Raw genomic sequence first — 288,358 nt, 5'->3', positions numbered from 1 at the left:
GGGGCGGCTTGTCAATATACACTCGTTGCATGCCAGGCTGTTCTCATACAGTACGCCGTTCGTAGCTATACCTTCGAAAAGTAATGCACTGTAATTTGCATATATCCCACAAAATTAATTTGTGTGTAATTCACGTAAATGTGAACCAGAAAATATAAAGAGTGACAAAAGCCGTGTTGCGAGGAGGTCGGGGCCGATGGGTGGGTCCAAATACACCGGAATTACGCCCAGGAGACCGATGCTCGTATCTCGTGTGAAACCAGACAGATAACAATGATTTATTTGTCATGTTATTTTAAGCCAAACCACGAACTACGTAATTTTGTTGCCTAAACCTAATTGAGTTGTTTCCTGTGAAGAAGGAAGTTTATTTTGAAAAGACTGTATGTATGTAACGAGCGGAAACTGACACGTGTTGCTGGACATTCGTAGGAAAACTAACGATAAAGGAGGAATAACTTTATCGCAAGATGACGCGTCACCCTGCCTCTTTCCTTCTGCCTGCAGAGAGAGGGACAGGGAGAGAGAGCGGGGGTAGGGGGAGGGAGGGACACCTGTAGATTTGGCGTTTTTTCCCATTAAACTTTTATATTACAGTTGAGTTCAACCAAAGCACACTCAGTGATTGTTGGAAAGAGTAACGACGACAGTTTAGGTGAATTTTACTTTGTTTCTGTCCAGTTTGAATGAAGTGTTTTACGCTGCTCTGCTACGTACAGCTGATCTCAACATAAACAAAAATACACGTGGATGATGGCGCAAGCTGAACGGAGAGGGGGGGGGGGGGCAAGCTTACCTGGGCAGCTTGGCGGAGGTCTGCGCTCTCCGAGTGCCATTCTAGTTTACCACTATACTTTCCATAAATGACACTAAGGTACTGTAGAGGGTTTTAACATTGCAAGCCCAGCTGTTTATATTTAGCGTTGCCAAAAAACGAGAGTTTTCCTAAACACTTTTTTTCATGTATTACACAGAGTGACAGAGTGAAGGCTTTGGTTTGAAATGTTCCCAAATGTCGCATCACCTTAGCAGCAGAGAGGACCGTGTGTGTGTGTGTGTGATGTCCTGCCACGTCACATCCAGGGACGTCTGTCAGAAAAGATATAGTGCTATTCTGATTCATCCCATTTTAAGCCCAAAAGCATGAAATGTAATTCAACCTCTAAGCGCAGAACAAAAATATAAATAACTGTCAGAACTTCCCCTTTTTTGAAAAACTTCTTCTGTCTGTATTCATACTCCTCGCTGTCAGACGGGCACATCTGTGCCAGGCAGGCTGCAGCTTCTGTCGGAGAATCGGGACAAAGCAGTCAGCTGTTCCCCCTGTAGGCATACACACACGCTTTGACTTTTTATATCAGTGTAACGGCACAAAGCTGTACACGTCACCGTGTGAGTGTGAGAAACCGGGATAGTGTGTTTGCCTTCAGAGCATCTCTGAGCCCCCCCGTGTGCTGCTGTCACAGTCCATCCTGTGTGCCGGACGTTTCAGTATAAACAGCTTACGGTCGTTTGAGGGATGAAGGAAGAGGAAATCAAGCTGTCAAATGGCTTTGTATTCCTGGGATATTAATCCTGACTCACTACCTATACTGATCATACAGAACCAAAATCATGCGTAATAGACATAGACTCATATAATGAAGAAGAAGCACAAAGCTCAATTCTCATCATTTAGACTAACCAGTTTTTAAATGATGCCATTAGATTAGATTCTTTCATTGACTATAATCAAGCATTTTAAATATATATTTTTTACCCCAAAATATAATAATAATGCACCCGCACATGTTGTTTGTACCTCTATCTGATATTTTCTTCGGACAGACAGGACCTTGTAACGTCATACAGAGTGGGACAAAGTGACTAGAATAGAAGACTGAATGGTGGAGAGACCTTGTTCAGAACTAGCTTGTTAACCCTACAGCCATGTCACTGAGCTGCCAGGACGGCATGGTGAAGGAGGGAGGAGGAGGAGGAGGAGGAGGAGAGAGGAGGAAGTGGCCAGAAGCCCTGCAGGAATTTGGGCACAACCTCAGTCACCACCAAACTGAGGAGTTTGGTACTTCAAAGTGCTGCTCTCTCAGGCTCATGCCAAACTCATACATCCCTTCTAAGGACGTCCAACCCGGTCTCATTCCCAGGTCGTGAAATACCGACACTTTGTCACGCCCCCTCGGCGTCTTGATACTGACGCACAAGGCATCCTTTAGCGTCTGTATCAGATGAACCAGCTTTCAACTAACTCCATTATTAGATGCCGTCGTTATTAGATGCTCAGCACAACTGCTCCGGCCGTCCATTCAATCCGTCCGTGTAGGCAAGAGGTCAGGGTGGCTTGGGTCAAACAAGCACGGGACCTTCAACCAGGAGACCGCTGTTTGTGTCCCATGTCAAACCAAAACTCAAAGTCGACTTATTTTAAGTTTCGTACGTAAGTTAAAGGTTAGATTTATTGGCAGAAATTGGAATATAATAATATGTATGTATGTTTTTTTTGTGTATAGTCACCTGAAAATAAGAATCATTGTATTTTCTTTACTGTAGAATGAGCCATTTATATCAACATAGGGAGCTGGTCCTCTCTCCACGGAGCCAGCCGCCATATTTTTACAGTAGCCCAGAATGGACAAACCAAACACATTTGTGTCGGCCACCGTAGTTCTCCTACATGCTTGGCACACGGAAGAAGTTTCAGTTGGTTGCAATGTGCAACCTAACCTCTAGATGCCGCAAAATCCCACACACTGCACTGATTGTAACCCATACCACAATCTTTTACTACACCTAACCAAGTAGTTTTGTTGCCTAAACCTTTGATGCCAAGAGGTTCTTAGCAAGCGTCCGTATGCGACGAGTTTCACTCTCCCTTTCTACAATATCTGTGTATGGCAACTACAGTATGGTGAACATTAGGGAGAGATTGTAGTCAAGGCAAATGAACTATGGTTTTGGTGGGGTTAGGCAACTAAAACACCTGGTTAAGGTTAGCTTACTGTTAATAAAAACACAAACAATGACTGCAGGTCTGTGACAGAATGTGAACTCCAGTCTCCTGTATGAAGTCTTTAATGGGCATGCCTTTATGACAGACAGCGGAGAGATGACAGGAAATGAGGGGCCGAGAGGGCCACACTCACTCACACTTGAACACATACAAAAAAACAGAGCTTGAGAGAGATCTTAGTGTCGTTAGGTTCATTCACAGCCAACACCAACAAGAAACCAGATATGATATGTAGATCTAGTCACATATTGACCTTGTGGTACAAGGAGGAAAGTTTGCAGAGGTGAGGGTTTGATATTTGCCGCAATATGATCAATCTTTTCTATGAAGAAGATGAAGATTTTGTAAGAAACGTCTGCAGTAGTGGGAGGAGAGTTTGCTAATTGCTGATTGATGGTATTAAACAGGATCCTGGCTGGCAGAGAATAACGTATATTGATGAGAATCTTCTGCTTGTGAAAAACGTTTTTAGTTTTTTACATAAGAATCTGATTTCTAGGAAATAGAATAAAATGAAAGGATAATCAAAGATGAGCTGAGATACAAAGATAAAAGGTGAAAGGCAATGTTCTATTCCACGGCATCTTGCATAATGTATGTGATGCTCTCGCACGGGGCGGAAATTGTCTTTCTAAAAATATTAAATGAATAAAGGTAAATGTGTTTGAATGGGAAAATAAGAATAATTGCATGTCCCCAGTTTTTCTTTAACTTTTTGTGATAGATTGAATACAAATGTTCTGTATCTTATAATAACACGATGTAATACAGAAATCCAGGCAGCCATAACTAGTTTAAAAAAAGAATCACAATATAGTAATAGTTCATGATTTATTTCTGAGATAACGAATACACTTTGAGCATCTTACAAGTTCAGACAAGTGATGGTAACATTAAGGCGCAACGCTGGGCTGCAGAAGTCACGTGTTTGAAACAGAGCCGTCAGACCTCTCACTGTGAGTACACACATTCATTCATTCACAGAGACACTAAAAGCCCAGTAAATTATTTAGATAAAATGCTGGGTAAGATGATATTATGTGGCTTTATCAGAACCAGGAGTCTGTAGCTGTATCTGATTATGTCACAAAAACATCTGTAACAATATCTGCATTCAGGTTATACCGGAAGTGGGCATGGTTTATACAGAAGTGGTCAGAAATAGTCTGATCTGCTCCATTTTCTGTATTATATTATTTTTCTAATGCCATTTATACTCCTCCTACATATATCTATGTTTAGCTGCCAACAAAATGATATTAAAAAAATATAAAGCAATTGACAAAAAAACAGGTCAGAATAGCTCACAGGGCCCGTTGCATAATGTTTTTAAGAAAGGAGATTGTGCATGAGAGGTCCAAACTACAACAAATAGTGTTTGAAATGTCGATCGAAAAATAAATAAATAAATAAATAAATAAGAAAGCTATTGACAAACATTTGAAAATCTCCCTTGGCTCATTAGCTTGCACTAAGACGGTCCTCACAGTTTCCATCTTCTGTTAAGTCGTGCACAGTGCCAGGGTTTCATATTTGATCATGAGGTACAAAGAACACCTATGGAACAACAGTCAAGCTTTAAGCTGAGTGTCCATGTAGCATTTTTTTTCTGAACGCCAGTGTCTATTTTCAGTTGTTCCCAAGGAGGAGAGAGCATATGCGGACGCATGTGGCCGTCTACAGAAAAAACACTGCACCCAGCGCCTACTTTGCAAAAAGGGCACGGTTCGTCGATTCGTACTCGAGTCCACTTGAAAAGGTTGTCTGGAGTACGGTTCATGTGTACTCGGATACGGTTTGCATCAGGTGTGAAAGCCAACCGTACCGAAACACGGAAGTGGACTACTGTTTAACGCAAGTAACGTTAGCAGTCAGCGAGTAGTTCTGAAATCTGTATATGCGCGCAGCATGCATCAATCTCATCGTCTGATCTGCACGGCCATGGAAGGCAGGAAGGCAGGCGAGAGGTTCCTTAAAATATAGCCTAGACAACAATAGCCGATTTTATTTAGCTTATTTAATGGTCTGCCTCCAAAGAACAAGAGTTGCTCAGCGGGCAAAGAGAGAGAGAGACAGTGGGGGGGAAACAACGTGTACTTTAACGTTAATAGCAGAAATAAGTCAATGTATAAATGAATGAATTTTAAATCCTGTTTTGAGCTGCTCTCAGAAGTGTTCCTTGTTGTCAAACTACAACACAGGCAGCTTCCCTTCTTCATGCTGCAGTGTTGTTTTGTTCCCTTTGTGATGAAGAAGAAGCCAGCCCTAGCTGCTGTAATTCTGTACATATAAATCACAGCGCTCATTAACACCCACTGAAGCTATCTACGGACCCGTCTGCATATTTATGCTCAGTAACTGCTGCTCCACTTCTCCCCACGGACGCCGTGTGTTTACTCATTGAGGTTGTTTGACATGCAGCACAACCTCTCAGGATACAGCCGTGCATCATGTTTTCATCCCTCCTCAAACAAATGTGTTTGAGGAGGGATGAAAACATTTTGTAGTGTGTAGGGGGTCTGATCCACAAGATGTGACAGCAAGAAACAAAACAACAAAAAAAAGATCAAGGCTCCCAGGCTTTACCCAGATACAGAGGAAGAACACACTCTGAGTCACTGAAATATCACCCAGTCACAGCTTTCATGCTCTCCATCGGAGACCCTGACCCTCCGGAGGGCAGAGGAAGAAGAGGAGGAGGAGGAAGAGGAGGAGGAGGGGAGGGTTTGCCAGGTCTCCTTTTTAATGAGGAGCACCTTGTTATCCAGGACTCCTCCTGCTGTTCACCCTGGGGCTATGTTGTCTTTGGTAAGCAGGATGAGGATGGAAGGTGGCAAAAAGGGCAAAGGCTCCATATGTACACAGACTTACACGGCTTAATCTTTGACACAAGCATATGTAATACATCCTGATCGATTAAAAATAAATAATAATGATAACTGAAAGGGGTATTTTAGCAGCTATAGAGAAACCTAGAAACAAACAGGTATCAAACCTGTACTGTATATGTACTTTCTTTTCTACCTCAAAAGATAAAACCACAGAGAAAAGGAAAAGGACGCAGAGTTAACGAAGTGGACCTTCAATGTTCCTGGAGGACAACAGTCATAACAACGGCTTGTATATCCGATGGTGTTGAGAGTTATTTCCTCTCAGGCAGGCGCAGGACGTACGTGGTAGTTGGCTGTCGGCTGTAGTCTTTGCGGTGTGTTCGAGTGCAGCTTTTTTGGCCAAGACAGACGCGATATGAGGCGGCTCAACGGTCGGCCTTCGTCGCCGCTAGTTCTTTGATATCGGGTTGGTGTGTCTGGGCCTTAAAGCTTCAGGATGCAGAATGTTTTTGGCATCATTGGGCAAAATTTCCATAATAACCTTTCAGCATATTGTAATTCAAGTGTTCTGAGAGAGAACTGTACTTCTGCACCTCCTCATGGCTCTGTTTTCAGGCTACTTTGACCGTTTGATCGGAGTTTGCGAGTGATTGACAGCTGCTCAGACACGGAAAGGCTCCAGCTCGGCTCTGATTGGTTGTTTTCCTCCGGTCTGTGAAATCTTGCAGATACCGTTAGGAGCACCGGAGGAAACAGAGGCACATGATTTTTTTGTCGGATTACCTGTCTCATAATACTCTACTGTCAGGATATAGCGACCGTTTTATAAAAATAACTCTTTTTAATCATATTTGCTCCAATCTCGCCTACTTCAGCTTCAAGTTAGGTTTGGGAAAAACGTCATGGTTGGCCTTAGTATAAGTACATTAACTTAGTAAAATACATACGGAAGCTACATAACAAATGTGACTAACGTAAATTACAAAACATAGATTTCCTGGTTGAAAGTCCTGTGTTTGTTGGACCCATCCATCTCCCCTCCCTCCCACCATAAGCAGTCTTTTTCACTTTTTATTCTACGCCACTACCTCTGAGCATAGCATATTTACGAAGATGCATTCACATTGCAGGCAGTACAGACTAGGCTCCATGCCGTACAAATGACACGCCAAAAGCAAGAATGGCGTCCTTATTGCACGCTTTTGCCTCGCGCATTCATATGCTGTTTCGTGCGACCAAGCTGCCTTTAAGGCCTCGATACTCCTGCTCTGTTTTTTAGTGTGAGTGTGTGTTCTGCATCCTCAAAGACTCTCCCTACTCTCATTCTGCAGCATTAGGCTCCTCTGATGATACAAAAGCTGTTTTCTTCTTCTCTGTTCTTCGGAAAACATGCAGGACATGGAAAGTAATTTCTCTGTGGCTTAAATGATGAAGAAAAACATGTTTGGATGTGTTCAGGCTTCCAGTGGTCCAGTGGTCCAAGCTAGCAGAGTTACATCATGTGGAAATCACAGCCCTATTTGTGCTGCTACAGAGAATACCATATCTATATCTATATGCTCGCTAGTTACTGAATAAAGTCATGAAACCCCGGGGTACAATTAGTCTTCATTAGTGATGCACGGGTCAGCTGTGACATCATCTAAATCATCCCGCATATAGAGCGCAGCCACCCATGTGCGCCCGACGTAATTAAGTTCAGAGACCTACATCTGCATAATCATAATTCATGAATAACGCACCACAATAGTTTATCTCTAACCGGCAAAAATGTAATGCAATAAAAATGTTGCTGCTGTGTATATGAATGGACTTTAGTATAAAGTGACCGCCTCCTAAATATGTCCTGCATGGCGAGGATCACATGACCAACGCTGATAGCTGTTTTCCCTCAAATGATTTAACATGTAAGGACTTACAGCCGCTCTGTTCACTGTGTAACAGATAATGAAGAGGACGCAGCTCAACGCCACTGTAACATATAGACAACAGTAACATTTTCAATAATCGATCCCTTCTGAAATGTGACATTTGTGCCATTATTTTGATAAATATTCATAAAGGAGTATTGTCAAACCCACAGCCGGTGTAGTCTAATAAATAACATTGTGTTAACAGCTTGCATGCCAGCAGATTAGCTTTGCTAATTTGGCTACCGTCGTTGGCCACGTGACCCTCACCTTGCTCGTTGTAGCATTGTAAAGCGTATAAATGGCACGATAATGAGCAAGGCGTTTAGCATGCAATTAGTACGCCTTTCTTGATTTCAGCGTGTCATTTGTACACCACGTATCCTGTACTGACTGCAATCTAAACGCTTCCGGAGTTGTTTCCATACGTGTCTTACTTAGTTTATTATTTTAAGCCCGACCTTGATGTTTTCTCTTACCCTACATAAGGGGTTTTCTTGCCTAAACCTAACTGCGGACGTTTGCGTGGCGTACAAATGACACGCGAAAAGGCTAAAATGCGTACTCATGACACACGGATTGTCCATGTAATGTTGTGATATTTGTACGCTTTCTCGTGAGACCGGATTGGCTCCCCAAGTGGGGCTTTGTACTGTTGAGGTGACGGTTTTCATGGTGTGCACTCCCGACCACATTGATGATGAGATAAGAGGTAACGGTTTTCAACCTGAAGGTCTTTGCACACCAAGTCCGTATTTTTCGTATGAGTTTTTTTAATCCGTCATCCGATAAAAATCATTACATACAGAAACCTCGCACACTGTGTCCGATGCATTTTTTTATTCTCTTTGTTGCAAACATTCGTAATATGAGGCTAATGAATAAATGACATTAGGAAGAAGCTATCGTTTATCTGCTTAGAGCACAATCATTACTGTTCAATCTTTCGTACATCATTTGTTCTGCGATCAGTAGACCTATCTACCATCTCTGATTCCAAGCTGTTCTGCTTTCACCTGCCAAAATCTATCTTTAAATTCAGCATCTCTGTGTTCATGATTTTTTTTGTCGTAAAGTGCCTTTTGCTGCTGGGAGATGAAGTGAATCAGCTTATCAGATGCTATTTTGGATGATGAAGTTTGCATCTGAGTGGTCAAACAACTCTCTGAAGGCAAAAAAAACGCTGAAATTGAACCTGTTCCGAAAACTTTAATGACGTGTGATAGTTTCGTAGTCGGTGTCCAAACGTGATTGACACAACGTGAGGTTGTATTTATTTTTAGACGTGTGACGTGCGAAAGATAGAGACTTGGTGTGCAAAAGGCCTTGACTCTGCTGGTCTGACTACATACTGTACATTGAATTGCCTACACAAACAAATAATCACTGCAATTCCTCTTTACAAGGACAGCTTTACGTTGTACACACTGAGTAATATGAGTTTTTTTTCTCCATCATGAAAATGTAAGAACTCAATTACATAAAAAAAACCCTGAGCAAACACCCTTCAAGGTCTATTTAGTAGTAGCAGTTCTGGTGCATCTGAACATACCACGTTTTTCTTGAGCAGATAAAGTTTGCTCACAAGATTAAACTTTCTTCTTGTCCATGTTGGCATAAAAGCTGAGGTTCAAAGGGCATTCTCTGTTGATGATGATCCTGTGATGTGATCAAAAGCTCCAGAACTGTTTGCACCTTTTGGTGAGATTGTTTTGGTTTTCCTTTTGCTCTGAGGAATGCTTCAGCAATGATATTTTAATAGAAAACGAAGCTCTGCAGACACTGACTGCTTGGACGGCACTCCTCTTTTTATTACTTTTGAACTCATTTGTATTTTTCTTATTCCTATCTCCTATCTTTCTATCCTGTCTCAAATTGATTCCTTAAATTTATTTTGTGCTTGTGTGGTGTGTCTTTACTGAAAAGTGCATAATGCAGCGTTTGTTATGTACACAAACACTAAAATGTGTGGTTTTCATAGTCATCCCCTCCATACAATATCAATCAATCTGCATGTTGTAGCTCTGTAGGATCCTTTATCAAATCACATGGCAGCTCTGATCAGTGTGGATAGTGATGGTATGATTCATGAATCCTGGAATGTGCATCCGCCATGACAGTCCACTTCACTCAGGCCCTCAAATGACCTAACCCATGTGATGAAGTGTCAGGCCCAGCAGCCGTCGGAGCTTCCCCCCTGTCGCTGTGTGTTAGCATCAGATCCACCGGTCTCAGTAACTCCTGTGTATCCATGCTGGGTTTACTTACACAGAGGACTTGACCCCAGTCTTCTCTGGCATGCCTCAAGTGAGAGGTATGACATGTTGCCAAGCGGCAACCTCTAGTGCTGAGAAATTAAGCCAACGCGGAAGTACCAAAAACTGCAGTTCCTTAAATGGCCACTTGAGGCTGGCTCCAGATGCGAGTCAATCCGCATAGCTGTTAAAACGACCAACTTTATAGCAGAAATCAATACGTTTACAGCCCGGTACAACAAACAGTTTTGGTCTTTATAGCTAATTTTCCTGTTCATCACAACTGCACGGGGGTGAATTTTTATATAACTCCCCTGTTTAAATTGTATTAAGGCTTAAATTTCAGGCTTAATTGCACAAATCAGCTCAGATACTTGTACACAGGCTGAACTAGTACAGATATCAATGCACTCTTTTATGAAGGAAATAAGAGACAATTGATGTCAAAGTTTAGATAAAAACAAGAGTGTGAAAGCTGTAATCTAAACCTTTTTGAAGTAGTCACCATTAAAAACTGCTTAAACGTTTTGAGAGCTTGGCCCATTGGTCCCCTCGCACAACATACTGTATGATCAGAGGATTGTCACCAACATCACTTCTGCGTCTCCCGCGGCTTGCAAACAATTTAAAATGCAGCATGTCAAGTAGCTGTTGTGAGATAATGAGCGTCCGTGGCATATATCTGTATCTTTAACTGGCTGTCTTCTTTAACTTAATGAGAAAGCTTCCAGGCTTGTTTACTTGTCTACATCGCTAACGATGTCTTCATCATTAGTGAACTCCATTATTATTTAGTTTTCAGGCCATTTAATAAGTGTTTCCATGCAACACATTTGTCACATATTGGGTAAGGTGACCAAACTCCCTAAAGTTCGATAGTTCTTTAAAATACTTATATCAAACTAGCACAAAGGTGTGTTTAGTTTCTGTCTTCTGCTGAAGAGAAATGAACTGACTCACCCAGACAGCTATAAACCTCACTGGGACGTGGAAGCACCATTCACTTCACTTTCCCTCTGCAAAAAAAAAAAACATTAATCAGACAGACAGAGAAGATAATTGCAGTCCGTACTCCCATTGAATTTTGAATAGCATATCCTTTGGCGCAGATTCTTTATGCACACTGAATAGCTGCAAGTCCTGCTTTGTACTCTCAACTGCAGCCTTCCTCTGATATGTAGAAAACATGTGACTAGATAGGTGGATATGAATGTGAGCAGATATACACTGATCACATAACTTTATGACCACTGACAATGGCACCTGGCAGTGGGGGGGATATATTAGACAGCAAGTGAACATTTTGAACTTTGAACTTCGTGTTGGAAGCAGAAAAAATGGGCAAGAGTAAGGATGTGAGCGACTTTGACGAGGGACAAATTGTGATGGCTAGACCACCGGGTCAGAGCATCTCCAGAACTGCAGCTCTTGTGGGATGTTCCCGGTCTGCAGTGGTCAGGACCCACCAAAAGTGGTCCAAGGAGGAGTGTTGTTTGATCCAATACAGGAGTTCAAATTGCTGAAAAAGTTAATGCTGGTTCCAATAGAAAGGTGTCAGAACACACAGTGCATCACAGTTTTGTTGCGTATGGGGCTGCGTAGCCGCAGACTGGTCAGGGTGCCCGTGCTGACCCGTGTCCACCGCTTAAGAAGCGCCTACAATGGGGTATGTGAGCATCAGAACTGGACCACGGAGCAATGGAAGAAGGTGGCCCGGTCTGATGAATCACGTTTTCTTTTACATCATGCGGATGGCAACGAGTTTGAGGTGTTGACTCAGCCTCCAAATTCTCCAGATCTCGATCCAATTGAGCAGCTGTGGGATGTGCTGGACAAACAAGTCCGATCCACGGAGGCCCCAACTCGCGACCTACAGGGCTTAAAGGATCTGCTACTGACTGCTTGGTGCCAGATACCACAGCCACAGCATTTTGGTTTATACATTATACGTCACCGTACATCATATACTAGTGTACAGTAGGAAATGTGCTGTTTACATTCATACTGTCCTCAAAACTAAAAGACAAAATAAAGCCACCACTCTCCCACGCACCCTGTGTGGGTTTTTTCGGTCTTTGTACTACGTCACCACTCCCGGAGCACTTTCTCTGAGGCAGATGGCTTTACATTGTACTCACTTGAAAGCCCGGTGCGTTTCATACAGTCGTCAGGATCTGGCCTTGTGCCTTGTGCGGCGGTATCAGACGCTGAAGGGACGCAACAAAGCGCCTGTACTGTATTTGACGCCCTGAGAACAGACTGGCTATTCTGACAGAGAAAATTTAAATGACTATTAGACTGTCACATCAAGTAGCTGTGAGGCCTTTGTGGAAGGAAGGCATGAATGCAAGGACGTCCCACAGAATGGATTAGCTACGACCTTGTGGGGTTGATGGAAGACAGCGGTGATTTTTGCTGGAGAGAAAACGACAGGTTTTGGATGTCAGGATTACATCTCAATGGGATTGAAATTGTATCAACAAGAGGCTTTGATAAATGAGAAGAATTTGTTATTCCAAAATGCTGCTTTGGTGTAGAAAATCTCCCGTGCGCATCATGTCTTAAAAAATGGCATCGACATTGAACTTCACCACCTGGAATGAGCGTTTCAAAATCATTTTTCCCACACACAATCAGGCGTTGTCCTTCGGTTTTTGTACCACATCCAATCCTCAGCTGCTATTTCGACAGCCAAGGACATATTCATGCTCTGCCAGAACGCTATTGTGTGAAAGACGAATAAGTGAGGACCAAGGCGAGGTCAGGTGGCCTCTGAGCTGCTTTGAGTGAATGTTAATTTGAAGATTACGATGCGGCATGATGACGCTGCTTCGGAAAGAAAAGTAAGGAAATGAAAGAAATTCATCACTGTGGATTTCTCATAAGTCCTTGGAGTGTATTTTTCTTTCCCTTTTTTAATTTCCTTTATAAATGTGTCCGTACAGTAAGGGGTTTATAAAAGAGGCACAGACAGCATGCTCGCCCTTACTCCTCCCTAATCTCTTCTCTGGGATTGTCCCAGCAGGTGGCGGCCCGGCATTACCCGGAGCAGCCACCTCCTACAAGAGGGTCATGTAATAGAGAGAGAAAAAACAGCAGATTATGGGCGAGGGCCGGCATGTTGTGTGGCACAAAACAAGGGAGGAAGCCTGGGAGCCTGATGCGGCAACATTATGTCATCTAAAGTGAGCTGATCCTCTGATGACATGCTCTGGCAGAGAGAATGTGATGTTTGTCACAACCCCATAATCTGGTGCCATGTGTTCCTCTCACATGTTTATGGATGTGGAGCAAATGAGATTGGAGATGGTAGAGGACGACAGAATCAGAGGATGAGCTCTGGCTGTACTGCAGTCTGTGAAATCCAACATGTACAGTATGTCCGATGGTAAACTACACAGTTCATCCTCTTGCACTCTGCTGGTTCAGCCACCGAGGGAAGGATGTAAGCGCTACGTCATGACTCCATTTTCTCCATTAGATCATAACCATTAGTGTAAAAAACACACGCTGCCAAAGCCGGGGTCCTGGGAGCCAGTAATCTGTGTTGACACACTGAAGAGCCAAGGATTCCAAGCCTGTCCGTCAGACACCACAAAAGGGTTTTCCACCACTCTCTCATTACTTAAAGCTAGGGTTGGTAATCTTCTTTAAACCGCTAGATGCCGCCAAATCCTACAGACTGCACCTTTAATTGGATATTTCCCACTAATTCTAAAGTGCTTGAATACAAATAACTGTGAAACACACGTGCTTCTTTATGTATGAATATATACAGTAAATAAAGGAAAGACGAACCTAGATTCACAAAGGATTGGCTGTTAAAGCTAGAGTTGGTAAATATCTAAAAAAACATGTTTTGTTATATTTGTTCTCTTAACATCCCGACAGCAATCAATAAATCAAATGCTCTGACGAAAAAAGAAAAACAGCTGGAGTTAGTGCTGCTACAGTAGCTACTTTAATTGGAAAAATGTTGGAAACACTGGGCTGGGTTTTTCGGTTGGATCATTTTTAAAATATAGCGTACTTTACTAGTTCATCAAGACTACCAACCCTAGCTTTAAGATGTAAGTTGACATCAGTATTGAGAGACTGTATTTAAGCGGAAATAACCTTTATTGATATGATGCATAATAGGTGAAAATGTGAGTCTTTGGCAATTATGCTGCGTTCAACCAGGGTCGAGTTTACCAAGTTCAGAAGAAGAGTCCATATGAACGACCCCTCTTGTTCGAGGCTAGTGAAACAATAAAACTAACGTTGACTTGTTTTGTCACGTCAGTCACGTGAGTCAGTGAAGTTAACGTCAATCCTGACCGTTTCCCAACCCTAACTAAGTGGTTGTGTTGCCTAAACCTAACTTCCTGTAAAAGCTGAAGTTTATTTTGAAAGGATACTATGCATGTAATGAGCGTATATGACACGCCGTCCCTGACACGTCCAAAACTAACATCCCTGTGGTCTTGAATGCCGAGGGACACTGACAAAGTGGCAGTAACTGATGAGTTTGGAGTGAGAACGTGTTGTTTTTAGAAATGGTGGAGGCCATGGAAGTTCAGTGGATGGTTAGTTAAAATATTGTATTTTTAGTCGTACAAAGTTTTTCTTTGTAATTTTATAATAAGTCTGAGGAAAATGTTGATATTCGAGTCATTATGCCTTTGCATTTCCTGCATTATGTTACCCTCTCGCTAGCTTGCTAAATTGTTAGCCTCGCTGGCTTCTAAACGCCAACAGTATGCAACAGTAGCGTCCATGTTGCCGTTGCCTAGCAGCGGTGTTCTCATGACTTTTAACCACTTGAACGCCAAGCGTATTGTGTACATGACTTCCTATGTTGTAAACACGAGCTCACAAGTTCCATTTGAAGGGAACATTAGACTCCATCGCTATTCAAGAAATATTTAGGGGGGAGAGATGCCATGAGGAGACAGGAACGTCCCCCCAATGGAGTCTAGACACTGGTGGTGGTGGTAGATGAAGAGATGAAGGATGCAAAGATTTTGCCTGAAATGAAAGTTAGAAGTTAGAACGCGACAATGTGATCACATTCATGGAGATCAATCGTGGCAAAATCTGGTTAGTTTAACTGAAAGAGTGAACGCCCATAGTCAGCTGATTAAGTTAGAAGAGACAGATAGAGAGAATGAATGAGAAGCATAACAGTCTTGAATGAAGCTTCATAGGAATGACTGAAGAGCTGCCATCGTTCTGTGATTCACTGTGGTGGGAATGCAAAACGATGTGTTGTTTCTGGTAATAAATGAAATTCTCAAGAAAGAAAGAAATTGGGGGTAATTAGAGAAACATATGAGACAAAGGCGCCTAAACATAATAGTAGTAATCAATTCATATGTCAAAAGCAAATAACGATTTGTTCTGTCTCCTGGCAACAGTAAAAAAAAACCTTGGTGTTACAAACTTTAATACTAGCAATCACTTGAGGCAGTAAACCAAATTAGATTTTACTGATGTGCAGCTTCACTTCAAACCAGATGGATCCATTTTATTGAGATAGGCCCCTGGATTCCTGTTCTTTGATTTAACCCGTCTCATCTCTTCAGTACAACATGTAAAACAACTGAAATGCTCTTCTAAGGCAGAACATGATAGTTCTCTGCAACAGCTGTGAGTGTTTATATAGCTCTAACCTTTTATTTGCATTTTCTGAAATGTTTCCATCCTTCCTGCATTTACAGAATAAAAGCATCTGTCCAGTGATTGGTCTATGTTAGTGTATTGGTGTGCTTTCTATTCAAGGATTTAAAATGTCCAGTAATGAGAGCTGCACGGTTTAGATTATGCATGCCAAGTCATTGTAGATTTTGGCACTGTAACAGCATTTGATGAAATCCTGGAGATGGTGGTTCACTTTTGATTGTGATATTATCTTGATAACAAGTAATATAGTGTTTATATACTGTATATACTGACGTGGAGTACCCCAGGGTTTGATTCTTGGATCGCTATTATCAACCTGTACTGTACATGCTCCCTCTGGGCCAAATCATGCAAGACAATAAGGCTCCATTCACACTTAATCAGACGTTGCGGCGGTGTGGAAATGTCACTTAATGGTTCATTAACACCAAGCGACTGCATGACGACATCTTTTGTTCCCTCATGACTGGGTTGTACAGCTCTGGATCGCCGGTTACGTGATTGGCCATCTGGTTGCATTTCTCCAAAAGCTGATTCTGTTTTACCTTTTTGCCGAAGACCGTTGGGTTTATTTTTCCAGCACCCCACCGCCGCAGCCCAAAATCCCTACCCACATTCAAATGAATGGGAGGACATTGGGGCAACACCCGATTTGGTGTGAATGCAGCCTAAGATTGCTTATTACAGCTATGCAGACGACACCCTGATTTACTTAGCTTTACACCAAATGATACGGTTGTTTTGTGCCAGTGCTTAGAGCAAGTAAATAGATGGCTGCAGTTAAATGTCCTTCAGTTAAATAAAGACAAGCCAGAAGTTGTTGTATTTGGCAACAAGGAAATCTTAGTGTTTTAATAGATTCAGATCCATTATTCAGTATAATAGTTGAGATGAAATAGGGTCACTGTTGCATTCTTTGTTCTTCGTCATCCTGTGAGACTCAGCTGTCAGTGTCACTCTGCTGAGCTGTGATGAAGACAGATTTAGCTCAGAAGTGTTGATTGGTCGTGTCAGTCAGATACATAAGAGGTGCCACTGTTCTGAAACACACTGACTTTAGGCGATGGCACTACTTTGTTCATTCACTACAGTTGTCTGAGGTCTCCACGTGTTGCTCACTCATCATCATCCGTATTTTCAAGTGTGTTTAGGGACCTCAGTATGCAGAAATATTCAAACACGTCCTTTTAGAATAGGCGAAAATAACACATTTATGCTACATTCAAAAAACGACATGGTTTTTGTCCCAAACTGCATGTGATTATCATAAAGTGGGCATGTCTGTAAAGGGGAGACTCATGGGTTCCCATAGAACCCATTTTCATTCACATATCTTGAGGTCAGAGGTCAAGGTTTTTCCTCGCTAAAATTTCGCCTAGCTTTGGAGCATTATTTACTCTCCTTCCCTACCTTCACTATAGCTCTAAAACTGACAGTAAAGCTGATCGGAATCGCCTGCGATCACGCTGGTCTCAGGGAGGTTAAATCCGATTAAAGAAAAACATACAAATGGGCTTGTTTGAAAAATGTGGATCTCTATATTCCGAAGTGTGACAGATGTATTAAACGCTATTAAAATTAAAAATATTTAAAATTGCAATGATATAATACAGAAGAAAAATTAGCAAATTATCACATTTGAGAAGTTTGAACTTTCCCTCGGTAAAATAGTAACTGATTATCATTATGTGTTGATGTACAATCTTTCGTAAATTTTCAGGGAAGGGTTAGTATGTGATCAACATTATTCAGTATAATGAGTTAATGTAGTTCATCTGTAATGACAAGACACTCTGATGCATCTTCTCCATGCAGAGAGTATCAAGTAGATGAGCATGTACAGTATACGTGTTGTATCTCAGAACAATCAGAAATCCCAGTTTGACATAATAAGTGGCCCGTACCACTTTATTATATTTATTTTCAGGAGCGCAGTGGCATCTGAAATGCTTTCATTGTAGAGAACACTGTTGAGTGTGGGTTTGAAAGGATGTTTTCAAAACTGTGGCCTTGGACCCTAAAAAGGTGAGAAATATAGGAATATAAAAGGATGCCACACTGAATAGGTCTGCACTAATCTGAAAAATAAAATATGCTTTTGTTTCTGGTATGAAAACAATTCACCGTAAAGGAAAAGAACATTATCAGAAGGATGAAAGGCAGGGGCATTGTCAAGTCAACGTTTTCCTTGGCCTTTGTTTTTTTTTTTTTGGTGATGCTGGTGTGAGTGAGTCACAGAGTTTCTGAATGGCAGGCTGGGTTTATAAACCTCTGCTGTCCCTGAACACATGAGTTTTTGAAGGCCACTTGTCTCTGCGGTCCGTCACGTTTGTACATGCAGCAAGATCCACTAGCCTCAGCATCCTCACTTTTCAGCCCGGAGGGCACGGCAGCACAGAGACAACTCTTCATCATGAGGTCCTTCGTCCTACTGCTCTTCCCCCTGTTGCTGGTGTCCCACGGATCTTCAGCAGTCATCACAGGGGTAAGTGGGAGCAAACAGGTAGATACCTCACGGGAAGCTCTCGGTGTGATGGGAAAATGGAAGAGCTTGCTTTTCATAAAAGAAAATGCTGCATGATGTGCACTGCTTTATATTTAATTTGTTCTGAATGGCAAACATTTAGCATTAGTTATTACCATCAAGATTGAAGTCATTTTTTGACACCTTAAATTGAGAAATTAAACTCTAAACACAAAATAAACAGAAAAAATTAAAATATTCTAGTAAAAAACAAATACATTATATAAGTATATAAAGTAATACTACAGGATTAAGGAAAGATTTTATGTGTGCTTGTATCATGTACTTATTCATAGACCTATGTCTCATTGTAACATTCATTCTTTGATCACAAATATTTAATATTGGCAAATTATTCACCAAATAATTATGTATAAGTATTTGAATTTTACTATGCTTTTAAAGTTTAGCTAAGGACAAATTTAAAAATATCTTGTACTGTAAAGTTATCATTAAACAGTAAAATGTAGAATGTATTTATTTATTTATTAGAAAACTTAACCAAAAGAAGTATAACAAAATATATATATATTTTTTAATATTTTTTAAAAGATGTTTAGAGATGCACATATACAGTCAGTCTGTGAAGCATTTGTGATATTCTAAAAGCATGAAGGGCTATTATAATATCAAATGATAAGTGCAGTATATCTATCAGTTTATCCATGAATATATATCAATTAAATAAATAATTAATAATATTATTAGTAGTAATAAAATAATTAAATAAATTAATCAATTTATAACAACCCAGCAGAGAAGTGGCAAACTTATTCCATGAATGATTTCCATATCCAAATCAGGATTTACATTATTCTATGAGCATAAATCATGGCCATCATGACCTGCTAATAAAACAGCCATCCCTGTCACAACAACCCTCTGGTCGCTGATGAGGAGCATGCAGCCATAAAACAGAAAGTGATTTTCATCCGCGTCATGTCACATGAAATCACTTCTGTTCCTCTTCATTGTGTTCCCTTCATCTCATCCAGAGCGAGAGCTGTCACTCAGCTTCTCATCCAGACACTCAAACAATCAATCACCAGCGATCCTGAGGTGTTTTGTTGAAGTATGATGTGACTAATGGTGTAATAACAATATACCATTAGCATAATATACTGGTAAGGGTGTAACACCAGTTTGCAGTGTGTATCGCACCTCCACTGCTAACACATTTCTCATCCATCTAAAAGCTCACACTACCTGTGTTTTCCTGTTAGTATAATAATTAGCATACAATTGTGTTTAATTACAACACAAAATATTACATACATGTATTCATTATATCATTGCACCAGTTACACCAATGACAGCTGTTCATTGAATTTTGGACATTTTATTTATACCAATTTTCAAACCTGAAAGTGAAATAGATTCATAATATAAAGCTGATATTAATAATAAATAATAAATAAGTCATAAAGTTAAAGGAGCAGTGTGTAGGATTTAGGGGGATATAATATTCATAATTATGTTTTCATTAGTATTTAACATAGACTCTATATCAGAAGTGGACGCAGTCACCATGAGATCACCCATTGGTTTGTGGACTACAGTTTAGAAGACTCACATTCGGGATTTTGGCTATCGCCATCTTGGTTTTTATGCAACCAGAAGTGATAACGTGGTAGCGACCTGTCAATCACAAGGTAGCCACGCCCTAAAGCATCCACTGCTTTATGGTCTATTTGACTCTAAATGGGACCAGAATTTACTAAATGAACATCATGCTGTACTGAAGAAGACTTGAAACTAGAGATTGAGACCATAAACTCATGTTTACAATGTTTACTGAGGTAATGAATCAAGTGAGAAGTAGGCTCATTTTCTCATAGACTTCTATACAATCAGACTTATTTTTGCAACCAGAAGAGTCGCCCCCTGCTGGCTGTTAGAAATAATGCAAGGTTGCAATCTGCAACCACACCACTAGATGCCACTAAATCCTACACACTGCTCCTTTAATAATGATAAACTTTAATAAGATTAATAAGGAATTCACTACATTAAAGGCACAGTGTGTATGATTTAACGGCATCTAGTGCTGTGGTTGCAGATTGCAACCAACTGAGTACCCCGCCGCTCACTCCTCCCTCTCCAAGACTGGGTTAACGTGAGCCGCCAATTGGTAACGTGAGCCGCCAAGTGGTAACGCCGTTCATCCCCTTCAGAGGCCACCTGTGTCGAAAAATTACGGTGGCCTTTAGGTTACGTAAAAACGTAAAAGGCTCTCTATAGAGCCAGTGTTTGGTTTGTCCATTCTGGGCTACTGTAGAAACACGGCGGACTACGTGAAGATGACCCGCTCCCTCTGTAGATATGAAGGGCTCATTCTAAGCTAACGAAAATACAACGATTCTTAGTTTCCGGTGATTATACACTAATGAAAAGATAGTTATATTATATTCCATTTCAGCTCATAATAATGTACGCCTACTACTTATTAGCTGGAAATTGTTATTACAGATTTAAATGATACTGGCAAGTTACTTCATCTCCATAAAACTAATCAGTTCTTTGGTCTGCATAAGTCATTAATATGCTTAATAAAATCCCAGCATCTAAACCGTGTGTGTGTGTGTGTGTGTGTGTGTAGGCCTGTGAGAAGGACTCTCAGTGTGGAGGAGGGATGTGTTGTGCGGTGAGTTTGTGGATCCGCAGCCTCCGTATGTGCACGCCCATGGGACAGGAAGAAGACGACTGTCACCCTATGAGCCACAAGGTGAGACAGATGTGCCGTCATCCCATCTGTGAAGTGTCACACGCCATTGATTTGTCTCTTTACAGTGGTGTCATCATGGCAGTGATCACTGCATCCATTATGCCTGATGGAAAAGAAATGAATGTCATACCAAAGGTGTCTCCCTTTCTGCTTCCAGGTTCCTTTCATCGGGAAAAGACTCCACCATAGCTGCCCCTGCCTGCCCAACCTGTCGTGTGTCACCGTAGAGGAGGGGAGATTTAAATGTCTCTCACGATACAAGTATCCAGATTACTTCCTCTGAGGACCAACATTTACTGTACAGTTACACTATTTGCCACTTGCACTGTAACTATCTGCCTTTAAAAGCCATTTTTGTTTTGTTTTTTAATTTATTTTGAATAAAGATATATTTAATAATGGATCCTCATTTTGGTTCAGGTTAAATTAAAGGTGCTATTTACAACAGTGATAACATTCAGCCACTAGATGTCACATTCTCCCTCCCCTGTTCCATTGCATTCACTTCACAACATGTCGTTGCCGGGCACATATCATCAATCTCAGCCATTTATCAGTTTTTTTCCACACTAACTAACGACACAGAGATACCATGTGATACCAGTGTCGTTTTACTATTGGCTCACAACGTCAGATATCTTCCACAGAAATAAACAAAACATTAATTTGGACCTGCCAAATTTTTTAAAATAATTAATTCCCAATCATAATATATATATATTTTTTTTAGGAAAAGCCATACTTTTATTCGGCACCTTTCTAAAAGCTCTGTAGATGCATTACATATATTTTTTTTAAATATTTGTCTACATAAAAATATTATCAATAAGACCTTTACTGATATATTTTTAGAATTTTAGAACCAATAAATGGTTTCTACGTCAAATTTGCCATCCTACAAACCTGAATATTATTTCACCTCTGCACATCGGATGCATATTTATATATTCTATATTTGCTTTGTCTGTTTCAGCTATTACATTTTAATATAGATATTTAGCACTGTGTGAAATACAGATGCCTCACAGTGACTAATTACCCAAAAAAGATTTATGTGGCTCACAGTGAATTATTTTTCTGATTAATTTGATATTATTCAGTATTATAATTTATATATTATTAGATTCTTGCAATCAAAATACCCATGGAAACAAGCCTTCTTCTTCATTTGTATTTGGCAATAAGAATAATCTTGATTGCAAATTACACAAGCTGTCTCTACTCTGCAATTTTGGTGAGCTTCCAGCTGCCCTCTAGGGAAACATGAGGAGAAACACACGTTATTTCACTGGTAATTAAATGACACGCTGAGTGGCCTGCAAGTTGAGTTACAGTTTCATTATCCACTCATAACCGTATTTTTTTCACGCTTAACTGTTTTCCTACCAACAAAGTAAAAAAAGAGAAAACAAAAGAACATTTTGATTGTGGTTATAAGACACGAGGGCAGACGGGCCTTTTCTCACATTCACCTCGGCAGCAGCAGGTCTTTATAACACCAGGCAGGAAACAGTAAGACAGCTCTGAAATTAATCACTGCCAGCCTGTGACTCACAGCATGTGTTCAATGCTCAAAGCTATAATTAGATTTGTTGAATGTGTAACGCAATGACTTACGTCAATCTTATTACTTATGAAATGGATGCTGGTCTTCTGTGGCTCTGGACATGACAGCATCCAAACAGAGTGAATGTGATGAGGCGATGCGCCAGATAATGAGAAGCACACTGTCTGAACCATGAACTGTCTGGAGCCTTGAAAAAGTTGTGATTCTTAGATCATGTCACCCATTAAGAGTCAAATAGGCTATTTTGATCATCCATAAAGTCATTCTTAAGCATAAATGTCAAACATGACCTATTCCAGCTTTTTAAATGTGAGAATTTGCTGCTTTTCTTTGTCTTATGTGATAGTAAACTGGACGTAACAGTTCCAAAGTGACTGAGCAAACTCAGTCTGCTGATGAGGATTGTGTGATACGGTTGCAAGCTCCAGAACAAGTACAGTATGTTGACCTTCAGTTGAGACTGATTTGCTGTGGAGACGGACAAAACAGGCAATCTAAAAACGTCACCTCGGGTTTTTAGGAAATTTGAGATGGACATTTTTCACAATTTTTGTGAAAAATTAATCATTTAATTGAGGAAATAATGAGCAGTTTTATCAATAATTAGTTGCAGCCTTTAGTGGGAACTCTTAGTCTACTGTATCTACAGGTGTTGAGGAGTGCTACTGCATTCTGTGAAAAAAGCAGCCCGGTCACACGGTGTTATACTGGATTGGAAAAAAAGTTATGTAAAGCTGCTTGAAGTCTGATACACTGCCTCAACTGATGTCACTTGAGTCAGCGTGGGTTGGGGTTGAAGACTACAAGTTTGAAATTGAAAAAAAGAAGTGATCTTAACAGACCTCTGTAGCCCGCTGCTCATCTCTGATTGAGGGCTGCGGCTCAATATTAGCCTCTAATAGCAGAACACACCTGAATCTTTGACTGAACTGTTGGCAGTTAGCGTTGCATTGTGGGTAATGTAGGCTCCAATATTTGACAAGGAAGAAGCATGCTTGGAATAAAAAAGATGATATCTCTGGTTCTACGGCATCAATTCTGATGGAAAAAAGCTGCATTTCCAACTGTCCAAATTGTATTTTAGGAAACCCCAGTGAGGAGGACAGAGGTCAGTGTAGTTGCTCAGTGGTTAGAAAAACTGAAAAGGTCAATAGAGGAGCGAGCAGCAAAAGCCCAGCAAAGAGACTCACAATTCCCAGCATCACAGCGGAGCCTGCATGCCCTCAAGACAACACGGTGTACCAAAAATACCCGACCTGCATTTGCAATGCACAAGAGCACGTGCAGGTGAGGGATGGGGGGGGGGGGGAGCCACGGCAATTATACCATGAGACCTCAGCACGCCGGTAGCAGAGCGCTGCCATCTGTCAGGAACAAGCGGGCGTGTTGTGATGCTAATGGTTATGGATGCACTGAGAGTAGACGGTGTGTTGAGGAGCTCGGTGTTGGACGGCGGATCAGAGCGCTCAGAAACACCTCGCTAAATCACAGTGATTAAAGTGTGTACTGAGAGAACTGCTCAGCCTTTAAATGCTGCGGTTCGGTGTAATCGAGGCCAATGTCAATGAATGCAACAGCAATTAGCTGAATCAATAGCCGGCTCCTGGTTTAAGAAGGGAAGGAGGGGATTGAGGGAGTTTGATTAAAAAGCAGGTGCCACACAAACAGCCCATAGAAACAACTCTAATTAACTGTTTGATGTAAGTGATCTGTTGAGAAGGAAAAATCAAACCTCTAACCTTTTAACTATAAGCTTCTACAACAAGCGGTTTACATTGTATTTCTGGTCACATTTTGCTGTTTGGTGCTATAGTCACACGTCAACGATGTGACAAGACGCCAGCTATGATTACTTTTTAGTAACATTGGTGGTAAATGTCAAGTATTTATATTTGTACTGCAGTTAGCTATTCATTTAGAATTATTTCCCAACATGAAGGTATAAGTGCTGAAAACTTTCTCCACACTGACAAGAATTTAAATTGCCTATATTAAGTCTAAAAATACTGGAATCAGCCTAAAATATACCGACCACATTTAAATTTGTATTCATTGAATCTAACGCCCCTCTGGCTATTAACCCTAAGAGAACCACATAGACCTGTTTTTTGTCTTTTTTAGGGAGGTACAGGGGTGATAACAGGTCAGCAGTATATGTCAAATAGAAGTGGTGTACAGGTACCCTAAGGAATCCACTGGTATCAACCAATTCATGTTAGCTTGTAAATATAAAAGGAAGGAGGCTAAATAACACTCCAAAGTTAAGCAAAATTTTGGTGAGGAAAAACTGGCATGGCCTTTTTCAAAGGGGTCCCTTGACCTCTGACCTCAAGATGTGTGAATGAAAATGGGTTCTATGGGTACTGTTCAAAGTCTCAAGCCTGCAGTCAAGTCCTGTGAGACCAGGTAGTGGGAGCAGATTCACCTTAATCATCAAGGGGAGGAGTCTAGAGAAGGTGAGGCTATATTAAGGCTGGGTGTGTTCTGTTCAGATCCCTGTTGACTGAGACTCATCTCACTCTTTAAGTCCAAAAAATAACCCTTGAAACTTAAACATTTTAAACACAAAGTGAGCATTGCCAACTGGAGGTGTGGGGTTTGAAAGAAGAAATGGGCATTTAGACTTTATTTAGCTATTCGGTTGCTTTATGGGAAATGTAGATTTTGGAGCTTGGCCCATTCTAAAGACTAAAAATCAAGATATTTCTGCCTCCGCTGCTTCAATTCTGTCCATTCTTCTTTTAACATGTCTCTTGTGAGTCCCAAAACTTTATGGAAGTACAATTTTAAATTGTTGGAGTTTTAAAGCTTTAAAACCTCTGAAGTCCCAGCATAAATACTGAGGACTTGACCTCCGTTTCCTTAAAGGTGCGATGGCCCTGATAAGGATGACAGTGTCTGTATTGATTTAGCAACCACTTTGTTCAAATATCACTTTTTCTTAACTGGAAAATCTTTAAACATGTCTATCACCATCTCCATTTAAAACCCAATGCAACAATCTAACACCTGTTCTCTGGAGGCTGTCAGGAAACACAAGAAAACACTGAAGGTATGAGTGCTGGTGAGCTCGCTATCAAGGGAAGAACCAGATCAAGTAAAGACATCTTGTTAAAAACAGATTGTACAACCCAAACAACTCATCATCCCTTTCTTATTTATTTGCTAAGAAATACAAACATCCTTTCCAAAGCACCAAATTGTTAACATGTCCATATCCGTAGAAAAAGAAGTATGCGAATTAACCCATTTCTCAACACAACTGACCCATGGAGAAGAATAAGAAGAATTTGCAAATTACCTTTTAAAGTGACACCTTTTCAACACAAAGATTCCCAATGGATTATGAAATATACAACATATCTGGTTTAAAAAAGGCAGAAGGAACGAGGGGGTGGGGGGAAAAAGGGCTTTACAGTATTTACAAATGTGACGTTGTCCTCATTGAAAATATACTGAGATCTTTGTCTCATCTGTGGTATCCAAACAACTAGAAACCAAGTGTGTCACAGATGTTGTAGAGAAACTGACTCTAATTAGCTGATAAAATAGTTCTGTTTGTGTTTCAGTCATCAGTTCTGCAAAAAAGGCAAACGACCTCAAGTGGGTTAGAATTTCAAAATATACAAACAGATAGCCAAAGTGACATTCATGTAGTGGACCAGTAGGGCATAAAAATGTCTCCAAAGGTGGGACATAACATAACTGTCATACAGACTATACCCATTTGGAATTAAGGGGAGACACCCGGGCAAAAAAGTTTTTCATGCCCATGGTCAATTTTGAGTTTTTGGGCTATTTTGCTTCCATAACACGTCTTCTTTTATACCCTGGGGTGTCTCCCCTACAGAGGGTAAATTAAAAGGTGGAAAAGGTGATCATTTTTTATGGAAAAGCATCACATATCACTTAACAATGTGCCTCATATAACTTTAATTATTCTGATGAGCCAAAATATAGTATGAATTTACATCATATTCAAGTTTTTGTCAGATTAAAATAGTGCGTAAATCTTTGCCACAAATAATAAAAATGTGGATAAACTGAACTGAAGTGGGTTCACCCTCCACAACATCCCAGTCTGTGTACATTCTGAAACAAGGTGTAATGTGTCTTTGGCAGTATATATACATATATATATATATGTATGTATGTATGTATGTGTGTGTGTGTGTGTATCTATATCTATATATGTATGTATGTGTGTATGTATGTGTGTGTGTTTGTATATGTATGTTTATCTATATCTATATATGTATGTATGTATGTGTGTGTGTGTGTGTATCTATATCTATATATGTATGTATGTGTGTATGTATGTGTGTGTGTTTGTATATGTATGTTTATCTATATCTATATATGTATGTATGTATGTGTGTGTATGTGTTAGTGTATGTATGTATGTATGTATGTATATTGGCTCCATAGGTGTCTGTGTTCCCAGGCAGCTGGGTGTATATATGTATATATATATGAATATATATATACATATATATATGTATGCTATATGTTCAGATGACACAGTATGGCTCCATAGGTGTTTGAGTTCCCAGGCAGCAGCTTTGATTTGTAAAACAGGCTCTGAGTCTGATCCGGAGCTCCTTGTTGACCAGGAGGCTGATGATGGGGTTCGCTCCGGCCTGGGCGAAGCTCATCCACACCGCGGCGCTCAGGTAGAGCTGCGGCACCGGATCTCCGCGCACGAATATCCTCAGGTAGCAGGCGACTATATACGGAGCCCAGAGGACGAGGAAGCTCAGCGTGATCAGGTAGAACATCTTCCCGATGCGTTTCTCCATCTTGAACTCGTCCAGCACCAGCAGCCTCTTACTGTTGTTCGGATGCGACGTCGCCTGCTGCCGGATTCCCACCAGCGTCGGCGGCGTCGGTCCGCGGCCGAACCCGGCGATCCAGTTCGCGGCGGCCTGTCCGGTGGCTCCGGGGCCGTGGAAGGTCCAGTTCTGGCTGATGGCCGGAACCAACTGAGCCGGCTTCATCTTTCTATGATCGTAAACAAAACACAGTATCTTGATGTACACAACATGAGTGATCCCTACAATCACAGCCAGCATCAGCATGAAGCCCAGCGTGTCGTTCTGCCGCTTCACGTAGCGGTGCTCGAACACGCACTGCTCTTCTTCGCGGACGAACTTGTACGTGCCCACGTCGAACACCGGCGGAGTCGCCATGGCAACGGAGAGCGTCCACACCACGCAGATCACTGCGCCGCACGTACACGGGTTGTTGTTGACGCGCTTGTAGTAGAAGCGGTGGTGTGCGATGGCCATGTAGCGGGTGACGCTGACGCAGAAGAGCAGGAAGGCGACGTGGAAGCAGAAGAGAACCGACAGGAAGGCGATGATCTTGCAGCAGAGCGTATCGTACGGCCACCTGGAGGAGCTGATCGATGCCATGACGAAGGGGAAGCAGACGGCGGAGCGCACCACATCCGCCATGCACAGGTCCAGGAGGAAGAAGTAGGGCGCCTTGTGCAGCGAGCTGTCCTTCAGCAGCAGCAGAGACAGCAATGCGTTGCCCAGCAGACTGACGCTCATGATGAGACCCAGAGAGGCCAGCTTCACCGCAGAGTTCGCCGACGCGTCGCTCTGTAAAGACGCGCTGCTGCCGCTGCTGCTGCTCTCTGCAAACGCACTGGTGTTCAGCATCTGTGCAGCCGAAGTGGCACGTCTCTCCACATCAACTCATCGATGAGCAGTAGTATTCTGTCGAGGAGTGAAAGAAAAAATCAACACGATCCTCTATAACAGCCCCTTTAACATATAAAACACCTTCTCACACAAAAATATATCTTATACTGTATATACTGTATATGTTCTTAATGTATATGTTCTTAATATGCCCTTGTACAAAGTATTTCTTCTTTATAATTGCAATGTAAATGTAATTGTAATGTAAATGTAATACAAAGTTCATTTTTGTCCCCCCATTTGTCTTTAAATAGTTATTTTTTAATGCAGATTTTAGTGCTTTTAGTGTTTGTGAATTTTATTTTGTCTCTATTTGTGTCTGTGTCTGCAACTTTGTGTTCTTGCTGCTGACCGTATTGGCCAGGTCTCCCTTGGAAAAGAGGTTCTTAATCTCAATGGGATTAACCTGGTTAAATAAAGGTTAAATAAAAAATAAAAAAATAAATATAACTTATTATTTTAATGGAGCTTCCCAGCAAAAAGTATTTCACACGTTTGTACCTGTACAACCGGCGTGACAATAAACATCTTGAATCTTGAATCTTGAATAAAACAAACACTTCAGGAATAAATTCCACTCATCTGTTCATCATCATCCAGACGCACTGAGATCCATCACCAAAAAAAAAAGCATCTAATATTTCTTATTTTTCTTCTTCTTGTCCTTCATCTCACATAATAAAGCATCCCTGTCTGTTGTTGTTGTTGTCCCAATCTGTGCAGAATAGTTATTTAATATATTTATATATATATGTTATATTTGGTGCATTTAAGAGAGATGACAAGCAGCTTGAAAACAGCTTTGCATTCTGAAAAAACTAAATAAAAGGTTATGTTTTCCTGAAAAGCACTGCCTATAACTACAATATGCCTTTTCAGAATCAATTCATCGAGGAGCAGGTAGTATCCTGTCGAAGAGTAAAAGGAGAAAATCAACTCGATCCTCTATAACAGCCCCTTTAACATATATAATAAACACTTCCACTCATCCGTTCAACATCCTGCGTTCCTCACCAAAAATAAACAAAATCGAATATTTCTTCTTTTTCTTCTTCTTGTCCTTCATCTCACAAGTGTCCGGTACATAACAAAGCATCCCTGTCTGTTGTTGTTGTCCCAGTCTGTGCTGAATAGAGCTCTATATCAGCTCTATAAACCATCTTCCGTTCAGCAGACGAGCGACTCACTAAACACATCTCAGTTTCCCACCGATGTTCGGAGCTCTCCAGTTCGTCTGGAGGAATAAAAAAGCAGACAGTGTTTGTGCGCAATTACGCATCCGCAGCCTCATCAGCTGCAGCTACAAATAAGAGCCTTAGAAAAGCAAACATGTTTGTAAAAAAGCCGAGTGGGAGATGAGTAAGCTCGGAGAGGTGATAGGAGCGCCTGTATGGGTCCATCCATCGCTTGGTCTCTCAGCAGCAGCAGCAGCAGCAGCAGCGTCTACACTGTAAAAAAAAATGAAAGAAAATGTCTGTTAAAAAACGGGAAAATACTGTCCGTTAATTAACATAAATAAACTGTAAAAAAAAAAGTAATTATCTTTATATAATTAGCCTTTATTACTGTAATTTTACAAGAAATATTCTACTTTTAACATATATTTATTGTTAGAATAGTCATACACCGTAAATCTAAGACCGTTAACATATAAATCCCAAATGAAACATGTCATTTTACGTTGCAAAAGCCAACATTTCCATTAACTCTCAAAGTTTTGCAAAGAAAAATCCGTATTTTTATAAGAAATATTTTTAGAATTCCATGAAATCCTTTTCTTCTAACATAAATTAATTGTTAAAATAGAGTCATAAACCTCTAAAAAGCAGAATAATTATCTTTAAAAATGATCAAGAAAAGCTTAAATACAGATAATTACGATTGTGATTAAACAAAATACTGTAAATCTAAGACCATTTGCATATAAATCACAAATGAAACATGTAATTTTTACATTTTTTTTCTGTCATTTTGAAATACAGACAAAAAATGTAAAATTTCTTGAAAAAAACTGTAAAAACAAAAGAAGAAGTTTTTTTTACAGTGTAGTCTATGCGACGCACGTCCGCTTGCATGTATAGTGAGCAGCAGGCCTGGGATCAGCCAGGAGGCTCAACTGCAGGTCTATAGTGCAATCTATAGGAAGACTGTCTCCATGCATGCACAGATGCAAATGTTGACAGATTGGACAGGGTTTGTCCTCTGATATTGCACAATATTTGATGTGCAGGTTATGAAAAATAACATTTCAGGAAAATATAGAAATTAGGATAATTATATTAGGCAAGGCAAGGCAGCTTTATTTGTATAGCACATTTCAGCAACAGGGCAATTCAAAGTGCTTTACATAAACATTCAAGAACACTGCAACAAAGTGCAAAAGAACATTAAAACATAATTAAAACAGTTATAAAAACATTAAAGATTAGAAAATAAAACCAAGCTAAAAAATAAAAGCTAGGATTTAAGCTTAAATAGAATATAGCACCCAAGAGTCAAAGCTCTAGTGCATTATAAGATCATTATCTGGTTTAATAAAAGGCAGCAGCAGCAAACAGGAAAGTTTTAAACTTTGTTTTAAAAGAACTCAGAGTTGGAGTTGGTCCTGCAGGTTTCTGGGAGCTTGTTCCAGATATTTGGTGCATAAAAACTGAACGCTGCTTCTGCATGTATAGTTCTGACTCTGGGGACACTAAGCAGACCTGATCCAGATGACCTGAGAGGTCTGGATGGTTGAGAACATAGCAGAAGATCAGAAATATTACATCTTAAGCAGTATTAGAAGCACACTTAATTGTCCATAACTGTAACTCATGCCTATGTATTATGGCTTTTTCATGAGGCCAAATAACAATAAGATTACACACTTATAATAAATAAATAGGGCTGACGATCGATTCAAATATTTAATCAAAATGTACCTTAAAGGGAGATTTGTCAAGTATTTAATACGCTTATCAACTTTGGAGTGGACAAATATGCTGCTTTATGCAAATGTATGTATATATTTATTATTGGAAATCAATTAAAAACACAAAACAATTACAAATATAGTCCAGAAACCCTCACAGGTACTGCATTTAGCATAAAAAAATGCTCAAATCATAACAAACTGCAGCCCAACAGGCAACAACAGCTGTCAGTGTGTCAGTGTGCTGACTTGACTATGACTTGCCCCAAAATTGCATGTGATTATCATAAAGTGGGCATGTCTGTAAAGGGGAGACTCGTGGGTAACCATAGAACCCATTTACATTCACACATCTTGAGGTCAGAGGTCAAGGGACCCCTTTGAAAATGGCCATGCCAGTTTTTCCTCGCCAAAATTTAGCGTTAAGTCTGGAGCGTTATTTAGCGCTCTTTGCGGCAAGCTAGTATGACATGGTACTCTCAGTCCTGTTGTTTTGAATGCACACATGCTACACTGAGAAATTGACAGACAGTAATTACAAGGTGCATAACCCATTTATTACAATGTTTCATGTCTGCACATAACATGTGGTTATCTTCTGCTAGAAGTCAACCACTACGCCACTTATAAGCTCTCCAAAAGTCAACACACACACACACACAGCTACAATTTATTTATAATGAATGGAATCACACAGCTATATATAGCAGATGTGAGAGACTGAATGATGACACAGTTAGAGCTAACAGTGTGGGTTCAAATAAGGTAAATGGCTGCATAATACATTTGGTATCTTGGAAGATATCTGCAGAGGAAAAGTGGGTCTGACAAATAATATGTTATATTTATTCATATATATGTTATATTTGGTGCGTTTAAGAGAGATGACAAGCAGCTTGAAAACAGCTGAAGAGAACATTTGCATTCTGAAAAACACTCAGGGAAAATAAAAGGTTGTTTTCCTTAAAAGCACTGCCTAACTACAATATGCCTTTTCAGGATAAAGACAACCCACCATCAAACAATCTAGAATATGTTATATTAATAATAAAATCTTGCTCTCAGCTGAACTTGTGTACTTTGAACTACATTTTCCATCATGTGACAAGGCTACACCTGCTGCTGCAGTGATTCACCAGCACCCCCTGCAGCCAGCTCCAAGGAGCATCAGCAGCACATAATATGGAAATCAGGCATGTTAGTCCTCAATGCTGCCATTCATTAGCCTTGTCCACATTGGTCAGGTCATGCTCAGCCCAAGTCTGACGCTTTGTTACACTTTCCATCCCAAGCCTGGCCAGGTTTGCATATATGACCCTGTTACCACGCTGGAGCCCGATGGGATAATGAAAAAGGGATGTTCAGGCAGATAATAAATGCCAGTAACAACACTGGATCAAATTGTTCCGACTATCAAATGGGCAGTTGTAGGCTCGAGTTGGTTAAGTATAGCATTGAGGTTACACACATATGTTGGGGTCTTGTGGTGTAACAGTGTTGATGGTTAAAATTGCCAATAATAAGTTAATTTCCTACTTGTGAAAACATGATTTTGTACAGAAATGGTTGTGCTTGGGTATTGTATTAGAGGTGGTATAGTTTAACAATTGGCTTGGTGCAGTTATGTAACTTACAATAGGAATCTAGCTGGGTGGTTAACAGCTGAGATTTAGATTGCTGGAGCTTTGAAACCTCACATCTTGCTTGTTTGAGTAAATACCCAAAGAACAACAGTCTTGTTGGGACTTACAAAGTAGCCTACTTTCACTAAAAGTGCCCTAAAACAGGCAACAAGGGGCTTGAGACTGAAGATGGTGTAATAAGATGATGCGTCACTCCATGAAAATACAGAGTTGAATTAAATTAAATTAAAAAAACAAATAAAATGAAATACTACTACTACTACCACTAATAATAATAATAATAAAAATAAAAATAAAGAAAATAATAATTAAATAAAATGAAATTGAAATTTTACAAAATAAATAAAATAATTATAAATAGATCAAATTAAATGTTAACATTAAAAGTGCTAAATTTGTAAAAAATGGAAATGAATAACTGTTTTTTTGTTTACATTTTCATTTTTATCTATCATTGTTGTAGGTCTATGGTACGACGGTATGACGGATTATTAGGGCCACATTGAGGAAAAAAAATAAATCAGAGATTTCGAGAATAAAGTCATAATATTATGAGAATAAAGTCATAGGTTTACGAGAAAAAAGTCGAAGTATTATGAGAATAAAGTCATAATATTATAAAATAGTAATTTTACGTGTTATTTTCTTTTTTTCTTGTAAAGTTATGACTTTATCTCGTAACATTACGACTTTTTTTCTCGTAATATTACGACTTTATTCTGGAAATCTCAGATGTTTTTCCCTCAATGTGTCCCTAATACTCCATATTACATTGTCTCTTTGGCCCTCACTGCATTAGACTTATATACTATATACTTAGACTATAAACTGCGTTACCTTCATCACAATGATCAAATGTTTTGCGGCTCCAGACAGAATTGTTTTATTTTGTTTTTGCCTAAAATGGCTCTTTTGATAGTAAAGGTTGCTGACCCCTGAGCTACATGATGGAGAGAGACTGCTGCCTGGAGATTTGTGATTCAGATCAAGTACCCGAAAAAACAGTCAGAGTGAGGTGTCTCTCTTTGTTGCTGCTCTCTGCTGGGATGAACCAACTGCGTCGTTTCTCACCCAGCAGTGACGTCACCAGTCGGTAGGCGCAGAAGCGGTAGTCTCTGCTCGGTATCTGGAGATAAAGGGTGCTTTTTATTGCACAGATTCACACAGCAGATATATAAACAGGTTAGCTTCATTGTGCCTGCTTATAATGTCGGTTCCTGCAGGACAGACAGATGTTCAGATGGACAGAGGAGCTCTGATGAGCGACCAGACTGTTTCCTCTGAAAAAGACATTGACATCGACGAGAAAGAGTTGGAGAAGATCACAAAGAAACAGCGAGAAGAAGAGACGACCACGCTGCCTCTGCATTCACCTTGGACCTTCTGGCTGGACAGGTAATATTCAGCCTGTGTGTGTTGAGTTTATAGTCCAGGTATGAGCAAAGAAAAAAACAATATGAGTCCAAGGCCACATCTTTCTAGGCCTCCAGGAGCAAATACAGCAGGAGAGAGTTTAACTCATGAGTCTTTACTATGCTGTTAGAAAGTTCACATGTTCACAGGTATGTTGTTACCTGAGCTAATGCAACATGCGCAACACCGTGTTTCTTTACTAGTCAAACATGTAATTGAAGCTACTTTAGCTGTTTCCTAGTGATGGGAAGTCCGGCTCTTTTTAGTGAGCCGGATCATTTGGCTCAGCTCACCAAGAAGAGAAGAGCCGGTTCTTTCGGCTCCCAAACGGTTCTTCGTTTTCTGCCTTTTTATAATTCAGCCAAATTTAGCTTTAGCTGTTTTTGATTTTTGATTAGTATGTTTGCGCATATATCACCTAAAGCAGGGGTGCACACACTTTTTCAGCATGCGAGCTACTTATAAAATGACAAAGTCAAAATGATCTACCTACTATAAAAATGCAAAACATATATTTATTTATAAATATATTGAGTATTCTTTATATGTACAATATATGTTGGTGTACCTTGCATAACTGCATGAACCCATATTGTACAATATAACTCTGTACATTTTTTGTCATTACCTTACTCTGATGACTTGCACTGAATGGAATCAGCCAGGGATGCGTAGTCCGGACAGTAGCTGCTGATAGCCAGCCTCAAGCACACTTCCAAATGATCATCAGTCAAGGTGGAACGGTATTTGGACTTAATAATCTTCATGTGGGAAAAAGCTGACTCGCATAAATAAGTGGAGCCGAATAATGCAGTCAAGGAGGTAGCACATTTCCTCATGTTGAGGTACTTTTCCTCTGTGAGGAAGTTCCAGAACTGTCCATGAGCCCTGGACTTAAGCTGAATGTCAGCTTGTAGTGTCAAAATCTCATCCTCCACTCCAGATGAGTTCAGGTGAAACAGTGTTGCAATTTTTGATGCGAGTGAATCAGCCTCAGCATCTTCCTGAAAAGGGTAGCACGTGAATGTAGCGACTGGCTCCAGTAAAGCAAAGTCTTGAAAGCGTCTGTCAAACTCTGACAGACAGTTCTCAATCTGCTCTGATAAGCTGACGTCTATATTTTAATTTTTTTTAATTTTTTTTTTTTTTTTTTAATGCCATGCGATCTACCCACACTACCTTTGCGATCGACCGGTAGATCGCGATCGACGTATTGGGCACCCCTGACCTAAAGGGACTGTTTGTAAGATTCAGAAATGCTTGTTAACAGTGACACCTGTGGCTGTTAAGTCAACGAAAGTCAGCGTCGGGCTCGCGCTGGCTCGCTCTAAATAGACATGAACGAGCATCGCTCAAAACAGTGAGGCGACACACGTCAGCTAAAAGCACAATATCACTCTATATTTCACCTGCTTGGAAGTAATGTTAGCTGACCAGACGAAGGTCTCTCCATGAATCAATGCTGATCCTAGTGTTGGCTTTTCCTGCTTCAGCGAGACACTGGGAGGGAGGCTGAAGCAGGAAGAGAAACGTTATCGTCTCCGACCGCAGCAGGGAGACACCAGAGTTTTGGTCGGAGACGATAACGTTTCTCTCTGCAGAGCCCCGTCACTTCAAAAGACACGGAAAACCGATGTTGGTCTGGAGGAGCTGCAGCAGTTATTTCTGCACAAACGTCCACTGTATATTTACTAGATATTCTCTGAGCTACGAAGTCTCCTGCAGTGTGTAGTGTGCGCGCATGAAGGTGAGGTGGAGCCAGAACGAGCGCGGTGTGTGAGTGAAGGAAGGCAGGCACAGGAGCAGAGTACAGCAGAGACTCCGGCCCTGGAGACGAAAGCTTCGGTCTCCCCCACGTACTACGACCGCTGCCAACACTGTTTTGCAAGATGGGCTTCACTAGATAGAACCAAGAGGTTTTAGTGCTTCCGTGTAGTTTGTGTTGGAGTTTGATGGTACGTGTCCACGGGGAGTCTGAACAGCGTAGCCTCACGCAAGCGTGCATATGCGAGCGCGCCTGGGAAACCGACCTGGTAGATTTATACGTGTATAAAGTTAGTCCCTTTTGAATTATTCAATATAATTATACTAAACCCTATAATTTCCTGGATACCATAATTTTTCATGCTGCTTCGTTTTCGACTGTCACTCATCTTGTCTGCTATTTCCGCACCACACTCCTCTCTCTCTTTTTCTTCTCCTCTGGAGTGCCCGTGGCGCGGAGAAGATCGTCCTATCATTCTGCCTTGAATTAATTAAAGAAAAAAAACAGCTCTCGGACGGGAGCCGGCTCCCATCGTTAACTTAAAAGAGCCGGCTCTTTGAGCCAGCTCGTTCGCGACCGACACATCACTACTGTTTCCCAGCAGGGGGGCCTGAAAAGGGTTAGGGTCTAAAAAAGTAGCACAGCTAAATAAAACAGAGTCCATCTTTTTCTAGTAGCCAAATACTAGTATACTGTAGGTAAGTTAACACCGTAGCTAATGTTAGCCACCGTTGCTACGGATACGGTCTTATCAAAATAAGAGTCCTTGATGCAAAGTGTCTACTAGTCTTTCCGTCTCTTTTTTTATGAGATCATGGGATTGTTGCATTTGTTTATTGTTATAACCTTCCGCCTTGGGGGCAAAGGTTTCCAAAGGTTGGATGACACTGAGGTTATTATCTTTTGTTTACTCAATGTGATGACTTGAAAGAAGGAAATATTAATGAATAAACTCCTGAAACCTGAGTCCCCAGTCCACAGACCCATTAAGTCTGAAAGAATTATAGCCAATTATCTATTTAAAGTTAATCAGAAACTATTATGACAAAAAAATCAAGTAGAGCTGCAATGATTAATCAGTTAGCTGTCGACTATTTTGATAATCGAATAATCGGTTTGAGTAATTTCTATAGAAAAAAAACGAAAAATTCTCTGATTCCAGCGTCTTAAATGTGAATATTTTCTGGTTTCTTTACTCCTCTACGACAGATAACTGAATATCTTTGAGTTGTGGACAAAACAAGACATTTGAGGTCACTGATCAACATTTTCTGACATTTCATACACAACAACTAATCGATTAATCAAGAAAATAATCAACAGATTAATTGACGAAGCAAATAATCGTTAACTGTCTATTATCAAATAAATATGTTGTATTCCCTGTTTCTAGCCTTTCAAGTGAGAAGATTTTATTCTTTTCTGTGTTTTATATGATTTTAAACTTGGGATAGACAGACATTTTTTGCTATTTTAACGGTACAATATATGTCACGATATAACATGTTTTATGGTAGTTCAATAAATGAATAGTCTATATGAAATAACTACATGGTAAAACCTATTTTTGTGTACTCCTGTGTGAATTAAATACTTAAAATAATAAAACAAAAAATATATTTTCTCATTTAATTAAGAACTTTAATGCAAAATGAACATAAAAAAAATGGAAAAATTAATAAATATTTCCAGCTATACACTGACTATGTTTACATGTATGCACACAAATACGGAGTAATCCGATTTAGACAATAGTTGGATTTAACTGAGTTTGATCACATTTTCTGAAAAATTTGAGTTAGTATGTGCTTATTATCAATTTAGATGCTAAAATTGTGTATCACAATATTTTGATATATGATTTCACCACGATACGATTCCATTAAAAGACGATAAATCATCATATTGAATTATCACCCAGCCCTACATCATAATCCGGTACATTTGGCACTGCTGTTGGGGCTATTTTATCAAAAACTAGATTGGAATAGTAATTATTATCCCGTAAAAGTCGTTGTTGGTTTAATCCCTGTATGCATCTATATAGACATGAAAATAGGCTCCTTGAAGATGAAGTGATTTTTTACTAAACCTCTCTTTAATGTAGAAAAACTCTCTTCTAAAGCTCGTCAACTCTCATTAAGCAGCACAGTCAGCTTGTGTCTTCCCTTGTTCCATCAGTTTATCACTACTGTGGGCTAAAACACTTCTCTCTTGTTCTCCCAGGTCATTACCAGGCACGACAGCTGCACAATGTGAATCCAATCTGAAGAAGATCTACACCGTGCAAAGTGTTCAGGTGAGATTTGGTCGTGGGCTTAAAGAGCTTTCATCATCTTAAGAGCAAATAGATCAAGTGCATGACTTGGCCACGAGTCAAATTTGCTAAAGAAGAGCTTCCTTGATTCAAGGGAGGAAATACATCGTTGATTTGCACTTTAAGCTACAGTAGGTGGAGAAACAATGGAACCATTTCATCCTGAAAGATGATCATGGAGTGCATCAGCTTTTCCTAGTGATATTTAAACTGAATTGTAACTATTGTTGCTGCAAATGTGTAAAGTTCTTGATGATTAACATGTTGTCGTGTGGCAAAAGTGTCAGTATCCTCTGATCTGTGTGTTTACTATACACTCTATGTTGCAGTGCATGCGTTACATGTGTATGTTGTTAAGGGGAAGTCAGTGTATTGTTGTCATGGGGACTTTCAGCAGGTAAACTATTGTAAGCATCAGGTTTGTCCCAACACAGAATTGAAGCCTGCTATCTGTTAATTCATTGACATTTTGATATAAAGATGGATATTACACAACAGCCAAATCTAAGTTAGTAATATTTTTTGGCGAAGGTTTTTAAGTTTTGCTTACATGTAAAACTGAAATGAAACAGGCTTCTAGTTTCAGTTTGAATAAGCGGAGTTCCAGTAAGTCAGACTCTTATCTTATCGTGTTCGTTGTACTGATTGGGACAATAAAACTAAAATCCAAAGCTTTCCACAGGAAGTCACGTGAGAACAATGATGGATGTTTATTGTTCTAGGGAAGCTTTCCGTATCCAAAACCTGGATAATATATGAACAAGAAAAGTGTGATATAACCGGGCTTATGTTTGATTTGATTAAAAAACAAACAACTTGTAAAATGCTTTTGCTTTTAGCATGTTGGCTATTTTTGGGTTTGGCTTTACTGGCATTGTCAGTACTACAGTATTCATCTGCAGGGGTGTCAAATTCATTTCAGTTCATGGGCCACATGCAGCCATTTGATCTCAAGCGGGTTCAACCAGTAAAACCATCGCACAATAACCTATAAATAACAATGTGTCCCTTTCTTTTAGAGTAAAGAAGTACAAGTATATTCTGAAAACGTTAATGAACAATCCATTTACTAAACCGATGATGAACAGCCTGAGATTTCTTAAGAAAAAACAAGTGCAGTTTAAACAGTATGTCTCAGTTATTCCACATTCAGTCAGTCTACTCACCGTCATTACATGTGCATTATAATGTATAATTCACAGTGGATCTACAAAGTCTGTACTGATCTGAACAACAATACTTCTTTATGATTCAAACAACTTTTCGAGATATACAAATTCTTTTAGATAGAAGACAGAAGTTCTTTTGTACTGGAGATGCAGATTGACAATGTTTTGCACAATATCCAATGTCTTTAAATATGATGAAAAAATGATGATCACAATAAGTATTCCTTGTTGTTTCACAACAGTAACTTTGTTATGGAGCTTTAAGAAAGGAAATCAACTCGTTTCAACATGTTGTTTTTCTGGTTACAGACGTTCTGGAGTGTATACAACAACATCCCTCCAGCCACAGCCCTGCCTCTGAGATGTAGCTATCACTTAATGCGTGGAGAACGGAGGCCACTGTGGTCAGTCTATTATTATTATTGTAAATATTATGATTATATTCCTTTACACCATTATGAGCAGACTAACTAGCTCAGGCAGTAACTGGCATGTAATGTAATAACTTGTTAAATGTCCAGTTGCATTGGACATACAAGAAAAACTATTACAACAGAACACCCACTCAACTTTAAAGGGATATAAAATATATTTAAGTATGTCATAAAAGCTTGAATAGTTACATTGTTTTATTTTGTAATCATTACATCGTCATTATTATTATTATAAGACCATCAGTTAAACACGTTGCATGCTAATTTGTAATACATACATTTAAAGTTTCTGATGGGTATTTTTGTATTCTGATAACATTTTACATTATCCAACATTTAGCTATATGTCTCTTTAATTCATTTGAAGTAAGTGTTTAATGTAAAACTGGTAACTTGGTTAGGATTGTATCAATTAAAAAAAAATGTTTTATACCAACAGGGAAGAAGAAAGCAACGCAAAAGGAGGAGTATGGAAGATGAAAATACCAAAAGAAAGCACTGTAGGTGTTCTGCTTCGTTTAGCTACTTTCCACATAATATTATAAATACCTGAATTATTAATTAGCTCCTCTGTTGTTCTTGCTTCAGTCTGCAGTTTGGAAAGAATTGTTACTTGCTACTATCGGAGAGCAGTTTGCAGATTACTGTGCCTCAGGTGAGCTACTATAAATCCATTACATGATATTTTAGGTTAGTGTTTTTAGAAGAAATATGCTTTTTTTTTCTCCTGTTAAAGAAGTTGCATCATTGAGTTTTTATTTACTGTCTGGTTTGTCTCCTGTGTTTTTTATCCAGACGATGAGGTTGTTGGCGTCAGTGTTAGCGTTCGGGATCGGGAAGATGTTGTACAAGTCTGGAATAGCGATGCTTCTCTTGCTAACGAAGCGACTATCTTGAAGAGAGTCTATGAGCTCCTCCCGCACATGACTTTTAAAGCTGTTTTTTATAAGTGTAAGTATGCATATTTTTTTCCACTTACATGTATTGTACCTGTTGGATTTATAAATGGAAATCAGGGATGTTGCTCGGTACGCGTCCTACATCTCTAATGCATTAACATCTGAAAGGACGGCAGCTATAATGCCTTAGAAGTATGACGCTATATACGTAGAAAAAATACATGGTTGGATAACTGTATAGGAATGGCCGTAATGTTCAATGTTTAATCTTCACGCTGCTTCAGTGAAGCAATAGCAGCATCTCCAGGAAGGTCAAGTTCGTTAAATTTTGGTGGTTCAATGTCCACGATTTGACGAAAATTCATACGGTCTCCTTTTTTCGGTAGTGATATATTATAGCTAAAAAACTGAAATTAATTTGTTCTTTTTATCAGCTTTTTTTGCCCAGTCAATATTGTTTCAGTTTAGTTTTAAATGATTTGACGTTTTTATTTAGTTTAGTTTTCTAAAAATATTTATCACTGCAGGAAACACGGGTTTCTAACATTACAATTTGTCATGAACACAAATTTTATTGGGGACCCATTCAAATGACCACCTGTGGGTCCCGGAGACTCACTACATTGAAAACCAACATCTCTGGGAAGTGAGCTTAAGCTCCACAGATGTCAGAAACTATCAAGAGTCAAGTCAGACTGTAGAAAAAAAAAGAATGTATCTGTACTGCAGATTGAAGTATGCACATTTCAAAGACATAGTTCCAACCAGAGCATGCAAACATACCAATCGATGATTAAAGGAGTGTACATGGCTGTAGGCTAATCAGGGCTTTAATGCCCCCCATATGCCCTCATACCTGCTCCACATAACACATCCACATAGTCTAGTCTTGTCAATACAGGTACATGATTATAATGAGCTGCAATGTAAAGTCGTGAGTTTAAACTGGTGCATAAGCAGAAAGTCCTACTGTAGTCTCATGCATGTAAAGGGATGTTTGAATGCCTAACAGAAGGGTTTTTTATACTCACCATGAATCACTTTGACTTTTTCAGCTCACATGGAACATCATGCCTTTGAAGGAGGACGCTCAAGACATTAAATGATTGTAATGCACTTTTTTTTTTTTTTTTTTTTAACCTGAACTCTGTACCTGCCTTTACGTACTGAAAAGGCACTGTCCACGACCTAATCAAGGATATTGTTTTGCATTCAACAAGGAAATTGTTATCAATATATTTTTATAACTTTTAATGACTGATGCCTTGTTTTGATGTGGGTCCTATAAAAAGCTCTGAACTCTTCAGAGAATGTAAATCCAGCATAAATCTCATCATCTGGAGTTCATTAGTTCATGTTGGATTTACACTTCCTCCTATACTGAACTGCACTGTCACGGTCCCGTTCTCTGCACGGCCCAACGGACCTCCACAATTTATCCCTGGTATAGAGGTAGCAGCTACATAATTAGTGTGTTTTACTGTTTTGATATGTGAGATATCTCTATTCATTTCATGTTTTAATTAAGTCAGCTTAGTTGGTGCCAAAGCACTTTTCTGCCATTTAAGAAGTTTGGTGTTTTTATTCAGCTGGAGTTTGTCCACTCCTGAGGATGGAGTGAATGTCCCGTTTGGTTTCTTGAAACTTCACCAACTGTACATCAAATTTAGAATCAGGGTAACACTTGGAAATATTGCACATGACTACCTATTCCAATCACAGTGTCCCTCAGTTATAGAGCCATCATAGGGAATCAGAACGTATCCCAGCGTAGATATATGGCCCCAAGAACCTTAGCTTTAGTTAAACCCATCCTGAAAGGTGCCTCTTTAAATGTTCTCCGCCACATTTGACATTTCTTTTAATACATGTGTTGAAAGTAGACCCTCTGCTCTCCCAAATGGGGTCAGGGACTGTTTAGCGTATTACTCTGAAGAGATACTGCACATTTTTGTGCTCAACTAGTGTTGCTCCGTAGTACTTGTCTGTACTTGTTTCCCCTACTGGTATGTATCTAGTTTGCTTAACTGGACGGTGTCCTTATAACCAGAGAAGAATGCAGCATTGTTTGCTCTGAAGGAAGTAATCATGAGTTCATGCTATTCACATATTTAGCATGATGTGTACAATATGTCAAATTTCATCGTTTAAGGTGCTCTATTCGTTATCCAGAGCATTAATATAGCAGCAAACAACTATTAGCTATGTAAAGATATAGAGGAGTAATGTCTACCTGAGCAGAGATTGAAGTTACTCTCCCTCTGTTAGCGCGGAGCCGATAGAAATGCTCCCAATCTCCCAATCTCCCATTTAGCACCTTTCAGAAAAAGTCAAATGTGACAGATGTAGCGAGTTTCAATAGTCACTGAGTCAATTTATACTGCTGCTTCAAGGACAAGTACACTTAAACCAGAAGTTACACTGACCTCACCTATTTGAGAATGTCCATAATGATAAATAGCATCATTGTTAATAGAGAAAACAGAAAAGCATATTTTTATACTAGCTCCCTTTTACAAATCTGGGACGTCATCGCCCAGATCGAGTTACTAACACAGTTCTACTGTTACTGCAGTGTAGGCTCCAGTATCTGAAAGCTTCTGGTATTATTGTACGTCACACCACTTTTATAGTTCAACTTTGGACTGGTTGATGCGTTAGTCACAAGGGGGACAATATTTCCTTTGTAAACATGATTTTTGCAGTGACATGGACAAAGTTAATAAAATGGAAATGGAAAATGCAACTATCATCATGTGTGTTTCTTCTGTCACAGTACAAACAAAAACAAATAGGAAAGGACAGTCATTCTGGCGTGGGGTCTGTGTGTGTTAATACCTCAGTGTTTCAGCATATTTCACTTATGCCAATCTATAAATTGCTGATTCATCACATTTAATTGTACCAGTTGCACAATATACTCTTACTGGTATGTCTGCTAAAGATGTGAAATCCCTTCCTAAATAAATCTAGTAAAGGTCAGGAAAGCAGTGAGTAGCACTGGCTCTGGAATTAAAGTAAGACCATTGTTTGACCACCCGATTCGACTGTTATCAGACCATTAAAATATGCGCTGTCGGTCGATAAGCACCATAAATGTGGGTCATTAGGGGCCTAATACACATACTACATTGTTAAAGTGAAAGCGAAACTTAAACTAAAACTGAATGAAACGTCACGTTTTGAACACAAACAAAAATGCTTCTTTAGGTTTAGGCAATAAAACTACAACTTCTTTAAGTTTAGGCAACTAAACTACAACTTAATTTCTTTAGGTTTAGGCAAGCATCGGATTTTGGCTTAAAATAACTACGTTTCAAAAGTGAAACTTGTCGATCCTGAGTACAAAGACAACTACATGTTGTTGGTTTCTCATGAGATCCAAACCTCGGTCTCCTGATGTGAATACCCTGTGTTTCACCCCCGACCTCCACCCTATATGGAGTTTCACGCCTGACTTCTGCTTCTGCTCCTGTCATAAATACTACGGTCGCTAGAGGTCGCTGTCGTCTTCTTTTTCTACCTTCTTTCGGTGATCTACCATGTGAATAGGTCATAAAACCTACTAGTGGATGTAGTAGACCCCTATTGCCCCACATCTGTGGTGCTAATAGCGACCGATAACGCCTATTTAATGGCCTGATAATAGTCTAATCGGCTGGTTTGAGCATGTTTCTGAATTTACAGTTAATACAAGATTGATAACCTCATGTTTTCATTTATGAAACCACTTTTTGGCCTCATTGTGTTAATCTGCCTTTTTTTACAGCATACATTTTGATTTGTCATAGTAGAAAAAGAACAGGTGTTTCTAATAACATTAACGATGGCTCCATCGTATTGAAGTGTCCCAGTAAACCATGACAGTGTGACAGTGAGCCAGCATGACTCTAAAACTGAAACAGTCAAATGGATTTAAGCCAACCTTGATTTTTATTTTTTACACCTGTACCATGTCAAAAAATGTATTCAGTGAAAATTATTAAAATTTGGCCACATGGGGGCAGCGCATCAAGCTGGAAACACAACATTGACATTATCTCCTTAAAAAGTTAGAAATTGAAATGGTCCTACAGGACCTATTTTCTCTTTCACCCCAAAGAAATGATGTATATTTGCAACATGCATTATTATCAGAATAGGTAAATGGAATTACACCTACTGAACTGTTGTTGAGTATGGTGTCCACTACAATGGACAGATGTTTAAGTTAGTGAAAAATGTAATGTAAAAAAAAAAAGTTTATTTGTTGTGAAGTTATAAACTTAAAAAAAATATTTATTTGTGATTTAATGATATAGAGTTAAATTAAATAATGAAAAAACATGTTCACACCATTAAAACATTTTCATATTTGGCTCACAAATTTGACGAAAATAAACTTGGTGAAATCCTTTAATCTTAAAATTCTCCTTATAATGCTTTATCTTATAAAAAGTAAGGTTTTTTTTATTTACTTATTTATTTAAATGAAAAAAAATGCCATGCCACATCAACCACTTACAACTGCAGAATGGTGGACGAGGTATCATCTACTCTAGTTTCTGATAGTTCTTTCCTGGTCATTATCTGTACAGCCTTCCTCCCTTTCATTACACGCTGAATGCTGCAGCCCCGAGCAGCAAAGGGGGGAAAACACCGTATGAAAGCCATCCTTCCCCCTTTGGAAATCAAGAGGAGCTCCTATTCATTTGCTTAATTACCTAATTAACAGAAAGCTAATTACTTTGTTGTGTGCACGCGTATGTGTGGAGAGGCCGTTACGTAACTGATAGTGATCCTCAATTAATTTGTAACTACACTCCATCCAGTCAGGGCCTTAATCCGCACAACACATCACCAGCGCGACACCAACATAACACGATAGTAAATCCAGACCCGGACACGAGGCTGCTGGGCTCCGCTGAGCTCACACATCCAGTATTGACATGCAGATCGGGCCACTGAAGAATTAGACAGATCATGTGTTAGATTGTCTTCATAAAGCTGTACATACATTAGAGTTTCTCTCATTAATTACACCAGACAATCATGTTTACAACCTTTTGAAAATAAAAGCTGCAGTAATCCTATGAAAGACTGGCTCAGTATACAAATCATAGCAAATCCTGTTAGGAATATAATGGGAGTGATGTTATAGCATATAAGAGATAAAATGTCATGAAATAGAAGAATGTCTGAGTAAAACAGACACGTTAAAAAGCCATAAGAATATTTCAGCAGTTGTTTTCCCTCAGGGGGGTCAAAAGGTCAAATCTTTCATCTATGTTTTTAAAAATCATAGATTTAAACTATGAAGTTCTGGCTCAGGCTGTAGGTGTGTTTCCTGCTGAAGAAGATTAATTATACACACATCAGAACAGCATCAGTAAAGAAAAGTGTAACGCCTACACACTACTCCATGCCATGATATTTTTATTGCCTATGTTTCAATCCTACTTGGGTCTTCATCAAGTCAAAGTGTTTGAAAAGTGGAAACCACGCCAATATTTATACATCCAGCAAACCAAGAGGCAAACAAGCTCTATGATCACCAGCGTGATAAAACATCCACAAACAGTTAACAATTTGATAAAGTACATAGAAAAAGTAGATAAAAACAGTGATACAAAGTAGGGCTGTCAATCGATTCAATTAATTGCATGATTGTCCATAGTTAATCACGATTATTCACAAATATTTGATACTCTTATTAACATGGGAGTGGGCAAATATGCTGTCTTTATGCAAATGTATGTATATATTTATTATTAGAAATCAATTGACAACACAAAACAATGACAAATATTGTCCAGAAACCCTCACAGGTATTGCATTTAGCATAAAAATATGCTCAAATCATAACAAACTGAAGCCCAACAGGCAACAACAGTGTGTCAGTGTGCTGACTTGAGATTGTCTTGAGAAGATTATATGGTATTCATCATCACTTATACCAGAAAATACATCACCTACATTCAAAAATATTACATTAAGTTAGAAGAAGAAATCTTTAATATTGTACAGAAATTGGGTTTTAAACACCTTTCTAAATATGTTATATGTTTGAATTCAACTCTGCAGCTTTGTATTACTTATCAGTTGAATGGCTCAGAGGACATCTGTGTGTTGCTGTGGCTTCAAGGGTCCTGAGGTCATTAAACACAACACTGTTGTAGGTCATACAGTGACTGAGTGACTGCTACGACACATACACATAGCATATATACTGCATCTTTAGTGGGAATAAGAACGTTTTTTAGCTCGCCAACTTTGAGCCGTGGGTTTGAGGACATGCTTTTGTAATAAATAATATATTTTAATATATTTTAAAAGACATATTAGGCTAGTATATCAGAACCAGAATCTGTTTTATTTACCAAGTACATACATACAAGGAATTTAACTTATGGTTTTATGCATCTCTCTAAATGTACTTACATATAACATGACGAGGACAACAAAGTTGGACAAATAAAGGTATAAGAAATAGACAGGGCTGTTATGTACACAAATAGTGGGAAAAATAGGTGTATATATGAATATTATACACATGTACAGTATATATATGAAGCACCAATGACCAACAATAAAATAAGAAATAAAATAAAAATGTCTATGTCCAAGTCAAGTGTTCTTTAAGTGTAAACAATATAAATAGTGCAAATGAACATTAAATACATGGACTGGGTGATTATGTACATTATGTACATGTGTATACATGTCTATATAATGCATGTAGTAGCAGGCAGTGACAGGTGATATGTACATATTTAAAAGAAAAGTAGTGCTTGCATTAAAGACTGTAAATAATTATAATTATAACAGCAGCAGTGGATATTTTGGTGTTAGAGTGTTATTGCCAGTGTATGACTGATTAAGTGAGCATGGCCTGAGGGTAGAAACTGTATATGAATATAAACCTTGTACATGTAATACAAATTAAACCTTAAACACATTTAAATACCTGGCACCATATCACACCCTGTATTCATTTTATTTGCTGATTTAGCCCCTTTTTTAATTAATTATCCTATGTTAAAATAGTTGTTGTGTAATAAATGTGTAATAAATGTGTTTCTCTAAAATGTTTATTAAAGATTTATTAAAGGAATGTAAGAGTAATTTTTTTCACAGTATGCTGCTTTAACAGGAAATAGGTAATGTTGTGTTTTCCTGTTTGGCGTCATTTTGTGTCACTGTTACTATGCAGTAAGGTTTTGTTTATATTGTGTTTTGGTGCCAGTCACTGAGCAGTTAACAATGTGGATAAAACATAAAAAATAATTTGAAAAATGACTCTCTTTTGCAATCTATAAATGATTGAAAAAAAACACCAATTACAAAAAACAAATAAATGAATTGCAAAATAGTTTTTAATGGTTTATTATTGTTAATATGCTCTGAAAAGTTTCCCAGCATTATTATATTAATTTGAAGCTCAATCTGTAATACATAAGTAACATATCTGACCCAAAGAATATAAGATGTTTTGGCATAACACCCATGTTGTATTTACATTCATACATATTATTTATCTATACTATACATCTATACAAACCCCTCCTGTATATATATCATTTATGATTCAACCTGTATATATAAAATCCATTCTCTAATATTCATCTTATATATTCACTTAGTGCCATATGCATATACTGCTATGTACATAACCTCTCTGTGTATAGATATAAATATAACTCCACCTGTGTAAGTAATTTATTCTTTATAATACTCGTATACAACATTTTTTATACAATATTTCATCAGTATGCAACCTATACTCTGTATACATGTCTATTTATATACACCATATATTCTCATTTGTTGTCTCAATCAGCACTTTACTAGTTTGCACTCTGGTTAGATACAAAACTGCATTTCGTTGTACCTGTACTTGTACTATGTGCAATGACAATAAAGTTGAATCTGATCTAATCTAATCTAATGTATGGAAGATTTAAGGATATTACAGAAAAATGTTGGTAACAAATAGTATATTCACACAAGGATTGAGAGAAGTAAAACCCTCATAAACTCACAGATTCTTTTTTTTATACTTTATTTTCTTCCCCTTTTTTCGAGGTTGTTTTCATATATTTTACAGTTTACAGTTACAGTTCGTAATTACAATAGTTTATAAACCAATTTTTAAGTAATATGCTTAGAAACGAACACAATAAGTACTCAAGAGAAAACAACATCGGCATTAGTAATTGAAATAAATAAAATAAAAAATAAAATAAAATAAAAAATGTTAAAAATAATAATACAGAAAAAATACAATAATAATAATAAATAAATAAATAAATGTATTAATTAATAATAAAAACAATAGAATAAACTCACAGATTAAGTGTGGAAATATTATATGTTTATATTATATGTTCCCAGTGACTGTGCCTGGTCAGAGGGTGGCGCTCTCTACTAACAAACAGACTTGTCCCTCACAGTGTTCAACAGCAGCATTGCTCCCAGATGCAGCCATGATAAATGTACTGTCGTTTATAGCGACATGGAGCTTGTTCAGACCTTGATCAAGGACAAAAAACGACTTAAAATACTTCCTCTTGAGGTTAAATTAATGTTGCTTTACAATGAGTGTTAACTGGACTGTTGAGCTGGCCCATGATAATTCTCCTCTTCAGGGGCAACTGACAGAGATTTTAATTACTGTCATAATCTTTTTTTTTTTTGCACTTCTTTGTGACTGTTTAGGAGTGAAGAGAAAACTTTGCAACCACAAAAAAAATATGCAAAGCAGAGATTCATAATAACTTTTAGATGTCCCCCCTTTCAAAATATTATGAAGAATTGTCCCACAGCAAACTGACAGAAGCTGGTTATCTAAAACCATAATACCACCCCTCCTTTAAATAGTTAAAACTCCTCACAGTTGAGATTAAACATCTTTGATGATTATGTCATTTTCTGCAGGAACAGTTAAAAAAAGAAGATTTTTTTATGAAATAATAATAAGTTCATTGAGCCTCGGTTGTAATTAGTCAGCTTAGACATTTTAGCTTTTCTGACAGCCCCCTCTCTCTCCTGTCACACTTTCAGCTAAAAACTAATGCATATCATTACATTTCCCCACAGAAAGGAGCTCTACTACTACTACTACTACTACTACTGAATTCTACTTCTTCTTCTTCTTGTGTGATGTTTCTGTGAAGGGATCTGAGATGCAATGAACGTTGTTTACCCAGCAGGTGGATATGACGTCACGGACTTGGAACATCAACAACAACAACATCCAAATCCGCGATTCTTCCTTTTTTTTTTTTTCCTCCTGCTTCTTCTTCTTCTTTTCTCGGCGTGTTTAAAATCTAACATTAAGAGAGGAGCTTCTTTTCTCATGCGAGGCACACTGCGAGGGTGAAACTCCACATTTTTTTTTTCCTCTCCCCGACGCCCTCCTCGGTAAGATGAGCTCTTTTTTCTCCTTGTAGTTAAGTTAGTTAGTTAGTCCCCCCACCTCCTCCTCCTCCACCACCCACCACCACCACCACCGAGGCAGGCGGAGTAATATGTAATATTGTTGCTGTTTACGGGTGCGATTTGTTGTCGCACGCGTTACTCGGTACACAAGCTCGCGTGCACGGGCTCGTTATATCTTAGCGAATCGGTACCCCTCCGCGTGCGCCTGTTCGCGTGCTGTAAAGCGGTAAGTTTCACTATTCTCATCATGTTAACATTAGCTCTTTATTCTCCTGCTGTGTGTGTGTGTGTAGAATGTCTGGATACCTGCTGATGCTGCGTTCGAATGCCTCACACACATTCCATTTTTGGAGTTCCATTCTCATTTTGATACATTTTGATACAATTTGATACAATTAAATAAAACACCTGTGTTTATTAGCATGTGTTGGGTAGCTGCTGTAACGTTTTGGTGTTTTTTGTAGCTAAGTTGTAGTACTTTTTTGGGGGGGTAAAGTTTCTAACTTATGTTTAAGTCGAGACCCCCACCACCCCCACGCAGGGTGGAAATGCACCTTTATAACCGTATAGTTGCCGTAAACAGTTAATTACAACCTGTTACTCGTACAGCCGTAAAGAAAGTTTCGTTAACGCGGTGAAAGGGAAGTTTTGAGTGCCGTGATTTCTTTTGGAGTCAGACCAGAGAGGGAGCTTTCCCCCCCACGTGTTAGCTGTCCTGCAAACTCTCTCCGAAAGACCGGAGAGGAAAAGCATTACAACAAGCCTTAAACTATAGTTATTATAATACTAATAGAGCTTTTTAGTTAACAGACTTTTATTTGGCTTATGCGTTGTTTAAGGCTGTTCTTGTGTTTTCGGTCGAGCCTACACACAACAATAAAGCGGATATTCACCTCCATAGTTTAACTTTTCATCAACACAAAGGATTTAAAGAATTATTTTAAAATTATAGCTGTGACAACTTAAAGTCACAGCTCAACTTTAAAAGTTGTATTTAACTGTATTGCTTAAAAGTTTGAAGTGGTTTTATTGAGTCAGACTATAGTGTGAGTTAAAGTTGAACATTTTCTTAACTGTATGTAAACAGGCTGACGTTGCAGAACATTTTATTACTTGTGAAAAATAGTTTAAATTTTGTTAAATTAACAATGAATTGCTTATAGTGTGTACGTGTAAATTAACTGCACTGTACTTGAGCAAAAATATTTTGAAATAAATTCAAAGCAAATCAAATTAAATAAACTTGTATTAAAAATATTTTAGATATATTTTCTGTTTAAATTAATATTTTATAACAGGTGTATTGCAGACAAATTGGTTAACAGTGTGATAATGCATTTTTAATGTGCAGCTTTTTAAATATATATTTATGTATTACAGTATAAACACATGTATCATGTAGTTAAATCATGATTTATTATTAATTTGTAAAAAATTCTCACCTAAAATTTGTATTTAATATAGTAAAAATAGGTACAGATTATGCATGTCTATCGAGAGTGAACTGCATACATATAACAGTGAAACAATACCCTAATATTATTTTTTTTTTACAGTAAGTCTGCAGCTGGCAACAGCAGGACTAAAACCATCTGAAATTTTTTACAAAAGGGAAACTGCAGCTTTAACAAGTATTGCTGGCAGTGCTCCCTCCTTCTTGGTCTTTGGATTAGTCATTGTCTGAGGGGAAAAAAACACTTTTTTTTGTAGGAGAAGTAAAGTAAACAGCCTCCAACAAGCGAACCTTGACAACCCAGATTAAGGAAAACATTGGAGATCAAACAGTGCTGCTGCTGGGCTGTTGTCATGAGCTGCCTGAGAGAGAGCTGCAGACTATTTGAACAGGCACTGGGGTTTGTGTGCTCACTTATGCAGAAATGGACCTTCGCAAATGCTGACCCAGGTTTTAAAACACGGGGATGAACTTTCTTTGCAACTTTTTCTGGGGCCTTCCGTTTGACACATTCAGCTTTGTGCTGCTGTTTCTGATGGGAACAACCTCCGTCCCCCGCGTCTGCTTCTAGTGTGGCTGTACTTTCTCTGCTCCATACTACAACTGAATAAATTGAGTTGGCAGGGGGGGAAAGTAAAAAAAAAAAAAAAAGCTTGAAATTTGAGGAAGAGCAGCTGTATGCATTGTTGTGACGCAAGATCCTTAACGCACCAGTCTGTGATTTTGTATTATTTGGAAAGCCCTTGTTTCTAGTTTGGCCTCTTCAGGCTGTGGCTGCGGCTCTTCTTTGTAGAGAGTTGAGGTTCAACTGGTAAGAAAGTAATCAGTCACTCATGCATTCAGTGTGAGGACTCCCATCCCCGAGTGGATCGGCCCTCTCTTTCATCTGACGGCTCAGTATTTGTGAACACACATTGAAATACCCTGTGCTGGGTACGGAGGGGCTGCAAACTGACTGTGCACCCTTGCTTGCAGCTGAATGATAAGGAGAGTTATTTTCGGTCCAGTGTGGGAATAAGGTTTTGCGTTCGTATTGTCTCTTTCAGATTTATTTGCCGGCTTCACCCCTCATTTGATTTCAGATACAAGACGCCCTCGAAACCAGTTGCTTGAAACACTTTTTGCACAAAGCGGAGACAAGTGACAGATGAATAAAAGGGAAATTTTCTGGTAAATGTATTTGTCATGTGATTTTTGCATGTTTGATTCACGCAGCACAAAGGCAGTAGGAGTACCGGCAATATGAATACGAGTGCAGCGCGCTCATTAGTGCTGTATTACGTGAATGGAAGTGATAACAAAGGAAAGCAGAACAATATTTCCAGGGTAAAGGTTAGTGTGTCCCGGCCCCTGTGGCGTGCCTAGGCAGACGGTCCTCCATGCCAGGGAAGGCTATTGGTCAGAGAGTGGACAGCTTCAGGTGTGCTCTGTGCAGCTCCTCGGTCTCTATGGAGACTGCAAAAATGCTCAGGACGGCCATTAACTCATGCAGCCATTAATTACTGTCTTCTACTGTCATCTGTCCTTAATAAAGGGAGGGATGCTGACAAAAAATGTCATCCTTGTGCATGCAACTGCAATCAGTTAAGGTGCGTTACAAAATGAATTTGCTGGTGGTGGTGGTGGTGGTGGTGTTGTGTTCAGGAATACAGCACAGATTGTGTCCATTGTTGGAAAATATTGAAGATTTTGTTGTCTGACAATTGTTGTTTTGCAGTAGTTGTTGGTGTGTTTGTTTCAGATGAAAGTAGAGTTGTTATTTTAATAGATAATTGGCTTGTTGCACATGCAGTTAAGTTTGTATTAGAATAGATGGGCTGCAGAACATTTTGCCTCTGTTATATCAATAAGTTATATTCTGTTCCTTTCCTTGTATCATTGCTTTTAACAATTACTGTATAAATAAGTAGGCTGTTTTCCAAATTCTCAGACTAATATCAACATATTTTGCATTGGATTTCAGTCTAGGTAAAATGTGTGATGTGTGTTTTTGCAAATACTCACGTGATACTTGAGAAAGCTGCAGGAAAAAGCTGATCTGATCGAGCGTGTTGCTGAAAAAGATGAAGAAAGACTTGGAACAAATAAATGAAAAATGAAAGGGAGTTGGCTTCGCACTGTGGTGTGGTTTGCATTGACATTTGACACCCTGATTAGGGTAGTGAAACTCTGAAACCTATTCAACATGTATGCATTTACATCTTTATTATTCAGATACAGTTGTTCATGCATTATTTACACAATTTAGAAAATTATTAGATCATTAATGAGATGAATTGTGTCGCTGCTAGACTGAGTTTAAGTTTGTTTTTTCTTGCTTTAAACACTTTATGAGCTATAAAATGGTTGTTTTTCTTACCCACACAATCCCCTGTTCTCATTTTGAGTGAGTGCAAGAGCCTCTTAGCATGTAATAACTTAAAATCAGAGTTTCTTTAGAAGCACAGCAGCACTTGTCTGTTTTGGGAACGATGCAGGTAAGCTACAAACATTTCCATCCAGACATGAGGGGGCTCGACCATATGCTACAAGCTGTGCTCAGCTGCCAGGCGAAACCTCAGCACCTGTTTCTATCAGCTGTCCAGTCTGTATGTCAGTCTGTTTATGATGTGGCTTCGGTGGCCTGATGGATGACATAATTTCATTTTTTTAGGGAATTTTTCTAGCAAATATGCGTTGATGAGCGTTTACACTGAGAGGGAGTATGTGTTGTTTCATGCCGAGGTGACAAACTGTAAGTGATTTCCTCTCTCTGTTTGAACTTCCACTGGATTTTCAAAAGTCAGAAGAAGAGAAAAATAACGTGACTGTTGAGTTCCCGGAGCAGATAACGTTGGAATTAGGCTATTCCTGAACTCATATGGTGGCATGCATGTTGGCCTCACTGATGTTGGATGTGATATTTACTAGGGACTGTAACAATACATAGATCTGGATCTACATACTGTATATAGATTCAATGATCAATATCATCAGTGCAAAGTGAAGACATCGGTACATATCATCTTTAAGATGCACCTTTATTTTGAAATTTCCACGGCACGTCTGTGTTTTTGTCCAAGCGCACTAACTTCTTACAGAGCCCAGTAATAAAATTGTCAAATCATATTTTAGCTGCCGTTTTTGAGTTTTAGGGATGCATCAATCTGACTTTTTCAGTCTTGACACTGATAGCGATACCGAGTACCGATCCGATACCAATGTTAAATTAATAAGCTGTATGCCTCACTGTGTGGAAGTGACTGAGATCATTCTTTTATGTGTCAGGCTTGACTTGAACATTGCTTTCCTAACTTTGTAAAACAAAATGTAACAAATAAATACATTGATAATATAACATACATTTAGTGAATTGTTATTTATTATTAAAATACAATACATACACCAACAACTTGGCAAAAAAATTACAAATCAGGTGTAACCCGGTTTAATGCAGTAACAAGAATTAAAAATTCTAGTATAAAATGTATATAGTATATTAACATAAAATTGAATTTAATAGATCGACCCCATGGTCACCGATATCTGATCCAGCTATTTGAGTCAGTATCGGCCCGATATCCAATCTGGTATCAGTCTCAGTCTATCCTTAGTGACATTATGTAAATGTGAGAGATTGTGTTAAATAGATGTACGTATATCATCTCATATTGATCGCAGGCACCGGAATTAATCAAAACCGTATTGTGGCAGACCTTGTGATATCAGCAAATATCGTATCGTTGGCCAAAGAATTGATTTAATATCATATTGTGATGAAACTTGTGATTTACACCCCTAATATTGACCTGAAATAGACAATGTGACGTGAGAGTTTAAGAAGATTTCTAAAGGTTAAACTCTTTTTTTTTTTTTATATTTTGATGACAAGTTGCGCGGATTGATATTTATTTGTGTTGCCGTCGCCAGTAGAAACCACTTTTCAGTGAAACACATGCGGTTAGATCTGTGATACATGTTTTTTCTTTGTCTGTTTGTGACGTGTTAGGTTCTAGTGGTTCAGTTGTGGTGGCTGCTCGTGTTATCTCACAGGTTCCTGTAATATAAAAAGTCTTCACTTTGCACAAAACTGTCCAAAAACTGGATGAGCTGCAAAATAAAAGCTTTCATAATCTGGCTATTAGGTTAAATCATCATTATGCCGTGTGAATGAGGGTAGCAAAACTGAAATTGACTACTATGAAAATGTCACTTAAACCCTGTTAACTCCAGTAGGCAGCGTAAAGTAGAATAAGGTTACAGGAGCACATCTTTAAGGGCCTCATCCTTGACTTCTTGGCTGTGTTTTCAGTTGGCAGTCCCAGCCTAATAAGAAACATAACATGGCAGGGCCTGCTCTTCCATCATCATTGCCGGGTGGAAAGTTGGTGCGCTTTGATCATGTCTTTTGGGTGCATCACTCCGGCTTAGCCTGCTGCTCGCTATGTGATAAGCCATCAGAGTACTCAGATCTAAGCCGGCAGCTCCGTGGGCTCGAGGAGAGACAGGAGAGAGTAATGGAGATGAGGAGAGAGCAGCAATGCAAATTTTTGTTGACAGACTGTTACTGCAGCTGTTCTCTTTGCCTTTTGAATTCAACAATGTTGCTGTCCCTCTGCACTCGTCTGTGAAGAAAAAGGCCAAGTTTCATTTTCAAGTCCTTTTTTCTTTGTGGAACAGCGCTTGTTCCCGTATTAGATAATACATGTTTTTTCTAATAAGATACAGTTTTCACTCTGTTCTTCTCAGAGTTTTCATTCACATATCTTGAAGTCGGAGGTCAAAGGACCCCCTTTGAAAATGACCATACCAGTTTTTTCCTTGCCAAAAATTTGTGTGACTTTGGAGTGTTATTTAACGTTCTTCCCATCAACAATCGATTTGTTAAGTTTTCTAGTTTCATATGACACCAGTATCTCCACTTTAGCTTTAAAACTGAGCCCGCTACAACCTCTGAAAGATGGAATAGCGGCCATTCCCTCCGGCGGGCCGTCGAATTGTTAAGAAGTTAATAGTTTATAGGGATGTTATTAATTACCCGTTAACCGACTTTACGAATTTTAACCGAGAAGTGCTCTTGGTTAAACGGTTAAAAGAAATATTGAAAATGTAATAAAATGCTGACCAAAACTCAGAGGAGAGGCTCGTCACTTTAAGGAGAAAAGCTCGTCCACCTTAACAGCCTACCTTAAGAGAGTCTGAGCCGGTGTTGCAAGATACAGGAAGTCGGCCCGGGTCTTGATCTGAGGAGTTGTAGCATTTATTCACTGACAAATAAACTGTACACACACTGCACTGCTACGTTCACAGCTGTAATGCCACCGACAACCCCGCACTCACTGCCGCCACCCACACACACACACACACACACACACACACACACACGGTCTGTCGGACACTCGCTAACGTTACGCCAGGCAGACGCACAGTTGACAAACCTGCAGCTAAACTAAGTGATTGAGAGGTGGTGGAGACTTACTGGGAAATTGTCTGCATGTGTCCACCACAATACACGCAGCATCATGGATGCTAACGGTCCCAGACGGGTGAACTGGGGACTCGGTTGTCTGTTTTGCACATACGCTGCAGCTGCATGCACCGCTGCATGCAATGCACTAATCTTGTCGGTTAATAATCGGTTAATGAGAAAGAAGGAAAAAAATTCTAAATTAGCATCCGTAATTTAATCCAAACTTATCAAAACAATGACTGTTACTGCAGCTGTTCTCTTTGCCTTTTGAATTCAAAGATGTTACTGTCCCTCTGCACTCGTCTATGAAGAAAAAGTTTAATTTTGAAGTCCTTTTCTTTGTGGAACAACACTGTTCCCATGTTGTGTATTTTGCCCTCTTGGCAATTAAAACACCTTTTAATGTTAATTGCCTGAAAAACATGTGATTTAATTATTTTACAAACCGATGTACTCTTAACCGCAGATACGAGTTCACTTTGAAGTGCTCCGTGTTCACACCGCTCTCTTCCATCTGTACATAAAACATCATTTTGGACCCCCCATTATGAAAGGGTGCTCCTAATTGACGGGTTGTTGCTTGTTTATTTGATATATATTTACCAGCTGGGTGGTAATTGGGAAGCAGTAATTACCCAAGATGCAGTGCACAGGCGCTTCAGCAAAGGTGCTACTGCTGATGCTGATGAGTCTGGAGCACAGATGAAAGTATGCAGGTTACTATTATCATCCTAGCAGACTGTTTAAATAGTTGACAGCGGAGAGCAGCGATGGCTAATTGGGCCCGTGTCCCTTATAGAGCCTCATTGTTTACTGTGATGATGCACACCGTGAAATCAAAAGCTTTTATCTTTGTGCTGCTTTTTCATGGCACAGTTGTGTACCTGAGCAGTTAATAGCAACTATAAAAGGCCAGCGTATGTAAGGGCCTCGTGGATTTGGAGTCCCTCCTGGATGATGTAGTTCCTTCACTGATAATGGCCTTGTTAACTGAGATTCATTACCTCTTCATTCAGAGTCCCCTGGATATTGAGGGAGAGTGTTCTCAAGCTACTGGGTCTGCCACGGTGAAGTCATACTGATGTGGTTTTTGTGAGCTATTCATGGAAGGTGGTGACGGTATCTTCCCTGACTCCTGATGATTCAGTTGACCTGAGACCGGGGCGGCGGTGGGGGTGGTGTTTGACTTTGTTTGCTACTCAATTCCACTTTCACACCAACTCTCGCTTTCTCTCTCTCTCTCTGTCTCTCTCAGACACTTTTCTCTCGCTCTCCAATTCCCTCAAACATACAGAGATGCACACCTTGTTTGCGCGCAGCCTGCTGTTGTTTGATAGCCCCGCTCTCCCAGTAGATCTTCAGACATTGTTGTTGTTTGCCTGTGTTGGATGGAGTGTGTGTGTGTGTGTGTGTGTGACTTGCATTTGCCCGGGCTCCTTGGAGGGAGTTTGTTTTTGTTCTCAGTGTTGTAAACAGGGTGGGGCTCCATTCCCAAACCACTCAGTCGGAGATGGTTATTTTCACAGGAGTTATTTTTTTGTTTATCATCTCGGTCGATAGATTAGCCCGGGATGGAATTATGTGTTGGAGCAGGTAGCGTGGCTAACCATTAGCTGCATGTGCTGACCAGATAAACACTTTGTCACGGTTGTTTTGGTGATTAAAGGAGCACTTTTGATGATTACTCCAATTTTGTTTAGCAGTGATATCATTTATATCTTTCCATACGATTATACTAAATGCCAAAATTCTAATTTTTAGGGCTGTAAATCGATTAAAACATTTAATCGCAAATTAATCACACATTTTTTTTCTGTTCAAAATGTACCTTAAAGGGAGATTTGTCAAGTATTTAATACTCTTATTTACATGAAAGTGGGCAAATATGCTGCTTTATGCAAATGTATGTATATATTTATTATTGGAAATCAATTAACAACACAAAACAATAACAAATATTGTCCAGAAACCCTCACAGGTACTGCATTTAGCATAAACAATATGCTCAAATCATAACATGACAAACTGCAGCCCAACAGCTGTCAGTGTGTCAGTGTGCTGACTTGACTATGACTTGCCCCAAACTGCATGTGATTATCATAAAGTGGACATGTCTGTAAAGGGGAGACTTGTGGGTAACCATAGAACCCATTTTCATTCACATATCTTGAGGTCAGAGGTCAAGGGACCCCTTTGAAATTAGTGGCGTTACTCATTTTCAAATAAGTAATGTGTCCGTGTGAAGTGACTTCACAAAAATATTTTTCAATTACAGAATGTTGCTTTTAATAAAACTCTTCCACAGCCATAATGTTATAGTGATCATCACATTATTCATTTTGTCCATATTGTATGCCCCTTGGTTGACCATATACCTCAGCTTTAGATTTTGGACATTGTGAGATAATAGCGGTCCTTGCTATTCCTCATTTATAACTCCGGCCATAGTAGATCACATTTGGTACTTTCAGTAGAGTCTTCACTCAGGTCATGGCATCATTTTTTGACTTTGCTCAAAAGTGTCTTTGCCAGAGGAAAAGAGGGGAAAAGTTGTCGCCAGCTGTGGTTTTATCAGAAGCAATTTCAATATTAAGATTTCAGTGAAAGGCCAGGTCATAATGAATTCAAGTCCCAACCCAGTTTCCAAAACAACATTTTTGTTTATTACAGCCAATTGGCTGAACACACCCCTGGCTAGGAATGACTATGGCTAGGGATTCTCTTTTCTAGCCCACTTGTCTGCTATGAGCGCACACTAGTTGAGTCATGTTAGAAAGCACCAACTTAAAAATGTTTGAGGTAATATTTGGCCGATACTTGGATTTATATGAAGAGTGTTTGAGGCTCTGGTTTATCAAGCAACTGTAAAGATGAGATCCACACAAACATCCATGTCAAGGTTTGGTACATCTGTGGCTTTTAACAGAGCCGCTCAGCATCAGAGGCTGCGGATGTGTGTAAAGTCCCTTTTTCAGATGATGGCGACAGCAGCAGTGTCTGCTGCTGATCCTGCAAAGGTCTCGCCAGAACCACACAACAGCAAGAACAGTGGTCCGCCATGTGACGTGCAGCGACCGGCAAGTTTGGAATGGTCTACCGCAAAGTTACCGTCGCGTGCAAATGAATACAGAGGCGGGAAGCGGCTACGTAGGCTGCGTTCGTACAGTCAGCTAAATCCAGTTGTCGATCCTCACGAGTGCAACAACAGTCTATATAATGTATATGGGTGATTTACAGCTGAGGGAAACCCTTGTTCGTTAACCTGATCGTTTACACCGTGGACTGTATATATGGATGGACGACGCATCTCCACTTCCTCCCACTGTGCAAAAATGAAGCCAAAATATCCTGGATAAGGACACCGCCATCATGCATTTTTGACATCATCATTTGAAGCAGTAATGATCGCGGGATAGAGCTGCGGTATCAAGGTCCCGCCCACACACCTGCACAAGCCAATCACGAGTCGAGCACGCCCACAGCTTGTTAGCGTGAGCCACCTAGCTGCTACGTTAGCACCACGTAGCTGTTTGTCTAGATAGACACAACAACTAATCATAATATCTCTATACATCTGCGTGTCTGATATAAACACACACAATGGTCGGACAGCGCTGGCTATCAGTGGAAATGTTGCTAAGCTAGCTAGCGACATTGTCATTAAGTATATGAACCATAGACTGTATATAAAGATCTTTAAATACAGTCTATGTTTGAATCAGACAATCATGGTTATGGAAAGTTAAAGATAAAGTTATATCTCCTCTTGACATTCTCTACGTACAATTCTCAAGCTTCCAGCTCCACGACTACTTCACTCAGAGCAGCTGCCAATCATGACGTCTCAACCCCTTTTCATAGCATCGAATAACTAATTAAAACCAAATTTATCAGACAAAATGAACACTTGAACGTACTAGGGCAGCACAATTAATCAAATGCGACCTAGTGCAATTTTCAAATGCAGTATTTGTTAAAATTCGCAATATTTGTTAAAAGTTAAAATGTGTGTCAAAATACGATTTTAAATTCAATTTTGCGGTGCTGCAGAGATGTCCTGGGCTACACATCATATTCCACAGACCTAAGGAAACATCTCACACCATAATCATTTTCATATGTTTATCAATAGAAATGAGAATAATGATGTTAAAATGATCATTCCCTCTAATTTAGCAAATCAATCACATCGCAGTTGCAATATAATTTTTTTTTTTAAATCGTGCAGGCCTAGAACAGACGTCAGTGTGATGAGAACCACCTGAAATGACAAAAAAAAAAAATATTTGTACTTACTTTTTTTAGTCCCTTCCGCTAACATTGAGGGGGCGGGGCTTTATGACGTATACTGCAACCAGCCACCAGGGGGTTTTGACTTCATTTTTCGGGAGCCGCCATGTCGTCCATCTTTATATACAGTCTATGATATACACAGCGCTCATTTCTCTCTGTATAATACAAGACTCACTCTCACTAGTACATCAGTCCCAGACATTAGCTGTATGAGTGTAGACCATACTCATTACTCAACCATATATTTTATAGGGGAAAAAACGACCAACTCAAAACTTGAGTGAAATTTAAATTAATTTTTATGAATCCATCATAGCTGCACGAGTTCTCAAATCAAAATCATGTTGTCAATTCATCTTAAATGCAATTTGAATGATGATAGGAGACGCTGTAGGAGCATTTTGTGTACTGTAATAGCTTGGTGCTGGTAGTATTCCCCTGTTTCCTGAGACTGATGTGCTTTACCTCTGTACAGTAAGCATGCACACGCACACCGGTAGTCAGGTGACATAACAGCAGGCGGTAACAACAGGCGCACAGCTCTCATGTAAAAACGTGATCTGTGAAAAACAAATTGAGTGTTCCCAGCGGTGGGGAACAGACAACAGCAGAAAGAATGATGGTTCAGTTGTACAGGACTTTTTTTTGGAGTTCAGTGAGCTTTTGTACAACAGCACAAACACTTAATCTCTTGAATATCTCTGTCATAAAACCAGCATTTGCAGGAGATCTGAATGGGTTAATGCTGACTTAGCTCATCAAGGGGCTGAAAGACGCTCTTACTGTTCGGCTTTCTTATGAATACGTGGTTTATATATGGGATGGAAATTTTGTTTCATGTTGACTGTGGCTTGCAAAACATTTATCCAAGTGACTACCTGACTAGTCTAAAAAAAGACCAAGGTAAAGACAGAGAGATAACAAGAGAAAGAGTGGGTGAGCGAGAGAGAGAATCTGAACTGGAACTGAAACTTTATTTGGTATTTGTTTGGTTCCAGGAACTATAGTAAAAAACATGAGAAAAAATCTTTTTCTGTACGTTAGCAGTGATGTGAATACCAGAGATGAACCTGTGACAGCAGTAGCTTATGTATCGGTCAGACACGTGCATGTTACACTCCGTAGTGGAAGAAGTACAAGTACTCCATTACAAGTCATTCATTTTAAATCTTACTTAAGTAAAAGTACAGAAGTATTATAATCAAAATGTACTTGAAAGATCAAAAGTAAAAGTACTTGTTTTGCGAATTATATATTATTATATATATATTATATTTAGGGTGTTCATTTTAACGCCACTAATTTCTTTAACGCATTAACATAACTTGCGATTTTTACGTCGTAGCGGGTTAGTTTTAAAGCTAGAGTGAAGCTACTGGTGTCATATGAAACTAGAAAAACATAAGAAATCCATCGGTACCAACCATGTCATACTAGCTTATTGTGAATGAGGCTAAATAACGCTCCAAACTTACGCTAAATTTATGTGAGGAAAAACTGGCATGGCCATTTTCAAAGGGGTCCCTTGACCTCTGACCTCAAGATATGTGAATGAAAATGGGTTTTATGGGTACCCACGAGTCTCCCCTTTACAGACATGCCCACTTTATGATAATCACATCCAGTTTTTGGGGCAAGTCATAGTCAAGTCAGCACACTGACACACTGACAGCTGTTGTTGCCTGTTGGGCTGCAGTTTGCATGTTATGATTTGAGCATATTTTTCATGCTAAATGCAGTACCTGTGAGGGTTTCTGGACAATATTTGTCATTGATAATTGATATCTAGTAATAAATATATACGTCCTTTTGCATAAAGCAAGAATATTTATCCATTCCCATGTTGATAAGAGTATTAAATACTTGACAAAGCTCTATTTAAGGTACATTTTGAACAGATAAAAATGTGCAATTAATTTGTGATTAACCGTGATTAACTATGGACAAACATGCAATTAATCGCGACTCTTTAATTAAATATTTGAATCGATTGACAGCCCTAATATTTCAGTTTTTAGTGAGTGACACCGACAGGTGACATCAACGTTCCTCCCGCATCATGCACACGTGTGCCAGCGTTGCTTTCCTCCGAGCTCGCCACTGTTAACCATTGACTATTTACTGTTTACGGCCTTTTTGTTGGGAGATTTACTGCACCTGTTGTAAATGCTGTGAATAATACGCTGTGGTTTAAGCAATCAGCTGTTCTGAGTTATTGGATATTTTTCTAAAAGCCTTTTCATGTCGTGTATATGGAGTGCAATGATGTACAAGCTTTTAATGTGTTGACCAATCAATTCCTCGCGCCGAGAACAACTCACCGTTAGAAATGAGTTAATCAATCTTTTCATATCCTACTACAGAGAGGATTTGGGCCGGGATTTTGAGTGCATTTCTGTGTACTTCATACACAATTGTATGCGGTGATTGAAGGGGCTAATTCAAAGAATTTTTATCACTCCGACCAACCCTCTTGCAGTGTCATCTTTTTTTCTGCAAATTCCCCATAAAATGAATAGATGAGCAGTCTCCTTTTAGAGCATAATGGCTACATTAGAGTATGAGATGGATAGCAGATGAAAATCCTGTATCCTTCATGCACTCTTTCTCTTTCACTCAGTCACTCTGATCTCTTCTATCAATAGCGGTCCTGTTTAAAAGACCTTGCAGGCCACAGTGAAGTGTTCAGTTGAACCTCCCATAGACAGAGGAATGGGAACAGCAGAGGTGAGAACAATTTGAGCAGTAAATTGTAGAGTAACTGGTGCAGGATCGAGTGTTTCAGAGCCCGGCTTAGCTAATGCATGATTTCATGCAGGGGAAGCAATAATAGATTTGTTTTGTCTCTGTTTAAGTCTCTCCACCTTCATTGATTGCAACAGCCACACCCTCCTACCAGATTCACAGTGACAGCTCTTTTTTCCACCAAGTGAGATCATGCCGTTGGAGGCTGCGTGTTGTTCTCATCGGGGCCGACCACATAGTGCCAGTCAATATGTAAACAATGGCGGAGACAGTTTCTCATTGCCTGACATTTCTCATTGCTCGGCTGATGATTCATCTGAAGGGATGTCATCTCACAAAGTGTTTTCTGGGTGCACTGTACTTATGGTGGTTTCAATAATTCACCCTGTGATCTTTGCCCCGCCACATTCCCTGCCATATACTGTATATGCTAATATTGGAGGCCGTTCGAGGCCACTCGCATCTTGTTTGGACTCTGATCCATAAATAAGCAACGATTGTTCAGTTCATGTGACCAGATGTGGAAAAACAAGTTCTATACTGTTGCTAACTACAGCTACCTGTGTAAAAGTTAATATGTACGGAGGTTATCACTTTAAATCATAGTGGATAATTGTGCAGGATATATGTTGATGACGCTGTGTCCTATTGCAGTTAGTTTGCACTGCAAGCAAACCCCTTGAACTCATTTAGTCTGTTGAACATAGGAAGTAGCTCTATTCATGTTTAAAATAACTTGGCATCGCTAAAGGTAATATATAGATAAAACATTGTGCATCTTGTTTTTTCATGTGTTCAGGTGCTTTGTAAGGACAGAGTCGGTTCTTATAGAATGCCTTTCCTTTTTTTATTGATGGCAAAATGTGCTACGCATGAATCAAACTTGAGATAAAAATGGATATCTATATATGGATATCTAATAATCCATACCAATACCAATGCAATTCCTCCATTCTCGATACCGATTCGATGCCACGGTAAAAAACAAAAGGAAAACAATAATTCTCATGTAATTCAGCATCCACTGCTTTATTGCCATTTGCATACTGGTTGTTGTTATGAAGTTAAACAGGTCATAATTCTCTCTCTATTATCTATTATATATTGCTGTCAACCATCTCCTTCAAACAACTGTACCTTTTCAGATTTCTCACCAAAATATAAATTTTATTACATTTGAACACATCATGATAGCATTATAATTTATCTTTGCCAAATACAAATTTTTACTGAATAGAGCCTGAATGCATCATACTGTAAATCAATGTCACCTCCTGTTAACATTATCTGTTAGCTCTGCAGGAATGCGCTGCTCACCGGCTGCAAACCGCAAACGTTAACTAGCCCTTCTCCTGCCAATTTCAACACAGATTTGTAGTTCACAGTGTAGCATTATCAGGGAAAAACTAGGGTGCGTCCCCTGGATGTGTCGATTGTGAATTTACTGCATCCAAAACCTATTCTTTTTTTCAACAGGGCACTGTTAGACCCGAGTCCTGGTGGTACCTGCGGTACTGCATTCACGTTTTCAAAATTTTGGCCTCCACTTGGTACCGAAGTTGGTTCTTGTGACATCCCTATATAGGATTTACATAGAATTTGCTGTAAATTTTAAATAATTTAATATGGCTTACTAATATTCCCATGGCAGGGCTAGTCGATAGAACTATAAAAATAACATTTCAGTATTTTTAAAAGAGTACTCCACTGAAAAGCTATCTTTTTAGTATATAATGAGGAGGCGTCATCAAAGAAGGTTGTTAGCTATATTGTGGAGAAACTTTTTTTTTTTACTACTTTTGTGTGCATTTTTGTAAGTATTCACAGAGGTAATTCATTAATCAACATAATGCAACATAACATGAATATCACATAGTTCATCTGCTTATAAATACAAGCCAAAATGGTGTTATTGGAGTCAACAGGGTGAAAATACACAATATCCATAAACAGTGATGCTGGGTCAACTGTCTGTAGACAACCAACTATGGGGGCATTTTGTTTGTTAAACATTCAGCAATACATCTATTGTTTACTGACAACATAATAGGATTAAAGCATGTCATCTGCATTGTTTCTGTCCTGTAATTTAATTGGGTTTCCGCTACAGAAAATAAAAGAGAATTGCCATTGAATAATAATGACAAAATCAAGTGAGATATGTATTCCACTCGAACTCCAGCTGAATAAGAGTCGTAGCTTTACAGGAGGCAAAGATGTTCTTAGCTTTCATGTTCCGGGAGTGAAACCTTAGATATTTCCCTCCACTTGTGCTAATGTAAATGATTTGCATGGAGTTTGTCCCTGCTGATTAAGGCTGTTTGGACTGTTCTTCTTTGGAACCGTGCCAATTGAATTTTCTGCCTTCTAACACGCTTGGAGAGCGGGGAATATGGTTCTCATTGGGCCCGAGGCTTGATCTCCTTCTCGCCTCCCCCAATGCTTCCACATCACTCTGACAATTAGCGAGCTCGACCATCCCCAAATGACACACGTAATTAAAGAGTTGGCATTATAATTACAATGTGTTTATTGTCTGTTTATGGGTTTTGTGCAGTGCATAACGCACTGGGAGATTTCTTTGGTGTAAATGGATCGAGGGGCCGTTAATATACTTGGTGGTAAATGCGATTTCATGTGGTTAACATCTCGGTATCTCCTTTATCGGCCCTCTGACGGTTGCTCTGTTTGTTGCACACTACAACGCAATTTGGCCGACAGCAGAAACTGGCACCCGGAAAAACCAAATTATTTAGTCATGGGCTTTTAACGGGCACAACGGTAAATGCATGTTAAGTAAATGATGCAATTTATTCCCTTCTCCTCATTGCCAGGCTGGCTGCCACGGGACTTCTGCCAGCTTTAAATAAGTGGTACCCAGATGGTATTCACATGATGCCCACTTGGTTACAAAACGGTCCCGGGGAATAAAGCTGACTGCCACAACAACCGATGGGTCAGCCGGCGAGCCTGTTGCTTTTGCACTCTAGCATGCGCAAATGGGTTAATGTTGTGTCACTTTTGCTGGATTCTTTGGGAAGGTTGTATCTCAGGGGTCCTCGATGAATTGGAAAAGAGCGCCGTTAATGAGGAGGGCGGGATGGAGAGATAGGGGAGAGAGATTCTCTGCAGGAGTTCGGTTTTTCTTTTTTTTCCGCTAATGTGGGGCTTCTTGATTCCTCAGAAAAGAGCGAGGGAGGCGAGTGATGAGCTTTGCCTCTGGAGGAATATAAGTCTGTCAACATTTCTTTACCTTCCTATCTTAAAGAAGGCAAAGTCTCTTCTCTTTTCTTCGTCCTCCTCCTCCTCCTCCTTCTCCCCTGCAGCTGTGCTGGTCTCTGGGCTGGCTGTCTCCTGTAGAAGTGGTGAACTGTGTCATCTCCAGCCACTAACAACTAACAGCTGCAGCACCAGCCACCGCTGCAGATCGAGGGACAATGTGAAACTGATTTGCTAACGCAGAGAAATAAATAAACAAAGCCCCCTGGGAAAAAAAAAAAGAAACAACACCACAAACAACACACAGCTTATGCAAATGCTGGGGAAATGTGTTGGCGAATCGATAAGCCCTATTTGTGTACGAAGAGACCATTTTTACACAGAGATACCCATAACTAAGTTTGCTGTTTTATCTGCAGTAGCTACCCCCAAAACATCTGTTTAGTTTTTATCTTCCACAGTACATGTTAAACCCACGCATTATGATGAAACACAAACTATTTTGTTGTTGAGTTGTGACATGAACCGGGCAGGGTGCTCGTTGCTGTCCACGCATAAGACGCCAGATGTTCGAGGCAAAGTTTTTAGTCATTGTGCTGGGAGAGGGGTCAAACTGTCAGTAGGTTAAAGGTCGAGCAGCATAAAGAAAACTGCAGCACCCACACAGTTAATTAGAGATGAGAGATTTATCGTGGAATGGTATGTTTATGTCACCCTGTTAAGTTCTTGCTGTTGTTTTGAGCCTTTAAAATATGAGTGTTCAGTCAGTTTGTTGCGAGACATGACAATTTCTCTTGTGAGATATGTTTTTTTCCACAAATGAAAAATGAAATCTCAACAGCCCGTCCCATTGTTTAGCTTCTTCTCCCAGTCACCTTGTAATTGTTTCTGTGTCAGAAGCAGCTATTAGTATTGCTAGAAAATGGTAATGCTTTGAGAGACTCATCTCTTTGAGAGAATGGCTCTCTATCACACTCTCACATTCTTTTAAAAGGGAAAAGGAAGATGAATTTTGCCCATAAAGGCTGTATCACAAGGGCTTTTTATCCTAAATGGCTCTGGGGATTGTTATCTGTGGGAAGTGTGTCCTGCCTCTGTCGTGTTCAATCAAGTGTCCACTTAGCTGTGACTGGGAGTAATTGTTCCCAAGTGGGCCACACACTGACCTGTTAATGTCTGCGTTGACCCTCTAACCTTGTCAGCACGTCTTGGGGAGGAGTTTAAATCATGTGGATCTCCTCCGCGTCTTTACGCTACCGGGTCAAGTGGGCGTCGGCCCTGAAAGACCACTCTCTTGTAATTGTCCCCAGCAGCATGGGTCAGCCATGGGTGTTCCCAAAGACCGGCTCTTATTAGATGAGGTACTGGGGGTGGTGTGACTTAATGGGTCAAGCCATTGATCCGATACAGCACCAACGTCCCCCCAGTGCAGTCTCTGCAATACCTGATCACTGGCTTGACTCTGGCTACATTCTAGATCCATCTCACCGACTTTATGGATGCCAGCTCGCAGTCTTTCAAATATCATCTCTTGTTTGTGTATGACTTATTGTGCCCCTTATTTTCCATGCTCGGATTCGTCTATTTTTGATCATTTGAATAGGGGTGTCGATACTTTGGTACCAAGTCGATGCCAAAATTCTGAAAACGTGACGGTACTCGTTTTTCTACAGTACCGTAGGTACCGCCAGGGCTCGAGACTAACGGTGTCTCGTTGTCCCGGAGACGATAGAAAATGTATTTGGGATGCAGTACACTCACTACTAGTACACTCACCCCAATTTTTTCCCTGTTGATGCTACATTGTAGGGCTGTCTCGAATACCATTTTTTGGGCTTCGAAGCTTTGTTGAGTAATATTTGAAGCTTCGCTTTGCTTCGTTGTGCGGCGTAGCGTGGTGCAGCAGGCTGACATGTTCTTCATCTCCAACGTTTAAGTGCCCGAGACAGTGCCGCTGCCGCTCTACTGTACGCACACGCACTTCTACACACAACAATATCCGTCTGAGAATATCTAATAATAATTCATGTTGAATATGATTTGTGGGATTATTCCTTATTTCATGGGCTATTTGGAGATTTATACATTATTATAACATACTTTTATGACCCCCCCCCCCCCAAAAAAAAACCCCCGAAGCATTCGAAAAGTGATTTGGATTCGAAACGGTCAAAGCTTCGAAGCATTCGGGTCAGCCCTACTACATTGTGAACAACGAATCCGTGTTGAAATCGTCAGGACGAGAGCTAGTTAACGGTAGCTGTTAGCTCCGTGCAGGACTGTGCTGCTTACGGTTGCTAACAGCTAACGTTAACTAGCTCTCGTCCTGCCGACTTCAAAACAAGAGATGCCATTGTTTTACATTATGATGCGTTCAGGCTCTATTCAGTAAAAAGAGAGCATTAGAAAAAGGTAAATTCTATTATCATGATGTGTTTAGATGTAATCTTATAATATGTAGTTTTTGGCGAGAAACTTGAATGACCTTTTTACCTTCCTAACGAAAACATTACATTACATTTCTGGTATTGTGACATCCCTAGTTCCCCGTTGTAATTCATGGTGTAACATGACGACAACATCAACAAATATTTTCATATGTTGTGTTTTCAAACGTGCAGCAGGTGGCCCGTACTGAATATATATAGCAAAAACACCGTTTGGTTTCACCTGATGGGTGCTAATTTCCGACCCTTCTCAATTCCCCCCTCAACAAGGATGGACAGCTTCAAATGCCTGTCTAGTTTTTGCCTTTAGACTCACAAATGAGTGGCAATTAACACACATGCTGCAAAGTGGAGTTTCCTCAGAAACTGACATCGTTTGTAATGTGAGTGAAAAGACGTGGATTACAACCACATGTTTCCAGAGAAGGGAGTGAGTGTTGAGCAGCTGGCAAGCAAAAAGGCCACAAAGTGAGAACAGTCAGAGGTAAAAATGTTTTAACTTTATGTCAGCGTCTTAAGTGTGGAGTATATCTCAAAGTGTTTGGTTGTTTAGTCTTTTTTTTATGGACTAATTACTCAATAAAACGTAACCACCTTTTAAAATCCAGTGCTTGTTAATTTGCAATAAAGACTCTAAAATCAGAGCTACCTCTTTAAGTGTATGCTATTTTAACTTCCCCTTTGTGAGACACATAAATCCCATCTCTTTTGAATCTTCTCATCAAGTAAAGTTAGTTGTATATGTGGGAGACATGGCAACCAGCTCAGGCTGGAGTCACTCTGTAGATCTCAAAGTGAGGGGACCTTTAAAAGCAAGTGCTCCTTTTGAGGGGTATGGGGGATAAAATAGCGCAGCCATAAATCCATGGTGGGGGGTGGTTGTCTGTTGGGATCAACATATTTTGGGGAGTAATGACAGAGATGCAACCGAGTAATCAGAAGGGTCTTATCTGGGGCCGATGGCAGGCCCAGGAATGTGGCCGCCGGGCTGTGGAAACAACGGCTGCACTAACGGGGTTAGTTGAATTCCTCACTGGTGAATTACGAGGAGCTGGGACGTCGGCACTGTGGTTTGTTGTGTCTAGTTGGAGAGCTTGCGCGGCTACACACAGAAACAGAGTTATAGATTTTAGTTTTTGACACGCTTTCTCTTAGAGCGGGGGCCAATTAACTGGCAGCCGAATTGCTTCGCTGGAAGACGCAGCCACATTAAACAGCAAAGTGGTACACGCATATATCATAGGGCAACAAGCCACACATGCAGCCATGACTCCTGTGACAGGGACAAAACCAGAAGCCATCCATTCTGCTGCCTCATTTGCATGATCTGAACCCGTATCTGGAAGTCATTAGCATCTTTCTACTTGTTTATCTGGCTACAGATGAATGCTTTTGAGCGCAATACAAGGTTTTTGAATAAATAAAATGTTGTTTCAAATGTTATGTAAAAAGCCATGTAATATTATTTATATATATATATGCATATATATATATAAGGTGGAGACCACTGCAGGGTTTATAGGTCACTGTATTACTGTAAGTACAGTCTCCGAGTAATCAGACTTGTGGCGTCATACCAACATGTAGCTTTGTAGTGTGTTACAGAAGTTTGATGACCTTTTTGTAGTAACTATCTCATCATGTTAGCTTGTTGTAATGAAATGTTTGTAATGTGTCCGTAATGTATTTAACAGTGTTGTCACAATACTGGAATTTCTAATTCCGATATAATACCTTGAAAAATATTTATTTTCGTTACCACATGGAAAAGTTGACACCACGTTGGGGTCCTCAAATTTTAGATTTTTATTAAAACGTAAATAGCAGTGTGTGTGTGTCAACTCGCTGTCAGAAGAATCGTGATTCTTAACTTCTACGATTCTGAATCGATTCACAACTTCCAAACATTTATAAAAAATAAATAAATAAATAATTTTCACACTTTATTTCTTTTTATTTTGTTCCGTACATACATGAACATCTGTACAAAATCAGACTTTCACACTATATAATATTCTATCTAATTAAAGTACAACATATGGACAGGATGACGGGAAGCAGCGTTCAGGTTTTAGTGTCAGATTGCCGTGTCGTTTCCTGTTCTTTCACTAAATGTTTAACCTTTTGTGTCGATACCCAAATCTCAAAATGTCAGAAGATGTAGGTTTTAATCAATCTTCAGATTATAATAAATATTTTTGGGGACTTTTACTAAATGTCATGCGAGAGGAGCTCTAACAAAACAAAGTAGTTTTTTTTTGTCAGGCAACTAAAAAATATTTATTATAATCTGAAGATTGATTAAAACCTACATCTTCTGACATTTTGAGATTTGGATATCGACACAAAAGGTTAAACATTTAGTGAAAGAACAGGAAACATCACGGCAATCTGACACTAAAACCTGAACGCTGCTTCCCGTCATCCTGTCCATATGTTGCACTTTAATCAGACATTTTATCTTTAAATGTTAAAATTGTAAGACATTTTCATTGAGTTTTTTGATTCGGGAATTGTTTCGAATCTAGAATCGATTTTGAATCGGGAATTTTTTTACTCGAGAATCAATTTGGATTCGGGAATTGTTTGAATCGAGAATCGCATCGTGACCCCAGGAATTAAAATCAAATCGAATGGTTGGATACCGAAAGATTCACACCCTTATTTAAAATGTCATTGCTTATTTTTCTTATATAATATTTATTTTTATTGGGGAACTTTAAATAGAAAAAAATCTACAACTTGTAAATCCTGTAGTCAGTGGGAACAGTTACAGTAAGTCTAAATATCAGTTTTATCACAATTTACATCACATACACCTACATGAAATGAATGCTGCACGTTTTTTTTTTTTTAAACAAAGGGCAAGTATGTGACATGTTTACCGTTTTAAGGTGACGAATGAACCACAGAAACTGCGACGCAACCACTTTTGCTAGTATTGTACACCATGCGTCCGTCATAGCGGCTTATCTGCATGTTCAGATATGAAAGATAACTTGGTATGCATGTAGGCCAGGCGATGCCAACAGGAATCGGTGCGTCACAACATATCAAATACTTGCGGCTGACGATGATAGATGATCACTTTTACTTTTGCCTGCTCTTATGTCATTTCTGTACATGTGGGCTCAGCGGACCAGGCCAGGGGCTTTCCCCACCTTTTCACTTCCTGTTTGTAATAGTTGTATCTTTCCCCTTCCTTCCTTCTCTCTCTCTCTCTCTCTCTCTCTCTCTCTCTCTCTCTCACTCTTTCTCTCTCTCGGTTTTGTGTCCTCTGTGACACCCCAGTGGTCCTGCCCTCAAGACTGTGAGCTGAGTTCTGATTGGAGGAATGGAGTGCCAGTCTGTCCTGCACCAGTGATCAGGGTATGTGGCAATCCTCCCACTAAGCCGTCTCTTATTTCATACAGTAAATGTGTGCGCTGTTTGTCTGTGAAGTGACTCCAAAACGCTGTTCGGCCCGACTGTCGGGCTTATTTGTATCGGGCCATAATAAGCTGGAAGCAGATCCCAACAGACGTATTCTGAGCTTTTCATCACTTTTATTGCTCAGCTGTTTGTGCCAGTGAGCAGTGGATGGGAATGATAAAGACACAAATAGCACAGAGTAGGGGCTGGATATTTTGGGAGAAAATATCTAATTATGATTTTACTGACCAATAATGCAATTATTTTGTATAAAGGAAACTCCAGGACTGTGTTTGTGGAGACAGGCCTCTGAATTGCTGCCCACATATCTGATTTTGCCAGCGATTTTTAAAAACATCTGGGTGGGACTAGCAGAGCCAATCAGGGCTACTTCACAACTCCTAATCCTGGAGGTCCCGACTCCTAAGAGCTAATAAATGAATAAGCTTAAAACAATGATATGATATTCTTACATGTAACTAGAAGATCCTAACCAGGGCTCAACAGAAACTGATACCATTTTGAGAAATTGGCAACTAATTCTTGGCCTTTGGTTGCCGTTAGTGGCACTTCAAAATAAATAAATTTTTAATATTTGTTGCATTAGTGATTTAATATTGCTGTTACAGTTAGAACCAGACTCCGCTGCACATGCGTTTACTTGTGTGCGTACAGGTATCTGTTGTAGAGACGCTGGCGAAGCAAATCAAGTTGTTTGACTGTGGGGGTGAAACATCAAAGACGAATGTACAGATTGATTCAACTGACTAAGAAGCAGATGAACCTGAACGGAAAACAAAAAGGAAATTTGTGACGTCTTTGGAGGCGACGTACCCCGGCATCTTATTATAAGAAAGCTTTTATTCTTTTAGGTCACATTTTCATTATTAAACTGACATATAACTGCATAGTAGGTTATCTTAATTACTTAAAATATAAGGTGACTAAATGTGGCAACCATATTTTCAGTTTCGGCAAACAAAAGCTGATGCCTGGTTGCCAGCCTGGCAACCATTTTTAAAAGTTAGTGCTGAGCCTTGCTGACAGGGATCTGTCCACTCCGTCATTCTCACTACCCAGCTAGCTGCACACTGCCTGTCTTAGAATAATGTAATGATTATTTAGTGTATTTGGAGAAACACTCGCCACTCTTTTTCCGTCTTTTAAATGTCTCTTTTGAATATCACAATAATACAGAAGTAACATGAATCAGCCCCAGTTACGTTTTTAGGCAGCTGTTCTGGCTAAAACTTTCACCTCGTTGCAGCGTATTTAGATAACCTTGTCAATAATTGCAGGTTAGTTGATCGACTGAATCGTAATCCGCGCCTATTTTCATAATCAGTCAATGGTTTAACTAATTTTTGAAGTAAAAATCGCACAAATTGACTAGCTTCCAGGTCCTGAAATGGGAATTTTTGCTGGTTTTCTTAATCTTCTGTGAGAGTAAACTGACTGTTGTTAGGTTTTGTGCTGTTGTTTGGATAATAGAAAACATTTTAAGACATCTCCTTGGGCACTGGGAACTTGTGATGGACATCTTTTGCTATTTGCTGACACTTTGTAGACCAAACAATTAAAAGATTAATTGAGAAAATGATTGGTAGATCAATCGATAATGAAAATAACCGTTAGTTGCAGCCCCATTAGGCTCTAATTAAAGCTGGAAATGTTGCTCTTTCAAATAATGTTTTGATATAAAAATGATTAATTGTCCAGAACACTTGAAGATCTTCATCCTCAAAGTGCACGTTGAGCTCAGATGCTTTTGTTTTAGAAGTTTTTAGTGCTTGAGGGTATTTATTTATTTATATTTATTATTTATTATTTATTATTTATATATATCTTTTGTCTTTTATCTTTTTAGTTAACTATTAATACAGTGTGCAAAGTAAGGGTATTTTCAGGTTAAATCTGCTAGGTCATTTTGTTATATTATTTGTATGATCTTGCCATTATAGTAATTATCTTGTAAATATATTAATGTGAAAATTAGTACACCAATAATTTAGGGGTATAAATCAAAAGTTTATATATTTTTTAAATTTTTAAATTATTTTATATAATATTATTTAAATTATTGGGACAACGATACGATATTTGCAAATCTACCACGATACGATTTCAATTTGATTCAATTCAGGGTCCTGCGTTCAGTATGTGACGATATGATATGCCCATTTAACACAATCAATTTATTTATATCAATGCACAAAAAGCATAAAATATGATTTGACAATTATATTTCTGGGCTTTTCCAGGCATTTAAATGAAAAACAATCTTTTTTCTTTGGGGGAATTTCAAAATAAAGGCGTATCTTAATGATATGTATCGATATTTTGCATTGATGTTATTGGATCGTTGATCATTTAATCGATATATATCGATCCAGATCGATGAATCGTTACACCACTACTATATTTGCAAACCTTTGCCAGTTGTAAATCTATGATAATAATAGTAATACTAATAGTAATATGAATAATGAATGCAGTTAATTGCATACGTGAAATCAATAAAATATGTTAATGCATATTGCCCTCTACCTGAATGTTGCACCGTCAGCAGCTTTGTGTTCGTGACTCTCCTTTTGTTTTTTAATATCTTTGGCGTACCGTCGTCTTTCTGTCCCTCCGCTCACCTCTGTCTGCCCCGGGAGCCCTGATTGGCTGAACACTTTCTGCACTATAGTCTGGCTGCTTGCCAGCCGTGCTGCCAGTGGCGGCCGTGCCCCCTGATCAGAAGAGAATGTGACATTTGTGCAGAGGTAATGGAATCTGCGTGCAATTAAATCTCTGACTGTGAAGAGGAGTCTATCTCCTCCCCCCCCATCTCCTGCCATTGCCAGCAGCGGGGGGGGTAAGGCACAATGATGAAACCTTCCCAGCAGGCCCCCTCGCCGCACTCTCTCGTTCCCAATCTCCATGTCAGGTTGTGTTTTTTAACTTCGCCGCACTAGCCCTGCCTCTATCTGGCAATTAATTACAGAAAACGTCCATTAGGAATCTCTCCAAATATTGCGTAAGAATTAATATTCAATTATAAAAATTACATTTACAGGGCTGCGACGTTACCAATGTAATGAATTCTGCTGCAGGTGACAGTTGTTATTTTGTAGTGTTGGTTGTTTTTTGATAATTTCTTTTAGTAGAGAGCAAGACGGAGAGAAAGGAACAGAGGCAGAGGGCAGATTCATGCACGGCTGAGCAGAGGGTCATATCTCTGTCTCCGCTGCCCTGCCACTACACTTAACGCCTCATTTGTGGGCTTTGTGGCCAATGGCTTGAGTCTGTGATCTGTTGCCATAAAAGGCAGCTTTTCCCTCTCTGCTGATGGGGCACTTGCTTGTGGGTTAATACCAGACCCCCTCTATAGGAGGACTCATATCTAATGGATATGTGCATCCCATCAGGGCGGCTCATAAACATAAAAGTCTCTGCTGGTTGGGAAGGACAGAGCCACGCCATGCAAGCATTTCCCTTGAACTCGTGTAGGAGGGGTTCCTATCTGTGTTCCTTGTCCACACTGTGGGTGGACGGGGATGCAGGATATCCAGGTCAAGGTTTGGCTAAATCCTCCCTGTGCGGGCTAAATGGCACAATTTTAAGGCTGGCCCACACTAAAGAGATTGTTCAAATCTTAACAGATTCTGAAAATGTGAGAGAGTCCACACATAAAAAAGAATTAATAACTAATTAATTAAAATGAACAGTTTTGCTCCTATAGTGTGTGATGAGCAACGATTTGGCCAAAACAGCACAACCATACACTAACAGATTCCATTCATGAACAATAAGAGTCCCGACTAAACAAACGTAAATCTCCCAAAATCTCTCGTGATCAAACGTGACTTTAGTGTGAACAAACATGGCGGATGATGGGCCGGAAGAATTAGCGATGTTTTTGCTCTACTACTGAAAATTCACGAAGAATGGATGGATGGATTCATTGAGACACGTTAAATAAACAGGTATTGTTGCCACAAATTAACAAGTTGGTCCTCCATTTCTGAGGTCCATCTTAAAGGCAGGGTTGACGATGTTATCCAGTCTACACTATTTGTTATATTGGTTGAAATGGTCTTTCAGCGACAGCGATCCATTAATTATGAGCTCTGAAAAAGGACCGGAAAAGAGCCGTCATCTGTAGCTGCTGTTAAATCCTGTAAAAACGTCTACCAATCACTGCCTCACGGTCTGCTTGGGAAGATGCCTCCCTGCTCGTACTCTACCCTTGGCGTGCACCAGCCTGAACTCAAAGCGCGTCACCGCCGCAAGACTGGAGAATAGAAGAGATAACTCTGTGAAGTAGTTACGATGCGGCGGTGCTCGTGCATGTGTGTTTGTGTGTGGAGGTGCGTTGCCTTGAAAGGAGCCCCGAGGGGAGGGGTTGGGTTTAGACAGAGCTCCTGAGGCGATGCTACTTTCAAATTATGCTAGCTTTCCAACATCGTCGAATCTATCTTTAATACTACTTTTTTATGCTTCGCATTTTGCATTAGCTCGTGCATTAGCCGTGGCCGCCATGACAATGGTGGTTGTACTTCCTTCTTCAGTCAGCTTGATTCTCAATTGGCTGTCGTTCTTTCCCGTGTAGCGGCGTCATCGGCTGTCCTCGGGGTTCCCCGCACACAACAGGATATCAGATCGTAAATATTGAACACGTTTAATATTTACAATCTTGAAATTGGTGCGGCCAGGACGAGCCGATTGGGGGATGTAAAAAACACTCTTAACATACCTCACACCACAGGAATATCTGGAAAGATAATCTTTAGAACCATCAAAAAATCGGGGCTTTGCTGACGACCGTTAGGACGGCTTGACTCTCGTGTAGCCGGTACCCGGCATTAGCTCATACTTCTGTGAATTGGGAATGCATGTTCCACTTCATTTAAACAGTTAGAGATTACATTTTATTTTTCACATGCTGCCTGGCTTTAATGCGACTGTTTTTCTGTCACGTTCGCCTCTCTTCTTTTTTTCACATTCAGCTTCTCTGGTAATGTATTTTGTCGTGATGAATTATTAATGTCAGCGTCGGTTGAAGGGAGTGTTGTCTCAGAAAATAAGAGGGTCACTCTGCTTCTCCTTTCTTCTTCACCCGAGGGTTAACTTGAACCAACAATCAAACGAACCTCCCTGTTTCCTCGCTGCACCGCGGGTCGTAATGAAAGCTGCTAAACATCCTGCTAAACAAATGCAACGCAGGCGGCTCTCTCTGTTTTCCTCTGTGTTGCAGACGGCTTGTTGTGTGATACAGAGGAAAAGGGCTTCGCTCGGGGAAGGAGAGAGAAAGAGGCTCACTCCATTAGTGTCGTTCGAATGGCGAATTAGATCAGTCTGACAGATAGATGCGGAAAATTGTTTTAATTGTATAATTATCTGCGGCTGGCCACTTGTGCGGAAAAGTGCTGTGATGTGGGTGAAGGCCAGGGAAGAGCACATTTTGGTGCTTATTTTGTCTTTGTACAGGAAATGAACAACAATCGAGGGGTCCTGAGGATAAAACATAAACACACCCAAACTCGCAGACACTCTCACACCCTCCCCCGGGCAGGTTGTGACATGCTCAGTGAGATGTTGCTCTTTAAAGTAATGTGTCTGGCCAGTGAGACTTCTCCTCAGGCACAGTGGAGGACGCCTGTAACCGTCTGATCAACATGGCACAACTTAAACCCAAACAGCTATGAAGAATGAAGAGAGAAGTCGCTTAATCACAGACAGCTCATTTCTGATAAAGATGTAAAATGCAAGACTGCGGACAGATGGCACTAAATCTTTGGCTTTATATCCGTCTACTGTTTTTTTTTTTTTTTCCTCTTCTGCAAAACATTTCCCATGATTGAGTTTGCATGAAGTACCCATCTTAACTGCCAATTTGGTTGGAAAATAATAACAGTTATCATCTCTTCCTGTTTCAAACAGCAAGGGGTTATAATACTGCAGCAACTTGTTGTATGCAGAATGTTTAACTGTGAGACTAATTTATTTTACTCCTACTTCCTTTATCCTTTTTTCCCCCCTCAGATTATTGTTTTTATGGTTTTGAATAGAAGTAGTGTCGCATTGCATCCTTTGCACGTAGAATGTCATCACTGTTAAAACAGTAAACTGCTTAGAATTAAATGCTGCGGCTGGTATAACAATGGCTCTGTGTATGGATTAAAGAGTTTAGGGCTGGGGATGTCCTCATCTTAATCCCAACTAAACTAATATTTTGCTTTTGATCAGTGAAAAATGTGTTGATTTAATTGGCAGTTTTATAAAATATGTATCACCACATTTGATGTCCTGTAAATATACATTTAGCAAATGTTTATATTAAGGGTGTCGCGATATAGACAGTATTGACGATAACCATGATATTTTAAAAATGAAATACGCATATATTGTGTAAATAGTCCAGCGCCTCTTAAATCACACTTTTGTACAGTTATGGTTACAGACTCTCTCTCCCCCTCTCTACACTCGTATTTTGAGTGTAATTCATTTGCCAAAAACGAGACAAAATGCATAATAAAAAAATGGGCTGTAAATCGATTAAAATATTTAATTTTGATTAATCGCATGATTGTCCATAGTTACTCGCAAATTAATCTGTTCAAAATGTACCTTAAAAGGAGATTTGTCAAGTATTTAATACTCTTATCAACATGGGAGTGGGCAAATATGCTGCTTTTTGCAAATGTATGTATATATTTATTATTGGAAATCAATTAACAACACAAAACAATGAAAAATATTGTCCAGAAACCCTCACAAGTACTGCATTTCTCATAAGAAATATGCTCAAATCATAACATATTATCGCGTTAACTTCTGACATTATTATTATTTCTGATTTTCTATAGATATCGTAATAATAACGTTATCGTGAATTCTTTTGGCCACGTAGTGAAAGTCTGATATCGTGACAGCCCTAGTGTGTATACGACCATTGAGATTTCACTAACCATTACATGTTTATCTAACATACAGGCACCCATACAGAGAGCATGTAGAAGTGGCTCACAGTCTTGACAGATCAGTTACCGAATGGTTTTTCAAGTCTGGTGGGCAAAGCTAAGCCCAGGCCAAACACTGATGCGCTGCAGTCAGCAGCTGCATGCAATTTTCAGCTCAACTCATTCGAGTGTGATAAAACAATGTGCTGGAGTGACTGTGGGCCTGGATGCTTGCACTCTTGAAGGAAAAGTTGAGATAGGAAGACAACAGTATGAACAATAAGTGGAGCGGATACCGTATAAATTCACTTCATTGAGTGGTTGCTTGTTTCTGTAATCCAAAAACAATGGACCTCATGCAACAACATTCCCTTCAAAAGACCAGTGTGTAACAATGGTGATCTACTGGAAGAAATTGAATATCATTTTAATAAGTATGTTTTCTTTAGTGTATCACCTGAAACTAAGAATCATTGTGTTTTCATTAGCTCAGAATGAGCCTTTTATATCTACATAGGGAGCGGGTCCTCTTCACGGAGTCCGCCGTGGTTTCTACAGTAGCCCAGAACAGACAAACCAATCCTGTTAACATTTCTTGTTTGGTCTGGAGTCGATAACGTTACTCGCTCCCTTCGCAACCGCTCTCTCTCTCTTGCTTCACCACTCACTTCCCTCGTACACACACACGCTGCGCACTGGCTCTGCTCCAAATGGCTCTAGAGAACGCCATTTGCGTTTTCCGTAGCTCTCCAACACGTTTGGCACACAGGAGAGGCTTCAGTTGGTTGCAATCTCCTCACCTCACCGCCACAATTGAATTTTCCGCATTGACAACTATGCACACCGGGTCCGGTGCGAATTATCCGTGTTGCCGCGTTCCATTTTCGGAGTTTCCTCCTAAATAGTGCCGTGTCCACACTAGGGATGCTAATTTAGAAAAATGTTCTTAACCGATAACCGACCCTGTTAACTGATTATTAACTGTTAACTGACAAGATTTGTGCCTCGCATGCAGCGGTTTACCAGCTGCAGTGTATGAGCACAACAGCCAACTGAATCCCCAGTTCACCCGTACGGGAGCATATGCTGCGTTCACTGTCTCCAGTTCACCGTCCGGGAGCGTTAACTTAGCAGATAGATAACTTAGATGCTGCCTGTAGTGTCGCGGACATGCAGTCACTTTCCCAGTAAAAGTCTCCACCGTATAACCGTTTTAACCGATAGCGTTAATCGGTTAAGATGCTTAATGTCGGTTAACGGTTAAACGGTTAATTAGTAACATCCCTAGTCCACACAACAGAAACCTATCCAGACAGAGAATGTCTAAGAGGCTAATGTTAACTACACAATACATAAACTACTCTATTACTTTATTCCTCAAACTTTTGTTTCCTTGCGTTGGATAAACAATTTGTGGACTTTGAAAACAGGATGTTTTTTTCTTATCTTTGACCACTCGTAAAATGATCTCTTACCTAAGAGAAGAGCAAACATAAGAAAACATTGGTCAATCCCAGAAATCAGTGTGTGCTAAAAAAATAAGAACAAATTGAGGATATGAACAAAAATAAGAGAACATTTGTTTATATATCTCTTCCTGCATGAGGCCCATTTTATCCTGTAATACGCAGGTTAGTTTGTCATCACAACAAGCGTGCCTTTGATACTTAATCAAATGACAGATATTCACACACTGAGCCGGCGTGTTGAGAGTCTTGCAACACAAAGCAATTCATGGACTGAGAGCTTGTCGTGTCTCAGTTGTCGCCTTCGTCATGCTCCGTTGCTCAGTTGCATCTCCTGTGATAATGCACAGGGGGATTAGCAGGTAACAAGGCAGCAGCGTTCCTCTGAGGATGTCGCGCGTGGCTCTGAGTGTCTTGTACAGTGCTACATAAACGGAGGGGGGGGGGGGCGGGGGAGTACCGCCAAAACGGTGATTTCCCGGCTACACGGGGAGCCTCCTCCTGGATAATGTAGTAATGAAAGGTGACAGGAAGGACTCAGGGTCTGGAACGAAGCCGGGGCAGCTGGTCAGAGCAGGAGAATAGGAAGCGGCGTGCACCCGGGCTAAAGTGCAGCGAGAAGCAAATTAAAGCTCATATCTGCCATCTCCCTCGCCTCCCTGCACTTTCCTGTTTGGACTTGAAGGTGATTGGGAGCCAAGGCGGTGACAGTTGACGGAAGCTGCGCGGAGGAGAGAGTATTTATTTACAGTGAGATGCAGCGATGCTTGTTCAGGATGCGGTTTCACGCAGGATGTGCCGTCCCCCCCCCACCTCCCTCTCTTTCTCTCTCTCCCCCCCCTCCACACACACACACCTCCTCCCATCTTTCTCATCTCCACCCTCACGCTACAATCCCCAGGTTTGATGAAGAATGGGAAGTGGGTTATTGGGGAGGAGGGGGTCGGGCCAGTATTGTGTAAGAGGCTGGGTTCTGGATACAGCCAGCAGAGAGCTCACTCAGCATGCCTTCCTGCCGGGCCCAGGAGGTGGTACCAAAGTCAACACAGGTCACTGACATAAGGGAGTGTGAGGCATTAAGATTGCATTGTGTGACACAGATTGTCTTTAGCAAAAGGAAAACGGGTGTCTATGTTTGAAGTCGAGAAAATTGAGCCCACGAGAAAGTGTAAAAGAGAGGGTGTGTTTTAAGACGGTCCAGAGGAGAGTGCGTTTTCCCTGCCAGGAATTCCACCTTGTAAAGCCGGCGTTTTGTGGGGGGGGAGGTGGAGGTGTGTGAATCCCAGTAATTATACTGTACACTGTGGTTGCTGCAGTACAATTACCTTTGTCGTCACCCTACAATACAGTTTTCACATTACGGTAAACTGCCCATTTTAAAGATGTGCGCAACATTATGTCATACCACCCAAGAGTAGATGTGCAGGAAATTTGCCTTAATTAGTCAGATGGAAGTTTTTTTTTTTTTTTCACCTGGCCCGTCCTTGGCTTTCATCTGGTGGGATGTTGAGCATGCGAGTGTGCTGGAAAGGTGAGCCACGCAGATCTCTGCCCACTAGCTGTCATGTCGGCATTAATCCTCCCCAAAGTTTCAAAGGCAGGTTTTATGACCTGCCTTACGGCCTCATCGATGTGGACAGCAGCGCCGTCTAAACTCTGGAGAACCTGCCACATAAAACGCACATCTGTTAAAGCCTAAATTGTAAAACAGCCCCCGCGTGTCCAGGCAGCGTTGAGTTAATAATACACTCAAAAGTACAGCTTTTAACACTCCCCGCAGCAACAACAGCACCAGCGATTGTCTTATATTCACTTTTTCTGATCAGCTCTTGTATCTTTTTCTTTTGGCTATTATAATTTTATGTCTTTTTCAAAGTTTTTGACCTTTTTAACAGGATGTTATTGTCAAAAGACTGTAGAAAGCTAGCAGTGTCTTTGCTGGAATTAGTTTAGGTATAGTGGGGCTATGAGAGAATCTATTTCTAATCTATTTAATTTTACAGTTATGGTGAAGCAGACTCTGGCATCCAATCTGAAATGCACATTTGACAATAATTAAAAAGAAGCGTGAACATCTGTTTAAAATCTATCCCGTCTTTGAGCTTCTATTTACTATCTACTTTTGGATGCATTTAATCAAGTCAACTTTTAGTAACACTAGCTGACCTCGCAATTATTTTCATTGTCAATTAATCTGTAGATTATATTCTGGATTAATCGATTATTGCTTGGTCTATAAAATGTCAGAAAATGGTAAAAAATGTTGATCAGTGTTTCCCAAAGCCCAAGATGACGTCCTCAAATGTCTTGTTTTGTCCACAACTCAAAGATATTCAGTTTACTGTCGTAGAAGAGTAAAGAAACCAGAAAATATTCACATTTAAGAAGCTGGAATCAGAGAATTTTGACTTTTTTTTTGCAATTTTGTTTTATTAATTATCAAAATAGTTGCTGATTAATATAATAATTGAAAACGAATCGATTAATTGTTGCAGCTCTACATTAAACAGCTTGATTTCCAGTGACAGAATGACCCACAGATAGTGATAAATACAACAATAATAGAGGGTTGCCGTGGTGCTAAGAAGTCAGACGTAGCAGGCTATTAGCATTACCAAATAATAGCAAGCGTTATGCTCAGTGTTGAGGTTTAGCACCACACACAGTCCAAATACTATTAAAAGATCTGTTGTAACTCGTGAGTGATGCAACTTAAATAGCAGTTGTCATTACAGGGACACAGTTATTACGCACTTTTTTCAGTTTAGCCTCTTTGAAGAGGAAGTGTGGTTTCTCTCTTTAAGGTATTCAATCATTGCTCTTATCAGTGTACTGTATGTGTGTATTGTACGGCTCACTCGACCCTCGTGGGTTAGCTGTGTACCTTCTTAACTTTGGACCTGACGGAAAGAACACAACATAAATCTCAGGGCTGATTTGAGGTTTGTTCAAAGACATCTGCTGCTGCTGCAGTTCTGTCATGTTCATCGTGTTGTAAGGGGCCGGTCGAGTCACCATTCCTGTGTGGAGTAGCCATGACATGCAGACGTTGTTGGTGGGTGGGGGTGGGGGGTAGTAACAGAACTAATAATTATCATCATTAAACCTGTTGCAGTTACAAGCTGTATTAGTTCATAGATTAGAACCTAATCTATGAACTATTATAGATTTTAAAAATGAAAATATAATGTGTTAACTATGAAGCCTTTTTATAAAAAAAATAATTTTTTATCATGATGATTTAATGAATGTATTTGAAAACTTTTACACTTTAACAATCACTGATATAGGTGAAGCTACAGTTACAGACTGTATTATCAATTGGTCCATAAAAGTTGACTGTATGATCAGTAGAACACATCAAACATGCTTCTCCTTTGTATAAAGGCACATTTATGAGGGTTAAAGTATAGCACAACCTGTTGTAATACCTTATTCTGGACTTTGTATACACTTCACAGATGGATTTGATTAAACATGTTTTTCAGCCTGACATTAAATACTTAAGCTCTGTTTACAGTTTACTGTCTGACTGACAGCAATCAGAGCAGTGGACAGCTAATATGAATTTCATATTGCATTTTTGAATTATTAAAAGGTTTGAGTGAATCTGTAATATTTGTATTTATCTGAGTAAATAACTCAAACCTGTTGAAAAAAAATGTAGCCAGTATCATGATACACGGGTTACTATTCAATATTTTGCAGTTTATTGCAATACTCTAAGCAAGGCGATATATTGCAATTCTTTTTAAATACAATTTTAGGAAAACTGTCATAGTAAAAAGAACACACCGCCATATGCAAAACATGTTTTATGCAATCGGAACAGTGGGATCTGCATTTGCATTTGTCACAGTCCCTGTAACATCCAACATCAGAACACAAAATGAGCCACGAATCTTGTAATGTAAACTCTTCATTAAAAATCGAGTGTTTTTGAGAATCGACACAGTATTATAAAACATAATATAGCGATAGTCAAGTGTATTGATATTCTTTTACACCCCTAATTGTTAGCCTAAGTGTTTCTATCAGGTCAAAAGATCCAGCTACATTACCTTTAAAGGCACAGAGGAAACAGTCTTTTTCTTTATTTTCTGCCTTGTGATGCTGCCTGTAATTGATAATGACAACACGATTCCATCTTGCATGAATCTGCAAAGATTTGTTATTTACCGCGATAGCGGCGGCTCTGTTTGAGTGTAAGCGGGGTCGCAGCCTAATTGATGTTTGGAAGATGAGCTCAATTGGATGAGTCATTAGTCCTATTACCAGAGCTTTATTAAATGCCCCAAAACCAAAAAAGAAAATCTGTTGTGGAATATTTCCTTCCTAGGATAACAGGAGGTTGGATTGGTAAAAGGCAAATAATATATGTGTGAGATTGATCAGTGAGTAGCGACCCCATTATCTCCTGAGATGTTAATTACACTGTGCTCAGCTCGCATGTCAAAAGGCAGATAATTGAAGAAGGTAAAAGATGTGCCACACTTTATTTATGCTGTTACATGGAGCTGGTGGAAGATCCTCTCTCTCTCTCTTTCCTCTTCTTTCTTCTCTCCTTTTTTTTGGTCTGTGATGTATTTATTGTTGGGTAATATTACATTGTCAGAGTTGATCATTTTTGCAAGGATATTATTCACACTCATTACCGCAGCGTGTGTGTGTGTGAATCTACTGTCCTGTCTCTGTATTCTTTGTCCTTTTAAAGCTCCTATACTCAGATGCTACAAGTTTCTAGCTTGATTTACTTTTACATTCAGCAGTTTAAAAAATAAATAAATATATATATATATATATATATATATATATATATATATAAGTTTCTCAAATGTAAACCTGCAGTTACACTAGGGCTACACGATTATGGCCAAAATTCAAATCACCATTATTTTGATCACGATTATTTATAAGGGTCATAGATTTTAGGGGCGAGATATTTTCATTTCACTTTCACATTTAAGTCAACAGAGCACTGCTTTCACTTCCATGTTGTGTTACATTCCTGCTAATGTACAAATGTTCCCATCAAAATAAGACTTAAAATAATAAGGTTCTTCATCACCTCAATTCACTGCATTTTCAGTTTCATTACTCTTAAACTCTGAACTGCAGAGGAAAGTTCGGGAAAGTTTATTACAGGCTGCTGCTGCTGCATAGGGGTGTATGAAAATAATGATAACCGTGTATCGCGATATTATGTGTTGTGATATTATATCAATTCTCCAAAACACTATAGTTTTTTCAATTAACCTCTTAAAAATCCGACCGCCCACCGTCGGGCCCGACTGCTATGCGATCTTTCGGAGGTTGTAGCGGGCTCAATTTTATAGCTAGAGTGAAGACACTGGCATCATATGAAACTAGAAAACCTAATGTCATACTAGCTTGTAGCGAAGGAGGCTAAATAATGCTCCGAAGTTACTCAAATTTGTCTAGGAAAAACTTTAAATTAGATTTAAAAAATCACAATATATCACCTTGCTTACAGTATCGCAATATATTGAATCGTTTCCCCTGTATCATGATACGTATCGTGTTGCCAGATTCTTGCCAATACACAGCCCTACTGCTGCTGCAGGTTGGGCATGCAGCGGCATGACGGCTCCCCAAAAGTGAAGCCAAAACATCTGGATCGCCCCCTGGTGGCCGGCTTTTAGGAAGCGCTTGATTTGAAATGCAACAGAGTTTTCTATGAGCGGAGAATGCATTTTAAACATCAATATCGCAGTCAGTCACGTTCATTTAATTGTGGGAAGTCAAAATGATTAATATTTGTTTAATTGTGCAGCCCTAAGTTACACTGATATTCAGCCTCTGTCTGAAAATAGACAGTCAGGCTCATATAGACCCCACACTGAGAGAAGTTGTAACTCTGCAAATGTCATTTATTGTCAAGAAAAGAATGAAACTATCATTCACTGTATTACGGGAAAGTTAGTAAGTACAATCTTGCCTGGTTGTTGTAATCCATAATGTGTTACAGTGACTACAGCTGCCAGATGATGACAGCAAGAGGGGTAAAGCTCAACACAAATGTAAAAAGAGAGGAATAAAGAGGATGGAGTCGGTCTTAGTACGTAACAGTATCTGTCAGAGTGGTCCTCTGAAATCACACCGAGGTGGGAGGGCCCAAAAAGCACCAGAAACCCTCTTTTAAAATGTCTGTTGTTTCTGTTCTGAAAGTGTAGTTCCCCCACTTGAGTAGCTTTGTGTCTGTAAACTTCCTATTGACAGTGTATGCGCCATAGGGGACACGCCGTACCTAAACAAAAAAACAAAAAAAGAATCTTGTTTGTCATTTCGCGTGCTTATAGAGATAGCGTCAGAACTCAGTTTCCTGTGGTTTCCTGTGGAGAACTGTGGTGTCTCTCTGTGTGCTGCAATTTACAAGTGCACGTGAACGCTGTCTGCACTCACAAAAGCGAATGTGCACAACAGAGACACACACACACACACACACACACACACACACACACACACACACACACTCCTGAGTCCTCTTCTCCTTTCTGTGTTGACATCATAACTCGGGGAGGGGGGGCGGAGCCTTGAAGGAGTGTCCAGACGGTGGTCATCACACCTCAGAGGGCTGATGGACAGCCGCTTCACAGATGATTTAGTGCATCACCTGGTGGACACTGCTAAGAATGAGCACAGCAGGATGAAAAAAACCTACATTCACAACATATATCTATATAGTCATGTGACCTTAACGCTTTACGTCGCTTCAGACTTTTTCCTGGTTTAGTAGTTTACTTTCACTCATTTGTATATGTGCTCTTTTTTCCCCTGTCAATGACATCATCACACCAGACTATGATACTGATTAGGGGCGCAGATTAAAAAGAAAGGGAACATTTCAACTCTTATGTAACAGTGGAAGAGGACAAAGACGAAGGTCCAGAGTGTTGAAAGAAGAAACACTTTAAAGCCCTCCTCTTCCTCACAGGAAGCTCAGCACAGAGGGCCGTAGTTCACCTTTGCCCTAACATCAGGAGCCTTTTTCTTTACTGTTGTTTGACCTATATCTAAAATCCATTAGCATCTTTCCACTTGTTTATCTACCTCGCCAGCAGACCAGAAGGCTCCATAAGGCAGACAATGAACTTCATTGGATTGCAAGGTTTTATGGTATTAAGTTTGAAGTGTTTTTCCTCGTTTTGGCCACTTTTTGTGTACCAGAGAAAGACCTCTGCTCTCCTCCGATGCCAGACAGCAGTATTTTGCCGTGGCAGAGCAGCCTTATCTGCGCTCGAGGTCTGTACTTTAATGGGCTTTATTGATCTAAACAACATCAGGGGTTGCGGTGATGTTATTAAGGCAGAGATAACTTATGTGTAATTCCACTCCAACAATATATTAGCCTTTTATTGGTCTAAATAACTTTGCCTTTTAGACAGTAATGCACCAGTAAGTCACAGCGGCTCTTCATGTCGGCAGGATCTTAATAAAGCATTTCCTCTGGACATCCTGCTGCGGAGAGAGTGAAAAACGACAGGTTAAAAGGCATGCTGGGAAGTTTCCATGCCATCACTGTAAATTATCTCTTTTGAATACATAAATAAAGCTAGCAGTGAGCTGTGAACGGGGAGGCGGAGTGGATTGGTGGAAGTTTGTACAGACGTGTTCCAGCGCCTTCACACATGGAGGTCCTGAGAGGAACGCTGCAGGTTCCAAAAGATGAACTGTAACATCATGTAGGCAGTAGCAGACCAGCGTTGTTACCATATGGCTATATTTACTGCTGAAATAGTGAGCTGTTAATCTAGATTAAACAATTTATGAATAAATAATTTGAAACTTTGGTATTATTCAACCTTGACCCTATTTTCTCATGTTTTTGTGTCTAATTGACTAATAGGGACAATAATTTCTGAAATTGGTCCATTATTGAGGGAGAGCGCTGCAGACAGCAGCTGCTCACAGGCTGCAATGTAATGCTACTGGGGCAAGCTGGCACCGTCATTTACGTCCACTAAAAGTGCTTGTTTTTGCCATTGATTGTTATAATAAGTGTCTGACCTTATGGAAAGAGTCTCGCTCAAGGAGAAGTCTCGTTCTGAAATATGGCGAGGTGACGTGTTGCCAGAAGACAACGGTGGAATAGTTGGAGTACATCCATGGTAGAAGCCGGGCAGGGTTTGTTGTGTTGGAGTACAGAAAGCGTAGCTTAGTGTAATCTGAAAGATTTTCAATGTCATGGCCGAATACTTCGATGATTTCCACAACGTGGATGAGCTCTTTGAATTCGATGGCCGCCCGTATTTATTTGACCAAGAGTATACGGATATTCTGATTGCACAACGAGATTTCTTTCACCGGATCAAGTGGAAGGTAAAGCAAAAGCATTTTATTTCTCTGTAGGGTTCTTTCCATAATGTTGTCAGACACTTATAATAACAATCTGAGCCTGTCGGTGACAAAAACAAGCACTTTTAGTGGACGTAAGCTAAATTGACACTGCTCACTTGCCCTCACAGCTCATTTTGCATCTGCTGGTTACAGCGTTCTCCCTCAATATTGGACCAATTTCAAAAGTGTTGTCCCCATTAGTCACTTAGGCACAAAAACATGGGAAAATAGGTCCAGGTTGAAAAATACCAAAGTTACCCTTTAAGATACCGCTATGGGATCTGATAACTAATATAGCATGAACAATTCAGAAACTAAATACAACACAAAAAAGAATGAGGTAAAAGGGGAAGTGGAAGCATGTTCAGCATAACATTTATAGTATGTGTTTGTATGAGCATGCATAGTAACCACGTTACCAGGGTTGGAAATTAACACCAGCCAAATGCGGGTAAAATATGCTAATGGCTTCTTCACTCACCAGCCAAAAAAAACATTGGTAACCTGTTGATTATTTGTATCCACCGTTACCCAGTAACCCATGAAAGTAGATCTAATGACAGTATTAATAGATATTAAATGTAGATTTAATATAGAAACAAATTGTTATGACTGTATTGTAACTACATTATGATGGCAATATAGGTCAGTTGTCCAGCTTTAGATGTTCTTTAAAGGTTTGTTTGGACATAAAAACAGACCAAGTGACGAGAGAAAATAGAATAAATGATGAGTTATAACTAGAATACTGTAATGATATAGAGTCAAATTAATTATATGTTTTATATTATATTATATTAATTAATGTTTTAGTTGCTTATTGTCAGGTGTTCCTGTATTGGTTGAATGTGCATTGTGTGTCTGCAAACTTCTTAACGGACAGTTGCAATATTCCTTTCCTTTCAAGGGCAGCATATATCTAATATTTATACGAAATAACGAACCCATTTATCTGGAAGTGTATTTTCAAGGGGTGGAGGTGGGGGATTGGTGGTTGGGGGTGGGCTTCATAATTTGCAGCTATTTAAAGCCTCGGTTTTGGTAATGAATTATTTTGTCATCTCGACTGTGATGAGATTCATCTTTAATAACTGTAACAATTATTTTATTAAAAAGAGAAGCCATGCATTATGGCTATCTCGCCAAGGTCTCAAAGCTGGAAGGAATTCTCATTAAGAGCATTATATTACCCCGGTGTGCTTTCAGTTGGATGTCCCGCTGAAATTACATTAGGTGTCAACAATGTTTGTGTTAGAAGTAAGCAGTCATATTTACACAGGCCAGCCTTTTCATTTGCAGGCTGACACTGTGAGATGTATTAAAAAAAGATACTAATGTTCTGTATCTGATTAAGTCACTTAGAGAGAAACTCCTCTAAAGTGTTGACTTTTAATATAAGGCAAGCACCGCTCTGTCACCACGGAGACATAAATCTTTATTCGGAGATGAGGAACTTTTGATTGCTTGAGATTATTTTGTAATTTATTTAGTTGGCACAAAGGACCGTTATCGCTCCCCCCCTAACATTTAGCTCCTTCCCAAACTGTAAGCATCAGGTTGTTTGTGCCATGATTGATTCATCAGTGTCTTTTCATCTACATCCTGTGTTTCTTCTGATGGTTAGCGCGGTGTGCAACATTGTGTTTCGTTAATGGTTTCAGGCCCAGGGTTGCTGCTAATGACGTGGTTGTAATTGTTTGTCAGTGTGATAATGTGTGATTTCCTATTTCCATGTGATGTTGGACATTTGATGAAGGAGGGGTCTTGTCAGGAAGACAAAGTGCTGTCATTTGTCACCGGCTAAATGAGCTCCTCTCCAGACATCCTCTTGGTTTTCAATGGCAATATTATATTCACAGATCCTTTTTTTTTGTTTGGCTGTGATTTCCACATCACTCAGTGCATTGTATGAAAGAGCAGCTAGATTAAAATCAAACCAACAGTGAGATGAAACTCCGGTTGTGTCCTGTTCTGACATTTAGAAATCTGTTAACTGTATTTCTCAGAAAGACAGAAGTGAAATTACAGAGTGTGGTAATCTTTTATTCTTAGTGTTTGCTGGGAGTCATCACTTCCTTAAATTTAACATTTTTCAAACTGTTTCATCATCTTCAGAGGAAAGACATTGTCACTTCATGTCACTGTATACACTGAGTTTCTGATTTTATCTTGTAGTAAAATAGAAGGAAAACGCGATAATAACGCATTAACGCAACTCTGGATTTTTAGGTTTTAGCAGGTGTTACAGATAGAGTGAAGATACCGGCATCATATGAAACTAGATAACCTGAGGAATCCATTGGTGCCAACCATGTCATATTAGCTTGTCGCGAAGAAGGCTAAATAACGCTCCAAAGTTACACTAAATTTTGGGGAGGAAAAACTGCCATGGCCATTTTCAAAGGGGTCCCTTGACCGCTGACCTCAAGATATGTGAATGAAAAGGGGTTCTCTGGGTACCCACGGGCCTCCCCTTTACAGACATACCCACTTTATGATAATCACATGCAGTTTGGGCAAGTCATAGTCAAGTCAGCACACTGACGCACTGACAGCTGTTGTTGCCTGTTGGGCTGCAGTTTGCCATGTTATGATTTGAGCATATTTTTTAATGCTAAATGCAGTACCTGTGAGGGTTTCTGGACAATATTTGTCATTGTTTTGTGTTGTTAATTGGTTTCCAGTGATGGATATATACATAAGTTTACATAAAGCAGCATATTTGTCCACTCTCATGTTGATAAGAGTATTAAATACTTTACAAATCTCCCTTTAAGGTGCATTCTGAAAAGATAGAAAATGTGTGATTAATGTTTGATTAATCGTGATTAACTATGAACAATCGTGCGATAAATTAAATATTTGAATCGACTGACACCCCTATAAAATAGCTTTTTGTCCATTTCGTTTCTCCAGTAATATCACAAACTTATGAGGCACATAATTGCAGCAATTGAAGGACAGGATTGTGGGACTGCCTTCATACTTTCCAAAGTCTTTGATGCAGCCGCCCCCTGAACAGACTGCTTCTGTTCCTGATTAGACTGATTCCATATTGTGGGGTTGGGGGGCAGATCCTTCCTAGTTAACAATCTAATGAGCTAAACAGGCCAAACAAAGGAGAGGTGTAGTGAATAGGTCTCCTGAGGGAGCTACTTATTGTCACAATTGCCCCTCTCTGTCTTCTCTTTCCACTCCATATCGATTCATGTCTTCATCGGTTATGCTCCGTCCTCTGTATCACACGCGGGTGGTGGTGTAATCAGCTAAATGTAGCCTCTGCTTTCTTATTATTACCTGGGTGCTTAACACTCATATATTTTTTTTTTTTACTCCTTCAAGGACAAATGGTGTAGGAGAAGGCAGATCCCGTGTGAAGTCCCCGAGCTCTCACCGAGCGGCAGATCCCTTTTCAGTGCCAGCTGTTCTCTCAGATACACCAGGCCGTGCTGAAATTCTCTTAATATAATTCTGGGGGCTCGGGAGAATTGTGCAAAACAAGCGTGCCAGCCAGGAGAACGTTGAATTTTTCATCAGTGGGCCTCAACTCGCTGAGTTAGTGGGCAGCGCTCTCATTCATGAGCAGATGTTCAGCGCAGTTACACTCCGCAGTTAATGTGAACTTACTGGCCTCTCTGCCATTGGCTGCAAGGACGTTGGCAGCGACCTGGCATCTGAGAATTACTCCCAGTAAAAGGTGCAGGCCTGGAAAGCGTAGCCCCAGCCCTTTTTTAGCCACTTCCCAGCCCAGGAGCCGGAATCCTGGGCTGGGGGAAGGACACTGACAGCCCATCCGTCTTCGGCCTGACAGTGATGAAACACTCGCCACTGTCTGCTCGGGGAATATAGCAGTGAAATTCCTGAAGATAAGTTTTTACGTTAATTTCTAATGACTTGCTAAACATGAACCGCTCAGCAGGTGAAATGTACCATGTGTATATGAAATATAAATACATTAAGGTACCAGCCCCCCACTGTTCGTATGAAACAGTTTTACTTGCAGAGGAATTATTCCAGTACCCTTGAAAGAGGAAATTCATAGAAACCAGGCACCTGTGATGGGGTAACAGTTTGGCCCTGGTAGGTCTATAGCTGAAACCAGCTGGTGCTGTGGTCAGCCTGGTGGGCTGTATCCTCTCCCCAGCCCGCTACTTCAGACATCTGCATGGCCAAGCTGCTCAGCCCGGGTTTGATGTGGCCATACAGATCTGTAATGGCTTCCTTCTAACTAAGCAAAATGCTATTTGATGTAAAGTGCCATTAACATGGTCAGAGTGAGTACGTGACATCAGGTTTAGCAGGCGGGCGGCGTGCCAATCATCTTCTGTGTGTGAAAGTCATCGCAGTAAAGTTGGGCATATGGGACTCAAACAGTGGAAATGACAAGCTCTTGTTTCCTCTGCACGTCTCATTTTCACTTTCTAATTGGTCGTTTTCAGGTTGGCTTTACGAGAGCAAAACTAATTAGTGTTTCTAAATTCAGCAGGAAAAAAAAAAAAGAAAGTCGGCTTGATTGTTCTGGTTTCCTCTCCTGTGTCAGGCGCTCAACAATAAAATAAGACTCTAATCATTTTCAAATTGCTCGTATTTTTAAACCCCCGTAGCTGAATGTCACTCCCGGTCTCTTGGCATTTTGTTTGGCAAGATCAGGGAACAGTGGTTGCCCTCTCGCCTTGTGTGCTCGCTTTGTAATTCGTGGGAAGTTTTGGACTTGGGGGCCGGTGTGGAAAAAAAAGAAAGAAAGAAAGCGTTGTGTTTGAGGTGGGGTTGTTTCTGCTTTGATTGGGAACGTCCTGCTGATAGGAGCAGCCCAGCAAGTTTACAGTAGCTGTGACATTGCTGTTACCTTTATTCAAAGTGCTCCAGCTGCAGCGAGCCCTCAGGAAGCCCGGCTCGGGCCCACATGGGCGGCCGGCGGCCCACAGAGAGGAGAACGAGCCCTGTTTGAGTTGGCAGACACTCCCCTCTCGGGGAACTTTTGCTGCCTCTGCAGAAAGGCCAGTGGCGGCGGCTCTGGTGGGGCGGCGGTGATTCTCGGGGCAGGATGGGCTTTTTCCACCTCTCCTCCCTTTCAGGAAACACATTTCGCTGTTTCTTCCCTCTGTGTTTGCAAACGGAGGGAAGGAGTTGAGGTGAAGGGCCATGGGGCAGCGGGACTGAATGACAGAGCTCAACTGTGAGAGGCTGAGTGCTAATGTGTGGTGGTTTGAAAAGAGGCCGTTTAAGCTTGGGTGTTCGCTCCTGCTGGAGCTTCATTTTTATTGAATAAAAAACACTTAGAGCGTGTTGTAAAACTTGCACTGTTTTTATTTTTCCATCAACGCTGTAGGGATTCAGCCTTCAGAAGGCAGTAATTAAAAAGTGCTTGATCTGAGGTCAGGGAGGAGCAGTGTTTAAATGCAATTAGTGCAACGCTCAAATTAATTTGGACCCAGTTACAGTTTTTAGAATGTGTCATTATTTGTTTAATCAAGGGAGTTTAAGATACTAAATATGTATCCACAGATATTTACTGTGAAACCTATTTAATTCTATTTTAATGAATATTCATTTCAAGTAAACCTCCGCTATTGCTCTCATACTATAAGGTGATTGTGTGTGTGTGTGTACACAGTCACACATAATCTACCAAATAGCATCTGAGGTGACTTCATTGTTAAGTATTTAAAGGTACAGTGTGTAGGATTTGGGGGCATCTAGAGGTGTGGTTGCAGATTGCAACCAACTGCGTATCCCTCCGCTCACTCCCTTTCCAAGACTGCGGTAACGTGAGCAGCCGAGTGCAAAAGCCTGGTAATGCCGTTCGCCTCGCTCAGAGGCCATCCTTAACGTAATAACACTACATTAGGAGCAATGGATGGCGGCTGGCGGTTCCACGGTTTTGCACTCTGCGGCTCACGAGAACTACGGTGGCCTTCAAGTAACGTAAAATTTGCGAAAAGCTCTTCCTAGAGTTTTTGGTTTGTCCGTTCTGGGCTACTGTAGAAACATGGCGGACTCCGTGAAGAGGACCCGCTCCCTATGTAGATATGAAGGGCTCATTCTGAGCTAACGAAAACACAACGATTCTTAGTTTCAGGTGATGCTGTCAATCGATTAAAATATTGGATCGCGATTAATCGCACATTTTTGATCTGATCAAAAATGTATCTTAAAGGGAGATTTGTCAGGTATTTAATGCTCTTATCATAAAGTGGGCATGTGTGTAAAGGGGAGACTCGTGGGCACCCATGGGACCCATTTTCATTCACTTATCTTGAGGTCAGAGGTCAATGGACCCCTTTTGTAAATGGCCGTGCAAGTTTTTCCTCGCCAAAATTTAGCGTAATTTTGGAGTGTTAAGCTAGTATGACATAGTTGGTACCAATGGATTCCTTAGGTTTACTAGTTTCATATGATCATATGATCTAGTTTTCATATGTCTTCACTCTAGTTTTAAATCTGAGCACGCTACAAACTAAAAAATCGCAAGTTGCGTTAATTCGATACAGAAATTAGTGGCCTTATTATCCCGTTAACTCTGACAGCCCTAATAGTTATGAATATTATATTCATTTTCTGCCAATAGATCCTACGAAATGCTACACACTGGCCCTTTTAATAAGGTGATCGTGGAAAAATATGCACGTGTCTGCTTTTTGTTTGTCACCTTCATGTTTTAAATAATTTCCACTGTTTCTCTCCCCCTCCTTTCTACCTCCTCCGCCCTCCCCTCCTTCTATCTGATGCTTGCCGGTCCAGCCAGGAGACTCCAGTGGTGACATCCTGTGGAGCCAGAGATCAAAGTAAGTACTCCTCCTGCACGTCCGTATAGACAGTACAGGTCAGTTAACACACTGGTGCATCAGCTGTGCATCATTGTTTTATAACTTCTGGTCTTTGTCTTTTCAAACACGGGCATTATATTGTATCGATATTGTTGTGAGGTTTTAGTGCAACTAAATGATAAGACAGGTTTTGCATAGTAACCGATTTCCTGACTTCCTGATGCAGTTACACATTTACATCACTTTGAATGATGCCGAACGTGACGACAATGACGAGCGCGAGTCCTCTCGGTGTCGAAAAAGTTTGAACCTGAGGAAAAAGAGTAAAAGAAAAATTGCAGATAGTGTGCTGGATCATGTCTGCATCCCCCTCCTGACTATCCTAGAAGTCATTACTCCTTGTGTGGTGTATAAACACGTCAAAAACAAACAATGACCCTGGGCAGACTCGGCACTGCAAAACAATTTCAAAGCCTGCAGTGTAGTGTAAACACAAAACATGGCCAACCTTCACGGAGGGAAGACTTCACCTTAAACCCGGTGTTTGTTTTATAGTCCCCGTCGACCTTGGTCCGATATAGTTTACATCTCTTCGGTTCTTTTCAGGTCGATGCTGCTCAGGTTCTGCACTGACATTTAGGTTGAGGCTCTCAGTGGACCTCTGTAAAGGGTTATAATGTTGATTTTTACTATGTAAATATATATGTTATATATATAGCTAGGAGGGCTGTCATTTGCATAATTGTCTGGTTAATTGCAAATGAATCACTAATTTCTGTTCAAAATGTACTTTAATGTACCTCTTATCAACATGGGAGTGGGCAAATATGCTCCTTTTATGCAAATGTATGTATATATTTATTATTGGAAATCAATTAACAACACCAAACAATGACAGATATTGTCCAGAAACCCTCACAGGTACTGCATTTAGCATCAAAAATATGCTCAAATCATAACATGGCAAACAAAAGAAAAAGCTCTGAAATAGGATATAGACCATCGGGGGACATTCAAATGAATACATTTATATGAGACAGACTCCATACTGGAGTTCTCAGGATAGCCTTTCTAAATAAAAATGATACAAAAAAACAACCATCCACCTACTTCATATGAGAGGTGGATGACTCTGACAAATGTTGTTCTAAACTGAGTGTAAATATACTGCTGTGCTGCTGGGGTGTGCAGGGACCCTATGCATGCATCACGTAATGAATATGTATATTCTGGTTTCATAGACTCTTCTTCTGCCTCTGTGAGCTCTTTCACACTGAGCCGGGGGTGACTGTAGGGCGATGTGGACCCGTATTTTTAATAAAGCCCAGCTGCTGAATGATCAAATAGTGTCTCTAATTAAGGCCTGAGTGTACACCCATGTAAAACTCTCTGTGGAATGCTAACAACCTGTGATATTTCCAGAGGAATTTGCTGCGCAGGTCTCAGAGAAGGGAGGGGAGTTGAGTGTTTGGGGTTGGGGGGGTGTGGAGGGGGGTTCGGCAGGGAGGAGGGGCAGCGTTCATGTGGCAAGCCAACATGTTGTTCACATCCGTGTCAGATTGAGGCTAATGAAGGCCAGACTGATCCTTGGATGCAAGCCTTAAGTAAATGATCCCTCTTTGAATATATTAGAGCGCCACAGCAGCGCTGTGCCTCCCCTGCCGTGCCGGCGCTGCCGCGTGTTGTCTTGTGGTCTGACGAGGCCGGTCACAACGGCAGTCACGGTGTTCGATCATGCCGTATATACCATTCCAACCCCATTTCTGCAGTTATTGTTACGTCGACTCGGTGGCGAGGGAACTGCGCACACACACACGCACACACACGCACACACACGCTGATCGTTTCCAGGTTAGTGCTTCTGCAAAACAGTTTGATAGTAAATGGAAAGTATGAGTGTTTTGTCATTTGACAATGTAAATGAGCCATCTCAATTTTTTTTCCCCACCCTCTTAAGAGGGATTGCATTTACATAACAGGCTGGGGGTTTGGTGCTCATGCAAATTGTTCATGTAGACAAACCTTTCGCTGTTATGTTTCGAGTTTTATTTAGTACGATATAAGTGTGTTTATCAAAATATTTAGAAATAATAAATATAAAATAGATAATGACAGTATGAAAGCGTTAAAAAAGATCTCACAGACAGAAGTTTTTCGCTGCAATTTTATGGCAACAGTGGCACTTTGCATGTAAATGAATCCTAAACGCGTAATTACGAGGCACTTTTGAATATTGATTGGAGAGACAAGGACATAGAAATGAAGCACTCGTGAACGCAGCCGTCCTGAGCTACTGTAACATCCCATTAATAAATACCTCTCTGGCTCTTTAGTGCCGGGCCTGCCTTTACACTGAGTGAAACAATGTCGTTTGATTTTCGCTGATATAGCATGTGTACTTCATAGATGGATGGTTGGGATGGATCCAATTAGCCATGGTCATTGCTCGTGTATTTAAAGCTGACAGTAGCATAGAATATCCTTGATTTTGGTAGTTTTGTGAAACGCTCTCGTGAGGTGCTTTAAAAGCCCATAAAGAGCACATTGTGAGGAATGCACCTTAGATGGAGATTTGATTTACAGCTGCAGCAAACTTTCTCAATTAGACACGGGGACGGAAATAATTGATTTTCAGTAGGCAGTGTACAATGAAGGGGGGATACTTAGAGGATAATAAAGTGACCAAGATCTATACCTTTTTCTTTTTTCCTATAATACACAATCAACACTGCAATTACTCCTGACTTTTACTTAAGATTTCATACAGGGTTTATTAGCAGATAATGCATCTTTTAATATGGAGCACTCACATTCTACAGCCGCACAGTTGCAGCGGGAGTGATGGCTTGTGACACCGGCTTCACACATGCACGTAGTGTCTCTTAAGGCCTCCTGACCTTCCACATGATGCGCACCATGCTAGCGCATTTGACCCGGTCGCACTCGGCTCGCGGACAAGCACAACAATATCCTTAAATATAATGAAATGTATAGAAAAACAGTAGTCCCATGTATGATAAGAAAAACTCACTTTTCAGCCGAACTCTTTGACCGATTTTGATTTGTGCTTCGGCGAGCCCAGAAAACACTTCCACCGAAGGAAATTAAAAATTTCAGTTGCGGGCACAAAGAGTTTCAGATCTCATCGGGTGTTTTCACACGTTTTTTCCCAGGCGCAACAGACTACCCACTGCTACTATCATTATTATCAGCAATATTTCTGTTATTGTTACTGCTACTATTACTATTATCATTCTATTATATCCATCACTGCTATTATTATTGTTATTAGATCTATTTCTATTATTATTATTATAGCTATTGTGCTATTATTGTTGTTGCTGTGCATCTCTGTCTCTCTCTCTCAACCCAGCCGGTCAAATTAGATGGCCGCCCACTCAGAGCCCCGTTCTGCTCAAGGTTTCTACCCTTTAAAGGGGAGTTTTTTCTTGCTCATGTCGGGTCTCTGTAAATTATAGAGTACTGTCTAGACCTACTCTATATGAAAAGTGTCTCAAGATAACTTCTGTTATGATTTGATGCTATATAAATAAATTGAAAGTGGACACAAAAATCAAAGTGAAAGTTATAATGCTCAGAATGTGGTCACTTATGAAAAGGTATTTCACCCTGTGGTGATTTGGTAGCACAGAGCTTCCAAAATTCATACCGTGCTGAGTAACACCTAATATTTTTTTTTTCTCATTCAACAAATCACAGTGAAGGATAAACTAGACAACAAACATGGAACATTTGATAGTGGAGACATAAATCATCATCTGTAGCACACTAAGCGGTGGGATCAGATCCAGTGGAGCAACAGGTAAACTAAATAAGCACTCTTTTACAATAGAAAGGTGCTCAAGCAAGAAAACTAATAATTTCTCTTCCCAGGAAGCGCTCCAAGCCAACCCGGTCGCACGATAATGCGCAAGGCAAAAGCATGCAATAAGAACGCCGTTCTTGCTTTAAGATTCATATCTTTTTCTTTTTTCCTATTATACACAATCAACACTGCAATTACTTCTGACTTTTACTTTAGATTTCATACGGCGTTTATTAGCAGATAATGCATCTTTTAATACGGAGCACTCACATTCTACAGCCGCACACTTGCAGCAGGAGTGATGGTTTGTGACACCGGCTGCACAGGTGGGCATAGTGTCTCTTAAGGCCTCCTGACCTTCCACATGATGCGCACCATGCTGGCCCGTTTGTAAGCCGTGCGAGCCCCCGTTTGTAAACACGGACAGAAGGACGAGAAGCGTGTTTGCCCCGGTCGCGCTCGGCTCGCGGACAGGCACAACGCGACGTGACAAGCAACAGATGTGTCACGCAGGCTGAAATCAAAACAGCCGTCCAGCGCGGAGTTGTGCACACCATCAGACACGGTTGCTGTGATGAGGCGGGGAGGCAGCGAGCGCTGCTGGCAGATGAGACAAGGCAGCGCCTCCGCCGCTCCCAGCTTCCTGTCTGGAAGAGGACAGGCCTGTTTGCGGGCTGCTTTGACACTCCTAGTCACTTTGTCATCTGGGTGCTTGCTGCCGCTCTGATCACATGCACACACTGCATTCAAAGAGCGTCATATCAGCCGCGTGACAGGTAGGATCCCAATGAGACAACAGCCAAAGGGGGTGTCCTTTTCAATACGCTGTGTGAGAACAAATGCTCAGTGCAAAATAACATCATATGACATCATTCTGAATGCTCTTTATGTTGTCTTCTTTCAGTTTGGAGAGAAGTTTGTGATACGGTGTCGTTTTCAGAACAGCTCTGCATCAGAGGCCTGCAGAGAGACGGGGACTAAAGTCACACTCAGTCCATCCGTACTTGCCAACCCTCCTGATTTTCCCTGTAGACCCCTGTTTTTCATTGCCCTTTCCCAGTTTCTTCCGGGGTCACATTTCTCCCGATTTTTTTTCTTCCTTTTCGTTATCTCAACCTGTTTCTGTATCTGTTACTGTACAGTGTGTATAAGCCATAAGCCCTACTGTTTCCACTCGAACGGCAATAGAGCTCCACCAAATGTCTTTTCCCGGCGGAGGAGAGCTGCTCGGGACACCGCGGCGCGGTTTGTGCTGTGCTTGCCCCACATCACAGCAAAGCTGTCGTGGCGTGGCGTGGCGCAAGCCGTTGGAAATAATGGGTTTCAGAGTGCATTGGTGCCGTTGTCGCATTGAGTCTGAAAGGACCTTCAGCGAGCGAGAGAAAGAGATAGAAATGGAGAGTACTAAGAGAAAGAAATACTCGGGCAAGGGCAGAGATTCACACAAGCTCACGCCAAAGGGGCGAATTATTCAGTTTTCTTTCCTGAGAATTAAAAGTAAAATTTAAAGTAGGCCTATTTAACAAAAAGTACTGTTGCAATGTACTTATTATTTTGTTATTTTCATTCTTTAAAAGTCATAAGAATGCAGGAAACAAAGTCTCTGAAACTCAAACTCCCCACTTTTGGTTTTGAAATCCTCCCTATTTTTTAGTTCTCAAGGTTGGCGAGTACGAGTCCATCCATAACGTCCACTTGTTGCAAACTGATTGTTGTGTTTGACAGCGGCAGTAAAAGTGCAGCAGGCGTTGGCTTTACACAGGGAACATGTTAATGATATTCCCAGCAGCTTAATCCGCCTATTGCCACTGCCCCGTAAGCAAATAGTGCGGCCGCGTGTTGAGCCGTGGAGGGAGAAATTGGAATCCATCATCAGAACAAGTGAATGAATGAAGGTGCCTGCAACAGCTGCTTGACTGATCACGCACTACAGACTGTCACCCCACATCTGTTTACCACTCCCGACAGCCACACGAGTGTTTATATCCACGGCTGTAATTGAGCTATTTTCCCGAGGGCAGCTGTGACCCACACTAAGTTCTAGCCCAACTTTCCATTAAAGCGTGGGGGGAAGTTTCACTGATAGTAATCACGCCCAGCAACACTGCTATGTAAATATGGCTTATCAGCTTTGCCAATTTGGTTAAGTGACACGTACGTGGGTGATTCACATACTCCGCTCTGTGGCTGTGACACAGGCCACATACAGTAGTCGTTTATTAAACATAGGTAACTTGCATTGCTAACAAGTATGTATGAAACATAATCATGAAAATGACGGCGTGTCAAAGCAATATCGTGTGGAAAAGATGCAAATATGCTCACAAAGTCTTCAACTTGGCACGTGGGCAAACTTAACTGTCTGCTCTCAGCATGTGCAGTGTATGGAAATGTGAATATCTAGATCTGAAACACACCATTTAAATATTCAAATGTTAACACCAAACAATATAATGCATTTATGGCTTTTAGTATTTGCGTACAACTCTGTTTGCCGCTCTGAGCTGGGGATGATACAAGGAAGAGAGAGAGGGAGAACACTCAGTGGAGGATATGGAGCACAAACAAAGCCTTTGTCTCATAGGAAAATAACATCTGATAACCAACTTAGTGTGTTAGTTCTTTAAAAACAAGCCTATTGTTGTCATTGTTGTACATAATACATCAATATTAGCTTAATCTGCTTCATTTTTTATTTACATACATTAATACAACCGACTACCTTTCTAGGAGAGAGAGCAGGAGTGGGACATTTAACATTATTTTGTATATCTTTATTTCATTGCAGTTGCAGGCGTAAAACAGGAGAGAATAAAACCACCGACTTGCAGAGATAATGGGCCACCTGACAGAGCGTCTGCTCATGGCGCACACACGGCTGAATCTTCACTAATTTGTAGACACATTTTTTAGGCAAAGTACACCCAAAGCACACATTCTAGTTTAAACTACCAGCGTTTTTGACGTCGACAACACAATCATTTCCATCCCCAATTTTCTTCAACTTAACCCATCTGTGCCCAAAGACTATATTTAGTCTGATGAGGAAAATCACATTAAAAATCACACTTTTATCAAAAGTCAAATCAGGATTTTTGAAAAATTTGGAAACAACATTGTGTTTATTAAATGTTTTTCATGTAAAATATATGTATATTTTTTACACTGCATATGTGTGCAGATCTTTGATATTCAACTTGGTGAGAGTTCATAGAAATACTTGATTGTGCTCCTTGTGGTTTCTGAGATATAGCCATTTTCTAATCATACTATATTTAGTCTTTCGGCACATTGGACAACTGATTTTATGCTTCCATGTCGGCGACAGCCGTGGACGGAGGGATTATGTTTTCGGGTTATCTGAACGTCCGTCAGACCCATTCTCGTGAACGCAATATCTCAGGAACGCCTTGAGGGTATTTCTTCAGATTTTGCACTAATGTCCACTTGGACTCAAGGATGACCTGGTTCGATTTTGGTGGTCAAAGGTCAAGGTCACTGTGACCTCACAAAAGACATTTTTGGCCATAACTCAAGAGTTCATATGCTGATTATGACAATTTCACACAAATGTCTAATAGGATGAACTGATGAAGTGATGACATTTTGGACAGACATGGATGTAAATTGCAACTTGACCGGTTGGCGGAGGCATACTGCCGCAAGGTGTTAATTCTAGGTTCTATAGTCCCATATAGTCCCAAAGACTAAATATATTATGATAAGAAAAACTCACTTTTCAGCCAAAGAACATTTCCACCAAAGGAAATTCAAAATTTCAGTTGCATGCGCAAAGAGTTTCAGATGTTAACGGATGTTTTCACATGTAGTGTGGTTCATTTTCCAACTATTTAACATAAAAATCAAAGTGAAAGTTATGCAAGGTGCTCAGAATGTGGTCACTTTTGAAACGGTATTGCACCTTGTGGCTTTTGTTTTTCTCATTCAACCAATCACAGTGAAGGATGAACTAGACAACAAACGTGGAACATTTGTTAGTGGAAACATAAATCATCATTTGTAGCACACTAAGCGGTGAGAACAGATACGGTGGAGCAACGGTAAATTAAATGAGAAACTTTCTCCTCCCAGAAACCGCTCCAATCCAACGCGGTTGCATGAAAAGTTGATAATGCGTAAGACCAAAGCGTGCATTAAAAAAACACCGTTATTGCTTTTGGCATGTCATTTGTATGCCATGTAGTCTGTACTGACTGCAATGTAAACACATCCATGTGAATATGCCACGCTCAGAGGTAGTGACACGGAATAAAAAGTGAGAAAGACTGCTAATGGTGGGAGGTGGATGGATCCAACAAACACAGGACTTTCAACCAGGACACCGGTGTTTTGTTTGTTAGCTGCGTTAGTGATGTTTGTGACGTGATTTCCGCACTTAAGTTACGTTGTTTCCTTATGTATTGTACTTAGGTTACGTAGTTATTTTAAGGCCAACCATGATGTTTTTTCCGAAACCTAAGTAAGTTTTGTTGCCCTCTGCTGGTACTACACCTTCATACATGCGTGTAATATTCACGCCACAGTGAGGCAAAACGTGACACTGACTTGTTATCCTCTGGTGGAAAGATGGGTCTGTTGTACGCTTTGGCATGATACCGGGTTGTCAAGCAGAGCTTTTTCCACACAATATGTGCTATATGCAACATATTTAAATTGGGCTTAAGCTCTGGAGAAACAAAACCTTGATGAAATTGGTGATCAGAAAATCTTGTGCAGCTGGTTTCTGGTGTCTGGTCGATCTTTCTGTGGAAGAACTTTTCAAGAAATGAGGCAACATAGCCAACATAGCCAAACAAACAAAGAAAATATTGCCACCAACAGAAACGTGATGTGTCGGAATACAATGCAAAAACACAAAAATCATTAACAATCGTTAACACACAGGATCCTTTTAGATATTTTGAACTACACTTTTGGGAATGTACATAACACTAAATAACCAGGTCTCTCTTCCTCTCCTCACTCTTCTTCATCATCTTATCAGTGATTCTGTTGGCACTGAGCAGACAGACACAGAGGGACGGTGAGAGGAAGAGAGACACTATATGTGACAGAGTTAAACATAAAGGATCGCCAGTCCAAGCTGTGACATCTCTAGCCACCGTCACTGTAATTAAGTGGAATCCGCAATTTTTAATTCTATATGCTGCGTAATAACAGCCGCCAGTAATGAATAATTTACGGAGCAAGGGAGGCTGTTACTCGACGCCTTTTCACTTTGTGTTTAAATTTAGCTGGTGTCATTGTCCAGCGGTGTGATTAATAGTTTATCAGTCTCGACTATACATCTCCATGAAATATCTCTTTCCATCTGTCATTAAACTGCAGATGGAAATTGGTTAGATTTTCAATCAGGCATAGCTTAGACCCCTCCAAAAAAAAAGGAAAATTACAAAAGGAAATAGCCATCAAGATGTACTCACATGCAGTTAAGGCTGTGACCCAATATAGGACATCATTTATGGAATAAGTCTTTCCAGCACTATGCATCTGCACACTTCTCTTTTTTTGTATGGAAATTGGATTGAGACCTCATACAAGGCCCAGTATGCATCCTAAATGTGGTTTTAAATAAGCCTGAGATGTGTAGCAGTGAGAGTGAGTTGTGATAGAGGGGGCCTGCTGCGAGGGGTTGACCAGTGAGGCAGAGATTGGCTTCCCTGTCAAATATAGATTAGGCCTTTATTTCACCATCTAATCCCTGTAAATCTCTGATGGAGGAACTTCGGGCAGTTCGGAGCTTTTAATGGAGCAGAGGCTTCACAGTCTGCATGTACACACAGCAACCTGTGGCCCCCGGTTAGTCTGTGCATTTAAGTCTGGATTATAAACCAGTTTAAGGTGAAACAAGAAGGGTTGCCTGTGCTTGTTAGCAGGGTCTGAAATTAGCACCCGCCAAATGCGGGTAAATTGTTGGCAGTGGCGGGTAAAATTGTCAGGCTATCCGTTAGTTTAGCATGCAGGGAAAACACTAGAGATGGGAATAGAGAATCAGTTCCCATTGAGAACCGGTTCCAAGTTGTCCGATATTGATGCTTTCTAACAGTTATGCATGCACAATGATGCAACAGCATACCCACGCTGTATCATGTTTCAGTTTGTTTGGGACCAGAGCCACAGCAGTGAGAAAAAAAACCCCACTCAAAAGCATGGCGCTACTACTACTACTACTACTACTACTACTACTACTACTACTACTACTACTACTAAACCTGAGGGGGCACACCCTTTTTTTCCCCTGATAATGCAACACTGTGAACAACAAATCAGTGTTGAAATCAAGTGATGTTACCTGTTAGCAGCAGTCATATTTGGCTAAATAACGGAGCTACTAACTTTAATGGAGGTTCCATTATGGTGTGTTCAAACTCTGTTTAGTAAAATTACTATTGGGTGAAGGTAAATTATAAAATTTTTGGCAAGAAACTAATAAATCCAGTTGTTTGAAGGAGATGTTTTCACAGCAATGTAAAACAGATGACAGAGAGGGAATTATGACCTGTTAACTTTCTAACACTACCTCAAAGCAGCTTATAATACATCGTTAAAACTACTAATGCCAATTTTTTTTTTTTTGGTCAAAGCTAATATTTAAATAAAAATACAATTATTTATTTCCTTATCATTTGAATTGTGTTTTTATTAGGGCTGTCAAAGTTAACGCGATGATAACGCATTAACGCAAATTCATTTTAACGCCACTAATTCCTTTAACGCATTAACACAATTTTGGGGTTGTAGCGGGCTCAGTTTTAAAGCTAGAATGAAAGATATCCATTGAATACTAGCTTGACGCGAAGGAGGCTAAGTAATAAATATTCTCACCAAACTTGTGCAAAATTTTGGTGAGAAAAAACTGTCATGGCCATTTTCAAAGGGGTCCCTTGACCTCTGACCTCCAGATATGTGAATGAAAATGGGTTCTATGGGTACCCACGAGTCTCCCCTTTTACAGACATGCCCACTTTATGATAATCACATGCAGTTTGGGTCATAGTCAAGTCAGCACACTGACACACATTAAATAAAACAAACATTAAATATTTGAATCGATTGACAGCCCTAGTTTTTATGCAAATAACCACTATAGATGACAATAACAAAGTACAGTACTGTGACAGTACGCTTCCACCCCGAAAAATAGGAAGATACACTGTAATTTACCATGTATATAATGTTTTTTTTGTGTAAAATATATCGAACATTCAATGACATCAGATCTAAAATGTTATTCTGTCATTTAGCGCAGAGATTTCAGAAGTGGCAGATAAAATATCTGAGTGGCAGACAAAAAAAATGTCTTGCCTGCCACAGTGGCAGGCAGTGAAAAAAGTGAATTTCAGACCCAGCTTGTTAGCCTTCCTTGCTAACAAGCTGCATCCCAGTTGCTCACAGAGCGCTTCAAATGTATTTAGCTGTTATTGTATTTAGCTAACTCTGAGATGTTATGTGACTTCTTTGGCTTCATTTTCTCACATTATAGTTATTGAATGTTTCCAGTTTTTTCCCCCTCAAATATGCTGAACATTCTTTTTATTGAATTATTAATGCCTATATTGAATTATTGAAGGAAGATAATTTCTGATCAGATTAATATTAACTCCCTGTGAAATATTAATGACTAATGTTAAAAACGATGAACTTACGGAACTATTAATATAATCACAAACAGACGCTGTTAAAAAAAGAAAAAAAAAAAAAAAGTGGCATGGAGTCAAATGTGCCCCAATCCCTTTTAATGCGGTTTCCCTCGAGGTCGGTGCATATGAAATATTGCACGAGTCGACTTTGTACTCAGACGCTCGGCTAATGTCATTGGCCAGTCCTGCCCTGGGGCTGACGGTGGTGTCACGGGTGGGGGGGGAGTTCACCAGCATTTGTCTGCGGGTTACTTTCGTCACCTTGTCCACAGATGACCTGAACTATGGCCAGGGGAGAAGTTACAAAGATGTTTTGGTGTTAATATCGGGCTGGCTGCTTTATCACCCCCCGCTGATTGGCAGAGCTCCAGTAGTATTCAGTTCCTCCTCCTCCCTGCTCTCGCTCTCGAGGGCTGGTGGCTAAACTCAAATGAGACTGGTGTCGGCTTTACCTTATTTTTTTTCTCACTAAAGGTGGCACAAAATAAATCGAGCGAGCCCGGAATAAATCCTTTGTCAGTTTTGATTAAAACTCTCTTTAGATTAATGATATTCAGCAAAGATTTGATATTTTTGTCATTACAGACTTCTGATTGTATTCATAAAATATGGAAATCCGGACAAAATAAACCTATTATTGTAACATAATGGCAAGCACCTAGAAAATATGGTTACATTGATTATGTTTTAAATGCTAATGCCAGTGAAGAACATAATAACGAAGACATGAAAGACTCTTCTATTCAAAATCTGATAGCCAGGGAGAAGCAAATTATTTCAAATATTTGATATTTAAATTATTTCCAAATGAACAGAGACATGAGTAGAGCTGAGGCGAGTAGTTTCCCCTGGTGATCCTCCAGGCTTCTTTGTTTCCTTGGTGTGTCTCCAGCTCATTAATGTTCTAAGCATGTGAGAGAGCCAGGCCATACTCCATAACCCATAGCTGGGTGACACCTCGGGCCCAACACACACACACATATACAGTACACACACACACACACACACGCACATACGTTCACACACAAAAATCCCTCAGCCGTTTAAAGTCCACTGGCTCTTTCAGGAAGTGATGGCCGCCGAGCTGTCCTGATTAAAATGACAATAGTCTAATTAACTCGACCTCAGTCTCAGTGCACTAAAACGGCTGATGGCTCGCCAGTTCCTGTTTGAAAGCCCTTTGTCTCCGCATCCACCAAAAATATGACTTTTTTTTACCCCCCCTCACCCTCTCAGCAAAACGCCTCAACCCTATTTGACGAGATGTGCTAATGGCAATCATTTCTCATAAGCTAATTAAATCTAGGCAAAGTTTTCCATTCTTTTTTTTTTCTTCTGTAGAAATCCTTATGTTCAATCCTCCAGGGATTTATCGTTTGTGGTTCCGTATCACAAGCACCTTAAAGCAATGTTAATCAGTTAGATTGTATGCAATTCCAAAGTGGTGTTTTGGTGTTCAATCTGATTTTATTTCAAGCATTTTCAATCATAAGCCCCTTTCCCACTGGACAAAACATCCCCACTAGCACCCACTAACATCTAAGGTTGCACAATTAATCCAAAATTAATCGCAATATGATTTTGACTTACAGCAATTAAACAAATCGACTGCAATATTGACGTTTAAAATGCGACCTCTGCTCAAAGAAAACTCCGCTGCACATCAAATCAAGCCCTTCGTAAACTAACAGCCGGCCACCAGCCGGCGATCAAGATTTGGCTTCACTTTTGAGAAGCGGTCATGCAGCTGTGCGTGCACCCTGCAGCGGCAGTCTATGAAAAGCTTTCCTGAATTTTGCATCTACATTTCAGAGAAGAGTTATATACTGTAAAGCAGCCAGGCAAACCGAAAATGCACTGTGGCCGAAGGCGTTATGTCATAGGCCTGTCCATCCACCCGTCTGTCCGTCCATCCGACCAATTCTTGTGAACTCCCGGGACAAATGACTCTGCACTAGTGACGGGTATTTATCGGCTCCAACTCCGATAAGCAGTGATGGAAACATAACAACCGGGTGGACACGCTAATTATCGCCCCTTTTCCGGTGCGATGCTATGTGACGCACGTTGAAGTGAATATTTAATAAATAAAATCAACAGGGATTTGGACAATTATTATAATTTATTAACATACAATAACTATGCTCTCCTCAAAGCCACCAGACTCCAGTCAGAAAACAGTAACTTTACCTCGCTGATCGTTGTAAAACGCACTTCATTCAAACTCGACAGAAACAAAATAAAACTCATCAAAACTGTCTTTGTTAGTCTTCCCACTGTTCCAACAACCACCAACTCTGGTTTGAGAGTGTGACTGAATAAGTAGCGGATACTAAAAAAAAAGAAATAACCACTGTAACATTTTCACTGTTTACTAACCCTACTTCCGGTGCTGGCCGGCGCATCCATGACGCCAAACATGACACAGCAGAAAGACCGGTGCAACGGCACGGTATACTCACAATGGAAAAGGAGTCATCGCCCATTTTAGCGTGTTTTCCCGTGTTTAAATAACCTGCATATACATGCTAATTTTGGTGGAAAAGGGGTCATAGTCATTTAATACTTGCTGGTTGTGTTGCCCTCTCCTCTCAGTGGCCATCAGTCAGGTCAAACAGGCGTATAGAAAAAGGGCAAAGATGGCAGACTTCAGCAAAGGAGTCTATTTTATGGCCAAAATCTGTGTTCAACAGACAATATTTGAAAGCGAGACTTTACTTTGTGCCCCCGTGATTCCTTTGCATCATTTGATGGACTCATCTAAAGTGCAGAAGAGAGAAAAAAGAACAACAACATTATAAAAAAAAAGAAAAACTTTAATGACCGAAGAAGAAACTGCTTTTTGTTCTATTATCCTTCTGTTGGTGATTAAGGTCTATAGGGAGATAATTACGCTTTAGTCTGGAGTTAATGAAACGAAAACTTCTCTTTTCTTGTGAAAAGGAAGGGCAGATCTTTTGTACCGCTATCTGCAGACATCTCCCACCCTTGACAAGTCACACAGAGGATTGGTTTTGTTTTAAGGTTGCAGCCTCCCCCCCTCCTCCGCGGCCTGTCAGCCTGTGGCTGATATGAGGGATCTGTGAATGAAGCACCGAGTCAATGAGGTCTGTCTCAGCCGCACTGTTGCATCTGCCTGTCTGTGAACGTTCGGCACGCTAGAAAACATCAAATGAAAACATCACAACAGGTCATCTGGGATATGTGCTGATTGGAATAAAAGAGAATCCGGGGCCCTTGGTGTCTCCCTGCTCTGCGTCGCTGTGTTGTTACCCCACTTTACAGTAAACGAGCATGTGTTCGCCATCAGATGACCCCGCTTTGTCGGACATAAAAGGAAACGCGCAGGTTTTTTAATTTATCGCACGGCAACGCGGGAGCCATGTGTGTCATGTGACTTCAGATGCACGGAGGTGTTGACCAAGCCGTGGTCTGGTACGCCCAAGCCGCCGCGGCACAAGTGGCGGCCAGAGAGAGCACGTATTAAACTGTCCTTGTGGAAGTTCACATCTGGTGTGTGGGGCACCCCCCCTCCACCTCCACCCCATCCAACAGCACTCTCACATTTCATCATCTGTTCTCCAGCGCCAGGGTGCTCCGGCACAAGTCGGCCGCTCTGGATCCATCTGTTGTTATTATTTTCCACTGATAATTGGCTTGAACAATGGAATGCCTGTGTCCCCCCTCGCCTTTGAAACCCTACACCCTGTTTATTTTCCAGAGGTCTCATTTCTGCCCTCCTTTCTCTCCCTTGCTCTCTGACTCCCTTTCACCCCTCAATCTCTCTCTTTACAGCCTCCCTACACCTAGTGTCACCCTGTCCCTTTCCCCCGATCCATTTGAGAGGGTTTCACATGAAAATGAAATTTTTTTTTACTGGCCACATCAGTATGTGTCACTCAGCATCTGACGCCACTCTCCAGATTTTGTGGAGGGGCTCAGCTCCCATTCTCTTACTCTGGGCAGGCAGTGTTCTCCCAGGAGTTTCCCCCAACACCAAACACTTCTACATTCCTGTCCTAAATGAGAAAAAAAAACTGATAGAGGGAGGGAGGAAAGTGGGGAAGTAATTGAGACACTTGCAAATGCAACTTAGTGTAACTAGGGCTGTCAGTCGATTACAATATTTAATAGTGATCAATTGCATATTTTTTATCTGTTCAAAATGTACCTTAAAGGGAGATTTGTCAAGTATTTAATACTCTTATCAACATGGGAATGGACAAATATGCTGCTTTATGCAAATGTATGTATATATTTATTATTGGAAATCAATTAATAAAATGAAACAATGAAAAATATTGTCCAGCAACCCTCACAGGTACTGAATTTAGCATAAAGAAATATGCTCAAATCATAACATGGCAAACTGCAGCCCAACAGGCAACAACAGCTGTCAGTGTGTCAGTGTGCTGACTTGACTATGACTTGCCCCAAACTGCATGTGATTATCATAAAGTGGGCATGTGTGTAAAGGGGAGACTCGTGGGTACCCATCATGAATGTATTAAGAGAACTGGATACAGCGTTGGAGGCGGGGCCCCGTTCATTCCTATGAAAGTTGCTCAATGGCGCTTGAAGCCTAAATGGCTCGACTTCCGTCTGGAAAAGTACCCGTATCTCGGGCACATGTAATATGTGCACTAGCGTCCGCTCGGTCACATGACTCGGTCACGGGGTCCCAACGTCACGTGGTCGTCACGGCTTGGCGCTCCAGCCTCGGTCTAGGTCTCATTCACATGAATGGAGGATGGAAAATGTCTGTGTGAAAAAGTCTTTCTGGGCCCAATGCATCACGTGACGGACACAGAAGTTGCAGTACCGCCGTTTGGCCACTACGAAAGTTGGGATCAACGACCGGCGCTCTTCCTGGGGGCTTGGTATCCAGAGAACCCATTTTCATTCACATATCTTGAGGTCAGAGGTGAAAGGACTCCTTTGAAAATGGCCATGGCAGTTTTTTCTCGCCAAAATTTAGCGCAAGTTTGGAGCTTTATATAACCTCTTTAGCGTCAAGCTAGTATCCAATGGATTTCTTAGGTTTTCTAGTTTCATATGATACCAGTATCTTCACTCTAGTTTTAAAACTGAGCCCGCTACAACTGAAAAATCACAAGTTGTGTCAAAGAAATTAGTGGCGTTAATGCGTTATTATCACGTTAACTTTGTTAGTATGTATATTATATTATACTTATATTATACTATAATACTTTAATAGTGTAAATCAATGTTTTTTCTGCCAATCAGCTCTTATTTTTTCCCATTTCCAGCAGGAGGTGTGTAGAGGAGACGCATATGTAAAGATGAATTAAAGGATCACAAGGTGCATTCTTTTTAATCCAGGACATACTTTAATGAAAACCCTCACCAAAAAAAAAAAAATGTCCTACTTCAATTAATTAAATTTGATATATTAAAATTTAATTAGTGTTTTAGGTTGTAATTAAGCAGTTTCACGTTGAGGTCTTCATGCTCTGGTCACATTCCTGTGTATTTTTATTATATCAGACAATTAGATTTCACTGAGTTTTATCACCAATCTGACAAAGTAATTAGTGAAGTTTGTTTAACTCGTGTATAGGATCTGACAAGGTGCAAACTAGACCAGAAAAAACAAATCTTCTTTGTGACTTGTGAAATGTGTGCACCCTTTTTTACGGCTTCTCTATAAACTTCTGTTGTTCTCATTAAGGACATTTTTGAGGATTGAGGAAGCTTTTTCTTTTTTTTTTCTTTTTTTTATTCTCTCCCTTCTCTTTTGTTCTGCCTCGTGTGACCGTGTTGATGTTCATTTGTTCTGCCTGCTCTTGTCTAATTAAAAGAGGCCAGGACAGGTAGGGCTCTCAGCAGGCATCTGCTCTGTGCCAGTTCTTCATTTGCTGAGTGTTTGTGTTTATGCAAAGGGGGCCTCTTCCTGCATATTTAATCTAGAGCAAGGCACCAGCTTTTGTTGTGTTTAGACCACATACCTCCAGTCCCTCTCAACACTGCAGCCCCGGTCTCTCTCTCTCTCTCTCTGTCTCTCTCTCTCTCTCACGCACACACACACAAACACACTCCACCACCACCACACACTACTTGAACTACTCCATACCTGCTACTTCCACTGGCAGCTTTCTCCTCTTCTTCACAAGTGGATTTCAAAACACTCAGAGAGCTCGGAGGGAATCTGCATCAATATACAGTTTCATGAACATGATGAAAGTCTGTTTAACTGTTCATGGGTGAGTCTGTAAAGATTTCATTATCTTTCCCTGCTTTCTCTTTTATTTATTTATTTATTTCTCCTCCTCCTCCTCCTCCTCCTCCTCTCGTGCTTTTTTATGGGACGCTGGTGGATGTATGCGTGTGCATGTCCGGTGTGTTTGTAGGTGTGTTCTGTAAGTGATTGACAGAGTTGGTGTGTAGATAGCAGCTGGTTTTACTGTAGTTCCTGAGTAGGAGTTACTACTACAAATCCAGTATTTTAGATGCAATACAGTGTAGTGTGATGAAGGATGTCAATGATGTATTTAATCAAGTTGTGTGTAGAGCTCAAATGTTTAATCTATTAATCATTTGAGTATTTTTTATCAAAAATAGCTAATGGTAGCTGCTTCCAACATCTTTAAATCTGAGAGATTGCTCCTTTTTTGTCTTAAATAATAGTAAACTAAATATCTTTGAGTTTTGGACTGTTGGTCGGGGAAAACATTTTGGGTTTTGGGGAAATTGTGATGTTTTTTTTTTTCATTTTTTGGACCAAACGATTAATTGATTAATTGATAAAATAATTCACAGATTCATTGATAATGACAATAATAATGAACTGCAGCCGTAGTTGTCTGTCGGGGGTTGTAATTCCAAATCTAAAGCTTGTTCATTCAAAGTGCCTGAATGATGAAACAAAACTTCTCTCTGAACTTCATCATACAAATTCCCGTTACCAGTATCTCTGTGTCCTTAAAAGTGTTCAATACGAAATTCAGAGCATAGTTATTGCCTCCACACGGCTCTCATCATGGAGTTGATGACTCATCGCTAACTGTGCAGACAACGTCAACACTGCTGAAAGAGCTAACGGTGTTAACCTGAGGGTGGGTGCTACGCTTCTGCGACGTCGTCGTTGGTCGGGGGGCAGCGTCATCAGCTGTAACCGTATGAGAGCAGTGCAGAGTGGCGACCGTGAGATATAGCACGGCCGGCCACTCTGATTACAACACACGGAGGGAGAGCGACTTCATTCTCTGCTCAGGTAGACATAACTCCTCTATATCTTTACATAGCCAAATCCCACAACCTGCCAGGTGGGTTTGAAAGGCATGTTTTCTTTGCCAAAAGTAACCAAAAATACACCGTTTATATCTTCAGATTGTTAAATTTCCACCAGTCTTTGAACGTGTCACGTGTGACGAACACGTCCGTCAGAAAAAATTACCAAATCTAAGATTAAAGTAGTGATATTTTATCAAAATCACTTGATTCTATAGTACATGTCCAAATCCTGAAAAATATAACTGCAGAAACCATGAATGACTCGGCTGAGACCAACAGTCACGTGACAAACATTCAGTGAGACTGTTTACACGAGAGACGAGAAGACGAGAGGTTGTAAGTAGAGGTTGTAAAAATGTAAATAGTTCAGTATTTACCTCCCATTTTCTTCCAATATTGGTAACACTTTTGGGCACTTAGAAAAAAAAATAATACATAGATTCCATTTATTTTTTTTTGATTTTTATAAAATAAATTATCAAATAAATTCAACTTGGATTTTTTCTTTTTTTTTATGTTTCATAGCATTACAACTATATTCTACTGCACAATAGACATTTTTTGAGTTCTCCTTACTTCCATTCATGATTGTTCTGTTTCCATAGAGATGCAGGACTTATATTGCAGTGAAAAACGAGGCCACAGTGAGTAAAATGTGGCGCCCTGAAACAGCTCGGGGTTCACAGAGTATATATATTTTAATAGATTTGAATTGCGATGAGAATGAAGAAGAAGATGGGAGATAAGAACAATGTTATAGTTTAATCTGATTAATGGAGGAATGTGTTTTGTCAGTTAAAAATCCACAAATGATTGGAACATATCACCCGGCAGTTGGCCTATATTTGCATTGCCCTGTTGAGGGTGTGCATGCAGTACTGTACAGTATATGTCTGTGTATGTGTCTGGGTGTGAAACAGTGTGTGCAGAATGTTCCCCTTTTTCCAGAGCAGCCGGGTTGGAGGTGATAGTAAGTGGTAACCCCACGGTGATGCGTGAGGGTATTAGTTCCTCCTCTCACTCATCGCCTCTTGTTCTCCCTTTGTCTTTGTCTGGGGAAATGGAATCTGCAGCTTATTGATATTAATAGCGCTCGGGATCCGTGGTCGGAGAGGAGCTGGGACCCGGGCGAGAGTGGAAACCTGATATGGCTGGGTAGAATTGACAGTCCTCCTACTTGACAGGGTGGAAAGGGGGTTGGTTATAAAAATAGGATTGCATAATGCTCGCTCGCTGCGCGTTAGCCCCTTTGTGTGCCGTACTGTACGTGTGCGTGATCGGGGTTGGACTTTTCCGACTGCGCTGATCTAATTTCACATGCAAAGTGAGACTTTTTTTGTGCGGATCCTGAGCTGCCCCAGCTGTGACTTCTCAGCAGACCAAATAAGTGTCTCATGCTTTTTCCTCGTGGATCAATAGATTAGAGAGTATAGTGTGCACTGGATATCCACTTGGGCTTTTTCTTTTTTTTTGTATTCGATGAGCTCATTTAAATAGTGTAAAGAAATGTGTGGCCTTGTTTGTTTTGGGTTAGGAGTGAAATTCCACTTCCTTGGTATTAAGGCAGCAAAGCTTTCTTGTTTGCTCTCTGCGTACTTTGTTCTTAGCTCAGCAAAACGTGAGGGCAGGTCCAAAGAATCGGGGGGGATCAGACAGGCCTGACATTCACCAGACTGCACTGTTGCCTTTTAAGCTTAGAAAAAAAAAGAAGAATGTGAAAAAAAAGCGCCCAGAATAAGGGCCGGCTGGATTGAAGTTGGGTTTAATTGGTGGGTTTTGAGTCTGTTTGCGTGTCAGAAAGTGCTGTTGTTTACAGTCTGTGTGGGTGTTACAATATAATGCCAGGATCCTGCCAATCACATCAAAAAGACATAAAAAAACAATGCTTGTTTTTCCCACTTTTTCAAATGCTGACTTTTTTTTTTACGAGACTTAGCAATGTTTTTCATTTAATCAGTCCTTCTTAATAAAAAGCCCAGAAGAAGAAAAGAGGGAGGAAATAGTGTGCAGTCAGCCCTTTTAGCAGATCAGATCATACAGTAAGCAGCTGCGTATGTCGAGAAGTGACTCATGCTTTTGATTTTTCTTGCGTTTCGGAGCACAGACAGTGACTTGGAAAATCTCCTGCACACACCCGAAAAACAAACAGCAATGACCCTGTATATACAGTAGATAGATATCACAGCTCAAACTCTCCTACGCCCTCTTCTTAGTTACACAATACCCTTAATACGGATTCACCAGCCTTGAGGCGTGTTAACCACATTTTTTCTGTTAGTGTTTTATTCAAACACACCGTTTGGGCCCCGGCATGATAAATAGATGCTGTCGATTTTATTCAGGTGCTGATACTAAGTGATCGAAACATCCCGGACGGGCTGTAAAGAAGCGAGAGACAACTCTGGCAGGCAGCCTCCTATTGACAACCATTGAGTTGAGCATTAATTAATATGGTAATGATGTGTGAAGGTTCATTAACGAGCCGCCACAGAAGTAGCCACAGATACAGTATTAAGCGTGCTCGGAGTAATTAATGGAATAACTTTACTTAGTGCTAAATATTCATGGGCCCCCTCATCGTTTTTGTCTGCGCGGTGTGAAGAGAGAGGAGAGCCTGTCCATTAGAGGAGCTGAAGAGCTGTCCACGCTGAATGCGGGCCTTTTGTTGGGATTGGGTGCGTTTCAGTGGAGGGGTATTAATTCATATTTTGAACATGCAATCTTACAACAAAGCCAAAGGCACTGATAACATACCTGGGACTAGAGAGCATATTGTGAAGCCGTGACCCCCCTCACTAATAGGGAAGTCCACTTCACAGGTTTGTGGACAGAATAAAATGAGTCTTTGTTCGTGCTCAGATGTAACCACATTACCATAGCAAAAAACCCTTCTGATTGTCCATTTTTCCTCTGAATACAGGGTGTTTGCATGTTTTTTTTCCCCCCTCACCACAATTACAATGAAGCCTGTGGTATTTGCATAGAGAATGGAAACATTTATTTAGATCATCTGATCCTCTAAGGACATCCACAATAACAAGTTCTTGTTTTAAAACTAGGGCTGTCAATCGATTATAATATTTAATTGTGATTAATCACATGATTGTCCATAGCTAATCACGATTAATCACAAATTAACCACACGTTTTTTATCTGTTCAAAATGTACCTGAAAGGGAGATTTGTCAAGTATCTAATACTCTTATCAACATGGGAGTGGACAAATATGCTGCTTTATGCAAATGTATGTATATATTGATTATTGGAAATCATTAACAACACAAAACAATGACAGATATTGTCCAGAAACCCTCACAGGTACTGCATTTAGCATAAAAAAATATGCTCAAATGTGTCAGTGTGCTGACTTGACTATGACTTGCCCCAAACTGCATGTGATTATCATAAAGTGGGCACGTCTGTAAAGGGGAGACTCCTGGGTACCCATAGAACCCATTTACATTCATATATCTTGAGGTCAGAGGTCAAGGGACCCCTTTGAAAATCGTCATAACAGTTTTTCCTTGCCAAAATTTAGCGTTACTTTGTAGCATTATTTAGCCTCCTTCGTGACAAGCTAGTATGACATGGTTGGTACCGATGAATTCCTTAGATTTTTAGTTTAATATAATCTTCACTCTAGCTTTAAACCTGAGCCCGCTACAACCTAAAAATCGCAAGTTGCGTTAATGCGTCAAAGAAATTAGTGGTGTTAAAACGAAATGAGCTCTTTTATCACGTTAACTTTGACAGCCCAATTAAAATGCGTAACTTTTGCTACGTTTATGCCTAGCGTGCACACTACTCGGAAAACTGAGACGTTTGAAAACGCTGCTGACCTAATTTTATAACTCCAGGGTTGTGTTTTAGTCTGGACGGGCAGAAACGGACACCAATAAAAACAATGACGCAGACACCCATGTTTGCTTTTTGATCGGGTCTTATCAGTCATGACGTGTCCTTCCCTGAATCCCCTCCATCACGTGACACTTTTCCAGAAGAAAATAAACCACATCTGTTGTGTTTTCAGCAGCGTTGAACGCCTTGCACTAGTGCGTTACTTTCAGTAGCAGCTCCATCTTCTCGTTGGTTCAAGCTAATAAATCTATGGTCATACTTTTCCCAATTGCTGTACTTCCTTCGTAATATTTTCTGCAACTGAACAACCAACAGCACTGCTTCCTGTTTATACCGGCATGCCCAGTGTACATGAATGATCATGTGATATGCGTTTTCAGGTGTAGTTAGTAGTATGGACAGAGATTAATTCTGAAACGGCCCTAAAACACTCATCTGGACGTAGATCGTTGCTTTAAAATGCCGTTTTAGTGTTGATGTATCCTAAAGGTATCAGACTAATACACAAGAGTCTTGTTACTATGAGATTTTTCTTTGTCAAAAGTCATTGTTGTCCTATTTTCCACTTTGTTTAACACGGAACACCTCCAACATCCTCCCGAGACTTTACAAGAGAAGCTTGCAAAATGCTCCTCAGCTCCCTTTGTCTTTTGAAATTGTTGCATTTTGATTCATATTCTCAGTTTAAGCCTCTTACTGAGCATGCACATAACCCACCTAGGTGGGTAATTATCTCAACCAGGAGTTGTTCCATTCCCTAAAATCTCAATGTGGGAGTGTGTGATGGGCTCGGTTTTCCCAACCGGGCGAAGCAGCGTGTGCTTGTTTATCCTCACCCTACGTTCTCCGCACCCCCACTGTTCTAAATGGCAATATTACAGCTTTGTGCTGTTTGAAATGGAGACAATTATCTGTTTAGGCATTACAAGATGGGCATTATGTTACAAGGAGAAAAGGCGTACAGCTGCTATCAGGATCCCGTTGTTGCCTTTTTCCTCTCCGATACAATTTTTTTTTCCGTCGTTAAAATGATGGAACATTTATCTAAATGGATGTTGTGCGTTGGGTAAACTCATTTAGCTCCCGGGGCTCTTTCAGGTGATGGGAATTAATGATGTTTAGTAGTTTGAAACTGAAAATATCTGTCATTTGTCAGCACTCGCCATTGATTTACGATTCCATTGATGATATGTTAATTGAAGTGTAATGAATCACAATAATAGGGTAGTTGTGTGGGAATGGTCCATTTTCGTTGATTGTTCAACCCTCAGTAGAGTTCAGAGCGAGCCTGCGTGTTGACTCGTGTTTTCAACAAGGGCATTTAACACATAATTAATGCAGAAACTGGGCAAGTCAGACCGTTGTGTGTGTTTTTTTATTTTTTTTTTATCTTCTCTCAGTCTGCTTTAGATAAACACTTGCACAAATGCCTCACCACAGTTTTGACTGCCAAATGTAAACGGCAGAAAAAGAACAGTGGGAGAGGGAGCTTCTTTTTTTTCTCCTTTCATATTTGGATATGCTTTAATGCTTTTATTCAAATGCACCTGAGATATTGCCCCACAGTCACTTCTCAGTTTACCATAAAAATAAGATTTTGTTTCCCCCTTCTGTTTTTTTTTTGGTTTTTTTTCTTCATCTTTTCCTTGCCTGGGTTGAGTGCTCAGTTAGGAAAGCTGTGTGCATGCAGATCAGGGCCGCCCAGGGGGAGTTGAGTCGGGGCAAAGCAGAGCGGCTACAGGTACACTGTGTTCAACCACCTACTGTCAGCATTATGAAAAGTTTTTGTCTTGCAAATAAACCATCCGCTCGCATCAGACGGCCCCATTGTTCGTTTGTTATCATCAAGTGGGTGTAGTTGTAGTTAACAGGCAAATGGAAATGCGAGGATGTGTGTGTGACGGTGACAACAGTCTGCTACGGGACGGTAGACGTGAGGCACCCTCTGCCCCGCTCGGAGTGTACGTCGGTGGCAGCAAACGGAGCTACACGGGGATAGCAAACAGCACAGGAATGCAGAGAATTGATTTCTTTCTGATGATTTCGCAGACTGTTTGCGCACGTTATCAACTCTGATCAACAGCAACTTGGTGGGCAACTTGTTATTGGTGGCGTTTAGTTTACACCCATGTACTCTCTATGAATTGGCTCCTGGGTGCTGATGACAAGCATTACGGTCTGCAATGGTAATCATTTCATAATTATAAATAATTCTCCATCTCGTGTCCGCAGGGCGAGGAGGCTGTTTTACCACCGCTGGAACTGAAGATTGCTTTAAATAAGCAAGTCCTTGTAGAAGGTAAACACGCCATCATTCACCAGACTCTAGTCACCCTGCATGTGTGTGTGTGCATGAATGCTGTATTGAATTGGCTTAATAATTAACTCAATGCAGTGGGGCTGTCTTGTTTGTGTACTGTATTTTTGCAGTGTGTACTGTATGTGCGGGCGAAGAGGGCGTGAGGGTTCGACAGGTGCCCTGTCAGTGCTCTGAGAGGCTGCTGATTTCAGACTATAGCATGGTGACTGATAAAGGGGACAGTTCCCCCCCCCTAAAGGTCAAAATGAAGTTAGTAAGAAGTTGGTTGTGTGTTTTAAATCGTGTTGCATTGCTGGAGAACTTGTAGGAGATGAGGTTTGCTCAGTGCGGAGATATCCGTCTGTTTGTACATGTTGACATAAAAGCTGATATATGGTAATGCCGTGTTTACCAAACAAGAGGGGGGAGGTCTTATCGTTAGCATCTCGGCCATTCTGGTGGATATCTCGTGTTTGCTCCTCACACCCGTCTCCCTATCTCAGAAGGATGGGGGCCCCCAGGATGTGAACTTTTGGATGGAGCGATCCGGTGAGGCAGAGTAGGACTGTCTGAGTGTGTGTGTGTGTTGGGGGGTGTGTGTTAACGCTTCAGGTCTGTTTTCTGTCTCAAACAGCTTCATCCTCGCCATCATCTCTTTCTTTTATTCTATTTTTTGTCTGTTTATCATGTTTTCTCTGTTTCTCTCACTCTCTCTCCCTCCATCAACACGTTGTGACTTGTAGGACACATAATGTGCTAAATAACGGCGGTACATTTGAGCAGTGTGTTTTTTTGTTTTTGATTGTTTGAGGCTATTACAGAACAACAAGGCTGTTTCTAAGCAGCAACCAGCATTCATTTTCGGGATAGCAACTAGTGATTGAGTTAATTATATGATTATTAAAATATACAACAACAGGCCCTGCACATGGAGGGATATCCAAACATACTCATTAGTAAAATTAGGAGGGATAACACAGCTCATTCTGGTTGTTTTTGTTCTTGTGGAAATGTTAGTATTTTCATAGAATAATTTCCATATCCTTATTTCCATAAACTCATGCTAATAGCTGATATTTTGTTTTCATGTTAAGTTTAACCAAAATGCCAAATTTGAACATTTCTTTTAACAACTCTAAAACCCTCCATTTAATCCAGAAGGGATTCCCAAAGACAAACAGTTTAGCATTGAGCAACAGAACAGTAAAAATGGAACAAATCCAATTATATCCTAGATAGAAGAGTCAAGGGCAATTTTAACAAAAAGCCATCGCTGATCCATTATTCTCATCTTAAAGGACACATATCATGCTCATTGTCAGGTTAATTTTTGTATTTTGGGTTTCTACTAGAATATGTTTACATGCTTTAATGTAATGTTGTAAAATATGGTGCACCTTTGCAAAGGTAGTTCTCAAGCCGTGGGCGGTATATTCTAATGAGTCTGCATGTGACACAGGAAGGGGAGCCAAATTTGAATGGCTTGTTGAATCACATTTTCTGATCTAGACAGTAGAATTAGGCAGGTGTAAAAAACGTTCAAACTTGATTGATGGTTGATATTAAGCCACAACATCGTATCGGACTTCTATACCGAATTTTGCTGCTAGGTGTCACACTTGAGTCAGCAGCCGCCTGTCAAAAAAATGAGAATAGCTGGTCCACCTTAACAGCCCACCTTAAGTGAGCCTGGGCTGGAGTCGACGCTAGCTTCGGGGCTAACCCACTTCAGTTTAATCAGCAGGTGGCAAGCAAGACACAGGAACTTAGCTTCGGTCTTGAGGAGTTGTATCATTTATTCACCTACAACCTTAATGGTACACGCACTGCACTGCTATACCTTCACAGCTGTAACGTTACTATAACTTCATTCACCGTCACACGCTCGCTCCCTATCTCTCTTGATCGCACACTCGCTAATGTTACCGGCCATCGGGCTTGTAATAAACTGACGGAAGCCCGTCTTGTCTTGCCACCCCAAAAAACACATGAACGTTCTAGTAAACAAACACAGCGTGCCTCCCACCTCTACTGTAATTTGATCTCCTTCATGTTGTCGGTGTTATGTCGAATTCACCGTCCCCGGCTCGGCAGATGCGCTAGACACTAGTGGCTCCGTTAGTCCGTCTGTAAACAAACATAATATTATGTTAATCACGTTGTCATATTGCTTATTACTAATGCAATACAAGCTGGATTTAGCGCCATGACGCTATTGGTACCTGTTACTGCTGTCGACTACTTTTTAATTTGCTAGAACGTGTCATAATGACAAATGCTGATTCATCCATCAAACCGGTGTAAGCTCGCACACCGGACCAGACCGGCAAAACCGGAAATCGAAATCTAGCTAACTCAACAGCCCACAAAAGACTGACTGGGTCGTCTTATTTCACAGTTTGTGGGTTGGTAGGAACTCCAGATACCCAAATGTATGTGAGCAATCCCTGAAAAAGTGAGTTTTTCATGATATGTCCCCCTTTAAATATGAACTGCTGCAGCGTCTCCGTAGAGTTTAGAGAAAGACATAGCAGCAGTAACTGTCATCGATGTCTGTAGGATTTCAGCCAGTCTAGTTTCCTCTTCACTGTAAGAGGAGGCCCTCATCACTGCAGCATGTTAAACAGCCTACACTCTCCTCTTTTATTCGATTCAAACAATTACCCCCACATTTGGAAAACAGACTTGGAGCAGATTGAAGTGGAGGATTCCTGTTGCTGCTGTTTATCTGGAGTGCATTCTCCGCATAGTCAGGTCCACTCCAGCCGGCCCCTCAGCAGCATGCTCCAGATGTAAGATCGGGCCTGAAAAAAAATCCTCCAAATGGTTGTGTAATTAATGTTAATGTGGTAAAAAAATCAGTCTAATGATTGACGCAACTTTCCAATGTGATTTTGATTGCATCGCTAATGCAGAAATCCCTGTAGCAGCTTATGGGATTACTATGTCTTAGCTCTTTTAAAGCGCAACAGACTCTAATGCATGTTTGTGTGTGAAAGCACGGCATTTATTTTTTGTCTACATTTGAACTGTTCGTTTTTAGAATATTTATCATTAATTGAAATGTAAGAAAAGCAGTCTGACAAAAGTTTTGATTTGGACTACTTATCATCATATAGACATATCTGAGCGATAGGGCCGCCTCTGTGTGCACGCCTGTTTTCTTGGGCCAATTTATTCAGACCTGATGACATCCAACTTCCCAGAAAAGTGCCTCCGCTTAGAACATGCTTCTCTGTTTTTGAGGGCTTCAAAATGTTATCGTCTCATGCTTGGACTTCATTTGAATTTCATGAATCCATGTAAGAGAGAGAGGAACACCATCATGCAAACACTCTCGCCCTCCTGTAAATGCTTTGGTTTAAATTGCCTTAGTTTTAGCTGTTGAGGTTGCTTTATTTAATCCACTTTTTATGGAAGTGTTAAGAATAAACAAGTGGATTCATGAGTTGGACCCGCAGAAAGGTCGGGCGCAGATTTATGCCGGGATGAAAATAGGGGCCTCTGTAATCGTTCCCTTGACTGCATTTATTGCTTACTTTAAAAAAGTAATTTCTTTATATCAGCATCAAGCTGAAAATTGCCACGTATTAGTATTAGGCTTGGTAAGCTTCTAATTCTGTGGCATTTACAGCTGGCTGTGTTTCCATGCATTTATAACACTTTGATTCTTAAGAGCTCCCTTTAATCGCTTACGCCGAGCTCGGAACATAATAAACAACTCGCTGTAGCAAAAGTGCCACATGGGGGAGATTTCCCTGCGAGAAAGTTAAACGCTTCTGTCACCGGCAGTTTTGTTGCTGTGTTTTTCATGCACTGTAAGTACCGTAATCTACTCTCTGAGCTTGTGGTTAAAAACAGTGACAGGCAGAATAGATGCAAGGCAGCGTGAAAATGAAAAATTATCGTCCCCTACAAAGACGTCACAACGGCAGAGCCGTAAAAGCGGGCGGCGTGCTTCTGCCGTTTTCCTGTTTGATTGAGATCACAGGATGTGTCAAAGCCTTTCTAAACACCCTCACCTGGCCGCCGTCTCTGCTTTCCCCCTATCTGATGCTCTGCTCCCATGGACGCATCAGCTGCTATCAGAACACACTCTGGCAGATCGCCCGCCGCTGTATTGTCTGGCTAAACAGGTTGCACAGTCAAATACATGCTTCATGTCTGAATGCAGTATTTCACACAATAGAGCAACATTTCTCTTGCATCTCCTGCAACTTTCATGTGAATTATCTTCTGCTGCGAGGTAGAAAGAATCGCCCTGATAATGTTATCACAGATGTGTTATCTTGAAGCTACTTAAAATACCTTTTTTTGGGGTGGGGGGGGGGGAACGCGGTTTGGCAAGTTTCAATCTATTTTTCTATCAGCATCAAACAGACATGCCTTCTTTTTGGTCTGAAACGTATTGACGGACGCATAAACTCTGGTCTGCTGGGAGAGCGGGGAGCTTTGATAACGTCTTCCCGCTACCAGGTGCAGACAGCTAACGTGACACAGGCTTTGTGCGAGATTGACTGAGGTGGCAGGAGTAAGCAAATTCCATCCGCAGATGAGTTGTCTTACAGCGAGATGAAAAGAAAATCACAAAAGTGCGGAAAAAAAAGTGTCAGAGCTCCTGTTTTTTAGCTTTGGCCTCGTGCCTCTGCTTCAGAAAAGATGAAATAGAACTAATAACTTGGATTGATTTGTTGTCTTCTGAGCAAAATGACTATACAGAAAGGGTTTTCTTGTGATAACCTAGGCCAGCTGCTTTCACTGCAAAACAATATACTGTAAACTGGTGGGATATCAAATATACTGTCCCTGCTCGCCAAAACAATATTATACATTTATATTAGGGCTGTCAATCAATTAAAATATTCAATCTTGATTAATCGCATGATTGTTCGTAGTTAATCGCGAATAATTGCGCGTTTATTGCACATTTCTTTTATCTGTTCAAAATGTACCTTAAAAAGGAGATTTGTCAAGTATTTAATACTCTTATCAAGATAAGTTTGGAGCGATATTTAGCCTCCTTAGCGACAAGTTAGTATGACATGGTTGATACCAATGGATTCCTTAGGTTTTTTAGTTTCATATGATGCCAGTGTCTTCACTCTTACTCTTGTCTGTAAAGGGGAGACTCGTGGGTACCCATAGAACCCATTTTCATTCACATATATCAAGGTCAGAGCTCAAGGGACCCCTTTGAAAATGGCCATGCCAGTTTTTCCTTGCCAAAATTTAGTGTAAGTTTGGAGTGTTATTTAACCTCATTCAGTACGACATGGTTGGTACCAATGGATTCTTAAGGTTTTCTAGTTTCATATGATGCCAGTATCTTAACTACCTTTTAAACTGAGCCAGCTACAACCTAAAAATCACAAGTTGCGTTAACGAGTTAAAGAAATTAGTGGCTTTAAAACGAATTTGCGTTAACTTTGACAGCCCTATATTATACATTTATGACATTTGTTTGTGGTTTCCAGTCTGTCCACCAGAGAAGGTCTCTGACTATGTAAGGATATTTTAAAAAAAGTTCCTACAAGCTGCAGTTTCTCTTATTTGGATAGTTTTGACTCTGTTGCAATCACTTCTTCATGTCATGGTAAATATCACTTTGGCAGTCCTTTGCTTTCTCCGTTTATTTTAGAAAACAAATCCCTTTTAGGGATAAAGCACCTGGTGGGGCTACTTAATGGAGCGGCTTCAGCCCTGCGCAAATAAACAGCTTGCGTTTTTTGGTGTGAGATTAGGAATGAGGCTGAGAGAGAGAGGGAGAGAGAGCTGGAGCGAGGTGGGCACAAACCAAACAAAGAAAGTCAACATGTGGAGGGGACAGACATGGAGACTTTAGTTGACTATATGTTAATGTATATCTATAGAAATGCATGTGAACGTTGGCACATTGTGAGCTTTGAACCTGGTAAGACGTCATGCTGAGGTCAAGCTTTTTTTTTTTTTTTTTGAATAGTCGACCAGTGAGTCAGCACTGCAGTAGGATATTATTCAAACAGGCTGGAAAATGAGTCTTTGTTTTCCACATTTGCACGTATAAAAACATGTGTTTATGCCTTTTCTTAACCTGGAAAATATAGCGTGGAAACCAGAGGCAAATAAAAGAGACTGAGCAGGGAGGAGAAAATTAGTGACCAGTGAAACATAAAGCAGAATGAGGGCTACATTTCTCTTCAATAGCTCAACATGCTGTAGAAATTAGTGAGAAATGGAGCCTTTTAAACCAGGCATATCAAATAGTATCTCAGTTATTTCATTCAACCATTAGTTTGCCCACTGCTCCGATTCACATTATATATTGTTAACAATTAGGTCCCCACTCGTTTCTCTTGTTGGATTGTCTGGGTAATGTTAACATATTTTAAATACTGAATCTGAATTAAGCAGCTAAGTGAAACATTTTTCTTGAGAAACTATGTGAAGCTTGACGGAGGGACTACTCGTAGGGAGAATCTAGCTGGTAAACTTAACACACACTAGCCAGCCCAGCTAGCACTCGTCAGTCACTCTCTGATTTTCTCTGTACTTGTCCTTTTACTCTCCCCTGCATTTTTGTTCTTTGGATGGTATCATTTTGTTGAATAAAGAGTCATTGAAGGAGGATAAAAGCTCTCCAAACTCTAGCTTGCTGTCAGTTAGCAAACCTCTTATTTAAGCATGTTATAATAAAAAGGGTTGAATACAAGTTAAAAGTGAAACACAGCTAATAAGCAATGATAAGGTCAGCAATGTCAAGACGGTTTGCTATTGGACAACGGTGTCAAAGTTCACCAAAGTTAACTCAATGTGAAAAATAATTGATGTGGATTAACTTTGCCTTGTTGTAATGAATTGATTTTGAGGAGAACGTTTTTAATTTTTAAATGCTGGTGTGACTGGAACCATAAAACAGAACTCTACCTTTAATTTTGATTGTTATCTGCTCATTGTGTTTTCGTTAGCTTAGAATGAGCCCTTCATATCTACATAGGGAGCGTTTCTACAGTAGCACTGAACGGACAAACCAAACACTGGCTCTAAAGAGAGACTTTCATGTTTTTACGTTACCTGAAGGCCACCGTAGTTCTCCGACATGCTTGCTGTTTCAGTATAGTCAAAAACAATATTTTTGTTAGACCATATAAAAAAAGTGATTTTACTAATGCAAGACCACTGATACAAGTACTGTTGGAGAATGTTTTCAGACAGTTCAGTTTGCATCTGTGAAAGATGGTGAATTAACGAACAAACTGGAAAATATGTTACATTTTCAAATTTAGCCGCCCTAGTGTGGACACGGCCGGAGGGGGGGGGACGCGGAAAGCAAGAGGCCATTTCTTCCCAAATGTGGATTTATTTATGTAATCAAATGAAAAAAGGTGGAGGCATTTTTTAAACTGCTATTTATTTACAGTTTTTCTCTTTTGCTCTGGTTTTAGCCTTGGCTCCTGCCTTGTTTTCATAAACAAAGTCTCTCTGGCTGGCTAGAAAAAAACACGGGGCCGCTCAGTGCACTGAAAACAGGAATGACAAACACCATTAGCTGAAATATTTCCATCTCATTGCAACTATGTTATTGTTTACTTTACCATACACGTCCTAATATGGTTACCTCCCCCGTCAGAGCGGGCCAGAGCCGAGCCGAGGGGCCCTCGCAGGGAGACGCTTTCAGCTGCCACTTAGACAATAAGAAACAAATGTCACAGCTCGGCAAAATAGCCCGGCTTTCACAGCCGTACAGTACTTGGCCTTCCACGCTGCTTGGCGCTGGCTCCCGTGTGATATTTATCTACCCTCCACTGTTAGATGCCCTCACAATGTACACCCCCCTCAACCCACCCCTCTCCTTCTTCCTTTCCTTGTGTCTTTCTTTGTCTGTATCTCTCCATCGATCTCTGTCCCTGTCCTGGTGTTAGCTATGTGTAGGTTGACTGATGGGCCTCTGTTTGCTGTGTTAAGTTATTTATCAGGGGGGCGGGGTGATGTGTTTGGAGTGGCTGCTGCCGCCCTCCTCCCTTTGGCCGAGTAGAGAGGCCAGTTCAGCTGCAGGTCACGCCCTGGCCCGACGCCGACGCCGCGTTTGAACTGGAAACAACTTGGCGACGCTTGGAGACCCTTTATGGTACTTGGATGAAATCACAACCACAGAAAACCTGCAGAGACGGTGGCTGTTTTATTTGACTCAAGCAAGCATCATTTGTTGTTTTATTACTTCTTGTTGCAGTTTGAATACAGGAGTGATTTAACCCATAAAGTCCAGGAAAGTTTTAAGCAACAGTAGTTTGTTTAAAACAAGCAGAAGTGAACAATGTAATCAGTTCAAAATCCAGATAAAATATCATCAAAATCATAAAACCGGACGTTACTGAAATTGCCAATCATGTGGGAGTATCCTCCGTGGATTGTCAGTATAAAGGCCGTCAGGCTTTAGGGTCAGACAACCTCACCGCATGGTTAGTCTGGCAGGAGGAGGAAATAGGCTTCTTTCAGATGCATGGGCTTTTCTTTTCCCCAGTTGGAGGAGGATGATGGCAGCCTCACCTCAATCCTAAAATCCTCACGTTTATGATATTTGCCCAGTATTATCTGTGCCTGTGGATGAATGGGAGGACGGAGCATGAGGAATGTAGAAGGTCAGACTGCGTGATTTACACAGTACAGAGCCGGAGAATCCTTGGGAAAATACTTGGGCCGGGATCAAACAGACATCATGTGATATGTTCTTAACACTGACCTTTAAATTCATGCGTCTTTTTACTGCTACCCTTCGGCAAATGATGCAGTAAATGTAAAACTATTTGTATTTAATTTAATAAATAACTGCAAGTTAAAGAAAGCATTATTTTATATAGATTTGTGTAGGGCATTTATTTGCAAAATGATTCAGTTTTGTGTGTGTGTATTAGAGCTGGCTGTGTGCTGCTGATATTTTGTATTTATACTGTGGCTGTCAATCGATTCAAATATTTAATCACAAATTAATCACACGTTTTTTATCAGTTCAAAATGCACCTTAAAGGGAGATATATCAAGTATTTAATACTCTTATCAACATGGGAGTGGACAAATATGCTGCTTTATGCAAATATATGTTTATATTTATTATTGTAAATCAATTAACAACACAAAACAATGACAAATATTGTCCAGAAACCCTCACAGGTACTGCATTTAGCATAACAATATGCTCATATCATAACATGGCAAACTGCAGCCCAACAGGCAACAACAGCTGTCAGTGTGTCAGTGTGCTGACTTGACTATGACTTGCCCCAAACTGCATGTGATTATCATAAAGTGGGCATGTCTGTAAAGGGGAGACTCGTGGGTACCCATAGAACCCATTTACATTCACATATCTTGAGGTCAGAGGTCAAGGGACCCTTTTGAAAATGGCCATGCCAGTTTTTTCCTCGCCAAGTTTGGAGCTTTATAGTATGACATGGTTGGTACCAATGGATTCTTTAGGTTTTCTAGTTTCATATGATGACGTATCTCCATTTTAGCTTTAAAACTGAGCCCGCTACAACCTAAAAACCGCAGGTTGTGTTAATGCGTTAAAGAAATTTGTGGCGTTAAAACTAATTCGCATTAATGCGGTATTATCACGTTATTATCACGGCCATCTTTGAAAATGGCCATGCTAGTTTTTCCTTGCCAAAATTTAGCGTAATTTAACCTCATTTGCGACAAGCTTGTATGACATGGTTGGTACCGATGGATTCCTGAGTTTTTTTTTCCAGTTTCATATGATACCAGTACCACCCTAGCTTGAAAACCGAGCCCGCTACAGCCTAAATATAATAAATTAGTGACGTTAAAACAAATTTGCGTTAATGCGTTATTAATGCGTCAACTTTGACAGCCCTAATTTATTTTATAGAATGCCACTATTTTGAATATGCATAGACATCTATAGTAAAAACAGCCACTTTTTTTTTTTTTATAAATTCCTGGAAAAGATTTGAGATCCATTGTTCTCATCTTATTGGCAATAACCCAGCCTGGAAATACATATTCAGAGTCACAGTGACTTTGATATTTCTGAAGCATTCACACAGAGGGAGCTGGTCAAATTATTAGTCGTAAGTTAACTAGTGATGTTACAATGATGAAATCAGTTATGTCATAGCTCAAACAAACATACTGTCCCTTATTTCTTTAATATTTGTTCAGACCTGACTATAATTTCCACTTCGTTGCAGTTATATTTTGTTGATAAGCGTATGGCACTGACCTTTTGTTTGTTTTGTTTTTTATCTGAGAGGGAAAGACTATACCCTCTTTGACGTTAATGAACTTTGTGAAAGGCTTGTTTACCGGCTTCAAGGTCAGTTTCTGAGAAGGGCAGCAGGTTTTCTTGTAAACATATTTACAGCCAAAGATGTGTAAACACTGTAAACGTATACAGGTGGAGCAGGGGCGCCGCGCTGGCATATTTTCCTGTTTTCTCTTTGTTTTTTTCCTGACCTTTCCCCTGTGACACACGCACAAAGGCTGTTGTGTGCATATGTGTTTATTTCTCTTTAAAGTAATATGCGCACCAACAAAAAAAAAAAGAAAAAAAAAGAGGACTTTTAGAAAGCGTAATGATGTGCCGACTCACAGCATAAAGCTGAGGGAAGGAGAGGAGAGGCAGATAGCAAGGCAAACGCAGGACTAGTGGGGGTATTAAATATGAATTAATGGAATGTTGCTCAGGCACATCTCTGGGTGTAGTGTAGTGTTGGAAAATAAAATTTATGTTGCCGGCTACTAGCCGTGAAGGTGCATTTGGACTTAGTATCCTTTAATTAGAAGTGAGATATTAGCATTTCATAGGGCTTTATGCTGGGTGAGGGGATCGGCCGGCCACCGCGCCTTCATTAGCCAGCTTCTCTGTGTAATGAGTGCCATCATTAGCTGATGGAGTGGATTTGCCCTAGCTCTACCTTGAAAGGCACATCTCTTACATACTTGCAAGGAATAAGGCCTTTTAATGGATTTCTTAATGAATGAAATAACATGCCACTTCTTTAACATTTGACGAGAGCATTTCTGATGATGTACATCGCTGCTGCCTTTTACCTTTTATGTTAAATTAATGGCAGAAATACTGGTAGCGATAATAGTGAAAAAGTGGAAACACAAGGATGGGCTTGGAGGTAGTATAACTGAGATCTAGCAAAAAAAAAATCAGTTTTTATTAGGCTTGTAAGAAAAAATCGGAAATAGTGAATATCACGATGTTTTACAGTTTACATGCAAAGATTGACTCAGGCAATAGTTTATTTAATTTGCAAAGAGATGCGCCCTCTCCGTATATGTCCCTCTCAAAGTAGTGCTGTGATGTTGGATGTTAAATGCAGATCCCACCGTTCTGATTGCATAAAAACATTTTTACTCAGATTTTATGCATATAGTGGTGTGTCCTTTTTACTATTTACTAAATTAGATTTTAAAAAAAAATCACAATATATCGCCTTGCCTACAGTATCGCAATATATCACAATATATTGAACAGGGGTGTAAGAAAATATCAATAAACATGAGTATCGCGATATTATATTGTGTGATATTGTATCGATTTTTAGTTAGCCTCTTAAAAATCCGACGGCCCACCGTCAGGCCCGGACACTATTCGATCTTTCGGGGGTTGCAGCGTTTTAAAGCTAGAGTGAAGGTATTGATATCATGTGAAACTAGAAACCCTAAGGAATCCATTGGTACCATCCATGTCATACTAGCTCGTTGCAAAGGAGGTTAAATGATGCTCCAAATTTAAGCTAGATTTTGGTGAGAAAAAACTTTGATTGCCGATTTCCACAGGAGTCCCTTGATTTATTTTAGGACTTAACATGATAATTAACGCAAATTAGTTTTAACGCCACCAATTTCTTTAACGCATTAACCCGTGATTTTTAGGTTGTAGCGGGCTCAGTTTTAAAGCTAAAATTTAGATACTTCATCATATGAAACTAGAAAACCGTGAAAGAATCCATTGGTACCAACCATGTAATACTGTAACGCTCCAAACTTGACGAGGAAAAAAATGGTATGGACATTTTCAAAGGGGTCTCTTAAACCTCTGACCTCAAGATATATGAATGAAAATGTTTTCTATGGGTACCCACGAGTCTCTCCTTTACATACATAATCACATGCAGTTTGGGGCAAAAACCATGCCGTGTTTTTGCATGCGTTATTTTTGCCTATTCTAAAATTGTATATTTCTGGTGTGGTCTTTATACTATGACAGTTTCTGTTTAAAAAAAAATAGCAATATATCGCTTTGCTTACAGTATCGCGATATATCGCAATATATTGAATCGTCACCCCAGTATCATGATACGTATCGTATAGCCAGATTCTTGCCAACACACAGCCCTACTTTTTATGTTGTGCGATCCATCATAAATTCTTAATTATACCAATAACATGTGGACGATAAAAGTGCTACATCAAAAGGGTTGACTTTCATTCATATGCACATGAAATAAGGTGTGTGTGATTTCTGAGGAAGTGCTCTCTGAGTGCTTAAAATGCACCATGTTTATAGGGGTGGGGGGGAAGGTAGGACAGCTATTGGATAAACCTGACTGCAAATTATATATGCGTCTGTCTGTGCAGGAGTGTGTGTGCACGTGCAACAACAGTCAAGACAGTCAGAGCGAGGAGGTGTTTTTTTTTTGTGATATGGAAGTCTCCCTAAGCCTTCAGCATGCGGCTCCATTCTCAGAATCAGGCGTGAAGTGATTAGTATTTTATTGATGAGCTCCCGAAGTGGCAAGTGTGGGAAATTGGATCTTTGATCTCCTGGAGTTTGGGAAATATATCCTGAGAGTGTGGAGCTCTCCAGGTAGAAAAAAAACCCACCCCCATCCTACCAACATCACTACGACACACACACACACACACAAGCAGACAGACAGACGTGCCGTATCGAGAGGGATATTCCTCCCCTTCTCCAAAACACATATTTGTTTTGGATGTTTTCACTGAGAGTCTACACGGTGATTACAGATGTTCATTAACAAAATTGCGTATTTGTTTTCAACTTTAACCAATCACTTTGATATGCTAATTACAGTGTAATTTAATTTGAGCCCCGTAATGATGATGCTGTTATTATGGACATAAATGATGCAGTTAAGCTGAGAGTAATCTCATTTGCATACTGTACATGCCAGTAAATTAAGCCCTTTCCTGCGTCGCTTCAGCTTTAATTTTCCACCCCTTTTCACACAGCATCCCTCAGCCCCTGTGCCTAATAGCAGGCCGGCTCGTTTGATGTGGAGAGCCCGCGCTTCCTCTCGCTAAATCTAGTCACAATATGTAATACATAAAGGCTCTCATTATAACTCTAAGTGCTCTTTTAAAGAACTTGGCATTAATAAGCAGGCTTTTTCACACTTTGTGTTGATACACAAAAAAACTGTTTTTGTCCGTCGCCATAATCATCTTCAACATCTACAAACCGTCACGGTTGTGATAACGACGTACCCGGGAATAGTTAAGGAGCTCCTAATCATATTGTATATGTCCTCTTCTATGTGTTGATCAGAGATATCTTCAAAGAGGTGATTGTATTTTTTGATATTTTCCACCTTTTGAAAAAACAGATGAAGGGCTTTCCCCCCCTTCCTCGCAAAAAAATAATTGAAAAATGTTACCTCATTGTATGTTTAGAGCAAATAATTTGGCTGCTTTTTCTTTGTACAAAATGCTTTTTGATGTCTGTATAAAAGAGGCATATTTCTGACACGGCTGGCCTTGATAAAAGCTCCCGTGTCTTCATTAGAGAAGCAGCACCTCATGGTGTCTGATTGTCTGATGTTTGCTGTGAGAAGGTAAACATGTTTGTCACACAGGGGTGTATTTATGCTGATCAAACATGTGGGGATAGGCCGCGGTGAATGTTAAGGACTTTGGCTCCGCACGGGGCTCAACAAGCTCTGTGGACATGCAGCCTCACGACGGTCTAAACCTGCCCTCACATCCCGGGCTCTCTCTAGCAGAGTCCGACTCCCCCCTTTTGAAGGTGGGTTAGGAGGGTGGTTTATGGACTTTGACAATACAATTGCCCTTCACTGAGAATGCTCCTCCATTTTGTACCATAAAGAATATTATTTTTCTGCCAGCCAATTTTCTCTGTTAGTCTCTAATTGGCTACATAAATCTCGGCCGTTGAGGGTGAGAAATGTTGCGGTGTCACACAGTGTAATCTTCACCCTTATTTACCAATTCATTAAGATTCATTGATGCAGGATCGGTGAGAGGAAATGACAACATAAATCAGGCCTCCAACATAATGACCCTAATCAGTTGGGAATTGCACAAAATGTCATGATGAACTATGTCCTTGTATTAGTGCCACTGTACATTGTCATTGTGCTGCTTTATGAGTGGGACGCATCCTCCTGACATGGGCTGTATTTAACACCAAAAAAAAAAAAAAAAGAAAATAGAGTTGTTAAAATCTGATTCCATTAAAACGCAGAAATTCATGTAAGGTCTTTTGGTATTTAGCCCCTTCGCCCTTTATCTCCAGTTTAACTGCTTAATGGAAGGCACAAACTCCCTTCCTTTTTAACCCCTCTCTGTCCTCTCTCATGGAGGCCAGGGCTTTTAAAATAATAACATGCTTCTTAGGCTGAAACGACCCCGGCACCATGAAACGACCCCGGCACCACGACGAGGAGGAGTGGCTCCTTCAGAGGCAGCAGGAGGAGGTCAATGGCAGGGCTGCCCCCTCTTAGTCTGTTAGTCGGCTCATTGGTTGTTTTGGTCGACTAAGACTAATGAAGTCGATTAGTCGTTTTTTATATGCTTTTTTCAGGCTGAATGGCTTATTTCCAAGACACTTATGAGAACATCTCTGGGTAAACACAAGATTTAAAGGAAAAGTGTGTAGAATTTAGGGGGATCTATTTGCAGAAATGGAATATAATATTACATAGTATGTTTTCTTTAGTGTATAATCACCTGAAAATAATAACTGTCGTGTTTTCGTTACCATAGAATGAGCCGTTTATTAGTGGTGTAAGAAAACATCGATACACATGAATATCGCGATATAATGCTGTGCGATACGTTATCAATTCTCCAAAACACTATTGATTTTTAATTTGTATTCAATATTTCAGAGGTTATAGTGGGCTCAGTTTTAAAACTAGAGTGAAGACGTTAGTATCATATGAAACTAGAAAACCTAAGGAATCCGTTGGTACCAACCATGACATACTAGCTTGTGAAGGATACTAAATAGCGCTCCAAGATTATGCAACATTTTGGCGAGGAAAAACTGGCATGGCGATTTTCAAAGGGGTCCTTTGACATCTGACCTTGAGACATGTGAATGTAAATGGGTTCTATGGGTACTCATGAGTACCCCCTTTACAGAATAGAAATCGCCTACAACCTAGAAAATCGCAATATCACCTCTTACAGTATCGCAATGTATCGCAATGTACTGAATCGTTACCCCGGTATCATGACACTTATCGTATTGCCAGATTCTTGCAAATACACAGCCCTACCATTTATATTTACATAGGGAGCAGGTCTTCTTCACGGAACCGGCTGTCATCATCTACCCAGTAACCAAGAACGAACAAACCAAACACTGGCTCTAGATAGATCCATCTGTGTTTTGTCGTCGGCCACAGTAGTGCTCCTACACGCTTGGCACACGGGATAAGTTTCAATTAGTTGCAATCTGCAACCTCACCCCTAGATGCCACCAAATCCTCCACACTGCACCTTTAAAGTGGTGCTTTTGTGTGATTCTTTGCGGAGAAACTCAGTTTCACAGATCTGTTGGTTAAATTAACTCATAAATTAGTCGACAATATCATATGAATGTTAGTCGACTAAGACCTTTTGGTCGAGAACAGCCCTGAATCAGATGACTGATAGCAAACTGGCTATTGTGTTACAGATGGTTTAAGCAGTCACTGAGCACTGAATAGGTGAGATACTATAGAAATAAAATAGCCATTGCACTTCCAAGTGTAAAGGTTAATGACTGTGTCCGGAATATCAATAGCTTAACTTAATCTGTGTGTGAGTAACTCTAAACAAAAGAGGTGGGAGACGTCCACCTGTGGCGTGTTTGTCTGTAGAGAAACATTTAACAGTGCTAAGACTCATTTAAATAGCAGGGGTTAGGCCAGACCCCACAGTTTCTTCCCAGCTCTCATGCATGATACTGAGAGAGGAATCATAATAAATGCATCTACCACACTTGATGACTTACTCAACAGTAATTAGCGGCTTACATTGTGTGCAGAGCGGCGGTTTACCACAAGACTGTCTTGCTGATTTAACAGAAGTGCAAAAGCTTTTCCCAAAAAAATGATTAGGCTACATGTTGTCAGCTCGCAGAGGCAGCGTGCACTCCAGTGAGTTGACAGCAGCTCTAATAATATTGTCCTATCTTTGCGTATAGGTACGCAATATTAATTAGACAAGTTCGTTAAGGCTAACCTTGGTTTTCCCCAGGAAAATGACACATTTTCCTCTCCACCAGTTAGCATTCCCATACCCACGGGAGCAGCCCTTACATGAATTCTAGTAAAAAAATGATTAAAAATATATGACACACTTTAAGTAATGTTAAAACAATAAGTGCTTTTACAGATCCCATAGGATGCTGATAGATTGGAGTTGTGTTTTCTCTTTGGGTATGCATGTTTGACAGGTCTAATTGGTAAGATGAGCTTTAGGGAAGCTATGCCTGCTTTTCTTTTTTTTTTTTTCCTGTGCATTGAGCCTGTGGTCAGAAAAAAGAGGCCCCTCGTCTCCTGGTGTCTGTCCTCTCGCTGTAGTGTTAATGGGCATGAGCCACATGTGAGCGAGATTATCAAAGTCAAATGAAGGAGAGTCGCTGAGAAAATGTGTGGCGAACCACTCCTAAAAGCGTCTCCACATCCCAGAATTACCATTCCATTCATGTACAACCAGATTTAAACTCATTAGACTTCTCTATTTACTCAGTCTCCATCGGCCCCTAGTTTGTACTAAAAATACCATGGCCTGCCTTACTTTGGCACATTCCGTCATTGTCTGAGCACAGCAGGCCTTTTACACCGAGGTGCTTCTCTCTTGGCTCCATGCAAAGGAGGCAAACTGGTTTGTGTGTTTTTCTGAAATTATGGATCTACTCCGCTTCGCCACCGGAGTCTGCCTTCTACTACCTCTTCTTATTGTTCATTTATCTGAGCTTGTAGCGTGATAATAGGTTGTACTCGCCACTGCTTGGATGTCGAGCCCCGTTCCTCTGCTTGTGGTGCTGTAATGGGTTTGGATCTAGATTTCATGCCTGAGAATCCCATCACAGTCGTCCCAATGTGTTAGAAATATGTTTGGCAGCCTTGCTCATATTTTATGCCTTCTTTACGTGGGGGTAACTGCTTTCTGGGGGGACTAAATGATAGGGATGCACCGATACAGACACTGGATCAGATATCGGGCTGATAATGACTCAAATAGCTGGATTGGATATCAGTGACAATGGGGCCGATCTATTCAGTTCAATTGTATATATATCAGTTAATGTTTATATACTAGGGCTGTCAAAGTTAACGCGATAATAACGCGTTAACACAAATTTGTTTTAATGCCACTAATGTTTTTTAGCGCACACAACACAACTTTTTAAGTTGTAGCAGGCTCAGTTTTAAATCTGAAAGAGTGAAGATACTGATATCATATGAAAATAGAAAACCTAAGGAATCCGTTGATACCAACCATGTCATACTAGTTTGTCTAGCTAAATAACGCTCCAAATTTAAGCTAAATTTTGGTGAGGAAAAACCTCTGACCTCAAGATACTGTATGTGAATGAAAATGGGTTCTATGGCTACCCACAAGTCTCCTTTTAAGGTACATTTTAACAGATAAAAAAATGCGTTAACTATTTTCTATTAATCGTGATTAACTATGGACAATCACGCTATTTAAATATTGATTGACAGCCCTATTATGTACATTATATACTGGAATTTTAATGTTAATATTGACAATATATTTTTTAACCAATTTTCTGCCTTACAATTCATTTTAATAATAAATCAATAAATGAATATCTATGTATTTATTTGTTACATTTTGTTTTTCAAAGTTAGGATAAGTGTTTAAGGAAAGCCTGATGTTACCTTACACATAAAAGAATGATCCCAGTCACTTCCACACAGTGAGGCATAAGGCTTATTAATTAAACACTGGTTTCGGATCGGTACTCTGTATCGGCTGATACCCAAAGCCCAGCTATCGCTATCGGGACTGAAAATAGTTGGATTGGTGCATCCGTACTAAATGAAATCAGTCGGGGGAAGTGGAGACAGAAAACTATGGATTTCTGAGTAGAGAAGCCTCATTGGATGGCTTCAGCTCAGCAGATGGCAAGTTGTTGTGTTCATGAAAAATTCATGGTCAAGGTGACGTGCAGCTTGAAAAGTCCCAACACTACAATTACCTACCTTGTCTTTTGTAATCACTACTTATTTTTGGACAGTCAAGTGTTTGATGTAGCAGATGGAGTAACTCGTGATCTGTTGAAGTCACACATAAATCAAATAATCAAACCCATGCACTTTGATTCATGATAGATAACACGTTTGTCCGTTCAATTCCACCCAATTGCTCTTTCTTGTTGTTGTTGTTTTTTCACTCCGTACCCTGACGTTGTGAGTGCCAGCTCTCCGAGTCCTCAGACATCCTTTGTTATTTCCACAAACCCGGTTACTGAATAATTGAACAAGGTAAATGTTTAACATGTTTTTACAAGTTCCTCACTGCGCTGTTGTGAGGAGCCACTGTTTGTTGGGTCGGGAAGAAACACTCTGTTGCTTTGCTTGACAACGATGTGTTTCCATAGGAGACCACCTCGCCAGGGCCGGCCGCCCACCCCCGCCGCCGCCTCCGCCTCCGCCTCCGCCGCCACCGCCACCCGTCACCCATCTTGTTCTCATTCACGGTTGCTCGCTAGCAGCTGCAACGCACCAGCTTAATGCGTCTTCAGAATGTCAGAAGAATGACTTTTTGTTTATCTTGACTTCTGCCTTGCTGTTTATTCTAGCTCGAAGCTGCATTTGCATCGACCTTGATTCCCTAAAGCCCCCCCGTCCTCCTCTCCTCCCCTCCTGGAGCCTGTTTACACTACGCCTGCCCCGAGTGTCACCTAGGAAATCGGCTGATCATTCCACCTGGTTAATATTAAATGGCTCCTGCAAGGAGATGTGTTTGTTCATAAACACGAACCCCCCGCTCCTCCTGTTTACTGTAGCCATGGCAGCAATCACTTATTAAACAAACAGCTGCTTTGTTTGCCAGCATGAGTGGTCTGCTTATACCCCGTACAAGGTCTGGGAAGAAACTTCTTCTGTGTCTCGTGTGGTGCAAGGATATGATGGAGGTATTAGTTGCAAAGGGGGGGTGGGATGTGTGTTGGTACTGTACTGTCACAGTAGTCTGGAGATATGCTGTGCTTATCTGTGACTTGGTTGAAGAGGCTGACAAGATTACACGGTTGTTTGGTCTGACTGAAGTCTCCTTTTGGCAGACTGTCATCCCTCCCGTTAGCTCCTCTCAGCAGAGAGCAGACTGAGAAGTGAGTAGTCAGAGCGTTCCAGATTATTGAGTCTTTTTGATCGAGGTGGTTCTGTTTTAACCTGAACCCGCCAGATGGTTTGTTACACAGAACCATCTGAGAATCCGTCATTAGAAAGTGTTTGGAAAAGGGCAGGCACTTTAAAAAAAACAATGCTTGGCAGGTGATTGGATGAATCATCTGTCAATCAAACTGTTGCCGAAGCCAGTCGGGAGAAGAGAGGTAAAGTCTACAGTGTCGTTCTTTGCTCTTCTTTCAGTAAAGAAATACTCTCCAGTTCTGATGTAACTCATAACTAACCTCTTCAGGAGCCGCCGTTGTTGTTTAGAACAAACAGTCGCTCTGTGTCGTTTCACACACCTAAAGGCCGGCCAACACTAAAAGATATTTCAGATCTTAACAGATTTTGAAAATGTGAGACTCCACACATAACGACATGTTATGTTAAACTTAACAGTTTTGTATAGTATAGTGTGTGGAGAGCAACGATTTGCATAGCACACAACACACTAACAGATTCCATTCAAAATGGAAATCCCCCGAAATCTCGCGCAATCAAACGTGACTCTAGCGTAAACAAACAGCGATGTTAGTTTTTTGCACTACTTTGTACTAAAAATTCACGAAGAAAACAGAAAACTAATAGATGAAGTCGTGGAGACACGTTAAATAAACACTTGTGTTGTTGCCACAAATCAACAAGTTGGTCCTCCATTTCTGATGTCCATCTTACTACGACCTTTATGCTTCGCATTAACCGCGGCCGCCATGACGGTGGTTGTTGTCCTTCCGCTTATGTCAGCTTGTTTCTCAGTTGGCCACCACAGGAATATCTGGACAGATAATCTTTACAACCATGAAAAAATCGGGGAATCGTCTTGTTTCTCGTGTAGTGTGTACCCGGCATAAGCCACGCCCGTAGCCAATAGTAGCTTCTCACAGACGCTGATTGGTCCATGCTCTGGCTTGCCGGACACAAACGCATTACTCAAAGCCTGACGAGATGGATTGTCGTGCGATATGTGATCTCACGATTTTTGTTTGATTTCACGACATCACGAGAATCCAGCTGCCATACAGGTAAGTTCTGTTTTGCAGATAGCATGAGGAAGGATGCGGAGCTATAGTTTCTGTTGGGGTGTAGCTTGTTTTCAGTGACGAGGGCTGGGGATGATGGATTATTTAACATACAGCTTGTGTTTGTCTTTTGGACTTTTCCCTAGAATCAAGAGACAAAATACAGCAGAACATAAGACTCTTAAGAAACCTTGAGAAGCGTTCTGTTGTTGTACCGCTGTGTGCGCGGCCGGTGTGTTGTCTCGTCTAGCAACCAGGCCGAACCTAAACAGCTCTCAGTTGAACCTCTTCCCATTGTCTCCTCCTCGGTGTGTCTTTATCTCCCACCCAAGAAATGTTGTGCTTTTGTTGTGTGCTTGTGTAAACAAGGGCTGTGTGAGAACTCTGTGAATCGAAGCAGGTGGCCGCCGAGGCTTTACTGTCATGAGCATTAAAGAAAAACAGAACACGGAGAAGGGTCAAAGCACAGCTGCGCGGGCCGACCCTACCTTGAATCGACTGCTGACTTGTTTGAGCTGTTGAATTCCAGGCAAGCATGACAGGGGGACAGGCATTAGATTTCCAGTGAGGAGGGAGGCGGGGGGTGGGGAGAGGAGAGGCAGGTCTGATGAGCTCTGGCCGCCGGCTGTTCTTAACCTTCAACCTGTCTGGTCAGGTGGGAGACACATGTGACTCTTGTTTGTACTGTACTCCCCATATTTGAGGCAGGGAAAACAAAACCGACTATAAACAAACAGAAACTCTGACCTTTTTTATTATCCAGTGTTTGTTCCAAACACTTGTTTTGTTTTGCAAGCAACTCCCCCCCCCCACCTACCACCCTCCACCCTCCACCCCAACACCCCCCAAAGAACAGACAGGCATCTAATAATCAACAGCACAGCCAGTTTTTTTGTACAAACTGTTGTTGCCTCGCTTTCATCTCCTGGAATTTCCATTATTTCAAATCTTTTTAAAACTATTTTTACAGCTCGGGAAAAAAAAAAGCTGACATGCTCCATTAATAATGAGAAAGTTTCTCTTCCCTCACATTTGTGTATTGTTTTATGTTGAAATGTTTGCGTTTGGAGCATGGATACATACGCTTTTAACCCTGGTAACTACCCTGCTTTTAGCAGGACACTTGACCCATAATTACAGCCAAATCTGTACGTGTTGTATAAATGGAACGGATGGAAAAACTTAGAGCTTTTTTTTTTTGAGTCATCACAGACGAGGCTATCCCCTGAGCAAAGTGAAAATAAATAGATAGATAAACACACGGCAGGGGCCAAGTCACGTGGCCGAGTTGCCCGGGCCCCAGCTGATGATGGCGTCCCCGCCTCAGCGCCTCCCAGATTAACATTGTTATCAGCACAACTCTCTAATAAGGCTCTTTCCTATCTTCTTGATATTTATGATGGATAATGCCCATTTTCCATTTTCTTTTTCCCTCCAATTTTTTCGCTCATGATATTGCAGCTTTGAATTATTCTGTGGTGAAATTAATGAGAAAGTAGATTTATGGGTTTCATTTGTTTGTCAATTCGAAAATTAATTGGGTGTTAATTTTAGCCATCCCCTCATCAGTGCCGGTTCCAAGCATGCGCGCATTACTTTGCATTCATTGTAGCCTTTCTCTCCTTTATTGTGGGTCACTAGTTTTGCATACATTAAAATAGCCCCGCGGCTCATTCTCTTGATTACTTTTGGAGATGCCATGCATTTGGAAATTTACGCCGTTCCGTTATAATTATGAAAATTTTGCATGGAATGACAGTGCATGTATAATAGCCATTACGTCCCCCCCACACCCCCTTTTTTATGTAGCTTTGAAAAAAAAAAAGAAAGCAGGCCCTTCTTTTCTTTCTGCTTGTGGAAAAAAAAATGTCTTTTATTTGAAAAATAAGTGGGGGTGAATAACGTCAGCCCATGGTTTATTTCAAATGGCATTTAATTTCGCCCGAGAATGTGTGTTTCTAATTGGTGTCTCAGAAGGAGGGGGTGAGTCGGTGCGAACGAGGGCCTGTAGATGGAGTCGTGGCTGGCTGCGTCCCATCCCACAGTATTCCTCTTGCTCACTCCTTGTTTAGAAAATCCCATTATGGAGGGAGGCCGTGCCAGACTGGAGGGGTGAGCCGGGTCAACATCTGTCTGGAGGGAGAGGGGGGCCGGCTTTAGCCCCAGCCCAGAGAACAGGGCCTGTAGGCCGGGCCCAAGCTGCTCAGACAGGCCCCTGAGTGCGTGGGCGTTGTGACACACAACTGAACCGGCACAGGCCACAGTGTCAGATGACTCACTCGGATATGCTTCTTTGCAAGGAAGGCTTCTACAGGAGACGTAAACCGTAGTGAACTTTGGGTTTGATTTTTGTTCTGGTTCTGTTTTAGCTCACTGTATCCCACAACTGCTACTGATGAGCTGGGAAGCTCTCCCAGAACCACGATTTCAAAAGAGCAGCGCTGCCTACAGTGCTGTTTATTTTTTAATAATCCGCACGTCTAGATTATTATCTCACCTATATGCTCTGTAAATATTCTTACGTGACAAGTTGTCAACCTCAATTTCCTATCTGTCAGCCTGAGTGTGTGTCCCCACGGTGTCTGCATCTTGTTTAGATCTGGACCTCTGGAGACACGGTGCCCCGCGTAGTTGAGCACATATTAACTCGCGTCAGGCCCTCCTATTACACGCCTTAAACGCAACGCCATAAATCTGCATTTAGTTCCATTTTCACCTTCTTTCATGATGAGGCCCAGTGTTTTAAAGGCATTTATTCTGCTTCATATAAATAATTAATCAGCCAAGTTAATTCGCTTCTGCCCGACTTGGTCAGCTTCATTAACCGCCCCGGAATTGGGAGGCTAGACGCGTTGCGCCACCGAGGGCCTGCGACCAGCGCACAATAGCTGTAAATCATTCCACTGATTTGAGGAATAAGGGCGCAGAAATGCACCAGCGTCACCGGCACTCGTCCCAAGAGAGAGAGAGAGGAGAGGGGGGGGGGGGAATGGAAGGGGTGTCATGTCTGTCTGGCTTTTGTGTATCCAAAAGCAGAACAGAGGTTGTAAAATGTAAGCAAATAGCTGTGTGTTCACATTTAACACTGCTGTCATATTTTAACATTAAGCAAACTACGCTGCCGGTATTTGTATGTTCTCCTTTTGAGTTTAAGTTATGAAAGACAACATTTATTTCCCAACAACTCATATTTATTTATATTCAGCATTTTGGTGTTAATTGAGCACCCCCTGAAGGATTTGACTGTTTTCGCTCGGCCTCAGTTTGGATGTTTCTCATGGAGATCCTTTGGCAGGCCTCACACAGTCGCCCTGTTTCCCATTAAAAAGCTATTCTGCCGTGGTTCTTCTGGGAGCCATGCGAGTAAATATATCCATTTCCATAGAACGTGTTTTGTTTTGGAGGTTCAGTGTTTTCTTGGGCTCCTCTGCTCTCGCTCGACTCAGGTTGGGTTCCTCTCTCCGATGTGTGCTGGACCCCAACCCCTTCCACCACCCCTTGCGTATATACCCCCGTAATGGAGAACACAAACAAAACCTGAGTCCCGCTCCCCTCTTCTCCAGCCCAGTACGGACTTGTCATCTGCAAAAGATCTGCACCGGAAAAAGACAAAAACAAAGGAGCAGTTCATTATTCTGCGGAGAAGCGGTCTGTGAGAGCGTGTGCATGTGTGTTTGCCTCATTGCAGATGCCACAAGCAAACAAACAAGAAGCAAACCAACAGGGAAACCTGCAATAAAAGTGAAATTGTGTGGGAAGGATATGACAGATGTTTATAGTTTGGCCCAGAGTTGAAATGCGACCTCATAGCTGCGTGTTTTAACAGCTGTTTCTCTCTCTCTGTCCCTGTGTTCCGTCTCTCTTGTGTCTTCTCCCAGGTTTTTAAGTCATGATGCAAGAATCTGGGACAGAGGCGACGAGCAACGGGCAAGCCAATCAGAATGGAGGAGCGAGCGTGGAGGGCGGGTCCAGGGAGGGGCGACCCAAGAGCGCCACGCCGTCGATGGAGGTGACCGCGGCCGACTTCCTGCATCTCCAGCAGCACCAGGTAGACCAGTCCCCCTTTCGCACCTGTCTTCTCTTTATTAAGCCACGTCAACAGCAGGCTTCTTCCTCCCCTCTCAGAGTGCCACTTAATATTTAATCCCACCTCAAAGTACATCTAGTACATAAACACATTATTATTATTATTTATGTATATTGAGGCCCTTTTTGAATATTTAAAGAAGAGGAAGTGCTCTCTCTCTGTGTGATTGTGTTTGGTTGTGTTTATCGTAGCATGCAGCATCTGCATTTTGGTGAAATATTTATCACAGTGTTCGGACATATTCTAAGTACGTAGGTGCCGCAGGATTTTGTAGACAGTTAAGACGCCACGACATCCAATAGGATGACAGTATTTTTCCCCTGGCTCATTGTAAACACACCTCACACTCACAACTAATGCCACACTGCGCCGTGTTAACCAGCGAGGTGCGGAGACGCGCGCCGGGCGTCGACGAAAGCTCCAAAACATTTTCAGCATCTCAGACTTGAGGCAAACAGACAAGCTCTTTCTGTTGGTGTCAGCGTTATGTGTGGCACACGACAGCGTGTTTAAGGGAACAACGTTGAAAAGATCAGTGTGTCTTCTGCTATCTCGGTCTATCCGACAGGACGGCCGGCGTTGTTGTCAGGAGCTGTTTGGTGATGATGCACAGGCTCTGTGCCGCTGTCTGTTGTCACAGCACATCCATCAGCGTTTTGCACAAAGAGGGCAACAATGCTGCGGCGTGTAACGCAGGAGACATGGCGCCGTAACATGTAGAGCCGGGCGATAACTCCCTATTATCATTCATCATCTTTCAGCTAGAATCATCGTGACATCAGGATGATCTGATACGGTGACGCCGTGATACACAGATCTGTTGTCAGAACTGATGATAACCAGCAGATACATTCATATCTCACTTTGACAACACAAAGTATGACACATTTTTCATAAACAGCTTAGCGTTCTGACATCTCACTATGTAATGGAATGGAATACGCGGGTCAATGCAGTGATAATCAGTTTTACACATACAGTACGTTTTATCACGGTAAGGAAAATCATTAATTTCAAGTGTATCACTTGAATAGTAAGTAATATGACCTCATAAGTGATTACTTTACATTGTGATTAGTCATAGATTTTAATTATTTCCCCCCGCTTTACCCGTGCTTTATTTAATTGTAGAGGAGAGAGTTGTATGAATAATTGGTAGGAGGGCAAACATACAATACAGGCTGTTTTAAGATGCCGTCATCATCTCAAGTATATGGTGTGTGCCTTGGAACAGGATGCCTCTGTTAATCACATTTTGCAGGGTATTAAAGCCAGGGTTGGCAATTTAAGAAACTAGCAAAACTACACTAGATTTTAAAAATGATCCAACCGACAAACCCGGCCCTTTAGGCCTCCCTCCAAAGCCACTCCCCCTCTATCATCATTATGAACGTAAACATATCATAATGATCATTAACAAGGAACATGACTATTGTTAGTACTCACAGCTGTCAAGATAGCAGCTTGTGGAAGACGCTAGTGATGCGCAAAGAGTGCATGGGCAGAGTGCGCACAGGCAGGTAGTTAGGTAGACAGACAGGCACTACGGTGGTTGACGTGAAAACGCGAATGATCCTCCCTCTTGCAGTTGTTGTATGAGTAGCGTAGGTCATTTGTGGAATCGCATAGTCAGTGCATAGAGTGCGTGTGTACGTGGGAAGTGAGTGATGAAGCAAGAGAGAAAGAGAGAGAGAGAGAGCTGCGGCGAATATGTGCAGTGGAGCAGAAGACAAAGTTAGTTTTGCTTTGATAAAATCAGTTAATGTTCAGTGGAAGTTGCAGTTTGTGCAGAAATAAATGCTGCAGCTCAAACACCAACAGGGGTTTCACATGTCTTGTTTCCGGCGGCTGGGTGTAGTGACGGGGGTTAACTCCAGAGCGAGTAACGTTATCAAAAAGTTAAAACAGTGGTTTGTCTGTCCTGGGCTACTGTAGAAACATGGCGGTGAAGAGAGGACCCGCTCCCTATGAAGATGTTAACGGCTCATTCTAAGCTAACAAAAACACAACGATTCTTATTTTCAGCTTATACAACAGTACTACTTATTAATACTATATTCCATTTCTGCCCATAGATCCCCCTAAATGTTACACACTGTTCCTTTAATTGAGACAGTATCATACGAGAAAAGAATCTGATCAGTAAGTAGGAAGAGTGTGTCAGTGTCTGTGTTTTAGTTCTTTAGGCCTCTTTAGACCAGATCTGCTCTTCATCCCCGCTCCAGACCCCACCTCCCACCTCCCACCTCCCACCCATCTTTCCAGCTCAAAATGTCGTCAGTGAGAAAATCACAGCCATACTGAATTCATTACTGCAGTAGTCACACAAAACCATGGATAAAATTTCAATAACTGCAGGCCACAGTTGAGTAAACAGTTGCACTGAAACTTAATTCCTGTTGACTTTTCCCTTCATTCTTTGCCAGGGGCACATTCTGATTCGCTCTGCAAGGACAACAGGGTTACAACTTTGATGAATTGACACAGGGGGGGAGAGAGAGAGAGAGAGAGAGAGAGAGAAAGGGAGAGAAAAAAGTGTCATGGATGTGCACTTGACACCAAGAAGGGATGGAAATAAAGCCTTTCCCCCCGCTAGACTAGAGCCAGCCGTCCAAGCATGGCCTCTGTTTGCTAGTCATCCAGAAAGAGCTATTACTCTGCAGGACCTGCCCTGGCATTTAAAGGAAGGAAAAACGAGCAGCTCTCTCTCTCTGCTTCCCAAAACTCAACGTATTACAGTCGCATTTTCTGCCCCTCTGCTTTCTATTGCAGTAAATAGCGAGCGCCGTTTTTGCTTCATGCCTTTTGACCAAATCCAGTAGTTAATTTCTGTGGCCTGCGGTTGGAGTTGAAACAGAGGGAGGCGTATTAATTGTTGTGTGTGATAAATGGCGCGTGGACGGGGGGGGGGACGGAGGACGAGACGTCTCACTCTCAGCTCCTGACACTGGGCTTTGATAGGCTCCTTACCAGGGGTAGTGTTACTGGGAAGGCAGGCAGTCTTTTTATTCTCCCATTAGACTAACCCAGGATTTTCACTCATGCACCATGAACCATGTTAATTGTCCCCAGGGCATTACGATCTTCGCTCAATTACTTGATAACTTTTTACTTTTGTGGCATTTTCACAGTCTCTCTTTTAAGTTTTATTTGCGGCTCGCGCTAATACGCTTCTAACTGACTTTTTTCTTTGTTCTCCACAACATCCAAGATGCTATTACCCCCCCCCTTTAGGTGATGCAGAAATCAATCTAAAATCTTCTCTGCCTCAAAGTGCAAACGTGCCAGAGTCCCCCTGAGTGAGTGGGAACAACAAACCTGGCGGTGGCATATCATTTATTCTTATTAGGGAACATAACTATGAAAGACAGTCCTCATTAATAAAGATGGGGGATGAAATAATTGTAATCTGTTTGATCATCTTGATTCTGACAGGGGAATTCATCTTGTGGACTAGTCAGATTTGGGGGAAGTGGACCATAAGCTTGATTTAAGCATCTCTATTAGTAAGTCAAATACTGTTTGTTAAGAAGTGAGGATGAAACGAAGGTGCCGTCTCTTCTTTCTTTTTTCTCCTCTAAGATGCTGCAGAAATTTCTCATTTTGAGGAACCCAAAGTGATATCGGTTGTGTCGTAACGGCTCGCGTGTGCTTATAAATGTTTGTTGTGCATCTTGTAGCTTTTTCAGGCAGTTGTTTGCAGCTGCTTGTGTATAATATATGAGTAGCTCCTTTTTTTAGAACATGAATATAACATCTTTTTTCACATATGTGTTCTCCCCCCTAGAACTGGAGTGTGTTTATTTTTCCTCTGTGTTTTTGTTTGCGTTGCAGAAGTTGTGGTTTTATCGTTATCCTCATGAGGAAGTGAAGATACTGTAGGAGAGCAAAAACACAACAAAAACAATAGTATGGAACAGGAGTGTTTGTGCAATAACCTGTTTTGTGATTTAAATGATTTTGCAACAGGAAGTTGTGAAGCTGTAGCAATCAAATAAACACAATAATGCTGTTAGGGGACTTTGGAGCTGCGGTTTTCTGCAGGACACTCAGCTCCTCTACACACATATTTCCTGGTGAATTTCAGCAACATTTATAACATCTCACATGTTTAACCATGCAATACATTCCTTCACGTGAAATTTGGTTCAACTGATACAACTGTAGAGCATTAAATATTAATATCCTGCCTTTTAGAAGAGCCCTTTTAATCAAGTTAGAGAGAGATTTCTAAAATATCAGCCCGTCTCTTCCTCTCAGTGATACTGTACAACAATATCTCTAAAAGACAAAACAGGGATGAATAATTGCTTTTCTTTTATTGCACACACATCCATCCAGTCTTCATTGTCAAACAAGTGCCTTTAAAGCTTTGTTATAAGATAAGACCAGCCAATTATGTATCTTCTTCTTCCTCGCTGCCTGCGTGGTCGAGGTGTCCGTCGTGTTGCGTGTGCAGAGAGGAGAGAGTGACACGCAGAACGGCGGCCACAGAAAGAGCTGAGCGGGCACAGGTTTCCTGTTTGCATAATGCAGGGCTTACATGGTCCCTGGTGGAGGCTTGAGAAGGTGGAAATGCACGTCTCTGCCACCGTCGGCGAGCTCAGCTTCGGGGGGGGAGGTGCTAGATTATAAGCCTCGCTATCACAGAGACACACACAGATATACAGTACACATATAAACATAGCTCAGGCAAAATACAGGCCCAAAGGCCAGGCCTGCCGGTGCAGGGCCCTGCTGGTTTATGGGCGTCCGGTACCACATTATGGGCTAATGGTCGGACTGGGGGAGTTAACAGCGGCGGGTCAGGGAGGAGGCCAGAGAGCATTCGCTCCCTCAGATCTCAGCTAATTGCATGTATTCTGCCGCAGAGCTGAGGGCAAGAGGGAGAGAGCGCGCGCTACGCCCGGATTGAAATATGGTGTTTCACAAGAAGAACGCCGCCTTATCGCCGCACTTTTGAATTTGAAATCCTGCCAGTATCTCTGTGTTTGCTCTACTGTGGAATTCTATATCTGTGCAGTGCAGTTGCTGAATATTTGACGTGTAATAACGGCGTCTTTGCTCTGGGTGCTTTTTTGACCAATAGCTGAGCCGAAGCATTATCCCATGCTTCCTCCCTGAGCCGTCTACCTCACACACACACACATACAGTTTGTGCATCAACAGAGCGGATCACACTGGAAGCATCCCGAGTCCCCGCGGCCTCCTCCACCTCTCGCAGCTCTCAGGTATCTCCATGTATACTGTTCATATTGTCACAGGAGGCCAAGCAGAGGCTCCAACTTATTGGAAAATCTGGCAGAGAGGATAACATCAGTGTTATGACACTGCATATTGCCCTAAATTGCTTTATTGGTAAAATGATAGTGCTCGTCCAATTTGAATAATTTTATGGAATCCCTCACTGAACAGTTTAATTATGTTATCACACAACTGGCAACATCTGTCTTTATACCACAGCACATGACAGTTTTATTACAGGCTGAATTTCTTTGCTGGTTCTGGCAATTGATGTGTGATCTGATTAATAATCACACAGATGGAGGTGAAAATTGAACAGTGATGTGCTCGAAAAAAAAGGAGGCGGGGGGAGGGAATAATTATTAAAGGGAAAAAAAACAGCATGTGTCATTGGAAATATCACGACTGTTTTTACTCCGGCTTAAGCTTCTCTTGAATCATATTGCTTTTTAAACAAATGCATTTTTTTTTTTTAATCAGAAAAAAGAATCTGTTTAGTCTAGGTACAACTTTCAAATCCTCTCTGTCACCCCGGTTGTGTTAGTGAGGTTTTTGGGAGGTAAACCACCCAGCACCTCTCCTTTGTCTTATGGACGCCTTCCAAGACAGCCAGCCCATGAACTCATCCATTTTGTTGAGTCTACCTCCAGCCGCCGCTCTCCTACTGGGAAGAGATGAAGCGCAGGTTGCATGTGTGCCAAAGCCATAGTTTAAAATAGTTGACTGTTGCTCGGGTCGACATCCTGTTTACACACCCTGCTTATGTGGGCAGCGGGAGGGGGATCACAGGAGCTGTTTGACATTGAGGTAATCAGAACGAACACACACACGCATCTCACATCTTAGTTTCCATCTCGTTCCAGCACAAAAGAAACAGAAAGGGTGTTAACATGCATTTGAGAAATGTGATTGTTACAATTTCTACAGTAACATGATATTAAAGGGGTCCTGTTAGGAATTAAAGTCTTCCTTTATCGTTTGATGAACACAGTAGTTAATCTTTGAGTTCTCCTCAGATTTAGCATCGCACTCCTATAACAGTCTGCCTTTTTTTCTATGCATTCTTCCTCCTTGTCAAAACCTGGTGCCTGCCTACATTACCCACAATGCAATGCAACTGCAGTTCAGTTGGAGATTCAGGTGCATTATGCCAGTAGGGGCTAATGATTAAGAGCGGGCTACAGATGTCCGATCCATTCTTGTGAACGCAATATCTCCAGAACGCCTTGACGCCTCTTCAGATTTGGCACAAACATCGACTTGGATTCAAGGATGACCTGATTCGATTGTGGTCAAAGGTCAAAGGTGAAGGTCACTGTGACCTCACAAAACGTAACTCAAGAATTCATATCCTGATCATGACAACTTCACACAAATGTCTAACAGGATAAAATGATGGAAGTGATGAGATTCTGGACAGACATGGATGTAAACTGCAACTTGACTGGTTGGCCGAGGCATACAACCATGATGTGGTAATTCTAGTTTCATTTTCAAACTTGTAGTTTTCAGCCCCAATGGACGCTGACTCAAGTGACATCACTTGAGGCAATTTATGAGCTTTCACACAGCTCCCTCTGGAGCCACAAAATGCTTTATACAACTTCTTTTTTCACATATGCAGTCGAACTCCCCAACACCTGTAAACAAATTTTGATGTGTAAAATCACTGAAGTTCCCCTTTAATTACACTAACATTGTTTATGGCATCAGAGATGATTCCTTTGTTTGGTTTGCACTTCTTCCTGATGGTCAAATCATTCCACTTAGTTCCCAACAGCTGAGCTGACACACCAATCACATCCACCCCACAGGTTTACCTCATTTGAATTAAAGGTGTTCTGCTATATTCTTCTATGATTAAGCAATCCTATTAATTGTGAAAAAGTATAAATATAAATAACAAAAAAACACTCAGATAAAGATCAACCTGAATTCTAAAACATTAAATAAACAGGTAAACTTGTTTCCTATATCCGGTTAAGGAATTAAGACAATGGCCACACCATGGCAAACAAATCTGAAAAAGCCATAAATGTGTTGTTACTGAAACACCAAAGTAATAAGGAAACTCATAAATCTCTTCCTCTCTCTTTGTTTTTGGTTGGCAAACAACAAAATGACGGTAAGGATCTCTCCGTCATCATATATTGTGCTTCAATGCAGTCAAACACTCAGTTCCGTTAATTCCAGTGCCAAAGTTTTCTGTTCCTGTTGTCAGACAACTGAACAAATATTTAACCGTTGCCCATAAATGCTACCTTCCTACTAATCAGGGCTAACAGTAATTCCTGCACTGCTGAACTGAGATGTCAATCAAATCACTATACGTTTCTATTTGAACCACATTTAAATAGGTAAATGACCTGGTATATCACACAATCGGTTATGTTGTCTTTAAAAATGAGCAATCACAGTGACAGTTAGAGGACAGAAAATGTTGTTTTTTATTCTGTGTCTGAGCTATTTCATGGTTACAAAAACACAAAACCAGCGGTTTGGATTCAGTGTGGACAGAAGGGCGAAATGGAGACAGAATGATGCTTTTACAGATTTAGTAGGCAAGATATCCATTTCTTATCATTTTGCTAATCAGGTGTGCATATTTGCATGCAGGCTGTTCTCTATCATCGTTCATAGCTATACCTACGAAAAGTAATGCACTGCAAGAGCGATAATAGCTGCATAAGGAGGAGGTCGGGGTTAATGGGTGGGTCAAAAAATACCAGATTTTCGCCCAGGAGCCCGGTCTTCGTACCCCGTGTGAAACCAGAAGTCAGCGTTGATTTATTTGTCGCGTAACTGCCATACTTAAATAACGCCACTTCCATAGTTATTTCAACCCAAACCACGATCTTTCCTAAACCTAATCAAGTAGATTTGTTACCTAAACCTAACCAAGTTGTTTCCTGTGAATTATGTTATGTGTTATTTTGAAAAGACTGGAGTGGAAAATGACACGTTGGTTGGTTCCCTCCAGGAGACCACTGTTTGTGTCCCGTGTGAAACTAAAAGTCAGCGTTCACTTGCGTAGTGATTTTATGCCAAAGCAAGATGCTTTAACTAAACCTAACCCAATAGTTTTGTTGCGGTTTTTGTTTTGTTTTGTTTCAATTTACAATGTTAATCACATGTTTACAACTGCGGCCGTAATAATATGTTTCTTTCCAAACGTAGTTGAGAATGCTGTTTAGTTGTATGGGAATGTAATTTTGTGAGAGACAGGGTTGGACCAGTTGTGTGTAAACTGAGATTTTAGAATAACCAGGCGGTTGCATAGCATGTAAACGCATCATCCGGTGATTCCTAAACTGACTTTTCTTATTGATCTGGTTTCTTACGTGTGTAAACATAGTCAGAGGAGAACTGATTTGGCCTCCTCTGTCTTTAAGGCTTGATCTAGTGCGTCCCTGTGGAGAATGTGTGGATGAGGAGACCTCTCAAAGACGTGTACACGTACAAATGCCTCCCATGTAAACGATGCAAGTGAATGCTGGTATCATTAGAAGAGTGAAGTGGCTCTCATTGTGTGGCGCCCGGATGGTCTTTGATGGCTGCGTGTTTGTGCTGAAGTGGGCAACTCTAAACTTTGAGCAGGTGTCTGCAGCAGCTGGCTGGAGGCAGACAGGGAAACACGTCTGCGTCAGTTCAGTATTAAATGGCTTAGAGAGAGGCCTCGCCTAGCAGGAGGACTAATGCATCCTCAATGTTTTATTTAAAGTAGTGCCAACAACTGCCTCTGAATGCGCCACATCAAGACGCACACACAAATCCCCACACATGCACACACACACAGAGAGTAATTTTGCACTGTTTAGCTGAACAACTTGTGTGTTTAGTGTTGTAAATAAGTAACCGTTTTAACAGGGCCTCAGGAGACTGTGGTCGGGAAAGTACACGCTCAGACATGACTGGCTTTAATAGCCATTGTCAAAACACTGTTTCAACAAAGCGCTTTCTTCACGCGACTGGAATGTTTACATTTAGTTGAATAATAATGCCATTTTAAGGAGAAGCTATTCTTTAAGGATTGCCAATCTGACCCAATTTATTAGGGATAGACTTAAGGATGCACAATTCCTCTTGGGAAAACACACAAGCGCATGGCCTATTCATTTTTAATGAGAGCACTACTTTAAAAACTTCATAGAATTAATATGTATCAGTGAAGTCTTTTCCTGTGCACAAAACTTCAGGGTAATTAATATTCATAGGCTGTGCTTGTTAACACCCCCAATGCTGGTGCAATGTAGATCCAATTAACATAGAATAGACCCCAAGGATTTGGGCAGATAAGGGTTAAATGAGCTATTGAAATTGAAACTGTGACTGTCTACTCTTAAAACACTTATTTGTTTCAATAAGCTCTAATCCTTGTTGCAGATTAAGGCATCTTTTGGGTGCACAACATGTGAATGGCCACAACAGTGGGAGTAAGAGTTGCCTGTATGTGCATGCACAGTGTTGATGTGCAAGCATGTGCACTTGCTTGTATACATGTATGCATAGAGGGCATCACCTACACAGCCAGGCTAATGTGAAAACCCTGTAGCGAGCCCGGCTTTTATATCTTATTCATAATCTCTTGACACAATGTGGGTAATAGACTTCAGAGTTCATCCTTGGCGTCAGCCTGCGAGCCCTGGCCAGGCCGGGGGACGGAGGGGGAGGTGCCGGGGGTTCTGAGGGGAGTTAGGTGATGGTAGCAAAATGTGTGTTTCCCACCTACTGCCGTTTGTTAGCACACAGACTGCGGATCTATCGCCCCCCCGGAGCATCTGTGCCCCCCTGTGTCTCAGCTCCGAGAGGACTCAGAGTTAAACAGTAGATTTAAACAGGTGAACTGACTGATGAAACCGGGATAAGGTGGCTTAAAAAAAAGGAGAGCAGATATATATATTTTTTTACCTTACTTTTAACTTTATTGTAATTATGTTAGTTCAGCAAACCAAGTCTGGAGAAATAATTAGTTTACGCTGCAGAAAATGAACTATAATCTGCCTAGAACTAAATCAAACTGAACTTTGACATTTGTAATGTGAATGAATTTAACTGTCAAGACTGAACCAAAATGATCTACACGTTTTAAGAAAGGAAAAAAAAACAACATTTATCATCATATATTTATTTGTATACAGTTGTATATAGTTATAGTTATATACAGCACAATGCCATCGCAAAAACAATGCTGAATGATAGTGTGATAGTCTAGATAGAATAAGTCCTTTGAAGCCTTAAAGGGGATCTATTGTGCTAATTTTCAGGTTAATATTTGTGTTTTGGGTTTCTAATAGAACACGTTTACATGCTTTAATGTAAAAAAAAAAACATGTTATTTTTCTCATTCTGTCCGTCTGAAGCGCTCCATTTTAGCGCCTGTCTCTTTAAACACCCTCCTGAAAAGCCCAGTCTGCTCTGATTGGTCATTGTTTAGCAGCACGTCTAGCTGTGGGTGTATAGTTGTGACATCACAACGTTACAGAAGTCCTGTTGGCTCGTTTAAAAGGCGCAGTTTCTGAATACGGTCTGTATGCATTTCTCCGTGAATTGAGCATTTTGAATAGGGGTGGGAAACACCAGAGACCCCACGATACAATATTATCACGATACTTAAGTCACGATACAATTTTATTGTGATTTTAAGCATTACGTGATATGCTGAGTATTGCAATAAGATATATTGCGATATATTATTTTTAGATTCTTATTTTAGTAGTGTTCTTCCCAACAAGCTATGCAAGCGTGACCACAATTTCAAGGCTTAAAATATCGACATATACAGTAATGTTTTAGTCAGATTGTCCAGCTGTACCTTTTTGCTATATTGAGCTGGAAGTGAGCCACAGACTTAATGTACACACACATGCACCACAGGCCTGGAAGGAGCTTTTTCCTTGTTTAGTTTCCCTTGGCCCTTTTGAACTATATTGGAAAGTCTCACCCATCACAAACTATAGGATACGTAGCGCTGCAGTGAGGTCACTGGTAACATTTTGACACATGTCAGTGTCACTAACGGACTAAGGTTGACAATAGTATACTAATAAGTAGGACTATCAAAGTTAACGCAAATCCATTTGAATGACACTAATTTCTTTAACGCATTAACACAACTTGCAATTTTTAAGTTTGATTTTAAGCTAGAGTGAAGATACTGGCATCATATGAAACTAAAAAACCTAAAGGATCTATTGTCATACTAGCTTGTCGAGAATGAGGCTAAATAACGCTCCAATGTTACGCTAAATTTTGGCGAGGAAAAACTGTCATGACCATTTTCAAAGGGGTCCCTTGACCTCAAGATATGTGAATGAAAATGTGTTCTATGGGTACCCACGAGTCTCCCCTTCACTGACAGCTGTTGTTGCCTGTTGGGCTGCAATTTGCCATGTTATGATTTGAGCATATTTCTATGCTAAGTGCAGTACCTGTGAGGGTTTCTGGACAACATTTGTCATTGTTTTGTGTTGTTAATGGATTTCCAATAATAAATATACATATACATTTGCATAAAGCAGCATATTTTCCACTCCCATGTTGATAAGAGTATTATCTTTACCTTTAAGGTACATTTTCAACAGATAAAAAAAGGGAATAAATATTTTTATCGATTGACAATCCTACTAATAAGATAATTATTTATTATAGAATTCAACCTTATGTAACTGTGTAGTAGTAAATAAATGTATTATGAAGGCACTAGTGTACAGTGTGCATCCCTTTTTCTGTGATACAGAGAAGAAAAAAAAAGGACAGCTGTGTTTTTGGCTCGCAGGGTGGAATATGATAAATGACCCATGTTGATGATCAAATGAGCCTTCATTGAAGTAAATATGCACGGACAGCCACGCCGTGTATATGTCTCTTAGGGTGAATTTGATTGTTTGACATGTATTCACCCATCAAAGTATGTATCAGTGATTAATAACAACCCCCCTGCGTGTTCAGCAATGACATGGCCTCTATTTGAGAGAAAAATGGCGCAGGTCGGTATTCACTGGTGAATAGCTGTACACCATTTAGAGAATGATATGCCCGTGATGGGATGTCTCGTCATAAATAATAGTGATGGCACCTCCGCATCCTGTGAATGGCATGTGCCATAAATACTTAGCCCGGCCAGAGACAATGGTTCATATAAATCCTTGCGCAACCTTTTTCTCCTACAAAAAAAAAAGATATATATTATTTAAATGGACAGTAAAAACAAATGTTTTTTCCCCTCTCAGTTGTCGGCAGAGAGACCTCCAGAGCAGGACAACGTGTGCTGCTCCCTCACTGTGGTCTCTGATGTGCACTGTTGTTATTTGCTTGTTTACAATCTTTGACATGATGTAATGGGATGGCTGTGAAAGTGCTAGCCAGTAAATGGCACAGAAAATAAGACAGTCCTTTATGTCCTCCCCCTCCTCTCTTCTCCTCCTCTACTCCCCCCCCCTCTTTATTTCCCTTGTTTTTTTCCCCTGCAAACGGGGGAATATGTTCTGCATTTGACTGAAGGAACATGAGCCTTGAATATAAGTAACTGTTTTTTTGCATTAGGTACTCCCTGGAGGTAGGGGGGAAATATCATGTCCCTGCGTGAAATGTGAATGTGAAATCTAGCAGAAAGAAATATTTATGACCATTTTTTGCTTGATTAGAGCTGGATGACATGCCTTAGGAGACAGTGAGTGGACAAAAGGCAGCAGTGCTGCTTCTGGGCTGATGTTAGAAGAAAGAGTTGTTTAGGGAGAAGGGCACTCTGTCCGGGGGCTCAGTGTATGTGTGTGTGTGTGGGTGGGATGGGGGGGTCGGGTTTGAAGCATGGTAGAGGAAATTGAGTAAGTCCTACAGGAGTGTACTGGGAGGCAGATGGAGAGCACATAAGATCCATCACCGGTCTTGTTCTCAGACACACAAAATACAAGTAATGTCTCTCAGATGCCGATGCTCCATTTAATATCGAAAACGTTTAATAAAACTGTGATACTGATAACAATTTATCAACCAGTTTAGGTGAACTGGGTTTTAGTCCAAGTGACGTCAACTGTTTGATGTTACTGCAGTGATTTTACTGCTACTGTCCAAAGTGAAAAAAACAGACTGCCGTGTCTTTGGTGCAGGATGCTAACTTACTACACACTTTATACTAATCACACTGAAGTAAAGAATATTCTTTTAGTGCTTCAGATGACCTGCCCGTGCTCATTTTACATTTTTGTTTACTTTTAACCAGAATTTTGTCAATTATTTACAATTCTACAAGACTAGACTAGACTACACTTCCTTGGGTCCTCAGCAATACGAGACTCAAAGGACAGAGACTCCTTCCATTTTAGTTAGATTTGCAAAATTCCGACTTGATTATTCTCCCCGACTCAACTGTTATCAGGCCCATAGATGTGGGTAAAGAGGGGCCTGCTATGTTGTAAAAGAGAAAGCGATACTTAAAAGCAACACGTTCTAACATGTTAGAAAAAATGCATGAAACGTTACATTTTGTAAACAAACAAAAAGGCTTCTTTAGGTTTAGACAACAAAACCGAGTAAAAGCCCTGTGTCTTGTGTGCCATTCATCGCCCCCGACTTCCACCCCATATGGAGTTTCACGCTGTCTATACTACAGCGCCTGACTTCCGCTATAACTATTACATTTGTGTTCTTTTATACCTTCTTTCGGTGATCTAGCATGCGAATAGATGATAAAACCTACTAGTGGGTGTAGTAGGCCCCTATTGACCCCTATGTAATGGTGCTTATAGCGACCGATAAGGCCTGTTTAATAGCCTGACAACAGTCTAATCATCTGATTATCCCTGCTTCTGTCAAAACAAATCATTCATCATTCATATCAGCAACTAACTTACCACTGCTGATAGATAACTTTAATCTATCTTGCTTTTTGCAAGGATAAATCCTCACACATTTAAAGGTTACAGCTGCAATTATGCATTAATTTTACTTTTGTCTCATCAGTGAATACGAGTTATTAATTATGTTGTTTGATGCGGTCAGCGGCGGTGCTTTTGTAGATCAAAATTAATACCAAAACAAGTTGCATTTTTTATTACTTGTACCTTAAATATTTTGGATTCATATATGTGCCTGCTCTTGAGAATGATGATTACCTGGTAAAACACCTTCAGCGAAAGTATTGGACATCAAATTCACGCAGCAGTATTTAAGCACTACTGAAAATTTAGTTATCATCACGCTGCATAATACCTTATTTCATACCTGCATTTCAGAAGCTAAAATTGCCACTTAGAAACTTGACAGTATGGAATATATCGCTCTGTCAACTATAAACTTAATGCTGTTTTGTCTGCACATTAGCATATTTTATACAGTATATTAGCATAGATTGCATACAGTAATGGCGAGGGCCAAAACAAGGATTATTGAAAACCTAAAGGGCCCACGCACGGATAATTGAGTTGTACGGATGGAAAACTGCACCTGGTTGAAGCAATTTTGTGTTTGCAACTGTTGTCAGTGAATATGCATCCTATTATGGCACTATATGCAATTCGGGGAGCGTGTCAGCGTGTGAATGTGTCGTCTAACGGCATGAGCTCAGGGCCAATAGAGAGATATTTCCCTGCTGTCTGCACCTATTGACACATTGTCCCATCAGACGAATCCTCGCTCTGCTACTTGGTGTAAAACTTTAGATAACTAAACACATACTCATTACGTCTCTGTAATCACCACCACTTACAACAGGCTTATCAGTGTCGTGGCGCATCAGGACGAGTGCCAACATATAAATAATCAGTTAATTACCGTATTGATGCAATTGTCTCCGTTGTACAAGCAACACATTTCTGGCAGCAGAGTGTTTAGACGCAGCCGGTGACAGGAGAGAAGCTCTTAGAGCCATTTCCAATGGATCAGAGAAGTACAAAATTGAGAGTATGATTAATTTTTCAATTTCTCTCCGCGGATATCTAATAATTGTGCCCATAGATAGCCAAGGGCTCTTATTAAACATTAACATGCAAAAAAAAAAAAAAGTTAGAATCAGAAAGATGGTATTTTGGATTGAATAATGTAAAATATCTTTAGGGCAACAGGGAAAGAAGCAAACTAGTCCAGGTTTATTCTTCAAATGTTTTCCACCTCTCACTAATTACTGAGCTCTTATCTGCACACTCAACACTATATTTATTTTTTCCTCATTGCTAAATGCAAATTTCTCTTAACCTTTTAATAACATATACATGCCAGTAATTTTTAAAAGGAATCATTAGAGGTGTCAGTCGGTCTCTGCCAGGATTGTGTTTTTAATTGGTATGTAACGCGACTGGACGGACAAGTTTTTATTTTTTAATGCAACTTTTTGATAATTAATGTGAGGCTGTCTCCAGCATATAAATGCTCGGCTCTTTGATCTGGTAAAGGGAGTGTTGGGAGGCACGTGGTTTCTTATTACACCATCGTGATATCTCGCCGCTCTCCAGTAGAGAGACTTTGCCTTTAAGAAGCCGTAGAGGAGGTTCCACCTTTTCACTCTCTCCCTCTCTCTTTTTCTGTCGTTCTCCATGCTGTCTCCATCACTTTGCTCACTTCCACATAATATCATCTTCATCTCAGATAGCCGTGGCACAGGGGAACTGCATTTGTTGATCAGATTTGGCTTGGCTGACGCCTCCTCCCCAGAAGTATGGGGGGATGGCGCGTGTAATGCTTGCCTGAGCTCGGCCATCGCTGGCTGATTGAGTGGTCCTGCCTGTCACAGGACAAGATAACCACATCAGTAAATACTCTCCACTCCTCAGCCCGTCTCTACCAGGGGCAGCGCTGCTCTCCACACATGCATCTACTGAATTCATTCTCAGCTCTCTCTTTGTGTCCCAAATTGTGATGCACATTCTAGTCTTATAAATCCATTCCTATGAAGGATGCTAATAAAAGCGCATTAATACACAGCCATATTGTACCAGCTCTCTGCCTCTCCGAGGGGAATTCTGACTCAAGTTACAGTTAGCTTTTCTTCTCAATTTGATGAGGTCTCCAGCCGGTATCGCTCCACCAGACTCCGGTTTCACAGTGCGATCTTTTTGATACCCCCCTTCTCTCTTCAAAACATCACCGGCATCGAAGACGGATTGAATTAGCGATTTGCGGTGTATTTATCTCGATCTGAGAGTAATTTCGTGCTCTCTGTCTTAGCACTCAAGCTCAATGAAAACAATAAATGGTGTCCTTATCTTCTGGAGTGAAATCAAGATAGGCGCAGGAGGCTGTGAGTTATTTGTGGTTGATTTGAAGGGGAGGAGGACAGGAAATGGACACCTCTCTCACATTACCTCCCGCCATACAGCGGGAGAAAGAGAGAGAGGCAGAGGGAAGCTTTTTAATCAGCAGAAAGCTGTGCTTCTAATGTAAAAGTGTCAAAGATGTGCCTTAGCCCCGCAATGAGTGAAATCTGGTCAAGTCCTGTGTTAAATTGGAAACGGGGCCGCTGGGATTCGGAGGTGAGGGGACGGGGACTCGGTGGTAGCAGCATCTTGGTCAATTATCACAGTCGCCTGTGTGCTCTGTTCTCCTCTTGAGGCCGCTCCTCGTCTGTCTGGCTCACTACACAACCAAGAACACATGCAACCAAACAAGATCGGGGGGTTTTGAATATGAAAAAATATATCTCAAATGGTTCATATTTGAGTCAAAGAAATACCTCAACCACTAAATGACTGTTTGGATATCAATTACTCAGCCTGTGTTACCTTGAGTTCTTGAAGAAAACTGTTTTTCTCGTATGCCTCCACGGTGATCGAAGAAAAGTACCGTGTCTAACAACAGCAAAATTATATCAAAACATCTGTTTACAAATTCTCGTACAACTCGTGCAGTATAATCCAAGTCTCATTATCCTGTCGTATGCTCACTACTTCCCCAAATACATGCATCTGCACTGAAACCTTACTATCAAAAACACTTCCACATGAACAGTTTCACGCTGAGCTCGTCGGGCTCAGTTTGAAGTGTTTTAAATAGTAAGGTTTTTGCAAAAATGTGTTGTGTGCGTCCATCGTTTGGTTGTGCTTAGCTCCACCCTCTCGTGTCACTCCTGGTTGCCAAAAACCAAGATGCTGACAGCTAACATATCGAACTTGAGGCTTCAGACAGCAGTCCACTTCTTATACTGTATACAGTCTTGATGAATTGAAGTAAATGGCGCCATTTTCAGGCGACCAAAATGTTAATATTAACTTTCATGAACTGAGAACACACTGTGAAAGGGTTAAAGTTGTAAGACGAAAACACAGACAACTCCCAGACCGGACAACGCCGTGGTAGCGACCTGTCAATCACAAGGTAGCCCCGCCCTAAAGCGTCCCCTGCTTTATGGTCTATTTGACTCTAAATGGGACCATAATTTACTAAATGAACATCATGCTGTATTGAAGAAGACTTGAAACTAGCGATTGAGACCATAAACTCATGTTTACAATGTTTACTGAGGTAATAAATCAAGTGAGAAGTAGGCTCATTTTCTCATAGACTTCTATACAATCAGACTACAACCAGAGGAGTCGCCCCAAGAATGCAGGTTTAAGGCACTTCAGCATTGGCCTCGGTATTCAGACCTGGAGGTAGCCTACAGAATAAAACCTTACTATTTAAAAAACTTGCGCAAGCACGCTACTCGTCCGAAGTGTTTTTTTTTAAACGTGGTCCCCTTACTTTACTTCACTTCATTAAGACTTTTTTCCGTTTTTTGATTCTCTGTTCACCGTTGAGGCATGCAAGAAAAACAAAGTTCTCTTCAAGAATTCAACGTAACATGAGACGAGTGATTGATATACTAACGGTCATTCTGTGGGTGAAGTATTCCTATAAGTCCCTTAAATCAAACATTTTGCCCAAAGACATTTGCTTTGTATCAGGTCCGCAGGTGATTCCAGGTCTTTGCTTGCTTTATAAGTCATGAATGAAAAAGTGCCGCGTGTACGCTACAGCTGCATGTCCTGGCGTATCCCAGCAGCCTCTCTGGCTGGAGAGAAAAGGATCACTTCCTGGCAGGTGCGATGTGGGGAGCCACAGCTCCTGCCTTTTCGCTGACTCGCCACCCAAAAAAAAAAGAAATTGTAACCTAGAGGAGGGAAAAAAATTAAAGTTACCCACCACTCTATATTAATACGTGTATGTGTTGGGTCTATTTTAACCACCTGAGCGGGAGCCAGGAAGCCGGCACGTGCCCCATATTTAATCCAGATGTTTAGGAGGGGGAAAGAAAAGCCTCACAAGAGTCTCGCAATCAAAATAATTATCTTTACGGGTGGATGTTTACAAAGTGTTAATGTGATATTCTGCAGGCGGACTAACCGAGTCAGCTTTTATGTGTTAAACATGATAAATGCTTCTGTCTGTTAAAACACCCAACACCTTTTACTTTATATAGGAGCCAATGCAGTTTGTAAATCTTAACAGGAACGTCTGTAGTGAGCTACTCCACTCCTTCTACCCACTGTGAGCGGCAGACAGGACAGGCAGGAGTGGATCGGCCTCTTTGATAGACAGTCAAAGAAGCACCAGCAGTGATTTTTATAGCCACGGGGCAACAGTACTGCTGTAACCTGTCCTCTTGTCAAGCTCTCGTATCAGATGGAGGCATATTTCTGTCATAATTCATACTCCACAAGATCAAACTGCGACTTCTAATTTGATTTTTTGTTTTTAATTTATTTATTTATTACCTGATTGGGGTGAGTCAGATAGGCATTTACAGTATGTAGGCTGACGTCTAATAGAATCCCCCCTCGTTTAGCTCCAGGGGAGTTTGTTTTTGGAGCATATTAGCGTTGGCGCATTGTCGACGTTTTCTCTCAGGAATCGATGTTTAATTTGAATAATCAAAAAAGAAAAAAGAAATGTGTTCTTTTGGTTTGCGGGGACGTCGGTGTCCCAGATGAACAAAGAAGTAAATGAGGGGAAGAAAAACAGGTAATTATGCTGAACCAGTAAATGAATGACCCACTGACCCTCACTCCTAATTGATTTTGTAGAGGCAAATCGTTTTTATCACCCATTTTGATGTGTTTTTGTTAACTGTCTTTTAGCTCCTTTTTTTTTTTGATGTAATTAATTGGTGAATAAAGAATCAAATAGTAGAAACAGGAGGTTGGAGGACATCTGTGTCTCTTCCATTTACCAGCAGGGCAATTATAGTTGGCAGCTTGTGCTGTGGAATGATGTCATTTCCTGGAAGAAGAGCAAAGACTTCACCTCCCACCAGAGTCATTATGCCCACAATGTTATTTAGCTTTATTTACAGTTTTCAAAAACCATAATGCATAACATTAACATGTTGTTTGGTGGAGTAGTTACGGCTTGTACGTACACAAATTATGCAAATTAAAGAAAAAAGTCTGCAGCAGCTGTGTGTATTTCAGAAACAGCGTTGTTCATAGAGTGGCTGCCCTGGGTCAGGCCGTCAAACCTCTCACACACACACCGCTGCAAATATGTGGCGGTCAGCGAGCGTATGCCAAGTTGCAATGCGACGCTACGTGTGCAGGCGCACTGTCTGGGGGTGATGACATGTGCTACTTTGCATGTAAATTCTTTAGCGATTCACCTCCGAGTGAACCCACCCGAGAGCGATTCTGGTGCTGGCTTAAAGACAGAGGTGTGTTTTTATGACTAGGTGAGGCACGTCCTCTCCAAGGCCCCTCAAGCGCTGTGTCCCTCTCCCCTCCCCTTTAATCACTGTATCAACCACTCTCATAAACTCCATGAGGTGTGTATTAGTGCGTGTGTGTTTGCTTGCGTGTGTGAAAGGCCGTGCGTATAGCGTCCGTGAGCGTGTGCCCTTCCTTGTTTCCCCATTTTTAAACTTAATCAGCAAAAATAAAAAGCCGTTGTAAGCCGGCTCATATTAAAGAGGTGATTATTGGTAATAAATACTTTTTATACATACTTATTACAGAGGCAGTTTTCTTCTTGCGCTTAATGAGAGTAATTTGATTTGCTTGAGAGATTACAGTTTCCTAGAATTAATGCGGCAATCCCCATTCCAAGATAGAGTGAGATCTAAGATTCTTCACAGGTCGTGTGCTGCTAGATGCACCCCTCTCACATAGCAGCTAATGGAGTTGAACAGCAGTCTGTCATCCCCCCCGCCCACCCCCCTAGCAGCTCTATAGCCCACATGCCCTTGGTTTCCTGCAGTGCTTGTTGTTTGGGCTACTTCTGCCACCTGCATTTTACTTTTACCTCTTATTCACACCAACCGCTGCTAAGTGCCTCTGTCTGGAAAAAACAGGGGGGGTTGTGATTTATTGTATATATGCAATGTTCAGTCATCAATGAAAATCCAACATCTGGACAAATTATTCACCCAATTGCACTAATTCAAATGGTTTTCAAGTTGCATCAGGAGCTTTTTTTTTTTTTTGAACTATAGTTTTTTCTCCCCTCGTCTATCCTCTCAGTTTGTTTAATATTTCCATCACATGTTTATGTAAGCCCTTCAAGCTTAGTGCATAACTTAATTTGAGTTGTGATCATCTTCTCCTGCGACGTTTATTGAAGCCTGCAGCCTTGCAGGTCTCAGCGCCTAAAGCTGAAGGTGGCTCAGGCAGATTGAGGGCGGCCAATTCTGTCACCGCAGCGCACTCCGCATGTTAATTAAGCTTGAGGTGGTTTGGAAAAGTGCTTACACCCAAAGGGACTTTTTTTCACGACTTGTTAGTCCATAAACACTCTGAATTGTGAGCTGTGAATGTGGTCGGCCAATCTAATCTTAACTACCAGACGACTACGAGGACTTCTGATGGCCTAAGATTTTATCCTCAGTGGTAGATAACTGGAGATCAGTCGTTACCTTAAAGCTACAAGAAACTCAAAATCATGAATTTGGTATTAAAGGGTGTTAATTATGTTGGTAGCGTTGCCATCAGTTCCTAGAAATGGCATTAAACGTTAAGTCTTCCTTAAACTCTACATTTACTTCCTGGTTCAGATGCTCAGGTCTGAACAGTTGACTATTGTTTTGTCACACATTTGGGGTGGAATACTTCTCCACTGGGCTTCACCATTGATGTGTGAATGTCAGGTTCATTAATCAGCTAATTTACTTGAGAGAATCATGCCAAAGTGTTTTTTCTTGCAGATTGCTGCAGATTTTTCAGCACTTCATGGCAATTTACAGTGTGAGTTTTTCCAAATTGACTGCAGCTTTAGGTGGTTGTGTAACATTAAACAGTTTTGTTGGTTAAACTATCTGTTAATCTTAGCAATGTATCGACCTTCACTGCAAAATACAAACCCGTTTTGTCATTTATTGGTTTGTTGTGTTAAATACTTTTGATGCATGTAATGTAAAGCAGGTGTAATTTCATTGTAATTAATCATAAACATACAGTTTATGGCTGTGGGATTTCCAATCATTGCTGTACAGTATGCAGTGGTTCACTTGTTTTATTGTTGGTGTCATTAGACCGTTGGCACTTGAGTCTTCTTGATTGCATTTACATATCCTGGTGGCCAGAAAACCCCTTTTTTTTAACAGTTCTTTCATGTTTTTTTGTAACTTCATATGCTTTCCACAGAACATTTTCACAATAATATTATTAAACATGTTTCTAGATAGTTTTTTATAGCTCTAAATTCGCAGAGGAACATTTGAAGATGTATCTCCGCACACCTTACATTGACAAGTTGTCTGTTGCCTCATTTGCCACCGCATGGTTCGGCTCAACTAAACTCACTTTTGGTGTCAGGTCCTTTTCTCTGTTTCGTTTTCCACTGCAGATAGTAGCCCCTCAGTGTAGGTGGGATTATCAACTGATCGCCATAGCGACGCCGCTTGAAACTGCCATGAATCCTTTCATCGGCAACCAAACAGAGAAACGTCTGCACTTCGTCAGTTGTCCGCTAAAGTGTACAGCGTACTGTATGGCGGAGGTTTGCGGGTTGACCTTTTTTAAAATCTAGGTCAATTGAATAAACAAATTGCTGTCACTTGTTGTTTATGCAGGATATCCCATGTCACCCTAGCGACGATTCTCTCTCTCTGATTCTAGTATCGGCTTAACTCACTTGAAACCTCGACCAAGGTAGTTTCAAAAAAGTACTGGGTAAAGAAAATAAATTCTTAGTCGACTAACACTCATACGATTTTGACGACTAATCGTTTAGTTGATTTAATCGAGAGATCTGTGGAGTTTACCTGCCCTACCAGGTACTATCCACAACTTCTACTAATATAAAGCCAAAAAAGAGCTAGTTGAGTAGAGCCGTGCCGTACCGTGAAGTACAAATGTGGCATATGTTACCAAGTAGAGTGACGGCCTTCATCTTCCTTGGCACCAGAAGTGGCAGTCCTTTGTTTCCCCTCACACCTTCCACATCTTGCTACTATGTCAATATAGATAAAAAAAAAATCCTTGAATAAGAAAAATATCAGTTCTTGAACCACCTAAAAAAGAGAGGCCCACCATGTGTCACATCATCTGCCTGTGAGACTATAACACATTACAGTCCAGTGTGACGGGTGATGTGTCTGACCCTGCTGGAGATTACTCCTCTTTATGGCCGGAGCAATCAGATTTTTTTTTTTCCCCTTCCTCCTTTTCTCTTCCCTTTCTTTATTCCTGGCGGCATAGGATCATATTACCCATCTTGGAATGACTTCAACAGAGACACTGCTATTCCCAGGGAGCTGTCTCTCCCCGCTGCAACTCAATCCATAGCCAATTGGACTGGCCTGTGATTTATAGAGAATCCTCTCCTTCGGAGGAACTCTCGCTCCACACACACACACACACACACACACACACACACACACACTGGGAATTCTCCCTCGGCAGCTCATGATGCGTTAGGTCTCAGGTCAGGACGGTTCAAGGCAGTGAGCATCACTGGGAAAAGATGTACAGTCGAAAACCACAGAAAGCCTCGCCGTAAAGGCCACGGTGCATTAGCAAGGTACATAAAGCAAAAAATCTGTTTAGATTTTAGTTTTAGTGTCTCAATGAAACAAGATACTTTGAGAAGAGATACTGCCTGCTCTTTGGGCAGATGTCACTTCTAATCCATCTTCAAGGGAACACTCAAAATGAGCTTTGGGCGGTGTCACGCTTGTTGTCTTTTATACTGATTAGCAGGATTATTCATCTAGATGAGTTACTTTTGCATCCACACACTGACTTAATCAACGCGCCCTGAGGTGCTGAGAGTGGTCAGCCTCGACAACGAAGGCCATCAGTTCAGGCCCCTGAGCGCTGTGTCGCTCCGTGACTGCGTCTGAACCGTCTGATCACTCTTCCCCCTCTTCCCCCTCTTCCTCAAGCACTATTCTATAGTTGTGTGTCGACTTCATTCATCTATATTCATCACAACTAAATTGGAAGATTTAGGGGGTTTTACTGGTCGTATCCCGGAAGTCTCGGGTGTATCAATAATGTTGAGTCCTCCGTCTATGAGACCAGGGCAGATGGAGCTTCCCATTCTAAACAATATCATTCACGCATGATAAAATCTGCTCACAGTATTCTAGGTCTCACGCTGGGTTTTTGGAAGCGCCCATTTTCCCAAGCACAACACTCCCCGCTACAAGGTGATGCAACACTTCCAACAAAGAGGCAATCGGGAGGGAGCGCGTGTTTTCTAACAGTCCGTCTAAGTACCCGGCACAGTTGGCATGCCTCTGCTCTTTTCCTCCCACTTTATCAACTTGACGGATATTATCGCTGTATTCAGTGGTGGGCATCCTGAGGCATCATATGCTCAGAACAAAAAGCTAAGGTCAGGGGAGAGAGGGGCTGCTGAGATCCGCCCGCTGCATTGTTCCCAGATCGTTTTCTTTTTAGCTCATTTTATCCTCCTCCTCACTCCGCATACTTCTTTTTTTTTTCCACTTTCCCTCCATCTGCCTCTAAATGACACCTAAGCACCGACTGCTCCTGCGACTGATTTGCCTGTGTGTGACCTCCCTCCTTTAGTAGAGCCATTCACAGGCAATGCTAAAGCAGAACGCCTGGCTCTTGGCGGGTAGACAGTGACACGCGGCTGTGCGCTGATAGACTTTCCACTGGAGTGGATTAAATCAGCATCAGGCTAGTGGAGCTGATTACCCCAATATGAAAATGCAGTATCTTAATGGTACATATTTTCATGAGGCAGCCCAGTTGCCTTTCATTTTGCGGCTAATATGTCTATTCTTATGAGTCATTTACTTCTTTAATTACCTTTAGCAGCAGATGCACAATGGTGTATTAATGTGAATGATTTTTACTGCCACTTTATCATACTGAGCCTATGGAGTTGAAAGGCGTAATTGAGGTGGAAGAGCGACTCGTGAGAGGAACAATATTTAGTTGACAGCTCCTCTTGTACTCTGGGAGGGTGTTTATGAGTTTACACCGCACTAAAGCTGTAATAAACACAGTATTCCTTTTAATAATGGCGGGGGACGGAAATGCCGCTCAGTTATTTAATCATCCCGGGAAGTTGTTTTGGTATAATCAGACAACACATCGCGTGCGTGTGTGTGTTTGTGTGCTCACTTGCATGTCATTGCGTGTGCACTGCGTGTGTTTTGCATGCGGGTGAAATAGCTGTTTGCAGCAAGCAAAACCTTATTTGCCATCCTCCTCATTTGCAGCATGTGCAACTCTGACAATCCATGTCATTTGCATGTGTGTGTGTGTGTGTGTGTGCTCGTGTTGTGTCCTGTGTGTGTTTTGTCTGCAGCTTGTGTACTCTTCCTTGGTGTGATTCTCTGATCGCGACCACTCTGAATAGAGGCCTTCTTCAGCCATCTGTTGTTAAGCTGCTGGCTAAGCAAGGCTGGGGAATCCAAACAAACGGCGAGCACACAGCAAACGGAAGCTGTCAGGGCCCGCATAGCTGGGCTGACCTCGCCGGGTTGGAGGAGATGGGTGGAGGGGGTGGGGTTGAGGAGGAGGGGGGGGGTGACCCCTCTGTACCAGGCTCCGATCGCCCGAACCGCCTGGTCGGGGCACTGTTTACCCTCCCCTCTGCACCTCCTGCAACCTCCGCCTCCTCTCTGCTACATTTTCCCCTTCTCTTTGCGTCTCCCTTTTACCTCTCTCGTCTCCGTTTCACTCTCTTCCTCCATCTGTCTATGCCCCCCCCACCACCATCCCCACCCCCTCCTCAATCTTTTCACTCCACTCCCTCCATCATCAGTCCTGCTTCACGGCCCCCTCTCTTCTATCTCCACTCACACTTAATAACTTTGCTTTCGTCTTGTTTTTCTTACAGTCATTTTTTTCGCCAAAAAACATTTGTCAGTGCGCTGCATTACCTGTTATGGGGAGAGAGAGGAGGAGGAGGGGGGTGGTTACACGGGGAGGTGTGTCGGACAAACAAAATGGGCTTTTTATTGAAGTCAGATTTCGTCTTATGTAAGTGCACGCACTGCCTTATTGTTTAAACGTGGATATTTGAAATGTTTAGTGTTGTCATAAATATTAATAGATTAGTTGGAAAGTGCAGCGAAGGAAGGGGAATCTAATGGTTTGGAGTGGGTATAAAACGTTGATTTATTTATGTATTCTACATGAATTAGTTTGGAAATCTAAACACAGGCTGGAGAGTGTTGTTGCGAGGGCCCCGTAATGCGCAAGGTTTGAGCGTCAGGGACCTGTTTTCCATGTGGAGTGGCTTTTTTGGAAATGGCATTAATTATATACTTACTGGGAAGCCAGACTTTCCCTGCTTTGCATTGCAGATAAACGTCTGTGTTACTGAGGGAAAGAGAAAGAGGAAAAAAAGTGCAATTAATATAAATAGACATGATCCTGGCTGCTTATCCGCTTACATGTTTAAAAATCACCCCCCTGATGAAAAAATAAAAAAATTATATGCATTTCAATTAAAATGACAAGTATTCCAAGTGAATTCCATTACTATATGTTTGCATAGTCAACACCCCGCTAACACCATATCTGCTATCTGTCATGTTGTGAATATAGAACCAGCTTTTCTGATTTGATCGCCACTGGCTACAATAGCCCACATAATTTATGAAATGATTGGATAACTGTTAGGGCTGTCAGTCGATTGAAATATTTAAACGCAATTAATCGCACTTTCTTTTTTTATTCATACTGTACCTTAAAGGAAGATTTGTCAAGTATTTAATACTATACCAATACTATCAACATGTACTGTATGTATATATTTTTTATTGGAAATCAATTAACGACACAAAACAATGACAAATATTGTCCAGAAACCCTCACAGGTACTGCATTTAGCATAAAAAAATATGCTCAAATCATAACATGGCAAACTGCAGCCCAACAGGCAACAACAGCTGTCAGTGTGTCAGTGTGCTAACTTGACTATGACTTGCCCCAAACTGCATGTGATTATCATAAAGTGGGCATGTCTGTAAAGGGGAGACTCGTGGGTACCCATAGAACCCATTTTCATTCACATTCTTGAGATCAGAGGTCACGGGACCCCTTTGAAAATGGGCACGCCAGTTTTTCCTCGCCAAAATTTAGCGTAAGTTTGGAGCGTTATTTAGCCTCCTTTGAGACAAGCTAGTATGACATGATTGGTACCAATGGATTCCTTAGTTTCATATGATGCCAGTATCTTCACTCTAGCTTTAAAACCGAGTCCGCTAAAACCTAAAAATTGCTAGTTGTATTAATGCGTTAAAGAAATTATCGTTGTTATTGAGTTAAATTTGACAGCCCTGGTAACTTTCCTTTCTTGTCCGCCTGTGGAAGGACGTTACGTTAGCTTAACGTGTTAGCAACCTCTGTGGGGGAGCTGGTGAGAGAAGAACCTGGTTACCACTAAGGAGCAGAGTCTTTCTAAAGGAAACACCCCAAGTGATGAATGTCAGGTGAGTTGAGACGTGCGATCCGTCAGAAAGTCGAGCAGATAACCTTGACATTTAGGCCGCGTGGTGTCGAAGCCCCCGCAGAGGGCTGCGTGCGAAGTGAGACCAGAGGGCCCCGTGTCTTCAGAGCCGGACTACATTAAGAGCTAACCTATTAGTCGTGTTGTTGCTGGCTGTCTCTGAGCCACACTCTCCCGACTAATAAAGCCTGGCAAAACGTGGCCGCTGAGTAAATACGCCGAAGAGAGCACACACACACACACGAGTGCAGAAACACACAAACAGATGCACATCTCGTTCCGTCTCTGAGTGGCCGCAGGGATCCGGTTACACCTGCTTGCACATCTTCTAGCAATTAGGAGCAATCTGCTTGAAACCATTTCACGTTCAAGGTCTTCCCCAGCTGTGGCAAGAGGAGCCGGACGTTTATAGAACTAAAGAGGTCTCTCTGTTGATGGGCCTGAACAAACAACGCCGGCCCGTTTTGTCACTGTCTGACTCCCGATGGAGACACCCTGAATGATTCCCCCCATCCCCTCCACTCCATTTTCTATGGACCTTTTATCACATCCCCTTTCTATTTGTCTGTCATTTAGAAAATGTGACACGAGTGCTGTGTGTCCGTCACACTTGAGGCAAACTCTCTTTCCTTTTACACACGGTTAGATTTGGCACGACTGTGGGTCAGTGAAGTTGCATAAAATGCGATTAAAGAGAGACATATCTGAAATATGTCTGTTTTATGTCATGGTGGGGGGAGAAGGTGCAGCGAGGGATTCAGCAGAGAGCAGACTTGACTGTGTGGCAATGCTCTGAGCTGGGATTTGTAAGACACCCAGAGCTGGCTTTAGCAGCAGGAAACCCCAAAGCCTGTAAATAATCCACATGTGCAGACTGCACATAAAGACATCCAGTACTTAGCAGTTCCCTTATCGCAGCGTGATAGCCCAGGGACACGAGAGACGCTCCTGCCTCTATTCGCTAATATGGTGTGAAAGTAGATGCAGATAAAAAAAAAAAAAAACGCCTGTTGTTTATTGAGGAAGTTGCGTTAACAGGGGGAAGAGGGTGTGAACTTTGAACACATTTGAAACGGGGGAATATAAAAGAGGACTGCAAATGACAAGGATACAAAATTGCACCGGCTTTGTTGCTGATAAAAACCTTTGTCATGTGCTGGAGGGTGTTTTCTAATCAAAAGCACCTGGAGCGCTCACTCCCTCCATGGTGTGTGTGTGTGTATTTGTGTGCATGTAAACCCACAAACAGTGAGCATGGTGTGTGGATGTAGGCGTCTATATCTCTGCAGTTGTTCTAAACTCCAGTAACAAGCTTGCTTCCCAAACAAGCTCAGTTTGCGATTATAATAGGGCTGCTGTAGCCTTATATGCTCGCACACAAGATGATGGTCACATCCAACACAGCGTTGCACAAATCCTGCTTGTTCCTGGTCTTTTTTAATTGTTATCTTTAAGTAAACTTCTTTATACATTTAAAAAGTATACAATATAATAGGGGTGGGAATCACCAGAGGCCCCGCGATACAATATTATCACGATAATTAAGTCACGATACGATCTTATTGCGATTTTAAACATTCTGCGATATGCTGAGTATTGCGATAAGATACAGTATATTGCAATTATTACCTTTTTTCAACTGCAGTTTGTCAACATCTGTTTATCTTATAAGATACTGTTTTCACTCTATTCATCTCAGTTTTCAGAGATTAAAGGACCCCTTTGAAATCTCCCTTTTAAGGTACATTTTGAACAGATAAAAAATGGGTGAATTATTTGCTGTTAATCTTGATTAACTATGGACAATCATGCGATTAATCGCGATTAAATATTTGAATCAATTGACAGCACAAATATACAATATTAAAGTATGATTCCGTCCAGTTGACCATGTTCCTGAACATGTTTTACTGATCAGTTTAACCTCATCTGTCACATGATTTAGACTATTATAGCACCTAGACAGCACGCCGTCTCCCTCCTCTCTCTGTGCCTCAGATGCCTCGTTCCTGTCATCAGTTTCCAGTTTATCCCATTTGTCTGGAGCAGCTCTTACACTTGCATGTCTATCAAGCGTCCAGTACCTTTTTGAATGGAAGATCAAAAGAAGATAAATTCCAGAGGAGGAGGAGGAGAAGGAGGAGAGGGAGGGAGAGCTCTGAAACAGAGGAGTGGGTACTGTGTAAACATGGCGGTGACAGTCCACAATAGGTTATTTTAGCCCAGCATTAGGCCTCTCTGAGGCACGCCAGCTCCGGTGGCCTTTTTGAAAAATACAAACATGACAGCAACATTCCTAAACGTGGAGCTGACCTCACGACGCAGGTTCTCAGCCCGCTCGCCTTTTTGTCTCATTATTTTCTCTACCAACAACAGCCTTTTACTCATCTTGTATCTTTTGGCTTTCAAAAAAAAAAAAAAAAAGTCACATAATAAAGTTATTACGACAGCAAGCGTATCCAGGCATGTGCTGTCAGGCTGCCATCATGTTCATCAGTTAATTTGCTCTTTTGTCAAGACGATCATTGACTGTATTTTCCCAGTGCATGATCACATAATTATTGCCCTTACTTTAAGTGGAAGAATAATTTTAATGAAACTGTTGACATGAATAATAGTAGGAGGGTATGTTTCACACAGTGTTGCATCATTGTTTACATTATGTCACTCCTATTTTAAAGGGTTAGTTCAGATTCATCAAAGTTGCGCAATAACAGAAGCAAACTAACAGCTCAAGGCAGCGATAGACCTGCAGCTCCCGTGTTCTGCGAGGTGAAATGACTGTTCTTGTCAAAGGAGTCTGGTGGCTTTGAAGAGAGCATAGATGAATATAACCGTTTCAGTTGTCTGATGGCGAGGTAAAGTGGTGAAAATACTCTAAATACAATGTACAAAGATTTTTTTTAGATGGTTAAAATACATTTTAGCTTGCATGCTGGTACTTCTGTCTGTTTCTCCAAACTAGGAGCGTGCCGACTACCATCTATTGTAGGCAATATTATGTAAGGGTTAATGTACAGCGAGCCGGTCATTGTCGTGAAAGAATCCCTGACAGGGCGATGCTGCTGGTCTTATATCACCCTGAAGGGGTTTCTTTCACAACCACGACCCGCTAGCTGTACATTATCTCGCTTATTACACGTCTACTTACTTAAGAAATAAGTAGCAACGGTCTGTTATACATAGCAGAACGCCGTGATTGACTAATCAGAATCGAGTATTCAACACAGCCGTGTAATAAGGATAAGAACCTCATACAACCCTACTTAATAAAAAAACTCCATTGTACTTGTTATCAGCCCATTGTTTTAACAGCGCATGTTATTGCAGTGTCACAATTTCTTTATCTACTTGTCGTAACTTCACGTGAAGATGACAGTGAAGGAAGACTTCCAAGAAATGCATCTATTCATCCATTACTGTCTGAATATCATATCCTGTTGACTCAACTGTCTTTGTTCCAACACCCTCGGTTGTAAACCCAGACACTCGCACACACACACACACACACATTTCACTGCATGTGTCATCAGTTACAGGGGAAAAGAAAACAGACAACTTTGTTTACACTTCATATTGCCCGTAATACCACGCCTTGGGCGTTGTGTGAATGATTCTGTCTCTCTCTTCTTCTTCTTGAACCTCCCTGTGAATTATCAGCATTTTACTGTCTTAGTCATTCAAGTTCTCTTTTTTCAGTACATGATTCTGTGGCGGCAAACGCTTGTCATAGTTCGTTGCAGATTAACAGAGCTGCTGATGCAAAATAATGATGCAACCTCACTCAAATTATATAAATAATTACCAGCCGCGTCGCCGGTATAGTCTTCAACTTTTGTGTCTGCGTGTGTGTGTGTGTGTCATCATGGCAAAAATGTGGTCCTGTAGCGGGAACTACCACAGAGGAGGTTTTCAGTACTTTGCCAGGTGTTTATATTTATATCTGTCTGTCTGCGGACAGATTTTGTCAACGTGATAGAGTCATAGCAATTCAAGATACAGTCAGGAAACTTTACAAGTGTGTAGTCAAAATGAAGACAGAGTTCAAAGATGGTAGTGGCCCGAGCTAGGGACACACCGATAGTGATATCAGATATCGGGCCGATACTGACTCAAATAGCTGGATCGGATATCGGTGACAAGGTGGCCGATCTATTTAGTTCAATTCTATGTTTATATTCTATATACATTGTATACTGGAATTTTAATTGTAGGTTTTGACCAATCTGTTGCTGCATTAAAAAGGTTTACACTTGAAGTGTAATTCCTGTTAATTTTGAAGATATTTTTTTACTAAGTTGCTGGTGTAAGATTTATTATTTTAAGGGAACTCACAAAATAGGGAATATGGAGGATGTTTTTGAAAAGAGATGGACTCTGACAGAAGAAAAAATATAGCTTCATAGGTACACATGGGTTAGCACGCATGCACATATACATGTGCCTGGAAGTGACCTTACATGTGAAGGCGGACACATGTGTGGGCCCATGTAAATGATATTGCTATATCTTTGCACCCCCCCTGTTTTATTTTTTATGAACTTATTTATTTTATTTATTATTATTATTTATCTTTGTATTATTATTATTATTATTATTATTATTATTATTTCTATATTTTCTTTTATTTCAATTTTGAATGTTGATGTTTTCTCTTGTGTACTTATTGTTTGTTTCTAAGCTCAATTACTTAGAAATTGGTTAATAAACTACTGTAATTACGAACTATAAATTGCATATATGAAACAACCTCAAAAAAGGGGAAAAAATAAAGTGTATATATATATAAAAAAAGATTTATTATTTTATTATAATAAATAACAATTCTGTCTATATGTATATATGTATTTATTTGTTAGATTTTGTTTTACCAAGTTAGGAAAGCAATGTTTAAGTCAAGCCTGATGTTGCCTTACACATAATCAGAATCAGGTTTATTTGCTAAGTGCATACTGTACATATAAGGAAACTGAATTTGACTGAGGTTTTATGCATCTCTCTCAATATAATTATGCAGAAATAGAAAAAACAGCTAGGGACAAGGACAACAAAGCTGGATAAATAAATGTAAGGATAATAGACAGGACTGTTATGTACACAAGTAGTGAACAAAAATTAGAAAAGACGATCCGTCATCCAGTCACTTTCACACAGTGAAGCATACAGCTTATTAATTAAAACACTGGTATCGTCTGATACCCAAAGCCCAGGTATATACCTTGGAAATCAAGGTAATTTTTTCCCCCCAATTGTTAATATTGAACAATATTCAATAACCTTTAATTAACTGATGAAACAAAAGGTCTTTTTGAATGTCGAGGACTTCCAATAACAGTTTTTAGCATTTTAAAATATTGGTCTGTTTTTGATTGATAATCAAGTTTCATAATGTGACGATGATATGATCGTGCTCCGTATGACTGCGAGAGACGATGCGTTGGTAGTTTTCCGATCCCTTCCCCGCGTCAGCTCGGTTCTCTTCCGGTGTTTGTTTCCGATTTTTCGACCAGATTGTAAGTCGCTCCGGAGAAAAAAGCTAAATGGCTTAAATGTGAGATGTAAATATTATGTGTGGGAGTGAATCTTGCTCACATAGTTCTTAGTTTCAATTTGTACACTTTCTTTATGAGTGTGCTTGCTTGCGATGGGGTTTCCCCCCTCCACAAATTTCAAAGCGGAGGACAATTAGGCATGCAGACTGAGATATGTTGCTCTGGTGTCATTTATCTTTACATGAGAGCTCAGACGGAAAAGACAGAGAGCGGGATAATTTCTGCACTTTAAAGTTAAGCATGGTGAAATGCCAGGAGTGTGGCGTCTTTGTAGCCTGTGGTCATATTTATGCCTCATGATGTCATCCGACAGCCGTGTGTTTGGGAGGGTCAACACATACACCCCCCCCACACACACACACACAGACACACACAGACCATCCCATCATACAGCTGTTCTCTCAACTGTCTCTCGCCCCTCTGTCTTAAAGTATTGTCAGACTTTACTGACGCTAAGACCAACTCTCAAAGTCTTTTCATCTGTCCTCAGAGCTTTCTGTTTGCTATTTCCCTGTAGATATCTGACTTTCACACAGTCTTTCACAGGTTTCACTCACTTGTTCACACGTCGCTCTGACTTTTTACTCATTTTGTGCTCTCTCTCTCTTTCTCTCTCTCTTTCTCTATCTTCTCTTGTTAAACATTCCACCATTTACTTTTACAATTTCTGAACTTCTCAACAAATTGGCCGGAGCTCTTGTTCATTGTCGGTCTGCGAGATGAGCTCGGATGTGCCCCGGCTGTTTGTTTAATTGTGGGAGCGATCGTCTGAGGAACATGGAAAGAATGAGGCCAGTTATTTACCCAGATGGTTTACTGGTGGAGGTGTGAGGCTGGCCAGCTCACTGTGGGAACACAACGCTTGCTTTTCTTGGTATCGCTGACCGTTTTCAAGACCACTGTGTTTTTTTCCCCCCGGCTCTCTCCAGCTTTGTTTGCTCTGGATGGCATGTTTGATTATTTATCGTAAGGGAAAAGGGAGTAGCTGGAGCAATAAACATGTGACTGCACTGTATTTTGTTTTCCACTGAGAAGGCCGTGTCCTTTAACAGATATTCGAAGCGGCCACAAAGCCTTTTATTTGGGGGAGTTTGGACTGAGCTAAAGGAGGATCAAAAGCGCTGATAGTGTCTTTGACCGCTTGTGTTTGCTGTTAAGTGCGACTTATCAACAGATAAATATTTCTTCTGGATGGCTTTTTTTGTGTCTTCTCCTCTGTCTGTGAATTTGTTTTGACATCTGATCGTTGTTGCCGACGTGTTTGTGGAGGGATTGTTTATGCCAGCCTTAGATTTACGACTCTAAATGGGAGAAAAGATGCCGTGTGTTTGTTTGTTGTCTGTCAGAAGGCCAAGGGAATATTGTTGTAAGGGGATACATCTGCTCTGATAATGAGCATCAAAGTGTCCTTAAGGGACTTTTAACATTTCTGTTGGACTGTTTTGTTTAGTTTTTAATCTTTTTCATGCATTTTTCTTTATTAGGCCCTCCAAATGGCTCGGCAGATCCTCCTCCAGCAGCAACAACAACATCAACAACAACAACAACAGCAGCAGCAACAGCAGCAGCAGTCCCAGTCGCAGCAACTGCAGTCTCAACAAAACACTGGCCGCAAATCCCCCAAAGCCAACGACAAGCAGCAGAGCCTACAGGTATCGTAAAACGTGCTTGTCATTCTTAGACACTCTTTTATTTATTTACCCCTGATCGTCAGACGGCTCGGTTATTTGACTTTGTGGTTGATGACATTTCTTTTTTTTCTTTTTTTAAAACGAAGGGGACTTATGCAACTCTCTCTAGAAGAACACAGTGTGCGAGAAAAAGTACAGCACTGAGCTAAGTTCACAAACAGGAAATTAAAATTGGCAGTGCAACATTTGCAGTTAGGTATGCTCGCACATTATGTGTGATTTAGTAACACACACACACACACACACACTAAATCAAGCATGTGTCATTGAAATGTTGACATATGTAGAAATAGGGGCTGTTGTGAAATATATAGGCCTGAAGTTTAGAAAAAACTCTGTGTGGCCAGTTAAGATTGGTGATTCTCAAAGTGGGGCCTGTAGTACTCTGTCAGGGGGTCCTCAAAATAATTTGCTATCAATTATAAAACTCTGCTGTATCATTAAAAGATGCATATCAACAAATGGGGACTATTTTTACCAATAAAACAAGCATATTTTGTCCATTACTCCCACCCACATAAGCTTTGGGCCAATAGGAACTCTGATATGATTGTGACACACAGCGACAAGTTCATTATTTTTAAGTCAGCCTAGACTGGATGAATTTAAATATCTGGATTTATTACACGGCGTTGTTGAATACTCGATTCTGATTGGTTAATCACAGCGTTCTGCGGTCTGTTATTTCTTTATAGCAGACCGTTGCTATGTATACCAGACCGTTGCTATGTATAGCACACCGTTGCTATGTATAGCAGACCGTTGCTATGGGCGTAGCTCTGATGTCAGACTCTGCCCGACCCTTTTGTGTCCAATTATTGATTTCTTCAGTAAGTAGCCGTGTAATAAGCGGGATAATGTACAGCGAGCCGGTCATTGTTGTGAAAGAATCCCCTTCAGGGCGATGAGAGACTCCTCCGCTCTGCGTCGGGGTGCGGCATCACCCTGTCGGGGATTCTTTCACAACAATGACCGGGTCGCTGTACATTATCCTTTACATATAAGGATATTAGGACTATGCCAGTCTTGCTACTGTTCATTTTCTGAAAGCTTTTAAAGGAGCAGTGTGTAGGATCTGGCGGTGTCTAGCTAGCATTGAGGTTGCAGATTGCAACCAACTGAATCTTCTCCTGTGTCCCAAGCATGTAGGACAACTACGGTGGTTGACGCGAAAACGCTAATGGCCCTCTTTAGAGCCAGTTATTGTACAAGTAGCGTAAGTCATTTGGAGCAGAGCCAGTGCGTAGAGTGTGTGTATGTGTATGTGGGAAGTGAGTAGTGAATCGAGAGAGAGAGAGCGGCAGCGTTGGAAGCATTGACGTAACGTTATCGACTCCAGCTCAAACAGGAAAAGTTAACATTGTTTGGTTGGTCCGTTCTGGGCTACTGTTGAAACCTGGCGTACTCCCTGGAGAGGATCCGCTCCAAAGAACGTATATTGCCAAGAAGTGAAAGTCAATTGTTCGTTCCATTGCAACATCAGCCCCCCACAGCAGAGCTACGCTTCTGCCATTTTTGACTGAAAGCCACTACCGGACGCCAGTAAAACGTCCGCCGTACAAAATTGAAACAAAATGATTTCTATTCTATTGTCATATTCTACTGAAATGGCCTGTGTTGAACAATAAAATATTATAAATGTAATAAGCGTTTTCAGTCCAAAATGGCAGTAGTGGCTGTCGTCCAAAAAAACACTGAAGTTTTGTTTCTTTGCTTCTATACTCTTTGCCCGCTCCCTATGTAGATAGAAACAAATAGTTCCAATGGCATTGAGTACAAATGGTAGTAGCATATGTTTAATCGGTGTTTAATCGGTGTTACGATTATGAGGGGGTCCTTGGAAGATGTTCTCCCCTGTAAGGGGTCCCTGCATGGCCCCAAAAGATCACATGAGCTCATCCAGAGTCATTCCAGTGCATTGACACACATCCGCATGTGTGGCTGATCTTGACTTCTACAGTGGAAAGGCCTTTTTCCTTATTGACTGCACTTATAGTTTAGGAGTTGTACAGCTCCGGGTAAAAGCAGGAGAAAGTGTGGAAATGAAGTAGAAGAAAAGGGAGAAGTGAGAGAGTTTCATTCCTCCCACAAAGATGTGAGTCCGGTCAAGCAGAGGGAACTCCATGCTTTCCCTGTTTGCCTTTCATCGCTGCTCTACACACACACACACACACACACACACACACACACACACACACAGATGAAATAAAAGAGGAGACAGGTCCCTACCACCAGCAGCAGGAGGTGCTATGGAGCAGCCCACGGGTGGGGTGGGTAATCCAGGTGGAGGGCTTGGAGGTGGAGTAGAGAGAGTCGAGCAAGGGGGTGGGAAAGTGCAAGGGTGGGTAGAGGTACAGAGGCGCCAGGACAGTTATTTTTATATTTCATCTTCTTGCTCTGCTTGTAATATGAATGGCGCTGCTTAATATCTGATGCAATATTTACGTTGATTTCAGATCAGCTGCCTCAGAGATGTATATCTTTTTGTTTGAACAAGGAGCGGTTGTTTGTGTCAGAGGGAAATCGCAAACGACTTCAGGGCATATTTGGTAATTAATACGGAGGCCTTGTTCTCTATGTGTGTATATATATTATATTTAATACCCTTACTATTCCATTGGGGGCCCTTTTTAATGAGCTATTGTAGCAGCTAGGTCTAATGTCAGGTTGTGAAAAAAGCCCCTTTGTTGTGCAGATGTCTTCGGAATAGCTCCAGAGGATGAAATATGACTGTGATGACCTTTCAGTTGTGTGCATATTTGTCAGGATTCAAATAAGTTGAAAGGATCAAACTAAACAGTTTCCCCCCGCCTGCCAGGGAATTGTGCTGCAGAGGTCAACAGAGGGGACCGCAACGGCAGATTCCAGCGTACAGCCAGTTGTTGGTACATAGTGAAGTACTAGACCATCTCCTGCAGACAAAGACAAAATTAAAATTCTAATTTATTAATGTATACAGAGAGCTTGGCCAAGCTGTCACTCAGCTATTGAAAAGAGAGTCGGGCCCTTTCCCCCGCTTCCTCTCCCCTCTCTCCTGCCCCGGCTCTTGTGAAGAGAGCACAAGGCTCGCTGTGGTATCTGACTAACGCCGCAAATTGGCTGCTCTCTAATGTTGTATGTTACATTTTTGCTGGGTTATGAAAAAAGCCACATGTTCAGACAAGTGTTTGTTTATCTCTGAATTACATATTGTGCTAATTAAACACACCACCATACACCACATAGCGTTCATACATAAACATCAGCGCGTGGAGGAGGATGTATTACATTTGTTTTTCTTGTTTTCTTTTCTCTCATGTTGTTGAGATTTCTCTCGTTTTTGTTTCTCACAAACACATTACCAGAGGGTTTCAGAGTCTCCTCTCACTTCCTCTTTTTAAGAACAAACCCCCCCCCCCCGTGCCTCGAGGAGCCCCCTTTCACACAGAACATCCTCTATCTCCATCACACAGCCCGGATAATGATTCTCTGTCGAGCTGGACTAGGTCATCAAACGACATGATCCAACAATTATGAGGCTGTGTAGTAAGCTGACACCCCATAAAAGCACCTGATCTGCGGACGGGCGCTCCATTCATCTCAGCGGTCTCCCCATTAGGCACGAGGAGATGCGCGGAGAGACTTTTCACTCATTTGGAGATGTGACTCACTTTTCCAATTCATTCTTATTCAAGTCAAAAAAATAATGAAGCACGGTATATATACGGAACATCTGACAAAAAAAAATGACCTGCGTCGAGTAGTAAAGGGGGGGAAAAAATATGAGTCAAACAAGCCTCAGGATCCTTGATCAGCATTAAATGGCTCTTTGGTTTTATATCTCCAACAGGGTTGCCCCCCCCCCCATCCCTCGCCCCTACACCGCCCACCTCTGCCTTTGGATGAAGATGCCTCCGCTGTACACTCAGCAGCCTGGAGGCGCTTTAATCAGGCTCGATATACAAACAGCTGCCACGCAACGCCCGGAAAGCAGCTAAACATACTTGACTGGTCAAAAAGCCGGTAAATTACATTGACTGAATGACACGTGTGATTAAAAGAACCCATGCCGCTTTTACCTTTCTCTGCGCTTCACACCTACAGTGGCGCGACGACGAGAGCCGGCAACTCCCACCCCGCTAATTACCATTATCAGTGAAATGGTAGGGTTTGACTCATTAGTTCCATGTGCATTTAATTAGAGGCAGGCTGAAATTGGATTTAACTTATTACTTTTTCATGGATCACTTTCTTGTCATCACTTCAAATTGGATTGCAGCCCCAGGTAACTAATTATGCCAGCCGCAGGATCAGGAGTGGAGAAATAGGTAATTAGGAACAACACTGTCGGACCCTCGCTGATAGTCCACCAGCACCGAGGTGGGAGGAGGAGGAGGAGGAGGAGGAGGGGGGATTGAAGCTCGTTTGTGGCGTTGCTCACGAGCCTGGCTGGTTAACTACAGAGATCCTACGTAGGCATCCGCCTCCTACAGGGGATTACGTGGCATTCAGCTGTGGCTGTGAGATGTTGTGTCAACATGATGTCTCTGCTATCAGTGTAATGCCCCAGATTATGCTTGTTTCCCCATCCAGGATTGTGCCTCAGATTGGCCTTCATTATTCATGTCACCGGTACCAGTGTGAGGTGTGGCCAGCAGCCAGCTGCGTGGACGCTGCTTGAATGACATTGACTGGTTTCTGTCTGCGGCGCTGATTGTAATGAGAGTACATGAATGGCCCGATTCAGAGAAGATAGTCTGCTTGTGGAGAAGAGTGTAGGGAGATGATAACGTCACTTATTGAGAGCTTTGATGTGAGGAGCTTCAAGGATTTGAAGCTAAAAGAACATCTCTATTCTTTGGGTTTCATTGTTTTTTTTGTATTTATTGTAGTTGTGTGACGGCCTTTTGTTTTTAAATGAGAAACACTTCACTTTCTCTGATAGATGTTGCATTGAACATTTTCATGTCAAAGGTGCATCACTTGTTATTCTTCAGACACAGAGAAGTACTGATAATGTTTCAAAACCACGCCAGCAGACAATTCTCTTATCTACCAGTTGAAGCCACAATCCACACTTCTTTCTTCTCCTGTCCTTTTCTCTCTTTCCCTTGCTCTCTCTCTTTCCCTCTCTCTCTCTCTCTCCCTCCCTCTCTCTGTGTTTTCACACCATAGTGTACGGCCTCACAGAGGGCATCTCCAGGTCAAAAGATAATGTCTTTTCAGTTTACAGGATGAAAGCCTTTTAAGTTGTAGAGCGCCCCCTCCCTCCAACGCCCCCTCCTCCCCGCGTTTGCTCTTCACATCCTTCATTTGCGGTCTGTTGGGGGGAACGCGTGATGTGACACAATCCAGGGGCCAAGCCTCTGCCTGACAGGACGGGGGAGAAGCCGCCGGCTCTCTTTCTTTCTCTCCCTCTCCTACTGTTTTTGCAGTAGGGCCCATGGCATTGTCCTGACACATGTATACCACAGCGCTCCAATCTGTAAGTCATTAGAGCAGTAGGCCGAAGCCTGTCAGCTGGAGCTCGGCCAGCGCTGCGGGGCGATCTGAGGCAGCATTTCGAGGTGTCCCCGCAGCCCGGTCGGCCAGTGGCCCAAAGTGGCGCGGCGGCGGTAGTCCACTGGCGAGGTGACAGTGAACACAAGACTGGATTAATGTTCTGGATTGAGATAAAGACTCTACACACATGGGAAACCTGGCCAAGACAAAAGGAGCGTGTTTATGTTCAGTTAAAAGACATTTGGAAGAATAAAAGAAGCGTTGAGAGACAGAAGGAGTGGCGGCGCTCACTCAAAACACGAATCAAATCATTGCCAGTTTCTAATTGATTCACTTAACGGCTGCTTTGAGCTTGCCAAGATTAACCGGCCTATCAAAGTTCAAATCTCTGCAGGTTGTTTCACAGCAGGAGCAGGAGGTTTTTCACAGTGGACGTAAGCACTTCTACCAGCCAACATAGATGTTCATAGTTTGTAACGTCTTTCAAACTGTTCGGGCTGCCTTAAAGGGATAGTTTGACATTTTGGGAAATACGCTCATTCACTTTCCCACCAAGAGTTAGATGAGAAGATTTCTGTACGGTTAATCTGTAGCCGCTGGCCACAACTGGTTAGCTTAGCTTAGTTTAGCACAAAGAATGGAAACAAAGGGAAATAGAATAAAGAAATACGTTATTGATCCCCAGTGGGAAATTGGGTCGTATAAACATAAAGGAATGTAAGAAAATAGAAATAAAGGATTATAATACATGTAAATATGTACATAGTGCTACAAAATAAACACAATATTTGTAAAGAAATATGAGTAAGTAATAAAATGAAAAATAAGAAATGAGAATATAAGAAATATGTACAAATATTTGCATTAAAACAGGCAATATATAACAAATAACAACAGTACAAATAAGTAAATATGAAATGCTGAGAGATTGGGATCTAATAAGTGTGTTAAATATAAATGCCAGAATGGTATGAATACGGATTAAATAAGAATATATTTTGAAACGCAGAGGTTGCATCCGAAATCCACCACTAACATGCTATTTAGTACGCTAAAACAGTATGTGAGATATTTTAGCATGTCCGAAACCTTAGTATGAAACCAATAGTAGGCAAATTGCAGACTATTTCCGGTGAAATGTTACAGTATGCAACGCTGGACACTACGACGGCATAAATATCCAACAGCGAAGCGGTGTTGACGACAACGTTCATAACAGTTAAAAACTATATTACACCTTCAGCAAAGTGGAATCTGATAGTGAATCTTAATTGTCTTAGTTCAGACTTTGATTCTCACAAACCATCGTTTGGTCACATGAGGTTGGTACAGGTTACCATGGTTACGCGTCTCCAAAGGAGGCTCTCAGGAAGTGACATTGTAATTACAGTTCAGTCTATCCGCATGTAAGATACATACAGACTGTTTATTCACACAAAAGTATGTTGAACGATAGTAGACATATTGAGTATGTAGTACGTAGTATGCGATTTTGGACGCAGCTCTAGTCTGGATTCTAGACAACCAGCAGAGACGCCAGGAAGTGACCACAAACCACGACGTGTTGTTTTTATACTTTTATACTCTGGGGCTTTTGTGCAGATTAAACAAATGAGATGTAACGTGTTATTTAGTGAGCTTTAGAGGACATAGAGACACCTTTGGACAGAGCCGGGCTAGCCGTTTCCCTCTGTTTCCAGTCTTTGAGCTACGCTAAGTTCACCGGCTGCTGGCTCTAGTGTCAAATTTAGCCTACGAGTGATATCAATCTTCTCGTATAACTCTTGGTAAAAGAGCAGAAAATGTTAAGATCTAAGAGCTGTTATTTTACCTGAATATACTCTTAGTTGAAATTGTGTTCTTTACCTCCAGGATGCATCAGTATTTTAGGGAATATTGCTTAGGAATAGCTCCCCTCACAGTCTGCAAAGCGTCGCCAACGGCAAAATCCCACAATCCATCAGTCGCGTGCGTGATCCTCAGAAGGAGTTCATCTCTTTGTGTTTATAGAAAGTCTCAAGGTGATGCCGTAATGAAATCTCATTTTGACGCACGCGTCGCTTTGAGGTGATACAATCTGTCAGGAATGATCAGCAACAACGCCACGGCCGGTTTGCTCGCGTGGAACGCCGCGATCAGGCCGTCTCTTTTGCTGCTTGTTTTCCTTGTCATATTGTAAAAATGTATTATGTGTACTGTATAGATTAGAACCAGGTTTGGGATAATCCTGTCAGAATGAAGTCATCTGTCCCAATTCAATGCAGCCAAGCAGAAACTGGGGGGGCCGCTGCGTTTGGGAGCTCTCTCCCGGCCAAGACGATGACTGTCGAATTGACTCCAGTCACAGCGCTGGGAGCCACTTACCATTTTCAGGACCCCTCTTTTCATTTGAGGCCTGATGTTTCCCTTCAAGCACTGAACCCTCTCACCCCTCCACCCCACTCACTCACTCACCCACCCACACACACACATACACACTTTCCCCTTAAAATTTGTTGTATCTTTGTGTCATCCTCTGGCACTATATCTTGATGTCAAGCGTGTGTTGTTTGGAGTGATTCACACGCCCTTTGCGGAGGGCTGGAAGGATGGATGGATGCACAGTCAACCATAGCATTAATAAACACTAACAGCTATGCAAGGTGCAGGCAAGTCAGCATCTACTCGGCACGGCGCGGTTTCTCTTTGGGTGTCGTCGCCGCACACTTTTTGACAGCTCTGCGACTCTCCATTTTCACTTTTTGTCAGGAGAAGAGAAATATTGTCTCGCTCAGAGAGATGGAGAAAACAGAAGGGCCTTCAGCTAACATGAGGACATCATTTAGGAGTTGTGTTTTATATTTGTGTTGGACGATGCACAGCAAACCGTCATCCATGTAGTTACACCCAGTCGGCAGAAAGTAACATTTTAATTTAGCCTTATACGCTCTTCATATGAATCCTCATCTACCTCCAGGAACATTCCTGGGGAATTTTATTGGTTAGTGTTGGAAACAGGACAGGCTAACAAATACCGTTTAATAACACCACAGAAAAAGGTTAGCTAAACAGTTAATCACGGCGGTTAGCGGTGTGAGTGTGCGTCTGAGAGTGCGTCCTACATTGAGAAGCGTTCCTTAAAAAAGTGATGACAAGAGCCACCCACATGCTCGTACGCTGCAGTAATTATAATAGTACATCTCGTATGTTTGTGATTGCGTATCCAGAGCCTATAAATCACAGTGTAATCACAATAATAGGTGCTTTATATAAACCGATTTGTGGCTTCAGGTTTAGTGGTCAAGTTATTTTTGTATCACACCACAAAGCCATTGTTATTGCTTATTTAAATGACTGTGTATTAATATAGTTTCTGATTGAAATCAAAGATGACAACAAACAAGACGAGGCAGAAATTCCCCCACCTCCTCAAAATCGACGTGGTGTTCTTGTTTTGACGAAGTGAAAAACCACACTAGACGGTAACACGCTGAAACACACACAGGCTCCGTTATACACCGGCTGGCATATCTCCTCAGGAAATATTTTGAAAAATACAGAGTTCACATGTGCTGACTAAACAATCGTGTTCCTGAATGCTGAAATTAAAAGTAAATAACCAAACCCATATATATAATAGACTGAGGGGAGAGGGGAGGAGAAGGGGGGGACACGGTGACTCAGGCTTGACTTACTGTAACTCCACTCTGCTTCGGGTGATAACCTCATTCACCCTGAATATGACTTATTCCAAGTATCAGAGGGAGTTTCGGTAGGTCGCAAGATGTGAAAAGGTGAGTTCACTGTCATGTCATTCCAGTGGAAATAATATGCTTTATTTAAAACAATAAATAAAACAGAAAAAAATAAACTAAAAGAAAAAAAAATGCTGTTTGCAAAACATAAAAAAAAATTAAGTAAAGTAAAACAAAAGGTAGTCCGTCAAACTTTGATGTGAGCACTTCAAAATGAGCCCTGAATGGAAAAAATCACTTTTAGTTTTGTTATGAATAGAAATACAGATTCCACCTCTTCATAAAGGTCTTCGTGTTGTTTTGCTGCTCCAGAAATGACATAGCGCTCTCCTGTATTATGTCAGTGCTAGTGAGTGGGTCACCGAAATCAAATGTCGGCTCTTTTGCTGCAGTTTGGGGGGAAAACAGTTGATAAGCAGCGATGCGTCCGACTCTGCCCAAAATTTGGTATCGGGTATCGGCAAGTACGACAGTCTGTGTACCGATCCACCACAATTTATTAACCCAGAAAAAAATCAACTTGTTTAAACCTGAAGTAGGCAAGATTGGAGCAAATATGATTAAAATATGAATCTATATTATGTTACGATAATGCCTATTTCTCACCTCAAATGTTTTCAGAATCATCTTGTAGTGCACGGTTTAGCTGTAAAATGAGAACGTTTGTGATGCGGCCGCCATTGTAAAACGCCAAGTTCTGGTCACAGCCAATAAGAACGCTCTCTCAATGAAATGACCTGTGATTGGTCAAAGTCTCCCGTCACGGGCTGGATTTTTTTAAAGCCAGAAAACAGAGCCATGAGGAGGTGCAGAAGTCTAGTTTTCTCTCAGAACACTTGAATTACAATATGCTGAAAGGTTATTATGGAATTTTTGCCCAATTATGCCAACGATATTCTGCCTACTGCAGCTTTAACCTGAAATCAATTCTTCTTCGTTGCTCCAAAACAGTAGCCTTCACTGTGCCGTCGCCCTGGATGTATCATGGTTGCCACCGGCAACTACCGTTTTAGAGCAGCGAAGAAGAACTGATTGCAGGTAGTTTGTCACGTGACAAATGAGTAATCATATCATACATGGTCAGTAGTAAACACCTGTTAAATATTAATAATAATAACTATTTTTTTATCACGCTGGTATTGGTATCGGAATCTGTATCGGGAAGGAAAATATGTTATCAGAACATCTCTAATTGTAGTGGAGTTGAAGTATTAAGTAGGATCAAATTTAAATACTCAAGTAAAGTACAAGTACCTCAAAATTGTATTTAAATACAGTGCCATTTTTGACAAGTTGATTGATGCTTTGTGTGTCTCTTCTGACTTTGACAGGGGGCACTGTTGGGATACTATAAAGAGAAAGAAAGCATAGAAAGATCACACATTATGGTGCTGTTGCTGATCTAAAAGGTATTTCCGTCGCCTTGGCGATATTATATAGAGCAGCTGTTATTTATATAGGTCCCACACCTGCCCTGCTGACTCCCACCATCAGTAAACAATGATTTACTTTACACACACTCAGGGAAACAGACTGTGTTTGTTTTCTCATGACAATGGTGCAGGTCACCAGAGCCTTTTCCAAGAAAAGGAATGACTGTAGTTTGGTATTTCGCCTCCACTTCCTCTCCACTCGTCTCCTTCTCTTCTCTGTAGTAGCAGGCAGCGAAGACATGGGTTGGCATGCCGCTGCAGCTTACTCACCGGCTGCGTCCGTGTTTTTGGGAAGGCTTTGTAATTGGAGGCGAGTCGTTATCTTTAGCCAGAGCCGAGCGGAGCGCGGCTCAGGCCCGGGCTAGACATTAACTCATACTTTCACTCTAACTCGAGCAGGAAATATAATGTCATCCACTCTGTCATGAACACAATCGCTCAGCACTCTCTGTAAACTATCACAGGGGAGCGCCGGTTCAAGGCTCAAGGATATTGATGTTTCTCTGTGCTCTAGGAAGAAGAAGAAGAAAAAAAAAAAATCTATATAGCGTGTGTATCACATCGACACATATGTGTAATTATTTTACATGGCGCGGGCACCGAGGCAATGGATTAGAAAGACAGTGTGTGAGAGGAGAAGCTTGAACTGTGTGTCTGCTAAATTTATCATGAGGCCTTTGGGAGCGTTGAAATGAGAACAGTGGCCTATTACTGCTAAGAAGGTGTTTTATTGAGAATACGCCGACATGCCACCCCAGGGAGAGTGCCGGGGGAGAAGAGTGCGGCTGCAGCCTAAACCACTTTGTGCATGTGTGCGTGCGTGCAGTTGTAAGCACATGCCTGCATGTCACTTGTCTTTTTTTTTTTTTTTTGCTGTCTTGAGGGTGTCAGATAGAAAATAAAAGCGCCTTTTCTTCCCACTTAATTATTCACTATGATATGTATTGGAATTGTCACTTTTGACACTTGAGGTGTCCCAGTCAATAATTTATATAGGTCAGGCCAGCTTAGCAGAGCTCATTGTTAGTTATTAGCAGATGAGAGCAGTGGCTTGTTATGCAGCCGCTCTGTTTATTTTACCAGTGTGTTTGCGGACTGGAACGCGTCCCGTGAACATTCCTTCATCCTTGGCCAAGGGGTTTATAGCTGTTGATATGAGCTGTGTTTTAGAGCTCTGTTATTCAGCTCTGTGTTTATTGTCATGATAATTAACAAAGTGAGGTGTTAATCTCGCCTCACGCCTTTCCTCTAATTCTTTGTTAAGTGGGTTGCACAAGTTAGTGAACCTGCTTTTTTATTGTTAAAGAAATAAAAATCTTTATGTGCTGTAGAATGGAAACGTACTTCTAGTTGGATTTAGAGATCTGTTCAGTTAGATGGTTAAAATATATATAAATGTTGTTAGTAGCCTGCTTTCTCTCTCTCTCTCTCTCTCCTGGTGAGTTCAGCAGGATCTCCAGTAGGTGGCAGGGTCCTGTTTCCTTCTCCTGCCTGTTCCCCTCACTGAGTGCACACGGGTGTTAAAGAGTGTGATGATATTATGACAGCTAATTGCTCTCATTGGGGATGGAGTTGGATGGATTGCCTGGTTCTGTAGCTGGTGTAATGTTAGCTATTAATGTAAGTGGTTTTAGCTTCGTCTGAGGCCAAATTGTAGGATAAGTGTTTAAAAACTGGAAAAAAAAAAAAGAAAAAAAAGTTTATGCTGCTGTGGTTGATTTTATGAACTTGTCTTCTGCAACTAGTTGCGTGCTACGGTGCAAGTTTACACATTAAGGGAGGAAACACAAAGAAAAAACAAACTCGTAAATACATTAAAATAAAAATACAGCTTGGGAAATTTAAAAGAAAGAAAGAAAAAAAGTACAAAGAGTCTGAGTTTGTTTGTGCATTTGTTGTTTTCGGCTTGTGAAATGAGTTGTGTCTTTGTTCCGGCGCTGTAAACAGTTGTGTTTAAGCAGAACAATAAAGCGGCTGATAGCGGGGGCCAGTTTTTCTTTCTTTCCGCTGGATAGCTGTGTTTACTTATCTGTTGTTTAATTAAAGGGCCTCTTTTCTTTAGGCTCCCATTGTTTCAATAGCACGGCCGGAGTCCCGGCAGGGGTCAAAGGGTTAACAGCCGTCAACTGTGTCTTTTTTTTTTTCCTTTTTTGAAAAGGGGCCCCCACACAAAGGCACGGGTTCACCTGCAGCCCAGCCCGAGGCTCCCTATTGTGTGGCCCCATTTGAATTGATTATGTTTAGAGGGCTGGTTGTGATTGGTGGAGAAGGGCGTGGTTGATTGGATAGTTTTGTATCTTGTCAGCCAGGGAGCAACCTTGCGCGTGCAATCTGTCTGTATCCCGAGGAAGGTTGGAGACTCCACAGCACAACAGCGCTTGTTCTCAGCCTCCCTGCCTCCCGGTCCGTGTGTCTCTACCTCTCTCTCTCTTTGTAGCTCTCTCTCTCTCACTCTCACACACACTCTCTCTCTCTCTCTCCTTCCCTCGCCGCTCTGCTCTCCGCTCTGCTTCACTCCACACCGCGTGGCCCAGCACTCTGTTTACCCTGCCAGCTAAATGGAGTTTGTCAGGTTTGTCAATATGATTGATTTCTGTGATTTTTGCCTGCTTTCTTGTGTAAAAAAAAAGAATTTGACAATTTAATTTGACCAGGGAAAAGGAGAAAAAGGAAGGCTTCATTGTCTGTCTTATTGTTGATGTTGTATCATTGTAATTGGTTAATTCTGTCATGCAGTTTGTATGGGAGAAGCAGCAGTTATCCAGGGGTTTACTTTGCCGTAGAGACAGTTTACAGTTTCTCGTCCCTGACAGGGGAAGCACAGAAAGCAGGTGTCATGTACATGTACAAGACTATGTGGATGAGCTGCTTCTGTTTATCTGTGTGCTGTGCTGCTTTCTTTTGGAGCATTTCACTTCTGGCAACAGTTTGTTTAGCCGTGCTTGTTTGTCAGTTACAGTACTAGATGCCTGACCATTTACAGACAGTTTCCGTGTGCCATTTTACGCTGTTTGTTTAGTTTTGTTTACTTTGCTGATAGTGAGCTTAAACCAGTCGAGCAGGATCCGGTACCGTACTCTATGCTGTCTGAAATATGGAAAGTTTTAGGAAAAACAGGACGCAGGTTTGCCTTCCTCTTTTACATTGTTGTTTTTCTCAGAAAATTATTATTATTATTGCTGTATTTTCTTTTTAGAATATGTCTAAGGTAAGGCATGTGGAATAGGCAGGAAGTCTTTTATTGTGTTGTTCCACATTGCTGTATTGTGTTTTGTGATGATTTGCTCCTCTGGGTTAATGAGTTGCTGGTCAGACTCTGCTTGCTCTCAGGCTATGGCCTGGACTAATCCTCACTCTCCTCATGGTGTCACAGTGAATTAAGACAGGCTGGCGAAGCTCTATATTTGACACCGTCACCACAAAACCACGTTGGAGACACGCTGTCACTCCAAATGTCATCGCTCGCGTCTTCCTGAAAAGTTTTTGAGTGTGTGAGTGTTTTGTACGTGCCTGTGTTTATGTGTGTGTTGCAAGAAAGGAGCTGCAGAGTAGATTTAGGAGGGAAAGTTGTGGTCCTTTTTTTTTCCTGCTGTCAAGATTGAGTCAGATTTGACAGCTTTGTGGTTTTACACAAAAGACAGTTATTGACTTTCTGTTGTTTAACAACCTCAAGTATCTTTAGTACAATAATCTTGGGTGTAACTATAGAATGGACTTCACATGTGATTCATTTTTTCCACTGTTTTTTGCCTGTTTGCATTCAGTTGAAACTTTTTTTGGGTGCAATGTTTCAGCACCTTGCATCAGTGCTGAGAAAGTGGGTGCCTAAAAGAAAGAAAGAAAGAAAGGAGAGATGGAGGTGATATATCGGATGGTTGAGGAGGAAGAGGAGGAGGAGAGCGAAGCCTAAACAGGGCAGCGTGCACCGTAATGCCGTGCAGCTGTGCCGAGACTCGCAGTTTGGGAGAGCTGGAGTGCGAGCTGATTGGGTTGACAGTTTGTAATCAAAGTTGATTTATTGTTCATTAGTAGTGCATTAGCCCTTTCAGGCAGGGGCGTTATTTGTGCAGTGGCCTGTCAAGGCGAGGGGCTGCGAGCACCTGTCATTTCTAAACCATGACATAGGCAACCAGATATTAGCTGTGTACCCGGAGAGAGAGAGGGGGGCACGCAGGGGGTAGCCGCCGGAGCCTCGCGGCTCGCTGGGATATCCTTTACAGGGACGGTCTCCGCTTTGTACTGGAGCAGGCAGGCAAGACAGAGAGGAGAGGACGGGGGGAATAGTTTAGCAGTGATATAGTGAGACACCAGCTGCTCTCTGCTGTTATTTCCCCGGCTTTCCTGACTCAAACATGTTTTTACTTGAAAAAAAAGGCTTCTTCTTTTTTTTTTTAAGGGTCATTACTGCTCGGCAGTTTGTGCGTCTCTGTTTCAGATAGGAAGATTAACTCTACACTTGAGATGCCATGTGTTTCAAAGGGCTGAGATGGTAGGATAATAATGAGATTACACGCTGTGGAGTGTTTTATGGCAGAAGGTCTTTTTCACCTCTCATCTCTGTCACGACCTTTATATTTATAAAACAACAAGGTGGTATTGACATGTTGCACCTAGAATATGAGGGTGGATTATTTGGGTTGTGTGTGGACATAAACAAGTTGCAGATAATGCTTTAAACCTGCTGCTGACACTCAAAGTCTTTTCCTATATAATTGTATTAATTAGCTGTATACTTTTATATGAGTCACACAACACAACGGTGTCAAGAAGCAACACAATTTGTGGCCCTCTTGTCTGCCGTCATGGAAACAAGGATTAGCTTTTTTCGCGCTGGCGTGCAGAGAATAGAAACAATCTGCACGAGGATGTGTCAGCCATTGTCTTTTAACTACAGTTTCATTTAAAAGGGATTTTAGAGGGTGCGATCTTAATTAAATCTCAAACCGGCTCAAATAGTGCATCTGAACCGTTGCGTAACTGACCGTGCAGAGCTGGTAAACCATTAGATCTCGGGGGCCACGCAGTTCACCCCACCACAGTGATCTTGAGGCGTTTCCGGGAAAGGTGAGAACAGTGAACGGCGGTGTGTAGGATGGTAGCTGTCGCCCTGAATTTGTAAGCCAGGTTTCAGAACTCGAAAACGCCTCGTGGCTGTGAAATACGCACTTGGAGGTGTGGCTTGAAAGGTCAAAAAAGAGTGACAGGACAGTGAGTCACACGGCGGAATGTAATGAAGCACTTAGGGTTTTTGTTTGAATAATTTTTTTTTAATATTTGAAAATGCTCTTTTCTAGAAATATTTTGTGGAATCAGTGTTATTTTAATATTATTTTTATTTAATTTATTATTATTTTCATTGATTTTTTTCACATACATTTTTTGAAATACAAATTTGTAGTACTGTACTAAAACATGATGGTGATGCAGAGGATGGTGTGTGTGTGTGTGTGTGTGTGTGTGTGTTGGGGATGGAGGGGGGGTGCCCTGTGTGCTCTCCCCTCAGCAGTGGTCACCTGCAGCCTCCAGTGTGGGAAACGGCGTCCAGCTCGCAGCTCAGCTGTTATTGTTGGGGCGAGAGCTTGCTCACTTCGCCGTGCAGTTTGTTTGTTTAAACCCGACACTGGGACCAGCTCCGGCGAAGAAAACCTGTTTGTTTGTAGTCGAAAAAGTTAATTAAAATGCAATCTCAACTTTTGTTTTTACAGTTGCTCAAATGATTTGAGCCTTCCCCCCTCACACACACACACACACACACACACACACACACACTCACACCCCTACACCCCAATTCAGAATATATATAGTCTATGGAGACAAAATGTGGCTGTGATTATCCTGTTTATGTGAGCTGTAAACATTTTTAAAACAGCTTGATTGTAGATGACGAGGAGGGAATAATGGAGGTATTAACACATGTAGGGATGGGTACTTCTGTCCTGCTTTTTTACATTTTTTTTTAGGCTTACTAAAGAATCTATATTTTCTGTATTAATTTATATACCAGGATTTTATTATTATTATTATTTTTTTTAGGGGGGAAATGTTATTGGTTTGAATACACCACGTCTATTTTTTTTTTTATTTTAGAGGAGAATAAATGCTCTCCACCTCAGAGATTTCAATCAACCTGAATGGATAATGTGGAATTAGTCTTTCCAGTCTTGTCGACGACTAATTATGTTCACACATCACTTAAGTACAATAGCTCCCGTGAAATCCTCATTCCGGCTACATTTTCATGCAGGAGATCACAGTCGGGATGGGAAGTCGTTTCCTTTTGCGCCACTGCAGGCCGAGGTAAAACAACAGCATCAAACGGACCGGGCTCTGTGATTTCTCCAGGGCCTGTTATTTCTTCTTCTTTTTTTTTACTTCTCCATTCTATTTGATGCCCCAACAAAACAAGATGACCCCAGGGAGCATGAATGAAAATTTGATAATTCTCCTCTTTTTTTTTTTTTTTTCCTTCTCCTTTTTTATTTCAGCCAAGCTGCACCTTTTGCGGCCAGTGTGTGTGTCGGTCTCACTGACATTCACCTCCTTGTCCCTCATTTCTGTTCCCCTTAATTGCCTCAGAGCCGAGGAGAAAGGGGGGATATCTTCACCCCTTCTCCTTCTCACCGGGCTTTGACCTCTGACTTGTGATAGGAGGGGTAGCGTCTTCATTAACTCTGAATCGGTGGCTCTCTAACGTTTTCACATATGCGGTTTGCTTTCCCTCGTTAGACTATCATATTTTGCGCCTTTTCTCTTGAAGTTGTCTTACTGTAGGTGCCCTTTAATGCCAAACGCTTTCTATAGTGTGCGTGTTGATGAACGGTCAGAGGTGAAGCATGAAGGATATGAATGATCCCTATCTTTGACCAAAGAACTATTTTGTTTTAATAATAATTGTTTTAAATTTCTGTGCACAGTGCCAGTACTTTCTGACTCTTTATGGAAAATGTGTTCCTCATATACAGTGTGTTATGGGCTGCACATGTGCCTGTATGTGCTTGTGACAGTTAACATGCCACAGTTTAGATTTGTGCATGTGTGTGTGCGTGCGTGTGTGTGTTTGGCCAGCAGGCCCGTGCTGGTACAGTATATTGCCTCCAGTCACTCTGCAGCTGTGTGAGAATGTTCCAGGTTTTTTTGACTGTTTATGTACGGGGGAGGCACCTGGAAAGCCACCACACCTTCGCAAAATTCATAAACGTCAGCTATTTCTGGCATCCTCAGAATGTCCTCTTTTTTTTTTCGCACCCTCATATCGGCGGAGCAGATTAGAGCTGGGTGCTCAGTGGATCCCTCCAGTTATTAGCCCAGCACGAGACTATCTTTAGGTGGTGATATATATATATTTTTGTGGATCATCTGGAGTCATGATGTTATCCCAGAGATGAGGGGAGTGCACCATATGGGAGTGCTCTAAATGGCGACTGGCGTCCTGTGTTTGCGTTAAATGGGCATGATACAGCGGCCAGGGCAATATTTTTCAGTTAAAGTGCTCCCTCCCGCCCTTCCTCTCAATAGGATCCAGTCTTAGGCAGATTTTCACTCCTTCAGCACAGGATTAAATGGTAGTAGTTACATTGATCAATAGGTTAAGAAGCGTACAATCCCTCTTGCTGCTAATGACCTCAGTAGTAATGGGTAATAAAATGGGGGTCTGTAATAGCCTCTTGCTGGTGCACAAGAGGAAGCCGCTGTAGCTGTAGTTACTGTGAGCCAGACGTGTGAAACCATGATGAGATATACACCCAAGGTGTAAAGAATTAAGACGGTTAAATTGAAAGGAAATCTCAGTGTCGTTTGTAATGAAATTGGCAGCTATTGAGAGCTGAAGTGTGTAAAATCTCTGTGTTAAGTTTGCTGCACATCACAGTCTATATAATATGGCATGACAAAATGATTATACATTTTGAAAATAAGGCTAAATTTACAGCTTTTACACGGTAGTAAAAAATAGAGCATGACAAGTATGGAGTAGATTTTTTAATGCACGCAGTTAAAGCAAAGCTTCAAAAGAAAGAAAAAAGGAAGGGGGAGGGGGGCGTTATTATTTATCCTCGGTGTGCGTGGGGGGTAAATGTCATGTTTAGACGGGGACTATATATCACATCACGTATGGCGCTTGCATGTCAGCAAAGACAGGGGCTGCTCGGGTTGACCTTCAAAATAGTTCATCAAAATTAGCGATGCCCAGAAAAAAAAAAAAAAAAGGGACTTCAGTGGATAATGACTGTGAAATTAGGAAATGGGAGGCCGGGGCTATGCAAATGACAGGACAAGTCATGTGCAAAAGTCAAGATGAACTGCATATTAAGACATAATACAGGGGGGAATTAATATTGCATTTTCCTCCTCCTCGCGCTCCCCCTACTACGCCCGGCCGCTGGAGATGAGAAATGTGAAGTGTGTGTTAGTCCTGGGTGGGGCTGAGCCTCAAAGAACGCGGTGCCACGGCGGAGAGACTCTGGCACCGCTCTATAAAGTTAACGGAGAGCATCAAAGCTGGTCCGTCCTATTTGACACCGCTGCCCTTTCCTGTGCATTTTGCAGTACAAGCTGTTCATTATGGCGGCGCTTTGTTTGTGTTTTATGCTACAGTGGGGAGAGTGAATGAGGCGATATGCATGCAGGGGGCGTGTGTCGAGAAAAGCCCCTTCGTTACCGGACGGGATTCTAAACAGCGAAATTACATTCAGAAAATGCATGAAAAATTCAAAGGGGGTGTCATTAGCTATAAGGCGGGCCACACAATTTGGGTAACCTTGGCGGAGACGGACCGTCACTGACAAGACTCTCCGCTCTATCAGCTGCTGACATCAGCCTGAGAGATACAAAGCACATTTTAACACACACACTTATGCACATACATTACTAATGTATACCACGTACACAAAAGGAGCGATCGCCACAACATGTTAACAACGCAGCACTATCAGGCACATCTTAGCTTGCTGTTTGTCATCCGAACGTCAAGGAAAGGAGCTTTTAATGGTATTGCACATCATAGCGGTGAGTGGCAGCATCCAGACACACTCCGAGTCCCCTACGCCGCCGGAGCAATTAAGGCACCCTGACAACTGTGGGGGCTCATCCAGTGTCACAACAAATCACTTGTTTTGAGGAGTCATGCACTCACACCTTTCTGCTGGGAGTTAGTTAGGAGGCCCGCGCGTTCTTCACCGTGGCTCCTCCTCCAGGCACTCTGCATCTTCACAATAATAGATCGCTGTTGACAGCGTCTCTAATGAAATGTTCTCACATGACATGTCTCGTGTGCGATGAGCGAACCGCAGCGTTTTTTTTGGAGGCAATCTTTCACGTCCTCAGGTACGGCACGTTGTGTAAACGACGAGCTCTCAGCAGATGCGGATCATATCCGATGGTGTTGAGGGGATGTGTGTGTGTGTGAGAGGGGAAGGTCGGAGGATGGAGGTCGGGGTGGATGCACCGGCCCCCTTTACTCCACAGGCATGATCCACGCCTGGCTGTCTAGTGTCCTTTAACCCGCCTCAGTCTGGTGTGGTGTCATAACGGTTAGAGGGGTTGAAATGTGTGTGTTTGTTGGAGGGTGTGTTGCAGCTTGTAACACATCAAGATGACACTTGAGATGAATTTTTAGAATCCTGTCAGAAGCAAAGGGGCCATTTTATATACTGTATATGTTACATGATTTATATGTACCTTTGTTGAGCTGCATTTATCCTTTGGCAAGTCATCAGCCTTCACTTTTTTCCATCAGTTTGTCTAAAGAATGCTTCCAGGGGTGGGAATCACCAGAGGCCCCACAATACGATCTTATTGCGATTTTAAACATTTTAGTATATCGCGATATGTTGCGATTTATTACCTTTTTTCAACTGCAAATAATGCAGTTTGTCAACATCTGTTTTGTCTAATAAGATACGGTTCTCACTCTGTTCATCTCACAGTTTTCATTCACATATCTTGAGGTCAGAGGTCATTGGACCCCTTTGACAATAGCCATGCCGGTTTTTCCTCGCCCAAATTTTGCGTAACTTCGGAGAGTTATTTAGCATTCTTCCCGACAAGCTAACATGACATGGTTGGTACCAATCGATTCAATTGATTAGAATAGTTAATCGCAAATTAATCATTTTCAACAGGCAACAACAGCTGTCAGTGTGTCAGTGTGCTGACTTGACTATGACTTGCCCCCAAACTGCATGTGATTATCATAAAGTGGGCATGTCTGTAAAGGGGAGACTCGTGGGTACCCAGAGAACCCATTTACATTCACATATCTTGAGGTCAGAGGTTAAGGAACCCCTTTGAAAATGGCCATGCCAGTTTTTCCTCGCCTGTTTGGAGCATTATTTATCCTCCTTTTGGTTGGTACCAATGGATCCTTTAGGTTTTGTGGTTTCATATGATACCAGTGTCTTCACTCTAACTTTAAAACTGAGCCCGCTACAACCTAAAAATGTTGCGTTAATGCGTTAAAGAAATTAGTGGCGTTAAAACAAATTTGCATTAAAGCGTTATTATCCTGTTAACTTTGACAGCCATAGTATCAATACAATATTGCCATGTAAAATATTGCGATACTATGCTGTATCGATTTATTCCCCCATCCCTTAATGGTTTGCTTTTTGTTTCCTGCATTATTTCTCTACCGTATTAGTGGACCTTTTTTTGACATCTGTCTTCTCTTTTTGTGTGTCCGTGCAGGTTCCAGTTTCAGTTGCTATGATGACACCTCAAGTGATAACTCCACAGCAGATGCAGCAAATCCTTCAGCAGCAGGTCCTGAGCCCTCAGCAGCTCCAGGTTCTCCTCCAGCAGCAGCAGGCCCTCATGTTACAGCAGGTAATGTACTTCTGACATTCACCTCATGAATCTTTTTATCTGGAAAAAGAAATCTTCTTACAGAGATAAATTCACTTTGAGCTTTCCGAGCCTCAAAGACAAACATTCCTCAAAGTATTGAAAAATCCGACTGACAGACTTTCACTCACATGTCACCTTCTCGTCTCTTCTGCAGCAGCAACTCCAAGAGTTCTACAAGAAGCAGCAGGAACAGCTCCACCTCCAGCTTTTACAGCAGCAGCAGCAGCATGCAGGCAGCAAGCAGAGCAAAGAGGTAGGCTGACATCACTCCAACCGCCTGCCATTACCAAACCCGTTGGCCAGACGGAGCATGGAAGGCATGTGTGCTCCCTCCCTCAACCCCATCTGCTTCCAGACTGTGGTTAAAGTAGAGAGGAGAGGGGTGGGTGGGGGGGAATCAAGTGCACTCATGCTTCTGATTAGCATGTCAGACTTGCTGGATAAATGGTAACAACCGACTGATACTGTGCTAAGAATACAGCGTCTTGTTTTCTCTCCGCGTTAAATGTGTGATATTTTATAGAAGCCCATTGTTTAAGATTTTCAAGTAAACAAGTGTCCTGTGCAACAAAGAGATGACCGCTCCTGTGAGCCTCGTGTTAGGACATAATGAAAGGCAGAAAGGCAGGAACAGGGAGCATATAAATCTGAGAGGCTTTTTCTCGGTAATTAACATGGAAATGGCAGAGGAAGAGAAGGCATGTAATTGTGAGATATCAGTGCAGAGAGCGCTCCCAGCTTTGTTGCCTGTGTTGAGTTTTTTTTTTTTTTTTTCTTCCTCTCCATCTTTCGCTCCCTCCAGTACAGCGGGGCTCGCTCATAGGCAGCAGCTTAATGCGTGTTAATGACTGGAGGATACAGGCATCACTGTGGACAAAAGCAAATTATTATTGTGCGGTCAGAAGAAGTTCAAAGACGATCTGGGAATTTCTTCCCCTTGTCCCCGTTGAGTTCCATGTTTGGGGAGCGGAGGAAGAAAATTAAGCCCGATGTTAAGAAGCGAGAGACACACACATCCACGCGTCTTCACGCACACACACACACACGTCCGCGTCCTGTCGAAGCTCCCAACTTCAAAGTCGTAGCTCCCTAATTAATGAACTGCGGGCTTCAGTTTGGACAAGTTGTGGCGTGATGCTCCCATAAATCAACATGACAGCAGAGCTCCTCGGCCTCAGATAGGGCCTGTCACCAAGTCGCATCTGATGTAAACACTGGAGGAGCAAGGGGAGGGGAAGAGGGGGGGGCAAGGAGGTGCAATTGATCAGTTGAATGGAGCATGAGAATAAAAGAAGAAACAACTTTTGAAGCATATTATGTATGATCACAGGAAATGGATGCAGCCTCGAGAGGCTCTCCCCCTCTCCGCTGATGTTTTCTTTCTCTCCCCATCGCTCTTTTTTTTTTCTTTTTTTTTCAGTCGCATTTCTCGCAGCCATCAAAAGATAGAATAAGAATTATGCAGCGACTCCCCTGTGGCTGCCAGACAATAACCCCCTGTTGTTGCTTTGTGCCTCTTTTATTTTAAAGACATCAAAATTTAGTTTTTCAAAGATCTTTAACTTTATATTTGAAGCTCGACAATAAAGGCCTGCCAGTGTCACTCTTTATCATTTGTCAGGGACTGTATTTTTCGCTCCCTCGTGCCACTTCTTGTTAACCTCTTATTTGGTCTATTGGGTCTGGGGGTTTTTAATGTGTCTGCATGCTGGGAGCGCACAGGAGCTCCTGTCAGCTGATGGGACCAGAAGAAGAAAAAAGCATGTGAAAGGGAGAGAGTTAAATTCATTCGCAATACTTGATTTTTCTTTCTTCCTTTTTTTTTTCTTCTCTTCTTCAGAAAAGCCGCCCTCTATTTATTTAGCGTTTTGATGAAAGACATTGTTCCTTGTGAACTCCCACCCCCGTAGCACTATTATCTTTGTCTCAGGCTGTCAGGGAGGAGCTGGAGAACAGAAAAGCACTGAAGACATGAGAAACTTTTCTCACACTGATGGAAGGGGTTGGAAAAAGAACCAACCACCTTTTACATGAATAGGAGAGATCACAGGCCACCTGCATCCCGAATCTCACTGAAACCCCTGTGAGATCTCTAGCCTGTCTCTCTCTCTCTCTTTGCTCTCATTTTGGGTTAGATCACACATGAGCCTGTGAATGAATGTGGTTCCTCCTCAATTATGACCCTCCGCTGCCACTGTCAGAGCTCCTTCCTCCCCTGATTGATCCAATGAGACGACCCCGCTCGCTGTAATAGACCAGTGCTGCCCCAGAGCTTTATTTTTAGTGATGGAGCTGCAGACACAGCTTCTTAAATGTGAATTTTTTCCAGTTTCTTTACTCCTCTATGACAGTAAACTGAATATTTTGTGAGTTGTGGACAACACAAGACATTTGAGGACGTCATCTTGGTGCTTTGGGAAACACTGATCGCCATTTTTCACCATTTTTATAAACCAAAATCGAGAAAATAATCGACAGATCACTGCTCAATTATGACCCTCCGCTGCCACTGTCACAGCTCCCTCCTCCCCTGATTGATCCAATGAGACGACCCCGCTCGCTGTAATAGACCAGTGCTGCCCCAGAGCTTTTATTTTTAGTGAGCCGGTGCCGGAGCAGGAGCAGGAGGAGGGAGAGGAAGGGAGAGGAAGGCCACTAGACCCTTTTGACAAGCCGAACGGGGGTGGGCGGAGGGGACGCGTTTTATCTCGGCCGTTTCAGAGCCGCCAGCGAGTGACTTGACAGCCGCGTTGCACCGAGACCTTTTTTGTATGCACTCAATTGTGAGAAGTAAACAAAGTGGCGTATCCTGTGTTTGGTAACAGGGTGCGGTGCACAGCTTGGCAGCCCCTGCACGGCTTTTAGTGCCCCCCTCCTGTCCTCCCTCCTCTCCACCCACCCGCTTCACAACTGGCCTTGTGTACTCATAAACAGGCCCAGTATCCTGTTGAGTCTCAGGCATCCTTATCTATGAGAACAAACAAAAGGTGTCCTGATAGATGTTATTGTTTCATCGGTGATAATTATAATATAATAATAGACATTTTCAGGGCTGCAACTAATGAATAGTTTCATTGTCGATTGATCTTTTGATTGTTTTCTAGATTAATCAAATAGTTGTTTGGTCTATACAATGTCAGAAAATGGTGAGAAATGTGTTTTCCAAAGCCCAGGATGACGTCTACAACTCAAAGATCTTCAGTTTACTGTCATAGAGGAGTAAAGAAACCAGAAAACACTCACATTTAAGAAGTAGGGCTGTGTATTGCCAAGAATCTGGCGATACGATACGTATCATGATACAAGGGGTTACGATTCAATATATGAGGATACAGTATAAGGCGATATATTGTGATTTTTAATCTAATTTTAGAGTAAAAAAAGATTATTTTTTTATGTAATCAGAACAGTGGGATCTGCATTTGCATTTATCAGAGTACCTGTAACATCCAACATCATAGCATTACTCTGAGAGGGTGCATCTCTTTCCAAATGACATAAAGTATTGACTCAGTTAATCTTTGCATGTAAACTATTAATTAAAAATCAATAGTGTTTTTGAGAATCGATACAGTATCAAAAAACATAATATCACAATATATGATTTTTTAGATATTTTTTTTTACACTCCTATTAAGATGCTGGAAGACAATTTTGACTTTCTTTTCTTTAAAAATGACTCAAATCGATTATCAAAATATTTGGCGATTAATTTAAGAGTTGACAACTATTAATGGTTGCATCTCTAGACATTTTGGTGAGTAGATTCGTTGAGAGCGGAGATTGATGAAAGGGGTTAAAAGTCATCTCTCTCCTCCGTGCCCCTGTTATCTAAATAACATCTCTCATTTGTTTTGACTCATAGGGAGATTGGGGATATTAGATAATTTCCTTCTATTTATTATTCTGACTTTCTCTTCTCCTTTTTCCATTTTCTCTTCCACTCTCATATCACTGTTTTCATCCTATCAAAGTTCACACATTTCACTCACCAGAGCCAAAAAAATGTTCCCCCCCTCCTCCTCACCCTTAAATCAGTACCAGCACCAGCTTTTCATTAAAAGCTCCTTGATGAAACAGCCACAGCACAGTTAGATCAACAAAACAGTCGGTCCACAGTGTGCGACTGAACAAAGCTGGCTGCGCTGGTCGGGGGGGGGGAAAGAGCGTATCCCTGAGCTCAGCGCCATGCCTCGGAGAGTTGTGAGAGTTGCTAGGGTGGTTATTAAGCACTCTGATTTAGTCACACGTTGTTTGCTGAATTATGAATGGCTGTAATTAAATTCCTGTGGCTCTTATTATGAATGATTAACTATGTTGTTTCATTGTTTGTCATTTGCCTCCCGACTCCTCGTTAATTAAGAGAGAGAGAGATGTATACTCTACCTGTCTTAAGTGGGCCCAGACAAAACCCACACTAACGGCAAAAATCATGAAAATTACCCCGCGCTATTGTGTGTTCACAATCCATTAACTTTGTTTTTCTTTTTTCTTTTTTTTTATGAATGTTGTTCTAAAGCGTTGCGTTTCACAACCTGTGAACTCCGTGGCCTCGAACTTCATAATATTTTTCTTCAACATGAATCCAGTTATGCACAAACCTGAAATTCAGCTTTACATGTTTGCACTGGCTGTTATGCTTCCATATTTATGTGTTTGCTGATGGTGTGCCCCTCTATCTTTGTGCCACCAGCAGCAGGTGTCACCACAGCAGTTGGCCTTCCAGCAGCAGCTCCTGCAGGTCCAGCAGGTCCAGCAGCAGCATCTGCTCAACCTTCAGAGGCAAGGGCTGCTCACGATCCAGCCCGGACAGACCGGCCTGCCGCTGCACTCCCTCACTCAGGGTCAGTACCTCTAATATCACAAAGCACCCTGTTGAGCTACCTGCCCGCTGCACTTGTGTCAAATCTCCTGTCTGTCAGTCTTTAACTCCTCAACGGGAGCGTTTGTGGAAACAAAACGATGTCTGGGGATGATCCAACACCTCTTTTTACCTCTAATATATTTGGAAGTGCTAAAATGTGTTTGCCAGAAGATTTAGTCTGATTAATAGAGCCCAGTTTTTGAACGTCTCCGGGTCTGGAAGTGAATTTCCTTTCATTTACTCCATTGACGTTTCAGAAAATCCTTGTATAAAGAGTTTTAAGCATTAAACCAACCAGCTACTTGATGAATCATGACCATAAAACATTTGATTTGGAGCAAAAAAAAAAACGTTGGAAAACTTGGAAAAAAGGCAAAGGTATAAGACTTTGTACATAATTATTTTAAGAGCGGAGGAACTACTCCTCCCATAAACCATTGCGAATGGCGAACTGTCTCGTCACCTCCTGAAAAACGTTTAAACTAACCGTTGTTAATCTAAAATGAAGACAGATTCAACAACTGCATGCTTTATTACTCACCTCAAATGTTTTCAGAAATGTTTCAGAGACGTCGCTGTTACACTTAGGATTGTGGGTAGTGTAGTATTTCTCCACGACATCGTGAATAAAACAAAATTGATATTATACGGACTTCGTGACTTCACAATCTCGTAGCTCGTGGATGGTCGTTGATGGTTACGACATTATGGCGAATAATCAAATCCACGATTCAGAATATTAATTGGATTTTCTCTTCCGGGATTCTAACTGTTGAGCTCTATATGACAAAAACAATGGAGATTAGGGTTATGCTGATGCATCTGTTTATTGATATATTGGATGATCCTGGCCTTGTATTTGGTCATGTTGATTTCCTCCACCTGCGCGAGTATACTCAATGAGGCTGTAAAGGAGGACGAGTCGGCGTGATGACGTTTAGTAGTCTCGTTTAGTCACTTGTTAGCAACCGCCTTTTTTAAGACCAGTAAAAGCTCCAAGTGGGGTATTTACTGACTTACTTTATATTGTAGAACAAAACGTTGAAATCTCTTCAGCTTGTGTTAAACACAGACCTTATTTCAGGCATCATCTAAAACTCATTGACTTCCAAACGAGGAAACCGGAAGTGTTAAAATGCTAACTCATATCCGGGACTCATTCCTGCAGCACTCTATAATAACAAAACGATGACACACTGCATGACTAAAGTACAATAAATCTTACTTAAACAAAGGAAGGACATTCTTTGAAAACGCACCTAGTTTACAAATAACTTTTGGCTTGTCTGATTGTCATAACACAATTAATTCAAACATAGATTGACAGTATGAATACTACTTTGGCAAACACCTATCTCTCAAATATGCTACTCGTCACCCAAGTAATTGTCACTACAAAGGATGCAGATCCTCTGGTTTCCATCCAACCCTTCATATCTTCCAATGACTTGAATTCTGGTGTTGTTACAAATAGACTTGTGGTTTTCAAACAACAGACACTTTACCAATTTAAACTCTACTTGGCATTCTACATAAATATCTCATGGTGTCATACTTCTGAGCTCACTTTGCCACATCAGATACAAGTTTTACCAAACAGTCTATTTAAACATTGCAGCTTGTGTAGGTGTCTATTCAGAGTGGTTTCATCTGCTACTGTTATAAGTTTGCTTAGTCAAAGTGAACAAAGGACTACTTTAGTACGTAACCACATAGTGTTTCACAGGCTCAGGACACACCTACTGTAAATCCTCACTCAACACTAACTCACTAAGTGGCATCTTGTGCCTCTTGTCCGGCTCCACTGTTTACTGCAGCGTGGTTGTGGTGTGCTACACCTCGTTTATTATCGTCCTGGACTTTAGAAATAAAACATCCCACTGTTTCGGAGTGTCCTTGAACTCTCCGTCCTGCGCCTGTGATTGGCATCCTGGTGGCAGCCTCCTTCAGCCTGAAGGAAGACTGGATCTATTGTTCGTAAACTGCCAGTGAACTTGTCATTGTGAAACGGCCTGTTACTTGATAGGGAGTCAATACTTGTTGTTTGGCCAGGCAGGAAGTTTATTTCTTTATTTATTCTTTAATATTTTGTTAAGGAGTGGTTCCCCCTTGTGACAAAGACGCCATCATGAGGGTTTTAGAACATGACATTGACTATTCATTCCCAGCTAAGACAAACAGTTTTGAAATAACAAGATAAGGGCGATAAAAACAGGAGGGGGAGGGCGAGGGCGCTTAGGTAATAGGCAAACACAAACAGGGTTTGTACAGTGGTGTTATTGTTTGGACTGGGTATGGAATCACTCATCCACCCGCAGACGATTGCCATGGGCACAGGCGTGGAGCGCTGCTGCCGTATTATGCGGAATTGCTGTGTGTCAGAAGTCTGGCAAACACACACACACACACCCCTTGAGTTAAGCGTCATGTGGTGATATGGCCAGGTACTGTACTCTTTATGGATTTCACAACATTCCCAGAACATCCTGTTTATACTGTGTCATCATCAAATACCTCCAAGGTTTCTCACCTTATCAAAAGACTATTGAATTTGTCCTTTTTACCTTTCTAGTTTGTAATACTCTTTGTCAGGGCTGCACTGTTAACTCTATTGAAACAATTATTGAAATCATTAATTGCATTAACAGAGAGGATTCATGCTCAGATATTCTACTCTAAGTAAAAGTAGTAGTACCAGAGTGTAGAGATTCTCTGTTGCAAGTAAAAGTCCCGCATTCAAAATGTTACTTAAGTAAAAAACTTACAAAGTAGGGCTGTTAATCGCAATTATTCACAAATGAATCACACATTTTTTATCGGTTCAAAATGTACCCTTAAAGGGAGATTTGTCAAGTATTTAATACTCTTATCAACATGGGAGGGGACAAATGTGCTTGCTTTATGCAAATGTATGTATATATTTATTATTGGAAATCAATTAACAACACCAAACAATGACAGATATTGTCCAGAAACCCTCACAGGTACTGCATTTAGCATACAAATATGCTTGAATCATAACATGGCAAACTGCAGCCCAACAGGCAACAACAGCTGTCAGTGTGTCAGTGTGCTGACTTGACTATGACTTGCCCCAAACTGCATGTGATTATCATAAAGTGGGCATGTCTGTAAAGGGGAGACTCGTGGGTACCCATAGAATCCATTTACATTCACATATCTTGAGGTCAGAGGTCAACGGACCCCTTTGAAAATGGCCATGTCAGTTTGGAGCGTTATTCAGCCTCCTTGGAGACGAGCTAGTACAACATGGTTGGTACCAACCGACCACTGAGCCCGCTGCAACCTAAAAATTGCAAGTTACGTTAATACGTTAAAGAAAATAGTGCCGTTAAAACGCATTATTATCGCGTTAACTTTGACAGCCCTAATTAGCATCAATATATACTGAAAGTACCCAAAAGTAAAAGTACTCATTCATTATGCAGAATAGCCCATTTCAGAATAATGTATATTATATCATTAGATTATAAATATTGATGTATTAATGTGTTTGATGCAGCTGGTAAAGGTGAACAAAAATGTAATTACTTTATATACTGCTGAGTAGTTTGTGAATTTACTCCAGGTATCAATAAAGAAGTCTCATCTTATCTTTACCTATAATGACAGATCATAATTAATGTGTTTGATTATATTTCATATAATTTATCTGAATCTGCAAAGTAACTTAAATAAATGTAATGAAGTAAAAATAACTGAGATGTAGTGGAGTAGAAGTAGAAAGTAGAAAGTAGTACTTAAAAATTGTACTCAAGAACAGTACTTGAGTAAATGTACTTAGTTACTTTCCACCACTGGTTGTATCAACACATGATAAAAGATAAATCGTTACCATATGATACGATTGGGTGTCATAGAAATAATGCACTTACTGAGGAAATATTGGAACATAATCTAACTTTTAATTCTGAGTACGAAAAGTAGGATTTTAATTTTCTAAGGAATTTTCCACCCTCGACAATGTAGTGAAATGAATTGTCATAATTTATTTTTTTCGCATAAACATCCAGAAAAGGAACTGAACCCCCCCACACACACACATACACACACACGCACAATCCGTTGTTTTGTTTCCGTTTGTCACAACCAGTCGAACCAGGTTAGTTTGTCCTCGCGACCCGTCGATGGTTAACCCTCCGACAGCTGTTCCAACACTTAGGCCGGTGCTTCAGGGCCCCCTAGTTTGTCTTCCTATTCTACACATTTTCTGCTTGACTGTTTGAAGTTATTGATGACCTTTCTGTTTTCCACATCACTAAACTCTTTCATGCATCAGCGGGCCAGGCCTATGGTGCTCAGATCTAATCTGCAACACACTCAGCTAGCAGTTAGCACTGCGTCGGAAGTGATGAGTTGATCTGCTCTGTTTGGGTCCCGGCGATTATAGATTCACACTTGGGGGGCAGTAAAGGAAATTGGCACGACTTTTTAACTCGTGATTTTTTTATTTAAAAATGTAGATATTGATAGAATTATTTTTAAAACGCCACTGTTATCACATGCAATCCAAGGGACAATCAAAGGAACAAAAGGTTTTCAAATAATAGGTCACTGTCACAGAGTAATTAAAGGAAAGTAGGTGTGCGATCTGTAGTTGTGTTTTGAGTGCTGTTACGCAGTCTCCTGCTTCGCCACATCGTCGGCTGAGACAGATTACAGACATTTTTTTTCTCCCTGCCAAAACGATGGACTGAAGGAATGCATTTGAATTAGCCTTTGAAAGATTTGATAGCGCTAATTAAGTATAAACTTGCAGATAGCGGTTTTGAGTGAAAAACAATTGCTCACATTATCTGGAGTATAATTTGTTTCTGTTGTCGTAAATTCTTCTGACATTAATGTTCAAAGTCTTGGAAGCGGCCAGACGGTATCTGTTATAAATTACAACAATGTGTTTGGGGAGGATATAACTCTCATAAATATAAATTTGATCCACCAACCCCCCCCCCCAAACCCACCACACCTCCTCCTCACAAAACGCCTGTCCTCTTGACCTGATAAGTGAGTCAGTGGCTGCTCAGGCTCTCGTTGCTCAGGTATCGTACGTGTGCATGTTTGTGCTCACCCTCCGAGGCTGCCCCTGCGAGAAGAGTGAGTTCTCGTAGCTGCACAACATCATTTAAGCTGTCTGGGAGAGGCCAGTGGGACAGTGACAAGACAAATTTGTCGGTAATATGAAAGCAAAGAACGTGGCGAGCCATGAAGTGCTCACAGAACAGCAGCACATCGGGGACAGCGGCGGGTAATGCGGCTGACCTGTCAGTGATTGATACGTCCAGCGGTGGGGCTACTGGTAATAGTTCCTGCAGCATTAGGACAGGACATATTTCAGGCCTAAGGGGTGCATATCAGCAGGCCAGTGATTACGGCAACATAAACAGGGGTGCAGTAAAGGTCCCAGCCTGACGGAACAATAAACTAATAGCGGTGTCACTGTCCCCCCACGGCACCAGCACTGTGTGTGAGAAGTAACAGCTCGGGTTTAAAGAGCCCGGAGCACTGGGGGCCATTTTTTATTTGGGGGGATGATGGCCTGCAACTGATGTCATTATGAACCTTAAATCAACTTTCTGCTTGCTTGAACATGGTCACCTGGGTGCAGGGGGACAAGGACAGGAAAAGGTTGAAGAGCTCGGCCTGTCTGCGTGCCAGAGCTACCTGCAGAGGTAAAATTGAGTTGAGAGGCCGGTGATCAATCAAGTGTCCCAACAACATACATTTTTTAAAGTGCTTGTCCGTATTTCCCAGTCGTAATGAGTGGAATAGTTGTGTTGAAAAATGGAAACGGGAAAGATAAACCAATCCGGCATTTAAAGGATGGACATACTGGGGACCCGAGGAAGAGGATTTACAGATCAATGTCATTACGTGTCCCGCTGTAATCAGATGGAGAGCAACCCAATGCGTTTTGTCCAAAACACAAAAATATAATGCCCTCCGAGACATTTGTGTAATGATATTTTATTGTCATTTATGTGGAATCATGAGCCATAGCTGTTGTTGAGTTTGAAGAGGTTAGGGTTAGAGAGGAGCACCGAGAAGGGGAGAGGCAATAAAACTAGGGACTGGATCCAGAAAGAGACAGCTTGGTCCCACTCCGTTACCTCTCTCATCAGACCGCTCTATCCGCTGGCGGTTTCGTCTGAGTAAACAGTGGTGTCGGGGTCACCAGGACTGCTGGGTAATTGAGCCAGTGTGGGCCGCCCTGTCAAGCACATCGGCTAAAAATACATCGCCCACTGTCACCGGGCACCAAGTGGGGGGGAAAATGATTGTTCCCGCTGTCGGAGCGCAGGACACTCGCATCACCGGTGACCTTCCGCTTCCAAACCAGCCACACTTTTTACTCCAAAGTCCTCCTTAAAGCATCAAAACAACAATGGATCCTTTGAAAAAAACGCAACTGGAAATGAGCACACGCGCGCGGATTAGCATGCTGCAACACAGGCCGCAATATTAAGCATGTTTAGCCTGTCATGGACGTGCACTTCGATTAGGGCACATCAAGGCACTGAGGAGAATAAGGGAGAATACAGGCAGGCAGAATAGAGCGAGCGTGTTGGAATATCCGAATGAGGAAAGACGCTCCTTGGAACGTGGAAAGGTTATTGATTTGTCCTGTAATCATTTCCTGCTCTTTGATATGCAAACGATCTAGTGTGAATTTACAGCAATCCTATCAGACTCATTTCACAGTTCTTAGCCCCTGCGTCTCTCTGGAGTCCTCCGCCTCATTAGGCCAATGTTCTCCATTACCGGCATAATTAAAATCTTTAGTAGCTTATCAAATTAAAAATATTTTTGCTGATCGCATTGAGATCTTCACCTCACAGTTATTTTCCACAACAGGAATAAATTAAGACTAAGCATTTTGCACACAATGTGTTACAATCTGGTGCTTGAAAGGAGCACTTCTGGTATCTATAGAGCTGGTGATGAGAAACAGGGAGGGGGGATGGTGATGGGGGGGGGGGGGATCCGGAGAATATAAACCCAAGAAGATAAGCATGTGCAAATCATCTTTCATTTGCCAGTGCTCATTTTGAGAATGGATTTAATTAATTGTAATGTTAAACGAGCGGTCTTGCCCATTTGCTCTGTGGTTAAATCCACCACATATCCGAGGGGCTTCTTTCAGCATGCTTAAAAAACATGTGGCTTATTTAAGCACAGATTTGAATAGCCAATACAAATCCACACATATTAGATCTCTCAGTATGCTGTTAAAATTACCCAGACGCGGTGTGTTTTTTGACTTGAAAACACAAACAGATTTTGCACCCGTGAGGCTTTAATCTTATTTTACATATCAGCTTTATCCTCATTTGTGTCAAATGAAAGCAGACCTCTCCGGCACAGTAACACACACACAGCGTAGTTGGACACATATATATTGTGTGCCACACAAAGGCCCTCTTCTCTCAGACATGGAAAGCGGGGTGCACAAACACGGCATTATCCTTCTTCATCCCGACTGTGGCCCTGGGTGTCGGGATCGCTGTCACTCACAGGCAGGCATCCACTCCGTAGATGTGTTTCCAGCACGCAGAAAGAAAAAAAAATGTCTTCTGTCTTCAAGGGATTTTTTTTTTTTTCAAAGGGCTGTGTGAGCTGCAGTGTGCTTGACTTGTTAAATGAGGTTTAAGTCTTCTGTGTCAATTGGAGGCGGTGCAGAGCTTTAAGTATTTTGCACATTAATGCGCTTTTGAGAATATTACCCCGGGGTCCTGTTTCTCAAGGAGGCAGGGGTGGGATGTTTTCTAGTGTTGCTATTGTAAACTTTTTGTTGTGTATGTTCTGCTCATCTCTGTTGTTGAGAGAAAATGATGGTGATTATTCAGATTTCATGCCTTGTCTGGGTGTTAATTATTTACTCTGGGCATGAAATCTGCGTGAATGCCAGGGATTTGTGTATACAAACACGCTTCAGATCACAGGGAAAAATGGGAGGGTGAGAAGGAGGTGGTGGAGAGAGAGAGAGAGAGGGGAGGGGGAGGGAGGGATGGAGGATCTCAGTGCATTACCCTGTAGTGGAATATTTTCTAATTAATACTCGGCTTTGTTTACAGACGCTTTGATTTAATTAAGTGATGAAGAAGAGAGTTGGATTAGCTGTTAATTGATTTAATTATCCAATTTGTTTGTCTCAGGCATGATTCCAGCAGAGCTGCAGCAACTGTGGAAGGAGGTGACGAACGCTCACGTGAAGGAGGAGCACAACAACCACCACCACAGCAGCAGCAACAACGGCCACCGGGGCCTCGACCTGTCCTCCCCGGCACCGCCAAAGAACCCACTCCTCAACCAGCACGCCTCCTCCAACGGGCAGTACATGAGTCACAAGAGAGAAATGTGAGTCCCAAGGTCTTTTATGTCACATTTCTTGTTTTCTTTTCTTTTTTTTCCCCCCGCTGACATCGTTTGCATGCTCTCGCCATGAGAACACGGGTCAGTGAAGACACACAAGTTTCAAATGATCACTTTTATACAACAAGAGTCTTTTAAAGCTAGGGTTGGTAATCTTGACACACTAGCAAGAGTACGCTAGATTTTAAAAAATGATCCAACCGAAAAACCCAGCCCAGTGTTGCCAACTCTTTTCCAATAAAAGTAGCTAGCAGCAGTAGCTCCAAAAGTCGCTAAATCTAGCGAGAAAATCTCCAAGTCTGCAACACTGACAGTCCGTCCCTCCAGGCCTCTCATAATGAATGTAAACAACAAACCTAGCTATTGTTAGTACTCACTAGGATTCACTAGAAGCCCCGCGATACGATCTTATCACGAACAATCTTATTGAGTTTTTTAAACATTTTGCGATAAGCTGAGTATTGCGATAAGACATTGCGATATATTACTTATTTTAAACTGCAAATTATGCAGTTTGTCAACATCTGCTTCATCTAATAAGATTCAGTTTCCACTCTGTTCATCTCAGAGTTTTCATTCACATATCTCGAGGTCAGAGGTCAAGAATGGTCATGCCAGTTTTTCCCTGCCAAAATTTAGTGTAAATTTGGAGCGTTATTTAGCGTTCTTCCCGACAAGCCAACATGACATACCAATCCAATCGCCTAGCGATTATACCAATTGATTCCTTAGGTTTTCTAGTTTCATATGACGCCAGTATCTTCACTGTAGCTTTAAGACTGAGCCCGTTACAACCTCTGAAAGACAGAGTGCGAGCAGGTGAGTAGGCAGTATGAAATGATTGGACGAGTTTATTACAGTCCTGCGACAGCCACAGATGTCAGATTTTTTTCTTTGTTTTTGTGAGAGTATTAGATTTTTTGATTGCTGTCGGGATGTAAAGAAAATGTCAACAAATATATAAAAAATGTTTTATGAATAGGATTACCAACCCTAGCTTTAAAGCACTGTTAAATCTACCTTATTTGTAACCTACAACTGGTAATTAAACAGTCTTCACTGTCATCTTTGCGTAAAGCAAACAGAAGACCCGTGTGCCATATATTCCCATTTAAAATAGCAATCTCTCTCACCGGGCTTCAGCTGATGGACGTGTCCCCATAGGGTTTGCATAGAGATTACTCTTAATTTATAATGTGTAAGTATTATTTTCATTAAGGTCATCACAGTCACTTTCTTATGTGCCTGGATACAGCTGGGGGATTTCACAAGAACACCTGGAAGGAATGCAGGGATTTAGAGAAATGTGCACTGGGATCACGATACTGTTAATGAGGGGGTGAGGGGGTCAGGGGGTTTTGACCCCCCTCCTGCTATTGTTTCAGTTGCACATTGAGAAATGCAGCTGTGAGTTACAGCTGCACTACCTTGAAAACATGTAGAGCACCGGCGTGTTTTCAGAAAGGAAAAACCGGTTCCATGGGAACTTGTTGACATGTAGAAACAACCTCTTCATCACCTGTCACGTCAAGAATAACAAAAGAGTACACACACAGACAACAAGCTGTTATATGCTAGAAACAACAACCCCTGGGTGTATCATATTTTCAAATGAATCATCCGTGAAAGGCGTTTGCTCTCTGAGCTGGCGCGCCTGCGTCTTTAAGGAAGAAATTAATTTGGCATCTTACACGTTTGCTTGTTTTCTTGCACCAAAGCCTGATCTTTGAACTGCTAGCGAGGAGCCTCCAGGCACCGTGAGCTCACTGCACAACATCTGACTTGTGTTTCGGTGATCAAAACCTATGCGTCATTATGAAAGCAACGCAGATGAAAACATGTTTAGCACAGTAAACCAGCAGGCCTTTGGAGGTGAAGAGGGGCTGCTGGCAGGGGGGGTCACGGGGGGCTTGTAGAGAGGATCTGAGTGACGAGTTGGAGAGGAAATGCTATGATTCACCGATGGAGAGATACAAACTGAAAGCAGCTATTTCTTTTCAAGCTGCGGTATCGGTTTTAAACAGATTCATGTTACCTGTACGGACTTATCCTCTTTACTGTGTTTCAAAGTTATCTTCCAGCGCAGACAACTGGTGAAAAATCAAATAAAAAATGGGCGTTAGTTGCTCCCATAGTTGACAGTATCCACAGGCTTCCAGTCCTTCATCCACAGTCTGTCTGTTTTTTTGTGTGTGAAGTCAAAGACAAATCGCAGGGGAGGATATTGATTCGCTCACTCCATCACACATTGTCGCCAGCGAGCAAACAAGGTGAGCATCGGTGGCAGGAAAAGGCAAGAACCAGCCTCGGCTGAGGGCTCCATGAAACATCGGAGACGACGTAACGCAAGAGCTGGCAGCCCCCTCTGCCTCACGCTGACTGTCAGAGATTAAAGAAGATGTCAACAGCAGTTTAACACGAGCTTAAGTGAAGAAGGCAGTCTCAAGTCTGAATATTCCTCGCAGTATCTTAGATCTGTCAGAAAACCGAGCAGGTGATTCTCATCCAGCGCATCTGCTCGAGGAAGTCGTGGATTACCTCCCCAGACTTCCCAATTTACTAAGAATAGACTCAAAGTGAGCACAAAACATTGCTTATTAAATGCTGAATGATGCTCATTTAGATTCCAGTAATCCTTTCTTAATTTTGGAGCACTTTAAAATCACACAACTATCAAGAGCATTGTTCCCTCTCCTCTCCTTTTGATGATGCCGACTCAATTCTAATCAGACTCCATGGGAAGAAAAAAAATGAAGCATTATTAAGTATGGTTATTCTAAGCAAGGCTCTGAGAAAACGTCTGTGTTATAATCCAGGGATTTGAATAATCAGGTTGAAGATAATGGGCTGGGCCGGCCGCGGCGTAAATAGAGAGCATCCCCTCATCCTCCCAGCGCTGAACTTAATGAACTTTTAATTGATGCGGTTTGGCGAGTCCTTTTGTCATGCAACAGAAACAAGCCTCTCTGCTGATGGGCCTGTTTTCCCGACTGGCTTCAGATTGGTTTACAGCAGGCCCTAAGTACCATGTAGTTAGTTTCATGTGTCATATAAAATCTGCCCAGGCACAACGACGCCTGCAACTAAAACCTTAAGTGCATCCACAGGAATCACTCACCGGCTTTGCACTTCCGTCTTAAGGAAGGAGGAGAAATTCAATCACTGCCGGGCTTGACACACCGAAGACGGGGGGCACCACGTGCTCCTCCTGCTTCTACTTGTCTCAAAGAAACACTCTGGCGAAGCAGGCTGGGGAATTTGTGTTTGTCTGAACAACATCCCCGATATGACCAGGGCCTGAGTCACTCAATCTGTCAGCCCTGGCGTTGTCTCCCAGCCACACAGATCTGTGATGCACAGATAGAGAGATATATACCCCTGTGAGCCAGGTCATCTTTATTCAATGATTTGCTTATTTAAATGAAATGTGGCTGATCTGTATCTGACACAAATTCCCAATACAGTGCTGCATCAGCTTTGTAAACGGGGGGAGCATCCTCACAAAGCGCTTGGCCCACTTTACTTCCCAACAACCATCAGTAACCACAGCTCGGGGACTGTAACGCAGCAATCTGTTAAGGAGATAAATAATCAGATTTGGCACAGCTCTCCCATCTCTCTTGCCTTTCATTTGTCTTACACTAGGAAAAAAAAAAACCCTGATAATTAAATCATTTAGGGTAAACCGTGCAGTGGCACAGAGAAGACGGAAGGAAAGGATGGAGTACGGGGCCTAGAGTTAAAAACGGGGGAGGAAGGAGGGTGGCGGGGGGGAGGACGCGAGGGAATAGGCTAACATTAGTACCACCGGTGTTGTGACTGGCTTCACACACATCGTGGCCAGACTCTGACCTAGCATGGTGGACATCAATCTTGGGACTTTTTTTGTTGTTGTTGCTGATAGATTGAGTCCATCAGCACACGACGCCATAGATCATGACTTGTTTATGGCCCAAAGCATCTCATCAAAAGAAGTGAACTAGAAAACAAGTGGCTAGCAGCTGTCGGGAGTCATCTCTGCGTCTGTCCACACATAAACACAGTTGAAAACACCTTTCCGTCCGGGTCTATGGGCACTTTAATGTTCATCTAAAGGAAGCTGATGGCACGTTTTTTCCCTCATCGCTGTTACAAGATCATTATTCTTCCCTCCGGGGGCTGCCTGACAATAATAACATCCTGACAGACCTGTCGTGGGTGCGAGTCAAATTTAACGCAGAGCGGTTTCCTTTTTTTTTTCTTCCCTTCGACATGTTCTCAAAACCCCACGAATCCTACACTCGTCTCCTATTACACTAATGTAGCTCATTTGGTGTAAATTCTGTCATTTACTACTGTTTAGCCATCCACCATTTAAAAGGGCTCTTCTGCCGCCAGCCCCTCACAGCGCTTTGTGCTCACTGATTCCCAGCGCACTCCACATTTCAATTTCTTATTAATACAGAATTAACCAACAAGCCTGCTTGCGAAGAATTAAAAAAAAAAAAAAAAAAAAAAGGATCTCTTTAAATTAAAAAGCAGCGTCACCTTCACCAGTCCACACATTTCCTTGTTAAAAGCTCATTATAAGGGGTCTTCCGCCATCTATTTATTAGCTGTATCAAAACAGAGGTCTTAATGTGAATGCATAATTCATAATTGAATAAAAAATCTGACTTTTTGAAAGAGGGAGAGAGAAAAAAAAAAAGCTGCTAACCACATTCATGAATGCTTGACTGCTTCCTAATTGCAATGCAATTATCACATGTTATGAACAATGTGAACTCCTAAGCAAGTAATTATAACACAAGGAAACCTGTGACGGCCTTTAAAATTTCCTACTTGAGGTACATCTTTGCTAACATTGATACAAATGAGATTTTAATCTGAACATCAGCTTGTTTAATCCTGCAAACTTGGCACACCGTGGTTTAGATTACTTTTTTTTTTTGTACTAATTCATTTTTTAAATCATAGCAGATGGATGATTGGCTGAGCAATGCAAGATATTTATTTCCCCCATTTCGATCCTTAAAGACGTCCCCTGAAGTATTAGACATTATTTCTTCTTGAATATATGTATATGAATGAGATTTTAGTGGTTGGGAGTTATTCCCACATGGCAACACAACCGTTTGTGGTGTAATGAATCTCCCTATCTGGCCCGTTGTCTCAGAGAGAGCAGAGCTCAGACTGGAGGAGAAGCAGCAGCAGAAGCAGCAGCAGCAGCAGCGTTGTGCTCGCGAGTCACCAGAAGCACAGGTGGCAGCGATATAGGCCAGTCCCCCAGGCTCTTGTAGCTGAAAGTTGTGTGTCTTGTACAGCGCCTGTGTCCATATGGCTGCCTGTCTCGCTCTCTTAGCAGACACTGCCTCCACACGGGCCGCTTTCTATTGCAGTTAGCCGTGGCTCCGCACGCCTCTCGCCATATGGAAGACGTTGTAAAGTTTGTTTTTCTGGGGATGTTTCTCGCTATTTAGACTTCCGGAGCCATACGATGCGGTGCTTGTCAGCCCCCCGGTGACATGGATTGGTCAGTAGATAAATTGATACCAGGCGGCGGTGGATGTTTACAGTTTGTGCACGGTGTGAAAGATGCTTTTTGGGGGTTTCACGTGGTGGTACACGCTCCTCCAGGTGGGAGCTCTGGGACATGATGCAGCAGGCGGCGTGAGGAAAAAGCAGCGGCTGAGGGAGCCCCCTAGCCGTCTTGATCAAAGTGAATTGCAACATGGCTCAGTGATACTAAATAATTACATATTGATTTGGTTTGGCTTTCGCGACGTGAGTCCCCTCTTTTGAGAGAAGAGCAAGCAGAGATCACACTGGTTCCACACAGACCGAGGCTCACAGATCAAGTCAAGGTTCTCATGTGGAAAGTACATACAGTACACACAGGGAGGTATCATCACCAACCAGGCATCAGCTTAACAGCAGAAACCATCCTCTGTGACCCCGTCGTGACCTTTAACTGTGTTCCAGAAAACTTTAGAAATCTGTTTTTATTAAAAGCTGTCTTCTTTATTTCTCCCTTCAGATCCTCGCTAGAAGATCATTCCCACCACAGTCACCCTCTCTACGGTCACGGCGTTTGCAAGTGGCCTGGATGCGAGGCGGTGTTTGACGACTTCCATTCATTCCTCAAGTAAGTAAAAGTCAGGAGGGTAACGTCTTCTGTCGTGGCAGTTTGTTTGTCCTCGCGTCGGCTCGATTACACGTCTTGTGACCCCCGGCGACTCAGAGGCACTACAGGTGCAGGTTGTTATTCCTGAGTGCGGCGGGTGCCTAGCCGGGGTTGGCCCTCTCCCTCTCTCTGACAAGGGTACTGTGGCGGGGTCTCCTTCTGAGAACCGCATGGGCCTCTAATTCCTGTGATAAGTGCAGTTCCCATGGTGACGGGGGCCGTTTTTCCCAAACAAACAACGGTAGGATGTTTATCTGTGGCAGCCCACACTTAGGGCGCTCTGCATGTTTGCCCTTGTCACTGGACAGGGGGATTGTGTGTCTTTGCCTCACTCAGCTCTTTCTATCTTTTTCTCAGTGGTTTATTTGTTTTTCCTCATGCTTCACTTCTTTGACTTGTGTTTTGTTTGTTTTATTGAAGGCCCACACCTCAGCCTTACCACACACTTAAAGAGCTCCAGCTTTAGTCAGCATCACCTGCTTTGCAGCATCTTTAAGAAGTGTTTGACCCTGTCCAGCCTGACACTGGCCTTTTGTTTTGCACCATGTTTCCCCCCCTTCCCCGTCTGAATCACACCGCTGGTTTACTAATCAACCCTGTGTGCAGCGCACTCTAGGTAATCCAACACATAACAGCGCCATGGTTACGGAGAGGATGAAAACATCTGCATTGTGGCAGCAGATCAATGGCTCACTGTCACCCCGGATTAGTCGCACTTTAAACAAGATATGACACAATTCCATTATCCTAAAACAAGCACTCAGCGAACACACAGTTTTTCCTCGTAGGCGAAGAGAAAGGTGCCGCCTCACAGGCAGCTGAAAGTTTTAACCATCTTTGTCAACATTTTTGAATCCTCTTTATGTTTGACTTAAATCCACTTTTACTTTAGAAAATCACGCCAGACTGTTTCTGCAGTTTCTGTGCTAGATGAAAAAAAAGCTGGCAGTTATGTATTTTTATTTATGTTTGATAAACATCCTCCTGTGACACATAGTTATTAAACCACGTATTACACACATTTGGGCGTGCCCTCTTAAATCCATCATTATTTATTGTATTCTGACATTGCCTCACCCTTTTGTTTATAGAAGAGAGGGGAATTAGATTCAGTGCGCCCGGTGCGGCTCTGCCTTAAAAAGTCTCTAAGTGCACTGTGCTGTGTTTTTACAAGTGTTTTTATCATGGCAACATCTTGTTTACTTTAGTTGCCTGCTCAAACTGCTTGGAACATGTTAAGAAAACATTTGGGGGAGAGTCTCCACAAAGCTGCCTTTGTTTAACAGCAGGCGAGAGAGCGAGCAGCTCACCAAGGTGTTAACTCTCAAACCCTTAAGCACTTCCACATGAAACCCAGCAACTGATACTGCAGGCCTCACAAATAAAAACAAAGAAGACATCAGGCGTTGTAATGCTCTCACAAAACATCCTCAAAGCTTGGGAGAATTGTTTGAAAGTCTAAGTGAAGATAGGTGTGTGTGTGTGTGTGTGTGTGTGTGCAGTCAGCAGAACACTGTGTACCAGAGAGAAAGGTGAGGAGGACTCTAACGTCAACCAGATTTCAGCTCCGCAAGCCAACAGCAACAACTAACACGGGACTGAAATGTTGTTTTAAACTACGCGTGTATTTATTCTATCTTTTAAAGAAAACATCACATACCTACACTCACTATCTCGATAAATACAAAAGCACCAGATCCCTGTTCCTGTTTTCGGGTTCAGCACACAGAAGGGCGGGGTCGGTTTGTTCATAGCAGAGCCTGGTGTTTTTATGAGGGTCAGGACCTTTCTCTTCGGTGTCCAGCAGCCAAGAGGTCAGAGCCAGGGAAACACTGCAGTGCCCTCTAGTGCTGCACCGTCCCGTCTGTCTGTCTGCTGAAACCACAGAAACTCATCTCATCTCTCACACCTCGACACAACTTAGTAATTGTTCTGCGAGTTATGCAGCCTGTGAATCATGCAGAGAAAAAACACAAATAAGCCAAACATAAGATCATGTAAAATATAATAAACTGAAGTCAAGTCAATTTTATTTGTATAGCCCAATATCACAAATCATAAATTTGCCTCGGGGGGCTTTACAATCTGTCATCTCTCTCATCAGATAAGGAAAACTCCCCCCCAAAAAAAAACTTTAAGCAGGGAAAGCATAATGTTAGAAACCTCTGGAAGAGCAACAGAGGAAGGATCCCTCTTCCAGGATGGACTGACGTGCAATAGATGTTGTGTGTACAGAGTAACAACGTAGGAGAAAATACAACATAGACAATCCATTATGATCCATGAACATATATGAAGAGATGGATCCAGGAGGATGTCAAGCAGCTTCTAGGCATCACTAAACAGATAGAGCCTGAGCAACACAACCTCCTCTTCACCCCTCATGTAATACTGATGCACCGATCTGACTTTTTCAGTCCCAATACCGATACCTGGGCTTTGGGTATCCGCCGATACCGAGAACCAATCCGATACCAGTGTTTGATTAATAAGCTGCATGCCTCACTGTGTGGAAGTGGCTGGGATCATTCTGTTATGTGTAATGCAACATCAAGCCTGACTTAAACATCGCTTTCCTAACTTTGTAACACAAAATGTAACAAATAAATATATAGATAAAAAAACATACATTAGTGAATTTTTATTTATTATTAAAATATTAAATCAAACGCCAACAACTCGGCAAAAAAAATCTTCAAAATGAACAGGAATCACAGGAATAAACCGTTTTAATGCAGCAACAAATAATAATATATAAACATAGAATTTAATTTAATAGATCGGCCCCATTGTCACCGATATCTGATCCTGCTATTTGAGTCAGTATCGGCCCGATATCCGATCTGGTATCGGTGCATCCCCACCATGTAACCTAGAGAGAGGACAAGATTTTTGTTTTTAGTTCACAGTTGCTTTGGTGATGTAAACGTATATTTCCCATGCCAATAAGCCTCTTTAGAAAGAACTGAATTCATCCTGTAAGAAAAGTGTAAACTTACAATTAATGATTCTAATACTAGAAATAATTAGAAATATGTTTTAATGCAGGGTACTGTAAAGATTTGTGCATTTAATCTAAAATCCCACCCAACAGTGAAGAAGATAAACCGTCCTCAGAGACAGCCTTAAGCTCTGGGTCCAGTCTATATAATTAGAAATTGTAAAAAAAAAAAAAAAAAAAAAACACTCCTATGTAAAAAGCCGACTGTTACAGGAAGCTCTATTTAACTTGTTTTATTGTGGCAATTTACATTAGGGACTGTCATCCTGCCAGAGAGCTTTTAAAAGTGGCTTCATTTGAAGTCCAGAAAGTGACACATGCCAACGCTCATAGCCTCCCTCGATGTCAATTCCCCCCCGTATCCCCTGCTCCCGTGTCCAGACGCTCCTCTCAAGGCTGCATTAGGGCCATTTGAATATTTCATTTCCTATTAATTATGCACTGTGACTCTCCATGTCATTAGAAGAAATAAAGTGGAATGTAACAAAGGATGAAAAGAAGCGGGGCGCATGTCTCCTATGAGCAGGGAAATTCCAAAGCTGCTCACGTAGGCCACCCTTCATTGAAAATTCAGTCTGTGCCAGTTAAATTGAAGTTGAAACGTCTTTACCTATTATTTTTCCTTCTTTGAAATTTAGCAAGATGTCCTGAAATGTTTACCGGTTTCATTTTCCGACCCACTTAATTAAATGGGCATTTGTTTGACTCAAACAAATGGAAAAGCTCGGAAGGAGTGTGAATTGATTTGAGCAGAAGGGGGTTATTACCCACGCTTTCTTTAAATATGCCTTTTTAATTTCTCTTTTTCGCCACAATAATTAACTTCAAGTGCTGAATGTATATCGTTTGAAAAAAAAAAAATCAGAACACAATAGGAGGAGCTGAAAGGGGGGCCACATTTCCCATAAAGATTTAAATCATTCACCTCAAGGTTGAAAATACCGCAGCCGAACAGAAACCTTCACATTTCAAGCGGAGCACTATCAATTTTCCCCCTTCCCTTTTCGCAATGTGTCTGTTTTCTGAGTGTCTGCGTGCTGTTTAATGCACAAATGTGTTGTCTGTACATAAAGCGATGGCATCAAATTTATTGGGCCATCATACATGTAACGCCAAGCGCTGCCACCGAGCATTCGCAGGTTGACTCTCTGGCTATTTTTGATTTGCGGTAAATGACGAGAAAAAGTGCATTTGAAAAGGCGAGAGCGCGACACACACACACACACACACATCTCTCTCTCTCTCTCCCGTCTGCCGGCGCCACCGTGTGCACACACAGACATGCCTGGTGACAGTGACCTACATGGTCACCGAAGATGTGATATAATTTATGATATATATAATATATTGGATCCATTAGCGAGCATAATGAAGTAGTGAAATGAAAGGGTATTTGTGAAATCAGTTCAAACATCCTGCTCGGATTATGATTAAATGATTAATGAAATGCCCCTGCATAAGCATTTTCAAACAGTAATTCATGCGGCGGCTGATAAAATTCCTCCAATCATATTTCCTTCACTCGTGAACCTTATCTCCACCATTTTATATAAATCACAGGAAAAAAACGAAAAAAAAAAAAAAACCCTGTCTGCTACCCAGCGAGCTACTTATTTAGATTAGTTATAAACGTGCAGGAAAAGAGAACATCTTCCCCCTGTACGAAATAATCATGCATAATTATATCCATAATTCAAGTTTGTGACAGATCCCATCTCCTCGTCCTGTTGTCCTCTGCATTCGGCCCGGCCGTGTTTGAATTCTCTTAATTACACAATTAACAGAAAACACACGTAAAAAGAGGGGGGAAAAGGCAAAGGGACGCTGGAATGAGAAGAGGTGGCATCAGTGCACTGGTGCATAATGTAACAGGAGGAGTCCAACCTGAAATTCTTCAATCATTCCTCTTATCTGCGAGCTGTAGTTGGAGCAGACAGGACTGTCATGAAATATTAAGTGTCATTCTTGTACGTTAAGAAGTACTTCTTCTGGTGCTGCAGATATTCTACGTTGAAGCGTAATATTTACCTAAATGTTCTCTATGCATTTTGCTTCCAGACTTCTTTTGTTTCTTACATCTAATAATTTTTGCAGAAGTCAAACTGACATTTTTTTTATGTGTGTGTTCTCTGTTGTTTTCTTTTCCAGGCATCTTAACAATGAGCACGCCCTGGATGACAGGAGCACGGCCCAGTGTCGGGTGCAAATGCAGGTCGTACAACAGCTGGAGCTGCAGGTATTGTCTCTCAGTTTGTTTTGGCCCAAATATTTATGTGTCATCTTCTCCTGACACTTCCTTCCAGTCACGTCTGGCCCGAAACCTTCTTCTTTCCACGTCCGTCTGATATCAGCCATGGACGGGGGGTGTGGGGGGGTCAGTTGTGGACGAGGAAGGGGCAGCAGAGTGAAATAATTTTGTACATTTGCAAGTAACCAAGTCATTAAAAAATGTGTTATGTATGCATGACAGCCAGGGAAAAAAAAAGAAAAAAGATATATGAAGGGCCCGGGGCTAAGTAGAGAAGATAATTACATTTTGAATTTTACTGGGTTTTAAAGTTATTTATGACTTTTAACTGTTTGGCACCAACAATAAAACACTTGGTGAAAATGACTGGGCAGCGCAGTGTGGATAGGAGCAGAAAAGGTTATTGTACTGTAGTCTGATAATCAGTGGTTTTTAATATGTGTCATCTTCCGTAGTATTTTTCTGCGAGAAAGAAAAAATCTGCACTTCCATTAGGAGGGGTCTTATGTGTGTCATATGTGTGACGAATGCTGCACACTGTGATAATGTGCTTATTTATTAGATTTACAGGGAAAAATAAAACCAACCGTCCCATTAAAGTGTGTTTTTATTAATTAGCTGCCGCTGCAGTTGCAAAGCAAATAAGGCAAGGATCAAATTTAATGTATTCCAGATTTTATGCTTGTGGTTCACATCTTAGCCATCCCCCCCAAAAAAAAATGACTGATAATGAGTATAAAGCAGTTGTGGTTTTCTGGATGTTAACCTTAAACAATGTGAGTTGAGTTGCTCAAACATTACACCACACCAACGTCCTGTTATTTCCGCTCTGCTGGTGTTTTATCCAGAGGGATGGCAGCGGAGCTTTATCAGACACAGATTTCCTCTGCATGCAGCCTATCACCATAATTTAAGCTGGCAGCTAAGACAGCGCTGAGTTTCAGACAGGTAGAAAAGGGCCCGGGCCTGTTATTGCCAATGAGACGGAGTATATTTTAACCTTGAATTGGAGATGGTAGTTGGATTGTCTGAAGTGTTGACAGCCTCCAAAATAATAATTAGACGCTCCCAAGAGGAGAAAAAGATCGATTTGTTCAAACACACTCATTGTAAAAGATTCACTGCACAGGGAAATATGGAATAAATATTTTTTATATGTGTTTTCTTTCCTCATTACAGCTAGCGAAAGACAAAGAGCGTCTGCAAGCTATGATGACGCACCTTCATGTCAAGTCCACGGAGCCCAAAGCCACGCCACAGCCGGTGAGCAGCAACGCCTGTCATACGTCTCTCTCTCTCTCTCTGTGTGTGTCTCTCTGTCTCTCTGTCGTCCCTCCCCCATCCTTTTGTTTGTCTTAATTGGCACACGTGTATTCATTAATCCCTTCCTCCATCTTCTTATTTATCTGCTAAATAAAAACAGCTGTTCTCTTGAGGGAGGCAGTAAATATTGTTTGGACCACATCTGCTGACATCTGAGATTCAATTTGGTGCCTGTGATGAACTGGATGCAGACACTGTAACAGCTTCAGAGATCCAGCAAACGCCTGTTTTGGCAGACAGGAGAGATGAGAAAGCACAGATATACAGTAATAACAACAGACACTATATTTCATTAATAGATCAAATATAAGATTTATTTTTAGTGGTATTAAAAGCAAAGTTACAGATAAAAATATAAGAAACATTTATTAAAATCAACAAAAAATGCATGATAATGCATGTAGAAAAATGAAAAAACAATAGTTAAAATGAAACAATACTTGATGAAGCAACTGTAATATATTAAAATGTAATATTTCAAGTCGGGGCTGAAAATTAGATATTAGTGATTGATATGTAGATATAAGATATGGCTTACTGATGTTACTGAGTTCATGGCATGTTATTCCAAAATATAGGTGGTAGTAGCACCTGCTGATCATGATATTAATTAGAGCTGAAACGATTAATCGATTAGTCGTCAACTATTAAATTAATCGGCAACTATTTCGATAATCAATTAATTGATTTTTAGTATTTCTTTAAGGGAAAAAAAGGAAAAATTCTCTGATTCAAGCGTCTTAAATGTGAATTGTTTCTGGTTTCTTTACTCCTCTATGACAGTAAACTGAATATCTTTGAGTTGTGGACAAAACAAGACATTTGAGGACGTCATCTTGGGCTTTGGGAAACAACTGACATTTTATAGACCGATTAATCGAGTAAATAATCAAACAATGGAAATAATAATAGTTGAAGCCCTAATTTTAATATTGATTTTCTATGATAACAGATGCTTCCCTGAGGACATTTTAATCGAGAGCTTCAACGATAAGTCAGTCACGATTAGTTAGAGAAAATAATCAGCAACTATTTTGATAATTAAGTAATTCTTTCATGCAAAAATGGCAAAAACAATTTTGTTATCAACCTCTCAAATATGGAGATTTCCTACTTTTATCTGTTTTTTTAAATCATATTTAATTGAATATTTGTGGGTTTTAGATAAAATAAGACATGTAAAGACATCACTTTGCACTCAGAGAAACTGGAATGGACATTTTTCACTATTTTCTGACATTTTATAGACCAAACGACTAATCGATTAATCTAGAAAATTATCAGCAGATTAATGAAAATAATCGTTAGTTGCAGCCCTATTTGAATCTTCATTTTGGTTAGAGGAATTACCCTTTAAAAGTAATCAGTAAAATAACATTTAGACTTCATGTGTTTTTATGCATAAACATCTCAAAAGCCTTTTTTCACATTAGATGAAGTTTTAACTTAAATGTTTGGTATCAAAGTAAACAGCAGAATGAAGAGTGAACAAAGTGTAAAAATTCAAATCTTTCAGGTTGAGAAAAGAAACAAAAATGTTTCCTGGAGGTGAACAACTGGAATTTTGAAAATAAATGTACAAGCAGATCAATTTATTATCTTCTTGACACATTCCAGACATCATGCTTATCACTCTTAATATATGCCATGCCATAAAGCCTGCTTCTTAATCCCTATCCTATAGGGGCGAGGGCTTAACATATGGCATTTAAGTGTCTGCGCTGTTTTGTCATGTTTAAGAAGAGAAGGGGCCTCAGCACCGCCATATTTCAGCCTGTATGACAGTTCATACAGAGATGAGTTTTACTGCAGGGCGTGAATCTGAAATCATGCACAATATACACGCAGGAGTCTCTCAGCACACTGTGCAGCTCGGATCATTTATTTACAGTCGGAGAGGTGGCTATTGACACACCAACATAAACCCGCCTGGAGACGTCGGGACGACAAAAGGCTGCCTGTTTAAAGCTGCGTGTGTCACACACACTGATGGTGTAGATTAGAGCGCAGAGCGAGGGCTCTGACACGGGGACATTTGTATATGAAAAGTGGTAGGAGCGGCAGATAGCATCTTGAGTTCACTACCTCTCCTCTCTCCTCCGGGGGCCTGCGAGAATGGCTGTGTCAGAGCTCAGCGTTAACGCTCTCGAGGGGGCAAGCTGGGATTTTTATTCAAATAAATAGACTCCCATTCTTCCAGCGCCACTTTCCCCCGCTGCGAGCCGCTATGATAAATACTTCTGGCTTCGGCTGGGTGAGTGGTGGACTTACACAGGTCAGGGCTTCATGGCCCCGCTGAGGTTTTCGTGAGATTGCAGCGTCAGAGGTGGCCACCAAAAAAAAAAGGAAAAAAAAGCAGAATGAAAGTATTCTCAGCCGCTCTGAAGAAACAATCGTGTTCTCCCAGTAATTGCTAGTTTCTGCCGTTCTGTGCTGTTGCGTTTAATAAAGGCGCGTATAAGTGGCCAACTGTCATAGCAAAGCAGCTGGTTTACATTTAGTTATAATTAAAGACAAACAAAGTGATACTGTGCATGCACAACGTCAAATGAAAAGGATTCATTTGAGCCCTCTGAGGTGGATGGGAGCGGGGGGAAGATCAAAACAAAATGTGCCACATTAGCAATGCGTGTTTCTGTGTGTTTGTATTTGCCTCCGTGTGTGTGTATGTGTGTATATGTGGGGGGGTGTCTGCTCTGCACTCGGTGTCACTAAGCATTCTTGTCAGAAATCTGACCTTTTACGCCATACATAATTAAGGAGGGACTTTTTGTTTATTTTCTTTAGCAGCTTGCCGAGTCAAAGCCAGTATAATTAGATCACCAATTACCATTTAATTAATTTCAGTCTGAAGTCTCATTTTGTCTAGGCACTGGAGTGAGCCCAAATGGTGAGGCAAACAAAGGCGAGGCTATTACCAGCCTGTCTGGCCTATTGTTGAAGCCTCTCTGTGTTTATGGCCGGGGAATATGGATGAAACATGAAACAAAGCCCGCTAATCCACAGGAAGAGAAGTCAACACCGCAGCCCCGTTTCTATTGATAGCATTGTGTCAGAACCACGCGAACCCAAGTGTGATTTATTTAGTCCGTGATTTAGAATAACACGTCTGCTGCTACTGTCGGCGAGGATGTCGTCTGCGGCACGTTTTTTGTGCATCCCAGCGGTAATCCAAATTATTTGGGCAGACTCTGCCAAGAAGCCACAGTTCAGCCTGCAAAACATAAATAGACATTGTGAGGAGTCGGACACGTGTCTGTTGAGCGTGGGAGAAAACACAATAAATACTTTTGTAAAATATAAAAAAATAATGTCAATGTTAGGGCTGACCCGAATGCTTCGAAGCTTCGACCGTTGCCATGGTAATCAACCTCCAAATCAGTATTCGAATGCTTCGTTTTTTTATAAAAGTATTTTGTAATAATGCTTAAATCCCTAAATAGCCCATGAAATAATGAATAATTACATTACATTAATTATTATTAGTTATTCTCAGACGGTTATTGCTGTTTGTTACTTGTAAAGGTGCGTGTGTGTACAGTAGTGCGCAAGCAGAGCTGTCACCAAGCTTCGAATACCTTTGAATATTTCTCACCGAAGCTTCGAAGCCCAAAAAATGGTACTCAGGACAGCACTAGTAAATTTATAATAAATTAAACAAAGCAAAAAATATTGTTATGACAGTGTCAACACTGAGATCAACTGATGGCAATCTTGGATTACAGATATATTTATTATACCTGTTGGTAATGAGTGTTGATTGAATGTAGGATCTAGGGCTGAAACTAACGATTATTTTTAATTGTCGATTAATCTGTTGATTATTTTCCCAATTAATTGATTAGTTGTTTGGTCTAAAAAATTGCAGAAAATGATGAAAAATGTTGTCTTGTTTTGTCCACAACTCAAAGATGTTCAGTTTACTGTCATAGAGGAGTAAAGAAACCAGAAAATATTCACATTTGAGAAGCTGGAATCAGAGAATTTTTGCTTAGAAAATTACTCAAATCGATTAATCGATTATCAAGTAGTATAGCTGGCGATTAATTTAATAGTTGACATCTTAATCGACTAATCATTGCAGCTCTTGTATGATCCGTGTTGCTGTGCACCGTCAGATGCTCACTTTCACCTGTCTGTCGTCAAACCCTCCATCACCTCCATGACATCATCACACTTGTGATCCGTCGCATTCAACAAATGATGTCAGAGATGAGACTGTCGTCCTTTCTCCAGCTCTCCATTTCTCTCTCTCTCTCTCTCTCTCTCTCTCTCTCTCTCTCTCTCTCTCTCTCCACTTTCTTTTTTTCCCACAGTCTGAAGTCATGTTTAATTTGGATGCTGGCCTCCTTCGGCAAATTAGCAATTAGAACAATTTTGTGGGAATATGTATATGTGTCATTAGTTTTCCTGCCAATTAATAGCATGGAGCAGGGGGTCAGGCTAGAATTTTCCACTTGACTGCTGCTCCAGTGCGGAGGCTCGGCGGTTGGCTCGGCGGTTGGCTCGGCGGTTGGCTCGGAGCCGCCACAGCTGCTGGAAGCCATGCTGTACCTTTGGAGTATTGGCCGTAATTAGTTTACCTTGTAGCCATTATTACTTAAATCCCTCCTTCTTCCTCGGCCCGCCCAGCTCATCCACACTCACAGGCGTCAGTGGTAAAAAGCAAATATTCTCTGTCCGTAGCCGTCTTTACCGCGGCCATCGTGGCCCTGATGATGGAGGTCAGTCAGATACAGTAGTTAATCATCAGATCACCTCCATAAGCAGCTCCTAATTAGAGTCCTCACAATACAATTTCAGCTTGTAATTAGCCCAGATTGGCTTCTTCCTCTGGCTGCCTTATTAGCGGGGCGGCTCAGCGGTAGGTGAGAATCACACTGTCATTTTTCAGAGCAGCCCATCTTCCCTTCTCTGCTCAACCCTCGCTGGTTACTATGAGGTGTGTGAGTGAGTGTGTGTGTGTGTGTGTGTGTAGGGGGGTGTTGTCCAAACAGGACAAGAGGGACAAAAGATTAAACAAAGGCGGTGAAACAGAAAGCCGGGGACAGGCCCGACACGGCGACCAGAGAGAGAGAGAGAGGGAGGAGAGAGCAGAGCGTGAAGAATAGAGGAGGTGGGGGGGGGGAGTGGAGGAGCGGGGCTCCGGGGGTTGTTTTCCAAACATTTAGTGAACGTTCATGGATCATCTCAGGGCCCGCCTGCAATTAGAGAGGAGATATGCATAGTCAATGAGGCGTCTGGGGTAATTAGAGTGACTAACTGTGCTCCTGTCTGTCTGTCTGTGTTTGTTTGCTCTTCCAGCTCAACTTGGTGTCCAACGTCACATTGTCCAAATCGGCCCCCGAGGCCTCTCCTCCTCTGAGCCTGCCCCAGACCCCCACCACGCCCACGGCACCCCTCACACCGCTGTCCCAGACCCACTCCGTCATCACAGCCAACAGCCTCCACAGCGTGGGCCCCATGCGACGGCGCTACTCGGAAAAATACAACATGCCCATCTCTCCAGGTACTGCAGGATGAACACGCATGTACTAATAAATACTGTATACTGGGGCTGTCAATCAATTCAAATATTTAATCACGATTAATCGCATGATTGTCCATAGCCAATCGTGATTAATCGCAAATTAATCACACATCTTTTTATCTGTTTAAAATGTACCTTAAAGAGAGATTTGGCAAGTAAATAATACTCTTATCAACATGGGAGTGGGCAAATATGCTTGCTTTATGCAAATGTATGTATATATTTATTATTAGAAATCAATTAACAACACAAAACAATGACAAATATTGTCCAGAAACCCTCACAGGTACTGCATTTAGCATAACATATATGCTCAAATCATAACATGGCAAACTGCAGCCCAACAGGCAACAACAGCTGTCAGTGTGTCAGTGTGCTGATTTGACTATGACTTGCCCCAAACTGCATGTGATTATCATAAAGTGGGCATGTCTGTAAATATAAAAGACCTCTGACCTCATATCTTGAGGTCAAGGGACCCCTTTGAAAATGGCAATGTCAGTTTTTCCTCGCCAAAATTTGTAAGTTTGGAGTGTTATTTATCCTCCTTTGCAACAAGCTAGTATGACACAATGAATTCCTTTGTTTTTTTAGTTTCATATGATAACAGTACCTTCACTCTAACTTTAAAACTGAGCTCTCTACAACCTCAAAATTGCATTAATGCATTAAAGGAATTAGTGGCGCTAAAACAAACTTGCATTAACGCGTTATCAACTTTGACAGCTCTACTGTATACACACACAGCCATTTAATCCTGATCATATTTGTGTGATACTGTTGACACCTGATCATTTTATTCCATGTTGTTACAGTTTGTGCTTGTTCCCTGTGTGCAGATCTCAGTCAGAACAAAGAGTTTTACATGAATGCAGAGGTTAGACCGCCGTTCACGTACGCCTCACTAATAAGACAGGTAAGGACTCCGCTTTTGACCGTTTTAACACCCCCCACCCTGCCTAGTCATAGCAGCAAATACAGCAGTCAGCTATTTAGAAAGCCACATTTTGCTCGACTTATTCCTCTGTACGCTCCTCGTTAAATTTCGAATGCAATTTAGACAGAGGAGCAGATTAACCATCTTCAAATGAGTGCAAGAATGCGTACGGGATTCAAAAAAACAGCCACATACGACAATTGCATTTGATTAAGCATTTCAGTGGCTGTGATTATTACCAAATTCATTTCACACAACAGTAGGGATGAACCTGTTTTAAGATGGCCAGTCAATTATCGCCGGGCCGCAGTAATCTGGCATCTCAGGAATTAATCTGAGCCGGCCATAATTGCTGCCCTGTAATCTGCCTGAGAAATGTTTTCGCTTTGCCCTTCATTTACACCCACAAAAAGGAAAATATATTCAAATCTGCCGTTTTTGAATGAGAAGTGCAGACTCTAAACAGAGCCAGCGGTTACACTTTACAGTTTCTTTGCTGTGTTTTTCCTCAAGAGAACATACACACAAAACCTGCATGCCTCCTTGTGAATTATTGATCACGTTGTGAAGGGAGCAAAATTGTTAAAATGTTTGTTTCTGTCACTGTTCCTTCATGCAGGCGATCCTCGAATCTCCAGAAAAGCAGCTAACACTAAACGAAATCTACAACTGGTTCACACGAATGTTTGCATATTTTAGGCGCAACGCGGCGACGTGGAAGGTAATTTTCTTTTTGCTGACTTCTTTACACACTGGAGGAGAAGGAGACATTGTGTTGGTGTTTGGAGAGAATTACATGATAGCCAGGCGTAATACCTTTTTATAAATGAGCCTTTACCCAAACACATAACAATACTCCACTTATTCTGTCCAAATGAACCTCCCTTTAAACAAACAGTATGAACCACACAGAAAAACCAAAGAGAGGAATACGTGCGTTCTTTTAAAGAAAGAAAAAAGAGAGAGAAGAAAAAGTGAAAGAAACAATTTCCCTGTAATATGTGGGGATGTTCTGATGGTGGGTGGCATTAGTTTAACATAGCGGTGCTCTGCCAGTGACTCCTGGCTGAGCCCGCTCACACTCACTCACTGAAGGGAACACTGTATTTTCCACCAGGCCACAAACACACACACACACACACACACACACACACACACGCAACAAAAACAAACAATAATCTAAAAGAAAACAGGAATACGTGGAGTCCGAGAAAGTTAGATTTGAATGAGGAAGACGGTGATGAAGCACTGAAAGCCTCTCCTAAGTCTGATTTGTCACAAACACACACTACCACCACCCTGCACCACCTCCGTCCTCCATCAGCTCTCACACTCACTGACAGCCCTTCCATAGGGGCACATTGGTGTTATAACCACTGGATTCCACAACTCTCCCTCTCTATAGACACACTTAGTATGTACATGTTCACTCAGCGTAGCTCCTGCAATAACAAAGGGATGATATTTATGCAGGTCCGCTTTCATGCCTAAATGATTTGGATCGGACGCTGGATTAAAGATTTTATTTGCTCTTTTTTCTCTCACATTGTTAACGAGGAAATTACCAGAACCTTTTCATAGTCAGTCGCCGTGTTTCCATTCACGTATTTTTAGAAGCATCGCATTAGAAAAGTTTTATGAAAACGGCGAAATTTGATAAATCTTCCTCAATTGCGCTAAAAAAATACTAAACACAGTAGAGTCTCCTGAAGACCTCTCTCCATTTTTCTGTCATAGAAGGTTAGATCATGGATGTATAAAGAGAACTGGATACAGCGTCGTAGGCGGTAGTTCCTATGAGAGCTGCTCAGTGGCGCTTGAAGCCAAAATGCCTCAACTGCCGAGTGATAAAGCACCCGGATCATCCGGCGATCTTCCGCATCCATTGGGCCGTAGTAGCGTTTTCCTTTAACTCCGCCTCCCAGCCCTCGGTTCAGCCTCGGTCTGGGTCTCAATCTCATGAACGGAGCATGGAAAATAACTCTGGATTCATCTATTAGTGCATTTTACAACTTTTAGGACCTAATGAGTTAAATAAGGACTTTTCAAGTGTTACAGACGTCTCTTTCCCAATATAAGTCAATGGGAAAAAGTCTTTTTGGGCCCAATGGCATCACGTGACGGACACAGAAGTTGTAGTACCACCGTTTGGCCATTACGAAGATTTGCTTTCAAAGCCCGGTGCTCTTTCTGGGGGCTTTGGTTAGATGACCAAGCTGAAGTCTTGTTTCCGGTTCGCTAACCTCTTCTTCTTCTACTCTGTCTACTGGCGGATTACAGCCATGCGTAGCCTTAACTTCACAATTGAATGGAAACACGGCCACTGTTTGGTTTCTATATCTCACTGATCAGAAAAGGCAGTGTTGTGAATGTTAAGAGAAAAAAAGGGATGTCACTAACTCTATTGCCATGGAAACCCAGCAATATTTATGTGTTGTTTAAGTTCAGGACCATTTACTGCCAATAACACTCTGGTTTATTTTCATTCAGGTTTCATCCAGTGCCTGTCAAAATATTTATTTTTTGTGAAATGAGATCTTTTTTTTCTCTCATGCAGACATGTTTACTGTACTGATAGCAACCTTTTTTTTCTGTCTCTCTTTGTTTTTTTACACCAACTGCAGAATGCAGTCCGGCATAATCTTAGTCTTCACAAGTGTTTTGTGCGAGTAGAAAACGTAAAAGGGGCTGTGTGGACAGTCGACGAAATAGAGTTCCAAAAGAGACGGCCTCAAAAGATCAGTGGGTAGGTTTGGCCTTTTTTTTGAGCCACGTCTGTGTCACCGTTTGCTGCTGGGAAGAGGCTGCTGCTGCTCCATCTCATTGCTACATCCCATCGCTTGCTTTGGCGTACCTCCCCTTCATGCTTTCAGAAGCCTTCCTGGTGATGCCTCATAACCTTCAATGGCTTATTTTCATGTTGATCCTCTCCCCCTTCCTCCCTCTGTCTGTCTGTGTGCCCGTCTTCTGTCCGTCCTGTCCATCACTGCATCTGCATCTGGCTGTCCCTCCCCCCACTCTGCCCCGCTGCTGGTTTGCTTTCCCAGGGTGCCATTCGCACCAACCTTTCCCTGCATAAGTGCTTTGTGAGAGTAGAGGATGAGTTTGGGTCCTTTTGGACCGTTGATGATGAGGAGTTTAAGCGCGGCCGCCACATACAGCGGGGCCGTCCTCGGAAATACGCCGCTGATGAGAACTTTGACGAGCTGCTCGTACAGTAAGCACTTCCCGCCTGCCTGCTGCAAACTCCGGAGGCCCTGCCCCACCTGCATGCTTCCTTCCACCCATCCCCCCTTCGGTGTTGCCATCATGCTTTTTTTTTGTGTTTAGCTTCATGCATCATGCATCTTCACAAGCCTCCATCAGCCTATTCTTTCTTCTCAAAGATAGTTGTGTGGTATTGTAAAGTGATTGAACATCTTAGAACTATAGCCACATTACTATACCAGTAAATGTATTTAGTTCTTTTACAAAGTGCATTGATTTCTCTTTATGAAATAAGATACTGTAGCTGAGGAATGCATGCTCCCTGAGACACGAGTCTGTGGTTGTAATTAGATTTATCTGTTTGCAGAAGTCCAGCCTTAGTGAAGAACATTCAGACCAGCTTGGGCTATGGTCCGACCCTCTCTGCTGCCTTCCAGGTAAAAAAATAAAAATAATAAAAAGTGACCTCATCCTTTTCAGAGCTTTAAAAGAAGAATAATAAAAGTCTCTCCCTGTCTCGTATGCCCAGTCAACTCCTCTTTGTTTTTAAGGGGTGGTGTGAAAAGAGTGATGGGCGACTGAGAAAGTGCTGACAACCCTCCTTCCGTTTCACATTTAATGCTTCGGGTTTTGCTTTTCAGGCTTCAATGGCAGAAAACAACATACCTCTATACACTACTGCTTCCATTGGAAGTCCCACCCTCCACTCCCTGGCTAACGCCATCCGCGAGGAGATGAACGGAGCGATGGACCATGGAAACAGCAACGGCAGTGACAGCAGCCCGGGACGCTCGCCCCTGCCAGCTATGTGAGTGGCACACCACGCTTTCTATCTCTACCACGGTCTGTGTAAGAAAAAGAGAGAGAAAAAGAGTTTCAGATGCTTATTCCACTGAGACAGCACCACCCTAAATAGATCTAGACATAAAAATATGATTTCAATGCCCACCCAAAATGCTCTAAAATGAGCTAACGCGTGGCGTTAGATGAAACAGAAACAATGAGGACAATAAATAAAGTGAAGCGGGATGATATTGGAGTGGTGTGTGTGGGGTCATGGCCAGAGCTGCGGCTGGCCTCCCTGCAGAAAAAGGAAACTCCACCTTTTTCGAAGGAAGAAAAGACCGGAGCCCCTCTTGTTATTTTAACAGCGAGTTTATGAACTCCCTCTTTATGTGTCCCGCTGTCTGTCTGAGTCCCGCCATAATCAGCATTCCGAATTGTTAAAATATTTACAAAATGCCTGAACGCAGAGTGACAGAGCTGTTGGCTTCGACGCGGGCGAAAACGCGAGCTGCAACACATTCGGAGACGCCTCCGAGCCGCTGAAAAGAAAAACAACACAAAAGCGTAATTAGTCTGGAGGACATCATCCAAGATTCTCATGTAGGAAAGTTGCGGTCGGCCTGGAAACCGCAGCTCCCCCGTTCACTTGTTGTATAGGAGTGTCTGCTAAGTTGTTTGAAGCCTAAAATAATACAGCACACGCTGCATCGTTTCCAGATGTGGGGGCAGACCACCGACTCGGGGATGGCCTCCTGAAACGTCTGAGCTCGGGGGGGAAATTCTGCCTGAAAACAAAAAAAAAAAAGGTGCAGTAATGAGCTCCTGGCCAAATGGAGGAAAGTGCCATCCCTAATCACTGTGAACATAGCTCTGAGCGTGGCTGTGGAACAGGAAAGGCAGAGACAGGATGGGTGTGCTGGCCTAAAGGCAGCCTGCTTCTCCCTCTGCCCCTCTGCTTCTATCTTTAGGCTGATGGAGCTCACAAACTCTTTCTCCATAATTATGTCCATAAGCACAAAATGAGTTAAATCTGTTTTTCTTTTGCTTTTAAAGAACTTTTCTCTAAAACATACCCAGTGTTTCATGCCAACAGATTGAGCACAGAGAGGCGAAGTCCCTCCCCTTCCAGTGGACCCCATGGGACCTTATTTTGAGAAAAAAAAGGAACGGTAGTCAACGGCGAGAGACAAATAATTCTTTGATACCGTTTGAATTATGCCATGAATCATACACATGATGTTTGTCGATTTAAAACATAATTTTGCAAATCAAGAAAGTCTCAGTTTGTCGTAGTATCATTTGGTTTTGTGTAAAACCGCTCAGTGAACTACATCTCTCGTCTCGCACAATATACGTCGCTAGCCAACTTAGCTACGACCACGCACAAATGAAACGTTATCTTACCCGATGTGTTTTATCCAGCGACTCCTGGTCTTTTTATCAGCCGGGAAGAGAGAGAACGAATGAGACCCGCTGCTGGTGTGAGTTCATCCCAGTACGAAACACACAGGCATCGGTAGTGGCTAGAAGAGAGCCCTGCAAACTGGGGAAACTCTCGCAAGATTGTTAAGCTTAGGCATTGACCTTGAATGGTTAAGGTTAGGAGAGGTCGTCAGGCAGCGAGTCTCGTGAGAGTTATTTCAGATCTCAGATCAGATTTTGTAATTTGTAGGCTCCCTTCTAGACACGATCAGGCATCGTAACTTCATCGAGAGAGACGTCACTTACGCGACTTTTGGTATTTTCACAGTCAATTTTACGATTAACTGCGACTTTCTTGACAAAATTGTCTTTTAAATTGACAAATATCATATGTGTGATTCATGGCGCAATTCAAACGGGATCAAAAAAATATTTGTCTCTCGCCAAAATAAGGTCCCATGGTGGTCCACCGGAAGGGGCGTGACTTTGCTTCTCTATTCCATCCAGTAGCACCATCACTGGGAATGCTCAGGGAATAAAACTAACATGTGAAAAAAAAAAAAAGAACCCCTTTGTGGCTGTGATTCTTTGGCTCACACTGCTCCAGCTACAAGTTGATCACTGTTCACTGTGTAACAACATGTGTTATCCACATGTGCCAGCGCGCTGCCGGTTGACAGGACGCAGCTTTTTCCTGAAACCAGAGCACTTCTCTTAAACAGCCAGACGAGAATCAGGTACCCAGAGAAGGCTAATTATGAGCAAAGTGTAGAATCAGCACGCAGTTCAATAGCATAATAATAACAATTTCATGTCTGCCCCGCAGCCACGGAGTCAGACCCGAGGCAACGGCACTTGTGGAGTTCGTTTGATGTGAAAATGATAGAAAAGCTGACTTTACTTTTTCCCCCTCTTTTTATAATTCACACAAAAAAAAGCTCATTAGCATACGAGCGTCTCCATCACAATAGTTGCAAATCACACAAGACGTCCCGGGGTGAATAAATCAAATGCGGGCTTTTTGGTGATGAAGAATGTGCCAGTTGTCCCTTGTTGTCGTAGTAAATGAGCCCGGCGCCTCATCCTGACACCGCTCTACCTCCACTACAGCAGCCTGGCACCGCGGGTTAGAGCGGCAAGTCCCCTGCAGCTGCTCATAATGTTTTTTTTTTCTCTCCTCTCCTCTCTGCCACAGCCTGGCCTCCTCTCCCCCTCTGCTTTATTCCTGCTCTGTTTCTGTAATGAGAAATTTGGCAGATCTCATCTCTTTAGTGGCTCTTTTGCCCAGGCTGTGAGCTGGAGGACGGGTGGGGGGGTGCTCATGTTTTTGCCTTGTTTACAAGTGACAGCGTTATTATTCTCATAAGGGGCTCTGTTTCTTATCACAGTGTTGTGCCGAACGCGCCGCCGCCGCTCCTCCTCGCGCGCCTCTCCTGCCAGCGCTTTTCTTCCCTTATTGACACTTGGTTGAAAATATGCATTAATTCTGGAGTTTAAAGCATGTACGGCGGTGTCTGGTCGCTGTGTTTGCTTGAAGTTGATTAATGATAGAAGCCGGCTCGGGGTCGTCCTCTGGAGACCCGCCTCGCAGGTTGTGCATGTTAACGAGCAGGAAGGGGAACACACAGCGCGCCGCTGATCCGCCGCCACCAGGAGGCTGACAACGGCAGCCCACTCGCTCCGCAGAGTCCATTCTCTCCTCTCCTCGTCTCACGTTGTTAATCTTCCTCATTTATCAATTCTAAGTGAATACCCTGTTGTCGGTTGCCATGAAAATAAAAAAAAGCCTGCAGCTTTTCGCCGGGATTGGAATACCTCAAAAGAAAGCTGAAATTATCATCAGCACCAGTGAGGCCCCCACTCACCGTCTCACTGAAAGCCAGACATTTGTTTTTGTTCCCCCGTTTCTTTCTTTATAAACAGAATCAGGCGTTTTGTGCTTTGCGTGTGTGAAAGGTTATAAAGGATTTAAGGATAGCGGAACTGGAGCCATATTTGTTCTCTCTCTCCTCCTCGTCCAGGCATCACATCAGCGTTAAGGAGGAACCGCTGGACCCCGAAGACCACGAAGGGCCCCTCTCCCTGGTAACGACTGCCAATCACAGTCCGGATTTCGATCACCACAGAGATTACGACGACGACCAGGGCCACGACGACATGCTGTAAGGCTAGCGCCGCCCCCTCCCCCGGCCTTCAGAGGCAGAGGCAGTCTGGGTCATCTCGGGGGGACACGAAACGCTCCCCAGATAACGAACACTGAACTGCAAGTCTCAGCCACTGGTGACAGCTCTCAAATGTCTCCCGAGTTTTTAGTGCCATTACAAATACATAGCAAGAACACACACACACACACACACACACATACACACACACACATTCTGATTACTTTTGATTTAAGCTTAAAAAGTGAAACTTCAATTTCTACTCATGTGTGGACTTGTTTGGTACGGGGGGGGTGGCGACGTGTTCGCGGTCAGAGACCCCTCGCCGGCCGCCGCAGCCAGGACGGACTGCACTCAGCGGACTGCAGGAGGGTGTTGTGTCTCTCCCCCCCCCTCTCCGCTCTCTCTCAGACACACACACACGTGACCACAAACTCAAGAGAGAGAATGACTTTAATTTTGTGTGTGCGGATGAAGCGAGCGCGGACTTCTGTTCATTGTCACTGCCTTCAACACTTCTCATTGGTTTCCATCTCGGGTGGGAGGGATGTTTTTATTTGGGTGTATTTTTTTTTTTGTTTCGTTGGGGGGGTGAGAGGTTATCAAAATATCAACATAATGTGTCTTTTTTCCATTCAATGCTGTTATCGATGTTGCATCTTTATTGTTGTTTCTCTAAACTGATCAGACCTCATGCCCATGCTGTGGAGATTCTGTGTGGTCAGCACTTGATGATGAATGTTTATGATTTCCTTTCATGTTGTTCTTTTGAAAACACACACACATGAAGCCGAATGTCACACGCCGAGTAGTATTTTTCTGTCATTTATTCCACAATCTTCAAAAAGAAAAAAGTCACCACTCTGACGTGTAGCCCGCCCCTCCTCACCCTCCTCACCCTCCTCTTCCTCCCCCCTTCCCGCTCATGAAGTCCATTGGCAATGCACTACTCGTAATGAAGGCTCTCTCCACGCATCAATGAAGTTTAATTTAAGATGCGAATGAATGACAGAGAAATCATGCAGGTTATGATTTATCCTTATGAAATTATACTTTAAAACAGCCCCTCACGGCAGCAGCATGTCGAGCCGCCGCAACACAATTTCTGATCACTTACAAGCTGTGGGTTTTTTAAAAAAAAAAGCAAAATGAAAATGTCAGGTGTGCACCGGAGAGATAATGATTTAGACCAACTAATTGTGATTCCTGAACACAACTTGTCGTTGTTAATCAAACGCGTCTGCTTTTTTTTCACGCTGCAAATTTCATCCAGTGGCTTGAAGATAAACGTGCATTCCCTGTAAGTTTTATTTGTATCACGCGCATGACCAGTTTTTGAGTTTATAAGTGATCGTTTAAAAAAAATTGCACACCGGATGAAATGCTCATTTTGTTTTCATTGAGGGTAGAAATCCCACGACTTGCAATAAGACCTAAACATTGCACATTCCAGCATTCGACAGCCATCGAAAAGGGCCCAAACATACAGTAACATGCCATTTAGGGGATGTGGAGACCTCCACGTTCACCCAAAAAAAGCCAATAGTTGTAGTCCACAGCGTTGAACCGAGCGGATCCACATGTGGTTTTTGTGATGCAGCGACAGCTTTGGTAGGGAGTCAAATTTGACATGAATTTTCAAGACTGCAATCAACCACTTTTAATTTTGTATTTATTATTATTTTATGTTTTATTTTGCTTTTTTTTTTTTTAGTTGTTGATGTGTTTTAATATTGTTCTGTGACTACCAAAGATAAAGTCAATGTTGTGTGTTCCATGCAATAGCAGATAAGGCCAAATATCTCTCCTCCGTTCTCTCCCACTGGATCAATCTCGAGCCGGTGGCAGATCGAATCGAAGGGAAACGCTCCTCAAACTGGTGTTTTTCATTCATCTTTTATTTTATAAAAAACCAAAGGGGGTGTCTCGAACAGGACAGCTGCAGTAATGTTTGCAGTGACCAAAACTGAATGGGAGGCGCTGACAGTCTGACTATACACGATGACCAAATTAGGGAAGCTTTTTTTTGTCTTTGGGCCAGTGAGCGGGGGGAAAAGGGAGCTTTCTGGTCAGGAGCAGATTTGTGTGTAGATTTAAAGTCGATGAGGAAAAATATACTGGTAAATGGAAAAAAGCTTTGCAGAGAACAATGTGAAACGGATTCTATACTTCAACTGGACCACACGATGATTCAATGTTTCTCTTCTTTTATTCCTTATTCATTTGTATCCTTTGAAATGATTGTATGCCACTTTTTAGGGGTTTTAGCGTCTTTTTTGGCAAGACTTTATGATTGTGTTTAGTTTCTGTATTACTTTTTATATTAAAAAACACTCCTGTCAACTAATAAGCTGGGTACAAGGTACTTTATGGCAGTTATTGTTATTATTATTTTATTTTTTTTAAGTTCACCGCTCATTAACTAAGAAAAAAAAAAGGAAAAAAGGGCAATCTGTGGTTTCCAGAAGTTGTATTTAATATCCAGGCAGCTGTGGGATGGGTCAGTTCCAGCCAGGCTGGGATCGTGAGAACGGGGCCGAGCTCATCCACAAACCCCCCCAGTCATCTGGCTGGTTTGTTTGGTATTTGAAAACGGAGGAAAAAGCGCTGGTAGATTAGAACATTCTCAGCATGTGTAGCTCGACATTACTAAAGATAACAGCATGAGAAAACCGTTTTTGTACGCATACCTCAGTTCAAACCTATAGGGAATGATTCAATTAAATGAGAAAAAAAATAAACAAACATTTCACTCAGTTGCACTTAGTTGTATGTCTTGCATGTGTAGTCTGATTACTGTAGAGAGAAAACTACAAAAAAAAAAGAAAAAATGAAATTAGAGCTTGTTTATCTTTAAAGGTTTCTTTTCTTTTTTGCCAAACCAATCCAAACCTCAGGCCTTTTTGTTCATGGAAACATCACCCAGCTGTGTGTGGCACCGTTCATCCTGTCAAAGTCTCCGATGGGTTTGTTTTAAGGGCGTTCCAATATTAGGTTGTACATACATGTCGGTATAGCCTTTTGTCTTTTTCCTGTCTTTTTCTTCTCTGTCTTTTTTTTTTTTTTTAAGATCAAAAAATACATTTGTGTTATGATGTTTGCTTTATCGCGACTGCTTTGTATTAACTATGAAATAGCTATGAGAAAAAAAAAACTGCTGTATGTATTGGAATAGCAAACTGTGCTGCAAATGTATTTTACTTAGTAATCCTTGCTTTAAAAAAAGACAAAAAAAATTCACATCATCCACGCAGACGTCTGGGTGAGCCGGGCAGGGGCAGGCCGGGGGGGGGGGAGATTATCCCCCATTTTGGATTTTAAACTGTAATATAGAAAACAGACTTTTTCTCTGTTATCATTGACCTAAGCATTTTGTACAGATTTTTTTCCCTCTTTGTGTTAAGCTGTTTTTTGATACTTCCTTTTGATGGTCCAACCACTGCCTTCTGTGGCTGTATGTTAAAGATTACTGCTCTGAGAAAAGGGCAGACAGGTATATTTCCTCTACAAGACGGAGATATCTTGCATGACTAATCCCAGGGTCACAGAGATAGGGAAGGGGGAGGGGGATATGTTTTAAGTGGTCAGTAATAATATAAGGGTGTATCAATCTAATGATATTTTATATGAAATGAATAGGAAAAAGAAAAAAATATGCAGTGCCAAGATGTAAAGAATATTGTTAAATGCTGTTTTTTTGTTTTTGTTTGAAAAGTTCATTTCATTCGCGCATCAAAGATGTGTCCTTCTCATCCATGTCATGTAGGTAAAACACACATTTTGTTTGGCATCAAGATATTTATATTTTTATCTCAAGGGTCATTGTAAATGAGTCAAACCAAGCACAGCAGGCCAGGGTCAAAGGTTAGACGTTGCTGGAGACTCCTGCAAACGGCGGCCGTGTGGCATCAGATACCCCCCCAAACATCACACACACTGGCACCCGAGCTAAAAAATGCCATTGTTTCATCCATCACCAACCATCCAGCCTTGCTGTCATTCCGTCCCCCTCGTTCTCCGTCTCTCGCACCACACTTTCTCCAGATGGAGGGGGAGGGAGGGAGAGCGGAGCGGAGGGAGGGGGGGGCAGCCCAGGAGCTGTCACGGTGCTCTCATCCTGCAGCAGCTTTTCTGTTTCTTCCTCTTTCTTTTTTCTTTGAAGATGTACTCTGTAGTTTCTTTTTTCCTGATTTTTTTTTTTTTTTTTTTTTTTTTTCATAGAGAAATATTATTGCTCATCACTTCCATCAGTCTGTAACCTCCTCATCATTCCTCGTCTGTCTGATGCAGACCACTCTGTTGTAGTCAGTGGCGATGACTGACGTGAGCATTCTAAACATGCAATAAAATGCTGGTTGTTCAGATCGTTTTGCTCCAAGTCTCTCTCATTGTATCTGTTACGTACGGCGTGGCAACACCGAGCTGCACGTTCTTACTGTATCACTTGTGATTGAACTCTAGTGCAGTATTAAGTAGTCATCTTAAACATATAATCTGCAAGAATTTCCCAAAAAAACAACGTGTAGACTGATATAATCCCTCTCAATCATCACTTATGCCTCACTAGAAGTGTGTGGCGGTGTCTGTTTTCTGCAGAGACCATGCAGCCCTCTGCCTGTATTTTCTCTTTTCTTATTATTTTGCTTTACTCTAGATGCTTCTGGGTGTCAGCAAAGTGGCGTTGTGCCCAAAGTGGGGTTGTAACCCCCTGCCAATAACAGCGCACAGGGTGTGCAGCCCGTTCAGGTGGTCAAATACCGCCACTTTGTCACGCCCCTCGGGTTCTGATACCGAGGCACAAGTCCCCCTTTACTCTATTAGATACAAAATGGCCATATTTCAAGGATGACAACGTGTTGTGTTATGTGCATGTGCATCGGTGTGTGTCTGTAATTTGATGAGAGCAGTGTTGAGCCACAGCCAGCAGACAGGAAGCCTGCATTCATTCAAATCCAGCTACTCGGCACCTTCCCAGCAGGGTTGTGCAGTTAGTTGTGTGTTTTAGAACGTAACCGCCGAGAAATAATCAGAAAAAAAAGTTTGATTTCTCCGATTTGTGGCATTGTTCTCACTAACACCGCTCCCTCTCTTCAGTCACTCTATAGCTCGCCCGACAATCGCTGCTTGCTATCTCTCTCTCAGCTCGTTGAGCCGAGGAGGTGTGGCCAACTTTGAATGCGGTGTGACAACAGTTACATATTATACCTTTAAATCAGTCAATACTTTCATTTTCATATTTAATTTGCAAAGAGATGTGCCTTCTCAAAGTAGTGCTATGATGTTGGATGTTACAGGGACTGGGATTGCTTAGATTTTGTGTGGGGTTCTCTATACTATGAAAGTTTTCCTAAAATTAGATTTTAAAAAACCGCAATATATCGCCTCCTAACGATCATCACACTGCTGACACAAACTCATATTACCAGATATATCATCGTGTTAACAGTAACAGAGCATGAACAAACCCCCTCTCGGTGCTGTTTTCCTCATCACTTTGGCCTGCAGAACAGTTCCATACAGACCTGTGTTTGTCATCTGCGCCAGGACTCTCATCTCGGCCCCAACGTTAAATTATATCGTAATTAAAAAGAGACAGTTAAACTGTCTTTTCCTAACAGCAATTTAGGTAACTGCATTTGATAAGCTATAAATTGTAACAGCATTAAAATTCCAGAAATAATAGCGATATGGATTTGGTGACGGGAGCTAATGCTGATGACCAGGACTTGCGTTTTTACGACGGAGGCACAGGTCATGTTGGCCACTAAACAGGAGACAGAGATCAAGTCTAAGCACTTTTAATCTTGTGAAACAAGCAATTACAAATAGTTGCATTGATTTGTTAAAAAGCTTTAGGTGACATAAATCGTTTCTTGCTTAGCTTATTGCTGGAAAACATAAATGTCAAGTGTATTATTAATTAACGCCTTTGAAAGACAAGATTTAATGGAAACGATATAAAATCACAAGCAATCTTTCTGTGGGCCGTATTTCACCGGACGCTCAGGATTCATGTAGATCAGTGTTGTTGTCATGACACCGATCACAAACTGGATCAGATAACATAAAGTTGGAGGGAACACACAGTCATGGAAGGTGTTTGTGTTTGAAAATCACTCAGAGAAGAAGCATTCACATAAATTAATCGCACAGTAACTTACAGAGAGGCATTAACATATGATATTATTATAGACCATAAACGTGGATGAAATATTATGGGAACAGTGGGTCTCTGTGGATATATTGGTGCAGTGACATGATCAGCCAATACTGGCTCCTCTACGCATAAATCTGATCCTCCTTGCAGACCATTGACATCACACCAGTAGAACTTATACAAAAAACACACCAAAACTTTTGGTGTAATTCCTTATAAATCATTCTACGGTGGCCCTGAGAGCTCAATGCACTACAAATTAAGAAAACATCTTCACCGATTTGATAATGCATTGCTGCAAATACAGAAAACACAACCATACATACAGAAACATGCTGGAAAACACAACCAAATATAGAAATGTGCTAGAAAACACAACCGAATACAGAAACATGCTGCAAATATAGAAAACACAACCAAAAACAAAAATGTGCTGGAAAACGTAACTGAATGCAGAAATGTGCTGGAAAACACAACTGAATACAGAAACGCGCTGCAAATATAGAAAACACAACCAAAAACAGAAACATGCTGGAAAACACAACCAAATATAGAAATGTGCTAGAAAACACAACCGAATTCAGAAACGTACTGCAAATATAGAAAACACAACCAAAAAACAGAAACATGCTGGAAAACACAACCAAATACAGAAATGTCCTAGAAAACACAACCGAGTACAGAAACGTGCTGCAAATATAGAAAATACAACCAAATACAAAAATGTGTTGGAAAACACAACGGAATGCAGAAACGTGCTGCAAATATAGAAAACACAACCAAATACAGAAACCTGCTGAAAAACACAACCCAATACAGAAATATGCTCGAAAACTCAACCAAATACTGAAACGCGCTGTAAAACACAACCAAATACAGAAACATGCTGGAAAAAACACAATTGAATGCAGAAATGCGCTGCAAATATAGAAAACACAAATAAGCAGTTTGCAGTTTGATGGCAATGTTTTAAAATGTATGTTGACCCTTTATGTAATGAAAGAAAGGTATTACAGGTTCTGAAAGTAACTATTAACTTTATAGCCAGCTGGCATACTGTTAGCCTGTCTTACAATTAATTGTGTATATTTTGTCAGATTATTTGAATTGGCAGGTTAATAATAAGCAAAAGGCATTTCAGCCGTGTGCATCACTTTGCAATGTCCTCTGGAAAGCGCTATATGCTTCCGTTGTCGTGTGGTGCCAATGGCACTTCTATTTTTTTCTATTGCTGGCAGAAATTGGCTTCCATACAATGCAGAGGTTTTGAGGCACATTAATTAATTACAAATGAACTTCCATCCACCTCAATGGGTATGAGATACATTAAGGTGAGATACCTTAAATAAAAACAAAACTACCTACACGTCTAGATACCACTTGAGTTAAGTGTGGACTGACCCTATTACGCCGTTAATGTTCCTCATCAATCACAAATATTGCTATTTAACCTGTGTAAGCGATGCTCTCTTCTCTTCTTCTCTGTCGTGCTCTACAGACACCAGACGGATCACCAGTCATATTATTTAGCTCCGTTAGATTGCAAAAACAAACATGGATGGCCGCTGTTCACTCTATCCTAATTGAAGTGTGGCACAGCCTCATCCATTCACACAAGAGCTTCAGTCAAATAGTCAGAGCTGGCAAACTCCCAACATTGCAGTGAGGCAATTAGCAGTCCTGCAGTGTTTGTTATTCATGGTTTGATGTAAAAATGTGTTTATTAAGATGGGCTGCAGGCCCTGGTGTGCAATAGACCTGCTTGTAATTAGATTCCAATTATTTGTCTGTTTCTGATATTGTAAACTGGCACTTACCACATCAGTTAAATTGACACACTGCACTGCTTGGTTTACTCGGTAATTAAAATGTGTTCTGTTAATTAGATGATGACCACTTTATTCCAGGGCTCTTGTATTTGGGCTCCTCGGCGGCTCGCTGTTTGGATCATGAGTTGCCAGACGCTTCCCTAATCAGCCCTTGTTTTGTTTCAATTACCACCTGCTGTTCAAAAGGCATGCCTCGCTGCCCCCACCCCTACGCACACACACATACACACATACGCATACACAACAATAACACGAGGCCTGCTTTACTAGCAGCTCCGGCTCCAACACAACAATCAGTAATTCACAGCTGGGCTCGCTTTCTTCTTTATTAGAAGGCACAGCTAGGTTTCTAAGAGAGTCCAAGCAATTAAAAAGGGAACTAAAGGAAGATGAAAGTATAAAGGTACTTATCACATCAGTTAGCAGGCCTTGTGTGAGTAGCCCATGCTAATTATGCTCATTGAGTAAACAGCTGAGATGCTCAGATGTCTCCTTCTCTTGGTGACAGAGCTGTTAGATCCACTGATGGGTTCACTAATTGAAGATGACTAACAATATAATGCAAGAAAAAAAAATCCCCAAATTTCTTCTCCTGTTCTCTGAAATCAACACGTTCTCAATTCCAACTCATCACATACGGATGTTTGGTCAGAACGACACCACTGTACTCTGAAACTCATTATTTCCAAGGGTTGGCGTGGCGAAACAACGACTTTTCGTTGCAATGAGCAAAGTGCGAACGCGGCGTAGCGCACAGCTCGTGCCCAAAGTTCAAACCGGTTGATCTTTGGGCACAGCGTACTTTGAACCAGCAGCACAGCGTAAACCGTGTTCAATGTGTAAGATCCATTAGCGTGGGTTAAAATAAGTAAGTTTGTTATGCAACATTAGTTACGTATGAACGTTTGTGGCGTAAGGTAAGTACGTTGCGTAAATTAATTTATTCAACGCTGAGTTGGTTTCACACGGGTCACGAACAGCGGTCTCCTGGGTGAAAGTCCTGTTTGTTTGACCCATCCATCCACCCAGACCTCCTCCCTACATGGACTTAGTCGCTCTTTCTACTACATCACCTGACTTCCTCCTTTACTCCTGTCATAATAACTACGGCCACCAGAGGCAGCCCTGCACATGCAAAACTAAAAATACTGGACTTTTGTCCAGGAGACGGGCGTTCAGGTCCCATGTGAAACAAGAAGCCAACGTTGATTTACTTGTCAGGTAACTTTCGAACTTAAGTAACGGCACTATTGGAGTTATGTTAATCCAAACAACGATCTTTTCCTAAACTTAACTAAGTGATTTTGTTGCCTAAACCTAACCAAGTTGTTTCCTGCGAAGACGAAAGTTTATTTTGAAAAGACTGTATGCATATAATGAGCAGAAATCGACTCGTGTTGCTGGACATTCGTAGGAAAAAGAACGAAAAATGAGGAGTAACTTTTCCGTAAGAAATCATATGAAGTGTTGCATGAGATCACATTTTTTGAGGCCAAATCAAGACTTATAGTAAATACAGACCAACTTCAGAAACAATGGAAAATCTGGTGAAATACTTTGGGTTTTTTACTGTCAACAAATCCCAAGAAAAGACACAAAACCAAAGTAAATAGATTCTATTAACAAGTGTTGTGTGTGTATCAGATCCTGATATTTCTTCTTCTTCTGTGCCATAGAGCTCCATTGTTGTCCAAAAATTAAAAGGTACGCTTTGCCGGCCTGGCTATGTCAACACACACGGAGGGAGAGCAACTTCATTCTCTGCTCAGGTAGGCTTTACCCCACCATTTCTTTTCATTAGGCTACAAAGACTTGTTTGATGTTATATTAATGCTCTGGATATCGTATAAAGAACCTTTAAGGTGAAAATCTTGTCAACAAAGCGTGAAACTTGTCACCATCAGTATACCATAATGTAGCCTATACTGTATTATTACTGTTAACCTGACCATGTGGAGCAGGTTGATCCTGGTCCGCAGTAAACAAAGTGACTCCCATGGTGAGCTGCACCCACTGTCTGACCTGCACTCACATGTCAGCATCATCCAGCATTACCGTAAGAAATGTTTTGTTTGAATAATTGAAGAGATGCAAAACAACATGAATAATTGCGTCTCGCTCTCGCACTTTGTGTCATAGTGAATTAACAGAGAAGTGGCTGCTGCTGCTGCTGCTGCTGCTGCTGCTGCTGCTGCTGGGACCGTTTCTAAAAGAGATGATAGATTTCTGATCTGGTTTCACACAGTGTGTAAACCATGTTGGAGCTAATGTTTCAAGACTGAAACATGGAAAAATATTATTTTATTTTTATTTTATACTGATTGCAGTAGAATGTGTTTAAAGGAATCATTTTAGGAAGTATGCTTATTTGATTTGTTGCTGAGAGTTAGATGAGAAGATCAATACACTCTCATGTCTGTGTGCTAAATATGAATCTGCAGCCGGTTAGTTTAGCTTAGCACAATAACAGGGTTAACAGCTGCAGGCAACATAACTACCCTCCTTGGTTAGGTTTTAGTAAAAAAAACACATTATGGTTTGGCTTAACATGACTGTTTGTTTGAGCGTAAAGTTGACTTTTAGTTCCACATGGGACATGAACAGCGGTCTCCGGGGTGAAAACGCTGTGTTTGTTTGACCCATCGATTTCATGGTACATGATACTTCAAAAACAAACGTAATCCACAACAAAATACCTCGAAATGTAATTCACAATGTAGTTTCATTGTATGGGAACGTAATTTTTAGGAGACAGGTCTGTCTCATCTAACTCTATAAAGCAAAAAAGCTTTTTTGTGAAATGTCACTCTATACCTTTAGAAACCAACTGATAAACTCTGAACAGTATTTCACGTAACAACAACACCAAAGCCTCGTCGCAAACAGTCAAACCACCATACAACTATATATTTAATACATGTCGTGGTCACACATTATCTACAACTACATAATCCATATTTTTTCTTAAATAAAATTGCTCACAATACAGAAGCTTTCATTTTATTTTTTGATTTAGAAGCATCACTCATGTGGAAATTTAAATGGTAGTTTTGTGGTTCTCCGACAGATTGAGTTAAAAGGAAGTGCATCATTGTAAACTGTAGATAGCCTTTATTGCCAAGCGTCTGAATTTCTTTTCACTTCCCTCCTGCTCTGATTCCTACAGTATATGAGCTTTCTCTCCTTCCCCTGTGAATGCTTTTCCTCCCCCGTTTCTTTCTTTAAAAAAAAAGAAGCTATCATTTAAACATGTCATGGGTAGTGTTTACCTGCAGTGAACCTTGATTGAGAAAGCCTGTGACTTTACACTGATGCCCTCCTAATCTGTATGACTGGCATGCTAATTTCTCTGACGCTGCCATTCAAAACACAAACATGAAATGTTGGTTTTAGAACCGGGAGACCTGGTAGAGTGAATTTCAAGTGCTTATTCAAATATTTCATTAAAATGTAAATTTTTACAACGCCGTACGTCTAGCTGTGCACAAGGCATGACTTAAGAAGTTATGAAGTTATAACAGCATTTCTCTCTCTGATGCCAATTAACTGGTGGGGGGGAAGGGAGGGGGGACTATAATGCCCTTACCTTGTTTTATCGCTGCATAACAGCGCGCCAACAAATGCATCACATGCAACAGGAGTTTCAGGTATTGACAGCTAAGATTGGTAGACTGGAAGAAGAAGGGAAAAAAAGGAGAAAGTCAAACATGAAGCCTCCTGGAGAGTGGTGGCTAATCAATTCTCTTATCTTCACAAAGTGCAAATGAAGTGATTAAAATTAAGGTTATGCAAAAAGGAAAGGAGTGAAAGAGAATTGTAAATGAGTCGCGGCCACACAGCAGGTTTATCTCAGACTAGAAAACAACCTGCTAAAGATACACTACTCAGATCGCTATGGAAGCAAAAAAAAGGCTGTAATGATTTGATTTTTATAAATGATTGTGAAATTTAACGATTGTGGATTATTTCTTGTTAGAATTTAAATATTAAAATTAGGGCTGTCAATCGATTGAAATATTTAATCGCGATTAATCGCGAATTAATCGCATTAATTACGTGTTCAAAATGTACCTTAAAGGGAGATTTATCAAGTATTTAATACTAAACATGGGAGTGGGCAAATATGCTACTTTATGCAAATTTATGTATATGTATTATTAGCAATCAATTAACAACAGAAAACAATGGCATATATCGTCCATAAACCCTCACAGATACTGCTTTTAGCATAAAAAATAGGCTCAAATCATAACATGGCAAACTGCAGCCCAACAGGTAACAACAGCTGTCAGTGTGTCAGTGTGCTGACTTGACTATGACTTGCCCAAGCTAGTATGACATGGTTGGTACCAATGGGTTACAACCTAAAAATTGCAAGTTGCGTTAATGCGTTAAAGAAATTAGTGGCGTTAAAACAAATTTGCGTCAACCCGTTATTATCGCGTTAACTTTGACATACGTAATTGAAATATTTTACTCTGAAAACCATATATGCATAGTTTAAATTCTCCCATTCCAACTTTTCCAGTTTTAGTTTTACCACTTAAAGCTTAAAACGCAGATGTTTGTTAAATTTTTTAAATTTTGGAGTCTGAATTTGATCGGTTCAATTTCAGCACTACATTTTGAAATGTAGCCTACGATTCTCATTCACCTCTTTTACTTTTTCAGTATCGTGTTTGAGTTATTACCTCAACTTTCCATACACGAGTCATAACTGTGACATCCTTATCAGTTGTTTCTGTCAGGTTTATAGCCTACAGTATTTACTATGAACCACACCTTCAACTCTTTAGCATCACCAATCAACTACAATATGTATTTTGTTGATTACATTGATATGTGTCTATACATAATTGCGAGCTTTTTAACATACAGTTTACACAGCGAGAATATCTGACATTGCAATCATATTAGCCTATGTCACAGCTAACTAACATTCCTGTTGGATGATCTCTATGGGAGCAAAAAAACGCCGTAATGATTTGAATTTTAATTTAACCACCGTGGATTATTTAATGTTAGAATTTAAATATTAAAGTATTTTACTCTGAAAACCATATATCCAAACCTTTATAGTTTGAATTCCCCTCTTCCAAAATTTCCACAAGGTCATCTTAACTTTTATTACTTTAAAACGCAGATGTTTGTTTAAATTTTTAATTTTGGAGTCTGAATTTGATCGGTTCAATTTCAGCAATTAGATTTTTTGACATGATGTGAATTATTAGATGTGAAAATGACTTTTTTTAAATGACCTTCTGGAAATTTCAAAGAGGGATATTCAAACCACATAGATTTACATAGATGTTTTTCAAAGTCAAATATTTCAGTGCTACAAATTCAGAGATATTTAACCCTTAGATGTGTGGCAAAAAGGTTCTAGTTTCTTTTCCAATATATTTTTGCCATCAATAACATCCTTATCAGTTTTTTCAGACATGTACTGTATATAGCCTCCAGTATTTACTGTGAACCACACCTCAACTCCGAGCTGTTTAACACACAGTTTACACAGCGAGAAAATCTGACATTGCAGTCAAATTAGCCTCTGACGCAGCTATCTCACATTACTGTTGAATGATTTGACATAATTAAGTTGAACTATTAGCCATTTTAATAATTTGATGATAGGTATACCTTTAATAATTCTATTGGACACAGAAAACAACCTGCTAAAGGTACACTACTGTGGTCGCTATGGAAGCAAAAAAAGGCCGTAATGATTCGATTTTTATACCTGATTGGGAAATTTAACTACCGTGGGTTATTTAATGTTAAAATCTAAATATTAAAATACTTTACTATGAAAACCATATATCTGAACCTTTATGATTTAAAATTCTCCTCTTCCAAAATTTCCACAAGGTCATCACAAGTTTTACCACTTAAAACTTAAAACTCAGATGTTTGTTCAGATTTTTAATTTTGGGGTCTGAATTTGATCGGTTAAATTTCAGCATTTCGATTTTTTTCGACTTGACGCAAATTATTAGATAAACTGAAAATGACTGAAACTGAAAATGACTAAACTCAGATGTACGTCGCTTTGGACAAAAGCGTCTGCTAAATGAAAATTGCAGAATTGTAAACTTTTTTTAAATGAAATTTCAAAGAAGGAAATTAAAACCACGTAGATTTAGACAGATGGTTTTCAAAGTAAAATATTTCAGTGCTATAAATTCAGAGATATGTAACCCTAAGATGTGTGTCATAAAACACCCAGCTAGTTTTTTTCCCAATATTTGTTTTGCAAAAAATATTTTAGTTATTACATCAACTTTCCATACACGGAAGTCATAACTGTGACATCCTTATGAGTTGTTTCTGTCAGGTATATAGCCTACAGTATTTACTATGAACCACACCTCAATTTATTAGCATCACAACTCAGCTACAATATGTATTTTGTTAGATTACATTGAAAAGTAAATACAAAATTGCGAGCTGACATTATAATCATATTAGCCTGTGTCGTAGCTGACTAACATTACTGTTGGATGATTTGACCTAATTAAGGAAGTTTAACTGTTAGCCACTTTAATAATTTGATGTTAGGTATACCTTTAATAATAATCCTATTGGACACACAGCAGGTTAATCTCAGACACCGGAAAACAACCTGCTAAAGGTACACTACTCAGGTCGCTATGGAAGCAAAAAAAGGACATAATGATTTGATTTTTAATTTAACCACCGTGGATTATTTAATGTTAAAATCTAAATATTAAAATACTTTACTCTGAAAACCATATATCCGAACCTTTATGGTTTTAAATTACCCTCTTCCCAAATTTCCACAAGGTCATCTCAAGTTTTACCACCTAAAACTTAAAACTCAGATGTTCAGATTTTTAATTTTGGAGTCTGAATTTGATCGTTTCAATTTCAGCATTTTGATTTTTTGACTTGACGTGAATTATTAGATGTGAAAATGACTAAACTCAGATGTACGTTGCTTTGGACAAAAGCGTCTGCTAAAAGAAATTGTAGAATTGTAAACTTTTTTAAAATGAAATTTCAAAGAGGGAAATAAAAACCACATAGATTTAGATACATGGTTTTCAAAGTCAAATATATTTTTTTTCCAATATTGTTTTTGCCAAACACATTTGAGTTATTACCTCAACTTTCCATACACGGAAGTCATAACTGCGACATCCTTATCAGTTGTTTTTCTGTCAGGTATATAGCCTACAGTATTAACTGTGAACCACACCTCAACCCTTTAGCAACATCACTAAGCTACAATATGTATTTTGTTAGATTACATTAATATGTGTGTATACAAAATGATTAGCTGTTTAACATAGTTTACACATTGAAAGTTTCTCACATAATCATAACTGTATAGCCTCCAGTATTAACTGTGAACCACACCTAAACTCTTAAGCAACACTACTCAGCTACAATATGTATTTTGTTAGATTACATTGATATGTTTTTATACAAAATTGCGAGCTGTTTAACATACAGTTTACACAGCGAAAGTATCTAACACTGCAATCATATTAGTCGCAGCTAATTTGACATGATTAAGTTTAACTAAACTCAGATGTTTGTCTAATAATTCACAATCAAAGTAAAAAAATCAAAATGCTGAAATTGAACCGATCAAATTCAGACTCCAAAATGAAAATGAAAATGACTAAACTCAGACGAACGTCGCTTTGGACAAAAGCGTCTGCTAAATGAAATTGCAGAATTGTAAACTTTTTTAAAATTAAATTTCAGTGCTATAAATTCAGAGATATTTAACCCTAAGATGTCTGTCAAAAATCACCCAGCTAGTTTTTTTTCCCAATATGTGTTTTGCCAAAAATGTTTGAGTTATTACCTCAACTTTCCGTACAGGAAAGTCATAACTGTGACATCCTATCAGTTGTTTCTGTCAGGTATATAGCCTACAGTATTTACTGTGAACCACACCTTCAACTCTTTAGCATCACCACTCAGCTACAATATGTATTTTGTTAGATTACATTAATATGTGTGTATACAATATTACTAGCTGTTAAACATACGGTTTAGTCAGTGAAAGTATCTGACATAATCATATTAGCCTATGTCACAGCTAACTAACATTACTGTTGGATGATTTGACACAATTAAGTATTTTTTGAGCTAAGTAGAAAGACTATTAGTCACTTTAATGATTTGATGATAGGTATACCTTTAATAATCCTATTTATTGACTGATAGATGGCATACTGTTCATACTTGCATATATTGATTTGCCATTTTTAATTTATTTACATTTAGTGGCTGATGAATCAGTGATGGAGTTAGACTTCTCAGATGAAGACGAGCCAGTTTATCGCTATATGATCTGGAGAAATACACACAGTCAATATGAAAAAGACAAACATTTGCTTACATGGCTGTTTAGCATGAAATATGCTGCAGTTTGAAAGAACAACATTTGATGAAGTCGTGTTACACATAAAATCCCCTGCGAGGTTTTTCTTTTCCTCGTCAATCAGTTATTCATAACATGTGCTTGTCAGAAGATGTATCAATGAATAAACAGTGGCATGTTGACTTATAGGGTGTGTATCCGGCTGATATTTGCAGTTTCCCCGCCTTGATCAGACACCGAAACTTCAGCGACAAGAACCTCCGGGTTCGTATCGCTCCAGGTTCTTCGCTCTCCCCTTTTTATTTCTTTATTTATTCTCTCATTTTTTAACTTGCAGGGGGGGAAGGAGACAAAATGGTTGCAGGTGGTGATGAAAATAAGAGCCATCCATCATTATTTATTAGGCATGAAAAAGATACACAATAATGTAATTTAATCTCTCAGCAGACAATTATTTCCACATATTGATAACGCAATGCGAAAAGTGCCATGAATCCTAATATGATGTTTGCTTTTATTGGTCTATGATACAACCATAACAAATAATGTAATTGTATCAGGGAGAAAATGTGATTATTTGCACATGCTAACATTATAATATCAATCTGCCGCAGACAATGGTATCATATTATTTTGCTGTGCTTAACTAGTTACAATTTGCATTAACTTATTATGTCTGGCTGGCAATGGAGACGGCTCTCTCTCCCCCCCTGGTCTGTGCTTTTCTTAGTTTCTCATTACAGCTCTGTGGAAATTTAGGAAAGTTTCAAGCCTGCGTGATTTCTGACTTGAAGAGGGGGAAACTTTTACATGGAGTTTCAATATGATTTTCTTTTTCTGCCCGGCTGCTTTAGCCTTTTATCTATTCATTTGCAGCTCCAAATCCAAGCCTAGATGACTATCCAGTGCCCGTCCAGGCCAGTCTGAGGTTAAAGAAGCACGACACAATAGACACAATCTCTATGCAAATGATAGTGCCCGGAAACAAAAACACCTTTTCCATTAAAAAGTAAAATGCTTTAAATATTTGCATATAGGTGCACTGATTTGGCTATTCACAATTTTCAAGATGATTAACATTAATGAAGGAGGAGGCTTGATGCACTGACTGTCAGGCCACATCAGGCCACCTCTGTAACCTCCTCTGTGTTTTGCATGGCGAAGCATTCACGCCGTAGTGAACTAATGACCAAGTCAGCCCGTGCAAAATTAGACCGTGCATCTACACAAGTGACATTATGAGAATGTTTTATTGATGACTCATTATTAGCAGTCCAGCGGTGAGGTGAGTTTGATCCACCCAGTAGATGTAAAGTGTAATAATAATAATGCCTGCTTAATTATTAATACCCAAAACCTAATCCATCTCTGCAGAGAATATGTACATATTTTAGTGTCTCATTTGAATTTTTGCAACAAACACACACCTTAAAACCATTAGACGGCCGTGGTAATGACAGGTTTAAATGGGATGATTTTTAAGAATTAATGTGTTATTGCCAACTGTACGGCCCGAGCTGAAAGAGAGAGGTCTTCCTGTTTATTCTGTTTGATTCTGAAAGCGTGCAGCGTCCCACTGCACGTCCCCGTAGAGAGGCGAGCAGAGCACACACTGTGAGAAGGCGTCATTCTGCACCGGAGGCTAGAGGAGTGTTTGCAAGTCATTAGTGGTTTGTAAATGATATTTGTTCCCATGTGACATATCATTTGAAATGGTTTTCTAATAATAACACCCACTGATAATAAAATAAGAGGGCCCTCATGTTGTGATTATACTTTTCATAAATTTGGTTTTGAAAAAAAAAAAAAAAAAAACAGGGAGATGTTTCAGTATGAATAAGTGCTCAATATGTTGATGTGAATGTTCCTCTCAGATGGTGAACATCGCACTGATCCTCCGACTGATAGCTCTGCTTTAAAGCCGCAGTAGGTAGGATATTTTTGGCATCATTGGGCAAAAATTCCTTAATAACCTTTCAGCATATTATAATCTATAGTCTAGTGTTCTGAGAGAAAACTAGACTTCTGCACCTCCTCATGGCTCTGTTTTCAGGCTTTAAAAAAATCCAGGCCGTGACGGGAGACTTTGACCAATCACAGGTCATTTCAGAGAGAGAGCGTTCCTATTGGCTGTGCTCGGGCTGGTGGGCGGTGCTTGGTATTTCCTCAACTGATCTTAACATGGCTGCCGGTTGTGTTTCTGAAAACATTTGAGGAGCGAAATAGGCATTACAGTAACAGAATATTGATTCATATTTGATCAGCGCTGCCTAGTTTGACCGTTTGATCGGAGTTTGTGAGTGATTGACAGTTGCTCAGAGGCAACAAGGCTCCAGATCAGACTTGGTTGTTTAGCTCCGGTCTGTGAAATCTTGCAGATGCTATTAGGAGCACCGGAGGACACAGAGGCACATGATTATTTTCAGATGTCTCATGCACTACTGTCAGAATATAGTGACCATTTTATAAAAATATATTTTCTTTAAATCATATTTGCTCCAATCTGCCTCCTCCAGCTTTAAGCTCAGGCTCAGTTTGACCAGCGAGAGCGTCTCACGCTGAGCTGAAGAAAACTTTAGTCGTATCCCGACTCGGCTTTGTTGTAAAGAAAAAAGCATCTTTCCGCTTAAGCTCGACGCACTGTATTCTATACGAGCAAAAAGCTTGAACTGTCACCTCCTTCCTTAATGACTCCTGACAAATACCCTGTCTTCCCGCGGTGCGTTTCCTGTTCGCCACAGCACAGAGCCGAGACAACTTGGCACAGGACGCAGTGTGTCTGGTGAATAGGGAGCCGTGCTGCCGCTCTAACACCATTTGCCTTGTATTTTATGAAATGAACCAGCGGCTCGGAGATCAATAGGCCCCCGTGGTGAATGCGAACAACGCTGCTGGGTCCTTATCAGGAGCCCGCTGCCAATCTGTGGCAAGCGAAGCCTGCACCTTCCCTGGATACACCATTGGTCTTTGAAATTAAAGTTGACGCCTGTAATCCAGGGAAATGGTCCCTCTACTCTCGCTTAACACCGGTTTAGTTTCACCCCAGCTGATGATAAAGCATGACAGAAATACAGAGCACTATCTTCTTGCCGGGGTTGATAGGTTCTGCCAGCTTATCAGGAAACAGGCAGCTAACCTTCTTGTGCCTGGCCCGTGGACAAAACTGAGGAGTCAATTTACAAAAGAAGGCATGCCGGGTGGCTCGTAAATAAAACCGTTCTTTCTTTACGGAAGACAAAAAAAGTAAAAAAAAGAAAATAACCAATTTCAGAATCCAACCCCCCCTAAAAAAAGTGAGTAAATGTATAACACAGGAGGCTAAGCGCTAGTGATAGAGTGTATTCATGTAAATCCGCCCAAGCACAGCTGCAGGAAATTGACAGGGATCTACTGGAGCGCTTTGCCTGTAAAGGGTGGGATTTACATGCCTAACTAGGGCTTAACCACCCTCCCCCGAGTTTACCTGTTACTCTCTGGCCTGTGAGCACGCGTCTGGATGGGCTAAGGTTGCACTGCTTATTCTTAATGCCTTTTCATCCCCCCTCATATCTGTCAGTCTCAGGAATGAACTCGTAAACTCCACCGGGGCTACTCGCTATCGCAAAAAATTGCTTTGGCGTAATGTCACAGCGGGAGTTATGTTTGTTTCCTTGCTCAGGAGGCCTCAAAAACTTTCCACAGCAGGAATCAGATGAGCTAAAATTAAAGCGCGTGTGTACGGCAGGATGTGACCGACGCCGAACGAGGCTGTGAGGTGCGAGCGCTTGCTGCTGCGGGACTGCTTTATGGGTAATTGAGATCACATTAATGCATGTGTTCCTCCTGAGGAGAAAGTGCAAGTCTTTTCCTTTTGGACAGGATGTGGCTTTGGGCAGTTCGGGATGGTGGGCGTCGCTCCTGGGCTCCGCAGCCCTCAGCTGAATCTCAGCCCCTGCAGGCTGATTCTGTAGACCGCTCGTGGCAGTTTAGACTAAGCAGAAAAACTGTTTGGCTTTCTTTTTTTTTCTTCTTCATGAAACTCACATCTGTACACGTAGAGCACGCAGAGCTCACGCCAAAGCAGTCTCAACAAAAACAACGAAAATGTTTCCTCATTTGTTTTTTTCCTCTGAACCTAAGATCCCTCCAGATGATTAAAAAAAACACAAATAGCAAGCACCACTTCTATTAATGCTGTCGTCCTATCACACAGGAACCGACTGCTGATGCAAAGCGTTCCTTTTTGCCTTGTGTGTTTTGTATTTTTCCTCCTTCTAAACAATGATTTTCAGAACTGGAGCCGCCGCCAATAAAATTAATGGGAGACTTGCTGAGTCCATACAGGAAGTGGGCTTTTTAAATAAACACATTGTTTCCAAACTAATCCACACCCCTATTGTTTACAGACGGGGAACTGGGCTGGGTGCAGACCGGGCCAGTCCACCCCGATTAATCCGCCCCCCCCCTCCTCCTGTCAAGGCTACTCCATTTCTAAACAAGAGGAAAAAGATAAAACTGTCAGGCAGGACTTCACTTTGATGTTATTTCTGGTCAGCATTACAATTTTTATGTTTGTCCTTTACATGAAATTATTCCGTATGTACAGGGACTTTTGAGTCCAACTGAAATTGGAATTATCCTCACTTTTTGTGTATGAAATAAATGCAAAGTTATACATTTTTCAAAAGAGGATAAAACTATTTCTGATCATGTTTGTGGAAACTGTCTAAAGCCTTGAGTCTCAACTTCTGTGGTGTACTACCGACTAGAAATCCTCAAACTGTAGCTTATGACCTTTGAACTTGAACGTGTTTTTTTTTTTTTACTTTCAAGTCCACATAATGTTAGCTAGCAATAATTGGCGATTTATGCTGTCTGTCCCTTTACAACATTCATCCTTTAAGATGTCCCAGCATGCTGTTATGTTTCTTGTCAGTAAGAGGAGGCTAGTTAGCCTATCTTGCTACAGCCTGTTCACAGGAAAAGGCACGATAATGCGCAAGGCATTTAGCCTGTAAAAATATCTTTCTTGCGTTTGGCGTGTCATTTGTACGCCATGTAGTCTGTACTGACTGGAATGTAAACGTTCCGCATAAATGTGCTACCCCCTCATAGTGTCGTAGATTAAAAGCGAGAAAGACCACTCATGTCGGGCAGAAGGGGAGGTGGACAGGTACAACAAACACATGACTTTCAACCAGGAGACCGGTGTTTTGTTTTGTAAGTCGCTTTAGTGACGTTTGTGACATGTTTTCCATACCTATGTTACCTTGTTTCCGTACATATTTTACTTAGATTACGTACTTATTTTCATTGGCCAACCATTACGTTTTTCCTAAACCCGAGTGAGTGGTTATGTTGCCTAAACCTAACTACGGACGCGCGAAAAGCCTACAATTCCCGGCCTGAAGTTTTGTGTGTTCTTGCTGCAAAGGCAACATTTATACTTTGCTTTATGGATTATCCCAATCAGACTCCAAAAATGGCAAATGGCACTCGCGCTGTAATATCATTACCGCAATATCTTTTGTGAATTGGACCTTGAGACAGGATGGATAGTGGTTGCAAGTAACGTGCAATTCATGGTGCTATCAGTGGGCGCAACCCATTCTTCGTGAATTGGCCTCTCAGCACTGTGTTTGTCCCACATTATAGAAAGGAGAGGGGCTAGTTAGTGTTAGCTGTCTCTCTTTCATGGATCAGGGAGACGGCAAATGACCAGCCCATCAAAACTTACAGCAACCGGCTAACGGCTATCGTTAGCCCCCCCAGTTAGCTAACTGTCTGTGTGGTGATTGTTGACAACAACTATTTTTACTGCCCGCCCACACAAATATTGCACCAATCAAATTACAGTTTAGCCCGCTATGGTCCATAGGGCTTAAGTGGTGGGCACTAAAAACAGAAATTAGATCAATAATTTACTTAATTTACTTCCGAAACAGAACCGAGAAATTCTGGTTTCATTTGGGCTCGCTCTACAGGACGCTGTTACTGCAGGAAAAGAAAAGAAAATGTCAATTAACAACTTTAACCAAATCAAAGATAGGCCTTTACTATATACATATTGATTTCTTATCAAGTATGATTTTTAATTTCATTTCAACATTAAACATGCTAAATCAGAAAACTTTGCATGATTAGAACATCTAGTTTTAAATGATCAACTACAGTCAATATTAACTTCATAGAACATCCTCTATTAGCATGCAGGGGCCCTTATGTAATGAATATACTTTGCATGATCAAATTATCATCCCTGAATTTGAAATATCTGTGGATATCCAGAACCACTCTGTCAACCACTCTCACTTATCGCCTCCTGCATCGATTTTTTGGTTTCAAATACTACCAGTCACTTATACTTCCATTTACATAATGTCCGATGAGGAAAATTTGTCGGACAGATTGTAATTCATATCTCCACTCTGCGCGCTCGCTGGCTCTAATACTTCAGTTAGCTACCTCACATTTACATTTCAATCAGTGATTATAGCCTCTCCTCCTCTCACCCCGCTGAAAGTAAATACGGGGACTCCACTATCTCCGACTAAAATGCATTTTGGTGGCACCGGAGGGATAGGCATGAATATTCTGTCTGGTACATATTTACCATGTGCCGCTAAGTGTCACATGCTGCAAGTGCATCCTTTAACAGCTCAGCGCTCTGTATACAGCACAGCGTGGCACTAACACTGCCAGGAGCCTCAGACGTGCTAAAAATGTCTCATTTTGGCTTAAAGTGTCCACCAAATGGCATGTGACATGTTCTCTGAGGCGGCTGTTTAGTGTCCGGCATGCTCTACTCTATCTATTCTGATGATTTTTTTTTGTTTTGTTTGTTCAAACCTACCCCACTCACACTGTCTCGTGGTGTGTTTTAAGGATATTAGTGGGCAGAAAATGAAACTCCGACACACGAGCTGCTTCCTGCGAGTTTTCATGCAGCTGCAGAGATAAAACACATCATCATGGAAAAGGTCAAGCAAGTGGAAAATTTGTCTATTGTTAGTTTTGCTGTTGACCGCGACTGTGAAATGAACGTTTGACATGTTTGTTTCTTGGTGTTTTTGCATAGATGGCTCTGAGCGTAATAAAGGAACAAAATGCTGGTTGTTTTCTAAAGCTGACTCCCACACAGGCAGCTGCTGATGACAAATGTTGGGCTCCCCGTAGTCGGAGTGAAGCCTCTCGCACATAAGGCAGGTTATATCTTCACTGTGCTGGAAGCCACGGTAGGAAAGTCTGCTGCGTTTGGAAAAGCTCACTTCCATGTCCTCCACCGCTGGACGCCTGCTGTCTGTTGACTTCTCAGTCAGAGGTAACCCAATATCCAACTTCATGGGGGAAAAGTCTGTCAGTTGATGAGTCATGGGTGAAGCTTACAATCATTACTTTTTAATTGCTCTTTGAGTGGAACTTTCTTTGTGTCGGGGCCTGGCACGGTAAGGTGAGCCGGGAACCGTTGAGCTCACTGGGGAATTGTTTGCGTGTTTTCTTGTTTGCTTGTTTTGGAACGACTTTGCAACTCATCTATCATGCAGCAAGGAGGGGGGAAAAGAAACGGACAAGTCATAATAATCACACTTTGCCACAAACTGCTCTCCCCGGCCTTCTGTTTTCCAAGTCTGGTTACACACACATGTTGGCTCCGCAGAATATTCAATAGACATTTATAGGAAATAAATTAAGAGATGAATGCAAACCATATGGCATTCGGAGGTTTATTTGTAAAGCCCCTGCATCAAAGCTTTTTCCAGATCACACCATATTAGCTATGTTTTTCCAGTCCAGCAAAATCAGGAAGGTAACCACAGACCTTCCTGATGGGAAACACATGAGCGGCGGTCCGCCGAGACAAGGAGCCTCATACATGGACGAGGCATCATCGTCAGGGAGCATCAGTGAAAACAATTATCCCTGCATGTCTAGATGTCATATGTCACCCTGGGTTGAGTTTAACAGGAGGGCGATGGAGCTGCGTCACTGCTCGGAGAAAACCTTTCTAGCCTCAGGTTGAACCCCCCGCTACATTCTCACTTCTCTGCATGTGAGGCGGCCTGGATGCCTGTGCGGGGTGTGGGCTCGAAGACAGACCGGGAAGGGAGCCAAAAGGAAACGGCAGTGCCCAGGGTATACACTTCCACCCCTGTATGAACACAATACCCCCCTCCTACTCCTCTTTCCATCATTTCCATAGGCTAGACAAGTTTACGGTTTCGTGCATTTGAGTGTGACAGCAGCAGCCCTCCTGCGTGTGACGGGCCCAACAGCAGCGGTCTGCCGACACTCGGGGTGGTTTCTCCTTCTTCGCTGTTGATCTTGGGCTCGCGCTGCACACACGCAGAGGGCCTGCCAATGTCAGACGTGGAGCGACCACACCACTGAGAGTCCACAACTTTAACCAGGAAGGTATTATTTCTGCTGTGGAGACGCACATTTTCTGCAAGAGCAAGAGCTCGGGTTGTGGTTGCTTTTATAGAGCTTCAAAGTCTCGAATGTGCATTCGATGCAGGCTGTGGAAGTGTTAGTTCTTGTGCCATTTCACAATGTAGACAACATGGCATGGGGGTCATCTCTCTCATTCCCTTTTTCTTTCCTCTACGATGCACATAAACACACAGATAAACGCACTATATGCTCAGAGTGATCAGAGCCTGCTGTGCGCCATCGGGCAGTTTACCTCAGGACTGACAGAAAAGCACTTCCAGGAAAAGAAAAGCCAGGGATTCCTGCTGGGGGAAAATGCATCAAAGCGCCTGACTTAAGGCTATAATTAGCCGCTGTGGTGTTTGAAATGTGGAAGAATGAAGTCTTTGGAGAATTTGAATTGTTTATTTATTTACGTTTGTTGTTTTAATTTTCCCTCCAAATGAGCACATTTTTCAGGAGGATTGAGTTCGCTCTGGCGTTCTTAATTTGCTGTTTGTCAGTGGTAGCCTATTGTGTGCAGTGAGAGTTTCATGAGATACAAAACACAAGCATGAAAAAGTGCCATGTTACAATAAGTGATGCTTTGTGTTTATAGAAAATAAACTCCGTTCTGTCTTTCAGGTTATGTGACAGAGGGGGCGTTCTCTTGGCAGAGCGGAGTACAGAGCAACTGGATAAATACAGTCAGTCCATTCTCTAATGATGTATGAAATCCTAAACTAATACAAATGGATGACCTGCCCTCCCTCTGTCTCCTGTCTCGTGAACCAGCCAAACCAGTGCCCCTGTTGCTGGCGTGCAGTGATGAAAACCACTGCATTCACAAGAAACTTCTTCCCTTGAGAGAAGAGAAAAACTCTCCTATTCTTTCGCCACATCTGCCGACGGCTCACTGCTCCACCAGCTTTTCTTGCGTAAAACGATTTATAGATATTTAAAATTTACTGATGTTTTCATGCACTGTGTGTGGGGGAGTTTTATATAAGGCCTATTCCACAACCTGTTTGAAAAAAAAAAAGTCCCGGTTGTAAAAGAACCTTCAGCGCCACAGATTTCATAAAGAGGAAAACATTACTAACAGCATGATCATTTTTTACGTATGAATGATGTTTGCACAAGTCAAACTGTTTCACAGCTCCAGTTTAATGTGGAACTGTGCTTTAAAGGGGACATATCATGCTTATTTTCAGGTTCATACTTGTATTTGGGGTTTCTACTAGAGCATGTTTACATGCTTTAATGTTCAAAAAAACACATTATTTTTCAGTCTGTCTGAATAAACCTGTATTCACTCTCGTCTGAAACGCTTCGTTGTAGCTCCTGTCTCTTTAAGCCCCCCTCCTGATAAAGCCCAGCCTGCTCTGATTAGCTTACGAGAAAAATATGGAGCACCTTTTGCAAAGGTGGTTCCAATATGACCTGCATACCGTGCCGCTGCTCAGCCTACTTCCAATTGTTTCCATAGCTCTCGGTATTGTAGTGAAAAATCCACCATTGTAAAAGAGACGTATGTAAAACTCTTGACAGGACACCTCGAACTACAAACAAGGTTGATTATGACTCTTTCTATTATTAAGTTTTGATCCATGGAGGTTTTATATTTGGTAATGGTAAATGGACTTGCATTTATATAGCGCTGTTCTAGTCTTCCGACCACTCAAAGCGCTTTACACTACATGTCAGCATTCACACACACATTCACACACACATTCAGCAATTTGGGGTTAAGTGTCTTGCTCAAGGACACATCGACATGTGACCAGAGCAGCCGGGGATCAAACCACCGACCTTCCGATTGGTGGAGGACCTGCTCAAGCCTCTGAGCCACAGCCGTCCAATAAAACTTTCCTCGAGCAGAGAAAAGTGATTTTAAAACTGTGACTTCATCACAATGTAAAAGTATATGAGTCGAGCGGGAACTCGCGGGCGGGCCAGCGGGAGTAACACTATATATACTATATATATAACACCATATTCAGTGGGCCGCATAATCCAGAAGTAAACCTGGAAGCTAGAAAACTGTTTTGCCGTATGTGCCAGGCGAGCTATTCTCATTGAAATGAATAGGCAGCATCTTGCGGTTTGGTATCCAGTTCTTATAATACCATACATCCACGCCACGGGTAGTTCTCAAGCTGTGGGAGATATATTCTAATGAGCATACATGTGCTATAGGAAGGGGAACCTAGTCTGAATGGTTTGTTGAATCACATGTTTTCTGATCTAGACAGCCCACAAAAAACAGACTGGGTCGTCTTATTTCACAGTTTGTGGGTTGATAGGCATTTCAGATAACATAATGTATGTGCTAGGGCTGTCAAAGTTAACACAAATTAGTTTTAACGCCACTAATTTCTTTAACGCATTAATGCAACTTGCTTGTTTTGGAGGTTGCGGCTCAAATTTTAAAGCTAGAGTGAAGATACTGGTATCATATGAAACTAGAAAAAAGCGGTGAAAAAGTGTGTTTTCATGATATGTCCCCTTTAACTGAACGCTGCTGTCGGAGCGCACGGGGACGGGTGATCAGCTCACATGGAAGCGTTTCAACTCTGAGCAATCACGGCTCAGTTTACTCTGGCTACTCTATACGTTGCACCTTTGCAGAACCTCATCAACACAATGAGAAACAGAAAAAGTCATTTGTGTTAGTTGGCAGCTGAGAATCAGGCCTCTCAATCAGGCCGAGCATGGAAGCATGAGCGTGGAAGCATGACCGTCGGCGACGGTCTGGGAAAACGTGCAACGTCCCAGTTGAATTGCTATCTGTAGCTTTATCAAATCTTCACACCGGCATGTTTCTCAGCACAGGATCAGATAACCTTCAGCTGCAATATTTCCAGTCAGCATGGACTCGGCTATGAAAAAAACCTACCTCACCACATCTGAAAAAACTAAAGATAACCATACTGTAGCTCTCATATACTTGATTTGAAACAGGTATATGTATATAAATTGTCTCTCTCAGTTATTCTGAGGGACTGGATCCATAAGGAGTGTAAATTTGTTTCTGTCTTTTCATCTACAAAGGCAGAAGGCAGTAGCAACTGGTTGCCTAGAGAGGCCTGCCAAGCCAAATGATATTCTTGGGTTTCCACCAACTTCCCCTAAATATGGACAACAGATTCTTGGTTTAAAGAAACAACACATTTATATTGTGCCACAGTGGAGGGAAATATATATGGAGAATGCTGATGATAAGACATTTATTAACACTGAAAATCCACAAAAAAACACTCTAGATGACAAGAAATACCTGAAGCTTTCTCGTGTCCTGACTGTAGGTTATCATAGTTTCAGATTTCCATAAATATCACAACGCACGACCAGTTAAATAAGAACACACGCCAGCAGTTTAGCGCTCATTTATTTAGCGTTTGTAACACCTAAACAATAGCTTCATGTCAGCGACATGGCAAATTCATGAATACTGATTCAATCCCTATGTCAGCTTTCATTAGCTGCTCAAGTGATCCTGCTCTCACTCCTGATAAAGCAATGGGACAGTGTATCATGTCATTGAACCAAATGTTCAAAGTGCTTCAACGCATAAAAGTCTTACAGTGGATGACAGTTTGTGTTGTGAGTGAGTCTGTGCTTCAGCATTCATTTTGTTTGCGCCTACAACGTATTGATTGACTTAAGCCACTTCTTGCAGCCCGTTCTCATTCCCAGGGCGTCAAATACCGACACTTTGTCGCGGCCGTCGGCGTCAGATACTGACGTACAAGGCACCCTTTAGCGTTGGTATGAGACACACTGAGCTTTCCAATAACGACAATGTAAACCCATCCGCGTCAATATTAAAGTGCGTCGGGAGTGTGGTAACGTAGCTTTAAGAACAGAAGACACACACAGGGCGAGCGGGAGAGGAGGTGGATGGGTCCAACAAACACAAAGCTTTCATCCAGGAGACCTCTGTTTGTGTCCCAGGAGTCATATTACAATCAGCTGTTTTTTCATGTTAATATGTAACAAAATATGCAGAAATAAATTGGTTTTATCGTGGATTGCTCAGTACGTCTTGGATGCACGCCTTACAATACTAGGCTTTCCAAGAGTGCAAAGGTTAATCCACACATTATTTATTGTTGGAGCCGTGTTCATTATATGTCTGTATATGAAGTAGTATGTTATGACACATGTTGAGTGACAGCCCCCTCATTTGCAGAAATGCATAGAGAAATGGAAAAAGAAATGTGTAAACAAATAGAATAAGAATACATAAATAAATAAGGTTGGGGAAATAAATAAGGGGTAAAATGCAAAAGGGAAAATTGTGCATAAATACATAAATAAATACATACATTTAAAAATACAACAATTAATAAATAAATAAATACATATATTTAAAAATACAAAAATAAATAAATAAATAAAAATAAATGCACAAATAAATAAATGCAAAAATGAATAAATAGATTTTGAATTTAATAAAAATAAATACATGAATAAATAAAAGGGAAAATTTATCAGAAGAGTAGATGAATAAGGGAATTAATACAAATATAAATAAATAAAAAAGCAAATTAAAACAGAGATATCAATTTGTCACATTTGATCAATTAATTAATGGCTACATTTAGTTTTAATATTATTTATTTATTTACTTATCGAGTCATTTATTTATTTATTCATTTATTTTTGACAAGTTCCTTCCTCCACATTATGTGCCCACTTGTGTTAATTCCCCTTTAGAACAGGAGGTGATCTGTGGAGTAAAGTGAAGACCAAATATGGGCATCAGTAATCACAGAGCAGGTGTGTTGTTTACCGGAAGAGGCAGCAGTTTTCCACTTTCATGTTTGAAGGCCTCGCTGTCATGTTGTTTAGCATCACATTGAGCCATTTGGTTTGTTTACGTGCAAGTTATTAATCGATATAAATGTGTGTCAGTTGCCGTGAACAACGGATGGACCTGATGGTGTATTAATATTAATATATAAACGAGTTTGGCTGTGCGGACGCTTGGGAATGTGAATTATTCAATCAACATGCTACAGGAGGCCATGCGTCAATTAGGTAATTTACTAACTGTACAGCAGCTCCTCAGTGGCCTGTAGGTTTCTTGTTTTTGGTCAAGTCAAGCAACTAGATTTGTATTACACTCATGATATTCTATTTTATTAATTCGGTTGTTGGCTAAATAGCACAGATGGATAGGATACTATGGAGTGAATGTCATGCTATTCCATTAGTGGCCTCTGACGCAGCCATAACCAGTCAAACGGTTTATCGCACTTTGCGTTGGTTCAACCTCCTAGAAATGCGTGCTATATATTATTTTATAATAACACAGCCTTGCAATAATTTATAATGATGAATAATATTGATGTGTCTTCTTGACAAAATAATAAACCAACAAGATAAGAAAATAGATTTGTGATGTTTTTATTTACTTACATCCTAATAACATCGGACACTCTGTTAAAGCGGCAGTAGGCAGTATATTTTTGGCATCATTGGGCAAAAATTCCATAACAACCTTTCATTATATTGTACTTCAAGTGATCTGAGAGAAAACTAGACTTCTGCACCTCCTCACGGCTGTTTTCAGGCTAAATATTTCATGAAAAAAAGTCATAGTATAGTATATCGAAAAAATTCCATGAAAAAAATTCATAGTATAGTATGTCGTAAAATTTCTTGAAAAAAGTCATAGTATAGTATGTTGAAAATTTTATTTGAAAAGGTCATGGTCATATGTCGAAAAAGTTTATTAAAAAAAGTCATAGTATAGTATGTTGAAAAATTTTATTTGAAAAAGTCATGGTATGGTATGTAGAAAAATTTCTTGAAAAAAGTCGTAGTATAGCATGTCAAAAAATTTCATGAAAGAAATTCATAGTATGTCAAAAAATTTAACGATAAAAAAGTCATAGTATAGTATGTCGAAATATTTCATGAAAAAAGTCAGTTTATTATGTCAAAAAATGTAATTAAAAAAAAGTCATAGTAAAGTCTGTCAAAAAAAAAGAGTAAAAAAAAAAAGTCCCAGTGTAGTATGTCAAAAAAAAGAGTAAAAGAAATCATTATAGTATATTGGAAAAATAGTCATAACATGGTGTCACGGCAGGCTTAACACTGAAAATAAAAATGGACACAACCAGGAGATACGTTTTATTGCATGTTAGTTTATTGAAGTAAAATTAATTAATGAATACCAGATAACAAGGACCACAGAGGTGCTGCTGCAGCAGGATGGAGAGGAAAAGAGCTGAAGTACAGGGCCTTCCTATATAGACTCAGCCAACAAATCAGCACTGGTGCCTGGCAATCAGATGATCAACCTAGACAGGTTCAATAAGAAACATCAAAATAAAACAGGATGTAATAGAAAATCATAAAAAGTCATACTATAGCATTTCAAAAAATCATAAAAAGTCATATTATAGCATGTTGAAAAAAGTCATAGAACAGTAAGTTAAAAAAAACAAGAGTATAGTATATTGAAAAAAAAGACATTAAGTAGTCCTAGTAGTATGTCGAAAAAATAGAACAGTATGTAACAACGATATGTCATAAAAAGTCAGTTGAAAGTCATTAAAAATTCATAGTATAGCATGTGGAGAAAAATCATAAAAAAGTAGTAGTATGTCAGAAAAAAAGCGAAAACATTCAAAGTATAGAATGTCAAAAAAAAAAATTTAACAATGGTATGTTGAAAGTCATGAAAAATTTCGAAAAAAATCATAAAAATAAGTAATATAGCATGTGGAGGAAAGTCATAAGAAAGTCATAGTATGTCGAAAAAAAAGTCATAGTAAAGTATGTCAAGAAAAGATTAAAAAAGTCAGTATAGTATGTCAAAAAAATAAAACAGAATGTACAATGGTATGTCAAAAAAAGAGTAAAAGAAAATCATAAAAAACTCATAGTATAGCAAGTCATACAAAGTCACAAAATAGTAAGCCGGAAAAAGTTATAGTATAGCATGTCGAAATATTGAAAAAACTTAATTTTATAGTATGTTGAAAAAAGTCCTAGTAAATATAGTCATAGTATAGCATGTTGAGAAAAGTCACAAAATAGTAAGTTGAAAGTCATAGTATGTCAAAAAAAAGAGTAAAAAAAATTCAGTGTAGTAAGTAAAAAAAAGTCATAGTATATCAAAAAATAAAGCCATATAGTATATAGAAAAAAGTCCTGCAAAGTCATAAGATAAGATAGTAAGTTAAAAGTCATAAAAAGTCATTTTATGTCGAAAAATGTCATAGAAAAGTCATAGTATGTTGAGAAAAAAAATAAGAGTAAAAAAGTCATAGTGTAGCATGTCGAAAAGTAAAAAAACAGTCCAAGTATGTCAAAAGTCATAAAATAGTAAGTTGAAAGTCATAAAAAAGTCACAGTCATGTATGTCGAACAAATTCATAAAAATAAGTCATAGTATATAGCATATGGAGGAAAGTCATAGTATGCCAAAAAAAAAAACTAATTCTGTGTAGTAAGTCGAAAAGAAGTCATAGTATATCAAAAAGTAGTCATATAATAGTATATCGAAAAAAGTCATGCAAAGTCATAAAATAGTAAGTTGAAAGTCAAAAAAAGTCAGTCATGAATGTTGAAAAAAAGAGTAAAAAAGATCATGTAAGTCATAGTAAAGCATACTATAGTCATAGTATAGCATGTCGAAATAAGAGTAAAAAAAGTCATAGTATAGCATATTAGATATAGTCATAGTTTGTCGAAAAAATATACTATACTATGACTTTTTTGATATACCGTGGCTTTTTTATGATTCCCCCCCCCCCCGACATACTACAGCATACCATGATATATTTTTATGGTATACTATACTATGACTTTTTTTCTGACACTTGAATGGCACATGATACTATTGCACTGTTCATGAACTTTCAACATCCTACAAGATGGATTTTTACGACTTCTTTTTACATACTCTATGGCTTTTTACATACTATACTATCCACTTTTTATGGCATACTATATACTATGAGATTTTATATGGCTTATTATACTGTGTCCTTTATTATTGCCTATTATACTATGATATTTTTATATGCCATTTTTATGACTACTGCAACAGCTACCACAACAATCACTTCTAATTTTACTTAACATGTGTACAGACAGTAGTGTTTTTCAGGTCCACCTCACCTCACCTTGGTGTCCTAGTCTTCATTCAGTCTGCTGCTCCTCCCCCAACACCTTGTGTCTTTTCTCTGAGAACCAACAATGACAACTAAAGAGCTCCTTAAATGGGCTGTAATTTCAGCTTCAGGTATATTGAAGGTCCGCACATCAGAAACAATGATATTCTCGGGATGTGTAAATCACACTGAATGATGTTAATAATTTTATGAATTTTCAAGAAGTTCATAACGAAGCTAAAGAGACCTCTGAATTTAAAATATGCTGTATGCTTTCAATATTCAACATTTAACACAACGCAGGTGGTAATGAGAACAAATATCCTACCTCAGCACAGAGAAGATGTTGTCACAGTTGGTTTGTATAACGTTCCTCTTCTTCCCAGATGACATTCATTGAGGCCGCATACCTACAAGTGTGTTACAAATAAAAGCACCTTTCTTAACATGCAACACAACCGACAGTAAAAATCATACAACAATAATACACTTTTATTAGGGGTGTAACAATATGTGTAATTGTATTGAACTGTTCGGTACAGGAAGCTCGGTTTGCGTCATCCTTTCGGTTTGCCCTGTGACCTGTCTGTCCTTGGCCATAGACATTGTTATTGGCCGTAAATTGTTAAATCAAGTAATATTCCTCTTTAAGGATTTTAGTCCAGATAAAACATCTCATTGTGTATGATAACTGCCGTTTACCTCACTGTCCTCCTGCAGTTATTGTCCAGCAAACGACGCTACAATTTATCTCCGCCTTCATTTCCCCCCATTTGAATTCGTTAACACTTGAACTGGCAATTTTATTTTATTTAGAATAATGTGACACTGAGTGTCCCTTGAGTTTCACTTGATATTGTCTTTCTTATTTGTTCTTTCATTTGACTCCACTTGAACGTCATTTAAAAAAACAAGCACAGAGAGAGTTGATCCTCATCCTTACATAAATCCCCCCTCACACTAATCAGCAATTCATCAGATCACTTGTCTTTGTGTTCGCCCGCCTCAATAACTCTTACAACAGATGAGAGTCACCTCCAAATAATGTCTTCATCATACAAGTGCTGAGCACAGAACTCCTCACAATTCCCCGTTTCTTTATCCAATGTCAACAGCTGACAGTCTTTCAAAGTCAAACGCAGTGTCAGTTTCAATAATTAAAGCTGTTTGTATTTCAAATAGAATATTTCATTTAGAAAAAAAAGTCGTATGAGGAGCAATACAATTGGACAGACAGCTTTGCATCAAAAAAAAAAAAAAAAAAAGAATAACCGCACAAAGCCCATCCCCCCCCCACCTGTGAAAGTGATTACATTTTATGATTAAAAGGAAAAATAATTGAATGCCCCTGAAAAACTCCAGTTAATATTGACATTTTTTACCAAACAACACAGACGATTGTGTTATTGTTGTAATCTTTAGATCAAAGGGGGCTTTAATAAGGCCATTATAAATACATCTGAAAATTCACTCTAATATTCAACAAACAAATCAATACAGGATGTGCACCGATCATTGGTCTTTTATTGCGGCGCTGTAGGCCGGCGCTGAAGGTAGCGCGGCATAATGAACAAAAACCGTGCAGGGCTTCGGCGCCCCCGCTGTGTTCAAAGTCAGTCATATGCACTGTACTTTATAATTGAAATAAAGGTAATCTCTCCATCCCTTTGAGTTGCAGCTTACATTTTTCTGCTGTTGTCTAAAAAGAAACAATGGCCAGGTGGTGGTAGGAGTCCACTGAAGAAGAAAGGGGGAAGCTATGGTCACCACAACAGTCAAGTCAAGTCAAGTGAGAGGCTCAAGTGTCTGGCTTGGCTGCTGACCCTTGAGATGAAACTGTCCAAGACTCACTAAGAGCTGTGGTGTTCTTCAATGACATCTCAAACTTAAAAGTGCAGCATGACACATTATCAGATGTATTTATCTCCTGCACTATTGGTAAACTTCTTTAGGGTGTGCAATAAGACATATATTTCCTCATTATTTATTAAACAGCTACGGCAAAGTGTATCCCTAAATCAATATCCCTGTCACTCTTCTCGTTTGGAGCACGGTGACGGTTGATTAGGCTTCAGAACTCCGGTCCACCACCAGCCTACTTTATTCCTTTGCAATATTGATGAGCTGCAGGCCCCTCAGTGTAGGAGCGTGGCCTAAAAGCCCCCTCCTGGACCACCGGGTTGCTGGGTGGGGAGGGTGACTCCGTATCCGGTGGTGCCGCTGTGGGCTGCAGCGGGCGCAGAGCGCAGAGTCAAAAGATAATAGAAGAAGGCAGAATATTTTTAATACTCCAACATAAGAGGGAGTTTCTGTTGAGCAAATCATTGATGAACAGGACTGCTTTATTTTTCACTGTGGTGAAGAATTATTTCTTAATTCACTGTATTCACTATTCAAAAGTCTCTCCTGTCTGGTTTTATCCATAAACAGCTTCTCAACTGATGTTCCGGAAAATGTACACTCACAATAGATATTGATAAAATTAACAAGTTTTCATTTAAAGGTCCCATATTATACTCATTTTCAGGTTCATACTTGTATTTTGTGTTTCTACTAGAACATCTTTACATGCTGTAATGTTAAAAAAAACATTTGTTTTCCTCATACTGTCTGCCTGAATATATCTGTATTTACCCTCTGTCTGAAACGCTCCATTTTAGGGCATTTCAACGGGATTGCATCGGGATTGCGTTGCTAGGCGACAGCTTGGGTCCGTGTTTACTTCCTGTCAGCTGTTGTCATTCACAAATCGCATACTGGGTACTACATACTCAATATGTGTAATACTATCGTTCAACATACTTTTGTGTGAATAAAACAGTAGTATGTATCTTTTCGGACGCACTGAGCAGTAATTTACGTCGTCATTTCTTGAGAGCCTCCTTGCCGGTTGGAGACGTGTAAAAAATTATGTTATTTGTCAAAAGAAAATTGGCAAACTGGCTTATCAACTCAGTCAGGAAATGACTCAAATATATGCCAAAATACACTGGAGGGGGGCCTTAGATAATATGCTTATAGTAATCAAGTAGTTCGCATACAGTGTTCATTTTGGGTCTTTTCATGCATGACAACATGTGGAAAAACATTTTAAAAATAAGTTAGACTAACGTTACTGTAACTTTTTTTTGACATACTATACTATGACTATTTTTCTAATTTTTGTTTTGTTTTTCACTTCACTACCTTGACACTTTGCCTTGCGTACCGTCTGTTTTCCAGCTGGCTACCTGAGGCTGGCGATGGCTGCACGTTGATATTGGGATGGGAAAAAGGAAAGTCGTTTTTTTCTGAATAAAAAATGAATGCACACGGGGAAAGCACCTGTGGTTGAAGCTGCCCTCATCAAGTTGATTGATAACGCCCGGGCACGTAGTTCCCCCCGAATTAAATTTTGCCGATCCTCAACCGTCCGTTACCAGGTGTGAGAACGAGGAGCCCCGGCAAACGGGCTTTTGTGGTTATAATAATCATCCGCTTATAGTGATCAATTTGACCCAGACAGGCGTGATCACTATGAGCGGTTTCCACTTTAGGACATGCTTTATAATAAAAAAAGACATGAATATCAAACTTTTTACGATATGGGATCTTTAAAAACAAAAATAAAGTGGAGTTTATTGTTAAAAGTAACACATGCACTAACACTTACACAACAAAATAAGTAAAAGATTCAGGATTTCTCCACCGGGATGTGCATGCAAAACAGTAAACATTTATTTTATGGGTCTGTAATTTCCCACTAATGTCCTTGGAAGTTCTCTGGAAAGATCGATGTAATCTGGTAATAATTATCAGGAGAGAGATCTGTGACAGTTATCTTGATGAATGTGAACAGTTAAAGCAAATTGTCTGACAAATTTATTGCCGTGGTTGCAACACCTGCCTGGGAGCAACAAGTCCACGCATGTTGATTCTGGGAAACGTGGAAAAATAAACACAAGTAGATGAAAATGCACGATTATCAAACCGACGGTGTCAGCTATGATTTATGAAATAACTGCAGATCTTTGTTTTCCATTTAGCAATAAAACATAACAAAGCAACATTGTTATTAAGACATCATCCAAACCAGTCCAACATGATCTTATTTATAAGCTACAGAAAATACAGTTCCTTTATATCCACCATAACAACATCACAGTACCAGTGTTTCTCATATGCTGTCAGGTGAGGACCAGATCAGACACCCACACCAACAATGTGTCACACAAACACATACTGTACATTTCTGCAGTGCAGCTGAGTCATTTACAGCCCAACAACCACAGACAAGGTTGAGAGAACCTAACCTACAGCACATGACCGCTACTCTCCTCACCTCACTATTGTGCACTGCAGTATATAATAAACCTTGTTTGAAGTACATTAACCTGGCTCACAACAATGGTAATGTGCACCCTGAGGGGGATACCGGCGTTATTGACTTCCTGTTCCTGGAATGTTTTTTCTCCTGACGGTTAACTGAACTCCTTTTTTAGTTTGCAGGCATGTGTGGAAAGTGAGCGTATTAAAGACATATCTTACCCTTTAACTGTATGAATGGAGATTAACCGTTAACTGATTGCAGGGAGGGCTGAGGTACATCCGGGCCTTAGATGAGACGGTAGATAGCTGCAGAGCTGCATTCCTCCAACCCTAAAACAAATAACTTGGGGTTACAATGTGATTTAAAAAAAAGGAATAATAATAATTTCTTAGAATTTCACACATTTGATATTAAGGAAAAAACATGTATTAAAGCTGCAGTAGACGAGATTGGAGCAAATATGATTTAAAAAAAGGTATTTTTATAAAACGGTCGCTATATTGTGACAGTAGTGCATGAAACAGGTAACCTGAAAAAAATCATGTGCCTCTGTGTCAAAACAAGCAGTAAGAGCTATTCTGAGGTCTGCTGTCCATCTGCTGTCTATGAGAGCCGGCTGTCAATCACACACAAACTCCGACCCAACGGTCAAACTAGGCAGCGCTGATCAAATATGAATCAATATTCTGTTACGTTAATGCCTATTTCTCTGCTCACATGTTTTCAGAATCATCTAGTAGTGTACCATTTAGCTGTAAAATGAGAACATTTGTGACGCCGCCGCCATTGTGAAATCTGGTGAAGGAACGCCAAGTTCCGGTCACATGACTGGAGCACAGCCAATAGGAACGCTCTCTCTCAATGAAATGACCTGTGGTTAGTCAAAGTCTCCCGTCACGAGCTAGATTTTCTAAAGCCTGAAAACAGAGCCATGAGGAGGAGCAGAAGTCTAGTTTTCTTTGTTGAAAGGTTAGTATGGAATTTTTGCCCAATGATGCCAAAAACATTCTGCCTACTGCCACTTTAAGGTACTGTAAAACAAAAATCAATTAATTAATCAGAGCTGTTATTTTTAATCTCAGATATAGAAGGAATATTTACAATATAGTGTGTAGACCAAATAAGCCTTTCGGATTGTTTTTATAGTGGCGACCTTTTCACACGGTTACACAATCACACAGCATGAGTTATATAAAATCAATGGCACAGCATTGATAAAAACAGGAGAAATTTACAGCGACCAATTAGCGTCCAGCTTTCTTGTCTTCACAATCGATTTGAATTGTCCAAGAGGGACCAGCGTTATGAGCTGTCGCTCCCTCTGGAAGCTTTTCCAAGCGCTCCGTGCGGCTGTTAGGGGGGGGTATTTTTCATTTCAAAATAAGAGCAGACCAAGAAAAAAGACCTACTCCCATAGAGGAATATTTGTAAAAATATACTCTTCAGACATCCACAAGACAATTTTGGTCTTGGTGATGTGCTTTAATAGAAAGTATCAACTAGTCAATATGAGTGGGTGGCTACTGTGTGAGGAATACTGTAATCTTCTATAAGCTACTAATGTCGGTGCAGATAAATGTGGATATTTTCCTTCTTTTTTTGATTATACATGATGTGATTTAGAAACGAATTGCATTTTGAGATCGTCGGCCTTATTACAGTCCTGCGACAGCCACAGATACCAGATTTTGTTTCTTTTTTTTTGTCAGAGCATTTGATTTATTGATTGCGGTCGGGATGTAATGAGCATTTCAACAAATATGACAAAAAAATGTTTTTGAAGAAGATTACCAACCCTAGCTTTAATGATGGCTGAATTCCATTTAGCTGCTTTAGTTTCAGGGTGCTGTATTGTCTAATGTCTGAAAAAGGCCTATTAATAATTATCATTTTATTCACAATAACGAGACACAGTTAGCAACATATTGGAGCATTTAGCAGCTAAAAAGCCAGATTTTTCCCTCAGGAGTTGGTAGAGACCAAAAACAGAGCTAAATATAGAGTGAATATTGGACTTAAATTCATCAGGTGGCCAGAAACATGACTCCAAATAAAAGATAATGTTGAGGAAAACATGGACGACACCCTGACCGGACGACGCCGTGTTAGCGACCTGTCAGGTAGCCCCGCCCTAAAGCTTCCCCTGCTTTATGGTCTATTTGACTCTAAATGGGACCATCATTTACAAAATGAACATCATGCTGTATTGAAGAAGACTTGAAACTAGCGATTGAGACCATAAACTCATGTTTACAATGTTTACTGAGGCAATAAATCAAGTGAGAAGTAGGCTCATTTTCGCAGAGTCGCCCCCTGCTGGCTATTAGAAAGAATGCAGGTTTAAGGCACTTCAGCATTGGCTTCACTTTTCAGACCTGGAGATTTCCCACTGGTTCTATTTCTTTGACATTAGCAAAAGTCATACGTCAACACATCCTCACTGCAGTTGAACTTTTCCCTCCATATGTTGACTGCAACACATGTTTGGGTTATTACACTATTAACACTGTATTATTGTCTATTAACTTTTCAACATCTACAAACTTTTCACTGCTTTGAAGACAAAAACCATAGCCTCCATAATGTCATCAACAACTACATTACTTTACTGACTGTTATTGTCATCAGTGTTTTTCTCTTCTGACTTCTGGATGTCATTGAAATGAAAACCCCAAACCAGTGTCTTATTTTCCAGATGTTTGCAGATGATTTCCATAAATTCTGCATGATGTGATTACTCATGACAACTTAATGAGATATTTCCTTAAAGTGAAGATACCCAAGCCTGCATTCTATCAGTTTTATTCCCTTTGATAAATGTTTCAAACTGTTTGCAGTATTTCTATTATAACATTCACGTTACCTAAAGCAAAAAGCATTTATTTATCTTTTTCCCTTTAAGTAACTTTATCCAAAAAAACTAATGTTGTTACTTTGCTAATGTTGTATATTATATTTTGAAAATCACTAAATATTCATGAACCTTACAGCAATAAAAGGGTAAATTTGTGCAAAACTTTGAATTAAAAAAGCCCGACCACGCTGCTTTGGAAAGTAAACTTTTACATTAATTCACGCTCTCAGAGCAAACAGATGAGGAGACAAGCTTCTGGGCAGGTTACATCCACAGAGCTGTTTATCAAAATAAGCAGCCAGTCCAGAGTGGTCAGCCTATTGATTTTCCTGCCAAATATAATCTGTTTCACCATCATAAATCTGTGTCTGACATCTGCACAAAGCCCCATTTTAGCCAAACACTGCCAAGTAAGGCTGTTTATTCACCGATGGCCTGATAGTCTCCATGGCAACGCTCACTACAATTAGACAACTGTAATCCCGCCTTCAAACATGCACGCAGTTAATTATTTCAGCACAAAGTGAAGAGGCGAAATGCGTAAGAGGGGAGATAGAGAGCCAACTGTGGAATCCTGGTCGGCTGCTGTCCGTCCACCTCATGCAGTGCGTGTGTGTGTGTGTGTGTGTGTGTGTGTGTGTGTGTGGACTCTGAACGCAGCAGCGCCAGCCTTTAATGAGGGCAAGAAAAAACTAAATAATAAGAAATGAGGGATGAGATTGACAAATAAAAACAAAAATGCATACAGAAGTCTTTGTTTTTAGTAACCTTCATTTACTTGAGTACTGTAGGCTACTGTACTTAAGTACAATTTTAATGTACTTAAGTATTTTCATTACTTTATACTTCTACTCCACTACAATTGAATATGGCATTTTTTACAGCACTACATTTATTAAATATCTCTAGTCACTAGTTATTTTGTAGATTCAGATTAATGATAGAAAACAAATAAGAGATAATACCCAAGAAGATAGTAGTTATAATTAACCCCACCCATGTATACATTAATGCATCTATAATTCAATAATATATTTACATTATTCTGAGATGGGCCATTCTGCACGACAATTACTTTTACTTCTGGTATTAGAGCAGTACGTTTTTATGTCAATATGTTTGCATTTTCTTTAATAAAGTAACATTTTGAATGTAGGACTTTGACATACTACATTGCGGTATTACTTTTTCTCAAAGGCAAAGTGTGTAGGATTTGGTGGCATCTAGTGGTGTGGTTGCAAATTGCAACCAACTGAGTACCCCTCCGCTCACTCCTCCCTGTCTAAAACTGCAGTAACGCCGTTCCCCTCGCTCAGAGGCCACGGCGGCTCATCTTATTGCAGTTTCACAAGCGGTTCTGAGAACTACGGTGGCCTTCAGCTAACATAAAAACATGAAAGGCTCTCTCTAGAGTCAGTGATTGGTTTGTCCGTTCTGGGCTACTGTAGAAACATGGTGGACTCCGTGATGAGGACACGCTCCCTATGTAGATATGAAGGGCTCATTGTAAGCTAACGATTCTTAGTTTCAGGTGATTATACACTAATGAATACATAGTTATATTATATTCCATTTCTGCTAATAGATCCCTCGAAATGTTACAGACGATTCCTTTAAGTAAAATTCTGAATGCAGGACTTTTACTTACTACACAATAAAAGATCTGAAATGCAGATCAAATAATTCAGATTCTTGCAACACCCCCTTACCAGTTAGTGATGCAGGAGTTATCTATTTGTCCAAGCTGATAACATCCTCAAGGGTTAATTTCTCAGGCTTTAAAAGGGGGTCACCACCTAAATTAAGAATTCCAATATGTTATTTCCACAGTGTAGGAAAGTTCAATCAATATTTGTGAACATGAGCTACTCTCTCTCAAAGCCAGAAACCAGAGAAGTAAGTCTCAAACTTGTGATGTCATAGGGTATAATGTCTATAGCTGCTCCATAGACAGTGAATGGGAGACTGATTTTAAGGACCCAAAGAATGTTTTTCTTTTTTTTATACCCAAACTAGCTTTATTCTATTGTAGTGTTTTCAGTTGTAAAAACAGAAAATGTTCCCATATACTCAGCACATTCGTCTGGGTGCTCTCAGGGTCACCCAGAACATCACTCCCAATTCATTGTCTATGGAGCAGCTACAGACTTTATACTACACTACAAATTTGAGTTTTAGTACTTGAGTTTTTGGATTTGGGAGGGAGTTTTTATAAGGGTGTAGTTCCCCTTTAAAAAGCTCCTCCAGAGCCACAGAAGACATTTTACAACTGTTTTCATAGACTTAGTACTCCCAATGACTGGTAAACTAACCTTCATGTGTAAAATTGGTGGAGTGCCCCTTTAAAGATCAAAATTTAAGGATTCAAATTCCTGCTCTAACTCTTTCTCTTCATCTACTGAGTATCTCCCTTTCTGTCATTGTTATTGATATAATAAGGAAAAATCAATAAAGAATAATGTCTTTCACCTGGATTTAATTAATCGGAGCACTTTCTGAAAAGAGGTCTCTAACATTTTGTACATTCAATCGATTAAGCATAAACTCCTCCATTAACAAATATCTTTCAGCTTTGGTTAAAGTGAAAACTATGAATTTGAGAGATGATGAATGAACTGCCGTCAGTGAGGTCTACTCTGTCGGTTAGGTCGTGTTTTCTCAGTTGTTAACGGTTCATGTTATTCCACAGAATACAACACCACATGCTTTCTTTCCTCCCCAACCTGCTTTCTTCAAATGTTGACTCAGACAGTGCCCCCTATTCCCAGGAAGCCCTCAACAAGCACCATTTGCTCCTGCTCATACCATGTTAACAGGAAAAACTCATTTGCCATGTATTGTTAAAATTTTTATTAATAGCAATTTATGTCACTCAGACGGAGCCTCTGCAGAAAAAGAAAAACATCTGGGCCTTGTACAAATCTATCACTCAAGTTGTCAAAAAAATTTGTTCTCATGCAATATAAATAGGCCCTGAGTCTGTGGGTAGAGAGATGGGATCTGTTTCTGCGAGGGCGACGGGCTGGCTGTTTAGAGACTCCCAGTAAAACAGGTCATGCTGTCCACATCATGAAGCCTCAATCACAAACAAATGTTTTATTTAAAGAGCCAAAGCGTTGTTTACTCCAGTCTGCTTACTCTCCTTCCCTTCCCTTCCTCTCCCGCCCCGGCTGCGCTCTGTGTGATCAGCACATTTGAATGCTGGAAGCATGCTAAGAGGAAACAAAACCACTCCTGACAGGAAGCTCTACCCTGTCATGTAACGGAACAAATAGGTAGGCATGTAGCTAAGTGAACAAATTGCGCCGACACAGTTTAATAAATGAAGCATTCAGGGAGTACAAATGTGTTAACCGTTGCAGAACTCGCTGTAAATAACCTCGGCGGTGCTTGTTTGCTGAGTGGGAGGGTAAATCTGATTAAAGTACACAAGAAGTGTTGGCTTTTGCTGTATTTGTCACTGATAAATATGGGATGTTAAATGTGCTGCTGCCGCCTGCCGTCTCTCTCTTGTCAGAATCTGTCAAGTTATTATGACTCTACTGAAGGATCTCTGCCGGGTCAAAGTCCTCTCTGTTGTCCTATCGACTGCATCTGTGACCGAAAGTCGATTCTATTGACAAATCAACACAGGAGGTGTCTGCTATCAGCATTAATCTATAGCTATGGCTCCATAATTCATCATGGTTGTTGTCTCCTTAAAGGATAATTCCACCTTTTCGTCTAAAAATAAATCATACTGTATACTACTCTTTTGCAATATGTTTTGAGAGAATTGAAATGATACCCGGATTACGTTTAAAGAAATCCTTGCAATGAACGTATTTGCAAAATTGTAAAAATACTAGTGCAGTGCCCGTTCTGAGCACGCGCCCGTCCGCTTGGCCCCTAGAAATTCTGCTTGCAGCATTGTCGAGAATCGCGGTATGGCTGCTTGTACCCGCCAAGTGTGAAGTTGATTGATCCGTCTAGCCAGGATATGCAGCACATAACCTACCATCAAACCACAATTTGCCTTTATTACACTTCAGTTTTTGTACGGATTAAACAAACAAGATATAACGTGTTAATCAGTGAGCTTTAGAGGCCTAGAGTTACCCCCTGCTTCCAGTCTTTATGCTAAACTAAGCTAACTACTTCTGGCTGTAGCTTTAGAGTACGGACATGACAGAGGTATCAATCTTCTTATCTAACGCTCTACAAGAAAGCGAATAAGCATTTGAAACTGAAAGCAGTTGGTTAGGAAGGTAAAGAAAAGGTCGGCATTTTGATTAAATATTGAAAAAATAAAGAAAACCCCTGATCTAAGGTATCAATATCACCATATAGCAGCATATAAACAGAGTTGGAAAATTATAACCCTAACTGTCCATTGGAAACATCCCATCGGTTCACAGACCAACATCCTGTTTCAACCTTGACTGACTATATTTATTGTAGCTGTAAGGACTCACACGTTTCCTTTGCATTGAGGGATTATTTCCAACATACAACAACAACATTTTGATTTCACCTCCAAATAGGGATGTCACGAGAACCGATACTTCAGTACCAAGTCGATGCCAAAATTCTAAAAAAGTGACAGTACTCTTTTTCTACAGTACCGACGGTACCGTACGATGCCTATAATGGTCATTGGTAGTGATGTGACAGTTAGGAAAATTAATAAACTTGTGACAACACCGGTGTTACCGATTACACCGGACATTTTACAAGAAAGATTACGGTCAGTATGTGCAGAGCGCTGACTCTGATCTTTACTGTCGGGTGGCGGTGTGTCTGGCCTCTCCGGTAGCGCTTTTGCTGCGGGGGTCTACCTGGCGCCGCTGCTCCGTGCACACCGGCTGTGACGGCTCCATCCACCTCACGGCGATTACCTCATTAACGTTATGGTTCCCTTATAGCATTGGGATTAAACGTGAAATATTGCCAAATAGGTGCGTTTTCTTTTCACTTCGACAACAAATCCTCTGCCTTCTGCTCCTACTCCTACTACTCTGAACTGGTACCGTGACATCCATACCTCCACATAAAATGTTTCTTGATTATCTGGCTAAACTTTTGGATTGTTTAAAACCTGTCTGATCATTTGAGTGCTCGTGTTTCTTGCCCCAACTGGCTTTTGTTTGGCAGTGTTCCCCGATCTCAGCAATTACTGGTGAGTACAACGTTCTCATGACTACTAGAAATGACGGCTAAATTTATCAAAATAAGACCTATAACAAACCTGAATCATCCTTTAACCAGCACCAGAGCATCCGGTACTATAACCTGCACTGTACTGCATGTTCACAGTCTCCACTTTGACTATATTCATTTTAAAATACAACATCTTTCCATCTTCAACAAATGACATGCTACTCAGCAGCACATTAAAAGCGAGTGTTTTCATTAGTGCGGCTGTTGTTGTTTTCCACACTGGAAGGCTGCTGTTTTGCATATGATGAGATGATTGTGCGTGTGAGCGGGAGGGAATGAGTGGTGCTTAATGTGGTGGACAGTGATCAGCGGCGCAGCCCCCCCTCCCGCTCAGGACTGCAGGCCATCTCATTTACATTCCCCCCCGTTTGTGGACAGAGCGCTCGCTGCAAATCTACCGCGGCTCCACGCTTCCCGCCCGCAGCACCCACCCGATATGTGCATATGTGCATACGTGCGCGCGCGTGCTGCCGCCGCCAAGTCAGCCAAGGAGGATTTTGCACAGGTTAAAGCCTCTAAATGAAAGCGGTTATTCTCATGACTAATTCATGAGATGCTGAATTATGGCTGACAAACAAGAGAAATTTAAGTATGACAAGCAAAATGAGGCATACAGGGGTTGTATTTCTGAGAGCGGCAAAATGAGATGATGGAGGGAAGTGTGGGAGCCGTTCAGTGTAAAAATCTGACAAACGCTGACTGACCTGGTCAAATACAACTACATACTCCATCCTTGGGCTTTTGATGTGTTTGGTTCCCCTCTGCTCTCAAAACCCCCCCTAACAGAGAAAATATGTGTTTTGTAGCTGCAGGCCAGGAAGACGGAGTGAAAGCGAGAGAGAGGGGGGTTGTGAAAACCCAGGCAGGGGTAGCATTCTGCTGGCCAGAGTCCGGCTCTTCACATGTCCTCCTCCAGCACTCACAACAGC

The 288,358-nt window shown here is 41.0% G+C and overlaps 4 protein-coding genes and 1 long non-coding RNA gene across 15 annotated transcripts in view; 3 read left to right on the top strand and 2 right to left on the bottom strand.

Annotated features, from left to right (window-relative positions):
• Window positions 1-17,820: 17,820 nt before the first annotated feature.
• On the top strand, window positions 17,821-21,440 carry prok2 (prokineticin 2). Its single transcript, XM_037779171.1, is given in 4 exon segments — window positions 17,821-17,953; window positions 17,955-18,152; window positions 20,791-20,916; window positions 21,074-21,440. Coding segments are annotated over 4 exon segments (489 nt in total). The 5' UTR covers window positions 17,821-17,914; the 3' UTR covers window positions 21,200-21,440.
• Window positions 21,441-26,853: 5,413 nt separating this feature from the next.
• Window positions 26,854-28,821, bottom strand: gpr27 (G protein-coupled receptor 27). Its single transcript, XM_037796164.1, has 2 exons — window positions 28,693-28,821; window positions 26,854-28,206 (listed from the first exon to the last, which is right to left on the bottom strand). The coding sequence occupies exon 2, from the start codon at window positions 28,147-28,149 to the stop codon at window positions 26,995-26,997; it is 1,155 nt and encodes a 384-aa protein (XP_037652092.1). The 5' UTR covers window positions 28,150-28,206; window positions 28,693-28,821; the 3' UTR covers window positions 26,854-26,994.
• A 4,960-nt stretch (window positions 28,822-33,781) lies between these two features.
• Window positions 33,782-43,488, top strand: LOC119495802 (eukaryotic translation initiation factor 4E type 3-like). The gene is made up of 7 exons (XM_037782615.1): window positions 33,782-34,140; window positions 38,150-38,222; window positions 39,719-39,813; window positions 40,283-40,343; window positions 40,432-40,498; window positions 40,639-40,794; window positions 41,798-43,488. The coding sequence occupies exons 1-7, from the start codon at window positions 33,953-33,955 to the stop codon at window positions 41,842-41,844; spliced, it is 687 nt and encodes a 228-aa protein (XP_037638543.1). The 5' UTR covers window positions 33,782-33,952; the 3' UTR covers window positions 41,845-43,488.
• Window positions 43,489-49,958: 6,470 nt separating this feature from the next.
• Window positions 49,959-246,564, top strand: foxp1b (forkhead box P1b). 11 transcript variants are annotated; one of them, XM_037766725.1, is made up of 20 exons: window positions 49,959-50,144; window positions 73,060-73,137; window positions 96,692-96,735; window positions 121,548-121,614; window positions 146,143-146,312; window positions 180,469-180,636; window positions 202,007-202,144; window positions 202,323-202,418; window positions 206,859-207,009; window positions 215,204-215,405; window positions 221,437-221,544; window positions 226,733-226,820; window positions 228,012-228,095; window positions 233,460-233,664; window positions 234,525-234,601; window positions 235,242-235,343; window positions 237,247-237,368; window positions 238,197-238,266; window positions 238,471-238,637; window positions 242,059-246,564. In XM_037766725.1, the coding sequence occupies exons 5-20, from the start codon at window positions 146,154-146,156 to the stop codon at window positions 242,201-242,203; spliced, it is 2,082 nt and encodes a 693-aa protein (XP_037622653.1). In that variant the 5' UTR covers window positions 49,959-50,144; window positions 73,060-73,137; window positions 96,692-96,735; window positions 121,548-121,614; window positions 146,143-146,153; the 3' UTR covers window positions 242,204-246,564. The 11 variants fall into 11 exon arrangements, with proteins under 11 accessions (XP_037622653.1, XP_037622580.1, XP_037622602.1 ...); XM_037766652.1 differs by lacking the exons at window positions 121,548-121,614; window positions 237,247-237,368 and adding an exon at window positions 237,670-237,839 and having other exon boundaries at window positions 73,060-73,136; window positions 96,685-96,735; window positions 202,320-202,418; window positions 234,501-234,601; XM_037766674.1 differs by lacking the exons at window positions 49,959-50,144; window positions 73,060-73,137; window positions 237,247-237,368 and adding an exon at window positions 237,670-237,839 and having other exon boundaries at window positions 96,681-96,735; window positions 206,862-207,009; window positions 234,501-234,601.
• Window positions 246,565-272,869: 26,305 nt separating this feature from the next.
• Window positions 272,870-288,358, bottom strand: part of LOC119475516 — a 23,956-nt gene continuing 8,467 nt past the window's right edge. Inside the window, exons 2-5 of the long non-coding RNA XR_005203822.1 lie at window positions 279,595-279,705; window positions 275,396-275,477; window positions 275,080-275,139; window positions 272,870-273,246 (exon numbers count right to left, since the gene is read on the bottom strand). This is a non-coding gene — a long non-coding RNA (uncharacterized LOC119475516). The remainder of the gene's footprint in view (window positions 273,247-275,079; window positions 275,140-275,395; window positions 275,478-279,594; window positions 279,706-288,358) is intronic.

This window comes from Sebastes umbrosus, chromosome 1, assembly GCF_015220745.1.
Source record: "Sebastes umbrosus isolate fSebUmb1 chromosome 1, fSebUmb1.pri, whole genome shotgun sequence".
Lineage (NCBI taxonomy): Eukaryota > Metazoa > Chordata > Actinopteri > Perciformes > Sebastidae > Sebastes > Sebastes umbrosus.
This window is presented reverse-complemented; position numbering and strand designations above follow the sequence as displayed.

Excerpts from the sequence above, each read along its gene's own strand:
- gpr27 (XM_037796164.1), bottom strand. The coding sequence starts at position 28,149 with ATGCTGAACACCAGTGCGTTTGCAGAGAGCAGCAGCAGCGGCAGCAGC.
- LOC119495802 (XM_037782615.1), top strand. The coding sequence starts at position 33,953 with ATGTCGGTTCCTGCAGGACAGACAGATGTTCAGATGGACAGAGGAGCT. Across the intron at positions 34,141-38,149 it reads TGGACCTTCTGGCTGGACAG|GTCATTACCAGGCACGACAG; the intron begins GTAATATTCAGC and ends TTGTTCTCCCAG. Across the intron at positions 38,223-39,718 it reads ACACCGTGCAAAGTGTTCAG|ACGTTCTGGAGTGTATACAA; the intron begins GTGAGATTTGGT and ends TTCTGGTTACAG.
- foxp1b (XM_037766652.1), top strand. The coding sequence starts at position 146,154 with ATGATGCAAGAATCTGGGACAGAGGCGACGAGCAACGGGCAAGCCAAT. Across the intron at positions 226,821-228,011 it reads TACAACAGCTGGAGCTGCAG|CTAGCGAAAGACAAAGAGCG; the intron begins GTATTGTCTCTC and ends TCCTCATTACAG. Across the intron at positions 238,638-242,058 it reads CGCTCGCCCCTGCCAGCTAT|GCATCACATCAGCGTTAAGG; the intron begins GTGAGTGGCACA and ends CTCCTCGTCCAG.